At 45.3% G+C, this 288,358-nt stretch overlaps 4 protein-coding genes across 5 annotated transcripts; all 4 read right to left on the minus strand.

The window, feature by feature from the left end:
* Positions 1-8,662: 8,662 nt before the first annotated feature.
* Positions 8,663-197,600, minus strand: LOC142497886 (phospholipase A2 inhibitor and Ly6/PLAUR domain-containing protein-like). Of its 2 annotated transcripts, none has more exons than XM_075606288.1 (5): positions 197,497-197,600; positions 37,669-37,785; positions 37,169-37,315; positions 17,278-17,418; positions 8,663-11,932 (listed from the first exon to the last, which is right to left on the minus strand). In XM_075606288.1, the coding sequence occupies exons 1-5, from the start codon at positions 197,546-197,548 to the stop codon at positions 11,742-11,744; spliced, it is 648 nt and encodes a 215-aa protein (XP_075462403.1). In that variant the 5' UTR covers positions 197,549-197,600; the 3' UTR covers positions 8,663-11,741. The 2 variants fall into 2 exon arrangements, with proteins under 2 accessions (XP_075462403.1, XP_075462402.1); XM_075606287.1 differs by lacking the exon at positions 197,497-197,600 and adding an exon at positions 39,771-39,925.
* LOC142496579 (phospholipase A2 inhibitor NAI-like) lies at positions 98,849-124,673 on the minus strand. Its single transcript, XM_075603243.1, has 5 exons — positions 124,538-124,673; positions 122,239-122,355; positions 121,733-121,879; positions 108,453-108,593; positions 98,849-100,286 (listed from the first exon to the last, which is right to left on the minus strand). The coding sequence occupies exons 1-5, from the start codon at positions 124,590-124,592 to the stop codon at positions 100,102-100,104; spliced, it is 645 nt and encodes a 214-aa protein (XP_075459358.1). The 5' UTR covers positions 124,593-124,673; the 3' UTR covers positions 98,849-100,101.
* On the minus strand, positions 187,393-195,663 carry LOC142497882 (phospholipase A2 inhibitor 25 kDa subunit-like). Its single transcript, XM_075606282.1, has 5 exons — positions 194,935-195,663; positions 194,685-194,801; positions 194,177-194,323; positions 189,489-189,629; positions 187,393-187,714 (listed from the first exon to the last, which is right to left on the minus strand). The coding sequence occupies exons 1-5, from the start codon at positions 194,990-194,992 to the stop codon at positions 187,521-187,523; spliced, it is 657 nt and encodes a 218-aa protein (XP_075462397.1). The 5' UTR covers positions 194,993-195,663; the 3' UTR covers positions 187,393-187,520.
* A 23,597-nt stretch (positions 197,601-221,197) lies between the features above and the next one.
* On the minus strand, positions 221,198-271,987 carry LOC142498162 (uncharacterized). Its single transcript, XM_075606670.1, has 9 exons — positions 271,848-271,987; positions 267,035-267,151; positions 266,484-266,630; positions 263,349-263,489; positions 228,885-229,010; positions 227,670-227,786; positions 227,169-227,315; positions 222,608-222,745; positions 221,198-221,699 (listed from the first exon to the last, which is right to left on the minus strand). The coding sequence occupies exons 1-9, from the start codon at positions 271,897-271,899 to the stop codon at positions 221,512-221,514; spliced, it is 1,173 nt and encodes a 390-aa protein (XP_075462785.1). The 5' UTR covers positions 271,900-271,987; the 3' UTR covers positions 221,198-221,511.
* Between the last annotated feature and the right edge of the window lie 16,371 nt (positions 271,988-288,358).

Raw genomic sequence — 288,358 nt, forward strand, 5'->3', positions numbered from 1 at the left:
CTGTATAGAACAAGTAGAGTGACCGGTATTGTGGTCTAAGATGATGAAGAATGTAACACAGTAGTGGAGAGGAACAGTAGAATGTCTGACTGTATGGGCAGATGTGCTAGTAAGAGTAGGACAATGCCACAGTTCATTGGGCACAGTGTCCAGTTCTAGATGTATGGTCAATGGAAATTGTGCATTGCATATGTAACTGGTACACACGCACAACGTGTCACATTCACTGGGATTCGGTAAAAAAAGGACTGAAGTGTACACGTGTGTATATCTGTGTGAGTAACAGTAATGAACTAAAGAATAAAGAAAGGCAACTTTATTACACTTCATTGCTCCTGCTAATAACATACCGATGTATAACGCACAAGATTGTTGGGTAGGGGCTATAGCTTGGAAAATGTACTAAAAATGAAAATAATGGTGTGGAACGTTTTAATAGAATATGGAAGAACAATGAATGTATGCAATAGCAGTATAACATTTCCCAAATGCCTGTATCCAAATGGGAGATTTGTAATGAGAAGCTAAATATGGACAAAAATTACAGGAAATCAAAGTGTAATTTTAACCCATTAGTGGGTTATATCAAAGTACCCAACGGTAAAACTATCAGAAAACTGGAACAAACATATTATCCGATTTATTAAAGGTGCTAGAGAAAACAATGGGATGTTATACCAGCCGGCAGTCTTTAATACATACGTAGCAAGGTAGGAGGAAAGAAGAGGCACACAAAATATGGAGGAATCAAATGATTACCAAATGTATTAATGCATCAGAGCTAAAGTGGTAACGTTTCAGGACATAAAGTCCTTCCTCAGACCCAACACCTCAAAAGTGATAAACAATATATACCCCCAAAGGGCAAAATAATTACCTTCCCCAGTCAAAACCAAAAGTGCAGGGCTGCATCCAATCTGACAACCTAATTGTGCACGACCCCGACGTCTGACGTCACCGTGCGGCGCCGCGTCATGACGCACGTGACGTCACAATGCGATGACGTCATTCGGCCCAGCGACGGCCCACAAGAGGAATGAAAGAATGGTGTGTCCTGTAGACAATCCCAAGATGTCTGCCCACAATGACTGACGGCGTCACGTGGTGTGACGTCACGACGCACGTGACATCACGACGTAAATGCGCAATGACTGTGTCCTGAAACGTTACCACTTTAGCTCTGATGCATCAATACATTTGGTAACCATTTGATTCCACCATATTTTGTGTGCCTCTTCTTTCCTCCTACCTTGCCAGTATTTTGGATCCAGCTTTGGGACATCAGGATCAACGGAAGGTGAGCACCAAAAGCGAACTACCTTGAGAATTTTTCCTTAAACAGTGGTGTGCCATTTATAATCTCTTTTGTAATACATACGTAGGTAGGAATAGAAATTGGTGAAGATTTGCCTAAATTTGTATTGCCATCAATATTCAAGAATTTGTCAAAACATTTTTGGTTCATCTACAGTAACTTAAAAAGCCTTTTAAAAAAAAAAACCCAGCCAGGAGCTTGTGATTCTGCGTTTTGGCCATGACGATTCACTTTCATAAAATGTTAAACTTCATCCAGAACCTGACATACTGTATAAAAGAGAGTGCGAGAGTCTATTTTGCTTCATTTCCAAGAGATTTCTATATCACCCAAAACACACCTTTAAACAACAGGTGAAGAGACAACTGTGCACAAAAAGCAGATCACCTGGGATATGCACAATGCACATTTGGATATGTAAAGTATATTTAAATTACTTAATTTAGTCTGTTTGAATATGCAAACTATATATATATATTTTTAATCTTTTGATATGTTTTTGAGAAATATGAAACAATATAAATACAATAATTAAACATACATAGTAGAATGAATATTATATATGAATATTATAAAGCCAATCGGGAGGAGGTGGCAGGAGCCTTCGGGGTGGGGCCAAAGAATGGAGGAAAAGGGTGGAGCAGAAAGAGGTGAGACTGTGTCCTGTGTTTATTTGTTGTTTTGTCCTCGTGTGTGTGTATGTGTGTGCCTTCTCTGGCTGTCCTGTGGGGGTTATAATGACAGGGAAGGGGGGGGGGGGTGAGAGAGGATGAAGGGAGGAGAGGATGAAGGGATGGGGGGATGAGAGGATGAAAGGAGGGGGATAAGAGGATGAAGGGAGGTGTTGAGATGATGATGGGAGGGGGTGAGAGAGGATGAAGGGAGGGGCGCTGAAAGAGGATGAAGGGAGTGGGGGATGAGAGAGGTTGTAGGGAGGGGTGAGATGATGAAGGGAGGGTGTGAGAGATGATAAAGGGAGGGGGGCTGAGAGAGGATGAAGGGAGTGGGGCTGAGAGGATGAAGGGAGGGGTGAGAGGATGAAAAGGGGGGTGAGTGAGCGGATAAAGGGGGAGGGTTGAGAGAGGATGAAGGGGGATGAGAGGATGAAGGGGGGTGAGAGGATGAAGGGAGGAGGGGATGAGAGGATGAAGGTATGGGGGATGGGGGGATGAGAGGATGAAGAGATGGGGATAGAGAGCATGAGGGAGGGGATGAGAGAGGATGAAGGGTGGGGGGTGAGAGAGGATAAGGGCAGGGCTGAGAGAGGATGAAGGGAGTGGGGGATGAGAGAAGATGAAGGGAGGAGGACTGAGAGAGGATGAAGGGAGGGGGGTGAGAGTAAGAGAGTAGGGGGGTGAAAGGATGAAGGGGAGGCGAGAGAGGATGAAGGGGGGGTTGAGAGAGGATGAAGGGGGATGAGAGGATGAAGAGGGGGTGAGAGGATGAAGAGAGAGGTGAAATGATGAAGGCAGGGGTGAGAGAAGTTACATGGAGGGGTGAGATGATTAAGGTTTGGGAGATGAGAGAGGATGAAGGGAGTGGGAGATAAGAGAGGATGAAGGAAGGGGGGATGAGAGGATGAAGGGAGGGGGTGAGAGAGGATGAAGGGGGGGATGAGAGAGCATGATGGGAGGAAGGATGAGAGAGGATGAAGGGCGGGGTGAGAGGAAGAGGGGAGGGGGTGTGAGAGGAGGATGAAGGGGTAGAGGGTGAGAGGATAAGGGGAGAGAGAATGAGGAGGGATTCAGTATTGCTCGCCATGGGCCTGTATGACTGCAGGTCAGTTATTTATAAATGATCTGACCATTATGTAATTTGTTCTAAATTTCACTCCAAGCATGCACCATTTGGCATCAATTTGCACTATCTCATTCTATTTCCTAAAAAAAAATCCTCAGGAGGGTTTCCCAAGACCCCTCCCCAGAGTTTTTACGAAACAGAATATAAAGTGGTGCACATTGGTGAATACTTGAAGTGAAATTTTGAAAAAATTACGTAACAGTCAGGTCATTTATAATAATATTCTTCCTCAGGCTGGATTATACTAAGCACTGGCGCACGTGAAGCAAGGATAAATACCTATCTCGCTATGACAGTTTATCCAGTGCCGACGCGCATGTCAGACAGTGTTGGCTCGGCAGCTGTGTGGAAATACAAAAATGCGAAATACTCATATGCTTACATATATGTTGTGGTTATTTTGGGGGTTTAATAGGAGCTTGTTAGGTGTCCAGTATGTTTTACAATTCTTGTTCAGCTAGTCATGGCTGATTGGAGGGTGGCAACCTCCTTCCTAATTGAAGCTCACCCCGTCCCACATTTTAATGGTTAAGGGCTCACTCCATAGCATCTTCCACTCAGGCGAACTTGCCTGTTTGCAGTGTGGTTGTGACATCTCTAATACAGAGTGCTTTTCCTGGTAATGTACAGGTTAATAAAAGCTTCAATCAGACTTAGAACTTTGCAACTAATATTGACAGATTTACTATAAATCATTCTTCCTGTTATTACACAGGATATTAAGAATTTATATTAGTGTTAGGGACCCTGAAATGTGGTCTGCCGTGCCGTTGGCTCAGGGGCTTACAACAATTTTGGCCAAAAATGTCAAACTAAAAGACCATTTTACTTATTAGATATTTATACATATATATTTAGGCACTGTACCGTGTATGAGTTTCACTGGATGTGCTAAAACTGAGCTTTGTCTGTGTTTTATGTTCTGTCTCTGGTTTTAAATATATATTGCCATGCTCAGTAGCACTCCTCTGTGACACTCATATGCTTATATATATGTTGTGGTTATTTTGGGGGTTTAATAGGAGCTTGTTAGGTGTCCAGTATGTTTAATAGTTATTTTGCCCATTACTGTACTGTATGGGTTTGGGCGGAGGGGGGAGGGGGGGGCGTGTATTGATCTGTTTTTAAATATTTATTTAAATATCCATTCCTTTCATAGTGTAGAGGTGCATGGGGTCTCCGGAGATGAACCACATTGGTTTTATGTCCGGGGACCCCCTGGCTCCCCGAGATACAGGCACCTTTATGGGGTGCCGGTATCCCTCTGCATTGAAATGTCCCGCGTCACGTGACCGGGACATTTCCTTGCATAGGAGATACCGGCACCCCATAAAGGTGCCTGTATCTCGGGAAGCAGGGGGTCCCCGGACATTAAACCAACGTGGTTCAGCTCCGGAGTCCCCCTGCACCTCTACACTATGAAAGGAATGGATATTTAAATAAATATTTTTCGGGTGACATTTCAGCTGTGAGAGGCGGCTCTCTCAGAGCCGCTCTCTCTGCAGCAGAAATGAATTGCTGGTTGTTGCCTTTTCAGAGGGTTGATGCTCTCGCTGGCAGCAACTCGCCAGTTTTGGGCATTTTGCTATCACTGGTATTCGAGCCTTTCTGAATACCGTGATAGCAATGCCCAAAAAACAGTCATTTTAAATTTCCTGGTGAATTTTTTTATGAATGTTCTCTGAATAAGGCCCTAAATGCCCACACGCACCTTTCATCATTTTTTCCAGCATTTTTGGATAAGCCACCTGGCAACCCTAGTTACTGCTATATACAATACTAGAATGAAACCCTCGTATCAGCCTAGTGGTGATGGTAGAGTGGCGGTGGTGCTGGTTGGGGCAAAATTGATCGCAATACTAGCAAAAAGGACCCCAATTCGATTGCACTCTCGTGCCTAATGGATTGATTGATGTGATAATTAAAATATGATTTATTCTGAACGTATTTTAAAATATCGGGCTTTAAAATGAATAATTAAACTAGGCAATGTGAATCCAATAGGAGTCTGCAAACCCCGGATATCCAACAGTGTTAATGACAGTGTAATAGTAACAGCACTGTCCTTAGTGATATCTGTTTTAGAGATGTCTAAAATACTTTTTTCCGTTGTGCTCTATATTCCACAGCGCCCAGTATCCCAAAGCATGTAGCGAGCGCGCAGCCTCACTACGCACATTGTCAAGTATCCCATTGTGTAACTTCCTCCGCCATTTATTGTCTGTATTAGAATTCTGTAAAACTCCGCGTATATTGCTGCCGCTATATCAATAAACATATATTTACATACAAACGAGAATCTTCTGTGGAACACTTTATTAATAAAATATATGCAATGTTCCCATATATATGTGTGCATATATTATGAGCGCTAACACATACCCGCTGACTTATTTTTTGTATTGATCCCATCAGACCCCACACACTGCTCTAATCATCTAAATGTCCGAGTTTCAATCAGTCAGCGCAGGAAACAGACGATAGATCCCTTCCCCACTCTCACACACTGGTCGAAGAAAGAGATATAATAGGTGTAGCTGGTATTCATTAGGTGCAGGATACAAAACAGATACAGCACTAACGGGGTAAAGTGTTAGATATGTGACTATATAAGTTTGGACGGCACAATAATGTACACTGGCGACACACTTTATTCGAGCTCGGCTAGTCCCACGAATTCGGGTATACCCGGGTGTATTGAGGTTTGTGACTGTTTTCTGCCCAAGTGCATTGAGGTATTTTCCAGGCAGGGATTGAAGCATTTTATTCCCGCTGGCTGCAATACTGCACAGTATATATATATATACTGCATTACAATTCATGAATTTATGCCATCTGGTAGACACGCGAAGCATTGCAGCCTATTAAATTCTAATCATTATCATTTAACAGATCAGCCGCCCGTCAGCCAGGCATGAACCCAGGCTGGGAAGGCAAACGCAACGGGGCTTGTCAGAGGTGAGGAGCGGCGCATTCCAGGTATCTGCCAGGTACATACTGGGTATTTGCTCGAATAAAGTGTGTCGGTGCAGTAGAGTAGATTGAAGTTCTTGTAGCAATTTTGGCAAAGGATAAAAGTAGATTTAATTACTGTAGGTCGTCATACCTTTTATTAAACCAACACAGGGTTCATTGGCAGGTAACCAAAGGTACCCTGAGGAATATTTGTTAATGGCAAATGTTTTACTTTTCATAATCCAATAAAGATAGAAAGCTGTTAATAAAAATAGCCTGGCAAAGGCTACAGTAACTATAATATTTTTTACATACATAGGATGAGTCCCCATTGTCACAATCAGGGCTGCCGACAGGGGGTGACAGCTGGGACTTCTGTTCTGGGCCTGGTGAGTCAGGGGCCCCAGGCGCTGACATGCTAGCTTAAGTGTAGCCTGTTAGGAGATTCAATCAGGGCCTTCCTCACAGGCGGGGCCTAGCTGATATAAGTGTAGCCCTGGGTAGTTTTGGGCTATAGGTCTGCATTCCTCCTGGCAGTAATACCTAGTAAGGACAGGTTGCCAGGAGTAATTATGGGGTTTCCCCACTTCTTGCAGTGCAGTCAGTAAGTGAAGGTAGTGTCACCAGGCCTTGTGTCCAATCAAGGGCACAGGGGTAGTGCTTACTGGAGGATACTTAATGCATTGCACTTCCTTATTTAGTCAGTTCGTCTCTACCTTTGACAGAGACAGGTTACACGTACCAAGCTGTAAGGGCTCTTGCAGGCTTGATACCCTCCATCTGGGGAGTGGGAGTTAACCATACCTCTTATCTCACCAGGGGATAAGGGAAGAGCAAGGACCACTCTCTGTGCCCTTGGCTGGGAGTGGGTCCAGGGACATCCTGAGGGTGAATACCTTGATAGCTGTCATCAGCTGCTGCAGATTATTGGAAGACCAAATAATGAGCCTGTGTTTTTATCTATACCTCCTGGCCTGAGACGGAAGTCTAATGGGAGGAGGGGAGAGGAGATTCTTTTGCAGAGACTTCACCCCATACACCTGGAGGCTTCACAAGATGGAGACGCTGCACCCCAGAAGCCTGTCCTGTTCGTCCCCTATAGCACCATGCGGGAGACCCAGGGCCCCCTGTTACCAGCAGGTATGCACCACACACAGCCATGTAACCAGAGTAGCATTTCCCCTAGGAGACTCTATGTGAGATTTGTGGGAAACAGAACAGGCAGGAAATATGTGTTTGAATCTTCCTGACTGTGCAGCTTCAAAGTGTGTCTTTGATTCCCAACATCAGGGCCCCAAGCTGGCTATTTGATGGATCCCCGTCAGTGGGCCATCAGCAGCTCCTCCAAGGCCTTTCCTCCCCCCAGGCCCATACCTTTCCCCCACCACCCCAGGCCCATACCGTTCCCCCACCACCCCAGGCCCATACATTTCCTCCACCACCCCAGGCCCATACCTTTTCCCCTCCCACAGGCCCATACATTTACTCCTCCCCCCCAGGCCCATATCTTCCCTCTCACCCTTCAGGCTCATACCTTTCCTCCCCACGCACGGGCCTATACCTTCCCTAACCACCCCCCCTGGCTCTTACTTTCTCCCCCCCAGACCCATACCTTTCCCACCCCCTAGGCATATACCTTTCCCCCCCCCCCCCTCCGGCCCATACCTTTCCCCCACCACCCCAGGCCCATATCTCCCCCCTCCCCTTCAGGCCCATACCTTTCCTCCCCACCCCCTGGTCCATACCTTTCATTCCTCCCCCCCCAGGCCTTACCTTCTCCCCCCAGCCCCATAACTTTCCCAACACCCCAGGCCCATACCTTTCCTCTCCCCCCGGCCCATACCTTTCCTCCCCACCAGACCCATACCTTTCCTCCCCACCAGGCCCATACAGTACCTTTCTTCCCCACCAGGTCCATACCTTTCCTCCCCACTAGGTCCATGCATTTCCCCGCCACGTCAGGCCCATACAGTACCTTTCCTCCCACCTGCCCTCGGGTCCATTTCTTTCCTCTCCACCAGGCCCATAACTTTCCCACCCCACTAGGCATATACCTTTCCTCCCCCCCCCAGGCCCATACCTTTCCCCCACCACTCCAGGCCCATACCTTTTCCCCTCCCCCCAGGCCCATATCTTCCCCCTCCCTTTCAAGCCCATACCTTTCCTCCCCACCCCCTGGTCCATACCTTTCATTCCCCCCCCATCCAGGCCTTACCTTCTCCCCCTCAGCCCCATACCTTTCCCAACACCCCAGGCCCATATCTTTTCCGCCCCCCAGACCCATAACTTTCCCGCCCCCCAGGCATATACCTTTCCTCCCCCCAGGCCCATAACTTTACTCCCCCCCCAGGTCCATACCTTTCCTCCCCCCAGGCCCAAACCTTTCCTCCCCATACATTCCCCCTCCCCCCAGGCACATACATTCCCCCTCCCCCCCAGGCCCATACAGTCCCCCTCCCCCAGGCCCATACAGTACCTTTCCTCCCCCCCCCCCCGCACCCGGGCCCATATCTAACAAGTTTTGAGGTAACATAATAAAAATATTGAAATAAACAGATTGTTTTGTAATGTAAAAAAGTTTTTAATCTTCCAATAACACAAGAAAACAGTTAAGTAAACGTTATGTCGTTTTTATGGTAGGAGCACTATGGGGGGGGGGGGGAGGAGGGGGGGCTAATTCTTACATTTGTCCTGGGCCTGAAGATGTCTCTTGGCGCCCCTGCTCCCAATACATTTTAAAGCAGTTTCACAGGTTTTACAATGTTGAAAATAACTATTATATAAAATAATTCAAGTTAAAGTCAATATATTTTTGTAATCACAAGAATTAATTGCAGGAGAAACAGCAAAAAAATCTGCATCCTTGTACACATGTACACAGAAATATCTAATAATCTGAATCTATATGTACACAGAAACTTCTAATAATCTGAATCTATATGTACACAGAAACATCTAATAATCTGAATCTATATGTACACAGACACATCTAATAGTCTGAATCTATATGTACACAGAAACATCTAATAATCTGAATCTATATGTACACAGACACATCTAAAAGTCTGAATCTATATGTACACAGACACATCTAATAATCTGAATCTATACGTACACAGAAATATCTAATAATCTGAATCTATACAGTGGCGGCCGCCTTTAACCTCCTGCGTCCGACACCGCGGGATTTTTAAAAACGCGGGCAGATGCAGCGTTTTTTCGTCTGTTTTCGGCGCTGCGGGTGATTTTAATGTAAAGCGCCATTAGCGCTTATGCGTCACTACGGCAGACGCGCGGGAAACTCCATGACAAATGGAGAACATCCCCGCATATTTACGGGTAAGCAGGAGGATTAAAGGGGCTGTGACAGTATGTACACAGACACATCTAATAATCTGAATCTATATGTACACAGAAACACCTAATAATCTGCATCTATATGTACACAGACACATCTAATAATCTGAATCTATATGTACAGAGAAACATCTAATAATCTGAATCTATATGTACACAGACACATCTAATAATCTGAATCTATATGTACACAGAAACACCTAATAATCTGCATCTATATGTACACAGACACATCTAATAATCTGAATCTATATGTACACAGACACATCTAATAATCTGAATCTATATGTACACAGACACATCTAATAATCTGAATCTATATGTACACAGAAACACCTAATAATCTGCATCTATATGTACAGAGAAACATCTAATAATCTGAATCTATATGTACACAGAAACACCTAATAATCTGCATCTATATGTACAGAGAAACATCTAATAATCTGAATCTGTATGTACTGTACCAGTACACAGAAACACCTCATAATCTGAATCTATATGTACACAGACACATCTAATAATCTGAATCTATATGTACACAGAAACACCTAATAATCTGCATCTATATGTACAGAGAAACATCTAATAATCTGAATCTGTATGTACTGTACCAGTAAACAGAAACACCTCATAATCTGAATCTATATGTACACAGACACATCTAATAATCTGAATCTATATGTACACAGAAACACCTAATAATCTGCATCTATATGTACAGAGAAACATCTAATAATCTGAATCTGTATGTACACAGAAACATCTAATAATCTGCATCTATATGTACAGAGAAACATCTAATAATCTGAATCTATATGTACACAGAAACACCTAATAATCTGCATCTATATGTACAGAGAAACATCTAATAATCTGAATCTGTATGGACACAGAAACATCTAATAATCTGAATCTATATGTACACAGAAACATCTAATAATCTTAATCTATATTTACAGTACACAGAAACATCTAATAATCTGAATCTATATGTACACAGAAACACCTAATAATATGAATCTATATGTACACAGAAACATGTAATAATATGAATCTATATGTACACAGAAACATATAATATTCTGAATCTATATGTACACAGAAACATCTAGTAATCTGAATCTATATGTACATAGAAACACCTAATAATCTGAATCTATATGTACACAGACACATCTAATAATCTGATTCTATATGTACACAGACACATCTAATAATCTGAATCTATATGTACACAGAAACACCTAATAATCTGCATCTATATGTACAGAGAAACATCTAATAATCTGAATCTGTATGTACACAGAAACATCTAATAATCTGCATCTATATGTACAGAGAAACATCTAATAATCTGAATCTATATGTACACAGAAACACCTAATAATCTGCATCTATATGTACAGAGAAACATCTAATAATCTGAATCTGTATGGACACAGAAACATCTAATAATCTGAATCTATATGTACACAGAAACATCTAATAATCTTAATCTATATTTACAGTACACAGAAACATCTAATAATCTGAATCTATATGTACACAGAAACACCTAATAATATGAATCTATATGTACACAGAAACATGTAATAATATGAATCTATATGTACACAGACACATCTAATAATCTGAATCTATATGTACACAGAAACACCTAATAATCTGCATCTATATGTACAGAGAAACATCTAATAATCTGAATCTGTATGTACACAGAAACATCTAATAATCTGCATCTATATGTACAGAGAAACATCTAATAATCTGAATCTATATGTACACAGAAACACCTAATAATCTGCATCTATATGTACAGAGAAACATCTAATAATCTGAATCTGTATGGACACAGAAACATCTAATAATCTGAATCTATATGTACACAGAAACATCTAATAATCTTAATCTATATTTACAGTACACAGAAACATCTAATAATCTGAATCTATATGTACACAGAAACACCTAATAATATGAATCTATATGTACACAGAAACATGTAATAATATGAATCTATATGTACACAGAAACATATAATATTCTGAATCTATATGTACACAGAAACATCTAGTAATCTGAATCTATATGTACATAGAAACACCTAATAATCTGAATCTATATGTACACAGCTGAATCTATATGTACACAGAAAATAAAACAATATACTGTAAGTAGGTTTTATAATATCTATTGTCAGTCCAAATTAAAAAAGTATATCCTAATACTGAAGTACTCATATACTCTGCACTACAGTACTGTACATAAACGGGGGAAAACATTCTAATGTATATGCTTCTTTAGAATTGTACTAAAATAAGAGTTTCATCAGCAGAAGAGCAGCAGCTGTAAAGAAAAAGCCTTGGTGGAGACCAATACTTCCATTGGTGCAATTAGCTTTCACCTCTATGTTTATACCATCGTATCTTATGGATAGGGTTCCAGTATTGCAGATACTTTCGGTGGCACAACCACGTAGGGCCTCTATGCTTGATTTAGATCCTAAAGAGAGAAACATGAGTAAATACAGTGTAACTCCAGTGAAATGCGTTTACAGTATTTTTGCAGTTGAACCTCAGTGGAGTGAGCAAGGTGAGTACATCTGATCCATGCTGCTCACTGCTTGTATTATTCTACACTGAGGTTACTGAGTAATTACACACTACAAATAAAACACGACCATAACTCTAATTATAAGGCACAGTGACAGCTTGATGCATTTACACGTGAGTTTTACTGCACATTGTAACTGTTCCTTTTCTCCCTGTATTACAGTTACAGTTACATTGTGTAAGGGTTCCGGTCCTGGGTTTGGCTGAAATTCACCCTTACATGGCTTTAGAGGTTCCAGGCAAATCTTTCTCGGTACTGAGCAATTGGTTACAGCTGTTTTTGGACTTACACTTCAGTCTGCCTTTTGGCTACCGGGTGTGCAGCCCCACCCCCCCCATTTAACCTGTGCTTGTCACAAGCACCTCTACTTTGCCTGTCTGCAGTATATCCCGCTTCCAGAGACCTACTCTACTTCATGAGGCCTTCCCTGTGCTGAAGCCCCTGCGCTGAAGCTTCTCTGTTCCCGGAGGACTTTCCTGTGCTGTAAATTCTCTGTTCCGGACGCCATTCCTGTTCTGAAGCTTCTCTATTCCGGTCATCCCTGTGCTGAAGCTTCTGCACTGAAGCTTCTCTATTCTGGAGGTCATCCCTGTGCTGAAGCCACTGCGCGGAAGCTTCTATATGCCTGAGGCCTTAGCTGCACTGGATTTCCTGCGCTGAAGCTTCTCTCTTCTCGTGGTCTTCACTGTGCTGAATCCCCTATGCTGAAGCCTTCCCTGATGCCGACCATCGCTCCTGTGCCGCTTGCCTTGACCCCAGCCTTGATATCAACTACGCTGCTCTCTCCAATCCTGATCCGGCTACACACGACTACGGAATCTGCAATCCGGACCCGGCTTCGCAGCCTCAGGTCGGTGTTTCCATATCCCCACCTCAGCCCTGTGGTGTGTTCCTGGTTTGTGGCGAGCATGTCCATTACACATTGTAAGTTCACAGCATAGGTGTTACTTACTGCTTTGGGGTTGCATTGTAATAACAGATTAAAAGTGCAGTGTAGAAAAAGATAACTTTGACTGACCGCACTGACTGTCCATACAAACTGTCCCTCACCTGACACAATTTACACTGGAACTATGCATTAAGGCCGCATGTAATGTTTGGGAACTGCACCAAAATAAAAGATTCTGCCCTGCATACCCGTAAACTAATATTAGGGTACACGGTTACAGTCAACAAAGCAAATAAGATATAAAGCAATTATAAGGTTTGTTACATTCTTAAGAAACTTCATCAATAGAGAATCAAAACAAAAAGAAGGTATTTTAATAAAGGCTTCATACAGATGTTTCTATTTTATGTTGTACCTTTGGAGATGTAATAATGGAAAAAGCTGCACACCAGAGTAAATAGAATCAAAATACTTGCAATGACCGATGCTCCTGGTTCAGGGATATCTGCTAAAAAAAAATCCAGTATATGGAGTAAGAAAGATGATCCAGGGCAACCTCAGATTTTGCAAAGATGTAATCAGCACAAAAAAACACACTGTTTTTTGTGCTGATTAAATCTTTGAAAAATCCAAGGTTGCCCTGGATCATCTTTCTTACTCCGTACCTTTTGGAGAAGCCACCTATAGCTACCGAGTATTGTGCAGGATTTAAAGATCTTTAATAACCGAATCTCCATTTGCAGTGTTACTAATACTGTGTTACAGTGACGCAGGGAGTGGTGCAGCTAGAATGAAAACATAGGGTAGGGTAGCGTTTCTGTGCGTTATAGTGAGGCAGTGAGCCAGATTGGGATTGTGTTACTATGGTGAGGGTGTCATCCTAAATCAAGAAATGAACAATGTTTTTGTGGTAAAGTAAGCAGTGGAAAATATCTGTAAAGTTTGATTACATAGATTGTAAGCTGGTTTTATATTTATTGCACTGATGACATTATTTTTCCATGTGTTTCTTTTGTACAGTACGCTGTTCTTTGTTAGTGATATATACAGCTCAACCCCGTTATAGAGCGATCCACTACAACACAGATCCGCTTATAACACGGTCCCCAATTTAAAAACATCGCCAAGGTATTTTTTTTTGTGAAATGGCCGCCTCGCGAGGACTTACTCAGCATCTGCAGCTCCCTCCTCTCTCCCTGCTTCATCATGCTGCGTCCACGTGCGAGGCACACATCCCGTGAACGAAGCCTGATGAAGCAGGGAGAGAAGAGAGAGCTGGAGAGAGCTGCAGATGCCTGACAAATCCTCGCGCGGTGGCCATTTTGCGAGCCTGGTTATAACACAGTCTCATTATGTGGACCCCGAGCACCATGTTACAACGGGGTTGAACTGTAAATATAAAAACACACAGTGTTCGACAATCCTATAAATGTACTCGCCCGGGGCGGGTGGATTTAACCCCCGGGCGTGTAAATATTGACCCAAGCAGCACGTGTTTTTTTTTTTTAAATTCCCCTGTTCGCGCTGAAATTTCCCTGCTCGCGCTAAAAAAAAAAAAAAAAAAAAAAAAAAAAAAAAAAAAATAAAAAACTCCCCCTACCTGACTGCTGATTGGTGTGCGCTCCCAGGCTTTGTGGGCGTGCGGCCAGGCTCTATGTGAGCCAGCCCCCAACGAGCGGCCATTCTTTCTGGCCTGAGATCTATTGGAGAGTAAGTACTCTCCAATCTCTGCATGCTGCGGCCCCTCTGATCCTTCCCTGCCTCCTGCAAGCCTCCTCCCCGCTTCCCGCGCGGGGCAGAAGATGGTAGGGGGGTGTCCCCCCTTCTATCCCTGTCCCCGCTTACCCCGTCTTCGTGCTGATCCCCGTGCGGGGCAGGAGATGGTAGGGGGGTGTCCCCCCTTCTATCCCTGTCCCCGCTTACCCCGTCTTCGTGCTGATCCCCGTGCGGGGCAGGAGATGGTAGGGGGGTGTCCCCCCTTCTGTCCCTGTCCCCGCTTACCCCGTCTTCCTGCTGATCCCCGCGCGGGGCAGGAGATGGTAGGGGGGTGCCCCCCCTTCTGTCCCTGTCCCTGCTTACCCCGACTTCCTGCCGATCCCCGCGCGGGGTTGGATATGGTCATGGGGGGAGGGGGAGGGCGAGCGGGATAGTGGTGGTGGTCGCGCGGCCTTTCCTCTTCCCCCTGTCGTGTGTGTGTCTGTGTGTATGCATGGGTGTGTGTCTGTGTGTGTGCATGGGAGAGTGTGCCCAGCTATTATGACGGCGCAGCATGAGGTGTGGGGGGGATGCCGGTCTGCCCGCTCGACCACAAGCTTCATGCCCTCGAGGGGAGCAGGGCAGTGGCGGCCACGGCGGGGCTGACTGTCCCCTGGGGCGCCCGCTGGGGGACACATCGCAACGTGCCTGCCACCTCCCCAAACTACGACCGCGTGAGGTATGGGGGGGGGATGTCGGCCTGCCCCCCCCCCCTCCCACGAGCGGGAGATGGGCGCGGGTGGGTGGGGGAGGAGCGTGGTCGTGGTGGTGCTGGTCGCGGCCTTTCCTCCCCCCCCCCCCTGTGTGTGTGTGTCTGGGTGTGTCTGTCTGTGTGTATGAGAGAATGTGTGACACACCAGAGGTACCCCCCCAATCAGTCACCCCCCAGTCAGTGTCAGTCAACCCCCACCCCCAGTCAGTGTCAGTCACCCCCCACCCCCAGTCAGTGTCAGTCACCCCCCACCCCCAGTCAGTGTCAGTCACCCCCCACCCCCAGTCAGTGTCAGTCACCCCCCACCCCCAGTCAGTGTCAGTCACCCCCCACCCCCAGTCAGTGTCAGTCACCCCCCACCCCCAGTCAGTCAGTCACCCCCCACCCCCAGTCAGTGTCAGTCACCCCCCACCCCCAGTCAGTGTCAGTCACCCCCCACCCCTAGTCAGTGTCAGTCACCACCCCACCCCCAGTCAGTGTCAGTCACCCCCCCACCCCCAGTCAGTGTCAGTCACCCCTGCCCCAGTCAGTGTCAGTCACCCCTGCCCCAGTCAGTGTCAGTCACTCCTGCCCCAGTCAGTGTCAGTCACCCCTGCCGAGTCAGTGTCAGTCACCCCTGCCCCAGTCAGTGTCAGTCACCCCCCCACCCCCAGTCAGTGTCAGTCACCCCTGCCCCAGTCAGTGTCAGTCACCCCTGCCCCAGTCAGTGTCAGTCACCCCTGCCCCAGTCAGTGTCAGTCACCCCTGCCCCAGTCAGTGTCAGTCACCCCTGCCCCAGTCAGTGTCAGTCACCCCTGCCCCAGTCAGTGTCAGTCACTCACCCACCCACCCAGTCACCCCTGCCCCACCCAGCCACTCAACCAGCCAGCCACTCACCCAGCCAGCCACTCACCCAGCCAGCCACTCACCCAGCCTCTCTCTCTCTGTGTATCACCCACCCTCTGTGTGTGTCACCCACCGTTTCTCTCCTCTGTCTCCCCCACACTCTCTCTCTCCCCCCACACTCTCTCCCCCCCCCACACTCTCTCTCTCTCCCCCCACACTCTCTCTCCCCCCACACTCTCTCTCTCCCCCCACACTCTCTCTCTCTCTCTCTCTCTCCCCCCACACTCTCTCTCTCCCTCCACACTCTCTCTCTCTCTCCCCCACACTCTCTCTCTCTCTGTCACTCACACTCTGGATCTGGATCTCTTATTTACCCTATATATCTTAACTGCCCTATACTACACCGAAATCTTAACTGCCCTATACTGCTTTCTTCCAGATCTGACTCAAGCTTCACACGGAAGACATCGGAACCCCCCCCTAACCCAGAAGACAGGTAGGGAACACCTCCCCTCCAATGTATAACATTGCGGGAATGAGGGTACCTGGACATTGAGGGACTGCGGATCAGGTAGGATCTCAGGTGGGATTGCTGCTTTAGATATTGTGAAGCGGGGGCATCCAGACACTGGTTAAAGGGTTCAGGAAACTAGTCATTCACACCTGACTTTTAATTCTAGATCCGACATTTACACACACACACACACACACACACACACACGTAACAAGGATTAATTGTAGTATAATGTAATATAATAAATACATTTGTCAAAAACAAATGTTGTTCTGACTAGGAATTTATTAAATGTATTTTATTTATATATTTTATTTTAAAGCCGGGTTGGGGGCGGGACTAGGGGCGGGGGCAAGGGGCGGGGTTGGGGGCGGGACTAGGTGGCGAGTAGATTTTTTGGTTGGGCGAGTAGATTTTTGGGTGATTTGTCGAACACTGAAAACACATAATACATTATAATGTAACCTAGTGCAGTGTGACACTGAGCAATGTGTGGGCAGTAAAGGAGAGTCTGTGCAATGTGACTAAAGGGGAATTACCTGTCATATTTGTAGTTTTGAGAACACACTTCTTCTCATCCCCAGTGCACTCTATGGTTTCTGAAGTGTAACAATTGTCAGAGTCTTCAGAGGTGCAGCTTGGGCACGTCACTCCATTCTTTTGATTGTTATCAGCTGGCACTTTAAGTGAGAAAGAGGAAGAGAATCAGATGCTATGAATATTCCAGTCGGCCTTTATTTTCCTAACACTTCATGGGCATAATAATTAAGCATCATGAACAAAACACTAAGGGGCCTATGCAGTAAGCGTTCATAAGCCAGTTATCGCCCAAAATGCCTACTGCTATTCAGTAATTCAGGTGATAAGTGGGTGATAAAAGACTGAAGGCCTCATTCAGAAAGCCTCGATAAGGCCCTTATCGAGCACTTATCGACCAAAATGGCAACTCGTATTCAGAAAGCCTCGATAAGTGCTCGATAACGGCCTGTATCGACGCAAAAATTTATCACCAACAGAAATTCGCCAATTGAGCGGCGATCAGCCGCTTATGGACCATTTTCTGAAGGATCATAAACTCGCGCGATTCAGATACCCGCGAGTCAGCTGTCGCAGCCTATTGCAGCCCTAAAAGGCTATCTTCTCCCCAAATCCAATTCACCTCAAACTTTAGATAAATTGGTGGGGAGATGCCTCGATGAGCTAATTACAATACAGTACATTAATACACTAGACACACAATAATAAAACTTAAGTAAACTCCAAAAAAACACACTTCACTAAATATAAACAGTAGCCAGCTAATCCAATGAATACAAGCAATAACAACATCAACAATTAATTCATGAAACCATTATCCAATCAAACCAATTAATTCCTAAACCAACTCAAAATGAATAGTAACACTAACCAAACCAAACAATGAATTACTACAACATTAATGAATTTAAACAGTAAAATACAAAGAAAGAAATTCTAACAATATCTGAACTAACCATAAAACGCATTAGCTAACATAATATAACATTAACTACAAACGAACACCAATGGCAAACCTTTTAGTACAGTAGCATTAAGCATGAACAAACAAACAATCACATCCTCATAATAAAATGAAATAAAAAAAAAACAACAGCAATACCAAGCGAGAAAAGCCCCCCAAAGATTGCCATAATAATGTATTAATCTGTACCCTAAAGTGGTACAGATTAATATATTATCAGTCAATGTGCCTCCCCAAAAAAAATCAAAAAACACATCCAAAGAATAAACCTGTAAAAAGAGACCTTTACAAACATTGAATATATTACTTACCATTAGAAGGGGTGGCTAAAAAGGGGCGGGACTAAGGCTTTAGTGTAATGGCAAGCGCTCGCTGCATTTGTATTCACGTTAAAGGCGCAATCCAAGTGCTTTTTTTGTTTCAATGTTTTTTTTATTTTTTTAACACAGGATTCAAGCAGGGGGTCTCCAGAGCTGAACGCCATTCATTGCAGCTCCGGGGACCCCCTGCTTCAGGAGATATAGCCGTAGTAAGTTGCGGTGGCTGCTCCAGCTGGTTAGCAGGGTTCACATTATGGCCGCCTATCAAAGCTCCCGTGCCTTGCAGGCCAATAGGAAGCCAGGACGTCATCCTGTGCGGCTTCTTATTGGCCAATGTGATGCGGGAGCTTTATATAAAAAAATCTTTTTTTAAAGATATCGGAGGTAAGTATGTCTGGAAACAGGGGGTGTCTGGAGTTGAAATGAATGGGGTTCGGCTATAGAGTCCCCCATGTGTCAAACCTATGTAAAAAAAAAATAGCAATTGGATTGCCCCTGCAGAATGCGCAATGATGTACAGATAGATACTCTTATCAGAGCTTAGTGAATCCTGGCACAAGAATCCCACTTCCGGAGATTGTTTTTTTCCTGAGATATATTTAGTGGTTCGTGCACAGACACATTTCTAAAATGAAAAATATAATATATATACACACCTTAAAAAAAAAAAAAGTATATACAGTATAATTTATTTTAAGGTATGTGTGTGTGTGTGTGTGTGTGTGTGTGTGTGTGTGTGTGTGTGTGTGTGTGTGTGTGTGTGTGTGTGTGTGTGTGTGTGTGTGTGTGTGTGTGTGTGTGTGTGTGTGTGTGTGTGTATAGAAACAATTAATATCGCTAGTGAGTGAATGGTAGTGTTAAAATGTGCAAATTAATTCTGTATATGTGTAGTGTGAAAAAAGGATTAAATAAGTGTAGCAAGTGAATACTGTAATGTGAGCATCAATTGATTATAGCATAGGGTCAGTCTGTACGGCATAGGTGAAGCTTCTGTGTGGTCAAGCCTGACATGACGTCATTTAAAGGGAATGATGCCAGCCAATCAGAATGGCTGTGCTTCATTTGCCTTTAAGATGACGTCACGAAGCCGGCGTCACATGGTATTTTAGCCAATCAGATCGTGGGAACCAATTCCACCCTCTGATTGGCTGAAATACCTTGTGACACAGCGGCCATCTTGGATTTAGTGACGTCATGTTAAAGGGAATGATACCAGCCAATCAGAATTGTAATAATGTTTGTAAATGTCTCTTTTTACAGGTTTATTCTTTGGATGTGTTTTTTGATTTTTTGGGGGAAGGCACATTGACTGATATTATATTACTGTAATCTGTACCTCTTTAGGGTACAGATTAATACATTAATATGCCAATATTTGGGGGGCATTTCTCGCTTGGTATTGCTGTTGCTTTTTTTCATTTCAGTTTATTATGTGGATGTGATTGTTTGTTTGTTCATGCTTAATGTAATAAAAGGTTTGCGATTGGTGTTCGTTTGTACTTAATGTTATTTTATGTTAGCTAATGCGTTTTATGGTTAGTTCAGATATTGTTAGAATTTCTTTCTTTGTATTTTACTGTTTAAATTAATTAATGTTGGAGTAATTTATTGTTTGGATTGGTTAATGTTACTATTCATTTTGAGTTGGTTTAGGAATTAATTGGTTTGATTGGTTAATGGTTTAATGAATTCATTGTTGATGTTGTTATTGCTTGTATTGCTTGCATTAGCTGGCTACTGTTTTTATTTAGTGACGTGTGTTTTTTTGGAGTTTAGTTAGGTTTTATTATTGTGTGTCTTGTGTATTACTGTATTGTAATTAGGGTGCCCATTGAGTGCTACACTGGCGACACACTTTATTCGAGCTCGGCTAGTCCCACGAATTCGGGTATACTCGGGTGTATTGAGGTTTGTGACTGTTTTCTGCCCGAGTGCATTGCGTTATTTTCCAGGCAGGGATTGAAGCATTTTATTCCTGCTGGCTGCAATACTGCACAGTATATATATATATATATACTGCATTACAATTCATGCATTTATGCCATCTGGTAGACACGCGAAGCATTGCAGCCTATTAAATCCTAATCATTATCATTTAACAGATCAGCCGCCCGTCAGCCAGGCATGAACCGTGGCTGGGAAGGCAAACGCAACGGGGCTTGTCAGAGGTGAGGAGCGGCGTATTCCAGGTATCTGCCAGGTACATACTGGGTATTTGCTCGAATAAAGTGTGTCGCAAAAAAATTACTGAGGCAATGGTGATAAGCCACTTATCACCTCTTTTCAGCATGTTCATAAACTCACGCAATTCTAGTAGCAGTGATTAGGCTATGAACGCCTATCACCGCTCTAGAATGGTGATTTTATCACAAAATCCTCACGCCAGAAAAAGTTAGTGTAAAGGTGTTGGAAACCTGCAGAGAAGCGGCGAGATGGGACTTTGAAAAAAAATACATTTCTCAGCATAGGATTGATGCCGGGAATCTCTGGAGCTAATATACATTAATATTAGCAACAGAGACCCCTGGCATGAATCCTGTGCAATAAAAATGCATTTACAGTAAACTTCATTACCATAGCGGATAGCCTCAGGGACACCCTACTTCCCAAGATACAGGCCACGTTATAAGGTACCAGTATCTCCTATGCATTTAAATGTCCACGTCACATGACCATGGGAATAAAAGGTATAGGAGATACCGGCACCCCATAACGGGGCCTGTATCTCAGGAAGTAGGGGGTCCCGAGGCTGAAACCAGCGCGGTTCAGCTCAGGAGACCACCTGCTCATCTAAACTATTATCAAAATTAAAATTTATACACATGCATTTCGGGCGAGATTTGCACAAGGAGAGACGGCTCTCTCAGAGCAGCTCTCTCTGCAGCAGATACAACTCGCCGGGCAAGGTCTTTTCAGAGGGTCGTTCATCAGATCTCCGGCTAATCGCCGTTTTGTGAATTTTGCTATGACAGGTAATGAAGGCTTTCTGAATACCATGATAGCAACGCCCATAAAAACGGTGATTTCAATGGCCCGGTGATTTTTTTAATGAACCGTTAGTGCATGAGGCCCTAAGCGGTCTATGCAGTAAGCGTTCGTAAGCCACTTATCGAGCACTTATCGCCAAAAATGCCTACTGCTACTGTATTCAGTAAGCATCGATATGTGGTTGATAAAGGCCTGAATCGCTCCCAAATTTTTGTTGAAAACAAAATCGTCGAGTGAGCGGCGATTAGTCACTTATCGCCGCTTTTTGGAATGTTCATAAACTCGTTCAATTCTAGTAGCCGCAAGTAGGTTATCAACGCCTATCGCGGCTCTAGAATGGCGATTTTCTCCCCAAATCCAAACGGCAGAAAAAGTTGGCGGGTCTTAGAAAAAAATCAGGCCTTTTTCCTGCATCGGATTGTTCACGGGGTATCTGGAGCTGATATCCATTACTACCAGCACCGGAGACCCCCGGCATGAATCCGATGCAGGAAAAATGCATTTACAGCCCACTTAATTACCTAGCGGCTAACCGCTAAGGCAATGAAGGTGTTAAACACCCATGGCAGGCTTATTGTGAGTAGCGATGGTGGGTGAAGGTGATATTTTGCCCTTGCTGGGTTTTTAGGACTTGCGGGGGGGGGGGGGGGAGGGGTTGCAAATGGAGTTAACCCCTTCACTATCATAGTGGTTAATACCGTTAAGGTAATGAAGGGGTTAACCTCTCCTGCTACCCATTCAGTAGGCCTAAACACCCATCCTTGGGGCTAAAAACCCCTTAAACAACCCCCGCTACCAACAATGAACACTAACACACACAACAGCCCCACTATCCACCTCCTAGGTCCCCAATAAACATTACAATATATAATACACAACCCACCCCTATGCCCGCCCCCCATAAAACCATTATTTGTTTTTTATACACACAATTAATACCCAGGCTGGCATGGGTCCCCGGGTGGTCCCGATGGGTGTCCACAGGCCCTACAGGGCACCCCAGGGGGTACACACATGTGTTTTGGGGCCTCTGGGTGGTCACCGCTAGGCTCTGTGTTCCTTGCTGGTCCCTGTGGGCTCAAATTGGGTCCACAGGTGTTTCCCGCAGGTGTCTGGGGGTCCCTGAGTCCTCCCCATGGGTGTCTGGGGCCCTCGGGTGGTTGCCACGTGGGTCTGGGGGCACACAGGTGGTCATCCCCACAGGGGTCTTGGGGCCCTCGGGTGGTCCTTGCAGGTCCCTGGGGCCCCCCGCAGTTCTTCCCCGCGGGTCTTCAGGTGGTACCCGTGGGTGTCCAGGGGTCCTCGGGTGGTCCCCGCTGCCTGTGGTACCAATGCTGTATGTAAGAAATAAAAACATGTCCTACATTTCAATCAATACACCCTCCCCCCCCCCACTACCACCATCACCAAATACATACAGTACAGTAATGGGCAAAATAACTATTATACAGATATGGATAATACAAAATTGTAAGGGGTAAGTGGCCCCAATTAACCAGTGCTACAGAGCATATGTGACCCACAGTAATTGTAAAGTAAATGTTTTTAACTGCGTTTTAAACCGGATCACTTGGTGTGGTATTGCATGCTTGAGGCTATATGCATTAAACCCCTAGATGGCACAAGGTATAACAGAGGTGTGCAGAGTTGTAAGTAGGGAGTGTTTGGACCCTCCCTTGACCTCTGCAATTTCCCTGAATTGAATAATCTTGTATGCCTGGGGTGGCTCTCATTTAAGCAGCAGGTTTACTCACATGCGGTGAACGCCGGTTCTGTGTGCTCCATGGCTGACAAGGGATGCAGAGAAGGTGTACCTGTTCCGGTTTGGAAGAGGTGTTTCAGCGGGCACCACGAGGCAGAAAAAACATAGCAACTGCTGGACTGTGCTGTGAAGTGTCCTTTATTAAAGCATGGTTAAAAAGAGGGGGGAAAAAGGATGCCCCTGCACCTCTAACGCGTTTCACCCAAGCATGGGCTTTTTTTCTACACATTCTTTGTTAAATCTTAACCAAATGTGTATAATTATTTCTTTTTGTGTTTAGTTTTTTATTTATATAATAGTTATATTTTCATTCATGTATGTGTTAGATTTGTAGCTGCCTGCCAGGTGATTTTCAATTGCCTGTATGTTTGTAAATGTTATCATACAATCAAAGTTCATATTTACATGCCCCCTAGTCAGTTGTGGACCGCTTGCCAGGTTTTTACAACTGGGGAAATTGGAGGTAGCATCTGCGCATGCGCCGAAACGGGGTGTAGGAAGGGATCCAGCGCGGCTCTCAGAGGCGTGCTCTCAGTGGGGAGGCCGCCCTGAGAGGCGTGCCGATCGTGATTGAGCACGGCTTAGGCTTGCGGGGAGTCCCAGAATGCACTGGCGCGCGGCGCATGCGCAGCGTGCATGATTCCTATTGGTCTGACGACGCGCAATGACGTCACTATGGGCGCGAAAACCCGGCGGGCAGCTGCATTTAAACTGATGATCTTATAGTATACAGCACTTCTTGAAAAAGTTCTCAGAACGAAACGCGTTGAAGTTTGCTGCTGTCCCACATCCAGATGATTAACCAATAAAGGATTTTTATTGCAAGACCTGCTCTTTTCATCCTTGCTGTGCGCTGCACACCCTGGCCTTTGGAACTATATTATATGGGTATGATGTACCACTTTGCCACTCAATGGGTTCAGGGTGGGTATAGTAGATCCGGGGTGGGTGGTTAGGCCTCCTGGGTGGGCAGGGGGAGGGTGGGTTAACACCTTAATTACTATAGCAGTTATTAACCGCTAAAGTGATTAAGGGTCTAGGGGCCATTAGATTGTATTTTGCAATGTATTTTTCTGGCAACAGAGGACATGGACCTGCAGTAAGCTGACAAGGATGCCCTTCATATTGCCAGGGGTAAGTAGAACGGTTTTATTTACTTTATTTATGCTGGTTAATGTTGTGTTTAATAATGGGCAAATAATTGTAAAATTATTTTTGCCCATTACTGTACTGTATGTATTTGGTGTGGGGGTGAGGGGGGTGTATTGATTGAAATGTAGGCCATGTTTTTGTTTTTTAGATACAAGATTGATACCGCTGGCAACAGGGACCCACGAGGACCACTCGATTACCCTGGACGCCCACGGGTACACCTGAGGAACCATGGGGGAAACCTGCAGGGAAGAACTGCCGGGGGCCCCACAGCTGTGGGGGTCCTGGGGGCTCGCAAGGACCACATGTGTGCCCCCAGACCCCTGTGGGAACCAGACACCTGTGGGGATGACCCGGGAACCCCCAGCCCCCCGTGGGATACACCGTGGGATACACAGGGGTCTCCGGAGCAGAACCACGTTGATTTCATTTCTGGGAACACCCTGCTTCCTGAGATACAGGCCCCGTTATGGTTTGCCGGTATCTCCTATGCATGTAAATGTCACGCGTTTACATGCATAGGAGATACCGGCACCCCATAACGAGGCCTCTATCTCGGGAAGCAGGGGGTCCCCGGACATGAAATAAAAGCGGTTCTGCTCCGGAGAGACCCCTGCTCATCTACACTAGGAATAAAATGTATATTAAAAAACATACATTTCGGGTGAGATTTTCCCTTGAGAGGCGACTCTCTCTGCAGCAGAAATGAATTGCCAGGTTAGGCTTTTTAAGAGGGTCGGTCCTATCGCTGGCGGCAACTCGCCCATTTTGGGAATTTTGCTATCACAGGTAATGGATGCTTTCTGAATACCGTGATAGCAACGCTCCAAAAAACGGCAATATAAATGGCCCCGCGATTATTTTTATGAACGCTTACTACATAGGACCCTAAGCAGTGTTATAACGATAAGGCACCTTCGGTGCTGGTATACAATACAATACATTATAGCCTATTCAAATAAATTGGTGTCCTAGTGCACCAGAAGGCGTCTCATTGCAGAAGAATAGAGAGCGTTGATAGCGCACAGCCAGGGGGTCCTGTACAGTTCATGCAGGAAAAGGAAACAGCCAGGCCACTCCAGAAGTGAAAAAATGGTAATAAGTTTATTGCATGCTGAACTACACAAAAAACGGACAGGTAAACGCACCTACGCGTTTCGTACTCAAGGTACTTTATGAAGGTGACAACAGTGTATTAAAGCTGCTAATTTATACTTACCCGAACTGCTTCTGAGCCAATAGGATGCCGTGTCACCTTCCCGCGTCGCGCAGAGTCAAGGCGGCTAGACCAGTCGCCTGCATATGGGAAGACTCGCGAGAGAGGTACGCGCGCAGCTACAGGTCGGGCAGTGCGGGCAAGGGATAAAAAACCTGATTAGCACTACACGCTTCAGCCCACTGAGTGACGTCATCGGCGCGCAACACAGAACGTGGTCGCGCCAGTGTGATGCCATATTCAGTAGCCTGACAGAACCTAAAAACTTTTTTACAAAACAAAATCTTTATTAAAGCGAACAATATTATACAAATGGTATTTAAAGAGCAAACTATAATTAAAAACAAATAGCTTGTTACAATGCTAGCAGCAACCCTGCGTAACAATAGACTGGGCAGATGGAAAAAATATATATAATTGGGAGCAATGGTAGATTAAAGATAGTAGACAAATAGCACATAAAATACTAAATGAATAATGTTTGAGTATATGTGTTATATTATAATAATCTTAAATACTCATACCATATGACATGCCATAATATTTCAAAGGTATAAACCTAAAAGTATATAGTTGGATATATAAGCGCCGTTACTGTAAATAGGGAAAAATTAAAACACCTTGTTTATCAGAGGAAAAAACAGTTCGTGTTGAACAAGCAATATAAAAAATAATAATCATTGCATAACTACATAATAGATTCATAGTAAAATACTGATAATCTCTATGTAACATTAAGCTTGGATGTCAACACTATTTGTAACAGAGGAATACATTGATATAACAAATTTATACACAGTGTTATACACATGTTAATAGAATAATGTATATAAAAATATAAGAAAATATGTATATACATTATATGTTATATGTTCAGAAAAATGATCATGAACACTGATTGGGACTATAATATACTATATAAATATAATGACATTAAAGAAATATTGTGATAATTAATGTAGTAATTAATTAATTAAAAATAGTTAATTAAGGATCACATCTACTCTACTTCATGTGGTCTCATTGCAGAAGACTGATTATTACATACTGTACAGTACGCTTCTCTATCCCAGAAGAGGTTAAAGTGCTATGTAGGGGTATGAGCACTCAGTGAGAAGTTGAGCTCAAAGGTTTGCTGTGACAGTGGTGCTATCCATCAGCGGGTTTAGCTCATTCCAGTCACTGGGTGCCTCAGGCTTGTCAACTCCGTATTGGACGGCCTCTCAGAAAGTGAGGGGTGTGACCTTTACTGTAAATATACTTTGCATATCTCCCAGAGTACCTCAAGTGTGCTCTTTTTTAAGCACAGGCAACCCTCCCTAACATATTTCGGTAGACGTTTAAAGGGATATACAACGTAAGCCCACTCCCCACCAGCAACCCCAAAACGGAATTGGCAATCCATTCTGTGGCAATGTTAAAATCCGGAACCCGCAGGACAGACTTTCAGTGAAAGAAAAAAAATCGGGGCACAATGAATTTGATGGCAGATTTTGCTGTATCTGTATTTTATCTAAAAAATCCAGGAAGGTGATTCAGACCAATCTACCCATCTCTACTAATTACCCAGTCCCCTAGCACACTGCTTTGGTGTCACATTTAATTCATCTCTATACTTGTCTTCTCAAATTCTTATTCTTGCAACATGTTACTGTTTCTTCCTACAAAACATACAAGTTAATCTTCTCCCTCTCATTCATTCTACTGGTAACATTCGTGACCATACTCTTATACTTCCTTAACTCTATTGCTTTAACCAGAGCCACCAACAGAAATGTTTGGGTCCAGCTAGGACCGACGAAAGGGAGGTGAGAGCCAGGACAACTGTCCCACTAACTGTGTGGGGCCTGGTCAACTGGAGGTTTTGCCTGGCCAGAGGTCGTGCCCAACTTCCGTATCTGGATGCCGGGCCCCTGATTCGCCCCCCCCCCCCCCCCTGCTAAGGGTATCTCTCCTCCTGGTGTACAGCCTTCGGTATAAGTTCCATCTCTGCATTCACCGGATGTTGGGTCCTGCTTCCGGATTGGCGTTGTACCGTAGCGGAGGCCTCTCAAGGTATGTGTGTGTTTTTGAGGTCCTGGGGTGGGTGGGTGTTTCTGCTTGGTGGAAGGTGTTTCTGTGTTTGGGGGGGGGGGGCAGTGCTTATTATGTGTGTAGGTGTTTGTGTGTGTGTGTGTGGAGTTTATTATGTGTATGAGGAGGTTATTATGTGTACTGTATGTGAGTTGTTGTGTATTGGGGAGGGGGATATTGTATGCAAGGGGAGAGGGAGTTAGGGGCGTGAGGGAGAAGGAGAGGTTGGGACATTGGAAAGAAAGGTGTGGGGCGTGAAGGAGAGAAAGGTGGGTGTATGAGAGAGAGGCGGGGGAGAGAAAGGTGGGAGTATGAAGGAGAGATGTGGGGGAGTAAGGGAGAGATGAGGGGGAATGGAAAAGAGGGGTGTAATAGAGAGAGGGGGTCTTGCATGGCCACCAACACTGGGGGGCAGAGTGGAATCCCTAGTCCTGGGCCATGGGAAAGCCATCTGTGGCCCTGGTCCAGCACAAAGGAACAGGACCATTCCTCCCCCCGGATGCAGTGGTTTTGTACAATATGTTTGCTTCTCTCTTTACCATACATGTCTGTCTTCATAGCCCTTATTCTGTTAGTCAAAGTAATTTCTATGACCTTACATGTGTATCCTGCTTCTCTCTTGCTCTTGTGTCCCTTGTCTATTTCTTTACTGTATCTCTTTCCTGCGCTAACATTTCTGTTCTGCCCCTTTATATCTTCTCTGTAACACATGTTCCTGTCTAACTACTGTCCCGCCACGTAATAAAAGGCCCCTAGAAGCTTGAAACATTGTAGCTATTGCATGCTCCATCAATACATGAAACTGTTTGCACCAAAAGTGAAACTTCTATATACAGCTCAAACCATTATAGCGCGATCCACTAAATCGCGGATCCACTTATAATGCGGTCTGAGCGTGGCTCCCGTTTTTAAAAAGCTAAGCTGCAATTTTTTTTATACACATATTCAATGCTTTATTGCTAACGGGCACACACAACACATCAATCAACCCCCTGTTGCTTTGCAGAAGTAAAGTGACATGCCTCTTCCTGGTCGGGTGAATCTCAGCTTGGAGGTGAGCAGTGTGAGTGTCAGTGTGTGCAGTGAGTAGTAGGAGAAGGAGCTGGTGCTGGCTGCAGCTATAGAAGAGTGATGGAGAGCAGAGCAAAGCAGGGGGCTCCAGGATAACCCATCTCTGCTGCCCTGGGAAACGAACCCAGCTCCTCCTGCTTCTGCTACAGGCTCCATCCTTTATCACCCAGCTTGGATTACTGCAAAGTGGCGTTTTTATTTATTTTATTTTTTTACCCCAAAACACACTGTTATTATTACAGTGGCGGCCGCCTTTATCCTAAAGCGGCTGCCACCGTGGGAATTTTCAAACCGCGGAGGGTGTGTGGCTCCTTTTTGTCTGGATTCCCGCGCCTCGGGCGCTTTAATGATAAGCGCCATTAGCGCTTATCTGCTGAAGCGGCCGCCGCGTGGGAAACTCTGATTCAAATCGGAGAAAAGCCCCGCATTTATCCCGGCAAGCTTTAGAATAAAGGCGGCCGCGACAGTATTTTGCTTTTCTGTCCTTGCAAACTTGTTAAGTGAGCTCCTGATGGGTGTTTTTATGGTGATTTTACTGGGCAAGGGAACTTCTTTGCAATACTCCAGCGACGTGCAATTGGAAAGGAAAGTAAGGCACATGAATGTAACTTTCTGGCACTGCACTGGTTAAGCGGTTCTCTAACCCACTAGATCCTGAGTCAGGGCACATAATATGTCCCTTGTTGCTGCATGGATAGGTCTTCTTTATCTTCATCTGTACATTGCAATCCAATAGGTGGATGATGTGCCATCGGCTCCTTAAGGTCCAATGAGATGGGACAGGCCTTATATAAGGCCTGTGATGTCACATTTGAGTGTCAAAGGGTACACCTCCAATAGGATTGGATGCTATACCATGTAACAGGGTTTTATTTAATTTTTAAGGATGCGACATCTTAAATGGAGGTACATCACATCCTTAAAAAAATGGCTGCCACGTGGTACACTCACAATTTGATTGGTTGAAGTACCATGTGATTTCAGCCATTTTTTAAAGGATGTGACATCATCCCTTTAAGATGATTTCAAATCCTTTAAAAAGAAATGGAAGATGTCACATGGTACTGTACATCCCCAATCCGATTGTACTTCAACCAATGTGATACCTCACATAGTATAACTCACAATCCGATTGGTTCCAATTCCATTTGACAGCAGCCCTTTTTTAAGGATATGACGTACCTCCTTTAAAATGACGTCACATCATTAAGAAAAGAAAAAAACCCTGTCACATGGTACAATATCCAATCGGATTGGGGGTGTAACATCTGGCATTCAATTGTGATGTCACAGGCTTTATATAAGGCCTGTCCCGTCTTATTTGACCTTAAGAAGCCGACAGGACAACATCCACCTATTGGATTTATTGGAATACAATGTACAGATCAAGATAAAGAAGAAGATGGACTTACCAAATGTAGAGGAGCATTGCGTTGAGAATGAAGAGGTTGCTGCTGAACTCGGAATTGGATGGTGAAGATGGGGAAAAAAAATACAATCAATCTTTTTCTTACTTTTGACATTGCTTATTTTTAATTCAGGTTGCCCATTCACTGTCAATGTGTTTATCTATGCCCCTTTAGGGCTATAGATAAATACAGTGACAAGAATTGCATTTATTAGCAAATGCTTATTTTTATTGTATTGTTACTGTATTTATTTTTGGTGCTTGTTTTTTTTTTGTGTTTTTTTGTTGCTAGGTTTGTTTAATTGTGTTTTTGCTGATTGTTTTTTTTTTTTAATTGCTTTCTATTTTTGGTGATTGTCTTTTTTAATTGTTGTGTATTTTTGCCGATTTGTGTTTTTTAATTGTGCTTTTTTTAAAGCTGTTTTTTTTTTAGGTTGTCCATTAACTGCCATAGTGGCAAATCATGCTTATTATATGGACAGTATGTACCACTGTGCCAATAAAAGGGTAGAGGGTGGGGGTACAGTAGTTGCCCTTGGTAAGGCCACCCAGTTGGGTAGCGGGGGAAGAGGGTTAACCCTTTAATTACTATAGTGGTTACTAACTATTAAGGTGATTAAGGGGTTAGTGGCCATTATTTTTTTTTATTGTAATGTTGCTGCCCACGGAGGACAAGACATGGGGGATGGTGATGAAGATGGCCTTCATCCTAGCAGGGATAACTACAACTTTTATTTTATGCTTGCTGGATAATTTATTTTTAATGGGCAACTGAACTATTATCCAGATGTGGATTACTGCATGTGTTGGGGGGGGGGAGTTGTTGGGGGTAGAGGAGGTGCCCATTCATTGCCATTGGTGTTATATGTGGTATATTGGTATATATTTGGTATATTTTGTTATATTTAGGTAACCACACTGGCAATCAATGGGTGTATTGTTGAGTAGTGTGTTTGTATTTTGTTTTAATATTTATTGTGGGTAGCGGGGGTAGGTGAAGATTGTATTTGGCCCGTGGTGGGTGTTTATGCCTACCGGTGGGTATCGGGAGGGATTAACCCCTTCATTACCTTAGTGATAGTAACAGCTATGACGGTAGTGGTAGCTGGCCTTCATTAATAAAGGTGAAGCCCGGCTGGCTGCCCCTAAATCCATATGTCAAGGGCTGAAGTGTCAGCTCTTGGGTCTAGTTATGCACCTTGATATATTTCCCTGTATTTGTGCCCATTTTACAGTCCCCTGCAGGAATGTAAGCTGGGGATGCCAGGTGTAGTTAGGATCCCTGTTAGGAAATAGCTGCAGGACAGGTACTTTGGGAGCAGGAGATTAAGGGGGGATGTTAGGGGACATCAAGGGTTAAAAATTGTATAAAGGGTTGCTGACCGGAATTGCGGGTAGTACTGGTATTTTACCCGCAAATCGCATATGCTTTGTGGATTCCCATATGTAGATGAAGATGGGGTGTATTATGGAAGTCCCATGCAAAGTATAGGAAAAACCTGACCTGTTTCGGGCTTTAGCTGTTCCCCTTGTCCCAGAAACATGAAACTTCGGGAGTGTAAATTTCAGGTGGGATATTTGACTTGCACTGGGGCTACAAAGGGTCTCCCAGAATCCTGGTTTTTGAACCAAGGTATCCCAGACACAGTTCCTACAGGTATACAGTAAGTTCCCCCAAGTAATAAGGGTTTAGGAAGATAATGTTTTTGGGGTTAACGTTCCAATGTATGACTGTATTAAACAGTGTTTTATGTTTTCACATTTCCAAGTTGGCAGGGAAGCAGAGATTTCAGGTGTGTGAGTTTTAAGGGGGATATCTGGGTCAATCTGTGCTCAGAATTGCATACGGGTTTGGGGACCAAAGTTACCAGTTCTTTGGTGGAAGTATCCGGCAAGCAGACACTTTCTGCGGATGCGTGTATGCATATTAACCCAGCCATATCTCCCCTTAAAAACATAATAGTAGCTCACTGTTAGGATGTCTTTAAGCATATTCCTGGCCTGGATTACCAAGTGTAAAATGTATTTTAAATGTAAGGTATGGATTCCTACCTAGTCAGCCTGGGCATCTTCCTAGGATCCAGGATGTCTTAATAGACATCGGAGTTCAAAGGTGAGAGTATGTCCACTGGTGACAAAACCTTGGTGAGTGGAGAAGGGCGAGTTGCCAGGTCCGGAGTACAAAGGGCACCCTATGGGACACCTTTTGAGTTTGCCAGACCTGGTGGAGCCTGCCCAGTGGGTGGCAATGGGTTAGCTGTGGAAAGATGGCACTCGTAGGCACCTTCCCCATTGGCTAATCCATATTTCCCGCCCACCGGCTTTTCGAGCCGGCTTGGCACACCTCCTCCTCTGATGTCAGGCAAGAGATGAGCCCCTGTTTCTATTGGATAGTGGGAAGGAATTCCCACGGTCTGGTCACTCCTCTAACTTCCATGCTGAAATTAGAACAGCAGAGGGTATGTAAAGAGATGGCCGAGACAGAGAACCAGACCATCCAGTGACTTGAGTCGGTGAAGCGCGGGCGGGCTTTTCAAAGTTGCTCTGTTCTGAATAAGCATAGCAGCAGGCTTCATTTCTGAAATAAGGAAAGTCTGCCCTGCAGAGAATACGGGACCAATGCAGTAAGCGTTCAATATTCACTTATCGAGCACTTAGCGCCTAAAATGCCTACTGTTATTCAGTAAGCGGTGATAAGTGGGTGATAAAAGACTGAATCGCCCCCAAAAAATTGTTCATAAAAAAATTCACGAGGCAGCAGTGATAAGCCACTAATCGCTGCTTTTCGGCATGTTCATAAACTCGCGCAATTCTAGTAGCAGTAATTAGGTTATCAACGCCTAGAGCCGCTCTAGAATGGTGATTTTATCACAAAATCCTCACGCAAGAAAAAGTTGGCGTGAAGGTGTTGGAAACCTGCAGAGAAGCGGCGAGATGGGACTTAGAAAAAAAAATGCATTTTCCCTGTACAGGATTGATCTCGAGAATCTCAGGAGCTGATATCCATTAATATTAGCACCAGAGATGCCTGGCATGAATCCTATGCAATAAAAATAAATAAACTTCATTACCATAGCGGATAGCAGGGACCCCCTACTTCCCGAGATAAAGGCCCCATTATGGGGTGCCGGTATCTCCTATGCATTTACATGTCCTCCGTCACGTGACCATTGGAATAAAATGCATAGGAGATACCGGTACCCAGTAATAGGGCCTGTATCTCGGGAAGTAGGGGGTCCCTGAGCCTGAAACCAATGCAGTTCAGCTCAGAAGACCCCCTGCAGGCAGACTACCCATGTAGGACTCAATGTTTTTGGACCCTGGATGGTCATCTCGCAAAAAACAAGGGGTTGGCTAACAGACAGCAAGCAATGGGCGGTAATTTTCACCTGTATGAGTACACGAGTCATACACATTGAGGTCATAGAATCTATGGACGCATCAAGTTTCATAAACGCCCTCAGAAGATTCTTTGCAATCAGAGGACCAGTCAAACAAATACATTTAGTTGGAGCATGTAAGGAATTACAAATAAACACTAAAGGTGTTCAAGACAACAGCATCCAGAAATACTTGCGTGACCAGGAGTGTACGTGGATATTCAACTCTCCTCATTCTTATCACATGGGTGGAGCATGGGAATGTATGATTGGAGTGGCTCAATGCATTTTGGATTCTATGATGTTAAAAAATAACTTGACTCGACTCACCCATGAAGTGCTAACCACATTTATGGCAGAGGTTTCAGCAACTGTCAATGCGAGGCCTTTGATCCCAGTATCTACAGATCCAGAATCGCCAAGTATTCTGACACCAGTAATGCTCCTCACTCAAAAGGTAGGAGACATCCCAACCCCAGTCGGAGACTTTAACTCAAAAGACATGTACAAATGCCAGTGGAGGCAGGTGCAATGCCTCGCTAACACATTTTGGGACCGCTGGAAGCGTGAATATCTCGTGACACTTCAGGAATGCCACAAATGGCAAACTGTCAAGCAAGACATCGAAGAAGGGGACGTTGTTCTGCTAAAGGATAAGCAGGTAGCACGCAATTAGTGGCCTATGGGACTTATCATTGAAACCATCCCAAGCGGAGATGAAAGGTTTCGCAAGGTCGAAGCAAAAGTCACAAAACAAGGAGCTGTGAACACCTTTATAAGGCCCATTACAGAGACTATTCTGCTAATGTCCGAATTGGACTCCAGCAAGGAAGAACTGACCACCTGTTCTATGGACTCTGAAAGACATTGTGGGGCACTCAGCTAGCCTGAACAGTGTACCCACCTGGCATCCCTTGCAAAAGGGGCCTTGGAGCCAGTGGTACCGGCCAGTATCACATTGTTATGAAAACACCATGTTATGCTTTATTGTTGTGTATTTACATATGTTCCACATAATTTAGTTATAGTGGTATCCCCAGATACCAGACGGGGAGTGTCCTGGAACAGGACTGTTTATTTCTCTGTTTTCCCTTGCAGCTCTGCTTGTTAGCACTTTCTATTTGGATGTCTGCTTTCCCTGCATCTGTAACTCCCAGAGCATGTGGAAACTTACATTTTTGATACATTCCCCTCTTCAGACTGCCAACAGCTGGTTGCCCTGACAACCTCTCTATTCCCCCTAGCTAAGATGGATTATCTCAACTCCCCTGTCTGTGTTCACAGTTAGCACAGTCCCGTTCCTGTTCCTGTGTGACAGGAATAACACACTTCCTTTTCATCCATGCAGGCTGAGTGAGTACTCCTAATCTTACCTACTCCCTTGCAAAGCAATCTGTTTGACCTTCCCTTAACACAAAAGCATCATCACCTAGAGAATCAGTCTCTCACCACTCAATAACATCTTCAAGCACACTTTATTTTGCTGTGACTTTCTCAATAAAGTTAAGAATATACTAAAGGACTTGTTGTGCTTTCAAGGAGGGATGAGTTCAGCTATCTGGCCTCATTCATATACGGCATATGACCCTGTGGCTGCAGAATAGGTTGTAATATCATTTTACTTGATGCGGTGCGGGAATTAACAAGACTGTGAATAGCGCGTTGATTCTTGCATCGCAATCACATTACTAATATTTCTACCATAGGGTTCTGTAATAATAGTTACACCATAGGCATAAAAGGTTTTTTATAACAACATTTAACTACACTACCTACTGTACCCCCCTTGTTAACCTTAGTGGATAGTAAAGCATGGCATGTAATGCTTTACTAACTTTAAAGGTCATTAAGAGGTTAACCCCAACCACCACCATCTGCGGGGGCCTAACCACCCTCACAGGGGAAACTATTCCCATCCCTCTCCACTCCCAACAAATCTAGCTCCCCGCTCTTGACTAAAGACTAATAGCCTTATTGCCAAATGTGACCCATTTTCTGTCTCTACAGCTGCTCTCTCATCATCCTCCTCTCTTTCTCTCTCTCTCTTCCTCCTCCATTCTCTCGCTTTCACCTCCTGTCTCCATCACTTTTAAACATTGAATGTACATGACTTCCAATTCGATTGCGAATGCTCAGGGATAAGAATCAAAAAGGGAATGTACATCTTTGATACATCTTTGAGACTGAACAGTGAATATCTGCGGCTGATAGCAGATTCACAGCTAACTTGAATGTCGGCGAATAATTCACCCACCTCTACTCTTACTGTCTGCCCCATGCATTTCAACATTGTATTAATCTTGCACTTTTTGTTAAACCAATGTGTTTCATTTTCTACAGCACTGAATGTTCCATGACATAAGAATATATAATAACACTAGCAAACAATAATTAATTGATGCTGAAATAGCCCTTTGTCTATATATTGTGTAACAGTGTTCATCCAGGACTCAGAAGGTTAACCCAGGAAGAATGGTTGGGCAATCAGGAAGTAAGCGGAGACAGCTGACAGCCACCTTTGATAAGGAATGTAATGCTGGTGGAAGGTGGCTGTCTCAGACTGCATAGCTGTCCTATGCAAGCTGCCAGCCTCTTTCTAAAACACAGTAAGAACTGTAATATTGTTTCCTGACTGATGTGGTGTATGTTAAAAAGGTTGGGAACTGGAGATAGCCAGCCAGACTGATAGATAGGGCTTGGATTGTTAGTAAGTTCACCAATGTGGAGTAGTTGTTATTTTGCTAAGTTTTGTGTTGTCTGTGTGCCCAAATGTTTAGTTCTGCTATGAAGAAAAAAAAACACTTAACATTTGCTTTAACCTGAAACTAAACGTGTGGACTATTCTCTGATCTCGCCTACAGGCCGTCCTGCCACAGGTAGCAACAACACTAACTTTTGGGTGGTTCTGCCCACAAGTACAGCCAGGGAGCGGGAATCCCACTGGCCCAGCCACAAAAGGATATGCCATCCCCTCCTGTCACTCAAGTGCAGAACCAAAGAATGAAGGGGGAAAACCTCATGATAACTACTGGCAAACCTGTGAATACCAGGGTTTACTGCCAGCCCATAGGGTAGATTTAGCAGAATAGTGTAATCCTAATAGTTTACAGAAGTGGGCATTGTCCTTGCAGTATAATAGTAGTGCAGACACAGTGAGAAATATATGTGCAATGTAACCACCTAGTGTAGTGAGACACTGAACAATGTTTATACAGTAAAATTACAATTATCCCAACTGCAATGAGACTATTATGTAACTATTATGTAATCAATGAACCAGTGAGGTGAGGGAACTGACATACTGTAGGAAAGAATAGTGAGAAAAAACATATTGGAATTTACGGACTTAATACCTAAAGAAAATAAAACCAGTGAGGTACAGGGTTATTTATACAGATGTGACTTTGCATGGTGACATGCCTGGTGTGTAAAAGTAAAATGTATCTAAACACAGGTGGTGCATGTAACACAGAAGCAAAGATAGAAATACAATATGGCACAGATAGATTACTGGAGGTAGCACAGACAGTTAGGTAAATAATGACACTGAGGCACTTACAGGTGGGTATGAGAGGAGTGCAGCTCTTAATTTTACAACAGGTGATGCTTATCTTGCTCTTGAATGCATGATTGCTAATACTCCCAGACATTCCACACTTGCTTCTTGGCGCACAACTTCTGATCGAGACTGTTTCCACTTTTCCGGCTACAGACAAAGTATTAAAATAATATTCTTATTAACTGACCGAAATGGATACAGCACATAACTAAATTGGTTAATCAGTTCTTATACAAGATTAATGTTAACACATAGATTCTAGGCTATGTACTAGATAATGTGGCACTTGCTATTTCTTCAGAACTGTTCTATGGATCTAATTATTATTCTGTCACAGGGTTTTGATACCGCTCCAGTTTCTCAAAGAGATCTCCCTGTAACTTAAAATGTTCTATCTCTTTTTCTCTCCCATTGACGGATATGAAATGTATCTAATTTTCTTTCCTCTAAAATAAAAGAAGATCACTAATACATTAAAGTCATTGACATATACAACATACCTGCTGTGTTCTCTATGTATGAAGCCATGCAAACGTTATTAGGAGGGCAGTTCTTATTGCTGGCAGCGCATTTTGTATTATGCGTATCCACACACTGTTTACATGCGATAGAATAACCTGAAAGATACATATATTGTCAGTAGTTGAAGGCTCAGTAAGTGTCCGCGTCGTTGACTTTATATAAATCATTAACATCACTGGCTGAACTTTCTTCAGTTGATAACAATACTGGTAAATATACATAGAGATTGATCAAATATTACAACCATCTGGCTTACTATTTTCCCAACTAGAGATGGACGAATGAGTCAACATTCGATCGTCAAACGTTTCAATTTCTTTGCAAACTCCCGAAAATGTGTTTAAATAGTTGTTATTAAAAATGTGCTTTAAATATGCCAATGTGTCATTTTAATATATTTTACTTATTCTTGTTGACACCACACCACAAAATCAGTTTAATATCACAACTTTTACATAAAAATATCTTGTAAACAACACCTTGGGGATCATTTATTAAAATGTTTAGATGTAAAAACAGAGCTTGAAATGTACTAAAAATGATGGGTAATATTCATCAAAAGTCCCGTTGCTGCTAAACTGAAGCACAATACATTATAGCAATATGTACAGATTTCTATCTGTATCTATGACTTCCCCCCTATCATGCACCATTAACTCTAAGGCCTGGGACATAGGTTTGTCAGTGCACAGGCGCGCTGAGGCTCAGGGAAAGCGGTGCTTTCCCTGGCATTACACAGCGCGCCTTCCGTGGGCGTTTCGGGGGCGGGCCAGTGACGTCACGGAGCTGGTTCGCCCTCATTGGGCGAACCGCTCACGTGACCGGCCTTGCGCTCCGGTGAGCGCCAAATTTAAAAACTCAGTCAGACACATGCTTCCCCAAGCGTGCGTGAGCCCCTGCTATAGCCGCTCTCATTGCGGCTGCAGGGGCTCAGTGCCGAGCAGCAGCACGCCTCAGCACGGGTCAGCGCATAAGCGCTGACCATGCCCGAGGCCTAACTCATGTGTTGGTCCTTGCTTGGTGGCTTTCAGTTATGATGGTAACAAAACTAACCTTTTCACTGCTGGTGGGATCTTTAATGCATGTGTTGCAGCCCGTAACAGGAGTGGATCTTACATTACTTTCCATAACAATGGCAGTGGTGGGATTCAGCCGGTTCGCCTCGGTTCTGTGAACCTGTTCCTGGAATTTCCCAAGTTCACAGAACCGGTGCATTAACCAGTACTAGAATCACTTCTGTCAGAGCAGGACTGCAGGGGAGGTGCGCTATCGAGCAGTCTGACCCGGAACTTCCGGTGTCTCCCGCTAGAGCGCTCCTTACCTCATGCTCTGCCTCAAGAGATTCTTCTACTGGCTGGGGGACTGCTGCCACTTCATACCATTTCCCCCCCACCTGTGTCCAGCCAGGCAGGCATTGAGGAGAGGAGGGAGAGATCTGAGGGAGATGTGAGAGGGGTTGAGGGAGATGTGGGGGTGATGAACTAGGGGAGATGCGAGTATGCTGAGGGGGACTAGAGGAGATGTGGTGATGATGAAGGGGACTGGGGGAAATCTGATGAGAGTGACTGGAAAGATCTGATCAAGGGGGGGCTGGAGGACAATTTTTGATGAGGGGGAGAGCTGATTATGATTTTTCACTATGTAAGGGCGGTAAGGGGAGAGAGAACCCATTGCTAACATTTCTGAACCCCACCACTGAAAAAGGGTAATTACTAACCTGCATCCTGAGATACAATATACACAGTTATATATTATCTGTCTTTATGCACATTCATGTATAATTATCTCCTATAATTTGTAATGGAGGGAATGTGTTAACCAAGGCTGTTCAATGCCCCTACAAATAAAATATTATTTCTCATAAGAAAATGCTAATCACAGATTATAAGATAATACTTTTTACCAACTTTATTGTGCAGGAGCACAAACCATACTTCTTACGTGCAGCTCCAACAACAAAGGATTAATTATGTATTTTGTATACTGCTTACAGTACTAGTAATTCATCCTCTTTGAAAGAGTTAAACAGCACAAAATTCAATAATAGTAGCATGTCCCTTCTTAGTAGAAACAGACTTACCTGTCGCTACAAGAGCTGAAAGGACACAGAGAACTTGCAGAAGGGATCTCATTATGAGAGGATTCCGGAGAGGTCAGTGCAGATAGGTGTGATATTAATGCAGCCCGAGACCTCAATGTTACACTCTAGTCAGAGGTTTTTTTTGTTATATATTAGGAAAAGAAGGCGGGGGAGGAATGAGATCACAAAAATTCAGAGGAGGTTACAAATGATGAATATGAACTTGTGGTACATAAAAGTGGACCAATAAAATAAGTCACCTATTAAGAGATTGTAGACAGATTTAAGTATTTATTTAGACCTCTTGCGATTTTATTTTTAAAATGTTATACCAGGAAGTAATAAATTGAGTTACCTATCGTTTTCAAGTATGTCCTGGGTACAGAGTTATAACAAATACATGGTTACATTAAATGAACACGGTTATACAGTCAATTCACAGACATTTCATGGACAGATAGAGTTGGAAAATTGGGTAGAGTTGTTAAAATTGCTGTATTTCAATCTGAAACTTTCCAACCCTTTTATCGGCAGACAATGGTGGCTCACACCCTTTAGCTATCCTTCGGCTGTGCGCCTTTGGGAAAACGCAGATGTAGACTGAAGGGGTTCAGATTGAATGTAGCTGCGATTTCAGAGTCCATTTCTCCTCCAGGGCATTGGCATTCCAGAGGGTGGGGCTGACGAAACACTGCAGTAAGATTAACACTTTGAGATTAACCCTTTGCACGCTGGTTATGTGCAAAGTGGAGCAGCTCTTGCGGAACCCCATCAGGCGTCCGCCTTTGGGACGATGCAGATAGGAGCATGTGCAGAAACCTTTAACAACCATTCACCTTGTTCCATTGAAACCAAACACTCTTACTGCTGCGGCCAAGTTTATTCGAGCATTTGCCCGTTCTTGGCCGCAGCAGTAGCCTGGCGCGCACCCGAGAGTGACGGGCGCGCGCCGAAGCAGCGGAAGAGCGCCCTCCGATCGGGGCGCTCTCCCTACCGCTACCGGGTCCCCCGGAACCCCCTGCCGCCGTCCCGCGATCGCGGGACACCAGGGCTCCCTCGGGGAGCCCTGGGACGCGCGTGCAGGGGGCGCACGCTCCCGAAGACGCGTGACCGCGCGTCGCACGCCGAGGGGCGGCCACTAGCAAGCCGGGAAATCTCCCGGCTTGCGGATCTGGCCGCAGTGTAATAAACTGTGTCGGTAGTGTATTTAAAACTGACTTAATAGAGGGGAGAAAAACCACTTGCATGGTTTATTCTATAGAGTTAAATTCACAAAACTAGGTTACATCAGGCCCCATAACGGGACAGTACCTAAAACACTAGAAATTTTCCCCCTTGAGGTTAATGTATAACCTCAAAGCTAATCAAATACAAAACCAACCTCCGTTGTACTGTATATCTTATTAGCATGGATGGGCTTAGTGTCACGTTATTGTAGCACAGCATTACTGTACATTAGCTTCCAATAATGTGTCGTTATGTTTTAGCCTTACTACCATCCAAACCCGGGAAAATTACGTCTTCTGGAGAGGAAGACAGAGATCTTGGGGTCTACTGCTGCGGCCAAGTTTATTCGAGCATTTGCCCGTTCTTGGCCGCAGCAGTAGCCTGGCGCGCACCCGAGAGTGACGGGCGCGCGCCGAAGCAGCGGAAGAGCGCCCTCCGATCGGGGCGCTCTCCCTACCGCTGCCGGGTCCCCCGGAACCCCCTGCCGCCGTCCCGCGATCGCGGGACACCAGGGCTCCCGAAGACGCGTGACCGCGCGTCTATGACGCGCGGCACGCCGAGGGGCGGCCACTAGCAAGCCGGGAAATCTCCCGGCTTGCGGATCTGGCCGCAGTGTAATAAACTGTGTCGGTAGTGTATATATCATTGCATAGAACAACTTATTTTGATGCACTGATCCAGTTTTGCTCCAAAATTGCCTCATATGTTCCAAATGTGTTGCTCCAGTTCCTTACATCAGGCTCATTTTCTAAGTTAGGCTTCGCTTATAGTGCCGACGAGGTTGCTCCAAAACAAATGCATTGTCGCCGTCGCAAACGCTTATAGTAAGCGCGACAGAAGCAATGCAAAATTTGGAAGCCGGTAAAATTTGCCACATGTGACATCCTCTCAACCAATCAATCACCAGGTCGCCCACGACTTCGCTGGAAAGCAAATTACAACTTTTGCTAGCGGCGACGGCAACAGGAGACATCATTGGTTGCGTCGCCGTCGCCAACGCCAGCACTATAAGCACGGCCTAAGAAAGTTAAGTAACACCTGACCTGGCTCATTTTTGTAGCGCACTTTGAAATGGACAAACAGTGACGCACATTGGTGGGGAATTTGATACCTCTCATTATAATTAGTTCACTGTGTAATTCCTCCTTAATTCCTCCATTCATGCTCCAGGAAAACCAAGTTGAAACACATGGTGCAAAAAACGAGACAAACCCCCTAATAAATTGGTGCAAAGATGAGTAACACAATTAATGCAATTTGCATCACTTCTACCCCTGAATTGCCTTTGTACATAAGCCCCATGTAGTCTGTTTAATAGAGTATTCATTGACTTATATACGTCCCAAAATACTAATTTGTACAAAATATAAAATATGAAAGGTTTTGCAATGGAGGAAGCACACAGTAGTCTTATACAGTAGAGCTCTATTCACCGCCAGCACTGTCACTCACCTCACCATGCTCCTCGATTGGTCATTATACCATTATGGAGGAATCAATGAGTGAGAGATAGGTGGAACTTCCGGTGGAAGATCTGCTTCAAAGGTCAGCACCCGAGAAAGGTCATTTACTCTTTGACAAAGTGCAGTGGATGCACAAAACGCGTCAGAGTCCTTTCTCAAGATGGTTTTTTCTTTTTAAACTATGTCTTTGCTGTTCATTGCTGTTTATTAAACTTTTGCCCTGGAAATCGCCATCCAGCTTCCGCTTTACTTCCTGCTTCCGGAACGCATGAGGCATCTGTTGGCACGCTGTGCACCGCCATCTTTCCCCCTATCCAGGGTGATTTTCCACTTTCACATATGTCGGGCTGAGAGCACGCCAGAACCAGAAGAACAGCATGTACAAGGGTCGTGAGTAACCCGTCTTTGACACTGTATTTCATTTATATGGTCTAGCTCTAAAGGTTGTTGGAGTTATTATTTAGATAGGGGTCAGGGTCCCTATTTTATTTAGGTTCCCTTGACATCCTTTTTCTATGTGTTACCCACACCCCTAATTATGAGCACAGTTGACCTTAATACAGTTTTACTCTCTATACATTTTCCTGGATCCTCCAACAACAAATGGTGCAATTGAATTTGATGATTAGGCTACATAGCTATTAAACATTTCTAAGGAGAAGCAATTTATTCCACTTTGAGCACTGGCAGCGAAGACTCTTCTATATCCACTCTTATACAGTATGTACTGTATCTGCAAACACCCTATTAAAAAGACACTTTAAAAAAAAAAGGTGTGTGCTTTACATTTTCCATTTCTGGAATGAGTTTCTTAAATGTGCAATTGAGACTAATGACTGTAAAGAAATGTTTTCTCTTTTGTATCACCTTTCGACAAACTTACTCTGTATTTAAATCATAAGAGCAGGCATACGTGTAACAACCCTATCCCACCCGGCTGTATAGAGCTAGGGTGTACATGAATAACAGTCTCTTTCACTCTCCCTGACAGGGTTTAGACCAACTCATAGAGTGTTAGCTCAGTGGGTTACCTCTTATCTCAGGGTCTTCTCGTGGGGTCAGGCCAAGGCTGTTAGAGGAGTGGAGTGTTGATGCAGAAAAATAAAAAAGACACCAGGAGTTTTTAACTTGATGGTATTTATTGATGCACAACAGTTCTTAAAGTCCCTTAGAACAGGGGTGAACAAACTGGGGAGCGCGGCGGTTGCAGCTGCCCCACACTTTTCCCCCAAGACATTTAAATTCATTCTAGGGGATCGTGTAAAGCCTCTGCAACTTCACTTATATTGTCTTCGGCGACATGTTCGCCATGGCAACGTGACATTGTAACGCTTGCGTGAACCCACAAACAAGCCAAGACCCCGGTACTGAGGTGGGAAGGTGTAGAGCCACACACCCACAGCCGCGGAGGCATGCCTGGAAGGCGGATTGTCAACGTAGCCGGGTCTGGGTTGGAGAGAGAGGATTAATCCGTATACTTGCCGGGGTCTTGGGTTATAGAGAGCAGCGTAGTTGAATTCCGTAAGCCGTGGTCGAGGATTGTAAAAGTTAGAGTAGTCGAAGTCCGTGGAGCCGTGATCGAGGATTGTAGAAGTATTCGTAGTAAAGGTCAAGGGAGGTCGATATCCAGAGGGGTTCACACTAGCCGGGTTGGTACACGTGGAGACAAAACTGCAAGACAAGACAAGGCAAGTACAAGGCAAAGGCAAGGTAGAGGCAAGGCACAGCACAAGGCTACAACTGGTTATGCTCAGCAATGACTGAGAGCTGGAGTCGGGTATAAGTACAGACAGGGATCCAATCAGGCAGGGGGCATATTGGAGGAGCAGCACAGCGGGAGACACGATAGGTGCACGAGACAAGGGGCATGCCGATCAGTTGCCGTGCAGCCTGGGGGCGGTGCGCGACATCACGCAAGCGCGCTGCATGTTGGAGGAGCGCGGCGCATCAGGGGGGGTGCGAAGCGCATCCAAGCTCCAAGCACGCGGCACATCCAAGGAGAGCTCAGCGCATCCAAGCTCCGTGGCGCTGCATAAGAGCTACGCGTGCACGGACGCTCTGTAACCAGAGTGGGGGTGTGCGCACGTGCCAGTAGCAGCGTGGAGCCAGGTAAGGAGGGAACACGTCGCAAAGGACGTTCCCCGATTCCTTACAGACATCATGTGACCCCGCAGCGTCACTTGACGCCGAGAGCCGGTGACAAGGTAAGGGAGGGGGGGCTCGAGCAGGGAGGGAAACAGGCAGGTTGGCTCAGCAGGGAAAGATTGCACACCCCTGTCTTAGAACAATGGATAGGGCATTCCGCCAATAGTACAAAAGAGTCAGCATACAGCATAGTCGGAACAGGTTTTCAGTGAGCACAATTGAACAGCGCATAATGCCAATAGTAACTGTCTCAACACCTCCCCCCTCTCCCCCGGAAAGAGTTCCATGCAAGAAAAGGAGAAACATAGGACCTCACGCTTTTCATTGAACATGGAGTATGGTGTCCACCACCTCCACGCAAGAGTAGCCTCCCTTGGTTACCTAGATCTAGGACCCTGCATCTCAGGAATCTGATCTCTGTTTGTTAGATCAAGGCCAGGAGGGTTTTCCTTTCTCTCACCTCCCTGGCTTTCCAGCTGACTCTAAGGAACCTACATCCCCTAGGAGTCCCTCTATAATAAAAGGATCTCCTGCAGCAGGGAACTCCTCTGGGGTCCTTCTCTCTCTGGATCACTTTATGAACTCTTTTGATTTCCCTCCCCCAGGGGTCTCAACACCCCCCTTGGTACAGTATGACTGGACTAGGGCTTCCATACTCACTCCATGACTGACTATAATTTAGAGGAACCCACATCTTTATACGGGAGGAGGAGCCAGCCCTTCTGCCCCAGTAACTGGGCAGATTTAACTGTAGCAAGGTCCTCATTCTGTCATGTGATCCCAACACCTTCCAGGCCCAGGCATTATTTCCATCATACATACGTTATGGTATTGACAAAACAATAATATATTATATGGATATTTGTGTTCTTGCTCAATCTTTTCCTATTTGCACACGTTCACTATTATGTGTTTTTATTCTCCTTTAGAGAATACTGACTCATATATTTAATAGTAATGTGAAGCATCAGGCTTCCTAAGTAAGCTGCCTTCATGATCCGGTACAGTGACCAAATAGCAGGGCTTCTTTCCCTTCTCGCTCACGTACTCCACTCGGCCCATGTACTGTATGTGTTGCGCCCTACATCAATGATCAGATAAGACATCCTCTCTTCAGTGTAATGTGCCTGACCACTACATAGTGGTGCCATGTAGTCCAGCACAGCTTCCTTAACCCACTGCTCTCTGTTTTCATCTACCTCCCTCATTAGCATATGAGTAGCTCCGTGGCTAACACTAAACACCTGATACATAAAGCTTGGCCCCTTGCAGACACAATTACCAGAATACCCTCCTACTGTCTCTGTACATTCTTCCTACCTACCAATTAGAATGTAAGCTCTTCGGGGCATGGACTCCTTTTCCTAAATGTTACTTTTATGTCTGAAACACTTATTCCCATGATCTGTTATTTGTATTATGTTATTTATCTGGAGACAGAGAGAGAATTCTGTTACAGAAAGAAGCAAAATGGACCTACATATTAGACACAGTAGCCCCTGGGGCATAAATGAAAGGCTAGAACTCAATTGGTTCTTGGGGTGAGGTTAGCTTCTGTTTTAAAACCAGCAACCTGTGGGTGGATTATATAAGGACTAATTTTTTATTTATTGTGGTCCTACTCCATGACTACTCTAGATTTCTTTGCTACCTTTTCTACATTTAATTCTATTTTAACTAGGACACCTGCCAAAAAGACAGTGGATATAATTTATAATTTTGCTCGGCTGCCTAGACCTTCCTCTTAATTTTTCTGTATTTCAGGGTGGATAATTGTTTGCCTTATATTTAACGCCTCCTCCTCCTCTTCTATCGATCTCTCTGTGGGGGTATCCCAGGACTCTGTTCTGGGGCTTCTTCTCTATACACATTCTCTATAGGTGACTGTAGGAGGCCGTGCGCAGAGGTATGCAATGGAGACTTTTTTAAGGTGAAATTAAATAAGGCTTTTATTGCGCCTGTTTCTTTAACATAAGAAAATCATCCAAACATATGCAAAAAAAAAAAAAGGGGTCAAACAAAGTTTCTGTTCCACTTGGGATTATTTCTAGTGAAACCTATGCAGCCCACAACTCCCTTTAGATTAGCATATCACCCAGCCTCAAACATATATCTTGATATGTGCAGATATACAAAAAGTCTTATAAAGGAAAGTCTTATCTGTTTTCTTGTAGTTGGAGGGAAAGTCTTCACTGTTCCTGGGATGCTGCCTTTTCCTCAAGCTATATCAGCATTCAGGTTCAGAGGTGCTTTCCCCTGTGTCTTGCAAGCAGCGTGCAGTTTCTTCTGGCAGGCTCAAGACCTCTGTTCATATGGTCAGTGCCACAATTTGTGAGACTCAGGAAAAATCTCTCTGGCTTCCTGTCTCAAAGGCAGGCTTTTCTAACAAACCTAATCAGCCAGGTGGTGTTGGTTAATTGACTACCATCAGTTAACCACCACATTGCTGGATTAGAGGCACATTTCTTGAACAGGGGTAAATTCCCTGTTACATACCTCCCCTGTTTGTGGGAAGCTCGCGCTTGCCACGGCCAAAGCCCATCCTTCCACTCTCATTCGAGATATCTCTGTGACTTGAATGAGAGTGGATGGAGGAAAAGAACCCTCAGTCCCCCTGGGATTGGAGCCCTTTCTCCAGTTTTTTTCGTGTCTCCTCCCGAAGGTGCTTGAGATCAGCACTCCTCAGTCACTTGAGGAGAAATTTTCCAAGTATAGTCTTTTTACTGCGTGCGCGGTCATGAGATTTCCCTCGTGCCGGGTGCTCATCTTATTGTAGGTAGACTGTGTGGCAACAGTTGGAGAGCGTTTTTAAAAACAGCCCTTTGAGTTTTCCACTCTTGAAGCTGTCTCTCTGCACTTTTTCCACTCAATGGAGTTGCTAGTTCCGCTTCTTTGGGATTGAGTTGCAATTCCACATCCACTTCCAGAGAATGTCCCATCTTTTTAGCTTCATCAGCTAAGGATTCTTCTGGTTTTGATTCATCACGTGTACTTTTTTTTGTTGCCTGTTGGGTGGCTGAAGGTTTTACTAGTGCTTGTTTAGGTGGTTCAAATTTTGCAACCTTGTTTTTCAGACGTGTGGTATTCCCAGCTCTCACCGTACCCTTGTCTTCATGGGTTTTTGTGGCTGTGGGATACAGACGCTTGGTCAGGGTCAATACTTGTCCTTGTAGAACTGTAATCTCTTCCGCGAGAGATCCCTGTTTTTTGAGTGCATCTTGCAAGTCTCTTCTCAGGGAATTTATCTGCACACTTTGCTTTCTCTGAGCTTGCTTCCTCATTTTCATTGTATTGTGAAGCACTGTGAATTTCTTTGCTCGGGCCACAGTACTTGTCTCAGTTTCTGGACCTTCTTGTGCTCCCTTTTGTGCCGAGTAACCTGGGCTCTAAGCTTGGCCTCTAGAGATGCTTTGGTGATGCTCAGGGTAGCCTTCAGTTTCTCATGCTGCTTTGCGGGGACATACTGGGTAATCAGACGTTCCTGCAGCACTTCTACTTCTTTAGCAGCCTGCATATTGTCTTCCTGCAGAGTTTGCTGCTTCTCCTCGGCCTTATGGAGGTGCGTACGCAGACCTTGCAGTTGGTTCTGCAGTCGGTGCTCTGCTTCAAACTTCTCATCTTCCAAAAGTTTATTTATTTCTTTAAGCTCGTGCAGCTTTTCATTCTTTTCCTTAATGTAGTCTATCAAATGAGAATTTTCTACTTTCAGTTTTAAGTTTTCTCTTTTTAATCTTACATTTTCTCCTTTTTCAGTCTCTGTACTATTCAGGGCCTCCTTGCAGTCCACCTTCCATTTTTGCACATCTGCTTGGAGGCGGGCTGTCTCCTGGCGTGAGACTTCCATCTCCAGGTTTAGATTCTGAAGCTCCTTCTGAGAGACTTTGAGATCTAAGTTAAGATGGAGGATAGTTTTCTTTGAAATGTCCAGCTCCTCAGTGAGACTGTGAAGTTCCTTTCTGGAGACTTCCAGTTCTGTGCGGCAGCTGTTGATCTCATGATGTGAGGCATCCAGTGCTCTGCAGAGTATATGAACCTCTTTCTGAGATACGTCCACCTCTGTCCGGACACGGTTGACCTCCTGTTGTGAGGCATTCAGCTCTACGCGAAGAGTGTGAACCTCTTGCTGAAAGACTGTCATCTCCTTCAGTGCCTCCTCATACTTCTGCTTCAGCTTAGCCATCAATTTATCAAATTGGCTCTGCTTTTCATCCATGGCGGTAATAGTAGCGTTTGCAGTATCTAGCTCAGTCTTGAAATCGTCCAATTCTGTCCTAGCCGAAGAGTACATTGCGAGCACATATTCCTGTAGCTTCACGTTATTTTTGAGTAGCTCTGCGTAATCATCTTTCTTTTGTTTCAATTGTTCACGGAGCATATCACAGTCATGCCTGGCATTTTTCAGGGCATCTTCAGAGCTGGTCAAGGGATCGCCACTCACTGGTTCCGGCTCCGCTTCCATGGGATGGTTGGTTGAGGGTTCCTCACTGTTGGCACTGGACAGGCACTTCTTTGGGGTACACGACTTCTGCCTTGGGCCCTCTGGATATTTGGTTATCCGCGGGACGAATTCTCCATTTTCTCTAGGCTGCAGGGCATCTCGGTCCCCCTTTTTCTCCACAGGATCTGCGGACGTGTCTGTTCCTTCCACGGTAAGTGAAGAACCGCTTTTCTTTTTCAGCTTTTTTGTTTTGGATGACTCCGTCCCATCAGGAATACTGGGGTCTCCTTCTTTATTTGATACTTCAGCAGCTTCATTATATACGCCAGGCTTTTCTTGCAGTTGCTTTAGCTGTCAGAAATATTTGGTGATCTGTTGCTTCCGCTCTTTCTCCTGCCGATCATATTCGTCATCATAGAGAGCGGTCTTTTCGGTTCGTGCCGAGTTCATGGGGTGTTTTGTGGGTGTGACTCGGTTCGGGTTCCCCGTAAGAGATGTCTTCCTCTTTATTTTACTGGAATGGCCACTCTTCTGTGGGGTAGGGCTCTTTACAGGAACGCTGCATCTTGTCCTCCATTTTGGAGCTATCAGGTGTAATTTTCTTCGTGACTTCAGGAGGTGCTATTGCAGCTGTTGCCACTGTATTTGCTAGAACCCCCAATTGTGGTAGTCAACAGGTGGGCATATTTTGCTTGTAGAGGTCGTAGCTCTCACAGGCATCTCTGTAGACTTTTTTCTTTTTCTTTCCTTGGGTAAGTTTTACAATATCAGCAGTACTGTGCACGCATTCTCTCTCATTAGGTATACTGGATGTGCAGTTGCTAGGTAAAAACTTCTGTTTGCTTTACACCATTTACTTGCTAGGTGCAATCCATCCGCTTCAGCCAAATAATGTGGTTTTCTGCTTGAGTTCAATAATTTTCAGTCTCAACTTTGGGTATTATGGTATTCACTCTTCACACTTTGGGTGCCTGTTTTACTCCCAAGATTCATAGACAGACTTTACTTGCAGAAAAAAAAATATATTCTTTGCAGTGGAATATTTCTTTCACTCCCGGCAGGGCGACTCAACACTCAGCAATTGGCTTTTGGATACCTTTTACACAGCTCAGCAATTCCTTTTTCACCGGTAGGGCAATTTTTCCCTCAGCACTTGTTTACTGAAAATTCCCCTGCTTCAGCACAGTCTTGCATCAATTTTCACACTTTTCTGCATATACTCCATTCACAGCTGGTAGTCCTATGTGGTGTGGCAGCCTTTACTTGCAGAATCAGTACCGCTCGTGGGTCACCATCTGTATTCACTGCTTCAGCGAAACATTTGAAAACAACAAACGCCTATCCCTTTTAAGGGCTAACTTACTTCTTGAACCCTGACTACGGCTGGAAGGCAAAACCCCTATTTCAATGACCATATTACACTTTATTGTGATAGGCAAGTAAGGTTTATCTGCTTCAGCAATCTCTCTCTCTCTCTCCTCTTGGATTGGGGAAAAGAGTCCATCTGTGGTTTTCTTCAGTGCAGTGTAGATTTCCTGCCTGGATGTGTATCACTTTAATTCTGGTCTCTGCTGCATGAGATCTGTGTTTATGTTGCTCAGGCTGTTTGTAGGCAAAAAGCACAATTTTTTTTTACAGGCAATCTCCGGGGCCCCTTTTAACTTCAAGGGCCACCTCAGTCCCAATTCTGACACCATATGTAGGAGGTCGTGCGCAGAGGTATGTAATGGAGACTTTTTTAAGGTGAAATTAAATAAGGCTTTTATTGCACCTGTTTCTTTAACATAAGAAAATCATCCAAAAATATGCAAAAAAAAAAGGGGTCAAACAAAGCTTCTGTTCCACTTGGGAGTATTTCTAGTGAAACCTATGCAGTCCACAACTCCCTTTAGATTAGCATGTCTCCCAGCCCCAAACATATATCTTGATATGTGCAGATATATAAAAAGTCTTATAAAGGAAAGTCTTATCTGTTTTCTTGTAGTTAGAGGGAAAGTCTTCTCTGTTCCTGTGTTGCTGCCTTTTCCTCAGGCTATATCAGCATTCAGGTTCAGAGGTGCTTTCCCCTGTGTCTTGCAAGCAGCGTGCAGTTTCTTCTGGCAGGCTCAAGACATCTGTTCCTATGGTCAGTGCCACAATTTGTGAGACTCAGGAAAAATCTCTCTGGCTTCCTGTCTCAAAGGCAGGCTTTTCTAACAAACCTAATCAGCCAGGGTGTGTTGGTTAATTGACTACCAGCAGTTAACCACCACACTGCTGGATTAGAGGCACATTTCCTGAACAGGGATAAATTCCCTGTTACAGTGACCTAATCCGATCTCTTGGGTTCAAATATCACCTCTATGCAGATGACACACAAATTTACTTTTCAACACCTTACCTTACACCTAATGTAGAGACCAACATTCCTGAATGTCTCTCCGCTATAACAGAATTGTCCTCCGCCGACATAAACTCAACATGTCAAAAACAGAGCTCCACATATTTCCACCAAAACCTGGCCCTACCACCTACTTTGACTGAGCCTCTGATTGAACCTCCTGGACTGAAGCTGGGATATCCAGAAAAACTGACCTGTTGGAGGGGCTTGAGGACTGGAGTTGAGCACCCCTGTCTTAAATGATATCTTATTGTGTTTGTTTGTATCCAGCTACATTGCTTACAGTAGGTCAGCGGTGTGCAAACTGGGGGAGACTTTATTGGGGGGTCGCGCGGCGGTTACAGAGGCCCCGCGCTAAGAGCGCTAGGCCTCCGTAAATTTACTTACCGGCTTCTTGCCCACGCATCTCCATGGCAACCCGGCGATAAATGATGCCCGTTACCATGGAGACATGATGTAAAATTATGCTTTGTTCAACTGACGTGTTGTCACATGACCCCGCAGCATCATTTGACGCATTATTAGAGGTGAGGGGCGCGACCGAGGAGGCAGCAGGAAAGGGGGGCGCAGGGAGTTTGCGCACTGCTGCAGTAAAGTAGGTTGTAAACTCTTGAGTAGGATCCATCTCCCATTGTTTCCATTTACATTCATAGCACAAATATAGATAATACAAATATATGAATATATTGATGAATACTATATAATAAGTGTGAGTATGGTGGTCCTCCAAAGGATCACTAACACTGAAGTTTATTATTGTTTTTAATTACTGTTAAACAAACACATATCGCAATTCTATTTGGAAATCAAACTGTTTAATGATTTTGATGAGCTTTTGTACATTTGTATCTACACATGTTGTATTCTGCGCCTCACATAGTATTAGTGTCTGTGTTCATGCCCTGTTTCCCATTCATGGCTGTTGGCACAGATTGATGTTGAACTGTCATTGTCTCCACCCCAGAGTGTCTTGTGGTGACTTTGGTATTTAGTAAACTATATTTTGGCTTATCTTCAATAACTTGTATTCATGATTCATGCTTCATCTATGAGTTCTTGGAAGCCAGTTGGGTGCAGCCTTGTTAATTCGTTTTATATTGATTATCCTTTTTTCTATGAATTATCCATTGTGAAACTCGTGGTCTGGAAGAATAGACTCTATTTAAAATCAAAATTCAGTTTTTCTTTTAACACTGATTTTCTTGCAGTTTTGTAATATTAAACATATTGAGAGGCTGCCTGTTTCAGATTCTTACTCCCAAAATAATTTTCCTGCGTTTTGCTATATAGTATGTTTCTTAACCAGGATCATGTGCCCTTTCAACATAAATTGACGTTTTCATTAAGGTTTTAAACACATAGATAGTATGTGAGCATGTCAAAAGGTGTGGGATACGATTTATAATTCCTTCTGTTCAGCCTTACTTCAGAGGCATAATATAACATGGAACCAAGAGCAGAAAAATGCTCCGATATTGTAGTATATCAAGCAATGTAATAAAAAAGATTACAAAAAGCAGAATGAACTCACAATGTGTACTAGCAATAAAAGACATTTTAGCCCACTCTGAAGCCATCTCCTAAGTTCTTACCCTCCCCTCCAATGCTTCCGATTCAAGCTCCAGTGTTTTCGTGAGAAGCAAAAATACTTCTATGGAGCTAGGACAAGTATTAAAATGAGATCAAACCCTTTTCTTTTTTCCCCAAAAACGAATTACTTGGGTATCCACTCCGTTGTTCCAATCCACTGTGTTGTAGATTTTTTTATCAAAATGACATACTTTGCTGGTAGGAAATATGTACATTGAGGCGAAAAGGGTGAAAATGCCACAATATTACTCTTGGAAAAAGTTACTGTCAGAACCTAGGTTAATTACGCATTAGTCCATACTGTATTTACACCTTTCACATTAGTGTTGGAAGTACCATCATTCACCCAGTGGCCCAAGCACGCTGCCTAGGGGTCACACTCGACTCCTTCTTTCTCACATTCGCCCCTCACATTCAAAACATATCTAAAACCTGTTGCTTTTTCCTCCACAATATAACAAAGATACGCCCTTTCCTCTGTTGCTCGACTGCTAAAACTTTGACTCAGGCCCTCATTCTCTCCAGCCTTGATTACTGTAACATCCTGCTGACCGCCTTCCTGCCTCTCACCTGTCTCCCCTATAATCTATGGACGAAAAATACACTTGCCTAGGCAAGCGCAAAAAAGACACCTATAAAACCAGCACTCACTCAAATGTGAATAATGTGTGAAAAATAAAACGTAGCCTTTAATGGTTTAATCTGATTAATAAAATGGTTGGACACAAAACACAGACAAACAACACTTAGAACAACTGGTCAAATGAAAAAAACGATAAAACAAGTATTAAACCGTACACTCCCAAACCCGACCTTAGTTACTGGTAAATCAAAGAGACTATTGGCCTTTGGAGATCTGACACATGTACCCCCTTAGAATAATATTGGGAGAGGTAATTCAGATACAAGGGTGTATAGATTGTTAGGTATGGTGTGTGGTAATGGTAAGACCATACACCATGTACACCTTGCTATGTGACCTCTTTAATTGCCAGATCACGTGCTAAGATACATATTGGACGGTATTCCTCGATCAAATTGATTAGTAGCAATAGATTCCAGTTCAGATACACCAATATACAAAAATGTTAGTGGTGCAGCATGTAAAAGAGAGGTATACTGGCTACAGTCTAGCTAAGTTGGTAATAATCTTAATAGACTCAAGACAGAAATGACATATGAGTCATTCTTCTCCACCCCTGGCACCACTCCATAGACTGTAGCAAGAGCCTTCTCCTCCCTCCTTCCCCATCTTTACCCTTCACTTTTTCTCCAAGATCTCCCCTACAATCTATCCTAAACGCTGCTGCCAGAATCACTCTACTATTTCCGAAATCTGTCTCTGTGTCTCCCCTGCTAAAATCACTCTCCTGGCTTCCTATCAAGTCACGCATCTCCCACTCAATTCTCCTCCTCACTTTTAAAGCTTTACACTCTTCTGATCCTCCTTACATCTCTGCCCTAATTTCTCGTTATGCACCATCCCGACTCTTGCATTCTGCTCAAGGATGTCTTCTCTCTTCCCCCTTTGTATCTAAAGCCCTCTCCCGCCTTAAACCTTTTTCACTGACTGCCCCTCACCTCAAGAATGCCCTTCCCCTCAATACCCGACTAGTACCCTCTCTATCCACATTTAAGATCCACCTTAAGACACACTTGCTTAAAGAAGCATATGAGTAACAGCGTGGCTAATACTATACACAATACATAAAGCTTGGCCCCCTGCAGACGCACTTACCTGAATGCCCACCTACTGTCTTTGGATGTTCTCCCCACCAATTAGATTGTAAGCTCCTCGGAGCAGGGACTCCTCTTCCGAAATGTTACTTTTATGTCTGAAGCACTTATTCCCACGATCTGTTATTTGTATTATTTGTTATTTATATGATTGTCACGTGTATTACTAATGTGAAGCGCTATGTACACTAATGGAGCTATATAAATAAAGAATAAATCTCGGCTCTTACGGAGAACCTACTTACAAGCAGTAGGATAAAAATCAGCAGTGGCAGAAGACCGTCTGACAGCGTACTCCAACAGGTGAGTGGATCGTGATAAGTCTCAGGGTGAAAAAACTGAGAGGACTCCTAGTGCAGACCAATCAACAATTTATAAAAACTCATAAAAACAGCAGCAGAGCTACTCACATTGTGTACAATCAATCAATCAAGGTACATCAAATAATGCGGTTGAGCTGTAGGTGATGCCGTAGAGGATTATGTTAATTCTGTTCCGTGCTCTCCCCCTTGGAACCTCACTTCGGATGGCGTTCTACGTCACATCCGCCGGTGACCCAGATACTTCCGGATACTCGGAGAGGAGGGCGGGTGTGCGACAACGGGTCCTCAGGCTAAGGAATCAACAGCTCCCCCTTGTGTCGGGAAACAGGCCATAGCTCAAAAGAATTATCCAAGTAAGGTGTTAAATGGGGATGGGGAAGATGTAAACAGTTTGTCCCTGATAGATGTCCAGGGAGACAACCTGTCGCCAGGGAAATGGGCTTGGCTAGCTATGCGGTTTCTAACGCGGTGTGAGCGTGGACACCGAATATTTCAAAAAATATATATATATATTTTTTTTTGCGAAACTTTATATACACACACACACACACACACACACACACACACACACACACACACACACACACACACACACACACACACACACACACACACACACACACACACACACACACCGCCTCCTGCAGCCGCAGGGTGGGATAGAGCCTTGTCTTGGATATGATGTGGATGACATCACCGAGGCTTCCAAACTCTGACAGCGCTGGGAAGCATAAGGGGATGAGATCATGCAGGGCTCGCGGGCAGTGACTCACCTCCAGCCACCCTGCGGACAACGAGCCGTGGAGCCGGCTTGCTATGTAAGTGACCGGGGTAGAAGGGGCTTCTGACTGTAACCCGCTCTACTGGAGAGAGGCTGTTTGTGTTGTTGATATTGAGGCCTGGCTGCTGCTATTAGGAGGGCTCAGCCCATGTGCACAATGCAGGGAGACTGTGGTAGCCAGCAGCACAGTGGGCAGGGTGGGTCTATGTACCAGCATTGTGCTGTAGGCAGTGACTCGCTCTCATTGCGGGAGCTGTTACACATTGCTCTCAGCAATGCGCAGCACTGTGAGATCCAGTGACTTCCATACCAGAGGACTTTCAATATGTGCAATCAGTGCACAAGAAGCAAGGTGTTGCATTCAGTGAGAGTGAGTTTAAGGAATTGCCATGCAATTCGTTTTCAGTGAGTAATGTATGGAGTCATCTATTATAGAAAACACACACACACACCCACCCTATCTACCTCTTTTGGTGCTGGGGATGCCGGCGCCTCACTCCTGCCTCCTTCCTCCTCCTTCAAATCAAGCGTGCGGCGGCCATTGTTTTTTTAATTAGCGCGACCCCGGTTATTACGCGGTCGGATCGGGTGGCCCCCGAGGACTGTGTTATAACGGGGTTTAGCTGTATTTTATAAATCAAGCTGTGTATGTTCATTTTGTAAATAAATCGCAATTTATTTTATCTCACGTTTTGCTCAAAGAATCTGGGTATTTATGTGTTAAAAGCATTAATCTCCCATGACACTGGGATTAATCTCCCATGACACTCCTTCCAACCCCTGTGTTACTGAGAGACATTACAGTAACTGTGGTTAAAATATGGATATAAAGTACATAACAACAAAACAAGCCAAGCCTTGTGCATTTCCAATCTATATGCTATGGAATTACTGGTTGGTTGTCTGGCAATGTTCGGACAGGTGCAACACTGCATGGCACTTTGAGTGCTGCTGTATGGTGTTGTTGGGTACCTCCCCAACAAGATGGTCCAAATGATCTTTTAATAACACAGAAAATGGAATATTTTACAGTTTTCGGTTTTGTCAATAACATAATGATGACAATGATGATTCAGAGTATGACGGAAATGGGGCTCCGATAGTTCCAGAATGTAATGAAAATCATCACTTAATACAACCTATAAATAAACTATTGCATGGAGTGGGTATAATGATATGTGAGTATTAAGGGAATGTTCAATAAAAAGCAATAATGCACTCTCCTGAAGGTACAGTAACAAGCAAGAAAGCAGCCCATCCATCCTGCCTAGGGAACGGGGTGCCATGCGTGGCCTCCTTTCCCGGTGATTGGCTGGTGAGGCGGCTGTAGGAGGAGTGGGGAGGAGCGGAATGGGTAAGAGTTGTGGCCAGGAGTGCATTTAGTCACTTTGCTCCTGGCCACGACGGTTTTGCTATGCCGTCTCTGACTCCACTATTTGGTAAGTGAGCCATGGGGGGATTATTGGGGGAGCACAGGCCTTGTCCTCCCTAGTGCACTACACCTCACCACCCCCGGTTTACATCCCCTTCTGTCCGCAGTTACCCGGCGGCCCGAGATGGGCAACAGGAGTGGGGGGATGCAGCAATGGGGTGGCCTAGGCCGCAATACACGAGCATCGGGCGTGGGGGGTAATGCTATGTCAGGCATCCGGAGTCCCACTCTGAGTGAGAATTGTGTGGCGCGACTGACCTGGCTTTGCTCTCCCGCCCCCGTTGCAACGCGGCATGTGTGCACAAGCTGGGTTGGATGGGTTGCCGAGGCTGCTCCCTTACCATTCACTTAACCGATTGCTCCCCCCTGGTAGAATAGGCAAAGGTGACTGATACATTGTTGCGTAGGGAGGGAAAAGGTTCTCACAGACCAACATACAGTGCCTGTTAGCTTTCACAATACATGACTCAGACCTCTCAATACCTGTTTGCATCATGCTTAATAACCTAAAAGATTACATCAGTTATTCAAGTTGCTTATTATGTTTACCTATATTTTCTAGCCCCACCTCCCTCCCCAGCCCCCGTTGCATGCTTGTTGGTGCGGTTTCCGGGCAGACTTCTAGGCGACATGTCTGCTTGGGGGGGTGGGGTTGTGGGCAGGCTTCCTTGTTGCTCATAACACAGGGAATGCATTAACGTATACTAGTGAATGTGTGTATAAGGAATCTATTGAACTCCGGGGCTTCACAGTGTTTATAAAATATAATTGGAATAAGGGGGGAGTTCAGCTTGAAGTTACACTATACTTGCTTCCGATATTCCAGAGTCTTGAACTTGTTAGGTGGTTAACTGTAAATTATGTGTTGGGGTGGCGGGGGTTAGAAGTTTTTATCAAGTAAATCCGACAGTAATACACTGAGGTTTATATGTGTCCCATGCGGCCGCCCTTCCTCCATCATATGTTTGCACCTTGTGGCCATGTGTACCAAAATAGGCGGGGTCAATGACAGCATGGCGACTGCCCCCCTCCCCTGTTAACTAATTGTCATCCTGTGTTACAGAGAAGAAATCTGGCTGTGGTTTGTCAAGGAAGGCTTCTGAACCAATGTTAACATATATTTTGTGTTTATTACAATTGGAATTTTAAATTGTAAAAGCAACAATTAATCTGGATCAATACCTAGATACCAATTAATTTGGCCCTGGATTCAAGATCATCTCTTTCGGTGTTGCAAGTCAATACACACGCACAACATTAAGTCGAAAATATCACATATACCTTGCTTTTGTTCAAATCACAATAAAGATTATAGCATACAAGCACAAGCTACCATCTCTCATACACTACCGACAGAAATGTCTCTCCAAGTTAGTACCATTCAACTACTTGCAGAAGCACATAACCACAAGGAAGAATGTTTCCAGCAGCAGTTACATGCACTCACGCATGGAGTAGAGAGCAGACAAGGGAGAGCAAATGGACATGGAGATTACGCACCAACTTGTGAGGACACGTGGTCCTTATCAAGTAATAAGTGTGGCCCCAGTCAGGAACCGCAACAGTCGTGCAACATGTCAACGCGTAGGTATTTAAGGCCATCGTCTGTCCTTGACAAGACGCTGGGGGTTCTGCCTTAGTCTGTAATGGCAGATGGGCTGAAATTTGCAAGAGAAACACGGAGATATTTAAGGCCATCTGCTATCTGTGACAAACCGCTGGGGGTTAAATCTCATTCTTTGATTTCAGATGGGTTGGAGATAGCTGAGACGCAGTCGCCAGCGCCACCCGGCATTGGTGGGACATAGTCAACAGCTCAGAAATGCTTCGGTCGCAGGGGGAGACCTTTGACCAGAAGGCAGGACAAGGGACTAGGCCATGTCACAAATTTTGTGTAGCTAAAAACTTTGTTCAAGCTATAATCAACAACACCACAAATTAAAATGACCTAAGCATTATCTCAATTCTCAAACAGTCACGTTGCTGTAGGTACTGCAAAAAAAAAAAAAAATAGAAAAAGGAGATACTTTTCCCAGTAGACTTGGTAGCTTGAGAATCGATATGCTTATTGTAATAACACAATTTTAAAACATTCAATAGTATTACTAATACAATCGATTATATTCCCAAATTGCAGTTAATTATTCACTTGATAAGCCCCAAGGGATGAATATATTGTTCTTTTGTTCTGTTTTAAGGTGATATCCCCTCTTCCCTGATTATGGGGATAAGATGTTTACTTTTATTTCTTTAATCTTTACTTCATCCTGGTACATAACTCCTTCTGGTTTAACGGCGACCATTTTCTGCAACTAAAGGGCACAGCCATGGGCTCAAGATTCGCTCCGAGTCATGACAAACTCTTCATGGGTTGGTGGGCGGACCATTCAATATGGTCCCATAACATCTTCGGCGCAAATCTGGTGCTCTGGTGCAGGTACATTGATGACGTGGTCATTGTTTGGAAGGGCACAGAAGATTCCCTAAAAGAGTTCTTTAGCTATATCAACGAAAATTCTGTGAATCTAAAATTTACCTACAATTTCAGTAAAACGTCCATTAAAATTTTGGATTTAGAAATTAGGGTTGAGGAGGAGGCGCTGCATACTAAAACTTACTTTAAACCCGTTAGTTGCAACCATTTTTTGTTGGCAACGAGTGAACACAAACAACAATGGCTAGACAATATCCCTTATGGGGAGTTCCGAAGACTAAAACGGAACTGCTCAAAAAATTAGTTTTTTAGTGTTCAAGCATCTTCTCTTTGGGACAAGTTTGTAGAGAGAACATTCAATAAACACACAATTGACAAGGCTCTACAAACAGTTAATCAAACAGCAAGATCAGAAATGTTGACTTAAAAAGAAAAAAAATGAGCAACAAGGGGTGAATTCGGATTCCTTTATTAACTTTATCACAAAATATAGCAGCGAATCCATAACTATTTTTATTATTATTGATTAAAAGGTTATTAATTGTATCATTACACATTACATCTCTGAGTGCATTTTACACTAATTGTTTCTTATTGTCTAATTGTTCGTAATTCTACTATTGTCCTATCGCACCTCAATATATTCTATATTATTTACCGATAGGCTGTTACGAGAGTCATTTTTTCCTCCCCCCCAGTGCCATCTGTGTACATAGCGCTTCACAACAATTATAGACGTGACAATAATATAACAAAATAGAAATAAGCGCTTCAGACATGAGTAACATTAGGAAAATAAGTCCCTGCCCTGAAGAGTATACAATCTAAGTGGTAAGTAGTAAAAATGTACAGAGACAGTAGGAAGGTGTTCCGGGAAGTGCGTCTGCAGGGGGTCAAGGTTGATGAGGGGTAAATAATCAGCCACAGCACTAACCATATGCTTGGTTAAAGAGGTGTGTTTTAAAACAGAAGTTCAGAGGGCGCAAAAAGGAAAGGCGTTCATGTGAAATGAGAGGTGGAGAAGAAAGGGGAGATTGAGATATTTAAATGGCGTTAGAGGAATAATGAGGCGGGAAGAAAGACATGTTTTTTGAAATGAAGAGAGGTCACAGCAAATATAAATAGTAGAGGAGGCGTGGCAGGGGTAGTAGTGATAGTTTAGTATTGAGAGGTGCGTGAGGACTGGGCAGTGAAAATTAAGTTAGGATAAGGACAGAGTGGAAGTTGAGAGAAATGCAACATATGAGTGGAGGTTCTCTAGAGTGAAGAGAGCTGCGTCTTCTCGAGTCTGTGATAGAAACTCTCCTCCTTTCCAGCGCAGATCAAACTCAGAATCCAGGGCAAGAAGATGTCCACTTCTTGTTCCACTCATGTTGATCTCCCTGTTAAACTCCACTGTATGCTACTTAAAATGGCCACTTTAAAGAGGCCCTCTTTACATGTACACTCGGCTGCTGCCCAGGCAGTCGGCTGCCCCCCTAGTCTGTCTCTAGCAATATGGGTCTAAGATGTCACACGACTCAATTAAGTTCTGCCCAGACAAAACTCAAATGAGGCACAGAAGGTACTTGTTATTTGTAATCAGACAGTTCCTGTACACAGTTAGAAGATGGAGTTACTAAAATATAAACACAACAAAAAGGTGATTAATATATATAATACTAGCTGAGAGCCCCGGCGTTGCCCGGGATGTTTGTGGTGTGGGTGTGGCATTTGGGTGGGGAGTGGTCCACGCGGCCCATGTGCGGTGGTAGTGCTGCTGTGGCTGTACTGATGGTGATTGTATTGGTGTGCTGATTTGGGAGTGTTTGGTGCTGATGTGGGGGTGCCGATGGGGGAGGTGCAAAGGTGGCGATGTGTGGGTGCTGATGGGGGCTGGGAATGGTGGGGAGGCGAGAATGCCAGTGTGCTGGGGGGGCATACCGGTGTGCTGATGTGGTGGTGCTGGGGTGTGTGTGTGTATACATGTTTGTGTGTATACATTGTATGTGTGTGTGTGTATACATGTGTGTGTGTGTATACACGTGTGTGTGTATACACGTATGTGTGTGTATACACATGTGTGTGTGTGTATACACGTGTGTGTGTGTGTATACACGTGTGTGTGTGTATACACGTGTGTGTGTGTATACACGTGTGTGTGTATACACATGTGTGTGTGTGTATACACGTGTGTGTATACACATGTGTGTGTATACATTGTGTGTATGTATATATTGTGTGTGTGTATACGTGTGTGTGTATACACATGTGTGTATACACGTGTATACATGTTTGTGTGTGTGTATACATGTTTGTGTGTATACATTGTATGTGTGTGTGTGTATAAGTGTGTGTGTGTGTGTATACATGTGTGTGTGTGTGTATACATGTGTATGTGTGTATACATGTGTGTGTGTGTATACATGTGTGTGTATATACATGTGTGTGTATATACATGTGTGTGTATATACATGTGTGTGTATATACACATGTGTGTGTATACACATGTGTGTGTGTACACATGTGTGTGTGTGTACACATGTGTGTATACACATGTGTGTGTGTATACACATGTGTGTGTGTGTATACATGCGTGTGTGTGTATACACGTGTGTGTGTGTGTATACACGTGTGTGTGTGTGTATACACGTGTGTGTGTGTGTATACACGTGTGTGTGTGTGTGTATACATGTGTGTGTGTATACATGTGTGTGTGTATACATGTGTGTGTGTGTATACATGTGTGTGTATACATGTGTGTGTGTGTATACGTGTGTGAGTGTATACGTGTGTGTGTATGTGTACATGTGTGTGTGTGTATGTCTCCATGTGTGTGTGTGTATGTCTCCATGTGTGTGTGTGTATGTCTCCATGTGTGTGTGTACGTGTACATGTGTGTGAGTATACGTGTACATGTGTGTGTGTACGTGTCTATGTGTACATGTGTGTGTGTGTGTGTGTGTGTGTGTAAGTGTACATGTGTGTGTGTGTGTGTGTGTACGTGTCTACGTGTACATGTGTGTGTGTGTCTACGTGTACATGTGTGTGTGTCTACGTGTACGTGTGTGTGTGTCTACGTGCGTGTGTGTACGTGTGTGTGTGTGTGTACGTGTGTGTGTGGTGTGTATACACGTGTGTGTGTGTGTGTATACATGTGTGTGTGTATACATGTGTGTGTGTGTATACATGTGTGTGTGTATACATGTGTGTGTGTGTATACATTATGTGTATGTATACCTGTGTGTATACGTGTGTGAGTGTATACGTGTGTGTGTATGTGTACATGTGTGTGTGTGTATGTCTCCATGTGTGTGTGTGTATGTCTCCATGTGTGTGTGTGTATGTCTCCATGTGTGTGTGTACGTGTACATGTGTGTGAGTATACGTGTACATGTGTGTGTGTGTACGTGTCTATGTGTACATGTGTGTGTGTGTGTGTGTAAGTGTACATGTGTGTGTGTGTGTGTACGTGTACATGTGTGTGTGTGTCTACGTGTACATGTGTGTGTGTCTACGTGTACGTGTGTGTGTGTCTACGTGCGTGTGTGTACGTGTGTGTGTGTGTACGTGTGTGTGTGTGTGTGTACGTGTGTGTCTACGTGTGTGTCTGTGTGTGTGTGTCTACGTGTGTGTGTTTGTGTCTACGGTGTGTGTTTGTGTATACGTGTGTGTGTGTATACGTGTGTGTGTGTGTATACGTGTGTGTGTGTCTACGTCTGTGTGTGTGTGTGTGTCTACGTGTCTGTGTGTGTGTCTGTGTCCCTGTGTGTCCTTTGGCCCGTGACTCCGCCTCAGGGAAGGGGGGGGGGGTGGGGGGGGGTGGTGGAAGGAGGGGGTGGGGGGAAGGGGAGGTGGGGGGGAGGTGGTGGGAAGGGGAGGGGGTGGGGGGGAGGTGGTGGGAAGGGGAGGGGGGTGGGGGGGAGGTGGTGGGAAGGGGAGGGGGTGGGGGGGAGGTGGTGGGAAGGGGGGGGGGTGGGGGGGAGGTGGTGGGAAGGGGGGGGGGGTGGGGGGAAGGGGGGGGAGGTGGTGGGGAGTTGGGAAGGGGGGTGGGGGAGGTGGAGAGGAGGTGGTGGGAGGTTGTAAGGGGGGAGTGAAGGGGAAGGTGAAGGGGGGGTGAAGGGGAGGTGAAGGGTGGGGGTGGAGGGGAGGTGAAGGGGAGGGTGGAGGGGAGGTGAAGGGGGGGTGGAGGGGAGGTGAAGGGGGGGGGTGGAGGGGAGGTGAAGGGGGGGGGGGGTGGAGGGAGGTGAGGGGGAGTGGAGGGGAGGTGAAGGGGGGGGTGGAGGGGAGGTGAAGGGGGGGTGGAGGGGAGGTGAAGGGGGGGTGGGTGAAGGGGAGGTGGGGGGTGAAGGGGAGGTGGGGGGGGGGTGAAGGGGAGGTGAAGGGGGGTGGAGGTGAAGGGGGGGGTGGAGGGAGTGAAGGGAAGGGAGTGGAGTGAGGGGAGTTGAGGGGTGGGTAAGGGGAGGTGAGGTGAAGGGGGGTGAGGGGAGGTGAAGGGGGGTGGGGGAGGTGAAGGCCGCTCCCTCACCCGTCCGGCCGCTCACTCACCCGTCCGGCAGCTCCCTCACCCGTCCGGCCGCTCCCACGTGGATCTGAGGCGGGAGGCAGCTTGTTGTGGCCGCTCCCCCGCTGTGTCCCGGGCGCTCGCTCGCTCCGCTGACTGTAGCGGCGCCGGGGGGGGGGGGGGGGGGGGGGGGTGGAGGGGAGGTGATTTGAAGGGGGGTGAGGGGTGGGTGAAGGCCGCTCACTCACCCGTCCGGCCGCTCCCACGTGGAACTGAGGCGGGAGGCAGCTTGTTGTGCCACTCCCCGCTGTGTCCCCGGGCACTCGCTCCTCCGCTCACTGTAGCGGCGCCGGGGGGGGGGGGGGGGGTGTTTGAAAGCGCGGGAGACACGGGGAGAGGAGGAGGTGCGCGCGGGTGTGGAGGCTGATTTCGGGGAGGAAGAGGCGGAGGCGGGTATGTGAGCCCCCCCCCCCCCCGGGTTATACAATGCTGCTAATGTACACCCCCCCCCCCCTACTGTGTGTGTGTGTGTGTCCCTGTGTGTGTCCCTGTGTGTGTGTGTGTGAGTGAGTGAGAGTGTGTGTGTGTGTGTGTGTGTGTGTGTGTGTGTGTGTGTGTGTGTGTGTGTGGTGTGTCTGTGTGTGTGTGTGTGTGTCCCTGTGTGTGTCCCTGTGTGTGTGTTTGTGTCCCTGTGTGTGTGTTTGTGTCCCTGTGTGTCCTTTGGGCCGTCACTCCGCCTCAGGCCAATGAGAGGTGTGCGGGGGCGGCCCAAGGGACCAATGAATTTCCCCTAGGGACACCGGACATCCAGCAGGCAGGCAGGCTGGCATGCATGCATGCAGGCAGGCATACAGTGCTTTCACTAATATAGTATAAGATGGAAGAACTGTCAGCACTTGTGGCTAATTGATAATGCCTAAGTCAGTGTTTTTCAACTTTGTTTTGGTTAGGGAATCCCAGAATTCGATTGTGAAATTCACCCACTTGCCCCCATTTATCCCACACAATCTACCCCTCTTGTGCGCACATGTACACACACACTCTCCCCCTCTCAATACAGTTGCTCTCCCCCTCTCACTTACTTGCACACACACATGCGCACACACTCTCCCCCTCTCACATACACACTCTCCCCCCCCTCACATACACACACTCTCCCCCCTCACATACACACTCTCCCCCCTCACATACACACACTCTCCCCCCCTCACATACACACACTCTCCCCTCTACTTCCACACACACAAGCCACACACACACAAGCCACACACACACACACACACACACACAACACACCCTGAGGGGTGTTCGCGGAACCTCAGTTGAAAATCACTGGCCTAAGGTGTTACACGTAGATTCGGTCTCGTGCTGGCTGTGTTTAAATACCTAGATCCCACTATCAAAACTGGACTCTGATACTTGATAACTAATGAGGGACATTCGCAGATCCAATTCCCTGCTATGTTGTACTGCATCGTTGCCATTCAACAGAGCTTTTAATCTATTGCAGTTAATTACACGGACTGCAATTATCTGACTACTGTTCAGTCAAAATATCTTGTTCTTGGACTTTGGTTCTCGGCAACTAAATTATAATTCTATAAAGGATATGTTAGTGATCTATGTGTAACCCAAGGCTCTGCAGAGAGGTGAATGATGTGTAGCCCCACCCGTTGGGGTGAACAGTGGAGTGGGGAGGAATGTAATCATTTAAAGGTGGAATCTTAACTCCTGAATTGCAGGGTTGGGTATTTCAGCTCATAGGTGCATATTAAGATATCCTTTGCTGCAATGTGTTGTATAGATATGACATGAACCAGAATAAATATTGTACCACAATGTTAGGTGATAAACAGAATTGAGCCTAATTCAAAACAGTAACCCCACTCAAAAGTCACAGCAGGTGTTCCCTGCTCTACCTGGAAAGAGAAAATTGCAATTGGTAATGTGTTGCAAAAAGTCCTTGGTATTATCAGTCGAAAAAGGGGGTGTTTGCTGCCAGGGCTGCCCCAGTGACATGATTACCTACCCTCCAGGAAAGAAAGAAAGAGCGCAAATAGTACCAACACACAAACTTTATAAAATGTAAGTAAAACACTCAATGCATGAATAGCAGGAGATGAATAAAAGCATGGTAAATGCCTGTATTGGATAATCGTTTCTGCCTGTGCCCGATTAGGGGAAATCCTTTTTGTCCGTCTCTGCTGCCCTCTGAGCCGTCGCATGGGAGGGGGAGCTGATGTTACCACTTTGATGCCATTCCCGTCGCTGGCGTGATGGGTGGCAGCCTCAGGGGGGTTTCCACTCGTTCTTGTGTATCGCGGTGGCTGGCGTTCTCCTCTGTTTCTGTCTGTACCGGAAGTGCCGTCAGAGCGTGATGACCCGGACATGACAGCTTCCTGTTGTCTGGATAGGGATTCCCCGCACTTGCAGTTGCTGCTCTCCAGTCTGCTGGCAGAGCTCCGTGTGTTCACGGGTAACCTCTGCGCAGTGAGGGAGCCCACAGCCTAGACAATGAATGCGTGTTTGTGCTTTCTGGTGATTTAATAATCCTACGCTATACGTTTCGCCACTTGGTGGCTTCCTGAGGGATATCACAGGAGGGGGATGTACCCCAGTTAAATACACTGGGACTGCAGTGCCACTCAGTTTGATTGGTGAATGTGATTGCAGTGATTAACCATTTGCACTCCTGTCCAGGGATGAACCCTCATAACACACGTGTATTTCTGGGGGCATCCACCTCCTGTGGTGCTAAGGTGGTTGATGTCATATATGTGGAGGTTGAAATAACACTTTACAGCAAGATAAAGAATACACAATAAAAATTAAAATCGATATTGCATTACTACTAGTGATGGACCACAATTTAGGTTCTCAGCACTCCAATTAAACACACAGAGATGTTGTCTATGTAAATATCAACTCAATTTGTATTGATAAGGCAACATAACCCGCAACCTACTGCGAACAACAACCTAAGACTAAAAAAACAGTGCAATGGAGAAAGGCACAACCTGTGGGGGAGGATAGGGAATGGGGAGGGGTAAAAAGTGATATCACAGAACAGTGAGGAAGGGGAAACAAAACCTAAATTAAAACAACAATTGCATAGGGAAAGTCCAACTGTTTTTAACCACACTGTTGCATGTATATGTAACGGGTATTCCCCCACCCAATCGCAGATATTGTGTAGGTGCAAGGAACATATATTGTTACTCAGGTGTGGTGCGTTACCTGTTGGCTCACAGGAGGGCTGAGCTTCCGCCACGGGGAACCTGGGGCAATTATACTAGGGTACTCACTTACAACGATGCAGCGCCTCCACCTGCGATGGCTCCCACCAGAGGGGGAGTGGTTCCTCGCAGGACAATCACAGCAATCAATACTCATACACAGATATATAATAACTAATACTATTTACTTAGGTTAGAACAGAATATAACACATCATGACAGGTATCACATAACCGGTGTCCCTCTCACGAGGAGACACTAACTGCGACGTCCAGCAGGACGCTTCCCCAACACCAGGTGATCCCACCCAGTGTCCAAAGAACCCCACCCAATGTCCCGCACTCTTGCAGACAGAGTCAATGGGTGACTGCGCAGTCACTATTAAACTAAGGGCCCGTTGGTGCACTTGTGTAGTAGATAGTACCTGCCGAGCACTCCCGTGCTCGGATCTCCAACTGGCTTCACAAAGGATCCGTCGTGTGAAGGTTCCGTCTGATCCTACACCGGACTCCTTTGTACGCGGACCGCCAGGGCGGTCTCCCTCTGGAATAGTCTCTGCGGACCCCAACATGGGTCCGAACCGCTTCACAGGAACCGCAGCGTCCACTGAGTCCCTAACTAACACTTGGCTCTAACGTGACAGGAACCCTAACCTAGGGCCTGTCCCTGTGGTACCGCAACCTAAAGTGGCTTTGGGGAAAACTCCTATGGGCCTGCAGGGGTAATGACCTATCCCACTCCCCTAACTACCCAAGTCCCTCGCCTCACTACTATCTAACTAGTCCCAGCGCCTACAGCAGCAAGCTGTAGCTCACTGGATCTGGCAGCCAACGTGCTGCGCAACAAGGTGCCTGCCTGTCAGACCTCACAGCACTAACAGCCGTGACTCTGACAAGGCAGCATTCTACACTAAGGGCAGCGTCCCTATCTTGGGCCTCCCTAAGCATTTACCCACTAAACTAGTGGGGAGTTGGGGCCTACCTGGGGTGTAGGTACCTATATGGGGCAGGAGCTGCACTCGCTCCCCGGCCCCTTCCTTCCCTACAGCTCCCTGACTCCAACTCTCTGTGACCTTTCTTTCCCAGCTCCCACTAATGTAAGTGGCAGGGTCCCTAACCTGAGGGATGACCCTGGCAACACTCACCTTACTGGGGAGCTGAGCTATCTCGGGCCCTGGGGGTGCTGGCCTAGTATAGGGAGTCCCTGACTCCTGTACCCTACCTCCTTCCCTGGGCTGCTCCGGTCTCTGCTTGACTAACGTGCTGCAACTGACAAAAACCCTGTCTGCCCACAACATTGTTGCAACTCTGCAGCATGAGAATCTGCCAGCTCTATTGGCTTCAATGCTGCCTGTGACAAAGGTGAAAGTGCAGTCCCTAGAGGCTGCTGGGAATTGTAGTTCTTGGTACAGCTCTTTTCTATGGGGACCGCGTGCGCGATCTTTACTGCGCATGTGCGAAGCTCGCCATCCCTTTCCCCCACTGCCACAGGGGTAAGACAGGGGCAAAGGAAGATCAGGGGAACCGGGGGTGACCCCCTTACATATATCAAATAAAAGTCTGGCTGATTTTGTTTGCGTTGTTATAGTGTATCAACCCAAATCTTAACACCCAGTGTGTGTGGTCTCATAATCTAAAGATTCTCTTTCCCCTGTGGTCGTAGCTGAAATGGATAAAGTAATATTGCATCAACACATTGGGAAAGAAAAAATTATATATTTTTATATATACAGTATATGGTGACTAGATAGGCCTTATAATGTGTGATTATTAAAAGTGTTCATTGATAAAATTTGTTTTTTTGTCTGTTTTTCCTTTTTAGGTATTTTTATTCTAGTTCTTTACTTCATGTACCTCTCAAGTTGATAAACAGGCTCGGTTTTTGGAATCAATAAAAAGAACGGTGACCCCTAGCAAGACGCGGGCCGCACCAGAATTTTGTTTATAAACAGTCACTTTTTTCTTGTGTTTTCCTTATTAAAAATATGTAAACCGTCACTGGTATCTCTCTCCCTCCTTCCCATTCCCACTCTCTCCCCACTCCACCTCTTTCTCTCTCCCCCCCACCCATCCTTCCTATCTTTCTCATCTCACCCCCATCGCTTCTCTCTCTCACTCTCTCTTCCTTCTTTCTCCCCCATCCCTTCTCCTCTCTCCCCCCAATCCCTTCTCTCTCTTCCCCATCCCTTCTTCTCTCTCTCCCCCATCTCTTCTTCCTCTCTCTCCCCATCCCTTCTTTCTACCCCTATCCCTTTCTTGCTCCCCATCATCCCTCCTCTTTCCCCTAATCCTTGTCACCCTCTCCCTAACCTTTCTCTCAAACTCCCCCAAACCATTCTCTCTTCTTTCTCCCCTACCACACACACGCACACACACAATCCCCTTTCTGTCCCACAATATACGCCACACACACAATACCCCCTCTGCCCCACTACACATACACACACAGACCCCTCCTCACCCCTCCCCACAATAGCACCACAATACCCCCCTGCCCCAAATAAGCCCTCCTCCCCCACAAGTTTTCCACACCTGCCGCCTCTTCCACAATAGCCTCACAATTGCCCCCCCCCTCACTACATCTCCCCTCCCCCCCACCACAAGTGTAGTCTGAAGGTATTCCTAACTACATTATAATGTATACCAAGCATGTCAAACTTGCGGCCCACGGGCCGCATGCGACCCCACAACGAACATATTTGCGGCCCAGCCCAGTGGTCCCCAATCTGTGCGACGCGGATTATCACTCCCCACCATCCCTCCACTTATCCCTCCCCACCATCCCTCCGCTTATCCCTCCCCACCATCCCTCCGGTTATCCCTCCCCATTATCCCTCCTTCATGCCGCAGGGGATTGGCTGCAGGCAGAGAAGAAGCCCGGGGGCGGGGCTTCCGCTTTGTGCAGAGCACACGGTGAGTGTGTGTGTCTGCTCCCCGCTCCTCTGGCTGCGCGGTGTCCTGTCCCTTCTGCCCCGGGTGATAGGAGAAGGTAGGGGGGTTGGGGGGGAGGGTGTTAGTTGTAAATGTGCCTGTCCTGCACGGATCGATCGCATGCCTTTCCTCCCTCCCCCCAGTCACTCACATCCGTCGCTGCCTCTGCTCTCCACTGCTGCTCTCGTGTCCTGTGTGTGTGTCTGTGTGTGTGTGTATCTCTGTGTGTGTCTGTGTGTATCTGTGTGTGTGTGTATCGCTGTGTGTGTGTATCTGTGTCTGTGTGTGTGTGTGTGTATTTCTGTGTGTGTGTGTGTATCTCTGTGGGTGTGTGTATTTGTGTGTGTGTGTGTATCTGTGTGTGTGTGTATCTGTGTGTGTATCTGTGTGTGTGTGTGTGTATCTGTGTGTGTGTGTGTGTGTGTGTGTGTATCTGTGTGTGTATCCGTGTGTGTGTGTGTGTATCTGTGTGTGTGTATCTGTGTGTGTGTGTATCTGTGTGTGTGTGTCAGAGAGATAGTGTCTGAGAGAGAGAGAGAGAGAGAGAGTCTGTCTGAGAGAGAGAGGGTGTCTGTCTGAGAGAGAGAGTGTCTGTCTGAGAGAGAGATTGTCTGTCTGAGAGAGAGAGTGTCTGTCTGAGAGAGAGAGTGTCTGTCTGAGAGAGAGTGTGTCTGAGAGAGTGTCTGTCTGAGAGAGAGAGTGTCTGTCTGAGAGAGAGTGTCTGTCTGAGAGGAGAGTGTCTGTCTGAGAGAGAGTGTCTGTCTGAGAGAGAGAGTGTCTGTCTGAGAGAAAGAGTGTCTGAGAGAGATAGTGTTTGAGAGAGAGAGTGTGTCAGAGAGAGAGTGTGTCAGAGAGAGGTGTGTCAGAGAGAGAGAGTGTGTCAAAGAGAGAGAGTGTGTCAGAGGGAGAGAGTGTGTCAGAGAGAGGAGTGTCAGAGAGAGAGAGTCTGAGAGAGAGAGTCAGAGAGAGAGAGAGAGAGAGAGAGAGAGTCAGAAAGAGAGAGTCAGAGAGAGAGAGAGAGTCAGAGAGAGAGAGTGAGTCTGAGAGAGAGAGTCTGAGAGAGAGAGAGAGAGAGAGAGAGAGTCTGAGAGAGAGGTCTGAGAGAGAGAGAGTCTGAGAGTGAGAGAGAGAGAGTCTGAGAGAGAGAGAGAGAGAGTCTGAAAGTGAGAGAGAGAGAGTGAGTCTGAGAGTGAGAGAGAGTCTGAGAGTGAGAGAGAGTCTGAGAGTGAGAGAGAGAGTCTGAGAGAGAGAGAGTCTGAAAGTGAGAGAGAGAGAGAGAGAGAGAGAGTCTGAGAGTGAGAGAGGGAGTCTGAAAGTGAGAGAGAGAGTCTGAGAGAGAGTCTGAGAGAGAGAGTCAGAGAGAGAGAGAGAGAGTCTGAGAGAGAGAGAGTCCGAGAGAGAGAGAGAGAGAGAGAGAGAGAGTGAGAGAAGTCTGAAAGTGAGAGAGAGAGAGTCTGAAAGAGAGAGAGAGAGTGAGAGAGAGAGTCTGAGAGTGAGAGAGAGTCTGAGAGTGAGAGAGAGTCTGAGAGTGAGAGAGAGTCTGAGAGAGAGAGAGTCTGAGAGAGAGAGAGTCTGAGAGTGAGAGAGAGTCTGAGAGAGAGAGAGTCTGAAAGTGAGAGAGAGAGAGAGTTTGAGAGAGAGAGTCTGAGAGTGAGAGAGAGAGTCTGAAAGTGAGAGAGAGAGTCTGAGAGAGAGAGTGTCTGAGAGAGAGTGTCTGAGAGAGAGAGTGTCTGAGAGAGAGAGTGTCTGAGAGAGAGAGTGTCTGAGAGAGAGAGTGTCTGAGAGAGAGTGTCTGAGAGTGAGAGAGAGTCTGAGAGAGAGAGTCTGAGAGAGAGAGAGTCTGAGAGAGAGAGTCTGAGAGAGAGAGTCTGAGAGAGAGAGAGTCTGAGAGAGAGAGAGAGTCTGAAAGAGAGAGAGAGAGAGAGTGAGAGAGAGTCTGAGAGTGAGAGAGAGTCTGAGAGTGAGAGAGAGAGTCTGAGAGAGAGAGAGAGTCTGAGAGAGAGAGAGTGAGAGAGAGTCTGAGAGTGAGAGAGAGTCGGAGAGAGAGAGAGTATGAGAGAGAGAGAGTCTGAGAGAGAGAGAGAGTCTGAGAGAGAGAGAGTCAGAGATGCCAAGTGTCAGGAAGAAAACATTAATTTTATCGTTGTTCTTGTTCTTTTTTTTTTTATACTGTATTTTTCTAAATAAACCTACGTTTCTATGAAAATTGAAGTTTTTGTTTTTTTGCGGCCCACCTAAACTTAAACCTTGTTTATTTGGCCCGGGTTAGCCTTTGAGTTTGACATGCTTGATGTATACTGACAACACGGGGCTCATTCACAAGTCATTCAATCAATTCATCAACCATTGCAAACACAATTATCATATTTTTCTAGCTAATAGTGACTATTACATTGATTATTCTGGTATGCAGATATTCCATTTTGGAACACACAGACCTGTCTCTCAGTATACACTTGCATTGGCCCTGTTCCCACGCTATGCTGGTGAAGGGGTTAACTCCTCCCACAACCTTCCCAGCAGCCCTAACATAATTTTTTATACACAGGATTGACACCTGTGTATTGAAGCTGACGGGTGTCCCTGGGTGGTCCCTGCGGGGGTCAGGGTTTCCCATGGTATTCCCCATGTGTGTCTGGGGGCCCTTGTGTGGTTCCCACTGGTGTCTGAAGGCCCTCGGGTGGTCCCCACGGGTGTCTAGGGGCTCTCGGTTGGTTCATGTGGGTGTCCTCGGGTGGTCCCCGTGGGTGTCCTGGGGTCCTCGGGTGGTCTTCGATGGTGTCTGGGGGTCCTCGTGTGGTCCCGCTGTATCATGTGCCCGCCTCTTTTTTTTGTGAAGGATGTGACGTCATATCAAAGGGAGACAATCCCATTGGTTTCTGTACCATGTGATAGGCTACCTTAGTTCAAAGGGATGTGATGTCACTTTAAGGGACGCCCTTCATAATTGCAGGGGTAAGGAGAAAGGTTTATTTACTTTACCACCCACTTTATTTACCACCCGAGGACCCCCAGACACCTACGGGGACCACCCAAGGGCCCCCAGACGCCCATGTGGAAAACCCGGGGACCCACATACACCCATGGGGATCACCCGGGGACCCAGTTGTGGCCATCGGACATCCACGGGGACAACCTGGAGGCCCTCGGACACCTGCGGGGACCACCCAGGGACCCCCGCCGGCCTCTGGTATCAATCCTGTGTCTAAAAATATAAAATCTGGTTTTATGTGGGGCACAGGGGGTGGGTGGGTTGTGTATTTGTGTTTAGTACATATTGTAATGTTTATTGGGGGCTGAGGGGATGAATGAAGGGCCATGTACCCACTTCACTCACCCCCTCTGCCCTCAATAAAGCAGCTATTTTGCCTTAACTCCTTCATTGCCTTAGTGGCTATCTGCTAAGGTAATGAAGCTGCGTTAATGTATGAGCAGGGGGTCTCCTGTGCTTAACCGCATTGATTTCAGCCTCGGGGACCCCTGCTTCCCGAGTTACATGCCCAGATATGGGTTGCCGGTATCTCCTTCATTATTTAAATCCCGCAGTCACGGAAGGAGGAGCTTCATTACCGTATCTCCTATGCATGTAAATGTCCCGCGTCACGTGACCGTGGGAATCAATTACATTAAAGGAACTTCATTACCATATCAGATAGCCGCGACGGTAACGAATGTGTTACATTTTTAATTATGGTTTTATTACAAGTGTATTGTAGCGGGGGCTTCTCCAAAGCAGAACCTTGTTGATTTCAGGTCCCGGGACCCCCTGCTTCCCGAGATACAGGCCCCGTTATGGGGTGCCGGTATCTCCTATGCATGTAAATGTCCCGTGTCACGTGACCGTGGGAATCAAATGCATAGGAGATACCAGCACCCCATAACGGGGCCTGTATCTCGGGAAGTAGAGGGTCCATGGACCTGAAATCAACGCGTTTCTGCTCCGGAGACCACCTGCTACAATACACTAGTAATACAGTAAAATGTAAAAAAAATATTTTCTGGAGAGGCAGCTCTCTCTCTCTGCAGCAGAAAGAACTCGCCAAATGAGCCCTTTTCAGAGGAGTGATCATCTTGTCGCCGGCTACTCGACATTTTTGCAAATGTTGCTATCACAGGTATTCGGGGCTTTATGCATACCGTGATAGCGACGCTATCAAAAATGGCTATTTAAAAACCATGGCGATTATTTTTATCGGTGCTTAGTGCATTGTCCCCACAGTCTTAGATCATGTCCCTCCGCCCCATCGTGGTGGCAATTGGGCCAATCAGTTACTTAGAGATGTCCGGTGGATATTCTTTATGAACAATTGCATCAAAGGGTTTGAATGAACGTCCTTGAACGTTTTCATAACAGACTGAAATATACTGTAAGTTAATGTCGGACAGTCTCTGCATCACGAGTGGGCTGTGTTGAATATTACTAATTCTTTACCACTTGTGACACTAAAAATACTAGACCTCTGATGCCATCAAAGGAAAAAGCTTTAGTCGAGACACAATACATTTGATCAAATCTGGCATGAATATAACCTACAGTATGTGTGTGCATTGTGCTAAAGATAAGGGAGCTGAACAAAGCCTTGGGTCTTGGAATATCAGCTTTATTTGCCCTTATTGCCACGGACACGACAGTAGCTTTCCTTGATAGGAAGTATTTTCAAAATGACTAATTGGTCAGACACAGTAAGCCCATGTTGTGGTGTGCTTACATAAGCTATAAGACTGACTTCATGAATACTGATAGCATTAATACCGCTTTTTGCTTTTGTGAAACATAATATCTGCCCGTGTGACAATGGAGGCATTTCTCTAATATACAACATTAGAGACGTTGTTCTGCCTGTCCCCCTACGTGTGCTATCTCGGCTTTGCTGGCCATGACTACTCTCACCCTGTTATATATATATATATATAAGATACAGTTGCGGTGGGACGTGAAAGTTTGCCTGTGGATAGGCAAAATTATGCCGCATAAAACTGACTCCTTTCTGTCGGGGGCCTGCAGCTGGGAATAAGCTGGGAATAAGTTAGCTGGGAATAAGAAGGGGGGTTATTGCTGGCTGTAAAATGATGGCCAGCGTAAATGGGGCGTGGGTTGTCAGTTTAGAGATGAGTGCAATGGCTGCGGGGGTAGCCACCCCATGTCCAAGTGCTTTAAAAAGAGTAAGTGAAGAGGCTGAGACTAAGAGCGAGGACACCTGGGAACATTGATAAGATGTCACTGCGGCTCTGCCGCTACCCGAATAGGGAAGCGGTGGGGCTGTTAGAGACAGACTTTAAAAGTTATTTTTGGATCCCTTTTAGGAAGGTGGAGGTTCCGTTATGTAGAAGGAATTTGAAATCACTAGAGATGCACATGGGAGAAGCACGTATGAAAAAAGCAAAGGAGGTGGCGGTGGGCAGAATTGCAGTCCCGTTTCCTCTCCCCGATTACCAGGGTTGAGAGTTTCTCTGTTAGAGGTGGTCCCTAAGAAGGAACCAGGTTCATTCTGTCTCATACATCACCTGTCTTACCCAGAGGGGTTGTCAGTGTATGATGGGATTGACAAGGACTTGTGTAGCGTGCAGTATGCATCTTTTGACAAGACCAGGGATCTGGTAAGGGAGGCCAGATTGGGGGTGTGAATGTCTAAAGCTGATCTAGATCCAGTATTCCGTTTACTGCCCGTGCACCCGGAATGCTTCCACCTGCTGGGTTGCAGGCTGGGGAGATATAATTTGTAGATCTTTGTAGGGTGTTCGATCTCAGTTTTACTTTGAGACATTCAGCTCCTTTTTGAATTTGGCATTAGAGGATGTTACCAGAGTTGGGAGGTTTCTGCACTACTTGTAGAACTTTCTATTCTTATCAAGGGATGGGTCTGATGTGTCTAGGAGGTTACTGTGGAAATTTCAAGAACTCATGACACGTTTCGGGGTTCCTTTGGCTATGGACAAGACAGAAGGCCCAGCGTTATGTATTCGTTTTCTGGGGATTCAAATTGATAGGGTGAAGATAGAGAACCATTTCCAACCCAGGAAGCTGAGGGGCTAAAGGCTTTGGTGAGGCAGTTTATAGGGCTCAAGAACACCATGCTAAGGCTGTTCCAGTCCCAACTGGGCCATCTCAACTTCGCAACCAGGATCCTTCCAATGGAAGGTTCTTTGGGAGGCTACTGGTATTTGTAATGGCGGGTAAAATCGCATCACCACTTTATTAGCATTTCAAAGCAGGTAAAGGGGGACCTGTAAGCGTAGGACACCTTCCTAGGGCGGTACAAGGGGCATATGATGGCTTTACAAGGAGTGGTGGAGAGCAGGCAGATTGAGCTTTTTACGGATGTGACTGGATTCGTGAATTTTGGAGCCTTTTTTTCAGGGCCGAGTGCACCGAGCGATGGCCAGAGGAGTGGGAGAAGCAATGAATTACCCTAGAAAGGGGAAAACAACCGGGGCTCAAATATATGGGCATCACTATGAAGAAAGAAATCCACTAATGTAAGGGAAGCAGGAGTTTATGGGAAACTTAATGTTCTTAGAGCTCTTTCCGCTGGTGGTGGAGGTTGAGCTATAGGTAAGCCTGGCCAACAGGGAGGTCATCTTCAGGAAAGACAACATGGGTGTGGTGGTGGCCGTGAACAAGCTATCAGCATCTTCTCCGGTGGTGTTCTGGCTTTTGAGGTTGCTGGTACTAAAGTGCCTGCATCATAATATTCAAGGTTCAAGGTAAAGCACGTACCGTGTTTAGTTAACAAGATAACGGGTGCTCTCTCTCATTTTTAATTTACGACATTCATTGAGTTGGTCTCGGGAGTGGCAACGACGGTGGAACCATGCCCACAGCAGCTCTGGCAGGATGCGGTGTGAGAGTAATGGAGCTGCTAAGAGCTTCAGTAGATCCAAGTACGTGGTCAGCATACAGCAGGACTTGGGAGGAATGGCGGGCCTGGTTAAACACAGACTTGGAAGGACAAAGACCTGAGGACGTAAGGGTAGCGAAAACCAGGGACAAAATGTTAAAGTTTGTGGTAAAGAAACGGGAATTGGGAGGTTCAGTCTCAATGACTCAATGATTGGGAAAATTTTAGCAAGCGTCTCCTTCTTCAAGTTGAAGGGAGACAGGGATTTTATTTAGTATTTCATCATCTACAGGGATTCATGCTGGATTTTGAGGGATATACAGGAAGGCATGAGGACCTGAAAGGGGGTCTGAAGGGCCTGTTTCAAGAGGATGAGGTCCATTTATAAGATATCGGGAATGATATCCTGATTCGCCATTGACAGCACTATAGGCACGGCCTTAGATGTATAAATGTAATACCAGTTTTAGGGAAAATATTTGCAAAAAGGAAGCATCTTAAAGTGATCATCTTTAATTGAGAATATATAGTTAGACTATAATTTGACTAGAGGTGGACTGGGGACTGCATCTTCTACACAAGACAACAAACGGTGAGCTTATCTATCATACTATGATCCCAAGCTTATCAGCCTGTACTTTTAACCCCCCCCCCCCTGTACACTTTATTTACTGCAGCCTCTCCCAACAGACTGCACACAACTACCACTCAACCCCTCAACCCCCCTCTCCCCTCAACAACTCCCTCTGCAAACCCTGAATAGGCCCTACCTTTGCAATGCAGCAAAACATTTTGGCATTGAAAAGGCACACCTCTGCTGTTTAGTCTGCACACACTCACTTGGCTCACAACAGCTTCATGCAACATTACCTACCTTTGTGATAATGAACCTGCTAGGCATCTCAACTCTGTTCTTTCTTGTGACGTCATGGAAATGTTACTCTCTCTATCCATTACAATCTCCTTCCTCCATGCCCACAACCAATATCATTATACACCCTGGATTACTCAAACTTCTTGCACTATCTACTGAATGTTGGTGGAGAACTCTGAAAACCAGCATATTGCTGCGGCGCATCTGAGTCTAACACATCACCGTTTTTTCCCTGGCTTTTTCCTGGAATGCGACGCACATCACCTGGAGCATGCCGCATTCATTTTGCGTTCTCAGCCACGGGTCATGCGCGGTTGATGCGTTTATTGAGAATGGTTCGGATTTAATAGGTTGCAATTCTTCGCGTGTCTGCCAGATGGCAGATATTCATGAATTGTAATGCGCATGCGCTTCAGTAATGTGTCGACTTGCATGTGTTTCGTGTAAAAAAGATACCACAGTGTGCTATTGTAACTTGGCCTTGAGACTGAAGGAAGAGGTTGCAAAAATGTATCAATTTAGGCTTTTCATATTAAAGAAAGACAAAGACCAGTTTCGGTTACAGTATTCTCCAGAGATCTGCCACCCGCCATGAGTGTTCTAGTGCAGCCCGCGTTCCAAAAACCCGACAGAAGTTACGCGTATTTGATATGGGACGCGATTAATGCAACAGAGGATAAGATGGCAACAGTTGTTCAAATTTATCAGTATTTTATCGAAAACTATGACTTTTACAAATTTTCGCCAGCTCCTCATACGTGGAAGCGTGCAATAAGGAAAAGGTTATGTAGCGATCCCTGTTTTTATCGTATTGAGTCACAATTTGTTGGAGGGTATTGGTGTGTATCACCGGCTTTTTCCTGTATCTATGATCATGATGACGGCAAAAGGCGAAGGGTCGTGTTAAAACCAACTATGAAAAGACAGTCGCTGCCAAGCAATGCACCAGCACTGGCTTCCAATAACGGTCCCACCATCAGTGACAACCCTTGCTGTCTATCCAGCAAGCCTGAGCCAGATTTCGCGTGAAGTTTCGATCAAGCTTGCATGTACCTAAGCAATTTCCAGCCTCATCAGCTGACTACAGGTGTAGTAGTCCCGCTGCAAACTATCGACATGGATGATCAAGAACACTGGACTGGCAGTGGACCGGCGCCGGCGCCAGCTGAATGGGAAACTCTATGGTGAGTATTGTTAGTATTGTTGCCGTATTATTTTCTGTGTTTTTTTTTTTATTTTGCCAATGCAGTATCAATATCGGTGCGATTCAAAAGTCAGGCGATTCTCCTGTAAGCAATATCATTGGCTGAGCGGCTTCTACAGTACTGTACTGCAGATACTGAACAATTGGTGGAACACTAGGCGCATGCGCATTGGAACCTTCTTGAAACGCATATGCGTGTCATTACATTGACGGTAGGCGCGTGCGCATGTGAACAGGAGACGCCCCCCGAGAAAATTATTGGTGGGACTGGCTGGGAGCGTCTTTAGGGGGCTGACCATTACAGTAAAACTTTTCTTTTTGTTTTTCCTCAGAAAAGAAAACGGCTAATGGAGGGATTTCTATGGCTAATATCGCTTTGTGTAACAATGCCTGCACATTGCTGAATCGGATTTAAAAACCCACGTACCGGAGTCTACAGTTTAGTGGCCGTTGTTATTGATTAGGATAGAATACTGTACCTGAAACAGTATGCTGATGTTTTCCGGCCGTAGAGTATACAATACTTTTTTATATACAGTATACTGTGTAATAAACGCAAAAAAATAAAAACTATGCATATATTCTACATGTATTACAGTGCCAGTACATACAGTACAGTATGTGTCTTCTATTTTTTTTTCTACTCTTATACTGAGCATGCCTACAGTATACAGTGCCAGTACATACAGTACAGTACAGTTTGTGTCTTCTATTTTTTTTTAATACTCTTATACTGAGCATGCCTACAGTATACAGTGCAGTATGCCTCGACATTCTAGAAACACTGTATTTTGTTACAGTAGCAAAGGAGCCAATGGAATAATGTAAAACAAATAAACATGTTCTTTTATTGGTGGAGTAAGTACAAAAACATTTATTCACAAATACTGTACAATTTGACACATTTTAAGTGCACAGCAATTCAAAACATCAACAGGTGTATGGTTTACTGCTACAGTTGTGAAAACATTTGTGTCAGTCAGTATGGTTTACAGTCACGTTTTAAAAACAAATTCTTTATTCATAAAATAAACAAAACGCAACATCTCCTTTATTAAAAAACGACAAGTCAAAACATATACTGTACAGTGGGATGGTGTGCAAAACAGTCTGCACCAGTACAGTCCTTGAGGGCAGCAAAAAGGGCGGGTTTTCAGGGTAACCTTTGAAAACCGTGCCTGTTTGCGGCCCTCATGGACTGGAATTGTGCAGGTCCTGTGTGTGTGTACAGCAAGTTAAAACATTTCTGTATAAATACAAGTTAAAAAACACACAACAACATCTCCTTTATTTAAGTACAGCAGGTCAAATCATGTAGAGTACAATACAGTTCAGCACAACAGTATGGTCTTACCTGTCATTACAAAAAAAACTTTATTCATAAAATACAGTATACAAACGAAACATCTCCTTTATTAAAGAAACATATACAGTACAGTGGGATGGTGTACAAAACTGTCAGTCAGACCTGCACCACTACAGTCCTCGAGGGCAGCAAACAGGGCAGGTTTTCAGGACAAACTTGAAAACCGTGCCTGTTTGCGGCCCCCAGGAACTGGAATTGTACTGGTCCTGTGTGTGGACAGCACGTTAAAACATTTCTGTATAAATACAAGTAAAAAAACACACATCAACATCTCCTTTATTCAAGTACAGCAGGTCAAAACATGTAGAGTACAGTACAATACAGTTCAGCACAACAGTATGGTCTTACAGAAAGTCCTCCACATTGTCCGTCCATGGCCGATTCCTTGCATGGCGCAAAACGCCAATAATGCAGTCTCGAACACCTTTCATTACAGAATCTGTAATTGGATAAAAGCGCCGCATTTCATCCAGAATGTTCTTTCTTAAATTGTCAGGAAGCGCCTTTTTTACGCGATTTCCTTCATAGTTCACTTTGAAGGCCCAGTCACAGTACAACGAGTAGGGAACATGGTGCTTAAAAAGTAACAAGGCATACTTGTGGGATGCACCAGCACTCTTCACCCTATACTTCTCCCTGAGCACCAGTGGCAGATCGCACAGGGTGATGTCGGGCACCGTATCGATGCGAGCGAATGTAGGTCTTTTGGGAGCGGGTGTGCTTGAGGCGACGGGCGATGGTAGGTTGTCTGGGAGGAAGCTTTCCTCCGGTCTTGGTCGCCGTGTTGTCTCCTGGCGTGGTCTTGACGGGGTTTTCATGTCCTCCTCAACGGCATACATGTACACGACATCTTCTGGTGGAGGGGGTGCGTTTGGTGATGGAAGGGGGTCGAAGGTCCCATTCATCACATCCATGTCACCCCCCTGCTCCAGCGTCGGGGAAACAGGGGCATTAACTCCGAGCAAATAATGTATACCCTCTATGTCAGCCTCTATCTTCTCCATCCTTCGATCCATCCGTTGATCCATATGTATCATCCGTTGCTCCACATTTAGCATGGTCTCTAGAAACAAATCTATCTTTGCTAGCACACTAGAGTTCCCGGGGAGATCCACAGTTATCCCATTCAGCAACCGGTCTAACGAGCTGCTTCTTGTGCATGGCGTCTGGAAATCTAGGTGGATGGGTGCAACGGAGGATGAGATGGGGGTTCCATAGAGAGAAGCGGCAGCGACGTCGAAGAAGGGTGGAGGAGGTGACCTGTGGATATCCAGTAGAGGAGAAGCGGCAGCGTCGTCGAAGAGGGATGGAGAAAGTGACCTTTAGATTTCCGGGCGAGAAGCAGAGTCGTCTAAAAGCAAAGGAGAAAGTGACCCGTGGATTTCAGAGGCAGCGTCGTCGGATAGAACTGGAGAGGATAGCCTGTGGGTTTCCGGGAGGGTGGCGGCAGCGTCGAGGACGAGGGGTGGAGAAGACGGACTGAAGATTTCCGGGACAGCGGTGGCAGAGTCGTCGAAATGTATGTGAGGAAGTGGTCTGCGGATTCGATGGGTTGGCTGCCAATCGTTTTGCGTCGAGAGTACATAATGACATAATAATGCTGACGTCTATGAAAACCCTTAGCCTTTGGGGTCAGCAGAAGGTTTTCTTTATTGGCCTTAGCCTGTCACTTTTGCCTTGGCGTGAAAATGGCAACCGCCTTTCGCTTTTTCTGCTTCACAGGCACGGAAGAGGCGAGTGGGTTCCTGCGTCCATAGTATCGGGGTTGATCCATGGAAGCAGATGACAAACAGTAATGCAGTATCTGGACAAAGGCAAGTTCAGATAAAGATCATCGAGGGATGGGCTATGCAAAGTGTGTAACCTTTTATGCATGGCAGCGAGGTACAGGTGTTGAAAGTGGGCGTACTCTAATGTGAGTCATTACCGTATAAATACACCATCCATTTTGTGGATTCACTGCACATTGAATACACATCGACTAAACATCGAATATAGATTCTTGTGTTTGTATTTCTTTCTACTCGCAGCAATGGTTGTTAAAAAGATTTCCAAGGATCTCAGCATGCGAATTAAGGAGATGTACACGAGCGGACACCGAATTGCTGCTATCCAACGCTGGTTAGCTACTTCTGGCCTCATTGTGCCAGCAACCACCGTGAGCTATCATGCACACGGAAAAAACAGAGACCGCAAAAGGGCACCAAGGGTAACTAACGCGTAAGTATATTTATACAACCTAAAAAAAAATTAATTATAATTTAAATCGAATATTTTTGTTATTTCTGTTGATTTATATTACAACAGTATATACTTTTTTTATATTTATATTTATATTACAACAGTATATATATTGTTTATATTTATATTTATATTACAACAGTATATATATTTTGTATATTTATATTTATTTCAGTACAGTATATATATTTTGTATATTTATATCAGTACAGTATATATATTTTGTATATTTATATTTATATCAGTACAGTATATATATTTTGTATATTTATATTACAACAGTATATTTTTTTATATTTATATTTATATTACAACAGTATATATTTTTTTATATTTATATAACAGTATATATTTTTTTTATATTTATATTACAGTACAACAGTACTGTATACATCATTTTTATATTGCTGCATATTAACAAAACAATATATTTTCTTTACATTGTAGGGAGACAACTCTTCTGGTGAGGAGAAAATAAGTGAGGAGAATGACGAGAAGAGTGCATTAAGGGTCAAAAACACTCTGCAGGAAAATCACAATCTCACTGTACCCGAGACCAGCATAAAGAAGACGAGACGCAGCATTGGATTGAAATATGGACGTGTGAGGTTAGTACTGGACAGTACAGGAGGTAAAAGTGTTGTTTAGGAAACTGTACTGTACCGCTAAAATTATTTATTCCTTGTCATTACAGAGCGTACCCCATGATACGGGATGCAAACAAAATCAAAAGAGTGGTCCAGGCCCAGGCATGGATCGACAGTGGGGAAACTTTCCAGAATTGCATCTTCACTGATGAGTCTACTGTGTCGCTGAAGAGATTCGCAAGCCTTGCATTCCACATACTGCTGCGGCAGCTTTTATTCTCACAAATCACCGTTTTTTCCCTGGCTTGTTCCTGGAATGCGAGGCTCTTCAGCTGGCGCATTCCGCGTTTCATTTGCGTTCCCAGCCACGGGTCATGCCCAGCTGACGCGCGGTTGATGCATTTATTGATAATGGTTCAGGATTTAATAGGCTGCAATGCTTCGCGTGTCCGCCAGATGGCAGAAATTCGTGAATTGTAATGCGCATGCACTTCAGTAATGTGTCGACTTGCAGGTGTTTCGTTAAAAAATGAGGAAAATCCGCCCTTATCCTGGCTCGGATTGATGCAGGGGGGCTCCAGAGCTGATACCCAGGAATATCAGCCCCGGAGGCCCCCGGCATGCATCCGAGGCAGGAAAAATGCATGTACAGCCCACTTCATTACCTTAGCGGCTAACCGATAAGGCAATGAAGGGGTTAACCCACCGTGCCCGCTTTATTGTGGGTAGCGGGGGTGGGTGAAGGGGGTATTTGGCCCTTGGTGTGAGTTTAGGACTTGCGGGGGGGTTGCGGGTGCACTTAACCCTTTCACGACCCTAGCAGTTAATACCGCTACGTCATGAAGGGGTTAACCCCTCCCGCTACCCCCCCCGCAAGCCCTAAACAACCACCGTTAGGGCTAATACCCCCTTCACCCACCCCCGCTACCCACAATAAAAAAAATTCACACACAGCAGCCCCACAATAAATAAATCTAAATAAATAAATAAATGCATGAATATAAATAAATATATATATATATATATATATATATATATATATATATATATATATATAACAACTACCCCTATAACCCCTAACATACACATATATGCACCTCAATGATACTATAGGCCGGCGGGGGCCCTCGGATGTTACCCGCAGGACAGCAGTACCAATTATGTGCCCCCCCCAATTAATGAATAAACACATACATACTTTTAAAGAAATACCCCCCCCCAACACATACAGTATAGTAATGGCCACAATTACTATTATCCACAAAGGGATAATAGTGAATGTGCCCATTTTAAATACATAAACAGCAATAAATACATTAAAAACATATAACACTCACCCATGTCCGGCTGCCACGATGAAGGCCATCCTCCTCTTCATCCTGCCCATGCCCCCTCCGCTGCTGCAAAACAGACACAAGAATGAAAACATCCAATGTAATGTCCCCTAACCCCTTAATCACCATAGCGGTTAATAACAGCTACAGTCATTAAGGGGTTAACCCACCCTCACCCACCATGCGGGACGCCTACATACCCTCCCACACTAACCCCCCACCCCGTGAGGCCTAACCACCCTCACCCACTACCCACAAGGGAGGCCTACCCACATACCGTTGGGGAACCCCCCCCCACCACCAGTACCCACAATAAAAACAATACAGTGACCCACAATAAACATCATTATATTTATTAAATACATTACCCACCCCCTGTGCCCCCCCATAAATACAAGATTTATCCTTTTACAAACAGGGTTCATAACGCAGCCCGTGCGAGTCCCCGGTGGGCTGGCGGGGCACCTGTCAGACCTACAGGGTACCAGCAGCCCTTTTCAAACAGGTTCTGGAGGCCTGCTGGTGGGTCCCGCCAAGCGCCATGGCCCCCAGGTGGTCTCCTTTGGTCACCGTGGGCCACAATTGGGTCCCCACGGTTGGCCCAATGATGTCTGGGAGCCCCGGGTCAGACCCACAGGTGTCTGCGGGGCCTCGGGTGGTTCCCACGGGGGTCTGGGGAACTCACGAGTGCTCACTACGGGTCCGCGGTGCCCCCACAGAAGTGGGACCACAGCTTCATCCCCGCACCTATGGGTCGGCGGTGCCCCCACAGAAGTGGGGCCACCGCTTCATCCCCGCAGACTACGGGTCCGCGGTGCCCCCACAGATGTGAGGCCACCGCTTCATCCCCGCATGTGTCACCCGTGGAGCCACCAGCCGGATACCCGTGAGATACCCGAGGAGACCCGCAGGTGGTCTCCAGAGGTCCCACGCAGAACCACGGAACAAACCCAGAATGTAAAAAAAATAAACCTGGCCTATACATTCAATACATACACCCCCCCCCAACACATACAGTACAATAATGTGCAAAATAACTATTATCCAGATATGGATAACAGATTAATTGCCCATTATTAAAAACATTAACTAGCATATTCAAATAAATAAAGTACTACTGACCTCATCAATAAGAAGTCTCCGTCGCCAGCAACAACCTTGTCTTGCCAACAAAATTCATAGCCAATATAAAGCCAATACATTGCAAGTACATTCAGATATCAATTAACCCCTTAAACACCTTATCGGTTAATAACCGCAAAGGTAATTAAGGGGTTAAGCCACACTGGCCCGATACCCACCCTTCACACACACACACACAGATATATATATATATATATATATATATATATATATATATACACTGGCGACACACTTTATTCGAGCTCGGCTAGTCCCACGAATTCGGGTATACCCGGGTGTATTGAGGTTTGTGACTGTTTTCTGCCCGAGTGCATTGAGGTATTTTCCAGGCAGGGATTGAAGCATTTTATTCCCGCTGGCTGCAATACTGCACAGTATATATATATATACTGCATTACAATTCATGAATTTATGCCATCTGGTAGACACGCGAAGCATTGCAGCCTATTAAATCCTAATCATTATCATTTAACAGATCAGCCGCCCATCAGCCAGGCATGAACCCAGGCTGGGAAGGCAAACACAACGGGGCTTGTCAGAGGTGAGGAGCGGCGCATTCCAGGTATCTGCCAGGTACATACTGGGTATTTGCTCGAATAAAGTGTGTCGGTGCAGTATATATACACACACACACACATGATGAACCAATATACAAATAAATGTAGAAGGGTTGTCAAAAACATGCTGTACTCAAAATAACACTTCTCCATAAAGACACACTACAATAAAATTAATTTCCTTTCATAATCCGAACTGATCTTACAATCAAAAACATCAAATGCCAATCAAAAACCTCAAATGACAATCAACACATTGCATTTACCTTGTATATATGATGCATACAATCTAAGCACCATATAAATTCTGCAAATGAATGTTAACAATGACATTGCATGCAAAATACAGATACCTCCAAACAAGTATACTATTTTAACCAAGCCAGTAAACATAAATCAATTAGCATTCATTAATGACATCCCTAAACAATTTAAATTCCATCCCTAACAATTAAACAATTAACAAATTCAAGCAATTTAGCCTGAGAAAAAATATAAGTACCAACAAGCATACAAAATTGAAAACCAAGGCGAACTTTGACCTCAAGAACACCATACAATAGCAACGATTACATCTATCTAATTGTAAAATACTTTAAACACACATTAAAGCATAGCAGCATAGTTAAATTAATTTAAAACACATCAAATCAAGCTTTTAAAACAACATCATTTCTTACCCTGTATGTATATATCTCTCTAGACATCCATACATACATACATACAGTACAGTGGCAAGAAATGATATACCACCAAACAATAAATACACATGTTAAAAAAGCATTAAAATTTAACAAGTTAAATAAAATACATTTTTTTAGTTCACTTACTATTACTTGACCCCACCGACTCCTGTTGAACTGCTTACTCACGATCAAAACCACCAGGCACAGGAACCCATAAAATAAAAAACCATAAAATCATAAACATTAAACTAAAAATCCAAATCAATCCACGGGTCTTCTAATTGTAATCCATCTTCATCTGTATTCTTCTTTCTTCTATCTTCTTCCGGGGTCTTCTTCCCGTCTTCGGCCACGCCCTTGTCTTCTTTCTTCTGTAGGAGGTCGTTCCTCCTCGGCGGCTGGCTTCAAAATGAGACGACATAGGCTTTTAAAGGCCTATGACGTCACATTTTCGTCATGGTTCCCACGGTCCTGATTGGGCCGTGAAAACCATGTGTTTTGGCCGATAAAAAAAAAAAATGATGACGTCACTTAAAGGCAATGAAAGCACAGCCAATCAGAATGGCTTTGCTTCAATTGCCTTTAAGATGACGTCATGAAAAGAAACATGGCCGTCCTGACATGGTACGGTAGCCAATCAGAGCGTGGGAACTCCATCCCTACTCTGATTGGCTCTAGTACCATGTGACAAGCTTTCAATGACGTCACATCCGTTCTCCCCCAAGCCTCTGTCAAATGGTATACTAGAGCCAATCAGAGTAGGGATGGAAACGACACAAAACCGCACATAACCGGGATAATCTGAAATTCGCGGAGCTAGCCGAGTTAGAATAAAGGTTGTCGCCACTATATCTTTGAAGCCGCAGCCAAAACACCCCATGAAGCTGCATGTGTGGGGTACCATCTCTAGGCGTGGACCAGGATGTATTGTCATCTTTGAAGGTAAAATATATCAAATATAATATTGCCTTATGCACTGTACTGTACTATTGTGCAGTTTTTTGAGCACTTTTCTTTTCTTGCTATAGGAATCATGAATAAAGCTTTCTTTCAAGACAACATACATCACACGCGAGTTCCTGAATGGTCACCGCTTCTACCAGAACAACGATCCGAAGCACACCGTGTCTACAGCGCATATCCTTGAGCGCGGTATCAACTGGGTGAAGACGCCAGCGGAGTAAGTGCGGTAACCGTGTCTCATTTGTTTCCCACAGTTTTTATTGTGTACTGTATCTCTTAAACTAATTGTCCTTTTTTTCCAATAACAGATCGCCAGACTTCAATCCAATCGAAATGGTCTGGCATCAGCTGAAGGACCATATCCGGAAAGTGGCGAAAGCCTCCAAAAAGGACGAGTTGTTTAAAGGCATAATGAGTTTTTGGAACGATTTACTCACCGTGGAACGCTGCAATAAATATATAGACCATATTGACACTGTGTTGCCCATTGTCATCGTGCGTAATGGGCAAGCATCAGGAAAGTAGTACTGTGCTGTAGTATTGTAAGTACAGTATGACACAGGTAAGTATGGCACAGATTTTTTCTTTCCCAATAGTCAGAGTATACAGTAGTTACAGTTTTTTCTTTACAGAGAGAGCAGCACCAGCCATCAGGTTACAGTACATAGTATTTAACAGTAGTCAGAGTATACAGTAGTTCCAGTATAGACTAGTTTGACATTACTACAATAACTAGAAAAATGGGTGTAAGTAGCACTAAAAAAAGTGTATACTGTACAATGACAATGAAAAGTGATGTGATGTGATAATACACAAATAATATATACTAGGCTGCCAGGTAACACCAACTCCAAGACACAGTTGGTAAAACAAGACAAAAATTAAACAATACAGACCGGCGCCGATAGTCCAAAGGTGGAAATGAATGTCCAACACTGAAAGAGTCTCAAATAGTAGATAGCTGTAGAGGTATCTTCCCAGCTTGACTTCAGTATGTAGACTCCGTCAACATAATGCGAGAAGAAAAATAAACAAAAAGAACACATCATAGTGCAATATGCAATTACTAAACATGCAGGACCAACAAGACAAGACAAACACTACATATAACAAGCAAGGCTTACTATTACTAAAAGATATATTTATTAAACACAATAACAATGAGGTAGCAGACGTGGGATCAGGTGGGTAAAACCGGAATCCTACTTACAGAACTGCCACAGATCACGAGCAGGGGTTTAATGGTGGTTTGTATCCGGCTGCAGCTCCGTTCAGACTTCTGACATCCAGGGCTCTTCTCCGCTCCATGACCGGAAGCGCGTCACACCGAACGACTCGTCGGCTCTCCTGGAACTGTCCGTCAAGCTGTCTCCGGAAACACACTCACAGGGGGTGGGAGGATTCTCCAAATTCCCTCTCACTGAACTGAACAGCTACCGCAGTGTTCGCAAGTCCTCTGCCACTCTCAATACGTATTAACAAATCGGCCCAACGCGTTTCGTGCGCATGCGCACTTCTTCAGGGGTACGGTGTGACGCGCTTCCGGTCACGGAGCGGAGGAGAGCCCTGGATGTCAGAAGTCTGAACGGAGCTGCAGCCGGATACAAACCACCATTAAACCCCTGCTCGTGATCTGTGGCAGTTCTGTAAGTAGGATTCCGGTTTTACCCATCGGATCCCACGTCTGCTACCTCATTGTAATTGTGTTTAATAAATATATCTTTTAGTAATAGTCAGCCTTACTTGTTATATGTAGTGTTTGTCTTGTCTTGTTGGTCCTGCATGTTTAGTAATTGCATATTGCACTATGATGTGTTCTTTTTGTTTATTTTTCTTCTCTGCATTATGTTGACGGAGTCTACATACTGAAGTCAAGCTGGGAAGATACCTCTACAGCTATCTACTATTTGAGACTCTTTCAGTGTTGGACATTCATTTCCACCTTTGGACTATCGGCGCCGGTCTGTATTGTTTAGTACTACAATAACTGCCTACTAACTGCTCAATGTTTTTCTTTCCAGAGAAAGCAGCACCAGCCATCTACAGTAGTACTACACATCACACAATGCCATAATACAGTACGCAAATAACTGCACTAATTTTTTGTTTTCTTGTCATTTCAGGAAAAAAGGGTGGCCTGGGGGGAGGTGGGGTTTTGTGTCCAGTCTAATCTGTTTGTACAGTAAAATGTACAGTATATAAACAGCAGTATTGATGTACACAAAACCTCTCCTCTCTCAATGAACTACTGTACTGTACACGGAATGAGGAACAAGATAAAGACGGAAAAAATAATATACTATGTATACTGTATATATATTTATATACAGTATATATATTTATATTATACATTACAGTATATATATTATTAAATAATATTCTTATAAATGTGCATAATTCATGTTTCTCCATGTTTTACACATGTTTTCTAAATGTTTATCCAATTTCAATGTGCCCGAAGAACTTAATAAAGACTGCATTATGTATTATTCATGATTATTTTTATATTTGTATTTTTTTGTTCCTGAAAAAATAAAATAAATATTTATTCACATTCCTGATAATCATAATCATTGACAACAACCACCCCCCATCCCCACCCCTACAGTATAAGAATGAATGACAAAACAACATGAATCAGTTAATGGTTTTTTTTACTCTCAATTCTCACAATGCTGTGCAAATCAGATTTACATTTCAAATTTGAGAAGGGATTTTCCAAAGCGTTACCGTAAACAAAGCCTCAAAGGGTTTGGGGGGTGGGGGGATTGGGTGAGTCATGATCAGTGGAAGGATTAAAAACACAATGACTAACTTCAGAAAATGAATGACTCTGTGGAGAGGGAGGGGTTGGGTAACTCATGCGCAGTACGCAGCTAGCTCCCATCTCAAAGAGGCTTAGAGTACACGCAGGCGCAGTGAGGCGATTGACACTCGGCCAGGGATGGATTAAAAACACAATGACTAACTTCAGAAAATGAATGACTCTGTAGAGGTGTCTGTCGAAAAGAGTTTGTGTGTGCGTGGGGGAGGGATGAAGGATTAGTTGTGCAGCAGTTCAAAGAAGTTACATACTGTAGAGTAGAGTACAGTAATTTCAAAAGGCAGTTCATCATAATAATCTGATCAATAAACCCCCAAAAACAACCCCCAAATACAGTACATAAAAAGCAAGTCACTTTATCTCCCTGTGCCTCAGGCACCACAAACATAGATTGTGAGCTCCACGGGACAGGGGGAGTTGGGTGACTCATGCGCAGTAAGCAGCTAAGCAGCTAAATAGCTCCCATCTGAAAAAGGATTACACACAGGCGCAGTGAGACTTTGAAGATCGGCTATGGACGGATTAAGAACACAATGGCAAGATTCAAAAAATTAAAGACAGCCGCATGAAGTTCAAAGCTAAAGGCATGCTTTAATTTCAAAAGGCAGTTCGTCATAATAATACACCCCCAAATACGTTACGTAAAAAGCACACAAATCAACCATGTGCAGTCAAACGCACAGGGTTGCAGACAAAAGCTACAGCACAGATTGAATATCGTAATACAGTAAGATGGTTTTTGCAGGCTTGTGGAGAAAATAAAAATATAAAAATTACAATAAAAAATTTTTTTTTCACTCACTCAAGCAAGCAGTGGTGGGCGAAGTTAAAGACGCATGCGCAGTAAATTCCTGCTGTCAAGCAGGAATGTAATTGAAATCAGACACACGTTCAAAGGAATGGTGTGGGAGAGATGTACTGCATTGCACAGAAGATAAGAAGTTGAAATACCCTGCAGTGCAGTTAATTATCCTGAGCGAGGGGAGATCGCTGTATTGTAAGGAATCCACACCTCAGTTTACTGCTTACCTTGCCTCACAGAACTATGCAGTCCAGGAACACACCCTCTGGTATCTACAGCAGCTGTGCAAGTTATCACTGCAACCTAGCCTTGTACTCACTCATTGGAGCAGTGCCTTCACACCCTCCTCCGGGGATAGGCCCGCTGGACTTTAAGTACTGCATCCCCACAATCCTTCTCGGCCGAGCATAACCCTTCCTGGTTTTCACAAGTGTTCTGCCACAAGCCCTATGGCTTGGCTCTTTTGTGTTCTAATCTCTCTAGTTCTATTCCCTAGTTCACGCAGGTTTCTGTTCCTCTCTCCTGTGCTGAAGCGGAGTACTCTCCTTGTTGACTTCAGCTCCTTGTTTCCTGAGACCGGATGCTAGTGTTACGCAGCGGTCTGTTCCTGTCTCCTGTGCTGAAGCGGAGGTTTCCCCAGTGTTGTCTTCAGCTCCCTGGTTCCTGGGGCCTGCTGCTCATTCTCTATTGCAGAGGCCGTGTCCTGGTTCCTGCGCTGAAGCGGAGGATTCTCCAGCCTGCTCAGGACTCTTGCGCTGAAGCACTGATCTACCACTGCTGCCAGGAAGTGTGTGCACACCGCGGTCTACCTATCACTTCCTGAGACCAGTACCATGGGCCATGGTCACCGCATGCGCAGAGTCCACTCCCGCGCTTCTAAGCTGAAGCGGGGAACTCCTGACTACCTGTTGTCGAACTCCTGCTTGAACAACGTTTACCCTGATGTCTCCAGTCCTGACCCTGGCTTGTCCACTGACGATGCTACCTTCTCCAGTCCTGACCCTGCTACGTACAACTACGAACTGCGCAATCTGGATCAGCCTGCGCGGTCTAAGGTCGGTGCTTTTACAACCCCACCTTAGCCACGCGGTCCGACCCAGGTTTGTGGCGAGCACAACCGTGACATGTATATGCCGAAATGTGACACTGTTACAGTACAGTACACGCCTATGCGTTTCAACAATTTTCAAATGAGACATACTGTACTGTACTACAGAACAGCACTGCAAATGCATGTATACATATGCAAATTTACAATTACTGCACGCGCACACACAGACTGTGTACAGTACTGACCTAGGTTGAACCGTGAAGGTATTAGACTTCCAAGACAACAGCTCGCAACCCCCCCTCTGAGTTTTTACACGGCATTGCAGTATTGCAGACAGCGAGAATAAAATGCTAATATCACGAGCACGAAAATAACGCAGTTCACTCCGGGCGAAAACGACAAAAAAACGCACATAACCGGAATAATCTGAGAACCGCGGATCTAGCCGACTTAGACTCAGATCGGCCGCCACTGTATCAACCACCTCTTACTCTAATGGCAAACATCACAAATGTACAACTTGCAAACAACTACCCAAAATCCTACTCATACTGTTACTCTCTTTAGCAGGTGATATTGAACTTAACCCAGGCCCTCCCTTTTCAACTCTGTCCATATTTCTGAGAATGCCCCCTTCAAATTCCAAAAAGGGCTATAAGTAGCCCATATATATCCAGAGTCTACTGCTCAAACTGGATTAGCTAAGAACATGGTGCCTTATGCTTAAACCAAAAGCCATCGTTCTCACAGAAACATGGCTAACCCCTATAACCCTTGATACAAATAACGCCATTCAGGTATCCATTTCTAGGAAAGATAGATCAAAGAGGGAGGAGGGGTGTTATTTTATATTGCAGACACCTTATAATTTATACTATTAAATTGCCCCCCAAATCCACCCTCTTTTGAAATCCTAGTTGGCAAAATCTGCCTCCTCTTTTGTAAGCCCGTCCTGATTGCTGGCATCTACCGCCCCCCTAAAGCGCCACTACAGTCCCTGACTGATATCACCCAGTTTTTTGGCTCCATTTCCTCTCTGAATGAGAAGAATGAACTCCTAGTTTTTGGGGATTTCAACTACTATTGGCTTGACCCTAAAAACCACAAAATCCAGATACAACTCATGTCGCTTAACCTATCGCAACTCATTTCCCAAACCACACAGACAAACTTGAAATCTAACTCCTTGCTAGACTGGATTCTCTCTTCAAATCCAATCAGAATCCAATCCTCTGGCATCCTTCCTGATATTTTCAGTGACCATGCAATAGTGTACTGTGTAAGGAAAATTAAATCACCCCAATCAAGCCCTAAAGTTCTCCTAACTAGAACATTTAGAAACTTTAACCCACAACAGTTTCTGGCTGACCTTACCAACTGCCCTTGGTACAGAATCGACTTAATTCCTGACCTCGATTCTGCTCTCAACTATTTCCAATCCGAGTTCTTAAAACTCTGTGATACTCATGCCCCACTACACAGAATAAGAGTATGGGGGTGGGGGGGTGGACCTTCTGTGGGTTACAACTGACCTTATAGCGCTCTACCATTTCAGGGATGCCTTGTGGAAAAACTACAAACTAACTAGCACTACCAAGGATCTCAATCACTACAGATGTCTGCGGAACATGTGCACAAGGCAAACAAGACATGCAAAAGCACAATATTACTCTGACAAGATCCACCAAAATACATCAAACCCAGCTACCTTCTGGAAAGTTATCCACAATATATACCAGCCTTCTAACCACCAACAGCCAAGTAATATCATTAAGGGGGATATTACTCTGACAAACCCCACCGACATTGCAAATGCATTCAATGATTACTTCACAGGTATTCATTAGGTACAGGATACAAAACTGATACAGCACTAACGAGGTGAAGTGGTTGATATGTGATTATATAACTTTGGACAGCACAATAATGTACAGTAGATTGAAGTTCTAGTAACTATATTGGTCCAGGAGAAAAGTCGATTTGATGTATTGTACAGTAGGTTGGGTTACCTTTTGGTGAACCAATATTACAGTTTTTCATAGATGAAGCTACAATGTATAGTACAGAGCTTTTGAAACCTCACACAATGCACACGTGTACATGAAGGGAAATAATAATATTACTGACATGCAAAACATCAGTGATTCTCAGCTTGTGTTCTGTGGAACCCATGGGGGTCAGTGGCAGGTAACCCAAGGTACTCTGAGGAATATTTGGTAATGGCAAATGTTTTACTTTTCATTATCCATTTTGGAAAGCTGTTAATATAAAAACCCTGGCAAAGGCTACAGTAACTATAACATTTTGGCAGTGCAGCTACTTATACAGGATCAAAGTGTGTGTGTGTTTCCCTAACCTCCTCGCTGTGTGGGCACCTTAGCAGGGTGTCGGGGAGCTGCAGGGCGGCCGCGTCGCCGGGGGCTCCCGGCGGAAGCTGTCTCATGGTGCCGCCATGTTGTGCGCAGTTGTTCGTGCATGGGCAGTGGCGCGAGAGTTGCGACAGCCCCTTCAGACCGTTCGCGTATGCACAGGGCAGAAGCGCGCGAAGCGGGACCAATCCGGTGCAGGCTCTGAGCTGAGACAACAATTCCCATGAGCCTCAGCAGGGTCACATGGTGCCAAGAAGCCAATAGGGCTTGAGAATTGTGTGCTGAAGAGAAGTAGGAAGCTGGCAATGCAGCACGTTGGGCAGAGAGGATTGGGAGCTAGAGGGGGAAGGAGGTGTGTGTGTGCAGGGGTAAGTGACGCTATGCACTAGGCTAGATATCCCCTTAGGCCCCAGTTAGTGCCCTGAGTCACCTTCAGCGTTTGTTGCTGTAGAACAGGCCCTTTATGTAGGGACCTTTCCCTTTTAGAGTGTGTTAGTCAGGGACACCGTGCTGCGGTGAGGATCCTATCATTCTTAGTCTGGGCTCAGACTACGCTGCAGAGTTAAAGCATGTGGAAACATCCCCTGCAGTGGGAACTCATCGTGAGAGACTGCGCTGGATTGGCGGATCCTTTTTGAAGTGTCAGCAACCAGGAGCTGAGCGCTCGGCACGTATTTTCACAAGTGCACTAACATACCGGTACCTACAGGCGCTGATCCCGCCTTGGGGTTGGATTTCTTGGGGACACTTGGGAGGTTAAGTGACCAAGGGGCTGGTCGGTTACGCTGGATACGGTGTAGGATACACACAGTGGTGGGAGGACACTATTGCACAGTGACGTGTGGCGGGGGCCACTGGTGTCTCAAAGTTATACATATGTGTGCATATATATTCTCTATAGTAAAGTATTACGTTATACATACAGTGGCGGCCGCCTTCAGCCTCGTGCAGCCGTTTTGGTGCGACTTTTAAAACCGTGGGCAGATGTTGTATGTTCCGGTATTTTTAGGCGCCGCGGGCGTTTCATTGTATTAGCGCTATTGTCACTGTCTCGCCATGAATGCGGCAAAGTGCGTGACAGTCGGAAAACATCCCCGAAAAAATTCAGGGATGTGGGAGAATAAAAGGGGCCGCAACAGTATTGTGAACTGTTATTATTGTTCTCACATATTTGGGATTCTGGGCAAGTGGAGGCACTGCCATTTAATATATTGTTGCACGAGGCTACCAGGGGCAAAGGCTCAGATCTCTGTGTGAGCCCATAAGTAAAGAAGTACCAGTAGACCTTCTAGTATAGAGGAAAGAGTGCTACAGATAGAAAGCTGTTAATAAAAATAGCCTGGCAAAGGATACAGTAACTATAATATTTTTTACATACATAGAATGAGTCCCCAATGTCACAATCAGGGCTGCCGACGGGGGCTGACAGCCGGGACTTCTGTCCTGGGCTTGGTGAGTCAGGGTTCCCAGGCCCCCTATGTCAGTAAAAAAGACCCCACTAACATGCTAGCTTAAGTGGGGCCTGTATAGGAGATCCAATCAGGGCCTTCCTCACAGGTGAGGCCTAAACTGATATAAGCAACAGAACAGGCAGGAAATATGTGTATGAATCTTCCTGGCTATGCAGCTGATTATACAGGATCAAAGTGTGTCTGTGTTTCCCAACAACCCTCCCCTCCTCCTCGAATCTACCTGCATCCTGCACAGGCATTTACATGGGCTGGTGGTAGCACCATGGCCTCAAGCTGGCCATTTGTTGGACCCCTGTCAGTCGGCCATCAGCAGCTCCTCCAAGGCCTTTCCTCCCCACTCAGACCTTTCCTCCTCCCCCCCACAGGGCCCATACATTTTCTCCCCCTCCCCCCCAGGCCCATCACTTTTCTCCCCCCCCCCACCCAAGGCCCATACCTTTTCTCCTCCCCCCAGGCCCATACCTTTTCTCCCCCTCCCCCCCTCCCAGGCCCATATCTTTTCTCCCCCTCCCCCTCTCCCAGGCCCATATATTTTCTCCCCCTCCCCCCCCAGGCCCATACCTTTTCTCACTCCCCCCCAGGTCCATACCTTTTCTCCCCCTCCCCCTTCAGGCCCATACCTTTTCTCCCTCTCCCCCCTCAGGCCCATACTTTTTCTCCCCCTCCCTCTTCAGGCCCATACCTTTTCTCCCCCTCCCCCTTCAGGCCCATACATTTTCTCTCCCCTCCCCCCCCAGGCCCATACCTTTTCTCCCTCTCCCCCTTCAGGCCCATACCTTTTCTCCCTCTCCCCCCCACCCATACCTTTTCTCCCCCCCTTCAGGCCCATACCTTTTTTCCCCCTCCCCCCCTGCTCATACCTTTTCTCCCCCCCCCCCAGGCCCACACCTTTTCTCCCCCTCCCCCCCAGGCCCATACCTTTTCTCCTCCTCCCCCTTTCGGCCCATACATTTTCTCCTCCTCCCCCTTCAGGCCCATACATTTTCGCCCCTCCCCCTTCAGGCCCATACATTTTCTCCCCTCCCTCTTAAGGCCCATACCTTTTCTCCCCCTCCCACTTCAGGCCCATACATTTTCTCCCCCTCCCCCTTCAGGCCCATACATTTTCGCCCCCTACCCCTTCAGGCCCATACGTTTTCTCCCCCTCCCCCTTCAGGCCCATACCTTTTCTCCCCCTCCCCCTTCAGGCCCATACATTTTCTCCCCCTCCCCCTTAAGGCCCATAAAATTTCTCCCCCTCCCCCTTCAGGCACATACCTTTTCTCCCCCTCCCCCTTCAGGCCCATACCTTTTCTCCCCCTCCCCCTTCAGGCCCATACCTTTTCTCCCCCTCCCCCTTCAGGCCCATACCTTTTCTCCCCCTCCCCCTTCAGGCCCATACCTTTTCTCCTCCTCCCCCTTCTGGCCCATACCTCTTACCCCTCCCCCTTCAGGCCCATACCTCTTCCCCCTCCCCCTTCAGGCCCATACCTCTTCCCCCTTCAGGCCCATACATTCTCCCTACTACCCCAGGCCCATACATTCCCCCAGGCCCATACATTCCCCCTCCCCCAGGCCCATACCTTTTCTCCCCCTCCCCCTGTGCCCATACGTTTTCTCCCCCCCCTCCCCTAGGCCCATACCTTTTCTCCCCCTCCCCCCCAGGCCCATACCTTTTCTCCCCCTCCCCCCCACCCACACTTTTTCTCCCCCCCCCGGCCCATACCTTTTCTCCCCCCCCCCCAGACCCATACATTTTCTCCCCCTCCCCCTTCAGGCCCATACATTTTCTCCCCCTCCAGGCCCATATCTTTTCTCCCCCTCCCCCTTCAGGCCCATACATTTTCTCCCCCTCCCCCTCCAGGCCCATATCTTTTCTCCCCCTCCCCCTTCAGGCCCACACCTTTTCTCCCCCTCCCCCTTCATGCCCATACCTCTTCCCCCTCCCCCTTCAGGCCCATACATTCTCCCTACCACCCCAGGCCCATACATTCCCCCTCCCCCCAGGCCCATACATTCCCCCTCCCCCCAGACCCATACAGTACCTTTCTTCCCCCCGCCCGGGGGCCCATATCTAACAAGTTTTGAGGTAACATAATAAAAATATTGAAATAAACAGATTGCTTTGTTATGTAATATTTATTTCAGTCTTCCAATAACACAAGAGAACAGTTAAGTAAACTTTATGTCCGAAAATGGGGTGGTGGTGGTGGTGGGGGGGGGGGGGCTAGTCCTTATATTTGTCCTGGGCCTGAAGATATCTGTCGGCTGCCCTGCTCCCAATACATTTTAAAGCAGTTGCACAGTTCTTACATTGTTGAAAGTAACTATTATATAAAATAATTAATGTTAAAGTCTATATACAGTATATGTAGACAGGAACATCTAATAATCTGAATCTATGTGTACACAGAAAATAAGACTATATAAGTACGTTTTATATTATCTATTGTCAGTCCAAATAAAAGAGGTTTCACCTAATACTAAAGTATCATATACTCTGCACTACGTAAACGGGGGAATAAATATTATAGGCTCCTGATGAAGCCGTAACAACGGCGAAACATGTAGAGTGTTTCAGCCCATACCGAAGAGGAAGAACAACTGATGTCCACCCCTGTCATCAGATCCGGAAGTTCGCTTAACAACCGGACGTGACGCAACGGGAGTGCCTGGCGTGGACGCGAGAGTATTGCGGTGGAGCAGAGGATAGTGAGGAACTCAAAAGGATCGCGTCCAGATGAGCACCCACTACCTATAATATCATACTGCCTACCTCGATCATATGAAGTGTAAGCCTGCATTTTTTTAATCCCTTTTAATACTAAATACCATCTGCACTATATGGTCTCTTTTCTTCTTTTTTTCTCCTTGGAGGTTGGGGGCTGGTGGCTGCTGTATACACAGAGAACATCCACCCCTTACGTTGGATGACTGCTTGAATTTGACTGCTTTATTGTGAGTAGTCATTTTTGAGCTTTGTTTGCACAAATTTATTCACAACAGTATTACACTATGTAGTGTTTCTTTATTTCATAACTACGAGACGAGCTCCCCTGATTTGTTGGAGGATCACCTGGTGCAAGACGAGTGGAACAGTCTTTATCAAGGGTTGCAGTTTGTTTCTAAGTTTCTTAATTTTTTCTTTAGATCACTTGATTGTTATTATCACACTGCTTTATTATTTACATATATGTGGTTGAATTGTATATTGTCACATTTAGGGTGTGTTTAGAGCGCTATTGTTAGTTTTTTTCACTTAGGAACATCTAATAATCTGAATCTATGTGTACACAGAAAATAAGACTATATAAGTACGTTTTATATTATCTATTGTCAGTCCAAATAAAAAAGGTATCACCTAATACTAAAGTATCATATACTCTGCATTACGTAAACGGGGGGATTAATCCTATAGGCTTCTTTAGGATTGTACTAAGATTAGAGTTTCATCAGCAGAAGAGCAACAGCTGGAAAGAAAAAGCCTTGGTGGAGACCAATATTTCCATTGGAGCATTTAGCTTTCAGCTCTGTGTTTATTCCAAGGTGGCTTATGGATAGGGTTCCAGTATTGCAGATACTTTCAGTGGCACAACCACGTAGGGCCTCTATGCTTGAGTTAGATCCTAAAGAGAGAAACATGAGTAAATACAGTGTAACTCCAGTGAAATGCGTTTACAGTACAATATTATTGCAGTTGAACCTCAGTGGAGTGAGCAGGGGGAGTACATCTGATCCATGCTGCTCACTGCTTGTATTATTCTACACTGAGTAATTACACACTAAAGATAAAACACGAGCGTTACTCTGATTATAAGGCACAGTGACAGCTTGATGCGTTTACACGTGAGTTTTACTGCACATTGTAACTGTTCTTTTTCTCCCTGCATTACAGTTACATTGTGTAAAGGTTCCGGTCCTGGGTTTGGCTGGAACTCGCCCTTACATGGCTTTAGAGGGTCCAAGCAAACCTCTCTCTCTACTGAGCAATTGGTTACAGCTGTTTTTGGCCTTAAACTTCAGTCTGCCTTTTGGCTACCAGTTGTGCAGCCCTCCCCCCTCTGTGTAACCTGTGCTTGTCACAAGCCTCTCTCCTTTGCCTGGCTGCAGTATATTCTGCTTCCAGAGACCTACTCTGCTTCATGAGGACTTCCCTGTGCCGAAGCCCCTTAATTGAAGCTTTTCTGTTCCGGAGACTTTCCTGTGCTGAAGAGCCTGTGCTGGATCCCCTGCGCTGTAAATTCTCTGTTCCGGAGGTCAATTCCTGTGCTGAAGCACCTGCGCTGAAGCTTCCCTATTCCTGAGGCCTTCCCTGCACTGGATCTCCTGCGCTGAAGCTCCTCCCTTCGGTCTTCACTGTGCTGAAGCCCCTATGCTGAAGCCTTCCCATATGCCGACCCCAGCCTGTGACCCCGACCATCGCTCCTGTGCCGCCTGCCTTGACCCCAGCCTGGATATCAACTACGCTGCTCTCTCCAATCCTGACCTGGCGACACACGACTATGGTATCCACAATCCGGACCCAGGTCGGTGTTTCCATATCCCCACCTCAGCCCTGCGGTCCGTTCCAGGTTTGTGGCGAGCACGTCCATTACACATTGTACGTTCACAGCATAGGTGTTACTTACTGCTTTGGGGCTGCATTGTAATAACAGACTAAAAGTACAGTGCAGATTTAGAGAACTTTGACTGACTGCATTGACTTGTCCATACAAACTGGCCCTCACCCAACTTACACTGGAACTATGTACAGTACTCTTTGATAAAGTTCCTAAACGGAACGAAACGCATCAGAGAATTGAATCTATGTGATGTCCAGCACCACGTCTTGAATAAAGATTGATTTTATCTTCACTTTGGCGGAGATTCCATTCATGCAGTGACCGCCGTTACTTCTTCTATTCTATGTACAGTATTAGGGCCGCATGTAATGTTTCGGAATTACACCAAAATATAAGATTCTGCCCTGCATACCAGTAACGTAATATTAGACTACACAGTTCCAGTATACAAAGCAAATAAGCTATAAAGCAATTATAAAGATTTCTTATATTCTTAAGAAACTTCATCCATAGTGGATCAAAACAAAAAGACGGTATTTTAATAAAGGTTTCATACAGATATTTCTATTTCCTATTGTACCTTTGGAGATGTCAGATGCTAATAACACCTATACCTACCCAGTATTGTGCAGTATTTAAAGATTTTTTTTTTCTTTCAAAATGTTATTGCGATTTTACAGGGAAAAACATACATCATAATATAACGCAGACCCAGGTTAAGGTCGATAGCCATTTACAGTCCTGATAAACACGTCAAAAGAAGTACGTAGAACTCGGGCTAGTCAGACGCAAAGTTTTCTCCCCCTGGTCTTAAAGGATGCACCCCCAGGTCACGGACCTCCCCCCACGCTCCAGCCGGGAGGGTGAGCACCCAAGAAGCAGGACCAGCTTTTCCCCATTAATAGTAAGGGTGATAGAAAGCGGGGACAGAGGCAGGAAGAAAAAGAAAAGGGCGGGCAAGAAGAGGAAAAGAGAGGGGGTAGGAAGGAGAAGAGGGGGGAGGACGGAAGTGGAGGGGGGGGGGGGTGATGAGAGAGGGGGAAGAGGGGAACCCCCCCTGCCAGCTGCCCCACACAAGACTAGCGCCAGGATGCTTCATGACACCGGCATTGGTCAGCGTTCTTGGTTTTAGCCGTAAGGCCACCCATCCCAGACTTTGTTGAATTTATCTACATTTTGTTTCAGGAGAGCAGATAATAGCTCCATTGATTGGACCTCTCTTATTCTGGCTAACTCAATTTGTCTACTAGGCTTTTTGATCTTCCATTTTGCTGCGATTGAGCAGCGAGCTGCTGTCAAAATGAACGAGACAAGTTTTCTGGATGTGGCAGGGAGTCCCTCCATGGGTTTTGCGAGTAGAAATGTCAATGGGTTAAACTGAACCTCCATTCCCACCATCTCCTCTACTAGAGAGTGTATCATACCCCAGAACGGCCGTATACCCGGGCACGTCCACCAAATATGTGCCAGGTCTCCTTTCTGGCCACAACCCCCACAACAGAGGCCAGACCGACCAAGGAAGACTTGGCTCAGCCTACTTGAGGTGAGGCACCAATGGAATAGAATTTTGTAGATATTCTCTTTGATAGTGGTGTAAATTGACGTTTTAGCTGCAGCTTCCCAAATGTCCTCCAGTCATCTCTATCTCTAGATTGAGGTCTTCAGTCCATTTTAGCATGTAGCTATGGTTGACGGGAATCAAGGATCATGCTAACCCTTTATATAATACTGAGATCAGACCCTTCTGATACATCCCCACTGCGCATAACTTCTCAAAGTTGGTAGGTTATTCAAACTTAGAGTTGGGAGAAACCCATATCAGGAAGTGTCTGATCTGAAGAAAACTGAATACGGGGAAAACTACTAGGTGGTATTTCTTCTGTAGTTCAGAAAAAGACATGAGCTTTCCCCTGTCTATCAAACCGGAAACCATTGTTATATTAGCTTTTTTAAATTGTTTAAAGTCTTTGCGGTCGCAACCCGGGGGAAAATCCGGGTTGCCAAATAAATTAATGTTTTCTGAAGGGGATGACGTTAAACTGTGTTTAGTTCTAGACTTAGACCATATCTTCCACGTGCATCTCACAGCTCCCAGGTTTGTCTTGCCCGACATTATCTCCCTTTCCCCCCCGCCCCCCCAGGCCACAGTAGGGCCGGGAGGGCTAGTGGGAGACATAGGAGGCCTCAATCTCCAACCAGCAGCAGGACGTTGGATCGTTATTCCAAGTCACCGCCTGTTTTAAATGGGCTGCTAGGTAATATTTAGATATATCTGGTACTCCCAGGCCTCCACACTCCCTCTGTGCCATCATGATTGATCTGGCTACTCTAGGCTTTTTATCGTTCCAAACGAATTGGAAAATTCTATTTTGAATATTTTTCAGGTCCGCTATTGGGACATGGATCGGCAACGTCTGGAATAAATACAGTAGCCTAGGTAGAATGTTCATCTTTATGGACGCTACTCTTCCCAGCCACGAAATTTGGTTTTCATTCCAGCTCTGGAGATCCTTTTTCATTTCCGCGAACAGCGGAGGGAAGTTGTATTTATGTAGAGCTCCATAGGAGTTCGCAATTTTGATCCCGAGGTACTTAATGTTATTAGAGCTCCATTTGTAACTAAAATTTGCTTGCAGAAGTTTTACTTCCGGGGGTGTCAGAGATAGATTCAGGGCTTCAGATTTGTCGCTATTGATTTTAAACCCCGACAGCTGGCCAAATTTTTCAAGCTGGGTCTGAAGGTTGGGAAGGGTTATCAGGGGAGAGGACAGGGACAGAATTACATCGTTTGCAAATAACGAGATCTATACTCCCTCTCTCCTATCCCAATACCCTTTATATTTGAGTCTTTTTGGATTATTGCCTGCGAGAGCTCGATCGATAGGGCAAAGAGTAGTGGGGACAAGGGGCAACCCTGTCTCGTACCATTTCTTATTTTTATAGGGACTGAGCCTCCTCCTGGGAGCTTCACAAATGCTGATGGGTTCTGATATAGTGCTCTGACCCCCTCGAGAAAGGGCCCGTTGAAGCAAATTTGATCAATGTTTGAATCAGAAAATCCCATCTAATTCTATCAAATGCTTTTTCAGCATCTCAGCTCAATAAACAAGCTTTTGTTTTTGAGACGAAAAACGTTCGCGTGGTCGATAATGTTTATAATTTTGCGAGTGTTATCCGAGGCTTATCTACCCGAATGAATCCCACCTGGTCTTTGTGGATTAAACTCGCTATTATTGGATTTAGCCTGTTAGCCAATATTTTGTTATAGATTTTTAGGTCCGAATTAAGTAGAAAGATTGGTCTATAGCTACCACAATTCAACGGGTTCCGTCCCTCTTTATGGATTATTGCTAAGTTAACTAAGGACATCTAGGGAGGAACAACTTCCCCTTCCATGAAAGAATTGAAAACTGCTAGGTGGGGGGCTAGCACCACCTTAAGCTTCTTGTAATATAAATTGGAGAAGCCATCTGGGCCTGGGGACTTATTTGTTTTAAACTGTTTTAACACTTCTGCTACTTTCTTCAGCTTTTATTTTTTCATTCAATTTGAGAACGGTTTCTTCCTAGAGGGCCGGTAGGCTGCACTCTTCCAGATATTTTGGGGTAGCCGTCAACCCAGACTGAGCGTTTTGGGTGGATTCAACTTATATAATTTGGTGTAGTAGTCGGAAAATTCTTGGGCAATTTCGTTTTCTTTAAATGTTTTGATGCCAGTTTTGGTTCGAATTGCTGTAATTTGGGATTTTACCCTTAGACCTCTAAGTTTATTGGCCAAAATCCGATCTGCCTTATTACCTTTGTCATAAAACCTTTGGTTTGTCCACCTTAAAGCCCGCTCTACAGTACCTCTTCAAGTTGGACGTTTTTTAATTCCGACCTTGCTTTATCTAGCTTTTTAAATAGTTTTTTTGTGGGTTTGGTTTTGTGTTCAGCCTCCAGCAATCAAACTTTCTCCAAAAGATCCTTGTAGATTTTCTTCTTTTTTCTCTTTGGGTAGGACGCCATATAAATGAGGGAACCTCGGATTGTTGCCTTATGGGCTTCCCAAAGCGTTACTGGAGATTTTACTGAGCCCTTGTTTATGACAAAGTATTTAGAATTTTTTTGGGAGATCGAGTCTACCACTTCTGTGGAGTTTAATAAGGAGTCGTTTAATTTCCACTGATTTCGTGAATTTTTGGTGAAGGGCCGAGTGAGACGCATATCGATGGGGGCATGGTCAGACCAGGAAATTGAGCCAATATTTGACTGGATGGACACCTGGAGAACATCTCTGGTACCTAGAAAAAAGAGAGGGGGGGAGGGGAGGGGGAGGGGAATAGAAGGTTGGGGAGGGGAAGAGAGGTGGGGAGGAGGAGAGAGGGGGAGAAGGGGAAGGGAGGAGGGGGGGGTGAGGGAGGATGGGGGGAGGGGAATGAAGGAGGGGTGGGAGCAGCCACATGTATATTTTATGTTGGTCCTTCTGAAACCTTAACTTGAGTGTGGATATGATGACTATACTGAGCGCTTATCCGACCCAAGCACATTGCCTTGTCGGGGCCCAAGCCAAGTCCCTCAGGGCTGTGAGTATGATATTCTCAGCCTGAGGACCCAACCGGGACATCTATGGGGAAGTCTGGGACCGACGAGCAGGGGATCTCCCTCTACCATCCTCCCTCCTCCCCCACACCACAAGCCCGGACCAGACCCATGTCCTGAGATACCCTGGCGTTGGGGGCCATCCATCAACTCCCAATCCTCCGGTTCGCGGTGTAGTCCCAGAGTGTCATGGTGTAGTCCCAGAGTGGGGTCGCTGATCATCCTTCCAGATCCCAGAACCTCCGACCATCCCACCCTTCCCCTCCCCGCGGGCCGCCCTCCCCCCCTGGCCCCCGCCGGCGACGATCCCCCCCACCCCCGAGGCAGCCACCAACTCCGTATGCTGGACCCCGCAGGCAGAGCAACTCACTCAGGCCCATGCAGGAGCCGTGGGCGAGACCCAACCTCGGGGAGGGGCAAAGGTCCCAGACGGCTCCGGATCTCAGTGCTGCTTCCATGGCAGAGGCAGGGGGCGGCCCAGGCCAAGCCCCTTGGCCCACGGGAGGCACTGCCCCGACCAGGGAAATCCAAGTCGGCCATCATAAGGGATCCCCTCAGATGGCGATGTATGTATGGCGGCGTGCACCCCATGGCTTCCCCTCCTCCTGCATCCGCCTGAAAAGAAGTCCCGGTGGGCCCCTGATATTTGCGGGTCCAGGCTAGGCGCAGGATCCCGTTGCGGTCTTACTCAGCTGGATTCGAACAGGTTAGTTTTTCTTTTTGATGGTGAGCATCCCCGCGATCCTTTCTGATGCCCATCGCTGCCTTCGTGGCTCCCGTGGACCGTTATCCTCCTGCTCCTCCTCTGGTGCTTCAGGCAGGGAGAAGCCCAGTTCTCTGAGGAACCTTGGTACATCTTCCAGATAGGAAACTGAGGTGAACTTGTCGTTCAGCACCACAATCAATCTGAAGGGGAGCCCCATCTGTAACGGATATTTTTATTCCTCAGCATTTCAGTGATGGCCTCAGCTCCCTCCTGTGATCGATTGTAACCCTGGAGAGGTCACTCTAGATCTGGATCTTCGTTCCCCGAAAGGTAATTTCATTTTTTCCTCGGTTTGCTATGAGGATCCTTTCCTTGGTGCGGTACGCGTGGAACTTTACTAGAATGTCCCGGGTTCTCTTTGGATCTGTGGATTTTGGACCTGGAGCTCTGTGGGCCCTGTAGATTTCAATGGGGTCTTTGCTTAGTTCAGGGACTAGCTCAATGAACAGGTCTTTTAAGTAGGCCTCGAGGGATTGCTTCAGGGACAAAACGTATGCAGAGGTTTTGTCTTCTGTCCCTTTTTTCCTGGTCCTCTAGTTGGTCTTTAAGATGCCTTATTTCAATCCCAGCCGGTTCATATCGTCTTCCATAGAGGCCTGCGAGCCCGCGACCTCCTATGCTCCATGCTTTCTGTGTGCTCCGTCAGGGACTGCATCTCGGCTCTCACCTCCCTCAGGGCCGCGGTTGTATCCTCTTGAAATTCTCTCCGCATCCTGGAGAAGAGGTCTTCCATATATTCTCTGTTCAGGGATCTGCTCTCTGTCCCTGGTTCCGGCGGTGGTTCTCCTAAGCCCCTGGGGAGCCCGCGGTGTGGGGTCTCACCGAGAGGTTGGAGCTTCGGGCCCGGCGAGAAATAGGACGAGACACTCGGCGGGTTCTTTTTGCTTGTCTTGGGGTTCATCCCTATAGTTTCCCCTGCACTTTGGTGTATTTTAGTGCTCCAAGGATTTGGTATATTTGCTTATCTGTATGCTTTAAGTCGTGGGGACTCGGGAGCTAACTCCTTGGGCAACCATTCAGGCTGACGTCACCATAAGTCTCTCGTATTTAAAGATGTTTAATGAACAAAATCTACATTTGCAGTGTTACTAATACTGTGTTACAGTGACGCAGGGAGTGGTGCAGCAATAATGAAAACATAGGGTAGGGTAGCGTTTCTGTGCGTTATAGTGAGGCAGTGAGCCAGATTGGAATTGTGTTATTATGGTGAGGGTGTCATCCTAAATCAAGAAATGGACAATGTGTTTGCAGTAAAGTAAGCAGTGGAAAAATCTGTGAAGTTTGATTACTTAGATTGTAAACTGGTTCTATATTTATTGCACTGATTACATTATTTTTCCATGTGTTTCCTTTGTAAAGTGCGCTGTACTTACTTGTAAGTGCTATATACAGCTCAACCCCGTTATAGCGCGGTCCGCTACAACGCGGATTCGCTTATAACACGGTCCCCGATTTCAAAATATCTCCAATTTTTTTATTTTTTTTTAGCGAAATGGCTGCCGCGCAAGGAGTTACCCAGCATCTGCAGCTCCCTCCTCTCTCCCTGCTTCATCAGGCTGGGTCCACGTGCACGGCGCACATCTCCAAGTTTTTTTTTTTTTTTTAACATTCAATGCTTTATTGCTAACGAACACACACACACCTTCCCCCTATACTACTGTAGTAATTTTAGCATACCATGCAGGAATCGAACCCATGACCTTCATACACTTGTAGCGATTCTCTACTTGCATAGGATTGGTGTGATGTCATTGACTCTATTATCAAACTTAATTACTACTTTCAGTACTAGTGTCTTTCAGTACTTTCAGTGTACTACTGTGACACTGAGCAATGTGTGTGCTGTAAAGGAGAGTCGGTGCAATGTGACTATAGTGGAATTACCTGTCATTGTTGTAGTTTGTAGAACACACTTCTTCTCATCCCCAGTGCACTCTATGGTATCCGAAGTGTAACAATTGTCAGAGTCTGCAGAATTGCAGTTTGGGCACGTCACTCCATTCTTTATATTGCTATCAGCTGACACTTTAAGTGAGAAAGAGGAAGAGAATCAGATGCTATGAATATTCCAATCTGCCTTTATTTTGTTAACACTTAATGGGCATAACAATTAAGCTTCATGAACAAAACACTAAGGGGCCTATGCAGTAAGCATTGATAAGCCACTTTAATAAAGGAGATGTTGCGTGTTTTAACTTATATTAATAAAGAAATGTATTTACTTACTGTACACAAGACCTGCACAATTCCAGTCCACGAGGGCCGCAAACAGGCACGGTTTTCAAGGCTGTCCTGAAAACCGGGCCTGTTTGCAGCCATCAAGGACTGGAGTTGTGCAGGCCTGACTGACTGTTCTGTACACCATCCTACTGTAAATGTTTTGACTTTCTGCACTTTAATAAAGGAGATGTTGCGTTTTTTAAATTTTATGAATAAAGATTTTTTTTAATAACACCATACTGTTGTGCTGTTATGCTGACTGTAAACCATACTAACATAATACATGTAGAATAAATGCATACTTTTTATTTTTTCGGGTTTATTATACAGTATATATAAAAAAAGTATTGTATACGGTCTGAAAACATCAGCATAATGTTTCAGGTATTCTATCCTAATCAATAACAACGGCCACTAAACTGTAGACTCCGGTACGTGGTTTTTAAAAATCCGATTCAGCAATGTGCAAGCATTGTTACACAAAGCGATATTATCCATCGAAATCCCACCATTCGACGTTTTCCGCATGAGATGACAACGTTTTCTTTTCTGAGGAAAAACAAAAGTACAAGTTTTACTGTAATGGTCAGTTACTTAAAGAAGTTCCCACAGTCAGCCCCACCAATAATTTTCTTGGGGGGCGTCTTCTGTTCACATGCGCATGCGCCTACAGTCGATGTGATGACACGCATACAGTATGCGTTTCAAGAAGGTTCCAATGCGCATGCACCTAGCTTTTCACCAATTGTGCAGTATCTACTGTAGAAGCCGCTCAGCCAATTATATTGCTTTCAGGAGAATCGCTTGCCTTTTGAATCGCACTGTTATTGATATTTTAAAAATAAAAAAAACAGAATAAAATACGGCAACATTACTCACCATAGAATTTCCCTTCAGCTGGCGCCGAGCCACTGCCAGTCCCGTATTCTTGATCATACACGTCGTTGACAGGTGACAGCGGGACTACTACACCTGTAGTCAGCTGATGAGGCTGGAGATCGCTTAGTACATGCAAGCTTGCTCGAAACTGTACGCGAAATCCGGCTCAGGCTGCAGGTATCCGGGCGTGGTAAGACAGCAAGGGTTGTCACTGATGGTCGGACCGTTATTGGAAGCCTGTGCTGGTGCTGGCGCATTGCTTGCCAGCGACTGACGTTTCTTACTTGGTTTTAACACGACCTTTCGCCTTTTGCCGTCTGCATGATCATAGATACAGGAAAAACCCAGTGATACTGTACACACCAATACCTCCAATAAAATCGGGATCAATACGAAAAAAAACATGGATCGCTACATAACCTTATCCTATTGCACGCTTCCACACATGAGCATCTGGCGAAAATTTGTAAAAGTCATAGTTTTCGATAAAATACTGATAAATTTGAACAACTGTTGCCATCTTATCATCTGTTGCATTTATCGCGGCCCATATTAAATAAGCATACGTTCTTCTGGGTTTTTGGAACACGGGCTGCAGTTGTGCACTCATGGCGGGACTCTGGAAAATAACCAGACCAGAAAGTGTGGTTGTCTTTCTTTAATATGAAAAGCCTACTGCACCGACACACTTTATTCGAGCAAATACCCAGTATGTACCTGGCAGATACCTGGAATGCGCCGCTCCTCACCTCTGACATGCCCCGTTGTGTTTGCCTTCCCAGCCTGGGTTCATGCCTGGCTGACGGGCGGCTGATCTGTTAAATGATAATGATTAGGATTTAATAGGCTGCAATGCTTCGCGTGTCTACCAGATGGCATAAATTCATGAATTGTAATGCAGTATATATATATATACTGTGCAGTATTGCAGACAGCGGGAATAAAATGCTTCAATCCCTGCCTGGAAAATACCTCAGTGCACTCGGGCAGAAAACAGTCACAAACCTCAATACACCCGGGTATACCCGAATTCGTGGGACTAGCCGAGCTCGAATAAAGTGTGTCGCCAGTGTAAATTGATACAGTATTGTAACCTCTTCCTTCAGTCCCAAGGCCAAATTACAATAGACCACTGTGGTATTTTTTTAAACGAAACACCTGCAAGTTGACACATTACTGAAGCGCATGCGCATTACAATTCATGAATATCTGCTATCTGGCGGATACGCGAAGAATTGCAACCAATTAAATCCGAACCATTATCAATAAACACATCAACCGCGCATCAACCGCGGCTGTGAATGCAACATGAATGCGGTATAAATGCGGTCAGAATGCGGCATGAACATGGTGAAGTGCGGTAAAGTGTGTGGCATTCGGAAAAAATCCCGGAAAAATGCGGTGATGTCGGAGAATAAAAGGGGCCGCGGCTGTAGAAAAGACATGGAACTAGAGAGAGAGTGCTGAGAAGAGCCACCAAATTAATAAAGGGATGGACAAACTAACTTATGAGGAGAGGCTAGCTAAATTACATAGTTACATAGTAACATAGTAGATGAGGTTCAAAAAATACAAACGTCCATCAAGTGCAGCCTACTAGTACACTAAATTTAAACAGATACTTTATCCTGGGTGACTGACGGGTGGGTGGGTGACTGACTCGTGGGTGGGTAACTGACTGACACTTGGGTGGTTGACTGGGTGACACTTGGGTCATTGACTGACAAGTGGGTGGGTGACTGACTGTGGGTTGGTGTCTGTATTCATTCACAGACTTACACACACACACACACACACACACACACACACACACACACACACACACACACACACACACACACACACACACACACACACACACACACACACACACACACACACACACACGGGGGAAATCGGAACGGGGGATGAGGTGAATCAGAGCAAGGGGGGAATCAGAGCCAGAGGGGGAGGGGGTAATCGAAGCAGGGGGGGGAAACGGAGCCAGTGTTGGAAATCGGATGGGGAATCAGAATGGGGGAGCAGGGAGAATCAGAACGGGGGGGGGGGGAATCGGAACAGGGGCAAGGGGGAAGCAAGAGGGGCATGTAGCATTACTTACCACTTGCTCCATGCAGGAAAGGGTGGGCCTCGCTTTGCAAGCTCGGATAGAGCTTGCTGCAGGCCCAAAAAAAATCCTGGCAGCATGCCAACATGCGCCAGCCTATCAGGAGAGGGGGGAGTTTTTTTCTTTCTTCTTCTTTGTAGAGAAGCGTGCGCTGCCTGGCACATCGCGAGTGCACTAAATCATGTCACCCCGTGGTGACCAGGTGACGGGATTTATCGAGGGGCACGGCCGCGCAGGGGGCCCGGGCGGCCGGACCCCCTGACTCACGTGGCCTGGGATGCCAGTACCCTCTGTCCCCCGCTGTTGGTGGCCCGGGCGGCCGGGCCCCCTAACTCACGGGGCCCGGGACACCAGTACCCTCTGTCCCCCGCTGTTGCTGGCCCTGGGGTAACATGGCTCACAAATTAAGGTCAAGCCCAGTTTTGCTTACCCCTGATCCGAGTATAAGGGTTCAAGAGAGTTAGCGCTTTGCCCAATAACACTGTATAGTTTTACTGCATAACCTGTGTAAAAATATTATGTGATTTTCCCTTTCCGGGTATGCCAGCGAGCAGGGATTTCTAGGCTGTGTTTCAATGGTTTTGCAGAGGAATTGTTGGCAGAATGGTCCGGATCCCAAAAAATTTACCCAGGAATCAGCTGTCATCACACGTCCACACCAAGAAAGAGGTGACCGCAGGGCCCCTCCCGGCAACCATATCAGAATACGACCAACACACGGATGCATCAGGCCTAACAGACATGGGCAAGTACATGGTCCGGTGTGACATGTGCAAACAGGACTTACCAACTTCGACGACCATCTTGAGAATTACCGAATATGGAAGTTCACATTCAAAGACGCAATCAAGAGCCTGGGCTTCTCCGCAAGGGAAAAACTCAGCCTATTAACCAAATGGCTGGGGAAAGAATCCTTAGAACATGCAAAGAGGCTCAGGGCATCAAATGTGTACCACCCCCAAGTAGGTCTTGACTTAGTATGTGAAAGGCTAGAGGGGTGCTATGGTAGTCCCAAAGCAGTCGAAGACACACTCTTCAAGAGAGTCGACATCTTTCCCAGAATTGCAGCCAAAGACTACTTGAAGTTACGAGAACTCGGGGTCTGCTGCAGGAGCTGGACTCTGCAAGAACAGACCAATCCCTAACAGGTCTCAACGTCCTAGACTCCAAGAAAGATGGACTTTGCAAGGCTCAAAATACAAAAGGGAGAAGCAAGTCGCCTACCCCCCCTTCTCATTCTTCTTGAGCTTCATCCGCGAAGCAGCAAGGACAAGGAACGATCCCAGCTTTGTCTTAGGTGCGCAAGCTACACTCAGTGCACTAACCTGAAGAAGGAAAGACCAGCAGCGAGATACGGTAATGCTATATCACCTGTCTCAGTCCACAGGACGGACGTGTCCCCCATGACTCAAACGAGTCCAGACCAGTCGGTAGATGGAAACAAGAAACCAAGGGACCTTAACAAAGAATGTCCCATACATAAAAAGCCGCATCCGCTTAACAAGTGCATCGGGTTCAGAATGAAGCCCATAGAGGAGCGCAAAAACTTACTCAGAGAATAAGAAGTTTGCTTTAAATGCTGTGCTTCCACAGGTCACCTATTCAAGGACTGTAAAGAAACTATAAAATCCACAGAGTGTAATAGTGACAGGCATGTAGCAGATTTACACCCAAAAACATTGAAGCCTAAACCATTCAAGAACCCCAAACCCTGTGACCAAGCAGGGCGGTGAGGAAGAAGAGAGGAAGACACTTTCCCCATTCATAGTGTCTAAATGCACCGAGATTTGTGGTAAAGGAGGTGATGGTAGATCTTGTTCTAAGATATGTCTTGTAGCGGTGCACCAAGAGGGACAACCCGAAAGAGCCATAAGGATGTATGCTATCTTCGACGACCAAAGCAATCGATAATTGGTCAGGTCAGAATTCATTGATATATTCAACATACAAGATAGCGCCTCTTCTTGCATACTCAGAAGGTGTGCAGGGCGGATAGAAACAACAGGAAGGAGAGTGAACGGCTACATCATATGTTCAGTGGACGGCAAAGTAAAGATACCTCTCCCTACACTCAGAGTGCAATCACATGGCAGAGAATAGGAGCAAAATCCCTACACCAGACGTGGCACGCTACCACCCCCATCTCAAGGCAATAGCTGATCGTATCCCACCACTAGATGAAAGCGCCCAGATCTTATTGCTACTTGGCAGGGACATCATGAGAGCACACAAAATCCGTGAACAATGAAATGGGGGCCATAATGCTCCAAGCACCCAAAGGCTCGATCTAGGATGGGTGGTAGTGGGCGAAGTATGTATAGACAAGATATTCAGACAGACAACGTAGATGCCCTACGAACAAACATGCTGGATAACGGTCGTGCAGCTCTCTTTAAATCATGTCCTAACCACTACCAGGTCCAAGAGGAGCTTGGGAACAAAGAGACACAAAGGCATATCACCAAAACACATGGAGACGTTCTTGTGTCAGAAAAAATTACTGTTGATCTAGGGTGTACAGCGTTCCAGACGACAAGGAACGATAACAAGCAAGCACCATTAATGGAAGATAGAGAATAATTCCTGAGGTTAACGGATAAAGATCTCTTCAAAGACGGATCGGGCAGTTGGGTGGCCCCGCTACCATTCCGCTCACCAAGAAGACGCCTCCCAAACAACAGAGAACATGCCATCTCTAGGCTCACTTCGCTCCGCCACAATCTACAAAGGAAACCGGAGACCAAGAATCACTTTGTGACCTTCATGCAGAAGATATTCCATAGTGGTCACGCAGAGCTGGCGCCACCACTGAAGGAAGGTGAAGAATGCTGGTACCTCCCATCATTTGGTTTCTACCAACCCCAGAAACCCGGTCAAATCCAGGTAGTGTTCGATTCCAGTCCTCAGCACCAGGGAATCTCTCTAAATGATGTCCTACTCACTGGATCAGACCTGACAAACAGTCTTCTAGGAGTGTTGATCTGCTTCTGCATAGAGCAAATTGCCATAACAGCAGACATCCAACAGATATTCCACTGCTTCCTTGTGCAAGAAGACACCAGAAATTACTTAAGGTTCCTGTTGTACCAGAACGACGATAAAGATGACGAAGTCATAAAGTACAGAATGAAAGTACATGTCTTCTGTTACAGCCCGTCACCTGCAGTGGCCACCTACGGGCTCAGAAGGACGGCCCAAGAAGGAGAAGAAGAGTACAGGAAAGATGCTAAGAATTTTGTCGAAAGAGACTTCTATGTAGATGACGGATTGAAATCATTCCCCACAGAAGAAGAAGCCATAGACATACTCAAAAGGACGCAAAAGATGTTAGCAAATGCCAACCTAAGACTGCATAAAATAGTTTCCAATAGTGCCATAGTGATGAAGGCGTTATATACAGATGATCACGTGAGCGACCTTAAGAATTTGGATCTGAGGACCGACACGCCTCCCATACAGTGAAGTCTGGGGTTAAGCTGGAATCTCAAAACAAACACATTCACATTCTAGGTGTCCATCGAGGAAAAACCCTACACCCGACGTGGAGTCCTGTCTACGGTAAATAGTCTCTACGACCCACTGAGATTTGTAGCCCCAGTCACTATACAAGGAAAGTCTCTTCTCAGAGAATTGTCCTTCGAGAAGCAGGAATGGGACACCCCACTGCCTCCAGAAAGATGGAAAGAGTGGGAAACGTGGAAGGATTCTTTGAAGACCCTTAAGCAACTTCAGATCCCACGCCCCTACTCATCCACATCCCTCACTGCTGCATACAGCAAAGAGCTTTGCATATTCTCAGATGTCTCAACAAAAGCCCTAGTAGCGGTGGCCAACATAAAAACAACAGACGCAGATGGAAGTCACCATACCAGGTTCATGCTTGACAAGGCTAAACTGGCAACACAACCAGACCACACTATACCCAGACTCGAGCTATGAGGCCCAGTGTTAGCAGTAGAATTGGCAGAACTCATTGAAAATGAAAAGGACTGTAAACCAGATGCTATCAGGTTTTACACAGATAGTAAAGTGGTATTAGGCTACATATGTAACAAAAAACAAAGATTCTATGTATACATGGCCAACCGAGTAGAAAGGATAAGGAAATCAACTCAATCAGAATAATGGCAACATGTGCTCACAGACCAAAATCCTCCAGGCCATGCTACTAGATCAGTGTCCGCAGCACATGTACAAAGCCCGTCATGGCTTACAGGACCAATGTTTCTAACGCAAGTAGACGAAACACCGTCAACCGCAGCCGACGACTTTGAACTTGTAGATCCCGAAAAAGACACGGAGATAAGACCTCAAGCATCCATTTTACTCATGAACATACTGCCCAGGAACGCATTTGTATTGCATCAATTCTATCGCTTCTCTAGGTGGACGGCCATCCTGCGAGCAGTAGCGTATTTCAGGCACATAGCTATCTCCTTCCGCCAAACTGCAGGTGGTAAAGTAACCAGTGCTGTGGATGAAGTTACAAGGGCAAAAGAGACTGTTTTCCGTCACGTTCAGAGAGAAATGTATGCAGAGGAGATCAGTTGCATCTACGGAGAGAAGAGCATCTCTAAAAACAGCCTCCTGTGGAAGCTGAATCCTTTAAATCGACGATAATGGCCTCATTAGAATAGGAGGTTGCCTCAAAAAGGCCAACTACGCAGGGAGGAAAGTAATCCTCTTATTGTCCCTGGCCAACATCACATCGCTACTTTGTTGGTTCTCCACTATCATGAACAAGTCATGAATCAGGGACGACACTTCACAGAAGGAACTATCAGAGCAGCAGGAATTTGGATCATTGGAATAAAAAGGTGCGTCGCTAGCATTCTCCACAAGTGTAATAAGTGCCGCATGTTGCGGGGCAAAAGCCAAGATCAAAAGATGGCGGACCTGCCACACGCCAGACTTAGTACAGAACCCACCTTTACCTGTGTAGGACTCGATGTTTTAGGACCCTGGATGGTCAGCTCACGAAAAACAAGGGGTGGACTAGCAGACAGCAAGCGATGGGTGCTACCTTTCACCTGTATGAGTACACGAGTCATACACTTTTCACCTGTATGAGTACACGAGCCATACACATTGAGGTCATAGAATCTATGGACGCATCAAGCTTCATAAACGCCCTCAGAAAATTCTTTGCAATCAGTGGACCAGTCAAACAAATACATTCCGACTGCAGAACTAATTTCGTTGGAGCATGCAAGGAATTACAAATAAACACTAAAGGTGTTGAAGACAACAGCATCCAGAAATACTGGCGTGACCAGGAGTGTACGTGGATATTCAACTCTCCTCATTATTCTCACATGGGTGGAGCATGGGAACGCATGATTGGAGTGGCTCAACGCATTTTGGATTCTATGATGTTAAAAACTAACTTGGCTCGACTCACTCATGAAGTGCTAACCACATTAATGGCCGAGGTGTCAGCAATTGTCAATGCGAGGCCTTTGATCCCAGTATCTACAGATCCAGAATCGCCAAGTATTCTGACACCAGTAATGCTCCTCACATAAAAGGTAGGAGACATCCCAACCCCAGTCAGAGATTTTAACTAAAAAGACATGTACAAACGCCAGTGGAGGCAGCTGCAGTGCCTCACTAACACATTTTGGGACCGCTGGAGGCGTGAATATCTTGTGACACTTCAGGAACGCCACAAATGGCAAATTGTCAAACAAGACATCCAAGAAGGGGACGTTGTTCTGTTAAAGGATAAGCAGGTAGCACGCAATGAGTGGCCTATGGGACTTATCATTGAAACCATCCCAAGCAGAGATGAAAGGGTCCGCAAGGTCAAAGTAAGAGTCACTAAACAAGGAATTGTGAACACCTTTATAAGGCCCATTAACAGAGACTATTCTGCTAATGTCCGAATCAGACTGATCATCCGTTCTATGGACTCTGAAAGACATTGTGGAGCACTCAGCAAGCCTGAACAGTGCACCCACCTGGCATCCCTTGCAAAAGGGGCCTTGGAGCCAGTGGTACCGGCCGGTATCACATTGTTATGAAAACACCATGTTATGCATTATTGTTGTGTATTTACATATGTTCCACATAATTTAGTTATAGTGGTATCTCCAGATACCAGACGGGGAGTGTCCTGGAACAGGACTGTATATTTTTCTGTTTTCCCTTGCAGCTCTGCCTGTTAGCCCTTTCTATTTGAATGTCTGCTATCCCTGCATCTGTAACACCCAGAGCATGTGGAAACTGTTACATTTTTGATACATTCCCCTCTACAGTCTGACAATAGCTGGTTGCCCTGACAATCTCTGTATTCCCCCTAGCTGAGATGGATTATCTCAACTCCCCTGTCTGTGTTCACAGTTAGCATAGTCCTGTTACTGTTCCTGTTTGACAGGAATACCACACTTCCTTTTCATCCATGCAGGCTGAGTGAGTACTCCTATTCTTATCAACTCCCTTGCAAAGCAATCCGTTTCGACCTTCCCTTAACACAAAAGCACCTTCACCTAGAGAAGCACTCTCTCACCACTAATAACATCTCAAGCACCCTTTATTTTGCTGTGACATTCTCAATAAAGTTAAGAATATACTATTGTTGTGCTTTCAAAGAGAGATGAGTTCAAAGAGCTATCTGGCCTCATTTATATCCTGCATATGACCCTGTGGCTGCAGAATAGGTTGTAATATTATTTTGCTTGACCGTGCAAAATAACAAGACCGTGAATAGCGCGTTGATTCTTGCATCGCAATCACATTACCAATATTTCTACAATAGGGTTCTGTAATAATAGTTACACCATAGGCATAAAAGGTTATTTATAACAACATTTAACTACACTACCTACCCCCCTTGTTAACCTTATTGGCTAGTAAAGCATGGCCATGTAATGCATTACTAACTTTAAAGGTCATTAAGAGGTTAACCCAAACCACCACCATCTGTGGGGGCCTAACCACTCTCACAGGCGCAACTACTACCATCCTTCCCCACTCCCAACAAATCTAACCCCCCGCTCTTGACTAAAGATAAATAGCCCTATTAGCCAAATGTGACCCCTTTTCTGACTCTTCACTCTGCTCTCTCCTCACCCTCCTCTATTTCTCTCTCCCTTCCTCCTCCTCTCTTTCGCTTTCACCTCATGTCTCTGTCACTTTTAAACATTGAATGTACATGAATTCCAATTTGATTGCGAATGTTCAGGGATAAGAATCAAAAAGGGAATGTACATCTTTGATACATCTTTGAGACTGAACAGTGAATATCTGCGGCTGATAGCAGATTCACAGCTAACTTGAATGTCGGCGAATAATTCACCCACCTCTACTCTTACTGTCTGCCCCATGCATTTCAACATTGTATTAATCTTGCACTTTTGTTAAACCAATGTGTTTCATTTTCTACAGCACTGAATGTAGCATGACATAAGAATATATAATAACACTAACAAAGAATAATGAATTGATACTGAAATAGCCCTTTATCCATATATTGTGTAACAGTGTTCATCCAGGACAGAAGGTTAACCCAGGAAGAATGGTTGGGCAATCAGGAAGTAAGCGGTGACAGCTGACAGCCACCCTTGATAAGGAATGTTATGCTTGTGGAAAGTGGCTGTCTCAGACTGCATAGCTGTCCTATGCAAGCTGCTAGCCTCTTTCTAAAACACAGTAAGAACTGTAATATTGTTTCCTGACTGACGTGGTGTATGTTAAAAAGGTTGGGGACTGGCGTTAGCCAGCCAGACTGATAGATAGGGCTTGGCTTGTTAGTAAGTTCACCCAATATGGAGTAGGTGTTATTTTGCTAAGTTTTGTGTTGCCTTAAAGGGACAGTGTGCCCCAAATGTTTAGTTCTGCTATGGAGAAATAAAACCACTTAACATTTGCTTTAACCTGAAACTACACATGTGGACTATTGTCTGACCTCATCTACAGGCCGTCCTGCCACAGGTAGCAACAACACTAACTTTTGGATGGTTCTGCACTTAATTACAGCCAAGGAGCGGGCATCCTATTTGCCCAACCACAACAGGATATGCCATCCCCTGCTGTCACTCAAGTGCAGAACCAAAGGATGAAGGGGGAAAACCCCACGATAACAACTAGCAAACCAGTGAATACCAGGGTTTACTGCCAGCCCATAGAGTAGATTTTGTAGCCAAAGATGGATATCAACAGATGTAAGTGCATATAACATACCGAATAGTGTAATCCTAATAGTTTGCAGAAGTGGGCATTGTCCTTGCAGTCAAATAGTAGTGCATACACAGTGAGAAACATCTGTGCAATGTAACCACCTAGTGTAGTGAGACACTGAACAATGTTTATACAGTATAATTACAATTATCCCAACTGCAATGAGACAGCAATGAGTTTCTGTGCAATGTAACTGTAAGGAATCGGGGAACACGCCCCCTGCGGTGTGCTCCCTCCTTACCTGCCGCATCTCAGTTCCCGCTCTCCTTATAGAGCATGCATGCACCCGCGGTTCCCTACTCGTACCACGGAGCCCGGCCACCCCCGGTCGCGTCACGCATTCTCTCACACGTGGTGCGTACACGTGACGGCGTTCGCCGCCCTCCAGCTGCGAGTCAACTTCGCGCCCCCTTGTGGCGTATTCTCTACCCATGCCTAGTTTCCCTGATGTCTCCCTGTATGGCATGCGCCGTCCTCTAGCTGCGAGTCAAGATTTCCTGTTGATTCTCTGTGTGGCGTGCGCTGCCCTCTAGCTGTGAGCCTACCTTCCTATGCATCGCTGCCCCTAAGTCTCTTGGATCACTCGGAGTTCGATCCTTAAGAGGGGGGTACTGTAACGATGCGCAGAACACGCCCCCTGTGGCGTGTCCCTTCCTTACCTGTTTACTTCTGATCGCCGCTCTCTAGCTGCGAGTCAAGATCCTGTGTCTTTAAGGATTCTGAAGCAAGCAACGCCATCTTGCTTTCTGGCAAACCCTGCCCTCTTCCTCCTGACAGGAAGTCTCTTTGACTTGCTGTCTGCCCTGGTGCCTGCTGGTACTCATCGCATACTGTTCCTGGCTGGACCTCCTTGGGACCTTTACTTTTTTTCTGTGGGTTCCACAAGACTGGGACAGTCACTCTTATACTATTGAGGTTAGTTTACCGTCAGGTAGTGTAGGTACCTGCTTAGTAGGGTTCACCTTGACGTGGTAGCAGTCTTATAATTCCTTGGCCAATGGATTAGACTAAGAACCCTTATGTTATGTTTAGTTTTGCTGCACCTTGCTGTTTCTGTCACTATGCCTTTAAGAAGTCTGAACGTTCTCCAAGAAGCAATCCTTCTCTGGATGTTACCTTGTGCTCTGGACTCCATGCCATGCCCATGTTCCTGGTTTCCGTTTCAAGACTCCCGTGCTGAAGCGTTGGCTTCCCACACCCCCGCGTTGGTGCCTGAGAACGCGCGCACTCCCGCTCTGCTGTCAGAGCATGCGCGCACATGCAGCTGGATCACTCGTGTCTCTGAGTAGGCACCGCACCTCCGAACATGTCGCGCTTTCTCATGCGCACGGCGGGCTCACGTAACTACGTGCGCCAATCCCAAGCTGCGCGGCAACTTACTCCCTTTGTATCCCCTGCGGCCTCCCCACCTCGCTAACGGGTCCTTCCCCTTTTCCCTGCGCTTGTGAGGAGAGCACAAGCGTGACAGTAACTATTGTGTAATCATTGAACCAGTGAGGTGAGGGAACTGACATACTGTAGGAAAGAATAGTGAGAAAAAAACATATTGAAATTTCCAGACTTAATACCTAAAGAAAATAAAACCAGTGAGGTACAGGGTTATTTATACAGATGTGACTTTGCATGGTGACATGCTCTGGTGTGTAAAAGTAAAATGTACTGTATCTAAACACAGGTGGTGCATGTAACACAGAAGCGAAGATAGAAATACAGTATTGCACAGATATATTACTGGAGGTAGCACAGACAGTTAGGTAAATAATGACACTGAGGCACTTACAGGTGGTCCTGGGAGGAGTGCAGTTGTCAGTGGTACAACAGGAGGTGTTCATCTTGCTTTTGACTGCATGATTGCTAATACTCCCAGACATTCCACACTTGCTTTTGGAATCACAACTTCTGATCAAGACTGTTTCCATGTTTCCGGCTACAGACAAAGTATTAAAATAATATTCTTATTAACTGACCGAAATAGATACAGCAAATAACTAAATTGGTTAATCAGTTCTTACACAAGATTAATGTTAACAAATAGATTCTAGGCTATGTACTTTAGATAATGTGGCACTGGCTATTTCTTCAGAACTGTTCTATGAATCCGATTATTATTCTGTCACAGGGTTTTGATACCGCTCCAGTTTCTCAAAAAGATCTTAACATTTTCTATCTCTTTTTCTCTCCCATTGACGATATAAAACGATATAAAATGTACAGTATCTAATTTTCTTACCTCTAAAATAAAATAACCTCACTAGTACATTAAAGTCATTGACATATACAACAAACCTGCTGTGTTCTCTGTGTATGAAGACATGCAAACGTTATCAGGAGAGCAGATCTTAGACTTGCCAATGCAGAGTGAACCAAAAGTATCCACACACACTTTACATGAGAGCGAATAACCTGAAAGATAAATATATTGTTATTAGTTGAAGGCTCAGTAAGAGAGGCCGCGTCGTTGACTTTATATCAATCATTAACTTCACTGGCTGAACTATTTTACATATTCTTGTTGACACCGCACCACAAAATCAGTTTAATATCACAACTTTTACATAAAAATATCTTGAAAACAACACCTTGGTGATCATTTATTAATTTGTTTAGATGTAAAAACAGAGCTTGAAATGTATTAAAAATGAGAGGTACTATTCATCAAAAGGAAAAAACAAGTGACTCAGTGGTCACAGCTGCTCCAATCAGCCAAACACATTGAAAAAGTAAAACAAACTTTATTGATTCAAACAGTGAACATCAGCAAAGAGATACTCTGACGCGTTTCATCCAATGGTGGACTTTATCACTCTTTGATAAAGTCCACCATTGGATGAAACGCGTCAGAGTATCTCTTTGCTGATGTTCACTGTTTGAATCAATAAAGTTTTATTACTTTTTTTTTACTTTTTCAATGCGTTTGGCTGGTTGGAGGAACTGTGACCGATGAGTCACTCGTTTTTTCCTTTCCCTTGTCGTCACTTCCGGCAGGAGCACGCCGACACCACGAGCAGCCAGGACACAAGCTGCTTACACATCAGTGCTACAGGCAGACCACATCAATCTCCGTGAGTACTGAACAGCTGAATTGTGACATCGTTGGACACAGGGTGGAGGTGAGGCCGACGGATACCGGATACATTGACTTACCTTTAGGCATTTCCTTGGACGTGCCTTTCTGTACTTCTACCGGTGATATATGCTTCCTAGCCCACCACCCTGATTTAGTCCGGATACGTTTGAAGTTCTAATAGCTTTTATAGCAATATTTTATGAAGATGTGGTGTCTTTCTCCCTGTTCTATGGACTGATATATTTACAGCCTGGGTAGTAGCCTCGGTACATTTTGGGGGTCATTCCCCAATTTTTTCTATTCATCAAAAGTCCCATTGCTGCTAAACTGATGCACAATACATTATAACAAAATGTACAGATTTCTATCTGTATCTAAGACTTCTCCCCCTATCATGCACCATTACCTCTAACTCATGTGTTGGTCCTTGCTTGGTGGCTTTCAGTTATGATGGTAACAAAACTAACCTTTTCACTGCTGGTGGGATCTTTATGAATGTGTTGCAGCCCCATAACAGGAGTGGCTCTTACATTCCTTTCCATAACAATGGCAGTGGTGGGATTCAGCCGGTTCGCCTCGGTTCTGCGAACCTGTTCCTGGAATTTCCCAAGTTCACAGAACCGGTGCATTAACCAGTAGTAGAATCACTTGTGTCAGAGCAGGAGCAGAGCAGGACTGCAGGGGAGGTGCGCTATCGAGCAGTCTGACCCGGAACTTCCGGTGTCTTCCGCTAGAGCGCTCCTCACCTCGTGCTCTGCCTCAAGAGATTCTTCTACTGGCTGGGGGACTGCTGCCACTTCATACCATTTCCCCCCCACCTGTGTCCAGGCAGGCATTGAGGAGGGGAGGGAGAGATCTGAGGGAGATGTGAGAGGGGCTGAGGGAGATGGGGGGGGGGTGGACTAGGGGAGATGTGAGTACGCTGAGGGGTAGGGGAGATGTGGTGATGATGAAGGGGACTCGGGGAGATCTGATGAGAGTGACTGGGAAGATCTGATGAGGAGGACTGGGGTAGATCTGATGAAGGGGGGACTGGGGAAAATCTGTTGATGAGGGGGAGAGCTGATTATGATTTTTCACTATGCAAGGGCGGTAAGGGGAGAGAGAACCCGTTGCTAAAATTTCTGAACCACACCACTGAACAAGGGTAATTACTCACCTGCATCCTGAGATACAATATACACAGTTATGTATTACCTGCCTTTATGCACATTCCTGTATAATTATCTCCTTTAATTTGTAATGGAGGGAATGTGTTAACCAAGGCTGTTAAATGACCCTACAAATAAAATATTATTACTCATAAGAAAATGCTAATCACAGATTATAAGATAATACTTTTTACCAACTTTATTGTGCAAGGAGCACAAACCATACTTCTTAAGTGTAGCTCCAACAACATAGGGATTAATTATGTATTTTGTATACTGCTTACTAGTAATCTGTCCCTTTGAAAGAGTTAAACAGCACAAAATTCAGTGATAGTAGCACGTCCCTTCTTAGTAGAAACAGACTTACCTGTCACTATAAGAGCTGGGAGGACACAGAGAACTTGCAAAAGGAATCTCATCATGAGAGGATTCCGGACAGGTCAGTGCAGATAAGTGTGATATTAATGCAGCCGGAGACCTCAATGTTACACTCTAGTCAGAGGTTTGTTTAGTTATATATTAGGAAAAGAAGGCGTGTGAGGAATGAGATCACAAAAATTCAGAGGAGGTTACAAATGATGAATATGAACTTGTGGTACATAAAAGTGGACCAATAAAATAAGTCACCTGTTAAGAGATTGCAGACAGATTTAAGTATTTATTTAGACCTCTTGCGATTTTATTTATAAAATGTTTTACCAGGAAGTAATAAATTGAGAGTTACCTATGATTTTCAAGTATGTCCTGGGCACAGAGTTATAACAAATACATGGTTACATTAAATCTGGCCTGCACAACTCCAGTCCTCGAGGGCCGCAAACAGGCCAGGTTTTCAGGATATCCCTATTTTAGCACAGCTGGCTCAGTTAGTGGCTCAGTCATACTGAGCCATTAATTGAGTCGACTGTGTTGAAATAGGGATATCCTAAAATCTGGCCTGTTTCCGGCCCTCGAGGTCTGGAGTTGTGCATGTCTGCATTAAATTAACAGAGGATATACAGTCAATTCACAGACATTTCATGGACAGATAGAGTTGGAAAATTGGGTAAAGTTGTTAAAATTGCTGTATTTCAATCTGAAACTTTCCAACCCTTTTATCGGCAGACAATGGTGGCTCACACCCTTTAGCTATCCTTCGGCTGTGCGCCTTTGGGAAAATGCAGATGTAGACTGTAGGGGTTCAGATTGAATGTAGCTGCGATTTCAGAGTCCATTTCTCCTCCAGGGCATTGGCATTCCAGAGGGTGGGGCTGAAGAAACACAGCAGTAAGATTAACCCTTTGAGATTAACCCTTTGCACGCTGGTTATGTGCAAAGTGGAGCAGCTCTTGAGGAACCCCATCAGGCGTCCGCCTTTGGGGTGATGCAGATAGGAGCATGTGCAGAAACCTTTAAAAACCATTCACCTTGTTCCATTGAAACCAAACACTCTTATTTAAAACTGACTTACGAGAGGGGAGAAAATACACTCACATGCTTTATTGTATAGGATTAAATTCACAAAACTAGGTTACATCAGGCTTCATAACTGGACAGTACCTAAAACACTAGAAATTTTCCCCCTTGAGGTTAATGTATAACCTCAAAGCTAATCAAATGCAAAACCAACCTCCGTTGTACTGTATATCTTATTAGCATGGATGGGCTTAGTGTCACGTTATTGTAGCACAGCATTACTGTACATTAGCTTCCAATAATGTGCCGTTAGGACTTAGACTGTCATCCAGACCCGGGAAAATTACGTCTTCCGGAGAGGAAGAGAGGGTGATCTTGGGCTCTATATATCATTGCATAAAACAACTTATTTGGACGCACTGTACCAGTTTTGCTCCAAAATTGCTTCAAATGTTCCAAACGTGTTGCTCCAGTTCCTTACATAAGGCTCAGATTTCTAAGTTAGGCTTTGCTTATAGTGCCGGCGACGTCGCTCCAAAACAAATACATTGTTGTCGTCACAAGCGCATATAGTAAGCACCACGGAACGACGGGAGCGACGCAAAATTTGGAATCCGGTCAAATTTGATTTTTCAGAGGCCGTTGCCACATGTGACAGCCTCTGAACCAATCACCTGGTCGCCCGCGACGTCACCGGAAAGTGAATTACAACTTTCGCAAGCGGCGTTAGGTAACATCATCAGTTGCGTCGCCGGCACTATAAGCGCAGCCTAAGAAAGTTAAGTGACTCCCAACCTGGCTGATTTTTGTAGCGCAATTTGAAATGGACAAACAGTGACGCACATTGGTGGGGAATTTGATAACCCTCGTTATAATTAGTTCACTGTGTAATTCCTCCTTAATTCCTCCTTTAATGCTCCAGGAAAACCAAGTTGAAACACATGGTGCAAAAACTGGGACAAACCCCCTAATAAATTGGTGCAAAGATGAGTAACACAATTCTCCTGATTGCCTTTGTACATAAGCCCCATATAGTCTGTTTAATAGAGTATTCATTGACTTATATACGTCCCAAAATACTAATTTGTACAGAATATAGAATGTGAAAGTTTTTGCAATGGAGGAAGCACACAGGAATCTTATACAGTATGTAAGCAAACTTAATCTGTATTTAAATCATAAGAGCAGGCATACGTGTGTAACCCTGCTTCCCCCCATCCCCCAGACTCTACTGTGGTGTCTAGGGTGCATGAGGGCAGATTACATGCGGTGTGGTGTGTACCTGTGAGGAACAGGAGGGCCTGAGCTTCCCGCGATGTTGTGGGGGAGCCAGGACCGGGCTTCTGGGATGGTAGCCTCCATGATCTCTTAGTGGTGCAGCGCCTCCATCTTCTATACTCCCAGGAATATGGGACAGGACCTGTATAGAAGAACCCCTTGGGTCCCAGGGTAATACCTTCCAATTCACACTGATAGTCTTTGGTAATAACGGATAGTATCTTTTATTGACAGATCAGCAATCTCCCAACGGTAGTGGCTTCCAGTAGCCGCAACAACAACAGCAAAGACTTGTCATTACGCCGCTCTCCTTCCACATAGATAATTCCTCCCCTCCTTCCCTCCAAGTCTCTCCTCCGACAGGATGGTCTGGGCTAGGGCTTCAATACCCTGTGGCCCACCCCTGAGGTTATCCTCATGGCTAATGAGGATAACCTCAGGGGTCTTGGATTCTCCCCATCACCCCGGGCAGTGGGGTGAGGGCATTGGTCCTGCAAATCTATAGTTTTATCAGCTCTACTAAGGAAGCTGAATCTCTCCACTCCTCTCTGCTCCTGCACTCTGCGTAGGGGAGACCCCGGTCTCCTCCACCTCCTCGGACCGATCAGCAGGATTCTTCGACTCACGGCATACTAACTGAACTGCATACTCTCGGCATAACTAACCGCCAACTCCAGACTCTCGGTATCCTATAACTAACTAACTCTGATCACAGGAGTTGGCTGCTAAATATAGAGCTAGCCCCGCCCCTCGTGATGTCAGCAGAACCTCCCCTCTTGCTCACACCTGCAGCAGAGTCCAGGCCTGCATCTACCACTCAGGATAGGGCTATGAAGGGTGAAAACCCATGATGAGTACTGGTGCCTGATCTTAACAGGACTTACCACAGTAGAAGGAAGATAGGTATAGCCTGTGCTGTTTACAGGGGGCTACACTCTCCCTATGGTGGAATCCAATGGTCCCCACTTGGACCTATCTTTAGCAGAACCATCCTGCGGCGAACCACCTGGGAAACAGCACACATAACATTGTCATAATACATGGCATAATGAGGTAGTTCAATACAAGTACACCCGGGTACTCCCAACATGGAGGACCCTACAGATAGTGTCTTGGATCAGGCTTTCTTACCCGCCGTCTATTATGATCCGTGACGGTCACAGCGAACGACTGAACCGGCCCATGCTCAGGCCTGTATGTAACACCGTGCATGTAGATACACCTACCGATGCTCCATATGCATACTATCTCACTAATCTTATCATCATTGTGATACCCTCCCTGACCGAACTTGGTCCGATGGTATTCCTGGACTGCCTCCCTGAGCCAACTGTCTCGGTTCTCTTCAATTTCTCTCATGATGGGCTCAGGCACGTAGGGATACTCATACCCGTGTGACTGCCGGTATCTAGCGACTATGGCCCGATCAGCTTGACTTAGTTTGGTGAGTGTGCGGTGCACTGCCCTGCTTGGCAGTACCCAAAATACAGGCTCCTCTGGAGCTACCTCATCGTACAATGTACTGGGGCCTCGAAGTACCACACCTTTCTGTTCTATCTGCCTAAACCGGTGATCTAACTCATCCTCCACCTCCTGCGGAGTGAAAGAACCAGCCGCCCACCAATGGTCTACTACATCGTTCTTAATTATCAAGAACCGCGTACGGTCCATCCCCTCGTGGTATCCGGTGAACAAAGGCACCCACCATTTGTCGCAGTGTTCATACTCTGCGGACTGACTAGTGCGTTCTACATCAGACTCTACATGTGATGAAGAAAAATAATAAAGTGCGCAACCCAAAACACAACTTAACCATGTTGAAACAATGTCAAACAATACACCACTTATTCCTTATATAATCATGTGTGGGACAAAAAGTCCTACTACTGCACCGACACAGTTTATTCTAACATTTGCCCGTTATGAACGGGGCTTTTTTTCAGCTGGAGCCCGGCTGGCACCAAAACGGAGCCGCGAGCGAGCCGCATCTACCCCTTCCCGTGTGTTTAATTTAAATTCTTCCCATCCCCTTCCCCTCCCCTTCCCCGAACCCCTGGCTGCTCCCCCTGGCTGCGCGCAGCTTTGCGCAGCGTCCCCTTTACCCCTGCTGCCTCTGCAGCCTTCGGGGATACCGGGGAACCCTGGAACGTGTGACCGGCGCCTGAGTGACGCGCCACACGCGCCAGGGAAAGCCAAAAACGAGCCGCCGGTTAGCCAAAAATTTCCCCACAGCGTGGTTATGGCTGTATTAGAATAAACAGTGTCACCACTGTATATAAGGCACTTCCCTACTGTGGAAGTGGTAAAAAATGTGTTTAAACCATACAAAACCGTTGGTGTCGGCGTATGCAGCTATAATTAAAGAGTGGCTCAGCACTCCCACGCACTAAGAGATAAAAGACAAAAAAAGCGCAAAACGCAAATGGTGAAGTATATCAAAAATAGTGATTTAGTATAAAAGAGGTAAGTATTCTGCGTACAGTACATCATAAATGAACATAAATCGCATTCACGTGTAATATTACACGAAGTTACCGCACACTCCTCATCAGAGATGGTGGTCTCGGAAATGTAACCCCAGTGGATCCTTTCCTGCTGTTATTCTGACGTCATCTGTCTCTCACATGATGTTGTCCTGCAATCAGCATCTAAGGTACTCCAAAGGTATGGCTCGACACCACACTGTAACGTCCTTTCTGTACAATGTACACGTCACAGCAAACAGTCTCTATGGCGAAATTGAAGTCTCTGTAACTCGTGGCATGCACCCGTGTGGATCTTCACTCACTAGGGGAGGGCGACCGGCATCCAGCGGTGGTGTTCTGCCTTGAGGAACGCGCGCTCCAGTGACGTCACTCGTAAGGCATGAAGCAGAGCGGAGCGTGACCAGAGCAGATGTAAACACCATCGCTGGGCAGGGAAAAGTACCGTGCATGCAATAACGCTCAAATGAGCAACAGCAACCAGTACTAATATTACAATAAAAAGGTATCACAGCAATAATTAATCCAACGCGTTTCGAAGCTGTAACGCTTCTACGTCAGGGATAAATTTAATGGCACTAACCCCAAGTAATAAGTACACAGACCGCTATCCTTATTGGGACACTGGGAGAGTCAATTTATTTGGGCCAATAACCCTTTCGCCAGTAATATCATCTTGTGGCGACGGTATATAGATGACGTCCTGGTTGTCTGGGACGGAGACATTGAATCAGTCAAGCAATTTGTTTCTTTTATTAACAACAATTTATACAATGTAGAGTTCACTTATCAAACAGATGCAAGTACTATAAATTATCTAGATCTTAAATTAACATCTACAAGAGAGGGAAGGGTATCGACTGAGACTTTCTTTAAGGAAGTTGATACCAACAATCTATTAATGGCAACAAGCAGTCACAAGGATACATGGATTAAGAACATTCCAAGTGGCTAATTCATGAGACTTAAAAGAAATTGTAGTGATAATGATACTTTTATGAAACAAGCAGAGTTATTGTTTGGTCGTTTTATCGAAAGGGGCTATAGTACTGAGCATTTGAAGAGGGAACTAGACAGAGTTCAACTCATTGATCGTAATGATCTGTTGACCCAGAAAACAAAGGGTCTAAATAGGGATAAAACAAAGAAAATAGATGTAGCATTTGTGACAAATTACAATACAGCCTATAAAACAATTGAGAAAGTGGTTTCCAAACACTGGGATATTTTGAGCAACGATCCAATCTTGGGTGAACATCTAGTAAAGAGACCTAGGTTCATATACAGGAAAGCCTCAAATCTAAAAAATATTTTAGCTCCTAGTGATATTGGGCAACAGATATATCCAACTCCCACTAAGAATTGGCTGGACACCAAACATAAGGGAAATTTTAATTGTGCCAAATGTTCTGTGTGCAAGTATATGCATACAAACCATAAGACCTTCTTCTCAAAAAAGACAAAAGAGGTTTTTACTATAGAAGATTTTATTACCTGTGATTCAAACTACATAGTGTACCTATTGGAATGCACCTGTGGATTACACTATGTGGGGAGAACTAAACGTAACCTTAAAGTAAGAATTCAGGAGCACATTCGTAATATAAAAAATGGTTTTGAGAAACATAGTGTCTCAAGACATTTCCTAACACACCATCAGAAAGATCCCTCCCTTTTTTAACCTTTATAGGGATCAAACATGTGCCAAGAAATAGGAGGGGGGGGAGACAGATTAAAAGCCTTATCTGCACAGGAATCTTTCTGGATTCATAAATTAGATTGCATGGCCCCTAAAGGGTTAAATGAAGATCTGGATGTGTGGGCATTTTATTAGGGTTTGGACCTATTAGATTTTATACATTATAGTTAACATACTCTATTGAGTATATTCGGTTAATTCCATTGAACAAGTGTCTGACCTCCTGATATAGACTTGGAGGTTTTATTCTCTCTCTTTATTTATGTCTATTTTATATGTATTTTTATGTAGCTTCATGTGTATTTTACTTACCAAATTGGGGTTTATATACATAATGCACGTCTCTAACATGTTCTTTTTTATTTATTTTTTTCTATTTCATTGCAGAGATTATTGATTAAAGATGTGTATATAATGTTTTTAATTATTCTTGTATATGCATTACGATTTAATGCCACTCCCCTAATGACGAGTGTACACATTGATTGGCCAATGGTCTTAATTGTTTGACCAATAAGGATAGCGGTCTGTGTACTTATTGCTTGAGGTTAGTGCCATTAAATTTATCCCTGAAGAAGAAGCGTTACAGCTTCGAAACGCGTTGGATTAATTATTGCTGTGATACCTTTTTATTGTAATATTAGTACTGGTTGCTGTTGCTCATTTGAGCGTTATTGCATGCACGGTACTTTTCCCTGCCCGGCGACGGTGTTTACATCTGCTCTGGTCACGCTCCGCTCTGCTTCATGCCCTACGAATGACGTCACTGGAGCGCGCGATCCTCAAGGCAGAACACCACCGCTGGATGCCGGTCGCCCTCCCCTAGTGAGTGAAGATCAACACGGGCGCGTGCCACGAGTTACAGAGACTTCAACTTCACCATAGAGACTGTTTGCTGTGATGTGTACATTGTACAGAAAGGACGTTACAGTGTGGTGTCGAGCCATACCTTTGGAGTACCTTAGATGCTGATTGTAGTACAACATCGTGTGAGAGACAGATGACGTCAGAATAACAGCAGGAAAGGATCCACTGGGGTTACATTTCCGAGACCACCATCTCTGATGAGGAGTGTGCGGTAACTTTGTGTAATATTACACGTGAATGCGATATATGTTCATTTATGATGTACGCAGAATACTTACCTCTTTTATACTAAATCACTATTTTTGATATACTTCACCATTTGCGTTTTGCTCTTTTTTTGTCTTTTATCTACCTGTGATGATACACCGGACGTACCCGCATCAGTAGATCGTGAGCAATCTCTCCTTCCCTTGGCATTATAATACGTAGTGGGGTTCATTTTGTGCACCACTTTGCGGGTAGACCCAGCCTTTACTGGAGGGTGAGACCCACAGGCCCTCCCTCTAGCTGCAGGAGAAAACGGCACAGGGTTAGGTACAGTATAACACTTGAATACGGTATCTCCCCATCAGACCCTTCCTCACTCAACTCCCAGTCCCACAAGTCAATGGCGTATTTGGGGAATTTCCATAACTTATCCCTGGTAGGTCCCGGTGGCACCACTTGTGACGGGGCAGGGGCCGGGGCAGTGGGGCTACGGGCCGGGGCTGGGGGAACGTCCAGGGCATTGTCCAGCAAGCAGGTGACACCATGCCCAATGAACATTTTCTTAGAGGCACCCCCCGCCATACTTCTGGCTTCTCGGGAGGGGCCTCAACTCTGTAGGAGAGCAAGGGCAATGGCTGAGTCTATGCTTCGAGAGGAGAACACTCCTCCAGGACTTTTCTTCCCGGTGGAACCGGAAACGATGTCATCAGGATCGCCTGCAGAATCTCCATCCGCTCCGTGGTCACGCACCGGAAGTGCGTCGAGGACCTGCAGGGGCGGTGGCGGAGCGTCCGGTACACGGCCGAACAAGTAGGCCTCAAGCCTCTCTTTCTCGTTCGCTCTGAGTGTGGTCTGCGCCTGGCGGGAGTAAGCGGGTGGTGGAGTCTCCTTACAGCTCCGCTGCTTTGTGATGACATCGGGCTCCTCTAGGATCATCTCGGTCTCCGTCTCCGCCGCACTGGGAGTCACCACTGCGGTGGGACTCTTACAGGCCTCCGGCAGCACCAGCGCTCGCCGTCGGATGGTTTCCGGACTCGTCTGGTCTCTCTTGATGCCTTTGGGGTGGTTCGCCGATAGGCGCATCGCCACCGATGTCACGCCAATCTCGTCCTTGGAAGAAATCATAATCGGTTCCTCCGCTGGGGAGTCACCCGGTTCTTCGGCGAAACAACCAGTGGGTATAGGTACAAAGTTTTCTCGCTCTTGTACCTTCACTGCGGTCGCGCTCTTCTCTGTTGCCAGCTCGCTCAGTTTAATAGCGAACGGAGCCTTGGTTCCTCCAGATATGGTATAACGGGGACCCAGGGCAGTCTTTTCTTTACCTTCCGCCACCTCCGTCAATGTCCCCGGAGAGGCACCCCGTGGGGTTCCGAACAAAGGCCACGGCTCGTTTGGCCAAAGGTAAAATGCGCCACATTGAGGGCATCGGGCTCTGGTGCTCGGTACCGCGCTCGGTATCCTGCAGTGGACGCACAAACACTGAATGTATTCGTGCTCATCTACCTCCACTACCAGTAGGCCTCCTGTTACTTGGAAGATGGAAGTACTCATCTCGGACATTATTCGCTCAGGGTGAGTACAGCTCAGTGTTCCAGCTCTTTGCTCCTCGAATGCCAGACAAAAGTGAAGCTCTTCTCTCAGGTTTCCGGTCCCTCCCTTTGCTGGGGAGGACTCTTCTGATTGGCTCTCCTTGTGCCCCCTCCCTCTGGTGGAATCCAGAGGTGGGATCTTTTATTCTTCAGCGTGATATGACCTGGCTTCCTGACCATTCACTGCACAGGTGGGTGGGCTTTCGGCTTTCGCGCCGCTCCGCTCCCCTTGCAAAGAATTTGGGTTTGGCGCCAAATTATTACACATGTCCCGCCACATTCTCCTAATAGTCTCTGTGCACAACACACGTGGTTGCTCCAGGCTTGGCGGGAACCGCCATTTTAGATCACTGTTCTTGTTCCGCGGAGCACATGTAGGGATGGACGCCATCTTGGATGAGTCTTCCAAACGCCCATGTGCCCTAACCTCAATGTCTAACGGGTATCTCGTACCTAAACACTGACTGACTGCTAACTGTGTGCTCTGCATTCTGTTTCTCACTAACTTGAGGTGGCTTGTACCCCAGGCTCAGCGGAACTCCTCTCCTCCATGCACTGTACTCGATGTCTACCATGCAAGTGTTCTGTGGTGCGTGTGTCTGGGTGATAGCTATGGTACCTCTGTTCTAGGTACGGGGCATCTCCTGCTTTTGGCCACTCATAGAGCGGGCCCTGGGCCATGGTCCCTGGACTGGTTAACAGGCTGACCCCCCCAGTTGCCTCACGCTACCTGCCTCAAGGGACTCGGTCAGCTCTAACTATTCACCCTTCCTACTCCACCTCCTATGGTGCCCATCATTCTCCAACACTTGCACGGAGAGTGCATCTCACTCTGCCCGTTCCGCCTTGCTATAAGCTGGTCCTGTTCTGACATATATCTCAGCAGCGCCTCCAAATGTAACCCTGCTTCCCCCCTTCCTCCAGACTCTACTGTGGTGTCTAGGGTGCACGAGGGCAGATTACATGCGGTGTGGTGCGTACCTGTGAGGCACAGGAGGGCCTGAGATTCCCGTGATGTTGTGGGGGAGCCAGGACCGGGCTTCTGGGGTGGTAGCCTCCATGATCTCTTAGTGGTGCAGCGCCTCCATCTTCTATACTCCCAGGAATATGGGACAGGACCTGTATAGAAGAACCCCTTGGGTCCAAGGGTAATACCTTCCAATTCACACAGATAGTCTTTGGTAATAACGGATAGTCTTTTTTATTGACAGATCAGCAATCTCCCAACGGTAGTGGCTTCCAGTAGCCGCAACAACAACAGCAAAGACTTGTCATTACGCTGCTCTCCTTCCACATAGATAATTCCTCCTCTCCTTCCATCCAAGTCTCTCCTCCGACAGGATGGTCTGGGCTAGGGCTTCAATACCCTGTGGCCCACCCCCAAGGTTATCCTCGCGGTGGGTCTTGGATTCTCCCCATCACCCCGGGTAGTGGGGTGAGGGCATTGGTCCACCAAGTCTATAGTTCTATCAGCTCTACTAAGGAAGCTGAATCTCTCCACTCCTCTCTGCTCCTGCACTCTGCGTAGGGGAGACCCCGGTCTCCTCCACCTCCTCGGACCGATCCGCAGGATTCTTCGACTCATGGCATACTAACTGAACTGCATACTCTCGGCATAACTAACCGGCAACTCCAGACTCTCGGTATCCTATAACTAACTAACTCTGATCACAGGAGTTGGCTGCTAAATATAGAGCTAGCCCCGCCCATCGTGATGTCAGCAGAACCTCCCCTCTTGCTCACGCCTGCAGCAGAGTCCAGGCCTGCATCTACCACTCAGGATAGGGCTATGAAGGGGGAAAACCCATGATGAGTACTGGTGCCTGATCTTAACAGGACTTACCACAGTAGAAGGAAGATAGGTATAGCCTGTGCTGTTTACAGGGGGCTACACGTGTAACAACCCTATCCCACCCGGCTGTATAGAGCTATAGTGTACATGAATAACCGTCTCTTTCACTCTCCCTGACAGGGTTTAGACCAACTCATAGAGTGTTATCTCAGTGGGTTACCTCTTATCTCAGGGTCTTCTCTCATGGGGTCAGGTCAAGACTGTTAGAGGAGTGGAGTGTAGATGCAGGAAAAATAAAAAAGGCACCGGGCGCTTTTATCTTGATGGTATTTATTGATGCACAACAGTTCCTAGAGTCCCTTAGAACAGGGGTGCGCAAACTGGGGGGCGCGCTCTTTCCCCAAGACATTTAAATTAATTCTGGGGGATCGTGTAAGGCCTCTGCAACTTCACTTACCTTGTCTTCGGCGACGTGACGTGACATTGTAACGCTTGCGCGAACCCACAAACAAGCCAAAACCACGGTACTGAGGTGGGAAGGTGTAGAGCCACACACCCACAGCAGCGGAGGCGTGCCTGGAAGGCGTATTGTCAATGTAGCCGGGTCTGGGTTGGAGAGAGAGGGTTGGTACACGTGGAGACAAAACTGCAAGACAAGACAAGGCAAGGACAAGGCAAAGGCAAGGTAGAGGCAAGGCACCGCAAGGATTCAGCACAAGGCTACAACTGGTTATGCTCAGCAATGACTGAGAGCTGGAGCCGGGTATAAGTACAGACAGGAATCCAATCAGGCAGGGGGCGTATTGGAGAAGCGGCCCAGAGGGATCCATGATAGGTGCACGAGACAAGGGGCATGACGATCAGTTGCCGTGAAGCTGGGGGGCGGTGCGTGACGTCACACGAGCGTGCCGCGTGCTGGAGGAGCGCAGCGCATCTGGGGAGGGGGGAAGCCAAGCCAAGCTCTGTGGCGCTGGCATAAGTGCTACGCCTGCACGCGTGCTCTGTAACCAGAGTGGGGTTGTGCGCATGCACCGGTAGCAGCGCGGGTGACAGCGTGGAGCCAGGTAAGGAGGGTACACGTCGCAAAGGACGTTTTTCCCGATTCCTTACAGACATCATGTGACCCCGCAACGTCACTTGACGCCGAGAGCTGGAGACATGGTAAGGGAGGGGGGGCTTGAGCAGGGAGGGAAACAGGCAGGGGGACATAGCAGGGAAAGATTGCACACCCCTGTCTTAGAACAATGGATAGGGCATTCCGCCAATAGTACAGAAGAGTCAGCATACAGCATAGTCGGGACAGGTTATCAGTGAGCACAATTGAACAGCACATTACTCCAATAGTAACAATTTCCCTCCCCCCCCCGGAAGGAGTTCCATGCAAGAAATGGAGAACCTAGGACCTCACGCTTTTCATTGAATATGGAGTATGGTGTCCACCACCTCCATGCATGTGTAGCCTCCCTTGGTTACCTAGATCTAGGACCCTGCATCTCAGGAATCTGATCTCTGTCTGTTAGATCAAGGCCAAGAGGGTTTTCCTTTCTCTCACCTCCCTGGCTGTCCAGCTGACTCTATAGAACCTGCATCCCCTAGGAGTCACTATAGTAAAAGGATTTCCTGCAGCAGGGAACTCCTCTGGGGTCCCTCTCTCTCTCTCTGAGTTTGCGTTCCGCTGCAGTACAGTAGGTTGTAAACTCTTTTGAGTAGGATCCATCTCCCATTGTTTCCATTTACATTCATAGCACATAAATAGCAAAAATATAGATTATACAAATATATGAATATATTGATGAATACTATATAATAAGTGTGAGTATGGTGGTCCTCCAAAGGATCACTAACACTGAAGTTTATTATTGTTTTTAATTATTGTTAAACAAACACATATCGCTATTCTATTTGGAAATCAAACTGTTTAATGGCTTTGAGCTCTTGTACTTTTGTATATACACATGTTGTATTCTGCGCCTCACATAGTATTAGTGTCTGTGTTCATGCCAGGGTATTCATGTCCTTCAGATTCAGCATCAACAGCCTTATTTTTAGAGACTGGTGATTTTTTAGATATACTGTCGCGGCCGAATTTATTCTAACATTTACCCGGTCTCGGCCGCGACAGACACCGGGCGCGCTCCGACGTGTCCCGTGCGCGCCGGAGCCTCGGAGGATCGGTCCTCCGATCGAGGCACCCCCCTCCCCTCTCCAGGTCCACCGGGTCCCCCGGAGCCCCCCCACCGCCATCCCCCACATATCGGGACACCAGGGATCCCTTCGGGGAGCCCTGGGCATGCACACCGTGCGCGCACGCTCCCGATGAAGCGTGACCGCGCATCGGTGACGCGCGGCACGCCGAGGGGATTCGGCATCAAAGCCGGGAAACCTCGCGGCTTGCGGCTCTAGCCGCATTAGAATAAACTGTGTCGGTACTGTAAGTGTATCCTTATTAGGGGTTAGCACTTTGTTCTGCAGGACCTTCACAAGGTATACATGGCATCTATGCCGATGTGATTTGATGTTGTGATTCTTTCAGCCACCTTCCGTTCTTATACTATTTAGGAAGTTTTGTTTGGTATGTCATTAGGGGGTGGCCCTGGATTTTTGCACCACACCCCTCTATACAATTACTATTTTATCATTGATTAAAAGGATTTTAATATATCTTATCATTACTCATTGATCTACCCGAGTGCATTCAAGGGGGAATCTTTTGTTTGTTTGTTTGCATTATTCCCTGTCCCCTTTTGCACCTGTATATGATCCTTACGATTTTTTCACTACTCTCTCTACTTTAGCTGATGCGGGAGCCCTCCCTATCCCTTCCCTTTCCCCCCGTCTCTTCCCTTCCCCTGGCTTTCTGTCTGTGTTCATGCCCTGTTTCCTGTTCATGGCTGTTGGCACAGATTGATGTTGAACTGTCATTGTCTCCACCCCAGAGTGTCTTGTGGTGACTTCGGTATTTAGTAAACTATATTTTGGCTTATCTTCAATAACTTGTATTCATGATTCGTGCTTCCTCTATGAGTTCTTGGAAGCCAGTTGGGTGCAGCCTTGTTAATTCGTTTTATATTGATTATCCTTTTTTCTATGAATTATCCATTGTGAAACTTGTGGTGTGGAAGAAAGACTCTATTTAAAATCAAAATTCAGTTTTTCTTTTAACACTGATTTTCTTGCAGTTTTGAAATGTTAAACATATTGAGAGGCTGCCTGTTTCAAATGCTTACTCCCAAAATAATTTTCCTGCGTTTTGCTATATAGTATGTTTCTTAACCAGGATCATGTACCCTTTCAACATAAATTCACGTTTTCATTAAGGTTTTAAACACATATATAGTATGTGAGCTTGTCAAAATGTGTGGGATACGATTTATAATTCCTTCTGTTCAGCCTTACTTCAGAGGCATAATATAACATGGAACCAAAAGCAGAAAAATGCTCCAATATTGTAGTATATCAAGCAATGTAATAAAAAAAGCAGAATTAACTCACAATGTGTACTAGCAATAAAAGCCATTTTAGCCCACTCTGAAGCCATCTCCTACGTTCTTACCCTCCCCTCCAATGCTTCCGATTCAAGCTCCTGTGTTTTCGTGAGAAGCAAAAATACGTCTATGGCGCTAGGACAAATAATTGAATGAGATCAAACCCTTTTCTTTTTTCCCCAAAAACGAATGACTTGGGTATCCACTCCGTTGTTCCAATCCACTGTGCTAAAGATTGTTTTTCAAAATGACATACTTTGCTGGTAGGAAATATGTACGTGGAGGCAAAAAGGGTGAAAATGCCACAATAGTGTATCACCCTTGGAAAAAGTCACTTTGAGAACCTAGGTTGATTAACCTCAGAGGCCAATCGTGTAATCAAAGGATTATTTTAATAATGGATGATACCTATAGAAGATTTAAAAAACATATATAAAAACATATATAAAAAACCAATGTACAGCTTAACCCGTTATAGCGCGGTCCTCGGGGGCCACTCGTGACCACCGCGTTATTAATGGGGTCGCGGAAAAAAAATGGCCGCCAAAAAAAAAAATTAAAACATTTTTTTTTTTTTGGTGGTACTGTGTCCGCCGGAGGGGGAAAGCTGAGAACTCTCCCAGTGTTCCCAGACCTGGTGGGGCAGCGGCAACAGCACACAGCACTTACCCAGCATCTGGCAGCTCTTCTCCCTGTCTCTGCTTCCTGCTTCTGCTTCTGTCTTGCGAGAGCAAGCTCCCTTAAAGAGACAGCGTGTCTCTGTGTGTGTGTGTGTGTGTGTGTGTGTGTGTGTATTTGACTGTGGGAGACTGTGTGTGTGTTTGTGTCAGTGTGTCAGTGTGTGTGTGTGTGCAGTGTGCTGTGAGTGTGTGCAGTGTGCTGTGAGTATGTGCAGTGTGCTGTGAGTGTGTGCAGTGTGCTGTTAGTGTGTGCAGTGTGTTGTGAGTGTGTGCAGTGTGCTATGAGTGTGTGCAGTGTGCTGTGAGTGTATGTAGTGTGCTGTGAATGTATGCAGTGTGCAGTGAGTGTGTGCAGTGAGCGTGTGCAGTGTGTGTGCAAAAAAAAAAAATTCGGGGTCAACGCTCAAACCGCGTTATAAGTGGATCCGCGTTATAGCGGATCGCGCTATAACGGGGTTGAGCTGTATGTATCAATGTGTTGTTACACGATGCCTTCTCCTTGATTGGTAAAATTGGAACCCTGCTCACTAGACGTCTCTAGGACATGAGCCTAGTACAGTACATTGCATTTTCTGCTACGATGATCCCCACTCAGTTCGACGATTTTCCGTCCCACGTTCATGCCGCCATTCAGCTATGTTCTGTGGTCTGCTGCCTTCTCCAGGTATCATCACCACTCTCTCTGCTGTTGCGCCGAGCCAGGAGACACATGATCAGCTGCTCTGCTCAGTTCCATATGCCTCTCTGTCTGCTACCGTTTTTCATTGGTCCTGTTGGCTAGTATCAATGCTATCAGCTGTTCGGAACACTACGACCTGCTCCATCTAGTTAACCCTAAGCGTTTCAAGACTATTAGCGTCTCTTCTTAAGGGGTGCTGTACTTCCTTGAACGTCTTGTATTCTCTCGATTGCTACACTTTCTCAACACCTATTCTCTTCTAGACCCTCTACAATCTGGCTTCCACACTGCTCACTCGACTGAAACAGCCCTCACTAAAATAACTGATGACCTACATGCTGCCAAAAAAGAGGTCATTACACTCTCCTCATATTACTCGACCTCTCTGCAGCATTTAACACCATGGACCACCCTCTTCTCCTTCACATTCTCCATACTCTTGGTACCTGTAAAAAAGCTCTATCCTGGATCTCCTCTCACCTCTCCCATCGTACTTTCAGTGTCTCTTTTGCCAACACGTCCGCCTCCTCTATTGATCTCTCTGTGGGGGTAACCCCTGGGCTCTGTCCTGGGACCCCTTCTCTTTTCTCTTCACACACTCTCTCTAGGTGACCTAATCACATCTTTTGGGTTTAAATATCACCTCTATGCTGACGACACACATATTTTCCTTTTGTGAGGATTCGGGGGTCACGGCAGTCGCAGCTTGACCCCCCCCTTACCTCCTACGGCTCCCGCTGCCGTGGGACGTCCTCGCCGCTGCTCCCACCTGGTCCCCATGGATCTGGGCTTCCCCGTCGTCCCGACGGGCCACCGCTGCCTGGCAGGCACCCCGGCGGCTGCCATTTGTCCTGGGTGCGCACTCTCCGACATTACAGAGCGCGCCAGGCGAAGATAATTTATTCACTGCACTAGCAGTGAAACCACGCCCCCAACTTTCACACAGGCTGTCACTTAACCCTAAAGCTCCCCACTTGGCTGCCTGTCATAGGAACCAATCCATCACAGCTCCTCGTGTTCCTCCATGACTGCCTCCGCTCCCCATTGGTCAGCCACAGTATATAGTACCTGTTTTACCTCTCTCACATTGCTCGACATAGTCTCTGCTTACGGACGCTTATTCTGGCTTTCCCTTTGCTCTTCGTTATTCAGGTTGCGACCCGGCATGACGGACGTTCCTCTCTGGCTCTAGACCCCGGCTCCCACTTGACCTTGCAGCTTCTCTCATCCTTCGACTACAGCTTGGACCTCGACCTCCCGGATATCTCTCTCCCTGACTTTGGCTAACGGCAACGACTTTGTCTCTTCTGTACCGGTACCGGCAAGTATTGCTACACCTATTCACACCTGGCCTGGCAACGCCAAAACACCACACTCCGGACATGCTCCTTCTGCTGCGGGTGCGTGCACATATACAGTACGTCGGGGACGGGTCTGGTCTGCAGGCAGCACCGGCGTAACCCTTTTCAACCCCTGACCTTACACCTGCTATACAGACGAAAGTTTCTGAATGTCTCTCTGCTATATCATCCTGGATGGCCATCCGTCGACTGAAACTTAACATGGAAAAAACAGAGCTCCTTATACTTCCTCTCAAACCTGCCACTACTACCTCCTTCCAAATTAGAGTTGGAAGTACCATCATTCACCCAGTAGCCCAAGCACGCTGCCTAAGGGTCACACTCGACTCCTCTCTCACATTCGTCCCTCATATTCAAAACATATCTAAAACCTGGCGCTTTTCCCTCCGCAATATAACAAAGATACGCCCTTTCCTCTGTTGCTCGACTGCTAAAACTCTGACTCAGGCCCTCATTCTCTCCCGCCTCGATTACTATAACCTCCTGCTGACCGGTCTTCCTGCCTCTCACCTGTCTCCCCTACAATCTATCCTAAACGCTGCTGGCAGAATCACTCTACTATTTCCGAAATCTGTCTCACCGTCTCCCCTGCTGAAATCACTCTCCTGGCTTCACATCAAATCACCCATCTCGCACTCAATTCTCCTCCTCACTTTTAAAGCTTTATACTCTTCTGCTCCTACTTACATCTCAGCCCTAATTTCTCGCTATGCACCATCCCGACTCTTGCATTTTGCTCAAGGATGTCTTCTCTCTACCCCCTTTATATCTAAAGCCCTCTCCCGCCTTAAACCTTTCTCACTTTCTGCCCCGCACCTCTGGAATGTCCTTCCCCCCAATACCCGACTAGCACCCTCTCTATCCACCTTTAAGACCCACCTTAAGACACACTTGCTCAAAGAAGCATATGAGTAACACAGTGGCTAATACTATACACGATACATAAAGCTTGGCCCCTTGCAGACGCACTTACTTGGATGCCCTTCTACTTTCTCTGTATGTTCTCCCCACCAATTCGATTGTGAGCTCCCCGGAGCAGGGACTCCTCTTACGAAATGTTACTTTTATGTCTGAAGCACTTATTTCCATGATCTGTTATTTGTATTATTTGTTATTTACAGTATATGATTGTCACGTGTATTACTAATGTGAAGCGCTATGTACACTAATGACGCTATATAAATAAAGACATACATACATACAATATTCAACTTGTATTTATAAGACACGGCTCAGATAGTTCACAAATTGTGGTCTCCCATGATTGGACCGTAGCTAAATTAGTGTCCACAGGTTCATATTGTTCATATTATCAGGAACACATATTGTAGTTCAATCACAAAGGCTAAAATGTATATGTAACCCTGCTTCCTATCACTTGGCAAGCGATTACGCCGTGCTGTGTTACCTGCTGACTCACAGGGCCTGTGCCTCTGCCACGGAGAGCCCGGGGTGCATACAATACATATATATTTAGGTTCGGTGCAGCGCCTCCACCTGCGACAGATCCAGCCAAAGGGGGAGTTGGTCTTCGCAGGACATCTATACAAGAATTTCTCTCACACAACCATGTTATAAACCCAATATCGTTTACTGATACATCAACCTTCGATAAAGTACATGCCATGACATTCCAGCACACTGGTACATAACATTTAACACACCACGGAGGACGTACACATCATTGCGTCTCGGCGGACGCCAACAATAACTTGCGCCTCGGCGGACGCCAACAATAACTTGCGCCTCGGCAGCCGCCAAACTCTGCTTTCTCCCCAACCCGCCACCGGGTGTTCCCACCCCGTGTCCAAATACGTTAATCAGTTCTCACGCTCCCAACGGCCGTGTGTATGTGTAGGGGTGACTGCGCAGCCACTAGGTCTTAGGTGATTGAACGGGTTAAGTTGGTGCACTTGATGAAATACCTGCTGAGCACTCCAGTGCTCGGAACTGCCAGGGGTCTTCAAAAAGAGTCTCTGAGGATCACACGCTGCGATAAGGGCACTTCTCCTCGACAGGGTAGTCCTGAAACAGCAATTGTGTGGGGGCAAGGTCCTTACTAAGGGTGTCCCTAGCTCAGCTTGTCTCTACGGTGACTCAGGGCTAACTGGGCTGGGGGCACCTTGCCTACGCCTGGGGGTATCACCTCCCAGCGCAGTATCTCCGTCTCTTACTCTCCACGATCTGCTCCCACGTGCGCGCCACCACTGCCTATATCTCTGGAAACTCCTCCACCCATTGGCTAAACGTGCTAACCTGACCCTCCCTGCGGGGCTGCTGGGTCAAGGGACTGCGCTTTACCCGCCAATATGTATCCTCCTCCTTCACGGGCTCTCGCAACTAATCCTTGCAAGCGCAATCTCTCATTACTCGGGGTGAATCAGGGGTCACGGCTACATCCTCCCCCCTGTGGATTCCAACTTCCCCGCTTGGAGAACGACAACAACACAGCCATTTATATAATGAAAAACACTAATACATTGGTTCCTCTATCAACTTGTACATTTGACTGAACATGATAATCACTGATTGCACCCGACTGCGAGCCCACTGCTGAGACTCGTAATGAGGTGCCCCGAACGGATCATAAACCAACCTCGTGGGAGGGCTCTTTGGCTTCTGCGAATTGGCTCTTCCGCTACCTCCTTGGGGGAGTAGCAGGACTCATCGGGAGTCTCAAACTCGGCCCTTGAGGGGCGGGTTAGATCTGTAAAGTCGTTTTGGGATACAAAGCACGGGCTCTTGGGATTTAGTGGTGGACTGACTGGAGTCAGTGTCTCTGTCATGGGTCCAAGGGGCTCTTTACCCGTAGCTCCTTCGGGAGATGCCCCCGCGGCCTGAAGGCCCCTTTGAGAGGTTCCTTCCTGTGGATCGTTCAGACTATCATGTCCTGATGACAGTTCCCCACTCAGGGGAGATGTAGGCCACTCTAGCACTCCTTCTTCTAGTTGGGAATGGGGAGCAGATTATTTCGATGCCACGTCTTTATCCGACCCTCCGAGTCTTTTATCTGGTAGACGGGAAGGCCCAGCATTTGAGAAACCACTTCGTATACCCCTTCTCGCCAACGGTCAGCCAATTTATGTTTTCCCGGTACTCCCAGGTTGCGCATCAGTACGGCGTCGCCAGTTTTAATGTCTCTATGTTTTACTTTGTGATTATAGCGCCTTTTGTTCCCGGCATTCAACTTTTCAGTGGATCTTTCGGCTTGCCCATAGGCCTTCTGCAAATTTTCTTGTAATCTTTGTACGTAGCGGAAATGGTTGGAATTGGGCAGCCCTTCGGTGGAGACCCTTAACTGTATATCCACAGGCAGACGGGCTTCCCGGCCAAACATAAGAAAGTAGGGGGAGAACCCGGTAGATTCGTGCCGGGTGCAATTGTAAGCATGGACTAGAGTTTCCACATGGCGACTCCACTTAGTCTTCTCGACACCTGTTAGTGTGCCCAGCATGTCCAGCAGAGTGCGATTGAAATGTTCAGGCAAAGCATCCCCTTCTGGATTTTATGGAGTAGTACGGGACTTGTTGATGTGCAGGAGGTTCAGCAATTCTTTTATTAGTCTACTTTCAAAATCCCGGCCCTGGTCGGAATGCAGGCGTTGAGGTAGTCCATAATGCATGAAATATTTTTCCCAGAGGACTTTGGCCACCGTAATAGCTTTTTGATCCTTGGTCGGAAATGCTTGGGCGTAGCGGGTATAATGATCAGTGATGACCAACACGTTCCCTATGCCATGGGTGTCACGTTCGATGCACAAGAAGTCCATGCAGACTAAATCCATAGGTCCCGTACTATTTAGATGACCCATGGGGGCCGCTCGGTTGGGCAGAGTCTTTCGTTGGATACATCGCACACACCTATGATAGTGATGCTCTACGGATTCTCTCATTTTTGGCCAAAAAAAATTGTTTCTTACTAGTCTAAAAGTCTTGTCCACCCCCAAATGTCCTTGTTCATCATGGAGAGCTTTCAGCACTAAGTATTGTAGTCGTTTTGGCAACACTAGTTGGCGGCGATCCGGGTGGTTGTTATACTTCACTACTCGATATAACAGCAGATCTTGAATTTCAAATTTGTCTGCCTCCCGCATTAGTATGCCTCCTACGTCCCTCGGTGCCTGACGAAGCAGTTCCCGTCGCTTTTGTCGAAGGGCCTCCCGGATTATTCCTGCGACTGGATCCTGTTCTTGATAACGTACCATGTCTTCCCAGGCAATGATCTGGTCGGCGGCGACATGCATCCCACTCGGGTCTCGATAGGCTGCCGGTATAGCGGTGCTTGCACACCCTAGGGAGTCAGCCACTCGTAACTCCGAAAAGGCTACTTGTTCATCTATGATGGCTGCCGTGCCACAGAGGGCTCTTATTCCCGGGATCTCTTCCCACTGATCTTCGTCGTTGACAGGGACCAACCATGGTCGTCTCGACAAGGCGTCGGCCCCAATGTTTAAAGGCCCAGGTTTGTATTTCAAGGTGAAGTTATAATTGAAAAGCGCGGCCAACCACCGATGTCCGGTCCCATCCAGCTTGGCAGAGGTCATGATGTATGTTAGAGGATTATTGTCGGTACGTACTTCGAACGTCACCCCGTACAGGTAGTCCCGCAGTTTATCCACTATGGCCCACTTGAGGGCCAAGAATTCGAGCTTATGTACCGGATAGTTCTGTTCACAGGGGGTGAGACTGCGGCTGATGTATGCTATGGGCCGTAGCCCCTCAGGATATTTCTGATGCAACACGGCTCCCAATCCACTCAGGGTGGCATCCACCCAAAGGATGTAGGGTTGATCGCGGTTGGCGTAGGCCAATACCGGAGCAGCCGTCAGGCTCTGCTTCAAGTCGTGGAAGGCTTGGTCACACTCGGGGGTCCATTTATCCCCGAAGGGCTGTTTGGCCGAGTGGAGCTTCTGGTCTGTGTCAGACGGATATATGTGGAGCAGACTGTTGAGGGCTTTGGCCCTTCGTGAATACCCCTCCACAAAACGCTGATAATAGCCGCAGAAACCCAGAAACGAGCGTAGATCCCCCACATTCTCGGGGCGAGGCCAGCTAACGACAGCTTCTATCTTGGCGGGATCAATGGCGATTCCGGCGCCGGACACTATGTGACCTACATACGTTACTGATGTCCGACAGACCCGACATTTGTCCAGAGAGAGTTTGAGGCCTTCTGCGGACAGTCTATCCAATACCTTCATGAGACGACTCTCATGCTCCTCCAAAGTTTTCCCGAAGACTATGATGTCATCTAGGTATACCAGGCATTCTCGGGGGTTGAGGTCACCCAACTTTTTTCCATTAGTCGCTGGAAGGTGGCGGGCGCTCCGCATATGCCTTGGGGCATGCGAGTGAACTGATAAAACCCAAGGGGGCAGACGAAGGCAGTCTTTTCCTGATCTTCTGGACTCATCGGGACTTTGTAGTATCCAGACCGTAGGGCCAGTACTCTGAATCACTGGCTCCCGTGTAGAGCATCCAGGATCTCTTCTATACGAGGGAGGTTGTACTGATCCGGCACCGTCCGATTATTCAACGTCCGGTAATCTACACACAGCCATACCGTCCCATTTTTCTTTCTCACCACCACTATGGGGGAGGCGTAGGGGCTTCGGGACTCAGTAACAATTCCGGCGGCCTCCATGTCATGGATAGCAGCTCTCACATCCTACACATCTCTCGGAGCGAGTCGGCGCGAACGTTCTCTGAAAGGCCTCTCATCTATCATGCGAATGGTATGCTGGGTGTTGCGGCTGCACCCCACATCCATCTCCTCGGTAGAGAACACGGACCGTCTTTTTTCTAGATGTTCCCGTAACCGATTCCTCCAGGTTCCCGGCAATTCGGCCGAGCCGAAATCGAAGTCCAGGGCCGTCCCTGTTTCTGTCACTCGGGTCGTGTTCGCTTGTACTGCCCCTTCCACGGAACTGACTGGATAGATTCTTCCTATCTGCTGGCCCACATCAATGGCCAGGGGAAAGGGGGATAGATTCTGCACCATCACATCAATCCGCCTAGGGATGGCGCCCTGCCAATAGCGAAATTCGGGTACGAGCCGATATCCTCGCCTCACATCTTCCCCGGGAGTACTTTCAAGGGAGAATTGTTGGTCTTCGGCTAGACGTTCTGCATAAGCACACCAGGCGGATATTCTTTGCGTTTCTCCTGGACGTAGCTTTGTCCACCCCTTTCGGCCACAGAACAGCAGTCCGTAGTCATCTGGAGGCGGGGAAGGCTGGGCTGGATCGGATTGAACCAATTGCAGCTGCAGACTGGACATGGGGAGCTCTTTAGTTTCATGCAGATAAGCCCGGATGACTGCTTGTACGATATCGGCATTGGTGCCTGGGATAATAGGGTACTTGGGGGTGTCCCGGGGTTCCGGGCATACCAAGGCATCCAACTTCATGGGGTGAGACTTGCCCGTGTTGAGCTGTTGGATTTCTAGATCCACGGTCACTAACCCATCGATGGGATAGTCATCGTTGCTCAGTCCGCGTACCTTGATGTGATCCGCTGGTCGTAGTGGTCGCTTCTGAAGATGGCGATCATAGAACCCTCGGTATATGATGGTGACTTGGGATCCGGTGTCTAGTAGGGCAGAAGAGTAGATTCCATCCACTAAAACTCGGATCAGCGCTACTGGTCCCACTCGATTTCCATCTTCGAGGGATTCAGTCCCTCCAGGTGGGGGCCCGTCAGTATCAGCATCCGCCGCATACACCCCACAGACCATAGACTGGGACGGAAACTTCAGGGGTGAAGGGCTCCGGGAGCGAGAAGTGCCCAGGCGACAATCGTAGGATAGATGGCCCCGCTTCCCGCACTTGTAGCAGGACATATCTCTGGAGATAGCCCGGCGATCCAACGGAGGGGATGACCGTCCCGCAGAAGGCTGGTCCGGTGGTTCCTCTTTCTTCTCTGTACTTCCTCTAGATTTAGTGCAGCCACTAACTTTCAGTTTCGGAGGGGAGTGTAGCATTAGATGCGTCTCGTGTTCCTTCACCTGTTGCAGTCGTTGGATGAACGAAGGTGGGGGGCCCCTAGTGAGATGATCCCGAATCATGGTGGCTATTCGTTGAGACGGACTGGATCTGCGGAGATGCTGCTTCCGGAGGTACTCATCCATTTGGGATGGGTGTACGTATTTATAATGCAGTAGCAGGCCGAGCGATATTTGCACACGGTGTATATAGGCGGATAGCTCTTCCCCATCCTTCTGGTTTACGGCGTAATACTTGGCCCACAAGGCCCCGTCATCCTCCTTGGCACTATAGGCTTCGGCCAGGAATTCGATCATCACGCGAGAGGTTAGGTCGGGGTGCTGTTCGCGGTGTATTCTGATTAGCGTGGCCGGCGGGGGCCGCAGACACTCCATGAGCCGCTGGCGTTTTACTACATCTGTGCAAGAGCACGCTTCCATCACTCCCCGTGTGTGCTCTCTCCACGTCTCTACTCCATCTTCCCCGGCAGGCACCGGGAGGGTCCCCGAGAAGGCTTTTAGCTTCCGGTAGTTCTGAGCGTGGGTGGCTAAGGTAAGCGCTTCGACTAGCGGCGGCAAACTGGGGGGACTAGATAGTAGGTCTATTTTGTCATTCAGTTTCTTTAGTAGGTTACTACTCACTCCCGCTTCCATAGAAGCGCTGGATTCCAGGCTACTGGACAGAGAGCGGCAGCTACTGAGCTCCCTCTCGGCATAGTGGAGCAACGGAAGGGTGGGGTTGTCCTCCCCCAACGGGCATATGAAGGGGTTTCGAAGGGGGTAGACGAAAGGACTAACGCCGGGCGGTGCGTCGGGCAAGACCAGGGATTGTGGAACGGCAGTTTCTAACGCCAACAGATTACGCCGACAGTCTACGAGTAAGGTATTCCACTTGGAGTTGTGGTCTATCATTACATCTACCAGGCGAGCTTTGGCAAACCCCGGGAATTGTCGCAAGGCCGTCTGTAAAGTCTCTAGGGGCAATGCCACGGGTACTCGGGCCAACTCTATGGCGCGATGAGTGGGAGTGCGGACTTGGTGTGCCCAGTGTCGTATCTCTTGACGGGTGGGTAAAGCCACGGTGATCACAAATGAGGTTCGAGGGGCACCCCAGGTCTAAAATCTCAGCAGCGCCTTCAAATGTAACCCTGCTTCCTATCACTTGGCAAGCGGTTACACTGTGCTGTGTTACCTGCTGACTCACAGGGCCTGAGCCTCTGCCACAGAGAGCCCGGGGTGCATACAATACATATATATATTTAGGTACGGTGCAGCGCGTCCCCCTGCGACAGATCCCGCCAAAGGGGGAGTTGGTCTTCGCAGGACCTCTATACAAGAATTTCTCTCACACAACCATGTTATAAACCCAATATCGTTTACTGATACATCAACCTTCGATAAAGTACATGCCATGACATTCCAGCACACTGGTACATAACATTTAACACGCCACGGAGGACGTACACATCATTGCGTCTCGGCGGACGCCAACAATAACTTGCGCCTCGGCGGACGCCAACAATAACTTGCGCCTCGGCGGACGCCAAACACTACTTTCTCCCCAACCCGCCACCGGGTGTTCCCACCCCGTGTCCAAATACGTTAATCAGTTCTCGCGCTCCCAACGGCCGTGTGTATGTGTAGGGGTGACTGCGCAGCCACTAGGTCTTAGGTGATTGAACGGGTAAAGTTGGTGCACTTGATGAAATACCTGCCGAGCACTCCAGTGCTCGGAACTGCCACGGGTCTTCAAAAAGAGCTCTCTGAGGATCACACGCTGCGATAAGGGCGCTTCTCCTCGACAGGGTAGTCCTGAAACAGCAATTGTGTGGGGGCAAAGTCCTTACTAAGGGTGTCCCTAGCTCAGCTTGTCTCTACGGTGACTCAGGGCTAACTGGGCCGGGGGCACCTTGCCTACGCCTGGGGGTATCACCTCCCAGCGCAGTATCTCCATCTCTTACTCTCCACGATCTGCTCCCACGTGCGCGCCACCACTGCCTATATCTCTGGAAACTCCTCCACCCATAGTCTAAACGTGCTCACCTGACCCTCCCCGCGGGGCTGCTGGGTCAAGGGACTGCTCTTTTCCCACCAATATGTATCCTCCTCCTTCACGGGCTCTCGCAACTAATCCTTGCAAGCGCAATCTCTCATTCCTCGGGGTGAATCGGGGGTCACGGCTACATATAAAATAAACTTCTGTTAACATTTAATACATTGGAATAGTATATTTCAAAAGGATAGGAATACTAAGATATTTATGGATAGTATGGATATGTTACGGCAGTGCTGCCCGCAGACCAGACCCGTCTCTACCACTGAGGTGGGAAGTACTGTCCCGGCCAGCTTTATTCTAAAGCTTGCCGGGATAAATGCAGGGCTTTTTTTAAATTTGAACGCGGTTTCCCGCGCGGCGGCCGCTTCAACAGATAAGCGCTAATGGCGCTTATCATTGAAAGCGCCCGCAGCACGGGAAAACTAAAAAAAAAAAACGCGTTTAAAAAAAATGGGGAGAAAGCCGCATGAGAGTAAAGGCGGCCGCCACTGTAATTATACACGCACCCGCAGCAGAAGGAGCGTGTCCGGAGTGTGGTATTTGCATTGCCAGGCCAGGAGACTATTGCTAGTACTTGCCAGTTCCAGAGGATAGAAGAGCTGTAGTGGTTGCCATTGCCGAGATCAGTGTAATTTGTATTATTTGTTATTTATATGATTGTCACGTGTATTACTAATGTGAAGCGCTATGTACACTAATGGCGCTATATAAATAAAGACATACATACAATATTCGACTTGTATTTATAAGACATGGCTCAGATAGTTCACAAATTGTGGTCTCCCATGATTGGACCGTAGCTAAATTAGTGTCCACATGTTCATATTGAAAGCCTTGTCTGCATTAATCAGCTCTTATCGGGAACACATATTTTAGTTCAATCACAAAGGCTAAAATGTATAAAATAAACTTCTGTTAACATTTAATACATTGGAATTATATATTTCAAAAGGATAGGAATACTAAGATATTTATGGATAGTATGGATATGTTACGGCAGTGCTGCCCGCAGACCAGACCCGTCCCTACCACTGAGGTGGGACGTAATTATACACGCACCCGCAGCAGAAGGAGCGTGTCCGGAGTGTGGTATTTGCGTTGCCAGGCCAGGAGACTATTGCTAGTACTTGCCAGTTCCGGAGGATAGAAAAGCTGTAGTGGTTGCCGTTGCCGAGATCAGGGAGTAGAGAGATCCGGGAGGTCGAGGTACAAGCCAAGTTCGAGGGACGAGAGAAACAGCACAGTCAGGAGGAAGCCGGGGTCAGAACCTGAGAAGCACTGTAACGAAGAGACAATCAAAGTACACATCCACTAGCAAAGACTATGCAGAGCGATGTGCAGCAGGGAGGATAGGGATTATAAAGGTGGGCTGACCAATGGAAGGTGGAGGCAGGGCTGGAGGAGTGTGTGGAGCAGCACAGGATAGGTTGTGCTGATGAGGGTATGTTGAGAACAGCTGAGAGGCAGGAGAGTGTGCTCGTGAGCCGTGTGATTGCCAGAGGCGTGGTCTAAGCTCCAGAGGGGTGAATAAATTATGAGTGCCTGACGCGCACTCTGTAAGGCTGGTGAGCGCGCGTGCAGGTCTAATGGCCGCCGCATGTTTACCCGCTGCGTGCAGAGCAGCGGCTGCTCGGCGGAGGTACCGACGGAGAGGGAGTGGAGAAGAGACAATGGAGGTCGCGGGTGGTAAGGGAGGGTCACGCTGCGGCCGCCGTGACTCCCGATTCCTTACAGGATGCTATTAAGGAATACTAAAATATCTATAGATAGTTACTTTTTAGGCGGTAGTATAACTTGTATACAAATGTTACTAGTGTTACTAAATATAGTATGTTAATGTTAGACTGAAGTGAACTTGTTTTGTTTCAAAGGTCCAATTTGGAATCACATATTTGGTGTTAATATGCCTAAATACAATGCCACCATTTATAAACAAATCAATAACTATATCGAATCATATTAAATCATAGATGGATGCATATACTAAAAGAAAATGGAGTGCCGTTTGTTACACAATATAAAAAAATGGCACCCCAGATTAAATACATTCTAAATAAGCACTGGGAAATTATTAGGAAAGATTAATTTCCTAGATATATTCTCCCAGTAAGACCACACATCTTTTTCAGAAAGGCTTTTTGTCTTAAAAGTACATTATCACCAAGCTGTGCTATTAGTAAGGATTTATTTTCTACTAAGACTAATATTATGGGATATTTTGCCTGTTCCAAATGTACCGCCTGTGAGTATAGTTCAAATAAGAAAACTTTCAGTTCTAAGAACACAATAAAAGAATCCCAGATACAATCGCATATCAACTGCCAGAGCAAGTTTTTCATCTACTGAACATGCTTGAATGCCCCTGTGGCTTGCAGTGTATTGGCAGAACTAGTGGAGTATTACAATGGATATGTGAAGTCGACTCTACTTTCAAGTTAAAAAATCTTCTATTTTTCTTCTTTAAACCGGTTGGCTGTTCTTAGATGTCTTGTTCTGTAAAAGATAGAGACAATATTAATAATTGCACCTTACTTAACAGAGACCTGATTTTTTTTTTGGGGGGGGGGGGAGTTGGAGAGAAGAGCATGCGTGTCTTGCCATTTATGCACGTGGGTCATAGCAGAAATTGAAAATAATAGAACGGAGTACACTACTTACATTATGATTACATTATCACTCTACATGACACTGAATACATTATGCAATTCTGAGTTTTTGGGCTGTGGACGAGAAAGCATGGCATGGAGTACAGTTCATTACCAGGCAGTATTGCTAGATGTCTGTCCTGCACCAATGGGGGTGTTTCCTGTGCGTTAGCTTTGCCCGGTTCCAGATATGCAAAACACAAAAGAAGCAATAAACAGTGAAAACAATGAGAAGTTTATAAAACACAACTTTTTTTTTATTCTATGTAAAACATTCCCGGCACATTTTTAATTTGAAATTAATTAAACATGTAGTCCTCCCCATAGCCGTTGGGGTTCCAGGCAAGAATCCTTTTAGGACTCAAAAAGGGATTTATGTTGTCTTTTCACGGCTTGGTAAATAAGCGGGGTCATATTGAAATGACGTTGGATTTCGTCCATTATAGTTCTGTGTAAATTCACAGGAAGCGCTCTCTTGCCCCTCGTGCCGTCATAATTAACTTGTTGGTACCAGTCAAGGTAAAGCACAAAACTGACGTATGTTTCTAAATGAGAAGGCCTAGTCCGGACGCATTTCCTCTGCTTCTGGTAAAGTGTTTCTCCCGTCTGCTCTGTGGGAAGTCATTTAGCATCATCATCATCATTGTCTGAGATCGAGATCGGATCAGGATGCATCACCGTGGCATTTGAAGCTCTACTCTTCTGGGTGCAGCGGATGTTGCAGCAGGTGTGCTTCTGTCAGTGGGCGAGGATAGATGGCCTGGGAGGTTTGCATCCTTGGTGACATTTCAGCTGTACACCCCTGTGTGCAGCAGGTGGAGTGGGTGTGCTTCTGTCAGTGGGTGAGGCTAGAGTGTCTAGAAGGATGCTTTCCTCCTGTCGTACCTGTGCTCTTACCGGGGTTGTCATTGACTCGGGTGGGCGGGGGTCCTCCTGTGGTATGGATTGTCTTGGCGGCGTGCTGGTCAATTCCAGTGATGGAGAGGGTACACAGGGTGGATGCGGTTCCTCCTGGTCGCCCAGCTGCATCGGACATACAGAGGCAGGGACAGCAAACCAAAAAATAGAGCCCCGCGATTTTACTCTAAATGTTGTCCATGCGAACACCCATGCACCTCTCCATCTTCTCTGTGAGAGGCCGATCTGGTTAAATTGATTAATAATAAATTAATGTCATAAAAAATTCAATGTTTTCGGTGCCTGAGGCACATGGAGATAAGGTGACTTGCCCAAGGTCACAAGGAGCTGAAACCAAGAATGGAACCAGGTTCCTCTGATTCACACTCAGTGCCATTGTTTACAAAGTCAGCATCTTTACTCGCTGAGACGTCCTTCTCTGTTTATTAATAAGCACAGTTTGTGCTATTTATGCCCCTCATGCCCTTAATGTATTTTACATTTACCTACTGCAATAAACTAATAAGCAACCTAAGATGTTATAGTCATTTTCCCATTTATGTGTTTGGATTTGTACCAGTTAGAATGTGCTTTCCATTCACTCAGTATGAAAGGAATAGTAAAGCAGAGCTGGTTTCCAGTTCCATTTCGTTTATCTGCTCAGGGAAAACAGAAATTTAACTGCAACTAAATACGTTTCTTCTTTCAATGCAATTGCTGTATGTTTTAGGGCAGTGCAGAAATACTTTGAAATCATTGGCAAATTACATTTACAAAGTCGCTTAATCTCTATTTGCTTATAATGCAACAAATAGTTGTAACTATTAGCTTTTAGTGCCATTGCAGGGTACATGGTCCAGGTTATTAACAATATATGACACAACACAGAGATACACTCGCTCAACAGATATATAAAGTTGTAAATTTGGTGCACTAAGGGAAACCATTTTTATATGTGTACAGTACATAGGGAGAGACAGAAAAGTCCCTAATTAGAAATGGGCAAACCCGTCTATATCGTTCCCTGGAATTTACCGGGCTTTCCCTTCAAAATCCGTTTCACGGGGTAAAATCTGCAGACGGATTGTATCAACTTCAATCGATGCATATTAGGTCATTTCCCACTATAAGGCTCGGCTGCTGTGCAGCTTTCAAATAACCCCATGGCGGGATTAACCTAAATCCATTCCACGGATTGTGTTTATTGCAAATGCGTCATTGTAATATAAGAAGAAAGAATTTAATCCGTCATACAGTAGGACATTAAAAAAAAAAAAAAACGATCGGTCATTAAAAATTACAGCCGGAGTAATATCATTTTAGAATAAAAAAATGTTCTCACAATCCAGGGGAACCATGGGAGAAAATCAACAAAAAACAATATCTAAGGGCAGATGTTTTCCGTAAAACCAGGAAGCACTGCTACAGCGGCCGTTATTTGAACACTTCACGCGTTGTTTACCTCAGAATATCCATGTCATGGCGCGTAATTTCTTCCAACCTACCGCCTTAAGACGCGAGTGCAGAAAATGGCATTTTAGTGTTCTGGTTTTTAAACACCTGAAATTAACACAGTAGCACAGTACTATACACATTACAATTCATTCATTTCATTGCATTTCATTGCACCCAAAGAAAAAGAATCCATGAAATTCAAACAAAGCAACCGCGATAAACACGGGTGCCTGGGGTGATTGGCCGCGTTAATGCCACATGGAATACAGCAGAGCACACGAACACGGCTCCATGATATGTTCTAATAATGGCCACTGCATCTGTACATGTGAGTCTTGGTTCATATGGAGTGTCTACTCACAGTGTGTTGAAAAAAAAAGCGCAACTCCAAAATTGTAGCTAAGTCTGTGCTTGTGTAGATTCTCAGGAGAGATGTACCTCAGTGTAGGAGAGAAATACAATCCATAGCGCAGATCAGTAAATAAACGTTTTTATATTATAAAAGAAAATAAGAATCGCATCTACAGTGTGTTTGACAATAAAAGGCAGTTATCACATCAGGATGAAGCCAAGCGATTGGCGAAATGCATAGAGTGTGAGGTCCCTGTTGGCAGATCACTCACAGTCGCATTCCCAAGCTGAAACCCGAAACCGGAAATGACGCGGAATCCACTGGAAGTGACGTAGCAGAGCCTGGGATCGATGCCAGCAAGGAGGCTACCAGCTGGAGAGGTATCCCCAGACTAACAACGTCATAGAGAAGACGGAGGTGGTGAGTGGTTCAACTCGCGATGTCCAGATATTTGTGATAACTGCCTTTTGGAGTCGCGCTTTTATTTTCAACACACTGTGAGTAAACACTCCGTATGAGCCAAGACTCACATGTACTTCCTGGTTTTACTAAAACCGTCTGCACTTAGTTATTGTTTTATGTTGATTTTCTCCCATGCTCCCCCTGGATTGTGAGAAGAATTGCAATGTTTGAGACAGTGAAGACAGTCCCAACCAGAGGGTCTGAGCAGGGAATGACAACTTTATTCTTCTCTCATTGGACATTTTTTTTGCACAATATATGTATTTTTGCTATTCATTGACATTTTCACATCATTCATTCACTTTGCATTTTTGCACTTATCTTTGATCACTTTATTTGTAGTGACTACTCTCTATGGGAGTGCCTAAGTAATCACTTTACTGTGTGCTTATAATAAAAAATGTAACATTGTCTATAGAGAGCACATTTTGTTCTGTCAACAATCAAATAAATGCTATGCACATTCCTACATTGAACTAGGAAACACGTGACTATTAATTAAATGGAGTACGTGTGCTAGACAAGGAATGTGTGTCAATCGTGCTGTAAGTTACCTACACAGTATAACTGCTACTGTGCACCTAAAACCGTTATCCCTGCCACATACCCACTTTATCACATGACAGTATGTAATTTTTTAAATAAAACATCAGGACTAATACTGTATATACATTTTTATGTCAATTGAATGTCAAATCCGAACCGGCGCCTCAGAAAATGTCCATTAAATGTCCGAATGAACCTCTAGATGGTGAATAGACTTTAAATGGAAGTCCAATCTTGAACCCCTGGACCGGATTGATGGGTCCGTGGAGACACGTCTCACGATATGTGGGATTTAAGCACAAAAGAAAATCATAGTGTATACTGCTGGCAGAAATACATCACAGATAACAAACACAGACAAACAACATGAAACTGACAGACAAATCACAATAAGCAAGGCTACAACAGACTGAAAACAAAAGACAACCACAAAAACAGCTGATAAACAGTTAAGCTAATTTATAAAAAAACATTCAAAAACTATCAAATTGAACAAATAGTGTTGCGTGATGCTTCTGGTCCAGTTATAAAAACCAGAATCCTACTCACAACAAATACGGAGTAAACGGTCAAGTCCAAATGTGGCAAAAGAGCTGCTACTATCTAGAGGTTCATTCGGACATTTAATGGACATTTTCTGAGGCGCCAGTTCGTATTTGCTGTTGTACTTTGTTGATCCTGTATTAGGCGGCCTTATTTTATTGTAATCGGGTGTGTCTCTTTCTACCTGTCTTTCCCCCGTTACATAAGTCCCGGCTAGCTGCAGGCTTTAACAGGTTAAATATATGGGCTTTTGACCCCCCTTGTGGTGACTCATGGCCCTGTTGCAGCCTATCTGATATAAGTACAGACCATGAGCCGTCCCCTTCTTGTTCCTCCTATGATGGAGTGGCAAATTTAGTGTTGTCATGTTTCTGGTTCTGAGAAGAACGGACGCAGAAAGCTGTGAGTCGCTCCCATGGCGGGATGAACGTTCTCACCCTCAGCCTTGTGGCTGAGGGAACATCTGACTCAGGAAGATGGCCCTGTACTCTCAGGGTCAAGCACCATCCATAGGTTGGAACCCTCTGAACCCTTGCACCACTGTACGACCATTATCCAGTGCCTGCCAAATAAAGATCCCCTTGTTCTATTATACACCTGTCTGGACTTAGTCAGTGAGAAAGTGTGTGAGAGTGCTTCAGAGGGATCTGCTCCTGGTACTTCCAGGATACCCACTGAAGCTGGAGGCGCTGACACTGACCTAGAGATGATATCCAAAAGCCTGTCCTGATCTCTGTGTCATCGTAGATCAGCTCTGTGCTCGTGAACCTACAGGTACTGTATGCCTCAGCACCACATGGTAGCCACAGAGTAAATCTCCCAGAGGGTGGTGGAAACAGTGCTACATACTGTATATGTATATGGGTTTCCTTTGTACTATTGATTTAAATTAATCACTAGACATCACATTATTTTTGTTCTACACAGCACAAGCGTTATTAGCACTTTTTTTCTTTTTATGTCTATTGAATGTGTTACTGACGCAGACACTTCTTTATTTCTTCACACACAACTTGGACTTTAAGCAATTGTGGGTGGCTGCCTGATGACAATTGCCAATTCTGAAAGAGATGTTAGGGACGGGTGTAGCACTGCTTCCATGGCACAGCACTGACAGCACTTAAAGGGCTGGCTTGTTTGGGACACTACTACAGGATGTTAAACATTCAAATATATAATGACAAAATTGCTTATTTGGACAATACGATAATGATGTGGATGATGGTATGGTGGTTTGTGAATCATCATATGACAGAGGGTAGGATCATGTAAGTAACTGAAGGCTAGACAAGGAGATAATTAACCCCGCATTGTGTGGTGCCAGCAGCCGGTCAGCCATAGTAGTTTTAGCTCCAATAGAATTCATTAAACCAGATAGTAATTTGATGCTCTGACTCATGTCGGGCGTTCCCAGGGATTACCCCAAAATTCCATAGCAGGCCAGAATTTCCAGAGATGCCAATCTTTATATACACATAAGAACCCATTAATAATAATCATTTTTATGATCAAAAAGTATATCCTGGGTGTGACGGTGAAGGGTACCGAGGCCGTAAAGAAAGGTACTATGCCCGGCTGGGTGCCCCTGAGCCAGATTGGGAATTGTAGAGCATCAGCTCTGCAACCCAGCAAGGGTGGTAATACTGCAAATGTATTAAAAAAGGCCTGTGTCTCTGCCCCCAGGGATAAAGCCGCGGGCATGGTCAGCGCTTAGGCGCTAACCCGTGCTGAGGCACGCTCTCACTTACCAGTGAGCCCCTGCAATCGCAATGAGACCGGCTTTAGCAGCGGCTCGCGCACGCTTCCGCAAGCGTGCGGAAGCGTAGGTCTTTGTAAAATGTTAAGTTCGCACGCTCACGGGAGCGCAGGGCCGGTCACGTGAGCGGTTCGCCCAATGAGGGCGAACCAGCTTCGTGACGTCACTGGCCCGCCCCCCGACGTTCCCGGACGGCGTGCTAACCAAGGCCAGGGAAAACACCCGCTTTCCCTCAGCCTCAGCACGCCTCCGCACGGGCTGAGTCACCATGGACTCAGCCTAAGGGGGTGAGAGTAATGCTATGTATGACATGTATAAGTCATGTAACAGAGTTCCCCTCATGTGGTAAATGTGAAGTGTCAGCTCTGCAGCCCAATGCTGGCTGCAAGCCTGTAATAGTATTATTACTGTCTGTGTGTGTCCCGCTAGGCATAAGGGGACCACATTTTTATCATAAGCTACAATGTATGTGTTATTGTGTCCAGGTTTCCGTGTAACCGCGCAAGTAAAAAGGTTTTAAAAAACATCATAGCACATAGCGTATAGATAACTTTGGCTGAGAACGTCCTAGAGCGCTGAGTTTTGAGGTGAGTGCTGCTGGGGTAAAACCATTCAAAAGTTTATCACACAATTTTTAGATAGCCTTATAAAAATTGATGAATTAAAGTTACCCTAGTTTAACTGTTTTAACATTATAGACATAAGGGGCTTTTTCCTTCTGGCGTCCAGGACAGGAGGTAACACTTACGGTGCGAGTACTGGGCTTTAAAAAGCTTGTCAGGAAATCCAGTGAGTAAGCAATGCATAATTTAGACTTCTGAGCCACCCTGCTGATTAGGTCCCCCTGTGTCGTGAAACAGGCCATAGCTCAAAAGAATTATCCAAGTAAGGTGTTAAGTGGGGAGGGGGAGAGGTAAACAGTTTGTCCCTGACAGATGTCCAGCTGTCAGGGGACAGGGAGACAACCTGTCGCCAGGGAAATGAGATTGGCTAGGTACAGTATGCTAAGCGGCTTCTAACGCAGTGTGATTGTGGACCCCGAATATTTAAAAATAATATATTATTTTTTTTTTGCCAAACTTCAAACACACACACACACACACACACACACACACACAGTCTCTCCGACTCCTGCTGCCGCAGGGTGGGATTGTAACAACCGGGGAGTCACTCCGCCCTCGGCGCACTCCCCCTTCACCTGCTACCCTGCCAATTCCTCCCGCGCTAAGCAACCAGCCTCCCTTCAGCACGCCGTTCACTGCTACTCCTAGGAACGCACGCCAGCATGCTCCTTGTAGTACTGGCTCTGGGTGCGCACACGGTCACGCGCTCGCAGGCACGGCCACACGGAGGCGTGGCCACATAGTGGCTCCCCAACCTCTTAAAGGTACACTACACCAATGTAATGCTGCAATGAAATGCAGGCTTACTACTGGGCTCCATAGCCCCTCCCCTGGGAGCCCTTTTGGACCTATCCCTGCCGCAGCCTGGCCCATCCACAAACCCCCACCTTGCTACCCTGCCATTGGATCCTCTCTCCTACATATACCCTGCGGTTTCACTGACTCATCAGCTGAGCATAGAACCAGTTGTTCTCATTACTCTCTGCCTCCCTAATCCTGTCTTGTCTTGTTTTGCAGTCTTCCTCATAAACCGAACCGGCTTCCTCTTCGACTCTCTGTACCTCTGGCGCCCCGAACTTGGCATACGGCAATACGACTCTCCGCACCTCTGGCATCCCGAACTCGGCAAACGGGTAAAACGATTACGTCTCTCTCTCTAACCCCGGACTTGGCTAACATCACCCACTACCATCCGTACCTCTCCTGACCCGACTCGGACACCCAGACCATTCTACTCTCGAGACGTGCCCTCATGGCTGTGGGTTGCGTTATATCCTTTCCCACATCAGCACCGCGGTCCCGCCTCGTTTGTGGTGAGCTCGACCTGACAGGGATAGAGCCTTGTCTTGGATATGATGCGGATGACATCACCAAGGCTTCCAAACTCTGACAGCGCTGGGAAGCAAAAGGGCACGAGAGCATGCAGGGCTCGCGGGCAGTGACTCACCTCCAGCCACCCTGCGAACAACGAGCGGAGGAGCCGGCGTGCTATGTAAGTGACCCGGGTGAGAGAGGGCTTCTGACTGTAACCCGCTCTACTGGAGAGAGGCTGTTTGTGTTGTTGATATTGAGGCCTGGCTGCTGCTATTAGGAGGGCTCAGCCCATGTGCACAATGCAGGGAGACTGTGGGAGCCAGCAGCACAGCGGGCAGGATGGGGCTATGTACCAGCATTGTGCTGTAGGCAGTGACTCGCTCTCATTGCAGGAGCTGTTAAACATTGCTCCCAGCAATGCGCAGCACTGTGAGATCCAGTGACTTCCATACCAGAGGACTTTCAATATGTGCAATCAGTGCACAAGAAGCAAGGTGTTGCGTCCAGTGAGAGTGAGTTTAAAGAATTGTCATGCAATTCGTTTTCAGTGAGTAATGTATGGAGTCATCTATTATAGAAAACACACACATACTACCTACCTCTTTTGGTGCTGGGGATAGCAGCGCCTCACTCCTGACTCTTTCCTCCTCCTTCAAATCAGGCGCGTGGTGGCCATTTGTTTTTTAAATTAGCGCGACCCCGGTTATTTTTTTTATTTATTTATAAAATATTTTACCAGGAAGTAATACATTGAGAGTTACCTCTCGTTTTCAAGTATGTCCTGGGCACAGAGTAAAACAAATAATACATGGTTACAAGTACAGTTACATAAATGAACAAGGTATACATTATATACAAGACATTGCATGCACAGTTAAAGAAAATATATATTATGAGCGTATGAAACAGTTACAGACCAGATTAAAGTGTGAGACAGCCTTAGATTTGAAAGAACTTAAGCTGGTGGTGGATATGAGAGTCTCTGGTAGGTTCTGATCGGGTAGCCCCTGAGGACCGTGTTATAACGGGGTTCAGCTGTATTTTATAAATCAAGCTGTGTATGTTCATTTTGTAAATAAATCGCAATTTATTTTATCTCAAGTTTTGCTCAATTAAAGGATCCGGGTATTTATGTGTTAAAAGCATTAATCTCCCATGACACTGGGATTAATCTCCCATGACACTCCTTCCAACCCCTGCGTTACTGAGAGACATTACAGTAACTGTGGTTAAAATATGGATATAAAGTACATAACAACAAAACAAGCCAAGCATTGTGCATTTCCAATCTATTTGCTATGGAATTACTGGTTGGTTATCTGGCAAGGTTTCAATTTTCCAATTGTCATTTCTGCCAGAGATGTTCGGACAGGTGCAACACTGCAGGGCACTTTGAGTGCTGCTGTATGGTGTTGTTGGGTACCTCCCCAACAAGATGTTCCAAATTATCTTTTAATAACACAGAAAATGGAATATTTTACAGTTTTTGGATTTGTCAATAACATAATGATGACAATGATGATTCAGAGTATGACGGAAATGGCGCTCCGATAGTTCCAGAATGTAATGAAAATCCTCACTTAATACAACCTATAAATAAACTATTGCATGGAGTGGGTATAATACTATGTGTATTCAGGGAATTTTCAATAAAAAGCAATAATGCACTCTCCTGAATGTACAGTAACAAGCAAGAAAGCAGCCCTTCCATCCTGCCTAGGGGACAGGGTGCCATGCGTGGCCTTCCTTCCTGGTGATTGGTCGGTGAGGCGGCTGTAGGAGGAGTGGGGAGGAGACGAATGGGTAAGATTAGTGGCCAGGAGTGCATTTAGTCCCTTTGCTCCTGGCCACGACGGTTTTGCTATTCCTTCTCTGACTCCACTATTTGGTAAGTGAGCCATGGGGGGATTATTGGGGGAGCACGGGCCTTGTCCTCCCCGGTGCACTTCACCTCACCACCCCCGGTTTACATGCCCTTCTGTCCCCAGTTACCCGGCGGCCTCGATGGGCAACAGGAGTGGGGGGATGCAGCGAGGTGGTGGCCTAGGCCGCAATATACGAGAATCGGGCATGGGGGGTAATGCTATGTCAGGCATCAGGAGTCCCACTTTCAGTGAGAATTGTGTGGCGCGACTGACTTGGCTTTTCTCTCCCGCCCCCGTTGCAAGGCGGCATGTGAGCACAAGCTGGGTTGGAGGGGTTGCCGAAGCTGCTCCCTTACCCTTCACTTAACCGATTGCTCCCCCTGGCAGAGTAGGCACAGAAAGTAAAAGGTTTCCACAGATGTAACACCTGCAAAGCATGCAAACAGGGAACAAAAGAGAAAATTCAGTTTAGCTCTAAAACAACAGGAGAACAGTTCAAAATTTCAAGTTTCATCAATTGTAAATCTGAATTTGTAGTCTATCTTCTAAATTGCCCCTGTGGACTCCAGTATGTAGGGCGTACCAGTCGACCACTACGGGTACGCATTCTGGAGCACCTAGGGAACATTAGACGGAAACTGATGACGCATAGTGTATCAAAACATTTTGCGCTACACCACCAAGGAGATCCATCGGGCCTTGAATTTAGGGGCATTGAAGTAGTCCCCCCACATTGGAGGGGTGGGGACAGACTGACAACTTTATCAAGAAAAGAAACTTTTTGGATCTATAAATTAAAAAGCCTGGCCCCTACAGGCCTCAATGTAGAGATAGACATTGCAGCCTTTCTTTGAACACACACTGATCCGTTTCATTCCCCCTTTTTTTCACCTACAATTTTTAACACACACTGACCCGTTTCCAATCCCCTTTTTTCATCCAACAATTTTTAATAGGAGTGCACGTCTTAAATACGAATTCACCTTGAACCAGTCCTTGAAGACCCTACTGACGCATACCATCGTGGCAACTGATGAACATGCTTAGCTTTATAAAATTATTAAATTGTAAATTGAATTTAAGTATAAACTAGTTATCAATAATCTGTATTATATCTTTTGAATGTCTTTAGGTTTTTTAGATCTTTAATATATTTGTCCAAATATGTATAGAATTAAACAGCCAAGCGTGTAACAGCATTCTGATACTAATATTAGCCACCATTAGGGATTTACTATGTATATGTAATTTCAACACTCAGTCACATGATGGCACTATTGTCAAAATCACCTCTATAAACTGCATTGAAGTAGAAAGTTCTTATGTACAAATCTATAACATATTTCTGTGAAAAGGTTATTTTAGGTCCTTTTGGATTTTTGTAAAAAGGATCTTTTAGATTTCTAAATATATTTGTCTATAGGTGTATAAATGTGTGGTGTTACACTGTCCACAGTATTGAAGAATTCTATTACTAGCATCAGTCACCATTAAGAAATAACAATGTTGATGTAGTTTCCAAACTTAGCCACATGATGGCACCATTGTATTACAAATGGAGGAATTTTCACTGACAGCAAAATGTTTCACAAAGATGCAGCCCACGGAGCCACTTTGATAGGCTGTGTGAGCCCGCAAAGGTCCATAATATTCAGGATTATAGATGACACTGACCACAATATAATGTTCTACACTGCGAATCAATGTTTATTTCTATAACAATTTAGTTTTATTTTTTATAATCATTATTTAACAATTTTAAAATAAAGTTTGTTTTTAATAGACTGTTTTTAATACACTGATATTAACAAGTTGAAGGTATAAGTACATTCCATTGTCCCTGTTCCCAAGGGCTATGATCGGTTGGATTTACAAAGACACCATGAGTCTATTTGAAGTGGACAACTTTTATTGAAAGCCAGGTGTTTTACCAATTAATTAAAATGGGGCGCCTATATTATTTATTTATTTATAAAATATTTTACCAGGAAGTAATACATTGAGAGTTACCTCTCGTTTTCAAGTATGTCCTGGGCACGGAGTAAAACAAAATAATACATGGTTACAAATACAGTTACATAAATGAACAAGGTATACATTATACAGCACCGACATTGTTTATTGAACTAAATCACGACGGCACGCCGAGATCTACCCCAGCTGCCGCCAGTAACAACCGCGCGCCGCCGCGTTTCCCCCACGCACCCCCCCTCCACTTCGTGCGCAATTTACCTCCCTTCCCGATCCCGTACCCGGCTCCTGCTCTGCCCCTCTGCTTCCCCGCACCCCCGCTTACCTTCATTTGATCTCCAGGGGTGTCGAGGAAGCCTGTGGAAGCCGGGCGCGCATGTTACTGTGACGTCACAGTGCGCCGCCACGCGCCGCGGCTACCCGCTTCCCAGCCGCATGGAGCCGGCGGCTTTTGCTTCAATAAACAATGTCGCTACTGTATACAAGACATTGCATGCACAGTTAAAGAAAATATATATTATGAGCGTATGAAACAGTTACAGACCAGATTAAAATGTGAGACAGCCTTAGGTTTGAAAGAACTTAAGCTGGTGGTGGATATGAGAATCTCTGGTAGGTTGTTCCAGTTTTGGGGTGCACGGAAGGAGAAGGAGGAACGTCCGGATACTTTGTTGAGTCTTGGGACCATGAATAGTCTTTTGGAGTCTGATCTCAGGTGATAGGTGCTGCATGTGGTAGGGGTGAGGAGCTTGTTCAGGTAGCTGGGTAGCTTGCCCAGAAAGTATTTGAGGGTGAGACAGGAAAGGTGAACTTTGCGCCTAGACTCTAGTGATGACCAATCTAGTTCTTTGAGCTTTTCGCAGTGATGTGTGTTGTAGTTGCATTGGAGAACAAAATGACAAATTGAAAGGGTGTCAAGTTTGCTAAGGTGGGTTTGAGGAGCCGAGCCATATACTATGTCTCCATAGTCAATAATTGGCATTAGCATCTGCTGTGCAATACGCTTTCTGACCAGGAGACTTAGGGAGGATTTGTTCCTGTAAAGTACCCCTAGTTTGGCATAGGTCTTGGTTGTCAGGGTATCAATGTGCATCCCGAATGTTAAGTGGGAGTCAAACCATAAGCCCAGGTATTTAAAACTAGTGACAGGTGTTAGGGTGGTTTTAGCGTTGGTTCTAATCAGGAGCTCAGTCACTGGAAGCTTTGCAAATTTAGTCTTGGTCCCAAATACCATTGTTACAGTCTTGTCAGTGTTTAAAAACAGTTTGTTTTGGGAAATCCAGTTTTCGAGTCTCAAAAAGTCAGACTGAAGTACGTGTTGAAGGTCAGAGAGGCTATGGCTGTGTGCATACAGGATTGTGTCATCTGCATACATGTGTATTGAGGCTTCCTTACAAGCTGTGGGAAGATCATTAATGAACACTGAGAAGAGTAGGGGCCCCAGAACAGAGCCTTGCGGGACACCACAGGTGATATCCAGGGGGTTGGAGTTAGAGCCTGAGATGGACACATGTTGGGATCTTCCTGATAGGTAGGACTGAAACCAGTTTAAGCATGTTTCCCTATTCCAGAGCTCTGGAGTTTGTTAAGCAGGATAACATGATCAACTGTGTCAAAAGCCTTTGCAAAATCTAGGAATACTGCACCAGTGAGTTGTCCCCGTTACATTCCACACTGGATTTCATTGCAAACTTTTAGCAGGGTAGTTACGGTGGAGTGTTTGGGATGAAAGCCAGATTGGAATTGGCTAGGGAAATTTGTCTTGGTGTAGAAATCGCTTAATTGGGAGTGGACACATTTTTCCATAACTTTGGATAGAATTGGGAGAAGTGAGATTGGTCTGTAGTTTGAGACAGTGTTTTTGTCCCCACTTTTGAAGATTGGGACAACTCTGGCAGTTTTCCAGGTCTTAGGGATATGGCCTGCAGACAGGATAGAGTTGACTATGGACGCAATTGGTTTGGCAATGGCTGGGGCACCAAGTCGTAGGAACCTAGATTGTAGTAAGTCGGGTCCACATTGGCTGCTTAGTTTTAGTTTGAGGAGCGCTTGTGTAATCTCCTCTTCAGATACTGGGCCAAATTGAAAATTGTGGGCAGTGTTGGGAGGGGGTGGGACTGTAGGGATACTCCCAGGATGAGATTCATGTTTGGGGGTTGTGCTGCGTTTCGCTAATAAGTTAGTGGCACACCCCACAAAGTAATCATTGAATGCATTTGCAATATATATACTGCACACAGTGAGCATCCGGCAGGAACCTGACGAAGCTTATTGCGAAACGCGTTGTTCCCTGCCGGAGCTCATTGAGAGAGGGACCCAGCCGACCGCATGACATCCGGTGCAGATCCCCTCTTCCGGTTCCACTGCCGGACGCGCCAGTGAGAGCAACAACGGAGGAGGAGATCGTGCAGGATCAAACCAAGCGGCTGATGCTGGGCAACAGAAGTTGCAATTGAGTGTGAGTGTGCTTTTTGTTTTGTTTTGTCGATTTCACCTTGTCATATATTGTTTTATAACCCTTATGTTTTTACAACATGTATGCTTGTTTATGCTCATGTCTTAACTGTTAACCGAATAAAGACCTGTTATATTGCTAACCCTGGTTTGCACACATTCTTTTGGTCTTCTGGGAAACGGGGAGAGGAGACACTCACACATCCATACCTATTGGGGGATATTTTTATCATTAGGCCGTGTGAGTTTTATGTTTATTGAGACTCCATTATATGAGTCTGCATTAACCCACTACAGTCTGCGTTGAGGGAGAAATACCACACAAGCCCGTGTGAGTCACTGAATCCATATGTTTATGTTTTCATTGATTATATAGTGGAAATTCACCATCATCCCTTCCATCGTATCCTCCATCCACACCTATCCCCCCCTCCCCCCCCTTCATCCCCCACACATGTGGATGCTATGCACTAATACACTGGCGACACACTTTATTCGAGCTCGGCTAGTCCCACGAATTCGGGTATACCCGGGTGTATTGAGGTTTGTGACTGTTTTCTGCCCGAGTGCATTGAGGTATTTTCCAGGCAGGGATTGAAGCATTTTATTCCTGCTGGCTGCAATACTGCACAGTATATATATATACTGCATTACAATTCATGAATTTATGCCATCTGGTAGACACGCGAAGCATTGCAGCCTATTAAATCCTAATCATTATCATTTAACAGATCAGCCGCCCGTCAGCCAGGCATGAACCCAGGCTGGGAAGGCAAACGCAACGGGGCTTGTCAGAGGTGAGGAGCGGCGCATTCCAGGTATCTGCCAGGTACATACCGGGTATTTGCTCGAATAAAGTGTGTCGGTGCAGTACTGTGTTTTTATTCCTTTTTTATTCAACTTCATCCGGTTTCATCAATATCGTGAGGTCCATGAGTTTTGCGCTGACCATCTTCACACTACCATTGCCACGTTAAGAAGGACATGGGGTTCCCTTCTTCAAGGTCAAGCAGCAACCACAAAATCATCAAAAGGGCCAGTATATATTTCTATATACTCTTTTACACCACGAACACAACCTCTTATTTATATTTTTATTATTCTTAATATAGTAAAGGCATTGTAGCATATTTTTTAGCCACACATTTTGGGGAGCGCCGCAGTACAAACATCCTCAGAGTAGGCAAAGGTGACTGATATATTGTTGCGTAGGGAGGGAAAAGGTTCTCACAGACCAACATACAGTGCCTGTTAGCTTTCACAATACATGACTCAGACCTCTCAATACCTGTTTGCATAATGCTTAATAACCTAAAAGATTAAATCAGTTATTCAAGTTGCTTATTATGTTTACCTATATTTTCCATGTGGCCATGGGTGCAAAAATAGGTGGGGTCAATGACAGCATGGCGACTGTCCCCCTCCCCTGTTATCTAATTGTCATAATGTGTTACACAGAAGAAATCTGGCTGTGGTTTGTCAAGGAGGGCTTCTGAACCAATGTTAACATATATTTTGTGTTGATTACAGTTGGAATTTTAAATTGTTCAAGCAACAATTAATTTGGATCAATACCTAGATAACAATTAATTTGTCCCTGGATTCAAGTTCATCTCTTTCGGTGTCGCAAGTCAATACACACACACACGACATTAAGTCGAAAATATCACATATACCTTGCTTATCTTCAAATCACAATAAAGATTATAGCATACAAGCACAAGCTACCATCTCTCATACACTACCGACAGAAATGTCTCTCCAACTTAGAACCATTCAACTACTTGCAGAAGCACATAACCACGAGGAAGGATGGTTCCAGCAGCAGTTACATGCACTCACGCATGGAGCAGAGAGCAGACAAGGGCGGACGAGGAGAGCAAATGGACAAGGAGATTACGCACCAACTTGTGCGGACACGTGGTCCTTATCAAGTAGTAAGTGTGGCCCAAGTCAGGAACCGCAACAGTCGTACAACATGTCAACGCGTAGGTATTTAAGGCCATCGTCTGTCCTTGACAAGACGCTGGGGGTTCTGCCTTAGTCTGTAATGGCAGACGGGCTGAAATTTGCAAGAGAAACACGGAGATATTTAAGGCCATCTGCTATCTGTGACAAACCACTGGGGGTTAAATCTCATTCTTTGATTTCAGATGGGTTGGAGATAGCTGAGACGCAGTCGCCAGCGCCACCCGGCATTGGTGGGACATAGTCAACAGCTCAGAAATGCTTCGGTCGCAGGGGGAGACCTTTGACCAGAAGGCAGGACAAGGGACTAGGCCATGTCACAAATTTTGTGTAGCTAAACTTTGTTCAAGCTATAATCAACAATACCACAAATTAAAATGACCTAAGCATTATCTCAATTCTCAAACAGTCACGTTGCTGCTGGTACTGCAAAAAAATAAATAGAAAAAGGAGATACTTTTCCCAGTATAGACTTGGTAGCTTGAGAATCGATATGCTTATTGTAATAACACAATTTTAAAACATTCAATAGTATTACTAATACAATCGATTATATTCCCAAATTGCAGTTAATTATTCACTTGATAAGCCCCAAGGGATGAATATATTGTCCTTTTGTTCTGTTTTAAGGTGATATCCCCTCTTCCCTGATTATGGGGATAAGATGTTTACTTTTATTTCTTTAATATTTACTTCATCTTGGTACATAACTCCTTCTGGTTTAACGGCGAACATTTTCTACAACTAAAGGGCACAATTTCAGTAAAACGTCCATTAAAATTTTGGATTTAAAAATTAGGGTTGAGGAGGGGGCGCTGCATACTAAATCTTACTTTAAACCCGTTAGTTGCAACCATTTTGTTTGGCAACGAGTGAACACAAACAACAATGGCTAGACAATATCCCCTATGGGGAGTTCCGAAGACTAAAACGGAACTGCTCAAAAAATGAGGATTTTAGTGTTCAAGCATCCTCTCTTTGGGACAAGTTTGTAGAGAGAACATTCAATAAACACACAGTTGACAAGGCTCTACAAACAGTTAATCAAACAGCAAGATCAGAAATGTTGACTTAAAAAGAAAAAAAATGAGCAACAAGGGGTGAATTCGGATTCCTTTATTAACTTTATCACAAAATATAGCAGCGAATCTTTTTATTATTATTGATTAAAAGGTTTTTATTAATTGTATCATTACACATTACATCTCTGAGTACATTTTACACTAATTGTTTATAATTGTCTAATTGTTCGTAATTCTACTATTGTCCTATCGCACCTCAATATATTCTATATTATTTACCGATAGGCTGTTACGAGAGTAATTTTCCCTCCCCCCCAGTGCCATCTGTGTACATAGCGCTTCACAACAATTACAGACGTGACAATAATATAACAAAATAGAAATAAGCGCTTCAGACATGAGTAACATTAGGAAAATAAGTCCCTGCCCTGAAGAGCATACAATCTAAGTGGTAAGTAGTAAGAATGTACAGAGACAATAGGAAGGTGTTCCGGGAAATGCGTCTGCAGGGGGTCAAGGTCGATGAGGTGTAAATAATCAGCCACAGCACCAACCATATGCTTGGTTAAAGAGGTGTGTTTTAAAACGGAAGGTCAGAGGGCGCAAAAAGGAAAGGCGTGCATGTGAAATGAGAGGTGGAGAAGAAAGGGGAGATTGAGATATTTAAATGGCGTTAGAGGAATAATGAGGCGGGAAGAAAGACACATGTACTTTGAAATGAAGAGAGGTCACAGCAAATATAAATAGTAGAGGAGGCTTGGCAGGGGTAGTAGTGATAGTTTAGTATTGAGAGGTGCGTGAGGACTGGGCAGTGAAAATTAAGTTAGGATAAGGACAGAGTGGAAGTTGAGAGAAATGCAACATATGAGTGAAGGTTCTCTAGAGTGAAGAGAGCTGCGTCTTCTCGAGTCTGTGATAGAAACTCTCCTCCTTTCCAACGCAGATCAAACTCAGAATACAGGGCAAGAAGATGTCCACTTCTTGTTCCACCCTTGTTGATCTCCCTGTTAAACTCCACACTGTATGCCACTTAAAAATTGCCACTTTAAAGAGGCCCTCTTTACATGTACACTCGGCTGCAGCCCATGCAGTCGGCTGCTCCCCTAGTCTGTCTCTAGCAATATAGGTCTAAGATGTCACCCGACTCAATTAAGTTCTGCCCGGACAAAACTCAAATGAGCACATGTGAGGCACAGAAGGTTCTTGTTATTTATAATCACACAGTTCCTATACACAGTTAGCAGATGGAATTACTAAAATATACACCCAACAAAAAGGTGATTAATATATATAATATGTGTGACGACTAAGGAGATTCCTTCCTCTCCCTCTCTCCCATCTCCCGTTATCCTTTCTGTCCCTTCTCACTCCTCTCCTTCACCGTCTACCTCTCTCCCCTTGCCGCAGCGCGTTCCCCGCAGGTCTCGCGTACCTACGCGTTCTCACAGTCCCTGCCATAATCCTTCCTGCTCCCTCTCCCCCGCGGTAGCTCCCTTACCTTCCCCTGTGGTGCCATCCATCCCGTTACCTCCGCCGCCTGTGGTGCCCCCAGCGCGGCGTTCCGCACGCCTAGTGACGCGTCCGGTGCGCACGCCCCCTCAGCCTCGCCCACGTTTCCCTCTGCTTGGCTCCGTCCCCCTCCTGCTGCCTTTTCCTGCTCCGTGCGGGCTGCACCTGTGTTGCAGCCTGTGCGCGCGCATCCCCACCTTACAAGGGCCGCGCGCACAGACTCTCCTTATCAGGATTTCCCTGTCTCCGCCTCCCAAGCTTTTCAGGCCATTCCCATGACTGCCCCTTCTGTCTCCTCTTCTCTCCCTGACCTATCTCCTGCTTCTCCCACTTCTCTCTCTACTCCTCCCCTCTCTACCATTGATGCACCTCCCTTTATAATCCCTGTCTGTCCACCTCTTCCTCGCTCTGCATAGTTCCTGTTTCCCTGTATGTTACCTGTCCTATGCTGTGCTCCCTCTGTGCTCCTGTGAATACCTGCTCCTGAGTTACTTTGGATTTCCCTGGCTTTTGACCCCTGCTCTCCCTAGACAACCCTGCTCTCTGGTTACCCCTTGAACCCTGCTACGCATACGACTTCGCTGACTTCTGGCTTCCCAGGACCTGGCTTGCTCTCTGACGACTCTACTCTCTGGATCCCCTGAACACTGGCAAACGGACACGACTATTCTCACGGACACTCCCAAGCGTTGCAAGTATATGCTAACAACTCTTTCAACAGGCCCAGCAACGCTATACCACACTCCGGGCTTGCTCCCACTGCTGTGGGTGTGTGGTATCATACCGTTCCCACCTCAGTACTGGGATCTAGCTTACAATTATCTTCCCTGTCCACTGCACAAATCACTTTTATTAATGATTCCATTTGGTTTTTACTTACACACAATTATTTCCTTTTTGATTCACTTTTTTATCTTCAAACACAAGGCACGGCAATGGGGACTTCCTTTGCCTGCTCCTATGCCAATCTTTTTATGGGTTTATGGAAATCTGTTCACATTTTTGGTAGCACTAACATTTTTCGTTCTAACATTATTTTCTATAAACGTTACATTGACGACCTGATTTTCATTTGGGATGGTGACCTACACACCCTGCACACCTTTATTGACACTTTAAACACTAATGACATTAATCTCAATTTTACATTCAACACTGATCCACATAGTATCAATTATTTAGATGTGACACTCCATGGTGACCCAGATTCTGCAATATCAACTGACATCTTCACGAAACCCCATTCAAGGAATTCATACTTGTATGCAAAAGGCAGCCAACCCAGATCCCTGATCCGTGGGATTCCAAAGGGGCAATTTTTGCGTTATAAAAGATTATGCTCGGACCATGACAATTTTCTCCAACATTCACATAACCTAAGTTCAAAATTTACAGACAGAGGGTACTCTAAGAAAGACATAGATCAGGCCTTTACTTTTGCTGAATGTTCTGATAGGACAATGTTGATAAAAGGTAACAAAAATCAAACAAAGACAAAAAATAAATATCAAGATAATCCTTTATTTATCACCAAGTTCAGCAGACAGGCATCTCAGATCAAATACATTGTATCCAAGCATTGGAACATATTGAAACTAGCTCCTGATTTGGAGCCATTTATTCAAAGAAGAAGATTTGCATTTAGGAGGGCCAATACTTTGGCCACATCCCTCTCCAAAAGTCTTTTTCAGTCACAACCTCAATCTAGAGTTAGAAACATACCTAAAGGTTTTTTTAGATGCGGCTTTTGTAAATGCTGCCAATATGCATTACCTACTAAAAAAGTTCACTCTGCCTCCACTGACACCAAATTTAGAATTTCAACATTTATAAACTGTCACACGAGCTATGTTGTGTATGTGATTCTATGTGGTTGCAACGCTAAATATGTGGGCAGGACCATCCGCCCAGTACACTAAAGAATATCTGAACACATTAGACTGATTAATAAAAAGGATATTTTACATCTGGTATCCAAACATTTTACATTATGCTCATCTGGTGGTTTAAAGAATTTTAGATTTTTTGGCATTGTACATGTCCCCACACATGTTAGAGGTGGGGATAGATTAAACAGGTTAAACAAAATGGAAATGCAATGGATCTTTTCTCTAAATACTCTCCAGCCATATGGTCTTAATGTCGACTGGGAACTGCAGCATTTTTTCCACGATTAATGCATCCATCCAGTTCTCATTGATTATTATGTTCTATTATACACACCCCATTCACCAGATCACCCCCCCCCCACCCCCCTCTGTTCAGTCAAAATATCTTGTTCTTGGACTTTGGTACTCGGCAACTTAATTTTAATTGTATGCTGGATATTATTAAAAAAGCAAGAAAAATAAATGTGCTCGATGTTAGTGGGATATAGAGAGAAAAAGGGGGAGCACAGGTTGAAGAATTTGGGGTATGTATAGTATCTTATTAGATATTTGTGGGTGTGCTTGAAAGATATATTAAATCACTTACACGGCCTTGTGTAAATGCTCTCACAGCAAGGTTTACTTGTCTTTGTGTTCTCTTGGTTGGTTTCCTTCTTCTTTTCAGGGCTTGGTTTTCTTCCTGGATTTCTTCAACAGTCCTCGGCTTACAGTGAGGATGTCTCCCTCGGAGTGAACAGATTGAAAGACAGTTGTTTAGAGGGGAATACAGACAGTATTTATAATGTCCAATACTTTCAACTCTAAATATATATATATACACAAAGGCAGTAAATACTGCCAGCACTCACACGGGCAAGTGTAAGTACAATCCTAGGGGAAGGTATCTTTTTATCCAAACTGGTCTTCACACGTGGTGATCTATAGGTGTAATTAGGGTCTGGTGTATAATGATAAATGTAAATCAAATGATACTCACACGGCCTTGTGTGAGTAAATACACATCAAGGTGTCTTTAAACTAGAATATTTTCTTTCTTCTTTTCAGGTTCTTGATCTTCTTCCTGGTTTTCTTCGGCGGTCTTCAACTCCCAGTGAGGAAATCCCCCTCGGTGTGAACAAATTTGAAAACAATTGTTAGTGGGAAAATATCAACATAATTCTGTGGTAACCCACTAGAAAAACCCAAGCAGATATGTAAAAGCAGCAAATGCTGCAGGCACTCACACGGGCAAGTGTGAGTGCAATCCTAGGGGAAGGTATCTTTTTTCTCTGTTGGTGTCTTTACACCTGCTGCCTTGTGAGGGTAATGGTGGTCTGATATATAGGGATCTATAAAACTAAAAATAATACTCACACGGCCTTGTGTGAGTGAATACACATCAAGGTGTCTTTAACTCCTTTGTAGTACTGATAATGTTAAATTCCAAGTGGGCAAGTGTAGGTAGATGACCACTCCTTGGTGTTGATATAAAATGGAACAATGTCACGATTCTGGTGGACTACAATAAATTTTATTCTCAAAAGCTCTAAAAACAAAACATATATAAAAACAATGAAAAAATGCATAAAAAGAAGAAGCAGCCCGTCAATAGGAAATTGCTCGTGGGTCTCGTGGAGTGCAGCTAACTTGCTCCGCGTCCGGATATAGTGCTGCCTCATCTCTGATCCACTCCTTGACGGTGGCTGTGCTGGATCAAAATTGCTTAGTGGTGAGAGCAACGCGTTTCGACCCTTTCTGGTCTTCCTCAGGCTCCGTAGCTCGATGTTAGTGACCTGTGTGTAACCCAAATGCTCTGCAGAGAGGTGAATGATGTGTAGCCCCACCCGTTGGGGTGAACAGTGGAGTGGGGAGGAATGTAATCATTTAAAGGTGGAGTCTTAACTCCTGATTTGCAGGGTTGGGTATTTCAGCTCATAGGTGCATATGAAGTTATCCTTTGCTGCAATGTGTTGTATAGATATGACATGAACCAGAATAAATATTGTACCACAATGTTAGGTGATAAAAAGAATTGAACCTAATTCAAAACAGTAACCCCACTCAAAGATCACAGCAGATGTTCCCTGCTCTACCTGGAGAGAGAAAATTGCAATTGGTTATGTGTTGCAAAAAGTCCTTGGTATTATCAGTCGAAAAAAGGGAGTGTTTGCTGCCAGGGCTGCCCCATTGACAGGATTACCTACCCTCCAGGAAAGAAAGAAAGAAAGAAAGAAGAAAGAGCGCAAATTGTACCAACACACAAACTTTATAAAATGTAAGTAAAACACTCAATGCATGAATAGCAGGAGATGAATACAAGCACGGTAAATGCCTGTATTGGATAATAGTTTCTGCCTGTGCCCGATTAGGGGAAATCCTTTTTGTCCGTCTCTGCTGTCCTCTGAGCCGGCGCTGGGGAGGGGAAGCTGATATTACCACTTTGATGCCATTCCCTTCGCTGGCGTGATGACCCTCTGGGTTTCCACTCGTTCTTGTGTATCGCGGTGGCTGGCATTCTCCTCTGTTTTTGCCGGTACCGGAAGTGACGTCTGTCACGGTAGCTAGTGATAGGTTATAATACACACCAAAATATCTGGGATGAATTGAACATGACTTAAATATAATAAATATAGTTTATTCCTTAAAAAAGGTTAACACACAAGATATACAAATCACAGACAAGAATTAGCACTTACTTAATGGTTGAACAATGAAGCAATCAGGATACAGGATTGGCAATTGATTCAGCAATACAGGTTCAAATGAAGACATCACAGAAAGACACCAAGTATAGAGATAACACTCGTTTATATGGAGTTTCACTCCTATGCTCTGGCATTGAGTGCAAGTCATTGGAGAACAATTATCTGCACCTAATCCCTCCTTGCCACCTCACTTGAGGGGCAACGTAATACCTGCCGACTGGTGGGATATTATTCTAATCAGGGGCTTTTTTCCATAGCCCCCCTCCCAAAAGCCTGGCATCTGAATGTCTGCTTGGGCCAGGAAACCCTTTGTCCCAGGGTGTGAAACACAACACTTATCATCAAGTACCCACGTCCTGTTTTTCTTTGTGCTCGCATACACAAGCAGGGTGGGGGAATCTTTGATCAGGGGTTAATTGTAGACCACTTGACTCCCCCCCTGAGCATTAACATACCATATGGGCTCTGGGTTTTTCTACCAGACCCAAAATACAATACCTTCTTAATATCTACACATATTAAAATAATCCATTCTGTGGGTCTGAGCGGGCTGAAAGTTGCCAAGTCCTCATGCCGGAAGACCTTTGACAAAGTGGCCAAGTTTCAGCCTACCATGACCCCCAGAACCGGAGATACAAAAAACAAGTTAAAATCCCCTATTAACTTTAATGCAGGATTCTCCTGTTGATTTAATAATCCTACGCTATACGTTTCGCCACTTGGTGGCTTCCTCAGGGATATCACAGGAGGGGGATGTTCCCCAGTTAAATACACTGGGACTGCAGTGCCACTCAGTTTGATTGGTGAATGTGATTGCAGTGGATTAACCAATTGCACTCCTGTCCAGGGATGAACCCTCCTAGCACACATGTATTTCTGGGGGCATCCACCTCATGTGGTGCTAAGGTGGTTGATGTCATATATGTGGAGGTTGAAATAACACTTTACAGCAAGATAAAGAATACACAATACAAATTAAAATCGATATTGCATTACTACTGACCGATGGACCACAATTTAGGTTCTCAGCACTCCAATTAAACACACAGAGATGTTGTCTATGTAAATATTAACTCAATTTGTATTGATAAGGCAACGTAACCCGCAACCTACTGCGTACAACAACCTAAGACTAAAAAAACTGTGCAATGGAGAAAGGCGCAACCTGTGGGAGAGGATGGGGGAAGATAGGGAGTGGGGAAGGGTAGGGGTAAAAAGGGATATCATAGAAGAGTGAGGAAGGGGAAAAAACCTAAATGGAACAAATGGAGGGAAATAAGGGTGGGGGGGCAACGTTTCGGTGTCAACAACCCTTTTTACCGGCCCATTTCCAAGGTCCCCAACAAAAAGAGACTAAGGTATTTCCGTACACCCTCACGTCCAGATCCTCCCACCAGGGAAATAAAATCAATAACAGTAGTAGCAACGATAAGGGGCGGACCTAAATAACAATGGTCAGTATAATATATCTCATACAGAAATGAATTGCACCGTGGCTTGTGTGTCACAAAAAGAACTACGCCGTAGTGTTAACTACATCAAAAATTTGCTACACCAAGCACAACGCCGCACAATGTGGAGTCAATGTAGGAGAAACAAAGGCATAATTACATGGGGGTGTAGCTACAATTGTGGTGTACTAACAAATCATAACCAGAAAGCTGCTGTGCTGATGGATAGATAAACTATTCCAAAACATAATGTGCTGGAATAATAATAGCAGCAACGCCACATACTTTCTGTAATACAACTGACCGTTCAGTGCAAACTTGCCAAGTGGTCAAATAGATATACTTAGATTAAAGTACATACTGTACATTCAGAGGAACAACATTGGCAGTTGGCTACTGATGTTGTTACAAAATTAAAACAACAATTGCATAGTGAAAGTCGAACTGTTTTTAACCACACTGTTGCTTGTATATCAAATAAAAGTCTGGCTGATTTTGTTTGTGTTGTTATAGTGTATCAACCCAAAGCTTAACACCCAGTGTGTGGTCTCATAATCTAAAGATTCTCTTTCCCCTGTGGTCGTAGCTGAAATGGATAAAGTAATATTGCATCAACACATTGGGAAAGAAAAAAATAATATTTTTTTCTCTATTTACATTATATGGTGTCTAGATAGTCCTTATAATGTGTGATTATTAAAAGTGTTCATTGATAAAACTTATTTTTTTGTTTGTTTTTCCTTTTTAGGTATTTTTATTCTAGTTCTTTACTTCATGTACCTCTCAAGTTGATAAACAGGCTCGGTTTTTGGAATCAATAAAAAGAACGGTGACCCCTAGCATGATGCGGGCCGCACCAGAATTTTGTTTTATAAACAGTCACTTTTTTTGTGTTTTCCTTATTAAAAATATGTAAATGTCACTGGTATCTCTCTCCCTTCCCTCCCATCCCCACTTTCTCCCCACTCCACATCTTTCTCTCTCCCTCTCCATCCATTCTCTCCCCCCCATCCTTTCTATCTTTCTCTCTCACCCCCATCGCTTCTCCCTCTCCCTCTTCTCTCTCCCTCATCCTTTCTCTCTCCCCATCCCTTATCTCTCTCCTCCATCCCTTCTCTCTTCCCCATCCCTTCTCTTTCTACCCCATCCCTTTTCTTGCTCCCCCCTCATCCCTCCTCTTTCCCCTAATCCTTGTCTCCCTCTCCCCAACCTTTCTCTCAAACTCCCCCAATCCATTCTCTCTTGCTTTCTCCCCTACCACACACACGCACACACACAATACCCTTTCTGCCTCACAATATACGCCACACACACAATACCCCCTCTGCCCCACTACACATACACACAATACCCTCTCCCAACAATAGCACCGCTATACCCCCCTGCCCCACATAAGCCCTCCTCCCCAACAAGTTTCCCACACCTGCCTCCTCTTCCACAATAGCCTCACAATTTCCCCCCCTCCCTCCACCTACCCCTCATAAGTGTAGCCTTAAGGTATTCCTCACTACATTACACTGTATACTGACAACACGGGGATCATTCACAAGTCATTCAAGCAATTCATCAACCATTGCAAACACAATTATCATATTTTTCTAGCTAATAGTGACTATTACATTGATTATTCTGGTATGCAGATATTCCATTTTGGAACACACAGAGCTGTCTCTCAGTATACACTTGCACTGGCCCTGTTCCCACGCTATGCTGGTGAAGGGGTTAACTCCTCCCGCAACCTTCCCAGCAGCCCTAAAATAATTTTTTATACACAGGATTGACACCTGTGTATTGAAGCTGGCGGGTGTCTCTGGTTGGTCCCCGCGGCGGTCAGGGGGTCCCATGGTGCTCCCCATGGGTGTCTGGGGGCCCTTGGGTGGTCCCCACGGGTGTCTAGGGGCTCTTGGGGGGTTCATGTGGGGATCCTCGGGTGGTCCCCGATTGTGTCTGTGTGTTCTCTGGTGGTCCCACTGTATCATGTGCCCGCCTCTTTTTTTTGTGAAGGATGTGACGTCCTCTCAAAGGGAGACAATCCCATTGGTTTCTGTACCATGTGATAGGCTACCTTAGTTCAAAGGGATGTGATGTCACTTTAAGGGACGCCCTTCATAATTGCAGGGGTAAGGAGAAAGGTTTATTTACTTTACACCCACTTTATTTACCACCCGAGGACCCCTAGACACCTACGGGGACCACCCAAGGGCCCCCAGACACCCATGTGGAACACCTGGGAGCCACGTACACCGGACACCCACGTGGACCACCTGGAGGCCCTCGGTCACCTGCGGGTACCACCCAGGGACCCCCACCGGCCTCTGGTATCAATCCTGTGTCTAAAAATATAAAATCTGGTTTTATGTGGGGGCACAGATGTGGGTTGTGTATTTGTATTTAGTACATATTGTAATGTTTATTGGGGGCTGAGGGGATAAATGAAGGGCCATGTACCCACTTCACTCACCCCCTCTGCCCTCAATAAATCAGCTATTGTGTCTTAACCCCTTCATTGCCTTAGTGGCTATCCGCTAAGGTAATGAAGCTGCGTTACTGTATGAGCAGGGGGTCTCCTGAGCTGAACCGCATTGATTTCAGCCTCGGGGACCCCTGCTTCCCGAGTTACAGGCCCAGATATGGGTTGCCGGTATCTGCTTCATTATTTAAATCCCCCAGTCACGTGATGCGGACGATTTTAAAATGGCGGCGATACTGGCACCCGATGCTCCATACCAGGGCCTGTAACTCAGGAAGCAGCTGATCGCTGAGGCTGAAATCAAAGCACTTTAGCTCAGGAGACCCCCTGCTCCTGCACACTATTAATAACCATTACATTAAAGGAACTTCATTACCATATCAGATAGCCGCGACGGTAACGAATGTGTTACATTTTTAATTATGGTTTTATTACAAGTGTATTGTAGCGGGGGGTCTCCGAAGCAGAACCGCGTTGATTTCAGGTCCAGGGACCCCCTGCTTCCCGAGATACAGGCCCCGTTATGGGGTGCCGGTATCTCCTATGCATGTAAATGTCCCGTGTCACGTGACCGTGGGAATCAACTTTATTCAGCTCCGGAGACCCCCTACTACATTACTGTAATGTTAGAATTTTAATAAAACCCCTGCGATCGCGCGTCTATTACAGGCAGCCAGACCCCGGTAGGTCTCACAAAGCAGGGATCCCTGCTGTGTTAATTCGATGGGCCATTATATCTGCAACTGACCATCTCGGGCCCACCACGCGGCTTAACGCTAGATGTACCCAGGTAAATGTTTGAATAACGGCCGCTGCATCTGTATACCAAGACAAATTTCCCTAGCCAATTCCAATCTGGATTTCGCCCCAAACACTCCACGGTAACTACCCTGCTAAAAGTTTGCAATGAGATCCAGTGTAGAATGGAACGGGGACAACTCACTGATGCAATATTCCTAGATTTTGCCAAGGCTTTTGATACTGTTGATCATGTTAGCTTGCTTAATAAACTCAAGTGCTCTGGAATAGGGAAGCATGCTTTAAACTGGTTTCATTCCTACCTATCTGGTAGATCCCAACATGTGTCCATCTCAGGCTCTAACTCTAACCCCTTGGATATCATCTGTGGTGTCCCGCAAGGCTCTGTTCTGGGGCCCCTACTCTTCTCAGTGTTCATCAATGATCTTCCTACAGCTTGTAAGGGAGCTTCAATACTCATGTATTCAGATTAGATAATCTTGTATGCATATAGACATAGCCTCTCTGACCTTGAACACATACTTCAATCTGACTTTTTGAGACGTGACAATTGGATTTCCCAAAACAAACAGTTTTTAAACACTGACAAGACTGTAACAATGGTATTTGGGACCAAGACTACATTTTTAAAGCTGCCAATGACCGAGCTCCAGATCAGAACCAACGCTAATACCACCCTAACTCCAGTTACTAGTTTTAAATACTTGGGCATATGGTTTGACTCCCATTTAACATTTGGGGTGCACATTGATACCCTGACATCCAAAACCTATGCCAAACTAGGTGTTCTTTATAGGAACAAATCCTCCCTAAGTCTGCTGGTCAGAAAGCGTATAGCACAGCAAATGCTAATGCCAATTATCGACTATGGGGACATAGTATACGGCTTGGCACCCCACACCCACCTTAGCAAACTTGATACCCTCTACAATTCATTATGTCATTTTGTTCTCCATTGTAACTACAGCAAACATCACTGCGAAATGCTCAAAGAACTAGATTGGTCATCACTTGAGTCTAGGCGCAAAGTTCTTCTCTCCTGTCTTGCTTTCAAATACTTTCTGGGCAAGCTACCCAGCTATCTGAACAAGCTCCTCACCCCTACCACATGCAGCACTTATTATCTGAGATCTGACTCCAAAAGACTGTTCATTATCCCAAGGTTCAACAAAGTATCCGGCCGCTCCTCCTTCTCTTACCGTGCACCCCAAAACTGGAACAATCTACTGGAGACTCTCACAGCCGCCACCAGTTTAAGTTCTTTCAAAACTGAAGCTGTCTCACATTTTAATCTGGTCTGTAACTGTTACATACGCCTAAAATATATATTATATTTAACTGTGCATGCAATGTCTTGTATATAATGTATACCCTGTTCACTTATGTAACTGTACTTGTAACCATGTTTTATTTGTCACAACTCTATGCCCAGGACATACTTCAAAACGAGAGGTAACTCTCAATGTATTACTTCCTGGTAAAACAATAATATAAAAAAAAAAATCATGTGCTACGGTAATTCTGTTAAATCATTTCAGCCCTAATTGTTTATGTCAATAATGGGATTTGTCTTGTAACGCTGTATTTAACGGTGGAATCCCACTTTGCAACATGTTTACTTGTTTTCCAGGCTGTCAGAGACCCTCTAACACTGTGATTCTCAACTGGTGGGGCGCACCTCCCCAGGGGGGCATTTCAGGGGAGGAGGGTGCAGTTAAAAAAAAAACATATTCAATAGTATGATATAATTTTCTATTTGGCAAACGGAAAATAGAACAATGACACCAACGCATCTTATTGCATCATCCTATGACGTGCCATATGGCGCCTATTATCTTTCTTTCCTACTGTAAATGAGTTACCACTGGCATTTTATTCTGTTTTACGGTGAGTTCATGTTTTATTTAAAAATAAACATTAGTATTTTAGTACAAAAATAAACCATAAAATACAGTGCAGTATGTACAGTATAGTGCGCTCACGAAGAGGTCTGGGATTAAATATAAAAGTCTGAGCATATTTCAGCACATTGAAGTATTTGTTTTCTCGTGTTACTGGTTTGTTATCAAAGATTAGGAATATGCTCAGAACTCAATACCAGCAAAGCCCTTCTCCGGTGGATGTAGTCAAATACAAAATAAATACATAACTAAATACTTTTTTCCGTTGTGCTCTATATTCCACAGCGCCCCGTATCCCAAAGCTTGTGGCGAGCGCGCAGCCTCACTGCGCACATTGTCCCACTGGTAATTACTGAAGCAATTCATGTTTGTTTAATGTAAAAAAAGAAATGAAGATCTAAATATTATTTTTTTCTAAATTTACAAATGCTTTGATTGGTTTTTAGTCGCAATATTTAAAATGTAAAATAAAATGATTGGGGGAGGCAGGTTTGAAGGGGGGTGAGATTTTTATGTTTATGAAAAGGGAACATCCAAACATGGGTTAGAAATGGCTGAGAAACACAACTAAGGCTGCATCCACGCTGCCTCTGACCACGCTTGGTGTGGTCAGTACAATCAATTTTAATTTGTCCGGCCATGCTCACATGGTGCGCGCGCTCGTGAGCGTGCACCTACACTCACAGGGGCGCTGGGCGAGACAAATTAAATTGACTTAGAGGCTCGCTAAGTTGTCACATGACCTCCTCAGCCAATCAGCGCCAGTCAGTGTTTTGGCCACGCCCACCACTTGCTCTTACAGAAAAAGTTGCAGGACACCCTAACGCTCATACTTGTAGACTTGGTGACGTCACCACTCTAAAGCATGAGCACGGTCCGCAGCACGGGGGACGCAGCCTAACACTTATCAATGGAAAATAGATACACTTTGTGCTCCTTGTCGGGAAAGTGCAAAATGGATGACACCGAGACTTCCAAATTCCCATTGTTTAACTTCCTCCTCCATGCATTGTTTGTATTTTAATTCTGTAAAACTCAGCGTATATTGGTGGCGCTATATCAATTAACATATTTCTATCCAAATGAGAATCTTCTGTGGAACATTTTATTGATAACATATTTGCAATGTTCCTATATATCGGTTTGCATGTATTATGAGCGCTAAAATATACCCGCTGACCTATTTTTTGTAATGATCCCATCAGACCCCACACACTGCTCTAATCATCTAAACATTCGAGTTTCCATCAGTCAGAGCAGGAAACAGACGATAGATCCCTTCCGTGCTCTCACACACTGGTAGAAGAAAGAGGTATAATAGGTGTAGCTGGTATTCATTAGGTGCAGGATACAAAACAGATACAGTATTAACGAGGTAAAGTGGTAGATATGAGATTATATCATTTTGGACGGCACAATAATGTACAGTAGTTTAAAGTTAAAGTAGCTATATTGGTCCAGAAAAAAAGTAGACTTGATGTATATTGTGATACCTTTTAGTGAGCCAACTAGTTTTTCATAGATGAAGTTACAATGTACAGCACAGAGCTTTTGAAACCTCACACTGTGCATACGTGTACATGAAGGGAGAATAATAATATTACTGACATGCAAAACATCAGTGATTCTCAGCCTGTGTTCTGTGGAACCCACCGGGTTCAGTGGCAGGTAACCCAATTTACCCTGAGGAATATTTAGTAAAGGCGAATGTTTTACTTTTCATAGTCCAATAAAGATAGAAAGCTGTTAATAAAAATAGCCTGGCAAATGCTACAGTAACTATAATATTTTTTACATACATAGGATGAGTCCCCATTGTCACAATCAGGGCTGCCGACAAGGGGTAACAGCTGGGACTTCTGTCCTGGTCCTGGTGAGTCAGGGGTCCCGGGCCCCCTGCCAGTCATATGTCAGTAAAACAAACACTAACATTCTAGCTTTAGGAAATCCAATCTGGGCCTTCCTCATAGGTGGGGCCTAGCTCAAATAAACAAAAAAACAGATGGGAAAATGTGTTTGAATCTTCCTGGCTGTGCAGCTGATTATACAAGATCAAAGTGTTTCTGTGTTTCTCAACATACCCCCCACCACCCCAAACCTACCTGCATCCTGCGCAGGCCTCTCCATGGGCTGGTGGTTCCACCAGGGCCCCCAGCTGGCTATTTGAAGGACCCCCATCAGTGGGCAAACAGCAGCTCCTCCGATGCCCCCATGTGCCTTGTGAAGGCCCCTATGTGGGCTGTACAGCTCCTCCAAGGCCTCCAGCGGACTGTCTGAAGAACCCTCCATGGGCAATCACCAGCCCATCGAAGGACCCCCACTTTCCTTATTAAAGCCCCTCCTTGAAATTCAAGCCCTCAAGGTAAGCTCCCAATGGCTCTTAGTGCTATAACCATCACACTCCTCGGCCCATACCTTCCCACCCAAGCCCATACTTTTCCCCATCCACCCCGATGCTCATAACTTTTCCCGTCCACCCCAGACCCATACCTCCACCCCTAGGTCAATACCTCTCCCACCCAATAGACACACACCTTTCCTCCTCCCCCTATGGCAACATACCTTCCCCCCATAATTCCCCCCTTAGGCCATAACTTTTCTACTCCTTCTCCAGGCCCATACCGTCTCCCCCCCCTGACCAATACCTTTCCTCCCCCTCCAGGTCCATACCTTCCCCCACCACACCCATATATTTTCCCCTCCCCCAGACCCATACCTTTCCTCCTCCCCCCCAGATCCATATCTTCCCCTCTCCCCCCACCTCAGGTTCATATTTTCCCTTCTCCCCCCTCAGGCACATATCTTCCCCCACAGGCCCATACCTTTCCCGCACCCACCAGGCCCATATGTTCTCCCCCAGGCCCATACCCTTCCTCCCCCCCAGGCCCATATCCTTCCTCCCACCCAGGCCCATACCCTTCCCCCTGGTCCATTTCTTTCCTCCCCCCAGGCCCATATATTCCCCTCCCCCCAGGCCCATACCTTTCCTCCCCTCCAGGCTCATAACTTTCCTCCCTCCCAGGTCCATACCTAGCAAGTTTTGAGGTAACTTAATGTAGCCCTCTTTCGCCCGTGTCTGGATAGGAACTACCTGTACTGCTATTACCTGTTGGCAACCAGGAGGCCTGAGCCTCCGACACTGGGAGCCTGGGGTGATCTCTCATTCATCTCGATTTAGAATGAGTGCCTGCTTCTTTTCTACGTACTGGCCTTTTTTGGGACATCAGGATCTCCCTGGACCCAGTGCACCAGCAGCTAAGTACCCCCCTCTTTACCAGTGTGATTGAGTGCGTGCACTACCTTCTATCATATCTCCAAAGGCTCATGGGAGTTGTAGTTCACCTGTGGAGCTACGGGTATAATGGCTGCTGCTAGCAAGGCCTCCTACGCATGCGCAAGATGGCCTCCTCAACTCTGGGTATTCTCTGTGCATGCGCGAGCTGCTACTGCGCATGCGTGGCATAGGGCAAGCAAGCTCCCTGCACCACAGCAACCCCCACTGGGGCCATCCCCCTCACACAGCCTGGAGAAAAGAGGGGGACCTGGCAACTAATACAAATATTTAAAAAAAAACGATTGCTTTGTAATATACAGTAAAAAAAAAATTCTAAAAAATATTATGTTAGGAGCACTATGGGGACCCTAATCCTCACATTTGTCCTGGGTCCCAAGATTTCTGTTGGCGCCCCTGCTCACAATACATTTTAAAGCAGTTGCACAGTTCTTACAATTTTGAAAATAACAATTATATAAAATAATTCAAGTTAAAGTCTATATATTTTTGTAATCACAACAATTAATTGCAGGAGAAACAGCAAAACATCTGCATCCTTGTACACATGTACACAGAAACATCTAATAATCTGAATCTATATGTACACAGAAACATCTAATAATCTGAATCTATATGTACACAGAAACATCTAATAATCTGAATCTATATGTACAGAGAAACATCTAATAATCTGAATCTATATGTACACAGAAACATCTAATAATCTGAATCTATATGTACACAGAAACATCTAATAATCTGAATCTATATGTACACAGAAACACCTAATAATCTGAATCTATATGTACACAGAAACATCTAATAATCTGAATCTATATGTACACAGAAAATAAACAATATTAGTATTGTACGTTTTATTATACCTATTGACAGTCCAAATAAAAAAGGTGTCACCTAATGCAGAAGTATCATATACTCTGCATTACGTAAAAGGAGAGTAAATCTTATAGGCTTTTTTACGATTGTACTAAAACAAGAGTTTCAGCAGCAGAAGAGCCATAGCTGGAAAGAAAAAGCCTGGGTGGAGACCAATACTTCCATTGGTGCATTTATTTTTCACCTCTGTGGTTATATCACCGTCGCTGCTCTCAGATTTGCTACCAACATTGCAGAAACTTTCAGTGGCACATCCACGTATGGCCACTGTGCTTGATATGGATCCTAAGGAGAGAAACATGAGTAAATACAGTGTAACTCCAGTGAAATGCGTTTACAGTATTCTTGCAGTTGAACCTCAGTGGAGTGAGCAGGGTGAGTACATCTGATCCATGCTGCTCACTGCTTGTATTATTCTACACTGAGGTTACTGAGTAATTACACACTGCAGATAAAACACGACCATAACTCTGATTATAAGGCACAGAGACAGCTTGATGCAATTACACGTGAGTTTTACTGCACATTGTAACTGTTCTTTTTCTCCCTGTATTACTGTTACATTGCAAATTCACAACATAGGTGCTACTTACTACACTGGGGCTGCATTGTAATAACAGATTAAAAGTACAGTGCAGAAAAGATAACTTTGACTGACCGCACTGACTGTCCATACAAACTGGCCCTCACCTGACACATATTACACTGGAACTATGTATTAAGGCCGCATGTAATACAGTATATGGGAACTGCACCAAAATATATGATTCTTCCCTGCATTGCAGTAAAGTGATACGGTATTAGGCTACACAGTTACAGTATACAAAGCAAATACGCTATAAAGCAATTAGAAGGTTTGTTACATTCTTAAGAAACTTCATCCATAGTGGATCAAAACAAAAAGAAGGTATTTTAATAAAGGCTTCATACAGATGTTTCTATTTTATGTTGTACCTTTGGAGATATCAGATGCTAATAACACCTATACCTACCGAGTATTGTGCAGTATTTAAAGATGTTTAATTAACGAATCTACATTTGCAGTGTTACTAATACTGTGTTACAGTGACGCACGGAGTGGTGCAGCTATAATGAGACATAGGGTAGCATTTCTGTGCATTATATAGTGAGGCAGTGAGCCAGATTGGGAATGTGTTATTATGCTGAGGGTGTAATCCTAAATAAAGAAGAGGACAATGTTTTTGCAGTAAAGTAAGCAGTGGGAAATATCTGTGACGTTTGATTACTTAGATTGTAAGCTCTCTGGGGCAAGAATCTCATTTTCTATTGTTTCATATTATATTTTATTGCACCGATTGCATTATTTTTCCATGTATTATTTCTTTTGTAAAGTGCACTGTTCTTTGTTGGTGCTATAGTATATAAATATAAAAATACATACATTCGGTATGTTATAGTATTACCTAGTGTATCTCACTATGCCCTCCCTATTTCTTTTTCTGTTTACTGTTTCCTCACTCCGTGAATGTCTCTGTTCTCTCCAATTTCCCCACTCCCCACTGCACCACTATTTATACACCTCTCTCCCAACAACTTCTTTACCCCTCAATAAAAAGCACCCCCACAAATACTCTATTCACACCCTCTATCTACTCCTTCATGCTGATGGGGATCTCACCTAAGCCTGAAGCCAGACATACACACCTGATTTCACCCATGCCTCCCTGCCATCTCTTCCCCTGTAAAGTGTGTTAACCCTTTAGTTATTTGACTAACCATAAAACTTGCTACCACCCATTGTGACCAAGCATTGCCATCTACAGCATTTATTCCCTCACCTACTGTCTCTTGTAAGTTCCCCGTCAAAACTCATAGATGGTAAGCTCTTTGGGGCACGGATTTCCTTTCCTATTGTCTGACTTTGCTGCACTTATTGTATTATTATCATTCCCTGTAATGTATTCTTTGTGAAGCGCTGAGTACACTTTTGGCGCTATATAAATAAAGACATACAATACAATACAATACAGTGAGACACTGAGCAATGTGTGTGCAGTAAAGGAGTCTGTGCAATATGACTACTGTATAGTGAAATTACCTGTACTTGTTCTAGATTGAAGAAGACATTTCTTCTCCTCCCCAGTGCACTGTATGGTTTCCGAAGTGGAACAATAGTCAGAGACTAAATTCATGCAGCTTGGGCACGTCACTCCATTCTTTGTATTGTTATCAGCTGGCACTTTAAGTGAGAAAGAGGAAGAGAATCAGATGCTATGAATATTTCAGTCTGCCTTTATTTTGTGAACTCTTCATGGGCAGGATAAATAAGCAGGAAGAAATTGCAGAGCACTGACGGATTTTATCATTCTGATTAATTAAAGCCAAAAACATACAACATTTCGACATGGTGGTCTTTCTCAAGTGACATAGTGGCATCTGTCAGTGCTCTGCTATTTCTTCCTTCATAAGTTCCTGGTTATGCTACAGGCTATCATTTTCTCGTGTGGAGCACTGGTAATTGTATCAACCTTCTTTTTCTTCTTTTATATAGGTTTGCAGTATGTACCTTTGTCTTTCAGGATAATTAGGCAACATGAACAAAACACTAAGGAGTGTTCTACCATAAGGCACCTTTGGTGCTGGTATACAGCACATTACAGCCTATTCAAACAAATTAGTGATTTACTGCATCAGAAGGTGTCACATGTCAGAAGACTGATTATTGCATATGCTTCTCTATCCCAGAAGAGGGTAGTAATAATAATAATAATAATAATAACACGTATAGCACTGCGAGTTTTACGTAGCGCTTTACAGAGTCATTTTGCAGGCACATGTCCCTGCCCCGTGACGCTTACAATCTGATTTGGTGCCTGAGGAGCAGGGAGATAAAGTGACTTGCCCAAGGTCACATGGGGATTTCCCTGATTCAAATTCAGTGCCAGCCAGTGTCTTTACTCACTGAGCCGCCCTTCTCCCTTGGTAAAGTTCTATGTAGAAGCATGAGCACTACGTGAGAAGTAGAGCTCAAAGGTTTGCTGGCTGGTGGTGCTATCCATCAGCAGTTTTAGCTCATTCCAGTCATTGGGTGCCTCAGGCTTGTCTACTCCCTCTCTCTCTTAATCTACTGGCAACATTCTTGTCCATACTCTTATAGTTCCTTGCCTCTTGCTGTAACCAGAACCATCAACAGAAATGTTTGGGTCCAGCCAGGGATGCCGAAAGGGAGGTGAGAGCCTAGAGAACTGTCCCACTAACTTTGGGGGGCCTGGTCAACTAGAGGTTTTGCCTGGCCAGAGGTCGGGCCCAACATCTGCATGTAGATGCCGGGCCTCTGATCTCCCCCCTGAAGAGGGCATCTCCCCAATCTGGGGTCCAGCCTCCTGTATAAGTTCCATCTGTGTGCGCATCGGACTTTGGGTCCTACTTCCGGATTGGCGTTGCATCAGAGCTGTGTCCCCTCCAAGGGATGTTTTTTGGGACCCTAGGGTGGAAGAGTTATTATGTGTATGGTAGAGCCCTGGTGGGTTTATGCTTGGTGGAAGGAGTTTCTTTGTGTGGGGGAGGGGCAGTGTTTATTATGTGTGTGGGGTGTTATGTGTATGGGTAGGTGGATATTGTGTGTAAGGGGAAGTGGGAGGTAGGGGCATGAGAGAGAAGGAGGGTTGGGACACTGGAAGGCATGTGGGGGGCGTGAGGAAGAGAGAGAGAGAGGTGAAGGCTTGAAGGAGAGAGAGAGGTGGGTACATGAGGGAGAAAGAGAGGTATGGTCTGGTGGGAGAGAGAGAAGTGGGTGCATGAGGGAGAGAGAGAGGTGGGGCAGGAGGGAGAGAAAGAGTTGGGGAAGTAAGGGAGAGAGCAGGGGGCATGAGAGAGAGAGGGAGGAGAGATGGGGGGGTCTTACATGGCTGCCAAAACTGGGGGGGGGGCAGTTCAAACCTATTCCTGGGCCACTGGAAAGCTATCTGCAGCCCTGGACCCAGCACAAAGGAACAGGACTATTCCACCCTCTCGGTGCACTGGTTTTGTACAATATGTTTGCTTTTCTCTCTTTACCACACACGTTTCTGTCTTCATAGCCATTTTCTGTTAGTCATACTAATTCATATCACCCTTACATGTCTATCCCACTTCTCTATTGCTCTCGTGTGCCCCTTGTCTATCTCTCTCCTGCGCTAACATTTCTATTCTGCCCCTGTGTATTTTTTACTCGATTTGAGTTGAAAATTGGCTCCGGAGGAAGCTCAAATCGAGTGAAACACGTAGGATGAGTGTACAGACTAATCTGGAAATCCCCAAGGTTTGTGTTGAACAACTCTGAGGATTTTGGACCAACTTTTTGGTTATCCCCTCCATGAAACTGGACATCTTCCACTGTGGACGCCATCATAGATGTATCATCAGAAAGGAGTGTTGCAGTCCTCAACCACAGTCTAACCCAGGGTGGTCCCAATGCACTTTTGAATCTACCCATCCCGTCCATACTGTTCCTGAGAGGCGCCCTCTGAGAGTATCTGAAGAAAACTTCTGTGAGTTGGTTACTCTAAACAACAGCACCGCCTATAACAGTCTTCACAATTGTGAGTGAGATACCTACAAACTTTCACCTTAATATTAATTTTGTTCAAACGAAATTGCACTATATGTTGTTTTTCTGGTGTTTCACTTAATCCTGGAAGTATTTGCTCTTGATCCTCTGCTTCAAAGTTCATAATAAGCCTAAGACACCAACGTAATGACTGGAATGGTGAATAATCCAACAAGACTAGAACCCACAGACACTGCTTTTCTATGTCACAGCTTTGACAGGATTGTAAAACATTCTCTCTGTCTCTCTCTGTCTCTCTGTGTCTCTCTGTGTCTCTCTGTGTCTCTCTGTGTCTCTCTGTGTCTCTCTGTGTCTCTCTGTGTCTCTCTGTGTCTCTCTGTGTCTCTCTGTGTCTCTGTATCTCTCTCTCTGTAAGGTTATCGGGGAATACATCCTTTGCGACGTGTTTCCTCCTTAACTGCCGCTGCGGCTGCCTCCGCTCCTAACCCTGGCCTTGCGCACTCCTCTCCCCCCCCCCCCCGCTCTGATTACAGAACGCGTGCACACCCGCAGCTCTTCAGGCTACCAGAGAGCTTGACTCCGCCCCTGGACATGTGACAACATGCAACGATCCCCAGCTGCGTGTCAAGCACCATTAGTGCATCTTGTCTCCTGCAACCTATTCCAGCCTCCGCTGGGGCTGCTCCTCCACTCCGCCCCCTCTCCTATTGATTCTATCTGCCAACATTTACCCTGCTCCTGCTCACAGTCAGAGCATAATCTCATGTAGCCTTGTTGCTTCCTACAGTTGTGCCTTGCCTTTTCCTAGTCTAGTCTTACAGTTAACCTCTTGTGTAACCAACCGGCTTGTAAGTGAACCCCCTCTGGATACTGAACTCGGTCTACCCTCTACTACGGCGACTTCTCCAACCCCTGATCACAGCTTCACAGACTTCGACGATTCTACCATCTACAATCCCAGACCACAGCTAACGGATTTATACTATTCTACTCTCTCCAATCCAAAGACCCGGCAAATATTCAAGTTAAGCCTCTCTCTCCAACCCAGACCCGGCAACGCTAAATAATCCATCTTCGAGGCATGCTTCCGCTGCTGTGGGTGTGTGGTTTTGTACATTCCCATCTCAGTGTCGGGGTCTTGTCTTGTCTTGTTTGTGGGTAGCGCTAGCGTTACAGTCTCTGTCTCTCTCTCTTTCCTTCCCCCATGTTATTTTCTCTTCCATTGATGCCCTGATGTACCTGTCTCTCTCCTTCCCACCAACAGGTGACTTTTTCCCTCCTGTTCCTAACAGATATCCTTATCTCTGTCCTCCACATTCCTTTCTCTGTCAGCAGCTCTCCACACACAGGAAAAATCAGTCTCGATCTCTCTCTCTCTCTCTCTCTCTCTCTCTCTCTCTCTCTCTATGATTGCGAATGTTCGGTGATAAGAATCAAAAAGTGAATGTACATCTTTGAGACTGAACAGTGAATATCTGTGGCTGGAAGGAACTAGCAGATTCATAGCTAACTTGGATATTGGCGAATAATTCACACATCTCTACTCTTACTGGCTGAGCATGCATTTCACCATTGTATTAATCTTGCATTATTTTGGATACCAAAGTGTATTTCATTTTGTACAGCACTGAATTTAACATGACATAAGAAATGTAATAATAACACTAACAAAGAATAATTGATGCTGAAATAGCCCTTTGTCCATATATTGAAATATCAAAGATGGATATCAACAGCTGTAAGTGCACATACAGTATAGTGTATTCCTAATAGTTTGCAGAAGTGGGCATTGTCCTTGCAGTACAGGTAGTCCTCGTTATCCAACGTTTCACTTTACAATCAATGGCATATCCAACGCTTTACAATGCAACCCTAAGGACAGTTTTCCAACGCCTGAATGCATTATCCAACACTCACTGCCACTGATTAACATGGGACTCACTTTACAATGGGTTCAATATCCACGCTACTTTCAGAATGGATTCTGTCGGATAACCGAAGACTGCCTGTACAATACTGTAGTAGTGTAGAGACAGTGAGAAACATATGTGCAATGTAACCACCTAGTGTAGTGAGACATTTAACATGGTGACACGCTCTGGCATATAAAAGTTAAATGTATCTAAAGACAGGTGGTGTAAGTAACACAGAAGCAAAGATAGAAATACAATCTGGCACAGATAGATTAATGGAGGTAGCACAGACAGTTAGGTAAATAATGACACTGAGGCACTTACAGGTGGGTTCGGAAGGAGTGCAGTTATCAGTGGAACAACAGGAGGTGCTCATCTTGGTCTTGAATGCAGTAAAGGTCAAACTCCCAGACATGTCACACTTGCTTTGTGACTCGCAAGTTCTGGTCAAGACTGTATTCTCTATTCCGCCTATAGACAATGTGAAAAGAGTATTCTTATTAACTGACCGAAATAGACCCAGCAAATAACTTTGCAAGTAAATTGGTTAATCACTTTTTCACAATATGAAAGCTAACACATAGGTTCTAGGTTATATCATGTGGCACTGGCTATTTCCTGAGAGCTGTGCTATGGATCCGGTTATTATTCTGTCACAGGGCTGTGAGACCGCTCCAGTTTCTCAAAACGATCTCTCTGTAACTTTACATTTTCTGTCTTCTTTTCTCTCCCAATGACGGATATGAAATGTAACTAATTTTCTTTCCTCTGAAAAAAAATAACCTCACTAATACATTAAAGTCATTGACATATACAGTACAACATACTGTACCTGCTGTGTTCTCTATGTATGAAAACATGCAAACGTTATCAGCAGGGCAGGTCTTAGAAGGGCTAGTGCAGAACATACCATCCATATCCTCACACACTATACATGAGAGAGAATAACCTGAAATATAAATATATTGTCAGTAGTTGAAGGCTCAGTAAGAAGCAGTCTTTATATCAATCATTAACATCACTGGCTGAACTTTCTTCAGTCGATAACAATACTGGTAACTATACAGAGAGATTTGCCTTACTATTTGCCAAACTAGAGATGGACGAATGAGTCAATATTCGATCGTCAAACTTTTCCATTTTCTGCAAACTCACGAAAATGTGTTTAAATATTTTGTTATTAAAAATGTGCTTTGAATATGCCAATGTGTCATTTGAATATATTTAGCATATTCTTGTTGCCACCACACCACAAAATCAGTAGATGAGGTTTAATATCACAACTTTTACATAAAAATATCTTGTAAACAACACCTTGGGGATCATTTAATAAATTGTTTAGCTGTAAAAACAGGGTGAATTTATTAAAAATAAGGGGTACTATTTATCTAAAGTCCAGTTGCTGCTAAACTGATGCAAAATACATTATAACAATATGTACAGATATCTGTATCTAAAACTTATCTCCCCACCTGTCAATCTCATGCACCATTAACTCTAACTCATGTGTTGGTCCTTGTTTGGTGTCTTATGGTTTATGATGGTAATAAAACTAACCTTTTCACTGCTGGTGGGATCTTTAATGAATGTGGTGCATCCCGGTAACAGGACTGGCTCTTACATTCCTTTCCATAACATGGGTAATAATAACTCACCTGCATCCTGAGATACACTATACACAGATATATATATTATCTGCCTTTATGCACATTCATGTATAATTATCTCCTATACATTGTAATGGAGGGAATGTGTTAACCACGACTGTTCAATGCTCCCTACATATATAATACTAGCTGATATACACACCGTTGCCCGGAATTTACCCCCCTTCACAGATGGGTCCCCCACCCCTCCTTCACAGCTGCGGTCTCCCCTCACCCTGCATTCCACATGACTGTCCACCCCCGTGCACCCCAAAAAACTGCCCCCTGCACCCCACATCACTCTCCCCCCTGCACCCCACATCACTCTCCACCCCCTTGCACCCCTCACCACTGTCCACCCAACATCACTGTCAACCCCTTGCACCGCACATAACTCGCCGCCCCCTGCACCCCTCCCCACTGTCCACCCCACATCACTGTCAACCCCTTGCACCCCACATCACTCGCCCCCCCTGCACCCCACTTCACTTGTCACTTCCCTGAACCCCACATCTGTCTCTCCCCCCTGCATCCCACATCTGTCTCTCCCCCCTGCACCCCACATCTGTCTCTCCCCCCCCCTGCACCTCACATTATTCCCCCCCCCCCCTGAACCACACATCATTGTCCCCCCCCAGGCATGATCCCCCAGTCCTCGCGAGCAGCGGTTTCAGATGTCCCTCTCCTCAAAATGTAAGGTAAGGGATTAGGGAGGAGAAGGACTCCGTGGTGTGGTGTGGCCGGCCCCGTCCTCCATCTGCGGCCGTAGTGCAGCATGGAGCAATCGGTGGCCGGGCAGGAGCGAGAGAGGGCCGGGACTCCAGTTGGTCTCCTGTGTGGTGCCGCCTCCCGCCCCCCACACCGCTGGCTGCAAGCGGGGAAGCCAGGGGGAGAGTGTGCTCGGTAGGAGCGGCTGTTAGTGTTGTGACCGGGGGGGGGGGGGGGGGTTGTGGTGGGGGAGAGGTGAGGCCTGCGCCGGAGCGGCTGTTAGTGTTGTGACCGGAGGAGGGGGTTTCTGGTGGGGGAGAGGTGAGGCCTGCGCCGGGGTGGCTGTTAGTGTTAGTGGCCAGGTGGTTGTGGGTGGGTGAGGAGGAAAAGAGAGTGGCAGTTGGGTGACGTCATAGAGCCACGCAGGCCAATGAGAGGCATGCGGGGCGGGGCAGGGATACGGACCAATCTGATATGCCAGAGGCTGAGTGACAGACCCACAGACCAATCGGATTCACCACATCTAGCAACAATGCCACAAAATTCAATTTTATATATATAGATTATTTCTCTTATTAGTATATCAGAAAATGCTAATCTCAGATTATAAAATAATACTTGTTGCCAACTTTATTGTTGCAATGAGCACAAACCATACTTCTTAAGTGCAGCTCCAGCAACACAGAGATTAGCTACGTATTGTGTATACTGTTCTGCTTACTAGTAATCCATCCCCAAAGAGTTAAACAGCACAAAATTCACGGACAGTGGCACATTCCTTCTTAGGCACCTTCTATACTGCGTGAGCATGCTATGCCGTGCGCGCGCACGGAAGTTATAGATGGCTGAGGTTATTCAGCCCTTCTATACAAGGGCCGCGCACGCGCACGTCAGGGAGCGGGGAGCCGACAGACAGCGGCGAAGACCAGAAAATAAAGATTTTGCGCCGCTATCACCGATGAAATGTGTGTATGTGTGTATGTGTGATTGCATGGATATGTGTGTGTGTGTATGTGTCAATAAATACAAATATATTTTCTTTTTATTTATTCGACTTTTTTTTTCTTTAAAATATCTTATTTAAGCCATTATTTCACTCACACAATCTATACACACACATATACACCCACACCCACACTCACACACACAGTACCTGTCGCTCCCGGCAGCACTGAGACTCTACTGTATAACAGCAAAATGCATGCGGTACCTGTACGCGCGTTCGCACAGGCACGCACGCTCACACGGCCGCACACTGTATAGAACGGGCCTTAGTAGAAACAGACTAACCTGTCGCTACAAGAGCTGAGAGGACACAGAGAACTTGCAGAAGGGATCTCATTATGAGAGGATTCCCGGACAGGTCAGTGCAGATAGGTGTGATTTTAATGCAGCCCGAGACCTCAATGTTACACTCTAGTCAGAGGTTTTTTTATTTATATATTAGGATAAGGAGGCGGGGGGAGGAATGAGAGCACAAAAATATAGAAGAGGTTACAAAGGATGAATATGAACTTGTGGAATTTAAATGTGAACCAATAAAATAAGTCACCTATTAAGAGATTGCAGACAGATTTAGGTATTGTTTTAGACCGATTTTATTTGATTTATTTATTTTAAAAAATACCAGGAAGTAATAAAGTGAGAGTTACCTCACATTTTCAAGTATGTCCTGGGAACTGCAGTTGTGATAACAAAGTCCTTTTGTCCTCCAGGGAATTAGCATTCCAGAGAGTGGGCTTAGGAAACCCAGCAGTAAGCAAATACAGAGATTAACCCTTTGCGCGCTGGTTATGTGCAGAGGGGAGCAGCTCTTGAGGAACCCCATCAGGCGTCCGCCTTTGAGGCGATGCAGATAGGGGCATGTGCAGAAACCTTTAAAAAAATTCACCTTGTTCCATTGAGACCAAACCCTCTTATTTAAAACTGACTTACTAGAGGGGAGAAAATACACTCACGTGCTTTATAGTGTAGGGTTAAATTCACAAAACTACGTTACATCAGGCCGCATAATGGGACAGTACCTAAAACACTAGCAATTTTCCCCCTTGAGGTTAAGATGTTCCTTCAAAGCTAATCATATGCAAAACTAACAGCCGTTGTACATTATCTTATTAGCATGATGGCTTAGTGTCACGTTACTGTAGCATAGCATTATATAACTTAAGTAATAATTCCCAAAGAACAGGGCATTACTGGCCAATAATGCCCTGGCTGGAAGAGTTGAAGGCCCGAAGTGAAGGCGAGGGACCGTAACCCAGCCAGGGCATTATTGGCCAGTAATGCCCTGATCTGAGGGGATTATAACTATTATAGGCTAAATGTAGGGGAGAAGAAAGAGAGAGGTGAGGAAGGGGAAGAAGAGGGTGAGGTGGGAAGAGAGAGGGGTGAGGGGGTTAGAGGAGAGAGATGTGAGGGGGTTGGGGAGGAGAGAGGTGATGGGGAGAGGAGATGGGTGATGGGGTATGGGAGAGAGGTGGGGGGGGAGATGTGAGGGGGGGAGAGAAATTAGGGGGGAGGGGAGATAGGTGATGGGGAGGTGAGGGGTGTAAGAGAGAGAGGCGGGATAAAAGGGTAGAGAGAGGGAGAGGGAATGGGGAAGTGAAGAAGGGGGAGAGAGGGGGAGGGGGGAGAGACAAGGGGAGAGAGTGGGGAGGGGGGAGAGAGTGGGGAGGGGGAATAGACAGGGGGAAGGAGGGGGGAGAGAGGAGGGGGGCAGCAGGGGGAAGTAGGGGGGATGAGGGGGAAGGAGGGGGAGAGAGAAGTGAGGGTGGAAGAGAGAAGTGAGGGAGAAGAGAGAGGTGAGGGGGGAAGAGAGAGGTGAAAGGAGAAGAGAGAGAGATGAGGGGGGAAGAGAGTGTTAAGGGGGGGAGAGAAGGGTGAAGGGGGAAGAGAGAGGCGAGGGGAGAAAAGGGAAGTAGGTGGATTGGGGGATGGCGGGGACTGGAGGGGGAGAGGTGGGTGGAGGGGAGATGTGGACGGGAAGTGGGGGACAATAATATTAACTACAACTAAATAAAAAGCTAATACAAATTACCTTAGCACAAGCTACATATGTGGTGAGAAATATTACTTTGTTGCAAGTAACAAAGTTACCAGTTGGGACACACAGCTTCTGACAGCACTAGCAGCTGTGAGAGGGGGAAGAGAGAGAGAGAGAGAGAGAGAGAGAGAGAGAGAGAGAGGGGGGGGGGGGGGGGGGAGAGACTGCATGTGCTGCCTGGCTGAGCTTTGTGAGGAAAGGTGCTATGAGAGAGGGAGAGACTGCATATGCTGCCGGGCTGAGCTTTGTGAGGAGAGGTGCTGTGAGAGAGGGAGAGACTGCATGTGCTGCCGGGCTGAGCTTTGTGAGGAGAGGGGCTGTGAGAGAGGGAGAGACTGCATGTGCTGCCGGGCTGAGCTGTGTGAGGAGAGGGGCTGTGAGAGAGGGAGAGACTGCATGTGCTGCCGGGCTGAGCTTTGTGAGGAGAGGTGCTGTGAGAGAGGGAGAGACTGCATGTGCTGCCGGGCTGAGCTTTGTGAGGAGAGGTGCTATGAGAGAGGGAGAGACTGCATGTGCTGCCGGGCTGAGCTTTGTGAGGAGAGGGGCTGTGAGAGAGGGAGAGACTGCATGTGCTGCCGGGCTGAGCTGTGTGAGGACAGGGGCTGTGAGAGAGGGAGAGACTGCATGTGCTGCCGGGCTGAGATGTGTGAGGAGAGGTGCTGTGAGAGAGGGAGAGACTGCATATGCTGCCGAGCTGAGCTGTGTGAGGAGAGGGGCTGTGAGAGAGGGAGAGACTGCATGTGCTGCCGAGCTGAGCTGTGTGAGGAGAGGGGCTGTGAGAGAGGGAGAGACTGCATATGCTGCCGGGCTGAGCTTTGTGAGGAGAGGTGCTGTGAGAGAGGGAGAGACTGCATGTGCTGCCGGGCTGAGCTGTGTGAGGAGAGGTGCTATGAGAGAGGGAGAGACTGCATGTGCTGCCGAGCTGAGCTGTGTGAGGAGAGGGGCTGTGAGAGAGGGAGAGACTTCATATGCTGCCGGGCTGAGCTTTGTGAGGAGAGGTGCTGTGAGAGAGGGAGAGACTGCATGTGCTGCCGCGCTGAGATGTGTGAGGAGAGGGGCTGTGAGAGAGGGAGAGACTGCATGTGCTGCCGCACTGAGCTGTGTGAGGAGAGGTGCTGTGAGAGAGGGAGAGACTGCATGTGCTGCCGCGCTGAGCTGAGTGAGGAGAGATGCTGTGAGAGAGGGAGAGACTGCATGTGCTGCCGAGCTGAGCTGTGTGAGGAGAGGTGCTGTGAGAGAGGGAGAGACTGCATGTGCTGCCGAGCTGAGCTGTGTGAGGACAGGTGCTGTGAGAGAGGGAGAGACTGCATGTGCTGCCGAGCTGAGCTGTGTGAGGACAGGTGCTGTGAGAGAGGGAGAGACTGCATGTGCTGTCGGGCTGAGCTGTGTGAGGACAGGTGCTGTGAGAAAGGGAGAGACTGCATGTGCTGCCGGGCTGAGCTGTGTGAGGAGAGGGGCTGTGAGAGAGGGAGAGACTGCATATGCTGCCGAGCTGAGCTGTGTGAGGAGAGGGGCTGTGAGAGAGGGAGAGACTGCATGTGCTGCCGGGCTGAGCTGTGTGAGGAGAGGGGCTGTGAGGGAGAGACTGCATATGCTGTCGGGCTGAGCTGTGTGAGGACAGGTGCTGTGAGAGAGGGAGAGACTGCATGTGCTGCCGAGCTGAGCTGTGTGAGGACAGGTGCTGTGAGAGAGGGAGAGACTGCATGTGCTGCCGCGCTGAGCTGTGTGAGGACAGGTGCTGTGAGAGAGGGAGAGACTGCATGTGCTGCCGAGCTGAGTGAGGACAGGTGCTGTGAGAGAGGGAGAGACTGCATATGCTGCCGAGCTGAGTGAGGAGAGGATCGGAGGTGCTGCCGGACCTTGGACCACGAGAGGTATTTACAGTTAAGTTTTAAAATTGGCGTTTTATTCTCAGCGCGCTCTCCCTGCGTCTCTGAAAGGTGAGTTAGCAAGTTGCCAAAAATTCCGGGCATTACTGAAAGAATAATGCCTGGAATTCTAACCAATCAGAGAGCAGGGATTTCAATAAGGCAGAAGGAGCGGCTCAGTGAGTAAAGACACTGACTGGCAGGGGGACCTGATTCAATTAACAGTCTCGGCTCCTTGTGACCCTGGGCAAGTCACTTTATCTCCCTGTGCCTCAGGCACCAAAACCATAGATTGTAAGCTCCACAGGGCAGGGACCTGTGTCTGCAAAATGTCTCTGTAAAACTAGCAGAGCTATACAAGAACACTCTATGATTATTATTATAATGCCCGAAATTTTACTGCTTTAGCCTATAATTCCCAATAATGTGCTATTATGTCTTAGCCTTACTACCATCCAGACCCAGGAAAATTACGTTTTCTGGAGAGGAAGAGAGGTCTTGGGACCTATATATCAATACATAGAACAACTTATTTGGACGCACTGATCCAGTTTTGCTCCAAAATTGCCTCATACTGTATGTTCCAAACATGTTGCTCCAATTCTTTGCATAAGGTGAAAGTTAAGTGAATCCCGACCTGGCTGATTTTTTTAGCGCAATTTAAAAATGGACAAACAGTGATGCACATTGGTGGGGAATTCACTGTGTAATTCCTTCTTAATTCCTCCTTTAATGCTCCTTTAATGCTCCGGAAAAACAAGTTGAAACACATGGTGCAAAAACTGGGACAAACCCCCTAATAAATTGGGGCAAAGATGAGTAACACAATTATGCAATTCGCAACTCACCGGGTAGGGACAGATTAAAAATGGTTTAATGAAACTACATAAAAACATATTGGGGGACACAAAACAAAAAAGGGGGGTTCTCCTCCCAGGCGTTTCACGCTGTCGTAGCTCTTTTTTCATTTTTAATCTGTCCCTACCCGGTGATTTGCGAGTGCTTTTTTTTTGGCTTTTCTGGCTTACCGCCAATCCCCTCCGGTGTTTTCAAATCTCCCAGAGGGTGGGGTAAACACCACTACAGTAGCAAACACAAACTTTATATAAGTAAAACACTCAATGCATGAATAACAGGAAATTAATAAAATCACGGTAATTGTCTGTATAGGATAGTAGCTTCTTCTGTGCCCGATTGGGGGAAATCCCTTGTGTCCATCTCTGCTGTCATCTGAGCCGCCGTAGGGGAGGGGCAGCCGATGTTACCACCTTAATGCCAATCCCTTCGCTGGAGTGATGGCCCTCTGGGTGGTAGCCTCAGGGGGTTCCCACTCATTGCTGGGGTCGCGATGGTTGGTGTTCTCCTCCGTTTGTGCCGGAACTGGTAGTGACGTCAGAGTGTGCTGACCCGGACGTGACAGTTTCCTCTTCTCTAGATAGGGATTCCTTGGGCCTGCAGTTGCTGTTCTCCAATCTGCTGGAAGAGCTCCGTGCAGTGAGGGAGTCCACAGCCTAGACAACTAATGCGTGTTTGTGCTATCTGGTGATTTAATAATCCTACGTTATACATTTCGACACTAGGTGGCTTCCTAAGGGATATCACAGGAGGGGGATGTTCCCCAGTTAAATACACTGGGACTGCAGTGCCACTCAGTTTGATTGGTGAATGTGATTGCAGTAGATTAACCATTTGCATTCCTGGTCCAGGGATTAACCCTCCTAACACACGTGTATTTCTGTGGCCATCAACCTCCTGTGGTGCTAAGGTAGTTCATGTCATATATGTGGAGGTTTAAATAACACATGTTGCAGCAAGATAAAGAACCATATCTGGATCACCCATGACTTTGGCACAGACCTGGTCCTATGGCGGAGGTACATTGATGATGTGTTTTTTATCTGGAGGGGGAGCAAGGATCACTTGCCCTCTTTTTAGAATACATTAATCGTAATAATATTAATGTAGTTTTTATTTCCCATAAAAGCTATGAATCTATAGATTTTCTTGATTTCACGATCTATATTGAGGACAGTCAGATTAAAACAAAAAGCTTTTTTTAATCAGGTAGACTGTAACAACACCTTTTTAATTTGGGAGGTTCTGGCATCTTGCTGAAGGGACAAGACTCATTGCAGTTGCTTCCCCTCATACAGAGGTAAAAGGAAGGGTTCAAAGTTTTAGAGTTAGGACCTGCATTATTGGTTATACCTTGACGATTTGGTATGCAGGCTTACGACGCTTTGGCCAAAGGGTTTAACTAAATAACCAAGTTATTACTACTATTATTGAAGTATTTAAACTTTGTACTTATTACCATATACAGTATGTTTTGTCAATTTAATGTAGCATTGGTCACCCCAGTCTTTAGTTGTATACATTTGCCACGCCTAGTAGCACTCATTTTGGCATAAATATATATTCATAATGTGGTGGGTGTAGGAGTTTGAGCTATCAGGGAATGTGTGTGTGTTAATTTCTGACTCTAACAGTTAAATGGAGGTAGGTGGAACCTCCCCCCAGAGATCACCCCTCCCCATCTTTTTAACTTGGGAGGTTCTGGCATCTTGCTGAAGGGACAAGACTCATTGCAGTTGCTTCCCCTCATACAGAGGTAAAAGGAAGGGTTCACAGTTTTAGTGTTAGGACCTGCATTATTGGTTATACCTTGACATTTGGTATGCTTACGACGCTTTGACCAAAGGGTTTAGCTAAATAACCAAGTTATTACTATTATTATTGAAGTATTTAAACTTTGTATTTATTACCATATATGTTTTGTCAATTTAATGTAGCCTTGGGCACCCCTGTTTTTTGTTGTATACATTTGCCACGCCTAGTAGCACTCATTTTTGCATAAATATACAGTATATTCATGATGTGGTGGATGTAGGAGTTTGAGCTAACTGGGAATGTGAGACCGTAACAACAACCTGCTTAGGAATAGCTGCCATCATAGAAGATGGCTAGAGAACATACAGTACCCCCACGACAATATAGGAGGGTGCAACGAAACTTTACAGACGACCATGTCTTTAGAGAACAGTCAGAGATTTTAAAAGAAAGGTTTGTGAGCAATTAAAAAAACTGGTACACTAAAGAGGGATGATGTACTGAAAACTAATGTTAAACAACCAATGGGAGATTATGATATCCCATTTATAACACAGTTCAATCAGGACCATTTGAAAATACAGGCTATTCTTAGAAAGCACTGGCACCTTCTTTTAAGTGACCCAGTTTTAAAAGAACAGCTTCCAGAGCAGCCAAGAGTTATTTTTAAACGGCAGACAATGTCAAGAGCAAATTGGCACCAAGCCTGTTCAAATCAGAAGGCCAACAGAGAGACCAGAGTTGGCTGAAAAAACCCAAAGGTTTTCACAGATGTTTCACGTTCAAGGCCTGTAAACCAGGTTCTAAGAATAAAACCGAGTTTATGTCCATCACGATGGGTGAATCTTTTAAAACCGATCATTTTATGAACTGTCGTTCTGATTATGTTGTGTACTTGCTGTGTTGTCCATGCGGTCTCCAGTATGTGGGGCCAGTATGTGGGATGCACCAGTATGCCACTAATGGTCCGCATACTGGAGCACATGGGCGACATTAGGAAGAAACTTGTAACACATAGTGTGTCCAAGCACTTTGCACTTGTACATAATGGTGATCCCCTTGGCCTTTTGTATAGAGCCATTGAGCAGGTACCTATTAACTGGAGAGGGGGAGACAGATACACACAATTGGCCAAAAAAGAAACTTTTGGGATTTTTAAACTTAAAACGTTAGCTTCCCGGGGTCTTAATATTGACATTGATATAGGTGCTTTCATATGATGGATGTAGGTCAGCTTTTTATTCCTCTTCGTTCCCCTGTTCCCGTTTCACACAGTATTTTATCGTTTTTATTTTTGTACACGTATTTATATGTTTTTAATATTACCAGTCCAATTTTATCCATTGGACATATTAATTCTACATGTTTTCTATTCCCAGCTTCAACCCATCTGTCATTCCGCCGTGTTCAGCCACAACGTATTTTTTATCATGCTGCATTTTACACTATGCTGTATTTTTTACCATGTCGTATTTTTTACTAGGATATATAAAATGTATTGGTATTTATTGATCACCTTCTACTTTGTATTTGTAGACATATTTTATTGCAATTTTTGTGATAGTTTTGTCGCAAGTGGTCCCAAGGAAGATGATTTCCAACAAGTAGTATTTAACAAGCATTTTCCCTTAAGCTGCCCCTAAATATACAGCCTTCAACTTATGCTTTGTAATCAATAAGTAAGCTCTTCGGGGCAAGGATTTCCTTTCATATTGTCTGATTTTTGCTGCACTTATTGTATTATAATTCCCTGTACTGTATTCTTTGTGAAGCGCTGAGAACACTTTTGGCGCTATATAAATAAAGACATACAATACAATACAATATTTATTCTCCATGTGCATTATATAAGCTTGCCACTAGAGAGAGCCCCATGCTCAATGATTCTATGAAAACCTGCGTTTCAACACAGTGGTATGTGACAGTGTTACAGTACATTAAGGGGCCTATGCAGAGAAGTGCGAATACATGCCGTTTGGCATGTATTCGCCATAATTTGCTTCCTGAATGCAGAGAGGCTTTTATCAGTGGCGAAAAAAGATGTATTCGGCAGAAAAATTTGAAAAGTACATGCTTCCGCCAAACGGTTGGCGAGAAGTGTATATTTTAGCAAATTCGCCATGTGTATAAAGTCTCCATATGCAGGAAACGTAAATGTCACATATTCGCCATGTGTTGTGTAATTTTATGCGCACAAATTGCCAATACAGTTCGGCAGAAAAAAACGGCAATAACCGTGCCTTCACATGGCGAGAAGTGCTGGCAGTGCGTTTAATAAATAAATAAACTGCCCCAAGCCCAGCAGCTGATCCCGTTGTGAAGCCCGGCACTCCGCAGCAGTACTCACCCCCCTCCCTCCCCCCAAGCCCAGCAGCTGATCCCGTTGTGAAGCCCGGCACTCCGCAGCAGTACTCACCCCCCTCCCTCCCCCCAAGCCCAGCAGCAGATACCACACCAAACTACACAGTTTACACAGTGATATGAAAACACTACAAAGCGTTTTCGTTCTTCTGCCAGTGACAGTCACAGAAGGCCGCCGTTTGTATGGTACTCAAATGCAAACTACGCGTCCGGCAGACGAAGTGACAGCAATCAGCTGTTTACTTCAGAAATTGGGCGCGCAATTCAAGTCAAGTCTCGCGAGACTGACGAGATGAACTTCACAACTCACTGCATGATATTATCGCCGAATGCAAGTACCTCCCTGTGTAATGCCTACATAACCTCTCGCCATTTCTACACATTGAGATGTTCTTGCCACTATGCTGTTTCTGCATTTGGAAATCTCATAACGCCAAAATTTGGCAATTGTGAAACTATGGAGATTTTTTTTTTCCAACGTCTCTGCATAGGCCCCTATATCCACACGAATAGTTAAACATTAAGGGGCTTATGCAGAGAGGATAGAGAAGGGAAATAGCACCATATTTTGGAGAAAATACTTCCCAGAGAAGCTTCTCCTGCAGAGAACATGGAGAGATTCATAAAATTCTCCACAGCAGGTTTCTTTACTTTAAAAATTGCCAAACACGTGGAGAGATTGGTAAATTCGCCATGTTAAAATAGGGTGGTATGCAGGTAGCATAGATGCACTGCAACTCGCCATTCTGCCCTATATTATAGTGAGTTCAATCTAGCCAGAAAAACTTGGCAATTTTGAATCTCATCAGAAAAATTAGGTAACGCAGCTTTCTGCATACGACCATAACTTGCTCCAATTCTGTGGCTATTTTCTTGCCGTTTTCACATTAAATAACGTTCCTCTCTGCATAAGGCCCTAAGAGTCAAGGGGTGATATTTCCAAGCACCGGCTAAGCACCACTTTTTTGTATATATTGTATTTATATATTTTCATGTTTCCACGTGTAAAGTTTGAGAATCTAAGACCAATGCTGTTAAGTAGTCACCACTAGTAACAGCCATTTAAGGTGGCTGCACGTGACCAAATGTGAATGAGTACTTTGTACCATTTAGCATGTTATTCATTATGCTTATATGATACTGTGACAGGGTGAAGTCAACTCCTATCAATTATGCATGGGAAACATATGTCTGAGTGCTTCATCCAGCACTCATAAGGGTTAACTCAGGTGGACGTTAGGTAATCAGGAAGTAAGCTGACACCTGAGAGCCAGGAAGGTAGATAAGGATCTTGTTACCAGCAGTAGCTGCCTGTCTCAGATGAGAGCACATGGATAGATGTGCTGCTAGCCAGAAGGATACAGCACACTACTTACTGCAGCCAAAGTAAGATTTGTTTCATTTGTTTGCATGACTGCTTAAAAAGACTCTTAAGGTTTGGTTATGGTTTAGCCAGCCAGCCTGCTAGCTAGGAATGCTGTGTTAGTCAGTTTTCTCCCAACGTGGAGCAGGATTTATTTTGTTAAAGGGACAGTGTACCCGCATGTTATGTTACTGTGGAGAAATAAAGCCACAGAACGTTTTCATTTATCCTGAAACTATACGTGTGGACTGTTCCCTGACCTCGGCTACAGGCCGTCCTGCCACAGGTGGTGTCAGAAGTGGGATGTCGGACGGCCCCTGTATCTGAAGGGCCATACAGAAAAAAAAAAAATGGAGAATTTTTTTTCTCAGTACCTTGAGCAACAGCTCCAGCTAGCAGAGAAACAAGCTGAGCAACAGGCCCAGCAAATACAATGGCAGGCCAAGCAAGCAGAACATCAAGCCCAGCAAGCTGAGCAACATGCCCAGCAAGATGAGCGACAGGCCCGGCGAGAGGAAAAGCTACTCCAATTGCTGGCCGAAGGCCCAGCCCCAGGCAGACCAGGGATTCCAAATAACCCACCGGTGAAGCTGCATAAAATGAAGCCAAATGAAGACCCAGAGACATTTCTCCTCACTTTTGAAAGGGTAGCCACGGCCCACGGCTGGACAGTTGATTGCTGGGTAATGACTCTGGCTCCACTCCTCATAGGGGAAGCTCAGGCAGCATACCAGGCTCTTCCAGCAGACGAGGCCATGGACTATCAGCAACTAAAGGCGGCTATTCTGGATCGCCTAGGCCTCACTCCAGAGACCTACCGACAGCGGTTCCGGACAGTCAAATATACAAACAGAGACAGAACCCGGGTCGTAGCCCACCGCTTATTAGACTTATGTTCCAGGTGGATACAACCGGAAAAACATGACAAGGCAGAGATCCTTGAACAGTTTGTGCTCAAGCATTTCATACAGATACTGCCCCCCTCCTCCCGCTCCTGGGTAAAAAGACACGCTGCATTTCCCTGGATTCAGCGGTCTGCTTGGTGGAAAACTTCCTGGGCAACGACACCCAACAGGATAGCTGGGAACGGCCGGTGCAAACACCAGTTGCTTCCGGTGATGCTAGAGGCAGGAGAGCAGACAATCGAGGGGGCTACAACCCGCCAGCTCGGGAGATCCAGTCAACCCGATCGGAAGACCCTTTCCCATCTCGGAGGGTTCCTGGTACAAACTCCCGCAGAGACGCCCATCCTGGGTCCAAGGCCACTGGATCACTCAAGGGAGGCCGCCACCCACAGTATTCCCCGAGAACCTGGACTCCTGTCACCCACCCGGTGGAGAGGATAACCCCACTAATCAGAAGGGAGGACCCCATCCAACAGCAGAGAGGTCCAAACACCGAGCCCCGTCGAGAGCTTCCGCTGACGACCAAGGTTGCGGATTCAGGAGATGATGAGATGGACTGTTCATATGGCAGAACCACTGCCATAGCTTGTCTCCGAGGGGACCACAATCCGTGGTTAGTCCCAGCATCTCTGGAGGGGACAAAAGTAAACGCCATGCTGGACTCGGGCTCTGAAAAACCCTGATCTTAGAGGGCCTAATTCCAAGCAATAGACTATCTTATGACTCTCCTTGGAATATCGAGTGTATCCATGGGGATACAAAGAGATACCCGACGGCGCACGTTCTACTGCGTATCCAGGATCAAGAGGCTAGCCTACTAGTGGGAGTTGCTCCCTGGCTACCTGCTCCTGTTTTACTTGGCCGAGACTGGCCCTACCTCGAAACATTGTTGGCCCTCACTTCTACGGAGCCTACTTCTCTGGTAGCGGAGAAGCCCGGAGACTTGTTCCCTTTTTCCCCAGAGATTTTTCCCCGTAGACACCATGTCCCAAAGACACATAAACAGAGACGTGCGGAAAAAGAGGACTGGTTAAGAAAGGCTGGGACTCTTGGTAACATTAGTCAGCCGAAAGGACTGCAGGTCATGGCCGGGGATGACCAGGGTGGGGAACAGATAGACATTGGAATTTTGCCAGACCTGGATCTTCCTGACTTCCGTCAGAGGCAGAGGGAGGACCCAGCTCTGGCTAGACAATATGAGAAGGTGGTACAGGTCAACAACAAGATAATGGAGGAACAGGGTGTAAAAGTGTTTCCACATTTTGAACTGTTGAATGACATACACAAACAGGGGAGGTCATTCGACAGATGCTAGTCCCTAAAGGGTTGATTAAAACGGTGTTCACCCTAGCCCATACTCTCCCATGGGGTGGTCATTTGGGCAGAGATAAAACCACGGACCGCATCTCGTCCCAGTTTTACTGGCCAGGCATACATGGTGACATCATGAAACTATGTGAGACATGTCCTGAATGCCAGTTAACTAGCCAAAAAGGACAGAAGCCGGCTCCCTTGGATACTCTGCCCTTGGTAGCTGTCCGATTCGAGAGAATTGGGGTAGATCTGGTCGGACCTTTAGAACCCTCTGCGAAGGGAAATAAATTTATACTCGTTGTGGTAGAGTATGCCACCAGATATCCTGAGGCCTTCCCTCTGAGATCAGCCACTGCTAAACAGGTTGCTCACAGGCTGTTAGAACTGTTCTCTTGGGTAGGACTTCCCCAAGTAATGTTAACTGACCAGGGAACAAATTTCATGGCAAAGTTAATGCAGGATGTCCTAAAGTTATTGGAGGTAAAATCCGTCCGGACCTCAGTCTACCATCCTCAGACTGATGGATTGGTAGAGAGGTTTAACCGTACTTTAAAACCATGCTTAGGAAGTTTGTGGACACTGAAAAGCGAGCTTGGGATGAACTTCTCCCTTTCCTGTTGTTTGCGGTATGAGAAGTTCCCCAATCATCCACAGGCTTCTCCCCGTTTGAGCTCCTATATGGACGCCAACCTCGGGGAATCCTGGGAGGAGGAGCCCTCCCCCTCCAAGAATACCCTTCAGTATGTCATAGACCTTAGAAATCGCCTAGACATGATCGGTCGGTTTGCTAAGGAAAACCTCAAATCTGCTCAAGAACGTCAAGAAAGGCAGTATAACCAAAATGCTCGCTTGAGGGTCTTCCAACCTGGGGACCAAGTGATGCTACTACTACCGACATCAGAGAGACGGATTTGGGTCCGCAGCTTCCAAAGTGTAGTACGTACAATGACCATCAGGTTCCCAATGGGGGGGCAGTTAACAACGGAACAAAGGTCAGACCTACTAGAATTATGTGACCAGTTCCCAGAAGTTTTTTCGGAGCTGCCAGGGCAGACTAATTTAGTGTCCCATAGGATTGAGACAGAACCTGGAGTAAAAGTACGGTCCGTCCCTATAGATTGCCAGAGGGCCGAAAAGACCTGGTAGAGAGGGAGATAATAGACATGTTGGAATTGGGCGTGATCGAGGAGTCCCACAGCGAATGGTGTAGCCCTATCGTGTTGGTCGCTAAACCAGATGGGAAGGTGAGGTTTTGCGTGGATCTGCGAAAGGTAAATGCTGTATCCAGATTTGATGCATATCCAATGCCTAGGGTGGATGAATTGCTTGACTCGCTTGGTAAAGCAGGGTATATCTCTACCCTAGATCTCACGAAAGGATATTGGTAGATACCTCTAGCGGAAGAATCCAAATGCAAAACTGCCTTCGCCACCCCTCTCGGGTTATACCAATTCGTCACTATGCCATTTGGGTTACATGGGGCTCCAGCCACGTTCCAAAGGTTTATGGACAAGGTACTACGACCCCATAGGGCATATGCCGCGGCCTACTTGGATGACATTGTTGTGACGATGGAGAGGATTTGGCCCGGGTTTAAAGGGGTTAAACCCCAATTGGCCACCTTTTAACCTCACCAGGGAGACAAGGGGTTAACTGGACTGAGGTCCAGAAATGTGATTTAACCCCTGTCATAACCTGTAAATGTGTATTTCCCTGTTTCCCCTATGTCATTGTATCCTCAGTGTCTGCATCATACACACACTAGAATCCATCCGGGAGCACAAGGGTTAATAGTCCTTTAATACTGTGTCCCAAGGTATGGACAAAGAGAAATTCCTTTGCATACCAGGATAGCAGATGGCCCCCAGAAGCGCCCCAATGTCTGGGATTTAAGTGTTGTGCAAAGGGTCTTGTCACCCTCCCTGATGATTTAAGGGTGGAGTAGGCTCATACCAGAGTAGTTTTTAAGTGTCCCACTTATCACTGTCCAACACAGGTTATCTTGCTAGAGAGCCAGATGAGTAAACTGGCTGGCATTCCATTTGCACATGTGGGGCCTCAGAAAGGAGACCCCAGAGTTCTACTGCGCATGTGCCAGCTAGCAGGTGAGCCTGTCCTAAAATGTGTTCCCCCATCAAAGATTGGCTGGAGATAATTGAAAACCAATCACAGGTACTTAATGTTACAGATAGAGGGACAAAAAGTTTATAACCGGCTGTTCCCCATATATCCTTTGTTAGTCTTCATGTAATGTCTTGATGCCTGCATGCAAGGCTTCATGTTTCCATGTCCTGCATGTGCTTCATAACTTTGCCTGTCTTGCTGTGATGTCAGCTGAACTATGGAAGAAATGGCCCAGACTGTAATCCTGATGGCTTTCTTGTCATAATCTTTAAGTAAGTGTCTATATTTTGCTGTTATTTGTATAATCTGTTGTGTTCACCTTTATCAAGGAATAAATTATATTTTATCATATCTAAGTCTCGTCCCAGTTCAAACCCAGGTTTATATATGTTTATATATATTTTTGGTGTAAATTACAGCCTGTCACAAGCTACCGTGACAATTGTCATCTATAGCAGACACTGGCAGTCTCATATAAAAAGGTTAAGGGCAGTCCTAACGTCCTTAAGAGAAGCAGGGCTCACTGCAAATCCAAAAAAATGTGCCCTTGGTAAATCCACTACAAAGTACTTGGGCTATGCCGTTGGGGGAGGGATAGTAAGGCCACTAACTAGCAAGGTGGCCGCCATAAAGGAAGTCCCCACCCCACAGACAAAGACACAGGTCTGCTCCCTTTTGGGGTTAGCAGGGTATTACCGGCGGTTTATCCCCAATTTTTCAGAAATATCTGCACCCCTAACAGATCTGACAAAAAAGAGTGCCCCGACCCAAGTTAAATGGTCTTGGGAGTGCCAAGACGCCTTTGACATGCTAAAAAAGTGCCTGTCAGAGGGCCCCGCTCTTCGGAGCCCAGATTTTAAAGAGCCCTTCATCATCCAGACGGATGCCTCAGAGGTAGGACTGGGAGCAGTGCTGTCTCAGCAATTTGATGGTGTTGAACACCCCATACAGTTCATCAGCCGGAAGCTGTTCCCAAGGGAAGTGAGGTATTCCGTTATTGAGAAGGAGTGCCTCGCTGTAAAATGGGCAATTGAGGCCTTGAGACATTATGTCGCCGGAGTACACTTCACCCTGGTCACTGACCATGCGCCCTTGAAGTGGTTAAACACCATGAAGGACACAAATCCAAGGTTGACCAGGTGGTATATGGCCCTCCAACCCTTCTATTTTGATATTCAGCATAGACCTGGAAAGGACCATGGAAATGCTGATTTTTTGTCAAGAGAAGGAGTGGAGGGTCGGGCTTCAGCTGTGTGGGACACTAGCCACACACAAACAGGGGAGGTATGTGACAGGGTGAAGTCAACCCCTATCAATTATGCATGGGAAACATATGTCTGAGTGCTTCATCCAGAACTCATAAGGGTTAACTCAGGTGGAAGTTAGGTAATCAGGAAGTAAGCTGACACCTGAGAGCCAGGAAGGTAGATAAGGATCTTGTTACCAGCAGTAGCTGCCTGTCTCAGATGAGAGCACATGGATAGATGTGCTGCTAGCCAGAAGGATACAGCACACTACTTACTGCAGCCAAAGTAAGATTTGTTTCATTTGTTTGCATGACTGCTTAAAAAGACTCTTAAGGTTTGGTTATGGTTTAGCCAGCCAGCCTGCTAGCTAGGAATGCTGTGTTAGTCAGTTTTCTCCCAACGTGGAGCAGGATTTATTTTGTTAAAGGGACAGTGTACCCACATGTTATGTTACTGTGGAGAAATAAAGCCACAGAACGTTTTCATTTATCCTGAAACTATACGTGTGGACTGATCCCTGACCTCGGCTACAGGCCGTCCTGCCACAGATACTATGTAGCAGTATTACAATCCTGTATGTGTAATATTCCACTGAGTTGGCATCATGATGATTTATTTCACAACAAACTTTTAATGAAACCAATCTGCCAATTACAGGTATTCCCTATATATACCACTAAGAGTACAAGCATCCGGCAGGAACCTGACAAAGCAATTAGATTTGCGAAATGCGTAGTTCCCTTGGACACGAGCAGCCACCGTACCTCAGACGAGACCTCGGCGACCGGTCCCGCAGTCGGACGCGCTTGCAGGAGCTCACCGTGGAGCAGAGGACTTTCCTAGCGATTCGGAGCAGTTTCGTGACTTTTTAAGTGTGAGTGTTACTATTTCTGTGTTGTTACCATAACATTTTATTGAGAATTCACTGTGGCTCTGCCAATTTTCCTCACTTGGGACTGTGGGAGTGACACCATCTACTCACCGACACTCACGCTTTGTCCAACTGAAGGACCAAAGGAGGAGAGAGTCTATTTATATGACCCCAAGATCTGATCTATATGAAGTGGCTCACACATGGCCGTGTGAGTATCTGTTTTATCTATATAGTGTCACTCCACATTGGTGTTGATCACTCTTGTGTTCAGGGGTCAGTCCCCTGTTTCCAGCCAAGTACTATACGATTTGTGTATTTTTTACTGTCTTTAATATTGAGACTTACCCTGGGCATTCTTGCGCTGACCATAACCTCACAATTCATGCTGCTTTATGAAGATTATGGGATGATCTTCTTCTGGTCAAGCTGCAATATCCTCTAAAGGGCCAGTATTAATTTCTTATTGTATTGTATTCTCTGGTCAAACATTATTTATGTTTTAATCTACTACAGTATTATGTATTGGTATTTTTGGTGGTTTCAAGTGTACACCTGCATTCAGGGAATGCCCCAGTCCCTTTATACTAGGAACCCTCCACAGCTGCAAGCAAATACACTCACTCTCCTGTGCCTTGCAGCCTATCTCAGTCTCTGCAGAGGCCATACCTCCACACCGCCTCTCAATTCCAGTCATGCATCTCTCCTATTTAAACCCTGCTCTTTCACTTCCTCATGGCTGGACAGACTTTGCAATTTTTCTGCAAATATCTGTGCTTGCCACCGGCTTCACTGTTTGGCCTGCTGGGCCTCCATGTGCCTTTGCCTTGTTCTCCCTCAGCCTTACCTGTCTTCTCATGCTGAAGCGTTGGATCCCCAGCACTGTGGCTTCTGGTTCTTTGCCTTCTCCAAGCAGAGGCTATTCCTATGCTGAAGCCCCTGTGCTGAAGACTCCTGCTTCTTAAGGCCTTTCTGCTAAGTAGCCCCGGCGCTGCTTTACTTCACCCTGGCAGACTTCGCTTTTGCCGCGCTGAAGGGCCACAATGACATCCTCAGTGTTTTCTGTGGCGTCTGCAGTCCTGGATTCCCGTGGCCTTCTCCCTCACCCTTTTCCTGTTGCCTCTACCAGGGTCCCATTGCGCTGCAGCAACTACGCTGAACGCCTTCGCTGAAGTTTTCTTGTTGCCGAATTTTGCTTGTGACCTCTACTTTCGATCCTGTGCCGCCTGCCCTGACCCTGGCTTGCCTATGGACTATGCTGCTTTCTCCAATGCTGACCTTGGCTACGCACGACTATGGATTACTCAACCCGGACCCAGCTTCGTGGTCTAAGATCGGTGTGTACACATCCCCACCTCAGCACCGCAGTCCGGCTCTGGTTTGTGGTGAGTACATTTGTTACACAGTGCCAGTTTGTGGCTGCTGCAGGGAAAGGCATCTAGATAGGGACATTTCCACTGTAGCCTTATGAGTGTTAGGCATCTTTGATCAGACGCCGCGCAGTGATTGTTGCATGTGGTCTGGGACCAGACCCCCACTGAACCAAGAGATTCCTACGGTGAGATCCTCCCGCGGGAGTTCACCCCACGCAGAGGCGGACACCTTCGTGGGACAGACTGGACTGACATACGTCAGTGGATCAAATGGATCCTTTGTGCTATTAGGTGGTACCCAGGTACATGAGTGCCCGGCAAGGTATAACATCTAAGTGCACCAACGGTCCTCAGGGGTAGCGCTACTCCTACACTACCGACACACTTTATTAAAGTGTGGCCGGTACCGCAAGCCGGGAGATTTCCCGGCTTGCTAGTGGCCGCCCCTCGGCGTGCCGCGCGTCATAGATGCGCGGTCACGCGTCTTCGGGAGCGTGCGCCCCCTGCACGCGCGTCCAGGGGCTCCCCGAGGGAGCCCTGGTGTCCCGCGATCGCGGGACAGCGGCAGGGGGTTCCGGGGGACCCGGCGGACCCGGCAGCGGTAGGGAGAGCGCCCCGATCGGAGGGCGCTCTTCCGCTGCTTCGGCGCGCGCCCGTCACTCTCGGGCGCGCGCCAGGCTACTGCTGCGGCCAAGAACGGGCAAATGCTCGAATAAACTTGGCCGCAGCAGTACACTTTGGGTGGGGACTGACATTGTGGGATGGACACTGGGACACTAGTGCCACTGCACACCAAGTATTGTGGGGATACTCTTGGGTAATATTGTGTTATGTAAGTTGTATAGTGTTGATTATATGTTCAGTAAATATTCCTTATAGTACCAAGCGGGTGTATTTACTGCTGTATTGTCTTGGGAGGGGCTATTCTACTGTATTAGGATACTTCTCAGGTGGAGGCACTGTGTGTAAGTAAAACAAGGTTCCCCAGGCTCCCTTCCGCGGAGGATCAGGCCTCCTGTTAGCAACTCAGGTAACGGCAGTGCAGGTTGTTCCCCAGACACAGGTGAAAGGGGGCTACATATATAATGTATACCCTGTTCACTTATGTAACTATGTATTTGTAACCTTACAGTATTTGTCATCTTAACTCTGTGCCCAGGAAGTGCTTGAAAACGTGAGGTAACTCTCAATGTATTACTTCCTGGTAATATGGTCAGAGTTTTTAGTCTTGCACACCTTAAATGCTACAATGCTACAATGTTAGCAGTATACTTGCGTTTTGAGGTACCGGTGATCCGTGGTTCAGGGAAAAAACCTGTCTGGTGTATTTTCAGAGTACATGAAAGTAAGTGGAAGATCCAGGGCACTTCGGATTTGCATAAAAGAAATGTATTCTTTAAGTGGCACTAAAGTGTGCCAATAAAAGAATACATTTATTTTTTTCAATTCCGAAGTGCCCTGGATCTTCCACTTACTTCTAGTAAACTATTTTATAAATAAATAAACACTATAGTAGGTCCCAGGTTTTGTCATGCCAGCCCTGCACTTAATCACATTGGGGCTTTCTCCTGTGGGGGGATCTTTCTAAAGACTATTTGTACTTTCTTGGGGTTGTAAATAACTGAACATATGTGAATACATTCTCTCTGCTATAGTACAGGTACCTGCTGTGTGCTTTTGTCCTGTACGTAATTTGCAAACTGTATTATTTATAGATTGTTTCTCTTGACTCAGAAATACTGTACAGTATACAGTACAATAATGTATATAACATTTTTAAAGCAATAATATGTATATACTGTATATACCTACCACATGCAGAACTTATCCTCTGAGATCTGATTCCAAAAGACTGTTCAAGGTCCCAAGGTTCAGCAAAGTATCCGGCTGCTCCTCCTTCTCTTACCGTGCACCCCAAAACTGGAACAACCTACCGGAGACTCTCACAGACGCCACCAGTCTAAGTTCTTTCAAAACTAAAGCTGTCTCACATTTTAATCTGGTCTGTAACTGTTACATACCCCTGTAATATACTGTATATTATCTTTAGCTGTGCATGCAATGTCTTGTATATAATGTATACCCTGTTCACTTATGTAACTATGTGTAGCCATGCTGTAAAATGGTCTGCAGTTTTCTCTCCTGCTGGCAGTAAACCTGGTAAGTTACAGGGGTGCCAGCAGTAATCATGGAGGTTTGCCCTCACACCCTGGTGAGGTGCCCTATGTATGGATGGGAGTGGCTACATACTCTGAGTCCACAGTTAGTGACATCAGAGATGTTCCTGTTTCCTGAGGTATATAAGGCACAGCACTGCCCAAAGTTAGTGCGTCGTTGGTTGCGTTGGAGGAAGGAATAAGTCTGTGTTGAGACTTGGAAATGAAGGGCCCACTAGTGCAATAACTAGTGGCCCATTTCTACATCAAGTAGCATCAAGCCTGATAAGGCCACACTGTGTCCAGGAACCTGGCATAGGGATGATCTCCCTACGGGGAGAGGGGATCCCCCTCCATTGGGAGGGTGTACCTTTTCAAGGGACAGTACGGCGAGATGTGCGGCTGAGCTAAATGCTGCAAGGGGCAGTTTGCCCATACTATCATCAATAAAGATGCCCTGTTCAAAGAAACCCCACTGTGTGAGTGTGAAGTTACTCTCCAGTGGAAGGCACCACCAAGAAGGAGTTCCTCATCAAAACCATCTCCCTGCGGATGCAGAGATCCTGATGAGGTGGAGGCGCTGCACGTGATATAGGTAGGACTCGCACACACTACCTCAGCTGCCTGTCTGGCTTGACAATCCCCAAACGCCATCATGCGGCAGACTCAGGAGTCCTGTTGCCTACAGGTGCACCACCAGACACGACCATGTAATGGGGGCTGGTTATACCACACGGGCCAATATGAGATTGGGTGGGTCAGACTAGAGGGAATACCCATTACATATGTATTTATAACCATGCATTGGTTGTTATCTTAGCTCTGTGCCCAGACTGACACACACACACACACAGCCACTGACTGACACACACACACACACACACACACACACACACACACACACACACACACACACACACACACACACACACACACACACACACATACATACACACACACACACACACACTGACTGCACCCACACACCCACTGAGTGACACACACACAGCCACTGACTGACACACACGCAGCCACTGATTGACACACACACAGCCACTGACTTACAAACACACAACCACTGACTGACACACACAAACACAGCCACTGGCTGACTGACACACACACACAGCCACTGACTGACACACACACACAGCCACGGACTGACACACACACACAGCCACTGACTGACACACACACACAGCCACGGACTGACACACATACACAGTCACTGACTGACCCACACACACACAGCCACTGACTGACTGACTCACACACACACACAAAGACAGATTGACACACACACAATCTCCGAGGAGCAGTCGCAGGGGGGGGGGGTGTCCTAATGTGTCTTACCTTTCACTGTGGAAAATGGGATGAGAAGCCATCTTGGGCCATGGCAGCAGGCACCTCACTTTCGGCTCTCACTGCTGAGGCTCCGCTGTCACTAACCCTGCCCCCACCCTCTGCAGCTAACCCCACCCTCTGCAGCTAACCCCGCATCCACCCTCTGCAGTCCGACCGGCCTCAGCTCTGTTCCTTCTCTCCTCTCTTCCTGCATTCTCTGCTCTCTGCTCCCCCCCATTCTCTGATGGCCAAAACTGGGACAGCCACAAAAACTCAGGACATTTTAAAGAATGTCAGGCAGCCGGGACAGACATTTAAAAACCGGGACTGTCCCGGCTAAACCGGGACATCTGGTCACCCTATCCAAGGGCCATCACAAGCCCCTCGAGGGCCCCTCAATTTTGTTATTAAGGCCCCTCCTTGGACCTCCAGCCCTCAAGGTAAGCTCCCAATGGCTCTTAGACCTATAAACCTTACACTCCATGGCCAATACCTTCCCCCCCAGGCCCATACCTTTCAATCCCCAGGCCCATACCTTTTCCCCCAGGCCCAGGATGGATGGCCCTATCCACTCCCAGGCCCATAACGTTTCCCCTCTGCCCCAGGTCCATACCTTCCCCTCCAATAGACCATACCTTGCTATCCCACAGGCATCATACATTTCCTCCTCCCCAGGAAATATACCTTTTCCGCCCAGACCCATACATTTTCCCATCCCCCACAGGCCCACATCTTTCCTCCTCCCCCCTTGCCCATACCTTTCCTACTCCCCCCCAAACCCATATCTTACCCTTCCCCCCCATGCCCATACATTTCCCACCCTTCCAGGCTCATACCTTTCCCACCCCCCAGGCCCATACCTTCCCCACCCCCAAGGGCCATTCCTTTCCCATCCCCACAGGCCCATACCTTCTCCCCCCCAGGCCCATACCCTTCCTCCCCCCCACAGGTCCGTACCTTTCCTCCCCCCAGGCCCATACGTTCATCCTCCCCCCAGGCCCATACATTCCCCCTCCCCCCAGGCCCATACCTTTCCTCCCAGGCCCATGCCTAACGAGTTTTGGAGGTAATTTAATAAAAATATTAAAATAAACAGATTGCTTTGTAATTTAATATTTTTTTAGTCATTTTTGTTATGGTAGGAGCACTATGGGGACCATAATCCTTACGTTTGTCCTGGGTCCCCAGATATCTGTTGGCGGCCCTGGTCACAATACATTTTAAAGCAGTTCCACAGTTCTTAAAATGTTGAAAATACAAGTTAGGATGGACCGCTCACTAAATTGTAAATAATATAATTGCAGCCGGTGCAAGAGGGATAATTAATGGAACACCACACAAAAAAAGGGGAGATGACAGAATCTCTCCAAGATCCCAATTATCTGCACTCAAAGGCCGTTGAATAGTGTTGGGGGTAAATTACTCCCAGACCTAATAGTCAAAAGGGCTAATATAAGTACACAAAGTAACCGTTCCCAACACTGTGGACGGACAGTAACCAATAAAAAGCCCCAATGGCCCAAAAATAAAAAACTTTAATGTGACAAAAACGGTGACGCAACACAGATAATAATACACGCGAATAGGTAAAACAACTTAAAGGGTGATAGTAATACACCTAAGAGGACATGGAGTAGTAAATTCTATTAATTATTGAGTTCCTCAAAGTGATTCCTCGGTCGTCCTGTCTGTTAGGGGACACCTCAAGTACTGTAGGTGTGCAGTGGGAATAAAATAGTGCACATGATTGATTGGTGGTAGATAGTGGATGTGTCTTCAGATCTAAATCATATCACCATTATGTCAATGTCGTCCAAGTAATAGGATAGGTGATAAAACACTATGGTAAGAGTATGTATTATGGCACGATGTGGTTTTTGAGCCTGTGATGGGAATTGTGTTCCAACTTCATTCATCAATTGACTAGGATGACTCATGTGACAATAGTGTTTTATCAACTATCCTTTTACTTGGATGATATTGACATAATGGTGATTTGATTTAGATCTGAAGAAACATCCAATTTCTACCACCAATCAATCATGTGGCACTATTTTATTCCCACTGCACACCTGCAGTACTTGAGGTGTCCCTTAACAGACAGGACGACCGAGGAATCACTTTGAAGAACTCAATAATTAATAGAATTAACTACTCCATGTCCTCTTAGGTGTATTACTATCCCCCCTTTAGTTGTTTTACCTATTCGAGTGTATTATTATCTGTGTTGCGTCGCCATTTTTGGCACATTAAAGTTTTTTTTATTTTTGAGCCATTGGGGCTTTTTATTGTAACTGTCCGTCCACAGTGTTGGGAGCGGTTACTTTGTGTACTTATATTAGCCATTTTGACTATTAGGTCTGGGAGTAATTTACCCCCAACACTTTTCAACAGCCTTTGAGTGCAGATAATTGGGATCTTGGAGAGATCCTGTCATCTCCCCTTTCTTTGTGTAATGTTGAAAATAACTATTATATAAAGTTAAAGTCTATATATTATTGTAATCACAAGAATTAATTGCAGGAGAAAACAAAAAATCTGCATCATTGTACACAGAAACATCTAATAATCTGTATCTACATGTACACAGAAAGTAAAACAATATTAGTATGTTTTATAATATCTATTGTCAGTCCAAATAAAAAAGGTGTCACCTACAGTAAAATATATATACTCTGCATTACGAAAAAGGGGGAATTAATATTATAGGCTTCTTTACGAGTGTATTAAAACAAGAGTTTCAGCAGGAGAAGACCTACAGCTGGAAAGAGAAAGCCTTGGTGGTGACCAATACTTCCATTGGAGCATTTATTTTTCACCTCTGTGGTTATACCATCACTGCTCGCAGATTGGCTACCGATGTTGCAGATACTTTCAGTGGCACAACCACGCATAGCAAATTTGACAATGTCTCCTAAGGAGAGAAACATGAGTAAATACCGTGTAACTCCAGAGAAATGCATTTACAGAATTCTTGCAGTTAAACCTCAGTGGAGTGAGCAGGGTGAGTACATCTGATCCATGCTGCTCACTGCTTGTATTATTCTACACTGAGGTTACTGAGTAATTGTACACTGCAGATAAAACACGAGCGTTACTCTGATTATAAGGCACAGTGACAGCTTGATGCATTTACACATGGGTTTTACTGCACATTGTAACTGTTCTTTTTCTCACTGCATTACAGTTACATTGTAAGGACACAGCATAGGTGTTACATACTACACTGGGGTTACATTGTAATAACGCTGCATAGACAATCATCACTATATCATCTACAGTTACAAGCATTCATCTGCAAAGCATCATTTCCTATTGTCTGATTTTATATTTGTTCCACTGATTGCATTATTTTTCCACTTGCTTAAGGAAGCATACGTGTTGCAGCGTGGCTAATACGATACACAATACATAAAGCTTGGCCCCCTGCAGACGCACTTACCTGAATGCCCTCTTACTGTCTTTGTATGTTCTCCCCACCAATTAGATTATAAGCTCCTCGGAGCAGGGATTCCTCTTCCGAAATGTTACTATTATGACTGAAGCACTTATTCCCATGATCTGTTATTTGTATTATTTGTTATTTATATGATTGTCACGTGTATTACTGCTGTGAAGCGCTATGTACACTAATGGCCCTATATAAATAAAGACATACATACATACATGTATTGTTTCTTTTGTAAAGTGCGCTGTACTTGGATGGCACTGTATAAATATAAAAATACATACTGCACGTTATAGTGTAACCAAGTGCAGTGAGACAGTGAGCAATGTGTGTGCAGTAAAGGAGCCTGTGCAATGGGACTATAGCGGGATTACCTGCAATTGTAGATTGAAGAAGACACTTCTTCTCATCCCCAGTGCACTCTATGGTTTCCGAAGTGGAACAATAGTCAGAGTCTGCAGAGGTGCAGCTTGGGCACGTCACTCCATTCTTTAGATTGTTATCAGCTGGCACTTTAAGTGAGAAAGGGGAAGACAATCAGATGCAATTAATTTAACTAGTTAAGCAACATGAACAAAACACTAAGCAGTGTCCTACCATAAGGCACCTTCGGTGCTGGTATACAGTACATTATAGCCTATTCAAATAAATTAGTGATTTACTGCATCAGAAGACGTCTCATGTCAAAAGACTGATTATTGCATATGATTTTCTATCCCAGAAGAGGTTAAAGTGCTATGAGAGGTATGAGCAATCAGTGACAAGTTGAGCTTAAAGGTTTGCCGTGACAGTGGTGTTATCCATCAGCTGGTTTAGCTCATTCCAGTCATTGGGTGCCTCAGGCTTGTCTTCTCCCTCACTCTCTTATTCTAATGGTAACATTCTTGTCCATACTCTTATATTTCCTTACTTCTTGCTGTAACCAGAGCCACCAACAGAAATGTTTGGGTCCAGCCAGGGCCGCTGAAAGGGAGGTGAGAGCCGGAACAACTGTCCCACTGACTGCGGGGGCCTGGTCAGCAGAAGTTTTGCCTGGCCAGAGGTCAGGCACAACATTCGCATCTGGATGCTGAGACCCTGATCTCCCCCTCTGCAAAGGGCACCTCCCCCAGCCACCGGTATAAGCTCTACCTATGTGTGTGCCGGACGTTGGGTCCTATTTCTGGATTGGCATTGCACAATAGCAGAGGCCTCTCCCAAGGTATGTGTGTGTTTTTGGGGACCCTCGGGCAGGGGGGAGGAGAGTTATGTGTGTGGTAGAGCCCTTGTGGGTTTATGCTTGGTGGAAAGAGTTTCTGTGTGTGATGGAGGGGCAGTGCTTATTATGTGTGTGTGTGTGGGGTGTTTATTATATGTGTATGGGGGTTATTATGTGTATGTGGGGTGTTATGTGTATGGGGAGGGGGATATTGTGTGTAAGGGGAAAAGGAAGGTAGGAGCATGAGAGAGAAGGTGGTTGGGACATTGGAAAGACTGGTGGGGACATGAGGAAGAGAGAGAGAGGTGAAGGCTTGAAGGAGTGAGAGGTTGTTGCATGAGGGACAGAGAGAGGTTGGTGCATGAGGGAGAGAGAGAGAGAGGTTGGGGCTGTAGGAAGAGAGTGAAGTGGGTGCATGAGGGATGGAGAGAGGTGGGGGAGAGAATGGTGGGAGTGTGAGGGAAAGAGGTGGGTGCATGAGGTAGATAGAGAGGTGGGGAAGTAAGGCAGAGAGGAGGGGGCATGGGAGAGAGAGGAATAAGAGAGGGAGGAGAGGGAGGAGTGTTACATGGCTGCCAACACTGGGGCGGGCAGTGCAAAACCTATTCCTGGGCCTCGGGAAAGCTGCCTGAGGCCCTTGCTCCAGCACAAAGGAACAGGACCATTCCTCCCTCCCGATGCACTGGTTTTGCACAATATGTTTGCTTCTCTTTCTTTACCACATATGTCTCTGTCTTCATAGCTATTTTCTGTTAGTCAAACTAATTCCTATGACCCTTACATGTCTATCCCACTTGTCTATTTCTCTTGTGTGCCACTTGTCTATCTCTCTATCTCTCTATCTCTCTCCTGGGCTAACATTTCTATTCTGCCCCTGTATATGTTTTACTCAATTTGAGCTGAAAATGTACCCATGTGGAAGCTCAAATCGAGTGAAACACATAGGATGAGCGTACAGAATATCTGGAGACCCCCAAGTTGTGTGTTGAACAACTCTGAGGATCCTGGACCAAGTTTTTGGTTCCCCCCTCCCTGAACCTGGACATCTTCCACTGTGGACGCCACCACAGATGTATCATCCGGAAGGAGTGTTGCAGTCCTCAACCACAGTCTGACCCAGGGTGGTCCCAATGCACTTTTGAATCTACCCATCCCTTTCATACTGTTCCCTCTGAGAGTATCTGAAGAAAACTTCCGTGAGTTGGTTACTCTAAACCAGGGGTGCGCAAACTGGGGGGCGGGAGATTTGTCTGGGGGGCGTGGTTAGTTGCAGCTGTTCCACGCTCTTCCCCCAGGCATTTAATTGAAATGCCGGGGGATCGTGTGAGGTCACTGCAACAATTAAGCTTACTGTGATTCAGATGCGTCTCCATGGCAATGTGGCGTCATGTGATGGGACATCACAGTCGTCAAATGACGCCACGGGTCATGTGACCTGATGTTATGTAACCCTGAAGCGTCATTTGATGCAGCAGCCAGGTGTGGGGGGGTGGGGGGGAATGGGGCGCAAGCTCCGGAGCAGGCACAGAGGGGACGCAGCAGGAAAAGTTTGCACTTCCCTGCTCTAAATAACAGCATCACCTACAACAGTCTTCACAATTGTGAGTGAGATACCTGTGAACCATAACCTTAATATTAATTTGGTTCAAACGAAATTGCACTATGTTTTGTTTTTCTTGTTTTTCACTTAATTATGGAAGTATTTGCTCTTGATCCTTGGCTTCAGAGTTCATAATAAGCCTAAGACGCCAACCTAATGACTGGAATGGTGTATAATCCAACAAGACTAGAACCCACATACACTGCTTTTCTATGCCACATCTCTAGCAGGATTGTAAAAAATGTGTCCAAAATTGTGGATTGCTCTTTTGGAGAGTGATCCGCAGATCAAAGGAACCGCCCGATTCAAGGCGGATCCAAATCCACAAAAAAAAAATGCCCATCCCTATGTGTAGCCATATTGTTGAAGCCAGACACCTTCACACTCATTGATTCTCTCTCTCCACCCAAATAAATGTACCTCTCCTGTTCCCACAGTTGTATCATCTTTTTCCTGTTAGCTAAACATCCTCATCTCTCTTCTTCCCCAACATGTTCTTCTCTCTCCCTATCAACATGTGTCTCTTTCCGTACTGTGCCTCCCAGATATCCCTATCTCCACTGTCCTGTCCCCCACATTCCTTTCTCTGTCTCGTGTTCTCTCACTTTTCTCTTTCTCCTTTCCATCTATCTCTTTCTCTTGCCACTAAGGCCTAAATACACAAAACTCCATTACAACTGAGTTAATATTGGAGCAGGACATTTTTTTGACCTCAATTCTATGACCGAAGTGGCAAGTCGAATTGCGGGAATATTAATAATAATATTAATAATTAATTAATAACTGGTTTTAATATTATTTTACTTGATGTGATGCGGGAATTAACACGACCATGAATAACGCGTTGATTCTTGCATCCCAATCACATTACTAATATTTCTACCATAGGGTTCTGTAATAATAGTTACACCACAGGCATAAAAAGATTATTTGATAATAATATTTAACCACACCACCTACCTGCTTGTTTACCTTAGCGGCTAGTAAAGCATGGCCAGGAAATGCTTTACTAATGGCACAGGTCATCAAGAGGTTAACCCCAACCACCACCATCTGCAGGGGCCTAACCACCCTCATGGGGGCAACTACTCTCATCCCTCCCCGTTCCCAATTCCCTATTCCCAACAAATCTAACCCCTTCTCATGACTAAAGACCATTAGGCCTATTAGCCAAATGTGATCACTTTTCTGTCTCTCCCCCTGCTGTCTCCTCATACTCCTCTAATTCTCCCTCTATTCCCCTTCCTCTCTATCTCTTCCCCCTCCTGTCTCCACCACTTTTAAACATTGAATGTACAGTACATGAATTTCAATTTGACTGTGAATGATCAGTGATAAGAATGAAAAAGTGAATGTACATCTTTGATACATATTTGAGACTGAACAGTGATTATCCGCGGCTGGAAGGAACTAGCAGATTCATAGCTAACTTGGATGTTGGCGAATAGTTAACGCATCTCAACTCTTACTGTCTGCCCCATGCATTTCACCATTGTGTTAATCTTGCATTCTGTGTTATACCAATGTTTATTTCATTTTGTACAGCACTGAATTTAAAATGACATAAGAAATATAATAATAACACTAACAAAGAATAATTGATTGATGCTGAAATAGCCCTTTGTCCATATATTGTAATATCAAAGATGGATATCGAGTTGTAAGTGCACATACAGTATGTATAGTGTAATCCTAATAGTTTGCAGAAGTGGGCATTGTCCTTGTAGTATAATAGTAATGCATCGACAGTGAGAAACATCTGTGCAATGTAGCCATCAAGTGTAGGGAGGCACTGAACAATGTTTGTACAGTAACATTACACAGTTTCTGTGCAACGTAACTATTGTGTAATGAACCAGTGAGGTGAGTGAACTGACATACTGTAGGAAAGAATAGTGAGAAAAACATATTAGAATTAACAGACTTATAACTAAAGGAAATAAAACCAGTGAGGTACAGGGTTATTTATACAGATGTGCCTTTGCATGGTGACATGCTCTGGTGTGTAAAAGTAAAATGTATCTAAACACAGGTGGTGTAAGTAACACAGAAGCCAAAATAGAAATACAATCTGGCACAGATAGATTACTGGAGGTAGCACAGGCAGCTAGGTAAATAATGACACGGAGGCACTTACAGGTGGGCATGGGAGGAGTGCAGTAATCAGTGGAACAACAGGAGGTTCCTATCTTGGTCTTGAATGCAGAAAAGGTCAAACTCCCAGACATTCCACACTTGCTTTGTGACTCACAAGTTCTGGTCAAGACTGTATTCTCTATTCCGCCTATAGACAGAGTATGAAAAGAGTATTCTTATTAACTGACCGAAATAGACCCAGCAAATAACTTTGACAGTAAATTGGTTAATCACTTCTTACACAATATGAAAGCTAACACATTGGTTCTAGGTTATATCATGTGGCACTGGCTATTTCCTCAGAGCTGTGCTATGGATCCGGTTATTATTCTGTCACAGGGCTGTGAGACCGCTCCAGTTTCTCAAAGAGATCTCACTGCAACTTAACATTGCCTGTCTCTTTTTCTCTCCCATTGACGGATATGAAATGTATCTAATTTTCTTTCCTCTGAAATAAAATAACCTCACTAATACATTAAAGTCATTGACATATACAACATACCTGCTGTGTTCTCTATGTATGAAAACATGCAAACGTTATCAGCAGGGCAGGTCTTATAGAGGCTAGTGCAGAATATATCATCCGCATCCTCACACACTATACATGAGAGAGAATAACCTGAAAGATAAATATATTGTCAGTAGTTGAAGGCTCAGTAAGAAGCAGGGTCTTAATATCAACAATTAACATCACTGGCTGAACTTTCTTCAGTTGATAACAATACTGGTAAATATACATAGAGATTGATCAAATGTTTCAACCATTTGGCTTACTATTTTCCCAACTAGAGATGGACGAATGAGTCAACATTCAATCTTCAAACTTTTCCATTTATTTGCAAACTCCCGAAAATGTGTTTAAATATTTTGGTATTAAAAATGTGCTTTAAATATGCCAATGTGTCATTTGAATATATTTTGCATATTCTTGTTGCCACCACACCACAAAATCAGTAGATGAGGTTTAATATCACAACTTTTACTTACAAATATCTTGTAAACAACACCTTGGGGATCATTTATTAAATTGTTTAACTGTAAAAACAGAGGGTGAATTTATTAAAAATAAGGGGTATTATTTATCTAAAGTCCAGTTGCTGCTAAACTGAAGCAAAATACATTATAAATACAATATCTACAGATATCTGTATCTAAGACTTCTCCCCACCAGTAAATCTCGTGCACCATTAACTGTAACTCATGTGTTGGTTCTTGTTTGGTGGCTTTTGGTTTATGATGGTAACAAAACTAACCTTTCCACTGCTGGTGGGATCTTTAATGAATGTGTTGCAGCCCCGTAACAGGACTGGCTCTTACATTCCTTTCCATAACATGGATAATAATAACTCACCTGCATCCTGAGATTCACTATACACAGTTTTATATTATCTGTCTTTATGCACATTCATGTATAATTATCTCTTATACATTGTAATGGAGGGAATGTGTTAACCAAGGCTGTTCAATGCTCCCTACATATATAATATTATAACTCTTATTAGTATATCAGAAAATGCTCATCTCAGATTATAAGATAATACTTTTGCCAATGTTATTACGCAAGGAGCATAAACCATGCTTCTTAAGTGCAGTTCCAGCAACAAAGGGATGATGTATTTAGTATACTACTTACTAGTAATCCATCCTATTTGAAAGAGTAAAACAGCACAAAATGTGGGCACAGTAGCATGTACTTTGCTACTAGAAACAGACTTACCTGTCCCTACAAAAGCTGAGAGGACACAGAGAACTTGTAGAAGAGATCTCATTATGAGAGGATTCCCAGACAGGTCACTGCAGATAGGTGTGATATTAATGTAGCCAGAGACCTCAATGGTACACTCTAGTCAGAGGTTCTTATATTTATATATTATGTAAATAAGGCGGGGGAGGAATGAGATCACATTAAAAAAAAATAGAAGAGGTTACAAATGATGGATGTGAACTTGTGGAATTTAAATGTGGACAAATAAAATAAGTCACCTATTAAGAGATTGCAGGCAGATTTAGGTATTGATTTAGACATGTTGCAATTTTATTTATTTGTAGCCCCTTTACCCCCACCCTAAGCAAGATCTGGTCTGCTACTCCATATTTACTGCGGTGTGGTGCATACTTGTGAGGTAACAGGATGGCGGTGTACTTCCGCGTTGGTGTTGGGATCAAAAGGACAGGTTTTACAGGGTACCTTTGTTTGTGGTTGCAGCGCCTACTGTCAGCGTGGATCCTCTGAGATAGTAGGATGGTCCAGACTGACAGTTCCTTTAGCCCAAGATAGTGAATCACACTGGTATCTGGTTCCATGGTATTTATTGCATTGGTTCACACCTCTTGTTTCACTTAAGAAGGTCACTTTAAGGCTTGAGGCCCATCCAAGTTTCCTCCTGCATGGTGCTTCTCCTGAATCCCCTTGTGGGACCAGGGAAGTTGTTGCTCATTCCACACGGGGAGGAAAGAGACACACCCTCTTTTGGGAGAGAGCCAGTATTTATACCCTGGGGTTGGGCTTGTAACCCTGCCCCATAACAGGGCAGGTCAGATACTGATAAGTGTCACATCTGCGAATATGACCCAGCCAGTACCTCCCCCAGGCTGACACTCTCTGGCTGTTGCTAGGCCTATCCTTAGATACAGTTACTGCATATAAGGCTGGAATAGCAAAGCAAGCCTTCTGGAGGAATTGTATTGTATTGTATTGTATGTCTTTATTTATATAGCGCCATTAATGTACATAGCGCTTCACAGCAGTAATACATGTGGTAATCCAATAAATAACAGATAATATAAATAACAGATCATGGGAATAAGTGCTTTCGACATTAAGGAAGAGGAGTCCCTGCTCCGAGGAGCTTACAGTCTAATTGGTAGGTAGGGAGAACGTACAGAGACAGTAGGAGGGAGTTCTGGTAAGTGCATCTGCAGGGGGCCAAGCTTTATGTGCCATGTGTTCAGAATAGCCACAGTCCTATTCATATGCTTCTTTAAGCAAGTGTGTCTTAAGGTGGGTCTTAAAGGTGGATAGAGAGGGTGCTAGTCGGGTACTGAGGGGAAGGGCATTCCAGAGGTGAGGGGCAGTCAATGAAAAAGGTTTAAGGCGGGAGAGGGCTTTAGATACAAAGGGGGTAGAAAGAAGACATCCTTGAGAAGAACGCAAGAGTCTGGATGGTGCATAACGAGAAATTAGGGCTGAGATGTAAGGAGGGGCAGAAGAGTGTAAAGCTTTAAAAGTGAGGAGAAGAATGGAGTGTGAGATGCGGGATTTGATCGGAAGCCAGGAGAGGGATTTCATGAGGGGAGATGCTGAGACAGATCTAGGAAAGAGTAGAGTGATTCTGGCAGCAGCGTTAAGGATAGATTGTAGGGGAGACAGGTGAGAGGCAGGAAGGCCGGACAGCAGGAGGTTACAGTAATCAAGACGGGAGAGAATGAGGGCCTGAGTCAGAGTTTTAGCAGTCGAGCAACAGAGGAAAGGGCGTATCTTTGTTATATTGCGGAGGAAAAAGCGACAGGTTTTAGAAATGTTTTGAATGTGAGGGGCAAATGTGAGAGAGGAGTCGAGTGTGACCCCAAGGCAGCGTGCTTGGGCTACTGGGTGAATGATCGTAGTTCCAACAGTAATGTGGAAGGAGGTAGTAGGGCCAGGTTTGGGAGGAAGTATGAGGAGCTCTGTTTTAGCCATGTTGAGTTTAAGGCGGCGGAGGGCCATCCAGGATGATATAGCAGAGAGACATTCAGAAACTTTGGTTTGTACAGTAGGTGTAAGGTCGGGTGTTGAGAAATATATTTGTGTGTCGTCAGCATAGAGGTGATAATTAAACCCAAAAGATGTTATTAGGTCACCTAGAGAGAGTGTATACAGAGAAAAGAGAAGAGGTCCCAGGACAGAGCCCTGGGGTACCCCCACAGAGAGATCAATAGAGGAGGAGGAGGTATTAGCAGAAGAGACACTGAAAGTACGATGGGAGAGGTAGGATGAGATCCAGGATAGAGCTTTGTTCCGAATGCCAAGAGTATGGAGAATGTGAAGGAGAAGAGGGTGGTCCACGGTGTCAAATGCTGCAGAGAGGTCGAGTAATATGAGCAGAGTGTAATGACCTCTGTCTTTGGCAGCATGGAGGTCGTCAGTTATTTTAGTGAGGGCTGTTTCCGTGGAGTGAGCAGTACGGAAGCCAGATTGTAGAGGGTCTAGGAGAGAATAGGTGTTGAGAAAATGGAGCAAGCGAGCGAATACAAGACGTTCAAGGAGTTTAGAGGCAAAAGGCAGGAGGGAGACAGGCCGATAGTTAGAAAGACAGGTAGGGTCAAGCTTGCTGTTTTTGAGTAATGGTATGACTGTTGCATGTTTGAAGGAGGATGGAAAGGTTCCAGAGCAGAGGGAGGAGTTAAAAATGTGCGTGAGCGTAGGGATTATAGTAGGAGCAAGAGGTTTTAGGAGATGGGAGGGAATGGGGTCAAGAGGGCAAGTGGTAGAGGGAGAAGAGGCGATCAACAGCGACACATCCTCCTCTGAGACAGTGGAAAAAGAGTCAAGGAAGGCAGGAGGAGAGTTAGGAAGAGGTGTAGGATGGGAGGAAGAAACAGAGGGGATGTTCTGACGTATGGATTCCACCTTTTCCTTAAAATAGTCAGCAAAGTCCTGAGCGGAGATGGAGGAAGGAGAGGCAGCGGAGGGTGGTTTGAGTAGAGTATCAAAGACAGAGAACAGTCGGCGTGGGTTAGACTTGTGCATGTTGATTAGTGAAGAAAAGTAGGCTTGTTTAGCTTGCGAGAGGGCAGAGTTGAAACAGGATAGCATAAATTTGTAGTGAAGGAAGTCTGCGAGAGTATGAGATTTCCTCCAGAGGCGTTCAGAGGAACGAGTGGAGGAACGCAGCATGCGCGTGTGGGAATTTAACCAGGGTCTAGGGTTAAAAGGGCGAGTGCGGCAGAGAGAAAGCGGGGCATGTAGATCAAGAGAGGAGGACAAGGCAGAGTTGTAGTTCCTGACCAGTTTGTCAGGGTCTGTAGCAGATCTGAGAGAGGAGAGGGAGGAGTGTAACGTGGACTCAAAGTCAGGTAAGTGAATATGGCGCAGGTTTCTGCAGAACCGGGGTGTAGATGGAGGTGGAGAAGTTGAGAAGCGAGATAGAGAGAATGAGATGAGGTGATGGTCAGAGAGAGGAAAAGGGGAAATGGAGAAATCAGAGAGAGAGAAATTTTTAGTGAAAACCAGGTCTAAGTAGTGGCCATCCTTGTGGGTGCTGGCTGCAGTCCACTGTTGAAGGCCAAAAGAAGAGGTTAGAGAAAGAAAGCGGGAAGCCCAATGGAGAGAGGGGTCATCAATGTGGCAATTGAAGTCCCCAAGGAGAAGAACAGGGGAGTCTGAGGAGAGGAAGAAAGAGAGCCAGGATTCAAAGTGAGAGAGAAAGGCAGAAGGGGGATGAGTAGAGGTAGGTGGGCGATACATGACCGCCACATGAACAGGGAGAGGAGAGAAGAGCTGGACAGTGTGAACCTCAAAGGAGGGAAAGGCAAGAGAGGGGGAAATAGGAATAGTTCGGTAACAGCAGAGAGATGAGAGCAGGAGCCCCACACCTCCACCCCTGCCATCAAGGCGCTGAGTGTGGGAGAAGGAAAGGCCACCATAAGAGAGGGCAGCTTCCAGAGCAGAGTCAGACTGAGTGAGCCAGGTCTCAGTTATAGCAAAGAGAAGCAGGGAGTGAGAGAGAAAGAAGTCATGCACAGAGAGGAACTTGTTAGAGAGGGAGCGAGCATTCCAAAGGGCACAGGAGAAAGGGAGAGAGGAGGGAGGGTGGCAGGGGATGGGTATGAGGTTGGAGGGGTTAACACCAGAAGGAGTAGAAGTTGTATGTGGGAGGCGAGGACGAGAGCAAGTAGAAATAAGGCAGGGACCAGGATTGGGAGAGATATCCCCAGAAGCAAGGAGGAGAAGCATGGATAGAAAGAGGATGTGTAAGGATGATTTGTAGGGGTGTGTTTTAGTGCAGGAGGTATAGCTGTGTGGTGACAGAGGACGCAGGTAAGAAAGGAGTTCATGTGAACTGAGAAGTGGGGAAGAAAGGAGAGATGGAGATATATGAATAGAGTTAGAGACATAAGGAGACTGGTGGAAGGAAGTGCATAATTTGAAAATAAGTGCGGTTGCAGCAAATATAAAAAATAAAGGCGGCATCACAGCAATAGTTAAGTGTTGAGATGTGCAGTCTTAGATAGATGATATCCTCTTTTCCAACGTAGATCAAAAGCAGGAATCAGAAGCAGTAGGTGATGTCCACTTTTCCACTTCTTTTTGAACTTCCTTTTTAAACTTCATAAATACTTGAAACATATATACTTAAAAGCATATCTGCTTAAAAGCATGGCTGCTAGGATGAATTAACCCATCCACTGCCTGTACCTAACTGGGCTTATACTGGTAGGGTCCAGGGAAATAAGTAGTGGCCGGAGGCTAGGCTACAATCCCCCCCTGGTGAAATTCCAACGTACGTGCTTGGTTAAGTGGAACACGTAACATCATGTATTGTACAACAACCTGTAAACACAATATGCATCACATCAGTATACATTGACAGTATACATTGAATACATATTAATAATGTACATTAGTACCATACAATATCAATCCCAGGTTGAAACCTGGATATAATGTGAGTGATACTTGGGCTACCTTAGTAGTAGTGGGCCGGATCAGGCTTCTTGATCACATTGCCCTGACTATCAGGCACCTTAATGGAGTACAGAACATAGGGAGTGAACCCGCTCTACCTATACTAACCCAGAGGTCAATGCACAGACAGGTGCACTAGGGCTGGTGAGAGAACAAAAGCAAAAGAGAATACTGTGACAGCAAGGCACTGTCAACAGATAAGGCCTATATAACACGCACAAACTGTCTGTGTGTGGGAGGCACTATATGTAAGTGTAGGCATGGAGATACTGATAACGGTCCCAAATGTAATGTAATGTGTATGGATTAAATTAAAACTTCCATTTATTGATATACTTTAAAATATATTGGACCACACCAGAGTGAGTAAAACTAAAAAATGCTAATGAATATTAACAAAAATTACCGCCTATAGCAAATATGCTCTTGTCCAAGAGTTACGCATACTGTATAGCCAGCGATAGACACTGATTGGTTAATACCCAAACGTATACTCTTGGCTGAGATGCATATTGTCTTCAGAGATGGACACGTGACCTGTTATAAATGAACAGATGGGTGAATTACCCTAAACACGGTCTCTGAAGGATGACCACATAGGAGCAAGTATACTAGAATGTAGCAGTGTAATCCTTGAAAACCTACACACAGGGGAGGTGTCAGAAAGTACAGGTTCCTGATGCTAAATCCGGTGCTGGTACTGCTAAAGTGAATATAAATGCACACTATCTAGTAAAAGGACCACCCACACACGCACCCCTATCCCTCAAAAACATACCTCCACGCACAAGGGGGGGAAAGGGGAGGGAAGTAGAGACAGACAGGGGGAACGAGGACCCTGTACACTTATCTGTCCTGTCCCTGTGGGTAGGGGTGCATCCACAACGGGCTGCGGTATGAGTCAGCGCGGCTTCATCTTGCAGTGCAGGGACCTCAGTCCGGTTGATGCAGAGCTGGCGATCAGAGTGTGACGTGGTAGCTCCTCCCTCTGACACTACCTTTAACAGTTGTTGTCTATACTCCCTCGGTACCACTAACTGTCTTCTACCTGTCCAAACCCTATCTGGAACTGTAGAACACTGCTCTCTATATAAGATCCCACAATGCCAAAAGAACCGATCTGACCCACTGTCCAAGGCAGACTCGGATGCCTGGAGTCTCATGCCCTCCAAGCAGGGATCAGATCTCACCACTTCCCTAAACTGTCCGTATTTCTGGCCACCCACCCTTAGTCTCTAAGTTGGGGGGAAGGGAACAGGTAAAGGGGAAGGTAATAAACACAGATACCCAACAAGCTCTGAGAAAACCCTACCATTCCACAATATATATATATATATATATATATATATATTTTTTTTTATATATGTATATAAGTGTCACAAGGAGTGCTAGTGGGCGTGGCTAAATATATACAACTAAAAACAGACAAAGATGTCCAAAACTACTTTCAATGTGACAAAAATACACAGTGCAATATCTATATATGCTCTTGAAAAAAGGGACATTTAGTTTAACCCTTTGGCTAAAGGGTCTTAAGACTGCTGCCACTTTCAAGGCATGACTGTAGCAGGTCCTAACACTCCCTTGGTTAAAATTTTTATTAACCTGTATAATTACAGGAAGAATGATCACATTGGATCTGTCGTAACCTGGCAAAATGAAACTGACTTGCCAACTTGGAAAGTGGGGAGAGGCAAGCTTAAACATTAGGGGGGAGTGGCCACTACCCTCCAAAAAGCAGCTGAGACCAGAATAGAGGAGTGGATGCTGTAAAGGAATTAGCTATTTCTGATTAATACTGAGATTAAAGAATATTGATACATATTAAAACTTCATATACATATTAATATAAGGCAAACCATTATCCACACTGAAATACGCACAAATTAAGAGTAAGGTCTAGGCAGCCGAGCAGACTTTGAAATGATATCCACTGTATTGTTGGCAGGTGTCCTAGTTAAAATAGAATTAAATGAAGAAAAGGTGGCAAAGAAATCCATAGCAGTCATGGAGTAGGACCACAATAAATCATAAATGTGTCCCTACAGTATGTAATCCACCCGCAGGTTTCTGGATTTAAAACAGAAGCTGACCTCACCCCAAGAACCAATTGAGTTTTAGTCTTTCATTTAGGTCCCTATGTGCTACTGTGTCTAATATGCTTCTTTCTGTAACAGAATTCTCTCTCTGTCTCCACCTCTCTGTAGTGGTTTTACATGGTCGATGACCTGGTACTTTATCTCACCTGTGCTGAATTGTGGCCCATACTGTAAGTCTGAAATGACGATCTACAGAGGTATCCGACAGGATATTCTTGATATTTCCTTTAAGTTGTGCTACCCTTTCTTTCATGTATTAATTGTCTTCTCATATAGATAAGGCCACAGGGGCACTTTAGGAGATAGACAATGTGCAGTAAGTGCTAAGGCATGTGTAGAAGCTTTTAGTCTTAAACTGTTCCCCTGTATGGGGGTGAACGAAATTCTCTCCTCTAATAGCACCATTACATTGGCTACAACTTCTGCAGGGAAATGTATCAACAGATGGTTTACAAGAAGAGAGGTGAAGATGTGTAGCACTGCCTCGGTTTCCAACTCCCAATGAGACCGGAAAAAATAATAAAGTGAGCACTCAATTGAGCAACAGGCCAGGTTTATTGCAGGGTGGTGCAGCAAAAGGACAGCAGAGCAACACGAACGCACCTACGCGTTTCGTGCACTAGGAAAGTGCCTAGTGCACGAAACGCGTAGGTGCGTTCGTATTGCTCTGTTGTCCTGTTGCTGCACCACCCTGCAATAAACCTGACCTGTTGCTCAATTGAGTGCTCACCTTATTATTTTTTCCGGTCTCATTGGGAGTTGGAAACCGAGGCAGTGCTACACATCTTCACCTCTCTTCTTGCTGGCTATTTACCTGGATGAACTGCACGCCCTGGATATCTAGAAGTCCTGCAAGCACTAAGGTAAAGGGCCATAGTGCCCCCACATACATGTATATGGTTACCAGTGCCTCTGTTTAATCTAAATTGGTTACTAGGGGGGGCTGATATGGTGTTTTAGTTGTGGAGGTCAAGTGGACCCCACTAGACTCCTAGCCCGTACCTGATAAATTGCCATATTACTCATGGACTTTCTACTGTTATCCAGTATCATCTATATATGCTATGGAGGAATTTTGACCAATTCTGATGCATCACAATTATCCTGTTCTCAACAGATGGTTTAGACAGAAATGACTGCTTGCATGGTTTTAATGAGTCTGTGTTTACTATTGTGTCCTTAATATTCCTAGGTCTTTTATATGCAAAGACAGGTGGTTCCTTAAAGAGATGACCTGTGGTATTGCACATTTGCAATAGATGCCAGTTCTTGGACACCATCTTTTGAATATGTTTTGATGCTGCACTAAAGTTAGTCACGAAGGGGGTACCTTCCTTTTTCTGATTATATATATACTGTATGTATGTTTGTATGTACAGTATGTATTTATGTCTGTATGTATGGTTTTAATTAAGCACAAGCATGAACAGATTCCCTGCAGAATGCACTCAGAGATGTAGTGTGTAATGATACAATTAATAAAAAACCTTTTAATCAATAATAATAAAAATGGTTTTGGATTAGTGTAAACAAATCTATGGTCAATCCACGGACAAGACTTACACACGTATACCTTACACATGTATACCGTACATACGTATACCGTACACATAAACAATAGCAAACATAAAGCAGGTAATCTATTGCAACCACTTCATATTATAGTGGAACTTCACATGGTAAATAGACTGAGTACTCAGTAATTAGAGGTACCTGTACTGTGACAGTCTACACCTTCCACTCCTAAATATTATCAAATATATTCCAAGGGGATATAGAATCAGACTTGGAGCACTAAACCTCTCAAATATTTACAATAGAGGCTACAAGAAGGGTGCAATCAATATGACTGCTGCATTAAAAATCATAGAAAGGGCTCTGAAGCACTGAAAAAGTGTGTTGATTTCACAACGTACATGCATGGGGTGGCAAATTCGGAACTGACTACCAATGTTTGCTACACATTACAAGGAAATAGAGATACTAAGAGGCTATAACTTTATACGATCACCAGAGCCGTGCCTCTAGGTTAAATACACAATTGGTGGGTCTACTCTCTTCTCCTGTGCATACTCTGTTCACTAATAACATCTATGAGATCGTACATCTGCGGGACAGGATTTGCTTCTGTATTTACTTCTATACCCCCTATCTAATAGGCTCTCGGCCCTTTTGGGCTAAGGTGTGTCTGAGGTGAGGGCTATATTCACCAGCACATATAGATTTACAGACGACATTAATTTCTCTGCGCAGATCATTACTATGGGATCCTATGACGTTTGGGGGGAGGTAAACTTGTAGCCATCTACAGTACACATACCTGTATAACACAAAGGAGAAAGAGATCCTAAGGGGCCATCATTTGACACAGCAAACTCAGCCGCACCTCTTGGCGAAACACACAATTAATGTGCCTACTTCTTGGTCCCAAGTGCATTTTGCTCGAAATTATCAAACGAATGATCTTGCATTGGTGGGAAAGGACGTGCTGTACCTAATCCTTTTATCGTAATACACTAGGCACCACAGAGAATGTGTATGCATATTATTGTACTGCGCCATTAGTTAATACGTTGTGACCATATTGGCGGTAACAATTTAGGCTATGTGCAGTATGCACTTACTACGGTTTTTAATGCAGCATTCATATTGATTGCACCATCCTTGTAGCGTCAATTGCTAATATTTGATAGGTTTAGTGCTCCAAGTCTGAGTCTATATCCCCTTGGAGTTTATTTGATAAAATTTAGAGTGGAAAGAGTAGACTGTCACAGTACGGGTACCACTAATTACAGAGTACCCAATCTATTTACCACATAGAAACAATCTATGTGAGCTTCCACTATAATATGAAGTGGTTGTAATTGATTAGCTGATTTATGTTTGCTATTGTTTATGTGTACGGTATACGTGTTTATGTCTTGTCCGGGGATTGGCCATAGATTTGTTTACACCAATCCAAATTCATTTTTATTATTATTGATTAAACGGTTTTTATTAATTGTATCATTACACACTACGGGCTCTATGCAGTAAGCGCCGAAAAAATGCTCTCGCCAAGTGTTCCCTATCGGCATGATTTTGCCAATTTGCTCTCGCAGTATTCAGTAAGGGCCGAATCCCTGCCGAATCCCTGGCGAATCACTGCGAAAGCAAAACGCAGATGAGCCGGTGATAAAAGAGCCTGGCTCCCGATAACCTTCCGATAGGCCGTTTCTGCCGATATGTGTTTGCAGCAGAGAGAGATCCGCCACTCTCTCTGCGCAAACATCGGCACATTAAAAAGATATCAAAACAACTTTTACTCATAGTTTACATGTGCAGGGGGTCTCCGGAGCTGAACCGCATTGGTTTCAGGTCCGGGAACCCCCTGCTTCCTGAACAGTAGTCAGATAATTGCAGTCCGTTTAATTAACTGCAATAGACGAAAAGCTCTGTTGAATGGCAACGCTGCAGTGCAACATAGCAGGGAATTGGATCTGCTAATGTCCCTCATTAGTTATCAAGTATCAGAGTCCAGTTTTGATAGCGGGATGTAGGTATTTAAACACAGCCAGCACGAGACCTATAATCTACGTGTAACACCTTAGGCCAGTGATTTTAAACTGGGTTCCGCGAACACCCCTCAGGGGTTGCACGGTCGACAGAGTAAGTGTGTGTTTGTAAGTGTAGCCCCCTTTCCCTTCATTTCTAGGGAAACTACCTGCGCTGCCATTACCTGAGTGGCTAACAGGAGGCCTGATCCTCCGCTGAAGGGAGCCTGGGGTGATCGCTTTCTATCTGATGACAGCACCTCCACCTGGGAGGGATCCAAGCGCATCTGGATAACCCCTTCCCAGGAACTCACACAGTAAAGAATAAATATACACAAACGGTGGTATAACAGCTTATCTTTATTGACAACACATAACTCTAACTCATAATAACAGTACATGCCCCACAATGCAATACCCACACACAACGTATCAACACACCCCAGTGAGATTCCCCAAAGTTCTGAGGGTGCCATGGGCACCTGTAACCCGAAGGTTCACAAGAGCAGGCCCACCCAAATGTGAGGAGTAGCGCTACCCCCTTATGTGTGTGGCCGTTGGTGCATGTTTCCTGATCTCCGGTCCAGACCAGGATATCCTGAAGATGGTGATCCATCGGACCGCACTGTTAGCCCACAACGCGGTCTCTACAATCCTCTCGCAAAGGTGTCCACTTCTGAGGGGGATCCCGCTGGAGTGTGTCCCTATAAAGTTAAATTTTAAGTAGTGGTGTGCATTAAAGTGAATTTTCTCCGGGACACAATCTTTTTGTGTTCCTTACTTCACTAAATTATAACTGTACACATGATATTATTAAAAAAGTAAGACAAATACATGCGCTCGATGTTAGTGACCTGTGTGTAACCCAATGCTCTGCAGAGAGGTGAATGATGTGTAGCCCCACCCGTTGGGGTGAACAGTGGAGTGGGGAGGAATGTAATCATTAAAGGTGGAGTCTTAACTCCTGAATTGCAGGGTTGGGTAATTCAGCTCATAGGTGCATATGAAGATATACTTTGCTGCAATGTGTTGTATAGATATGACATGAACCAGAATAAATAGTGTACCACAATGCTAGGTGATAAACAGAATTGAACCTAATTCAAAACAGTAACCCCACTCAAAGATCACAGCAGATGTTCCCTGCTCTACCTGGAGAGAGAAAATTGCAATTGGTAATGTGTTGCAAAAAGTAATTGGAATTATCACTCCAAAAAGGGGGTGTTTGCTGTCAGTGCTGAACCAGTGACAGGATAACCTACCCTCCAGTGAAGTGCCTCAGAAAGAAAGAAAGGGCACAAATAGTAGTGTAGCCATGCCTGTTTTGGCTACTAATCTGCCTTCCCTGACACACAGGCCCTGGTAACAGTGCAGACAGTGTCAGGACCAATCCAGGGTTTTCCCCACCAGTAATAGCTCCCTTGAGTGACAGGGAGGAGGTGGGTTAAGGCCTGTGTTCTGACCAATAAGGGGCTCAGACCTTGGACCTTCCCCCTCAATACTTAAGGGGCTGCATTACTAAATTTAGTCAGTTTTCTCTCCCCCTTGAGAGAGAATGGTATCACACAGAGGTGTTCATAGTTCTGGCACCTGTTGTCCCATTTCCCTTGGGGAGTGGGGGGTGAATACCATACCTCTGACTCTAATAGGGAGTCAGGGAAGAGCAAGGACCATCCTTGGTGCCCATGGCCAGGGGTGAGAGTTCAGGGACTATCCAGAGGTTGAAGGACCAGGGAGAGATTGCTGTCCAGTGTATGCTGTATATGCTGTGAAGAATAAAGTCCCCTTTTGTTAAAGTATACTCCTGTCTCATGAGTGCAATCTATCAGGGGGAGTAGTGTAAGTGCTCCTGTGGGAATTGCCTTCACTTTCCTGGAACCTGGAAGAGATGGGCGCGCTGACACCAATGAGATAAAGACCAATCAACTATCCCAGAAACAGTCCTGATGTCCCCACTACCACCGTCAGAATACTCAGTATCCTGTAAGCCAGCAGGTACCAGCACTACACACCTAGTAGCAGGGCAAATCTCCCAGAGGGTGGGGAAAACACTGCTACAGTAACAAACACACACACGTTATATAAGTAAAACACTCAATGCATGATTAACAGGAAATTAATAAAAGTACGGTAAATGCCTGTATTGGATAATAGCTTCTACTGTGCCCGATTGGGGAAATCCCTTTTGTCCGTCTCTGCTGTCCTCTGAGCCATCTAGGGGAGCCAATGTTACCACCTTGTTGCCAATCCCTTCGATGGAGTGATGGCCCTATGGGGGGCCTAAGTCTAAGGGGGTTCCCACTCATTGCTGGGGTTGCGGTGGCTGGCATTCTCCATTTCCGCCAGAACTGGAAGTGACGTCAGAACATGATGATCTGACTAGACAGTTTTCTGTTCTCTAGATAGGGATTCCCCGGGCATGCAGTTGCTGTTCTCCAATCTGCTGGAAGAGCTCGGTGCAGTGAGGGAGTCCACAGCCTAGACAACTAATGCATGTTTGTTCTATCTGGTGACTCAGTAATCCTACACTATGCATTTCGCCACTAGGTGGCTTCCTCAGGGATATCACAGGAGGGGGCTTTCCCCAGTTAAATACAGTGGGACTGCAGTGCCACTCAGTTTGATTGGTGAATGTGATTGCAGTAGATTAACCATATGCATTCCTGATCCAGGGATGAACCCTCCTAGCACCTGTGTATTTCTGGTGCTACGGTGGTTCATGTCATATATGTGGAGGTTTAAATAACACATGTTACAGCAAGATAAAGAATACACAATAAAAAATTACAATAAAATTACATTACTACTGACCGATTGAACACAATTTTGTGTTCCCAGCACTCCAATTAAACACATGGATAAGTTTTGTACGTAAATATTAAAACAATGTGTGTTGATAAGACAACATATCACACCGCAACCTACTGTGTACAACAAACTAAGACTAAATAAACAGTGCAATGCAGATAGGCTCAGCCTGTGGGAGAGGAAGGATAGGGAGTGGGGAAGGCAGAGGATAGGGAGGGGAAGGCGGAGGATTGGGAGTGGGGAAGGGGGAGAATAGGGAGTTGGGAAGTGGGAGAGGAATAAAGTGATGTCACAGAACAGAGAGGAAGGGTGTAAAAAACCTAAATGGAACAAATGGAGGAAAAATTAGGGGGGCAACATTTCGGGGTCAACAACCTCTTCTACCGGCCCATTCCCAAACTCCCCAACAAAAAGGGACAATGTACTTCCCTACAACCTCACGTCCAGATCCTCCAACTAGGGGAATGAAAACAATAACAGCAATAGCAATGATAAGGGGCGGACCTAAATAACAACGGTCAGCATAATACTGGTATATCTCATATAGAAATGAATTGCACCGTGGCTTGTGTGTCACAAAAAGAACTACACTGTATGGTACTTAGTGATAACTATATCACAAGATTAGCTACACCAACCACAACACTGCGCAATGGGGAGATACAGAAGGAGAAACAAAGGCATAATTACATGGGGGTGTAGCTACATTTGGTGGTGTACTAACAAATCATAACCAGACAGCTGCTGTGCTGATGGATAGATAAACTATTCCAAAACATAATGTGCTGGAACAATACTGGCAGCAGCTCCACATACTTTCTGTATTACTACTGACCATTCAGTGCAAATGTGCCAAGTGGTGAAAAGATATATATGTATACTATCTCTCTCCCTTCCCCCCTCCCCACTCTCTCCCCACCCCACCTCTTTCTCCCTCCCCATCCCTTCCCTCTCCCTGCCATTCCTTCTCTCTTTCACTCACCAACCCATCCCTTCTCTCCCCCATCGCTTCTCTCTCACTCTCTCTACCTTCTCTTCTCTCTATCTCCCCATCCCTTATCTATATCTCCCCATCCCTTCTCTCTCTCTTCCCCATCCCTTCTCTCTCTTTCTACCCCATCCCTTCTCTCTATCTCCCCCCATCCCTTCTCACTTTCCCTATCTCTTTTCTCCCCACCCCTTCTCCCTCTCTCTCACGCATTGCCTCTCTCTCCCCATCAATTCTCTGTCTCTTCCCCATAAATTCTCTCTCACCCATCCCTTCTCTCCCCCCCCATCCATTCTCTCTATCTCCCTCATGCATTCTCTGTCTCCCCATCCCTTCTTTCTCCCCCAATCCCTATTCTCGCTCCCCCATCATCCCTTCACTTTCCATGATCCCTTGTCTCTCTCTGTCACTCTCCCCCTATCCCTTCTCTCACAGTCCCCCAATCCTTTCTCTCTCTCTCTCTTGCTCTTTCCCCTACCACACACATATGCACACACAATAACCTCTCTGCCCCACAATATACACACACACACACACACACACAATAACCTCTCTGCCCCACAATACACACACACACACACACACACACACACACACACACACACACACACACACACACACACACACACACACACACACACACACACACACACACACAATACCCCTCTCCCCCACAATAGCACCACAATACCCCCCTGCCCCACATAAGCCCTCCTCCCCACAATTTTCCCACACCTGCCTCCTCTTCCACAATAGTCTCACATTTACCCCCTCCCCCACAAGTGTAGCCTGAAGGTATTCCTCTCTATATTATATACGGATAACACCGGGGTCATTCACAAGGCATTCAAGCAATTCATCAACCATTGCAAACACAATTATTATCATTTTCATAGTCATTGTCACATTATTATGCTGCATATTGATTAATTTTGTTTCTAGTATTCACTCCCTGCACTCTCCAGTAGGGGGACCCAGCATACCCAGTCATGTTGTATCTACCTAATTGCAAGGAGCTTCTCTTTGTGAAAGAGCAGTGAGAAATAAATTACCCAAGAAAGATGAATACTGTCACTCACCCACCATAACATATTTAGTGTATGGTTGAAACCACTTCCAGCTTCACATTGCAAAGCCAGTTTAACCATCTGATAAGACCCAACATGTTAAAACAGATGTCTGAGTAGGTTTACTGGCTCTGCACAGGCTGTGCTGAAAGCTGTTTAATACGGCAGTCATAAGCATATAGGGGTGCATGTTAAAATGGACGTGAAACAAAAGGTGACTCTGTGTGCTCATTTGCATGGCATTTCCCAGAATCACTGGCTGCAGTGGAAGCACTGCACACTTAGATATAATGGGGAAAGGCAGGGCTGCAGATGCAGACCTGTGTGAGATGTCAATGTGCTCACAAGTGATATTTGTATTTGCTGTAAGACAAATCAGAAGCTTGTTGAATAATAAATAAATTATCTTCAGTTGGGTATAACTGCATGTCTCTCACTGCCCTCAGTTACGTATTTGATATACTTTTGTAATATGGTTAGTCCAGACTAACTCTCTTTCCCCTGTCACGTAAGTCCTTAGCAGTCTAGGCTGTGACAGGTTATCCTGTTGAGCTTTGACCCCCCTCATACTACTCTCTGAGTGACTGAAGGGGTGTTGTCTCAGAGCCTGTGTACAGCCTATAAGGGTACAGACCTTGAGCCCTCCCTTTCTGGTTGTTCAGAGAGGAAGCTCCAAATTATAGGAGTTCTCTTCCACCCCTCCTAGGGAGTGGAGGTGTGTGGGCTGTCTTCTCCTGGCTGGGAGTGAGAGAGGTCAGTTAGCCCCTCATGGGTTGGCTGGTCATTAAAGATCCAAAGCCTTCATATTAAGAGAGCCAAGCCCAATCAAGAGGCCGGGAATCCTCTGAGACCCCTGCATCTGCTATGTATAAGAACTGCAGTGACTGCAATAAATCCCTTTGCTTTTATATACTCCCTGCGTGAGTGTACAGTCCATTGGGCAAGAGGGGAAAGAATACTGCTTTGGTGGGGACTGACTTGGACATCCTGGAGTCCACTGAAGCTGGAGGCGCTGATACCCTGAAAGGAACATCAGATCATCAAAAGCCTGTTCTATCTCCACTACATCCCAGACAACTCAGCTCTCCTGGACACTCACAGGTATGGCCGCACCACAAAAACCTGTAGCCGCAACAGTATCTTCCAGAGGGGGGAGGGGATAGGGGGCACGGTGAAATGTGCCACACTGTTATTGCAATATATTTTATCCATCTCTTACTGTCTCAATGTTTGTCCCCTTTTTGCTAATTGCCAAGATCTACAGTACAATCTCTGTGTCTTGCTTGTCATATATTTCCTCATATTTCTTATACTCATTCTCTTCTGTTTGTGCACAATATGCAGGACTCATATACAGTTTAGTTCTTGTACCGACCTCTATGTCTTCAAGAGAAAGTTTGATCCCATTCCCAGTACTCAGTCCTACCTACTCCTATTACTGCCCAATGTAAAAGGTGCAGTTTCTACTTTCTTTTTTTTCCGGGGGAGGGGGAGGGAGGGAAGGAGGGGGGTGGGGAGGGAGGGGGGGGGGGGGCGTGGGGAGGGATGGGGGGGGGGACTCAAAATGCAATATTTTCAGCTTTAGGGACTCCCTGATCCCTGAGACACATGACATACCTGTAAAGGTGGCGCTGGTACTGCCTCCTCTAGGGAAAATAAAATGGTGGCTCATACTGTATCTTTTGGGATAGGAAGCTGCAATGGTGGTGCCTGTTTATCTTATGTTGCCTTTCTTTTGGTAACAATAATGGCCACAACGTCTTACTTAGCAGCTTTAGACAAAATAGGTTTCCTTATTTTTATGACTATTGATTAACATACCGTTTAATGTGTATATGATAATTGTGCCACCTGCAGCAGGTTTGAGAATGTTTCTTCTCTTACAGTCTTTATGGTAATTGCGCCACCTGTTGGAAACTTCAGAAAATGTTCTGTTCTTACAGTTTTCTTGTATATGTAGCCCCCTTCCCCCGTGTCTAGGAAAACTATGTGTGGTGTGTTACCTGAGTGGATCACAGGAGGCCTGATCCTCTGCCGCTGGGAGCCTGGGGTGATCACATTCATGGTACACAGAGAAATCCTAACGCAGTAGGATAGCCTCTCTCAGGAACCCAATGCGGACAGTAAATACACACAACCGGGTATATAACAACTGTATTTACTGACACAAAACACACACAACAATATATATAAATGACCATCCAATATTCTGCCACCCACAGTAACACCACCCTGGTGAAATTCCCCAAAGTTCTGAGATGCCTGGGCACTTAACCCTCTAGTGCCCACAGACCAAGCCCACCTAAAGTGTGTGTGTGTAGAGTAGCGCTACCCACAGTATGTATGGCCGTTTGTGCACTTAGTTGGTGATTCCTTCTCGGTCACTCCATGTCACGAGTGCTAAACCACAAACAAGGCTGGACCGCGAGGCTGAGGTGGGGATATTGATAGCCACCGACCTACAACCGAGCAGACATGTGCAGAGTTGTAATCGTGTAGCCATGTTAGGGTAGGAGAGGTTTGATCGGTCGAGTTACTTGCCGTGGTCAAGAAGGGGAGAGATCGGATAGTTGTTAATGCAGTGCCGGGGACAGGGATAGAGAGAGTAGTTAGTCGAGTCCGTAGCCATGGTCCAAGGGTCAGAGAAGTCAGGAGTCTGGGTGTAAGCTCAAGTCAAAATACAAGGAGTGAAACAAGACGAGGCAAGGCAACAGTAAGCTAGAGGTAAGCACACAAATGAAAACAAGTTTATGCTCAGCCAATTTGCCAAGGGGCTGGCTGAGCATATAAAGCACAGAGAGCCAATGGGGAGGCTACAGGGAGTGAGCAAAATAGGTATGCTCTGTACCAATAAGCAGGGGCAGAGTCGGTAGCAGTTGTGGGATAATGGATTAAATTAACCCCTTGAGTGCCTTCAGTGTCGTGAGACGAGTCCAATCCATGACCGCTTTTACCTTGGCTGGATCCATGGCAAGGCCTGTATCCAATATGATGTAACCTAGAAAGGTCATCGTGGTCGGATGAAACTGACATTTCTCCAACTTAGCGAATAGGTGATTCTTTACACAGACGTAGAAGTACCTGTTTTACCTGACCCAGATGTTCCTTATGTACTTGGAGAAAATTAGGTTATCATCAAGATAGACAATGACAAATTGGCCAACTAGGTCCCTGAAAATTTCATTAACAAAGTCCTGGAATACTGATGGAGCATTGAAAAGGCCGAATGGCATCACTAGGTATTCGTAGTATCTGTCCCGGGTGTTGAAGGCAGTCTTCCTTTTGTCCCCCTGACGGATTCTTACTAGATTATAAGCTCCTCGTAATTCCATACAAAAAAATGGATAAGGCGCCTATATGCACATATTAATGCAAGCAAACAGATGAAAAAATAATTAATAAATATTATACAACCATATACTGATGTGGGACACAAATGCCATACACTGGTGATGGACACAAAGCCCTGGATCATCCAATGAAGAATATATAGTTGTGTTGAGGCGGTCACAGCATTTGGAGTCCAGTCAAAGGATGAAGATAAAATCAGCTTTATTAGAACATGCTGTACATCGCAGAAGACAAACTCTGACGCGTTTCGTCTCTGTCCAAAATGCGTCAGAGTTTGTCTTCTGCGATGTACAGCATGTTCTAATAAAGCTGATTTTATCTTCATCCTTTGACTGGACTCCAAATGCTATGACCGCCTCAACACAACTATATATCTGCACTTTATTTGGCTGGGCACGCAGACTCCTCACCATGATATACCCTGAGAGCGCTGACGTCACACCCCCTAACCACGGCACGCCAGAGCGCAGTGAATGCAGGGACGCACCAGCGGCTCCTCCTCTCAGTGGGAAACAGCGTGCGCTGATTCGGAATCAGCTGGTCTTCACATAGAAGCTGGGTTGGCGCGGAAAAACATCTAGGACGCCACCGCAAGCTCCCTCGTCACAGGAAAGACGCCAGGGGAGACGTTTCAGCAGGACACACAATTCAACGTGTACAGCAACTTTTCCGAGGATACAACAGACACCGGGCGGGTAAGGGCAGCAGCTAACGGCACAAGGGACACAGGAGTGCGGTGTCTCTGGACACTTCATATTCCTGGACCCAGCCCCACACTGCAAAACGGGCCCCCCACCACGGGTGAGTTACACTATCCTCATATTATTCTTATGTGTCTTTATAATTTATGTCAATGGTAAGGAGTCATTTTCGGTACAGCGGACTGTGGATCATTCCCATTAACCCCTCATATACTTGACTCTGGCAGCATCAGCTTCTGGGTTCATTCCCTTGTTCAAATTGAGCATCCAATGAAGAAGATGGTTCAAGGGCATGAAAGACAAAAAGAGAAAACATACATAGTTTAATACTATTAAAAAATACCACTAAAGCGGATGCATATATTTGGGGTGGAGTGATCTAATTGGACCTTGGACATAGTACTAAAACATGACATACAACAAAAAACCTATAGAAGCCTCAAGGATAGCAAAAAAGTGATGAATACTGAATAATAAAACAACACATTTATTAAAATAATGGTTAAATAATAGCTATTTATAGCAATATTGAGCAATGTGTGCCCATAAATCTCTCAGCTGCTTCAGGTGCAATTCCCACTTACTAGAAGGAAGAGGGTTTAGAGCAGTGGATAGGATTGGAGAGCATCCCCTCTCATAAGTGGCACATCTACTGCAGGGTAACTGCTGACATCTGTGGTCTGCGGATCACCACTGGTTGTCCCGTCTGGTATAGATACCGGTTCCGATGATCTCCTGGCGATGGCTGATGCTGGAGTAGGCAGTCAGACCGATGGTCCCCTCTCACACTTGGGGCGGATGACGGCAAGCGCCAGGTTCTATTCGTCCTCTGTGGAGAGTTCAAAGCCAGTCCTCGCGTCTCTCCTCACAACCTAGAGCGGGGGTGTCAGAAAGCGCTGAGATCTGTCCGTCCTCTTGTGTGACGCACCGCCGGTGCTCGCGTCTCGCGAGACTTGAATAACTTTACAGCAGAAAAGCCGGTTCCGGTCTGGAACTAATGCAATTTATTATTTTATTCTATTGGAGGAATTGTCAACAGGGATTCTTCCTCTTTATGTATTGGCCTCTGTTTCAGTCCCTAGCACCCCTCCCCTCACATTATTTTTGGTTAGCATCGCATTAGGCAGAGCGGTCTCCATCTCTCTCTCTCCCTAGGTTTGCCAGGAGCAATCATGTGTTTTCCCCACACATGCAGCTCAGTGAGTCAGAGAAGTTGGGTAATCAGGCCTGCTGTCTATCAGTGACAGAGGGTGGTTCTCATTGGAACTGATTTAGTGAGTTGCACTTCCTGATTTAGCCAGTTGGTCTCTCCCCTTTGAGAGAGACAGGTTGCCCTGACCAAGCTGTCAGGGCTCTGGCAGGCTTGAGGCCCTACCTCCGGGGAGCGTGGGTTAACCATACCTCCTATACCGACAGGGGATAAGGGAAGAGCAAGAACCGCTCTCGTTGACCTTGGCTGGGAGTGAGTTCAGGGACATCCTGAGAGTGGATACCCTAAGAACTGCTGCGATCTGGCTGCTGAAAGAGGAAGATCAAATAAAGTAGCCTGAGTTTTTATATACCTCCTGGCCTGAGACTGAAGTCTATTGGGAGGAGGGGAGAAGAGGTTCTTTTGCAGAGACTTCACCCCATACATCTGGGGGCTGCACAAGATGGAGGCACTGCACCTGTGAATACAATTCGGGCAAAGCCCCAGATGCCTGTCCTGTTCGTCCCCTATACCATTGTGCGGGAGACTCAGGGCCCCTCTTACCAGCAGGTATGCACCACACACAGCCATGTAACCAGAGTAGCATTTCCCTTAGGAGGCCAAATGTGAGATCGGTTGGTTGAAACAGGGTTACACATGTATTGCTGATTTCATCTTCGAACTGTACACACAGTGAAGTGTGAAGTGTGAAATGCTGATACCTATTTTACACATTTAAGAATAACTTACCTTAATTCACTAATGCTGAAGACACATACATAACAATGTGAAATAATTAACTGAGCATTATTAAATGTTTCATGGGCATACATATGTGAACTAAACAGCACAGCTATTTTCATGTCTCAAGGCTAGTTATAATGACATGAGAAAGATCTAATTATTTTGTACACACAGATAAACATAAGAATTTATTGGGAACAATGTCCATTTTTACAAATACACAATATTATTACACAAAAATGTATGTATCAGAGTTTGGCTAATTAATTATTTTGAATCTGGCCTGGAAAATTGTGTTACGCTGGACACCTGTATGTGGTAGAAGATTTCATTGACCCTATTTACTTTGTCTAATGACCTGGACTGTCTTGACACATTCCCAACAATTTGATACTTAGGTACACAAGATGATTTGAAAGGAAGACGTAGCGTTATTTCCCCCCATTCCATGAGAACACGCCGTTAGAAATGTCTGCTAACAAGAAACCTCTGTTGTGTTACGCCTATCTAATATATAAGCACTATTCAATACCAAACAGAGAAAAGAGCAACTGTGTTAGAGATAATTTGACCATATCACTGCCAAATACCCATTTTATAAAAAGCATCCAATGCAGAAGGTATGGTGAAATTCGATCAGGCGTACTTTATCAAGCAATGATTGTTTTATTTGGAAGTCACCGTCTGCAGGAAACAGGGGTGGCTGTTGGGCAGTGCATGAATCATGTGTAGCCCTGCTTCCTATCGAACACAGGCCACTATCATATGCTGTATTACCTGTAGGCTCACAGGGTCTGAGCCTCTGCCACGGAGAGCCTGGGGTACACACAATACCTATAACTTGGTGCAGCGCCTCCACCTGCGACAGTTTCCGCCAGAGGGGAAGTGGGTCTTCGCAGGACTTATATACCTTCAACACACACACAGCAATGTACCTTAACCAATCAACTTTACTTGCAATAGTCTTACACATATATCCACAGGTGTCCCTCCCTAGAGGAAACACTATAATCAGCGTCACGCCGAACGCTCACCCTCCCGTCTCCCTCCATCGGGTGATCCCACCCCGTGTCCAGTTCCCCTGGGAATAGTCCTCCCACCCTAAAGTGAGTCAATTATGTGTATGAGTGTGACTGCGCAGCCACTGTGTCCTGAATGAACGATGGTACCGTTGGTGCACTTAGAGAATTACCTGCCGGGTATTCCAGTACCCGGTACTGCTATAAATCTTCACAAAGGATCAGCGAGGTGCAGATGACGTCACCCGTGGATGTCCAGGGCGATCCCACCCGGACACGCTGCGGCTTGCTAGCGGGGTCTGAGCCCAGACCTCCCGCCACTTAGAACTGTCCCGGTGATGGTAGTGTGGCACTAAAGGGAACCGGAACCTCACTATGGCAAGTCCCTAGCTCAGCTTGTCTCTACTGGGACTCAGGGCCTAACTGGGCCTGGGGCATGCGGCCTACGTAGGGAGCGGTTGGCCTCCCCACACCAAAGCTCCTTCTCCTCTCCTCTCCTCTCCAGCCAGCTCTGAACCAACGTGCGCGCAACCACTTCCTTTTCCTCCTAACCTCGCAACTCATTGGCCCAGCTCTATCATGAGGACCCGCGGGGGCTGATGGGACCCGTATCGCGCTACCTCCCTCCAATCGGAACTCTCCTCCTTCGCGAGCTTTGCTTACTCTTGCCTGCGCATGCGCAACCTCTGGCTAGGTTAGGTCTGCACTGATGCCATCCATAACATGGCGGCAACCTGACGCGGAGCCTCCGTTATCGGAGCATTCCCTACTGCAGCATACCCACCCCCCAAAATCAACAAGGGCGAGAAGGGGGTCCCGGCGACACATGTATGCGTATTTTTGCTACTGGACATTTAAGAAGAAGAGCTGCATTATAACGTTCTTCTGCAAGGGTTTGAGTATTACCCAGTGGGGTCAGGAGCCAGGGCCGGCTTCTATATCCCGAGTCACCTATAAGACAGTTAAAACACCTGAATGTTGAGATAATACGTAACAAATATTGCCAACATTGCCGATTGACTTTTCCTAGTACATGAAAATGATTGAAGAATGTATCACACATGATATTAAATCCAGTATTCCTAATTTAATTGCTTTGACATAGTGTCATGAGGACATCAGTTTAACATTATAAACATGAGACCTCTGTGGCTGTAGTATTAATACTGCAATATGTAAGCAATTACTGTTTCTAACACAAATTCACTATTGTTGTGAGATTAATCCTTTAACAAAATTTTAAACTGCCTAACATGGATTATATTTTGTGTATTGAGAAATAAACATATAAAAAGTTTTAAATGATTTGTTGTTACTTATATATTTTCAAAACAGACTGAAACATTAACCAGTAGATAAACTTTAGATCTAAGTGCAGTTTGTATTACATTGACTGACCCAATAGCCAACCGTCCTCAAATTCCCCTGCTTCAAATGCATGGAAGACTAAAGAGTTCTGCAGGATGTGGGAATCGTGGCAAGCACCTGGGAATAGGGCTACTACACTCAGAATTTTCATGTTTGCGTCACATACAACTTGCACATTCGAGTGGTAATGTTTCCTGCTACGGAAACTCCTCTCACCTTCACGAAGCGGGGTAAACGCAACATGTGTGAAATCTATAGCACCCATCACATTGGGTAGCCCTGCTATATTATAAAATGCAGTCTTCCGTGCCTGCCACTCGGTCTGCTCACTAGGAAAATGTATATAATCCCTAGCGCGTCTAGTCAGTGCACATAGAAACTGGCTAAGGATCCGCGAGAATGTTGGCTGCGAGACCCCGCCTACTATGCCCACAGTTGTCTGAAAAGACGCAGAAGCAAGAAAATGTAATGAGCTCAGCAATTTAACAAGACCAGGCACTGCATGACTCCTGTCTGTTGTTGGCTCTAAATCTTCTCTTAACTCTCTATAGAGTTCCAATATAGCCACTGAGCTCAATCGATAGCGGCAGATGACATCCTCCTCACTTATTCCCTCTAGGGAGAATCTTGGGCAGAAGTTACGTGGCGCCAATGTCCGCCTTACTGCAATTTGCCTCACCCTCCTCTCCCTCCATTGTAACAGAATCTCGCGCCAGCTCCTCACTACAAACTCCAGCACGGCCAAATTGGCAAGGACGTCCATTTCACCCTCGAAGGGAAGTGTTTCCCATAGGCTGACTAATCAACACATTAGTGTTAATGAGACCACGTGTGTTGTATAGTATGCAGAACATGGGTTTTTGATTAATCCAAGCAGTCATTCTATTTCGAATGAGATATGTTGCTCACATAATATAAAATGAAGTAATCCTAAAAAAAACACCATTCATTATTCCACAGTGAAAGCGATGATGCGAAACAATATTACTAATTGTTGTTAAAAATCTAATAATCATGACATTTGGATGTAACATGTTCGGTCAGGAAGGTGTTAAATCACAAGAAGTACTTGGTTGTTTCTCGAGAGGTGGGGCTGAAGCCTTGATTATTGTCAGGTTGTTTTGTGAACACGTGAGTATTACCCTTACAATTAACCCCCTCCTGACTCCACTTTCTGACGGTGCTCTACTCCTCTCGCATCTACCTTGGACTTACCAGCAGCAGCACGTCATCCATACAAGGAGGTGTCCGTGAGTCTATTTGCCTTTATGCTGTATTATTGCCCCCAATGAAATTGATTGTGGTGAGTTTTCTCATACACTTTCGGTTTTCAGGGATTCATGGCTTTATTCTGCTTCATGGACTAACTCACATTTATGATATACACCTACCTGTGTTTTGGGATTGATTATTCATTCTACAGCTGGGTATTCTGAGCATTCTAGCAACTTTCTCTGTCTCATTCGATTCAATTCATGTGAATGATCTCCATATACCCTGGGGGAGCCAGAAATATTCACGTCAACACAGTGTGACCTCCATACACCCGCAAGGTCCACCCGAGGGCACCCAGACACCTGTGGGCACCCCGCAGGGTGCACTGTGGTGCCTGCGGACACCCGTCGGCATGTGATATAAATCCTGTGTGTACAAAAGTACATGTTTTATTTATGTGGGGGCACAGGGAGTGGGTTGGCTGTGCATTGTTGTTTATTACATATAGAAATTTTTAGTGTGGGCCTAAGAGATGGGTAATGGGGAGGGTGGATTAACCCTTTAAGTACTATAGCAGTTAGTAACCACTAAGGTGATTAAGGGGTTAGGGGACATTAGAATGTATTTTTTATTGTTCTGTATTGTTTGTAGCAACGGAAGACATGGACGGTGATGAGGATGAAGATGGCCTTCATCGTGGCAGCCTGGCAGGGGTGAGTGCATTATTTATTTACTTTATTAATGCTGCTTATTGTTGCATTTTAAATGGGCAAATGCACTATTAACCATATGTGTATAATATTAATTTTGACCATTACTGTACTGTACAGTATGTCTTAGGGGGCGAGGGGGGTGTATTTATTTTAAATATTGTTTATTTTTTGGGGGCACACCATTGGTACCGCAGGCCCGCAGGGACCCCCATACATCCGCGGGGACCTCCGGACTTCCACGGGGATCACCCGGTGACCCCCGCGGGATCACCTGGGGACACCCGCAGGCCTGTTGTATGGATGGTGTGCCTGCAAAAAGGTAAACAAAGAACATGTTTCTAAGTCCAGCTCCTTTTGTGTTTGCCTTCAGCTGGTGCGTTTTTCCAGCGCGTTTTAAAGCACGATTCCCATAGCGCTGTTTAGTGAATCCCAAGTACTGGCAAAAAATTGGCGCGTTTCCTTGATCGGGCACATTTTGTGCGCAGGGCTGAAAAAAGGCCTTTTAAGGGCGATAAAGCGCTGTTATCACTGCTTAGTGAATCACGCTGCACGTTATATCGGCATTAAAGGGCACTTTGCGCTCTTATAGCCACTTATCGGAGCTTAGTGAATCGGTCCCCAGGAATGTCCAAAAAAAGTTCTAGTAGTTATATTGGTCAAGGAGAAAAGTAGATGTGATGTAGGTTGTGTTACCTTTTATTGAACCAACATTACAGTTTTTCATAGATTACGTTACAATGTACAGCACAGAGCTTTTGAAACCTCACACGGTGCATACATGTACATGAAGGGAGAATAATAATATTACTGACATGCAAAACATCAGTGATTTTCAGCCTGTGTTCTGTGGAACCCACGGGGTCCAGTGGCAGGTAACCCAAGGTACCCTGAGGAATATTTGGTAATGGCAAATGTTTTACTTTTCATTATCCATTTATGGAAAGCTGTTAATAAAAATAGTCTGGCAAAGGCTACAGTAACTATAACATTTTGGCAGTGCAGCTGCTTATACAGGATCAAAGTGTGTGTGTGTACTGAGCCCCACGACCTCTGTTGACTGCCCTGGTCACAATACTGTACACTTTGAAGCAGTTTCAAAGTACTTACAATGTTGACAAATAACAGTTCTATAAAATAATTCAAGTTAAAGTCTATATGTTTTTGTATTCACAAGAATTAATTGCAGGAGAAAAAGACACAAATCTGCATCCTTGTGCACATGTACACAGAAACATCTAGTAATCTGAATCTATACTGTATGTACACAGAAACACCTAATAATCTGAATCTATATGTACATAGAAAAACCTAATAATCTGAAACTATATGTACACAGAAACATCTAATAATCTGAATCTATATGTACACAGAAACACCTAATAATCTGAATCTATATGTACACAGAAACATTTAATAATCTGAATCTATATGTACACAGAAAAACCTAATAATCTGAATCTATATGTACACAGAAACATCTAATAATCTGAATCTATATGTACACAGAAACACCTAATAATCTAAATCTATATGTACAGTACACAGAAACATCTAATAATCTGAATCTATATGTACACAGAAACACCTAATAATCTGAATCTATATGTACACCGAAACACCTAATAATCTGAATCTATATGTACACAGAAACATCTAATAATCTGAATCTATATGTTCTGTACATAGAAAATAAAACAATATTAGCATGTTTTATAATATCTTTTGTTAGTCAAAATCAAAAAGGTATCACCTAATACTCTAAGAAAAAGGGGGAATACATATTATAGGCTTCTTTAGGATTGTACTAATATAAGAGTTTCAGCAGAAGAGCCACAGCAGGAAAGAAAATGCCTTGTTGGAGACCATAGTTCAATTGGAGCATTTAGTGTTCACCTCTGTGGCTATATCACCGCTGCTCACAGAATGGCTACCAATGTTGCAGAGACTTTCAGTGGCACAACCACGTAGAGCCACTGTGATTGGTTCAGATCCTAAGGAGAAAAACATGAGTAAATACAGAGTAACTCCAGTGAAATGCATTTACAGTACAATATTCATGCAGTTGAACCTCAGTGGAGTGAGCAGGGTGAGTATATCTGAACCATGCTGCTCACTGCTTGTATTATTCTACACTGAGGTTACTGAGTAATTACACACTGCAGATAAAACACGAGTGTTACTCTGATTATAAGGCACAGTGACAGCTTGATGCATTTACTCATACATTTTACTGCACATTTTAATTGTTCTTTTTCTCCCTGTATTACAGTTACATTGTAAGGTCACAGCATAGGTGTTACTTACTACACTGGGATTACATTGTAATAACTCTGCATAGACAATCTTCACTATGTCATCTACAGTTACAAGTATTAATGTGCAAAGCATCACTGTCCCTTCTGGCAACAACAGATTAAAAGTACAGTGCAGAAAAAGATAACTTTGACTGACTGCACTGAGTTGTCCATACAAACTGGCCCTCACCTGACACAATTTACAGTACACTGGAACTATGTTTTAAGGCCGCATGTAATGTATGGGAATTGCACCAAAATATATGATTCTTCCCTGCATACCAGTAACGTAATATTAGGCTGCACAGTTACAGTATACAAAGCATATAAGCTATAAAGCAATTAGAAGGTTTGTTTTATTCTTAAGAAACTTCATCAATAGTGGATCAAAACAAAAAAAGTATTTTAATAAAGGTTTCAGAGATGTTTCTATTTTATGTTATACCTTTGGAGATGTCAGATGCTAATAACACCTATTATTATACTATTATATATAATATATTATTATATATTATAGGATGTCCTATACCCAGTAGTGTGCAGAATTTAAAGATGTTCTATGAACAAAATCTACATTTGCAGTAGTGATGTACCGAGCACTGGGTAATTACCCAGTACCCAGTTTACCCGGCGCTTCTTCAGCTACCCGGAAATTACCCGGACCCGGCAGCATGTCGGAACCCCCCCCCCCCGGGTAATTTTAGAGTAGCTGAAAATACTTCAACACTTACCTGCTGCCGGGGACAGAAGGTGATGAAGATCGCGGCGACATCTGGGAGCAGCAGCAGACATCCTGGTGGCAGTAGTAGCAGCAGCCCGTGTTCAGCCGGCGGGAGCAGCAGGAACACAGCACACAGCTAATGCCGGTGGAAGCCGGGGAACCACGTGACTGGAGCACGAGCGTTCCTATTGGACAGTCGGGGAGGAGACAGCTATCCAATAGTAACGCTCCTGCTCCGGTCACATGGTTCCCCAGCTCCCACCGGCATCAGCTGTGTGCTGTGTTCCTTTGCTCCCGCCAACTGAACATGGGCTTCTGCTGCTGCTCCCACGATGTCACCGGGTCCACCTCACACTTCGCAGCGGTCTTACTCATCCTGCAGGTAAGTTCCGTCCAGGTAACAGTTACCCGTTTTTCGGAAAATTTAGGACCCGGTACAACACTAATTTGCAGTGTTACTACTACTCTGCTACAGTGACGCAGGGAGTGGTGCAACTATACTGAAAACATAGGGTAGGGTAGCGTTTCTGTGCATTTTAGTGAGGCAGTGAGCCAGATTGGGATTGTGTTATTATGCTGAGGGTGTAATCCTAAAACAAGAAGAGGACAATGTTTTTGCAGTAAAGTAAGCAGTGGGAAATATCTGTGCTGTTTGTTTACGTAGATTGTAAGCTCTCTGTGGCAGGAATCTCATTTTCTATTGTCTGATTCTATATTTGTTGCACTGATTGCATTATATTTCAATGTATTGTCTCTTTTGTAAAGTGCGGTGTACTTTGTTGGGGCTCGAATATGGCGCCATCTTACGCAAATCTGTATATGCATATATATGAGCACATATATATTACATGATGCACCTCATGCTCAATGTATCAGAAAATATAATCGCTATATAGATAACATCTTTATTATATGGGACGGTATGGAGACAGATTTATTGGAGTTCATGGATTATATGAATACTATATCTTCTACAATCAGATTTACAATAAGTTTTAGTTTCAAAGAAATAACGTTTCTCGACACAGTGGTCTATGAAATTGATGTCATACTTGCAACTAGGGTTTACCTGAAACCAACTGATAAGAACATCTTACAACAGGCATCTAGTCATCATCCAACACCCCTTAAATGAGATTTACCCTACTCGCAACTTCTAAAAGTCAAGAGAATTACAAGCGACCCTGAAGAAGCGGACAAAGCCTTATTATCAATGCCAAAAAGATTCTACGAAAAGGATTTACAATTCAGCGGATATTGAAGATGCTATTTCCAGAGTAAGGGAGACGGATAGATGCACACTTTTTTGACATCTGCCAATAAAAGAGATGAGACCAAACAGTTTAATGTAGTAAGTACATACACTACATCGTGCAGCTTTATTAAAGACAGTGTCCAAAATCACTGGCACATCTTGTCAAACGGCAACAAAATAGGCAAATACTTTACAGAACCACCATTGTTCTGTTATCATCGGGGATGAAGTTTGGGAGATATGCTTACTGATGCAGATCCAGTTAACAAATATGCGCCCAGTAAGACTTGGTTAACCAAAAAACCTGGATCGTTTCGTTGTCACGGATGCACAAACTGTCAATTTATGCAGCTTGGCCACACATACTGTCATCCACACAGTGGTATTCAAATTAAAATTCAACATCATCTCAACTGTGAATCTAAATTTGTAGTGTACATGATCTAATGCCTGTGCAGACTACACAATATTGGCAAGACAACACGGATGCTAAAGGAGAGGATTGCAATACATCGCTCAACAATAAGAAAAGCACTACAAAGCAATACCGCGGATGAGGATTTGAAATATCTACCAGTTGCACGTCACTTTAAACAACAACGTCATTCTTTGGCAACCATGCGATGTATGCCTATCTTACAGACTCAGCCACTACCCCGTGGAGGCGATAGGGGTAAACTTTTACTCCAACAGGAAGCAAAACTTATCCATGACCTTAAGACAATGTCACCATTTGGACTAAATGAGGACCTTAACTTGGTTGTTTTCTATAATGATATATATTGTAGATATGAGTTCAAATTTTGCTAGTATCCTTTCTTTGCATGATTCACTTTATCATCCTACATGACACACTGTTGTTTCACCCTGTCGTTACACTTAGGTGTTTTTTTTGTCTATTCCGCTTTGTGGGTCTTTTTTACCTTTTTATCCCTCCTTATATGCTTTCATATCATTTTTGTATAATGTGTCATAAATTGTTTAGGCATAGCCTTTTTGAACCAATGCCTCTATTTTCCTCAGTTACCGACCTTTAATCTTTTTTGTGTTAACAATCTTGCAGCACCACATCAGTGTGCAAGGGTCTTTAGGCTATTGCGGATTACCTTAATCGTCGAGTATTGTATTTATCATATGAGTTGATAACGGTAGAACTTTGGGACATTGGAGATTCAATAGGTAATAAATATTGATATTGTTTATATTATAGCAATCATACTATTTTAATATGACGTCATGTTGGAAGTAACAGGGTGGGGGGTTGTTTATAATTTTATTATTCCCACTATTACATCTTTATGTGCTAGACTAAGATTGTACAAGTATGTTGTTGGTCTTTATGGTATGTCCGGCTGCATTTTTAGCATTTCTGAACTGGTGTGTGTGTCTTTGGACGCATATATTTTGAGACTGCAGGCGGATTGCTATGGGTACTGGGGACGCTATCAGCCACCCATGCGCATTACAGCAAGCAAGGCCTCTTTGTAAATATTCTGTATCATGCGCCCTGCTGCAGTGTCAATGGTGCCAGGCAGTTGCGCATGCGCACATTGGCGCCTTTGTGAAGCAAGTCGGGCAATCATGGATACAAGAGGTGCTACAGATCACGCATGCGTGTTTCTATACACGGCGATCCAGCTGATCTAAGGCTGCGGTCCCAGTCACTGCCACAGCGCACGGCTCGGCTTGCGCTGTGCGTGTAAGCACCGCCCCTCAATGGGGAAGGGCCCAGTATGCACCTTCACGATAAAGGTGCAGCCGCGCCGTTCTGCAAGATTTTTTAAACTCAATGAAATTGAGTTTAAAACTTGCGACAGGGGCGTGGCCACGACCCCACCGGCGGTTCACCCAATGAGGGCGAACCTGACGCGTGACGTGATGGCCATGCCCCCGCAAATCCCTGACCACGCCCCCTCCCATCACAAGCTCCCTCTCTCCCTGTCAGACCGCAGATTGCGGTTAGCACTGTGCACGCGCCTCCCCCCCCCACCAGGCGCGCGTGTCACAGTTATAACTGGGACCGCAGCCTAAGCAGCCTGCATGTTGAGGTCTTGCCATGTTGCGGACACCAAACACACCAATGAACCACGAGTATGCTGCATTAGGGGCAGAGATACACAGACCTATGAGGTGAGTTGGGATTTCCCATTATTGATGAGCCTATCAACCGTGTTGCTTGAAGTGACATGACTACAACAAGTACTATGATTGGCACATTTAGATCCAACTGTTGCTGTTGATTTTCGCGGGTGTTTGAGTTGTTTTTATTGGTTGATTGGGTGTTTTAGGTGCAGTGGTGGGGGTATAAGTTGCAGTGACTTTCATTCTAACACTGTACAACCCTGAGGAAGGTTCCGTTTGCAGGAACCAAAATGTTGTTTTTTTGAGTGTTCAATACATCACTTTGAAGTATATCCCGTGTGTGCTGTCTCTCCTTACTGGACCACTATCTGGTAAATTGCATATATGTATATATATATATATATATATATATATATATATATATATATATATATATATATACATACATACATACATACATACATACATACATACATACATACATACATACATACATACATACATACATACATATATATATATATCAATTATTAAGGTTACATATATATATATATATATATATATATATATATATATATATATATATGCAAATATAGCTGTATGCTCATCTGCATGTCTTAGGCAGGTCTGCAACCCCGCCTTTCCCCATTATCACCCAGCATACAGCACTTCCACTGCAGCAAGGGATTCTGGGAAATGACATGCAAATGAGCACACAGTGTCACTTTTTGCCTCAATAACCATTTTTAACATGGTTCCCTATAGGCTTAAGCTTGCTGCATGGTCACAGCTTTGAGCACAGCCAGGGTTAAGGTGCATACCCAGAAAACCACCCACAGACAGCTGTTTCAACCTTGATGGGTCTCATCAGTGTGGGGTTGATTTTACTGGGATGCAAGAGAGGCTTATGGGATAGGCCAAACCATAATACTGAGTTAAGTTATGGTGAGTAAAAAAAGTGACAAAAACCCTCCACAGGAAAGCAAATATGCAAATATAGCTGTATGCTCATCTGCATGTCTTAGGCAGGTCTGCAACCCCGCCTTTCCCCATTATCACCCAGCATACAGCACTTCCACTGCAGCAAGGGATTCTGGGAAATGACATGCAAATGAGCACACAGTGTCACTTTTTGCCTCAATAACCATTTTTAACATGGTTCCCTATAGGCTTAAGCTTGCTGCATGGTCACAGCTTTGAGCACAGCCAGGGTTAAGGTGCATACCCAGAAAACCACCCACACACAGCTGTTTCAACCTTGATGGGTCTCATCAGTGTGGGGTTGATTTTACTGGGATGCAAGAGAGGCTTATGGGATAGGCCAAACCATAATACTGAGTTAAGTTATGGTGAGTAAAAAAAGTGACAAAAACCCTCCACAGGAAAGCAAATATGCAAATATAGCTGTATGCTCATCTGCATGTCTTAGGCAGGTCTGCAACCCCGCCTTTCCCCATTATCACCCAGCATACAGCACTTCCACTGCAGCAAGGGATTCTGGGAAATGACATGCAAATGAGCACACAGTGTCACTTTTTGCCTCAATAACCATTTTTAACATGGTTCCCTATAGGCTTAAGCTTGCTGCATGGTCACAGCTTTGAGCACAGCCAGGGTTAAGGTGCATACCCAGAAAACCACCCACAGACAGCTGTTTCAACCTTGATGGGTCTCATCAGTGTTATATATATATATATATATATATATATCAATTATTAAGGTTATGGTGGGTAAAAAAAGTGACAAAAACCCTCCACAGTAAAGCATAAAGCAACTATAAATATTACTGTATGTTCATTTGCATGTCTTAGACAGGTCTGCAACCCTGGGGAAAGATAGGGTTGCAGACCTGTCTAAGACATGCAAATGAACATACAGTAATATTTACAGTTGCAATATATATATATATATAAGTAAGTGTACTTCTTGTCTGTTACTGTATAATTTCGTGTGTTCACCTATCCTAAGGAATAAAATCACTTTAATATATATTAAGCCTCGTTCAGTTCAAACCCAGTTATTTTTGTGTAATATTAATAGACCTGTGTAGGCTATCGTCACAGGCGTATTAATAAAACATCGCCGGAAGAAGAGATCAGTGTATCTCGAAAGCTCGCACAAATAAAAGAATTTCGTTAGCCACAGAACGGTATCATCTTTTTATTTTTTGATTATTGAAGCTCGGCTAACACGGTACTGATACCTCTACATGTATATATATATATATATATATATATATATATATATATATATATATATATATATATATATACACATACATACACACATATTGTACGTTATAGTGTAACCTAGAGCATGTGTGTGCAGTAAAATAGAGTCTGTGCAATGTGAAAATAGTGAAATTACCTGATATTTTATGAGTTTGGAGAATACACTTCTTCTCATCCCCAGTGCACTCCATGGTTTCCGTAGTGGAACAATCATCGGAGTTTGCAATAAAGCAGCCTGGGCACGTCACTCCATTCTTTGTACTGTTATCAGCTGGCACTTTAAGTGAGAAAGAGGAAGATAATCAGATGCTATGTATATGCCAGTCTGCCTTTATTTTGTGAGCACTTTATGAGCAGGATAATTAAGCAACAGGAACAAAACACTAAGCATTGTTCCAACATAAGGCACCTTCGGTGCTGGTATACAGTACATTATAGCCTGTCCCAGGGATTTACTGCACCAGAAGGCGTCTCATGGCAGAAGACAGATTATTGCATACGCTTCTCTATCCCTGAAGAGGTTAAAGTGCTATGTAGAGGTATGAGCACTCAGTGAGAAGTTGAGCTCAAAGATTTGCTGTGACAGTGGTGCTATCCATCAGCTGGTTTAGCTCATTCCAGTCACTGGGTGACTCAGGCTTGTCACCTTAGTATAGTTCTTTTGGGAAGCTTCTTACAAGTTGAGGGAAGTTACTCATTACATTTATTTATTTATAAAATGTTTACCAGGAATTTATACATTGAGAGTTACCTCTTGTTTCCAAGTATGTCCTGGGCACAGAGTTATGATGACAAATAAATGACTGCGGGGGGACAGCCGGTGTTGGAGGTTGGACCTGGCCAGAGGTATGGCCCAACTTCTGCATCTCCTCCCCTGCATAAGGCATCTCCCATTACTGGGGTCCAGCCACCGTTATAAGCTGTCTCTGCTCTATGTGCCAGAAGTTGGGCCCAACTTCCGAATTGGTATTGCACCATAGCAGAGGCCTCTCCCAAGGTATGTGAGTGTTTTTTGGGGTCCTGAAAGCGGGGTGTTATTTGTGTGTGGTAGAGCCCTGGCGGGGGGTTATGATTGATGAGAGGGTTTTATATATTTGTTGGGGGATGCAGTGTTTATTGTGTGTGTGGGGTGTTTATTTTCTGTGTGGGAGTTTATTACTGTACGTGTATAAGTGGATTATTATGTGTATGGAAGAGGGGTATTGTGTATATGGTGTGTTGTGTTTATGGGGGGAGAGAGAGTTTGGGGCATGAGAGAGAAAGAGACAGAGAGAGAGAGTTTGAGGCATGAGATAGAGAGAGTTTGGGGTATTAGAGAGAGTTTGGGGCGAGAGAGAGAGAGTTTGGGGCGACAGAGAGAGTTTGGGGCGAGAGAGAGAGAGACAGAAAGAGACAGAGAGAGACAGAGAGACAGAGAGAGACAGAAAGACAGAGAGAGACAGAGAGAGACAAAGACAGAGAGACAGAGAGAGAGAGAGACAGAGAGAGTTTGGGGCATGAGACAGAAAGAGACAGAAAGAGACAGAAAGAGACAGAGAGAGACAGAGAGATAGACAGAGAGAGACAAAGAGATAGAGACAGAGAGACAGGAACAAGAGGAATGTCTGCTGAAAGTGCTGGGCAAAGAAGGCCTGACGTTGTCTTTGGACAAATGCCAGTTCTTCCGCACATCAGTGACCTATGTGGGACACATAGCGTCCGACCCCACCAAAGTCAAAGCTTTGGTGAACTGGCCGAGACCAGAAAACATCATAGAGCTATGCTCCTTCTTAGGATTCAGCGGGTACTATCGCCGCTTTGTAAAGGGACATGCCAGTAAAGTGAAGGTCCTAAATAACCTTCTCAAGATATACCCAGAGAATACAGGGCGGAAAGCTACCTCCGCGCAATTACCGTTCGAAGACAAGTGGACATCCACTTGTGAACAGGCATTCATCGTCCAGAAGAAAAGCCTAACGGAGGCGCCACTTCTAGCGTACCGCCGATCCCGAGCAGCCTGTATGATATGTGTTGGTGTGTATTAGTATATCTATGTTCAGTAAACTTGTTATTATATACCCGTGTGTGTATTCATTGTATTGGTCCTGTGAAGGGGTTTTCCAGCAGTGCTAGGATCCTTCACAGGTGGAGGTGCTGTCACCAAACAAACCAGGTACACCCCAGGCTCCATGCAGCGGAGGATCAGGCCTCCTGTGAGCCTACAGGTAACAACGCACCACACTTAGTCACCTTAGTCACACGTAGTCACCCTAGACACCGAGGAAAGGGGGCTACACGCCCAAGTTCTCAAAATCGAACGGAGCGGTCGCGGCTAGCAATTGATGCCGAAAAGAGTACCTGAGGTATATCCCGGTCAGGGTAATCTCATCCAAGCGGCGTCCTGCACCTAGGAAAACCTAGATTTTTTCCCCAGTAAGTTCCCCCAACTGTTCCTTGTTGTTGTACGTGGGTTTACCTAAATAAACGCAATTTGTTTTTACAATCTTGTTCTGCCTAATGAATGATCCTGGTAATATATAAATGGTGTAAAAAGTACCTGGTGTCCCGTGACAGTGTGATCACAGTGTAACCACCTAGTGTAGTGAGACACTGAACAATGTTTGTACAGTAGCATTACAATTATCACAACTGCAATGAGACAGCAACGAGTTTCTGTGCAACGTAACTATTGCGTAATTAATGAACCAGTGAGGTGAGGGAATTGGTATAGGAAAGAATAGTGCGATAAAACATATTGGTATTACCTGGTATAAACCTATAGGAAATAAAACCAGTGAGGTACAGTACAGGGTTTTTTTTTAAACAGATGTGACTTTGCATGGTGACATGCTCTGGTTTGTTTAAGTGAAATGTATATAAACAGGTGTTGTAAGTGTAGTCCTGGTAAGTTTATGGGCTATATTTCTCCTCCTGGCAGCAATCTCTGTGTAAGGGCAGGTCTGCCAGGAGTAATCATGGATTTTCCCTGCTTCAGATATTTGCCCTGTCAGTGAAGGTAGGTCACCTGACCCTGTGTCCAATCAAGACACACAGGGGCGTTGCCTATTGAAGCTACTTAGAGCAGGGCCATTTCCTATTTAGAGAGACAAGGTTCAGTGTGTGGTAGTAGGCGAATGAGTTAGCCACCTGATGAGTAGAGCTGTTAGATATTTAGGTGGACCAAATACCTCCTGCCCTGTTTAGGGGGCAGGGGAAGAGCTAAACCCACTCTGGGTGGCCCTTGGTGGCACAGACAGTTAGGTACAGTAAATAATGACACTGAGGCACTTACAGGTGGGTAAGAGGGAAGTGCAGTTGTCAGTGGTACAACAGGAGGTGTTCACCCTGGTCTTGACTGCAAGAATGCTAATACTCCAAGACATTCCACACTGGCTTTCTGAATCACAACTTCTGGTAAATTCTGAATATTCTTTTCCGCCTATAGACAGAGTATTAAAAGAGTATTTTTATTAAATGACTGAAATAGATACAGCAAAAAAACTATAATTTATTTAAAAATAACTTTGACAGTAAATTGGTTAATCACTTCTTACACATGATTAATGTTAACACGTAGATTCTAGGCGATGTACTTTATATAATGTGGCGCTTCCTATTTCCTCAGAGCTGTGTTATGTATCTGATTATTATTCTGTCACAGGGTTTTGAGATCGCTCCCGTTTCTCAAAGTGATCTCCCTTTAACTTAACATTTTTCTGTCTCTTTTCCTCTGCTGTTGAATAACATGAAATGTATCTAACTTTCTTTCCTCTAAAATAAAAGAACCTCATATTAAAATAATTAACATATACAACATAAACAACAACAACATATACAACATACCTCTTGCGAACACTGTGTACGAAGACTTGCAAACGTTACCAGCAGGGCAGGTCAGGGAGGGGCCTGTGCAGTTTGTATCATTGTAAATCTCACACACTGTACATGACAGAGAATAACCTGAAAGATAAATATAATGTCAGTAGTTGAAGGCTCAGTAAGAAGCCGAGTCGTTGACTTTATATTCATCATTAACTTCACTGGCTGTGATAACAATACTACTGGTAACTATACATAGAGATTGACTTAACTTGGCTACTGTTTTCCCAACTACAGATTGGCGAATGTGTCAAAATTTGATAGTCAATCTTTTCCATTTGTTTGCAAACTCCCGAAAATGTGTTTAAATATTTTGTTATTAAAAATGTGCTTTAAGTATGGCAATGTGTCATTTAAATATATTTTGCATATTCATATGTGAATACTGTATATGCCAGGTGATATTTTTGTGTATAGCAGGGACCCCCCTTGATTCCCAGGTGCCGCCGGAGGGGGAAGACAGAGGCCGGGAGTTGCAGTGGGGGCTGGAGCGACGAGCACATGGCCAAAGGCTCCCGGCGGATATCAGTAGGGCGCCACCATGTTATGCGTGGGTGCGCATGGGCAGTGGAGTTGCGCATGCGCAGTAGCACAGATAGTTCCAGCAGCCATTACTCATGCTCCACAGAAGATAGATAAGGGACTACGTCCAAGCAGCCCTCGGGGCTTCAGCAGCACATGAGCAGGCTTAGCCATTCTCCTGGACCCAAGTTGATACAATTTGCGTGCTGTGAGCCACGCCAGTCGGATCAGGGACACCAGGAGGGTAGGGTGTGTGTGCAGGGTGTCAGTGACCCCTGCACTAAGCCAGAGATCCCCTTAGGCCCCAGTTGGGCCCCAACTCACCTCAGCTTGTGGTTGCAGCAGGGACAGGCCCATCAGATAGGGACAGTGCCCCTGTAGAACCAGTGTGAGGGACACCGCCAGGACGTGGCTGCATCCTGACATCACGTGGTCTGGGACCCCATCTCAGATAAAGACTCTTGTCAGTGTGGGACCCTCCAGCTTGATACCACCCCACGCAGAGGCGGACTCGTCGCTGATAACAACTTTCACTGGATCAGTGGATCCTATCCTTCTGTGGTGGCGTTACCGAGTGCTGGAGTATCCAGAAGGTATCAACAAGTATACCAATGTACACACTCTAGTGGGGCAGCGCTGTCTCACACACATGGGCAGGTGGCTTCTTGTGGACACTAGGGTAGTTGGGTGCCAAGGGCCCCTAGGTAATTTGGGACTGTATACCAGGTGTGGGACATATAATGTTTTGGAGAGTACGGTCGTGCATGACCGGATGGTTATGACTATATATATATATATATACACGTTCAGTGTTTCTATGCATGCAGTAAACTGTTACATTTATTAGTGTGTGTATTTATTGCATGGGGTCCTGTAATGGGGTTATCCCACATAGTAGGATCCCGTACATGTGGAGGCGCTACCAAGTGACGACTCAAGTACACCCCAGGCTCCCAGCAGCGGAGGCTCAGGCCTCCTGTGAGCCACAGGTAAAGCAGCACATACACCGTAGCCGCCATATCTCCCAAAGGGTGGGGGAAAGTGTGCTACATGTGTGTCCTTAAAGGTGTGTTTTGGGTGATATAGAAGTCACCTGGAACAGGAGCAAAATAGACTCTCGCACTCTCTACCAATATGTCAGGTTGTGGATGAAGTTTAACATTTTATGAAAGTGAATCTCCATGGCCAAAATGCAGAATCACAAGCTCGTAGTTGGTTTTTTTTTTTTAAAGGCTTTTTAAAGTTAGATGAACCAAACTTTTGAAAAATTGTTGAATATTGATGGCAATACAAATTTACGTAAATATTCACTGATCGCTATTCCTAACCTACGTATGTATTAAAGACAGTGGACTGCAAAACTGGAATGTAGAAAATCCCATTGTTTTCTATAGCGCCTTTAATAAATTGGGTAATATTTTTCTTCCAGTATTGCACTAGTTTAGCAGCTGGGATACTTTTATATAAACCTCTAATGTGTTAACTACACTTTGATTTTCTGTAATTTTTTGCCATATTTAGCTTCTGATTAAAAATCTCCTATTTGGATACAGGCATTTTGGAAATGTTATACTACTATTGTATACTGTACATTCATTGTTCTTCCATTTTCTATTAAAATGTTCCCCACCATTATTTTCATTTTTAGTACATTATCCAAGCTATAGCCCTTACCCCACAGTATTGTGCGTTATACATCGGAATGTTATTAGCAGGAGCAATGAAGTGTAATAAAGTTGCCTTTCTTTATTCTGTAGTTCCTTACCGTTACTCACACATATATACACATATGTGTACACTTCAGTCCTTTCTTTTATAGAATCCCAGTGAATGTGACAGGTTGTGCTTGTGTATCAGTTACATATACTGTAAGCAATATACTTTTTTCATTGATCATACATCTAGAACACTGTCAACGATGAACTGTGGCATTGTCCTTCTCTTTACTAGCACATCTGCCCATACAGTCAGACATTCTACTGTTCCTCTCCACTACTGTGTTACATTCTTCATCCTTTTAGACCATAATACTTGTTGCTATACAGTTGTTTGCTTCTCTATTTCTTTACGACTTTTACACTTGATTGCAGTGAAATACCTCTCAAGTGGTCTACTTTCTCATCCAAAAAGCGGTTAATATTACTACGAAAAAAAAAATATTGCCAACTAACAGGGGAGAAGGCAGAAGGGAGTGTGATCCGAGGAAAATTATTTAGGAGAAAGAGATTGGGGGGTGGAAGCAGAAACAGGAAGAAGGCAGATGAGGTATGAATAGAAAGAAGGGGAAGAAGTTAATTTAGAGGAGAGCATCTGAAAAGGAAGGGGGCAAACTGAGGGGGAGGAAGTTGTAGGGAAGATCCTTATAGTGCATAAAGGTGAAGAACATAGATGAAAAGAGACCAGCTGAAAAACAAAAAGATACAAACACCAAAAAATAAGATAGTGTAGGAAAGAAAGGGTTTGGGGGGAGATTATATTGAACATACCGTGTGACTAAACATGAAGACAAAAGATAGAATAATGTTACACAGGGCATGCATGGAAAGGGGGTTGATTGAAGAACAAGATTAAAGATAGATATTGTAGAAGGAGTGATGGGCAGAGACATAATGTTAGGGATTTGTTTAGAAACAGACCAATGTACTCAGCATCTTCAAAATAAAATTGACACCACCATAGTCGGACAACCCATCACTACAAGTGTATAGTCAGATTATCCTCTCCCAAGTTTTCATAATTAATGTAAGCGCCTGTAAAACACACATCCAAATGCATTGTTTCCACCACACCATGAAATCAGTAGATAGGTTTTAATATCAAAACTTCTACATACAGTAACAATCTATTGGAAACAACACATTGGGGATCATTTATCAAATTGTTTAGCTGTTAAAGTTGAGTGTGAAATGTATTAAAAACATATTTATCAAAAGTCCTCTTGCTGCTAAACTGATACAAAATACACCATAACAATGTCTACAAATATCTGTAACACACACAGAGAAGATACTGCATGCATGCCAGCATACTGTATCAGCTAGTCAACACCAAGTGGTGTATGCTGGTGGTGCTCCCAAGAAGGGCATACTATAAGAACACAAAGAAATTCTATAGAGGAGCACACGGGTTTACCAATGAAAAAATGAAAAATTAATAATACGAATGATAAAAACAGGGGAGAAAAAATAAAAACTTTCTCCTTGCCCTGACTCCTGCTTGGAGACTATTTCATCTGCATGCACCTCCCCTGTCATTTCTGCAGTTGTTTTTATGCCTTTCTACTGTATGTGATTTTTTCTTAATTATGGGCACTATACGCACTTAAGGGACATTGATTGCACACATACTCTGTGTGTGCCTGTTCCCCTGTGCCTTACTCTGCATTATTAATATGCACATTTTATTCTGGTTTAATTACTTACTTATAATGGTAACTATTATTTTTCCAGTTATTGGTCCCATATTAGTATTATATGAATATTACCTTGTCTGCCATATATATTGACACTGCATTTTTGTCAGCTGTTGATTATTCCCACTGCATTAGCCTTGTGGGATTCCCCTCCCTTTTATTTTTTCTCCCCTGTTTTTAACATTCGTGTTAATAAACTTGTCATTTTTTCATTGGTAAACCCATGTGCTCCTCTATAGAATTTATTTGTGTTATTATATATCTGTGTCTGTATCTAAAACTTCTCCCCACCTGTGAATCTCGAGCACCATTAACTCTAACTCATGTGTTGGTTCTTGCTTGGTGTCTTTTGGTTTATGATGGTAACAAAACTAACCTTTTCACTGCTGGTGGGATCTTTAATGAATGTGTTGCAGCCCCGTAACAGGACTGGCTCTTACATTCCTTTCAATTACATGGGTAATAATAACTCACCTGCATCCTGAGATACACTATACACAGTTATATATTATCTGCCTTTATTCACATTCATGTATAATTATCTCCTATACATTGTAATGGAGGGAATGTGTTAACCACGGCTGTTCAATGTCCCTACATATATATTATTATAACTCTTATAAGAATATCAGAAAATGCTAATCTCAGACTACAAGATAATACTTGTTGCCAACTTTATTGTGCAAGGAGCACAAACCATACTTCTTAAATGCAGCTCCAGTAACAAAGGGATTAATTATGTATTTTGTATACTGCTTACTAGTAATCTGTCCCTTTGAAAGAGTTAAACAGCACAAAATTCAGGCACAGTAGCATGTCCCTTCTTAGTAGAAACAGACTTACCTGTCGCTACAAGAGCTGAGAGGACACAGAGAACTTGCAGAAGGGATCTCATTATGAGAGGATTCCGGACAGATCAGTGCAGATAGGTGTGATATTAATGCAGCCAGAACTCTAGTCAGAGGATCTTTTATTTATACAGGTAAAGAAGGTGGAGGAGGAATGAGATCACAAACATGCAGAGGAGGATACAAATTATGAATATGAATTTGTGTAACTTAAACGTGGACCAATAAAACAAGTTCTCTAGTAAGAGATTGCAGGAAGCTTTCGGTATTGATTTAGATATTTTGCTAGAGGAGCATGTGCAGGAACCTTTAGAAATATTCACCTTATTTCATTGAAACCAAACACTCTCATTTAAAACTGGTTTACTATTGGGGAGAAAAAAAACTCACATGCTTTAATGTGTAGGGATGGATTAACAAAGCTGCTTTATATCAGGGCTCATAAGAGGACAATATCTAAAACACTAGCAATTTTTCCCCCTTGAGGTTAATGTGTACTCTCAACGCTAATTATATATGTAGCTATGTGTCTTTATTTGGCTACTAATCTGCCCTCCCTAACACATACTGTAAGCCCTGGTACCAGCAGAGGCAGTATTAGGATCAATCCGGGTTTTCCACTGCAGTAAGCAGCTCCCTTGAGTGACAGGTGGGTGGGTATAAGGTCTGTGTTCTGCCCAATCAGAAGCTCAGAACTAGGACCCCTGTAAAGTATGGAAGCCTCGCTCTAACCTATCCTGGAAAATATGCTGCCTAGGAGGAATGTACTAAGGAGGGTACGTGCACAAGACACTTGAGAAAGAGCTCCCTAGAGGCCCGCCAACAGGTGGGGACAGCAGGTACTGGCGTCCTGGGCCCGTTGATTAAGGGGGCCCGGTCACCCGCAGCCACTGCCAGGCCCCGTTTCAGGGAAAAAATAAATACATATCTGAAAAAAAAAAAGAGTCTGCCAGCCAAACGTTCTACACGCGCTTGTAGCACGTTGACCCATGAGACCTGCGCGCACCTCCTTACCACGTGCCCTGCGCGGGGCTTGGGCTACAGCAGTGTGTGGGTGGTGGAAGCCACAAAGCAGCTCCATCGCCATAGTTACAGTACCGAGATTGCGACGGGAAGAGGCTGTCTATGCTGGAGGAGTGCAGGAGGTAAATGGCCCTACAGAAGTTGGTGAGGAGGGAGAGAGGGGCCCTACAGGAGTTGGTCAGGGGGGTGTGAGGGGCCCTACAGGCATTGGTGGGGGGAGAGAGGGGCCCTACAGGAGTTGGTGATGAGGGAGAGAGGGGCCCTACAAGAGTTGGTAAGGGGGCCCTACAGGAGTTGGTGACAGGGGAGAGTGGCCCTACAGGAGTTGGTGAGTGGGGAGATGGGGCCCTTCAGGAGTTGTTGAGGGGGGAGAGGGGGCCCTACATGAGTTGGTGAGGGGGGAGAGGGGGCCCTACATGAGTTGTTGAGGGGGGAGAGGGGGCCCTACAGGAGTTGGTGAGGGGGGAGAGGGCCCTACAGGAGTTTGTGTGGGTGGAGAGGGACCCTACAGGAGTTGGTGAGGAGTGAAAGGAGCCCTTCAGGAGGTGGTGGTATTTTTATATGTATTTGGGAGCTTGGGAGTATTTTTATATGGGTTGGGTAGTTTTTATATGTATTGGGGAGGGTTGTTTTTTTATATATATTGTTTTATTTTTTTTAATGGATTGGGCACTTTTGTACTGTACTGTAGATGTTTGGGGTCTTTCTTTAGATGCATTGGGATTTGTTTATATGTATTTGGGTGGGTTTTATATGTTTTGTTTTTTTTAAATATGATATATATAGATATAGATATGTGTGTGTATTGTGACAAAAGTACCTTTTTGCTATGTACCTTTCATCCAGAGATCACCGCTTTTACACAGCCTTCCAGGTAGGGGAAACAGTCCTCAGACACAGAGGTGAAAAATAAAGCTTTGGCCTGTTTATTTTGCCACTAAGATGTTACAGCAGAAAATAAAAATAAATCAAAACCAACAAAAGTCCTTGCTCCACTACCCATTTGTTAATTCCTATCTACCAGGTGGACGGCTTACCCATCTACCAACATACAGTAATACAGGCTTTTCCCCAAGCACAAAACACAGCTCCCTTAGCACAGGCTTCTTTGAAATAAATTGGTCTGTATTGCTCTGCATACAGGTAGGTTTTAACAGCTGCTCTTTTTCATTAGCAGTTACAGCTGTATGAGACCAGGGAGAGCTAAAAGTCCCGGTCTGGATTCTACCTGGCAAATCTCCAAAACATGGAGTGGAGCACTGGCCCACCCTGCACTCCAAGTGCTCCGCCCCTGGGACCCAAAACACACCCAATAGGAAGCGCAACAATCCAAAATTATATACTGCATCTCCCTGGGGCTTAATTATAGCCGAGACCCTGCAATAATTGAGGGACAAAATATACACCCTCCACTACCGTCCCCTTATATCTGTCACAGTATGTATAAATATATATCCCAGAATCCCTTGCTGCAGTGGAAGCACTGTCTGCTGGGTGATAATGGTGAAAGGCAGGGTTGCAGACCTGCCTAAGACAAGTGAATGTGCTCACAAGTGATCTTTTTATTTGACATAGAGATTATATATATATATATATATATATATATACATATATATATATATATATATATATATATATATATATATATATATATATATATGTGTGTGTATTGGGTAGGTGTGTTTTTTGTATGCATTTGGGGGTGTGGGGGAGGTTGTATATATATTTAGGGGGTGGGGATTTTTATGTATGTTTTTGGGGGTGGGAAGTTTTTTGGTATATATCTCTTGTGGGGGGAATTGTGTGAGGGGGAAGGGAATGAGTGAGCGTGGGGTAATTTACTTGACGGAGTAGAGGAGCAAGGGGTTGAGTGAGACGTAGGGGAGAAAAATACATGCGAGGCGGGAGAGGGAGAGGGGGTGAGATGGAAGGGAGAGAAATACATAGGAAGAGGAGGGGGGAAAGAGGGGGCTTGTGAGGTGTGAAATGGGGGGTGGCTCGCAATACCACTGACACAGGGTGGGGGGGCTGCTTAAAATGTTTGTCCTGAGCCCCACGATTTTGTTGGCGGCCCTGGCTCCCTATATGGTGCACCAAAATCCAAATGAAGATATAATGTATGAACGTGTTTAAACGTAATATTTAATTACGATTAATTTAAAAAGAATTGGCACTAGAAGATATAATAGATTAATAATTCATTTAAAAAAAACCCAGATCTAGGTGTTGCAATAAATAGACCTGTCTGGCCAAGTAAACATCGCTAAGGGTGAATGATATAATTACGTGCATGTGCTGCACCCAGTAATGTTGATAAGGGTGTTACGTATGCAAATAATTTCTAACACACCTCATGGTGGTACGCTAATAAAGCAAGTTGATCTCCATCTGCTCTCTTGCATTAAGGGCGCTTGTGAGTGCTTGATTGATCCCATAGAAGGTTTAAACCAGATGTCTCTGTTCAAAACTCCTTTTGAAGGGCCTGCTGGGTGACAAAATTCCACCTTGCTACAAAACAATTTCTCAAATTAAGGGGCCTATGCAGAAAGCTCCGTCAAATAAATTTGCCGCTTGTTTGGATTTGCCATTTTTGCAGAAAGGCCCGAATACCAGTGAGAGTAACATTTGTAAACATGGCGAGTAGTCAGCAGCATGATTATATTCTGCGTGAAAATGAGGAAATGTCGTGGCATGTACAGTAACTCAACTGTTTGTTTTTTGTTTGTTTTTTATTGCATTGTGTGCGAATCTCGCGAGAACATCAATTAGTTGAGCGGCCTATTTAAATGGTGTATTTAGTTGTATCTTTCTCTGTGTTGTTGTGAGTGAGTGAGAGGTAGACAGAGCTAGTATTTGTGATTGTAATAGTTGGATTGAATTGTGATAGTGTTGTCTTGTTTATTCTAAATTTCCTTAGCCAATTTTTTGTCTTATTAGGTTGAAAGTGTTTGAGTGTAATTTCATTTATTTATTTGTTATTTGTGAGTGTTGGAGGTATGGAAGGGAGGAGTGGGAGTATGCGTGGCAGTGATGGTGGTGTGACTGTTAGGGTGAGTGGTGGTGGTGGGGTGACTGCTGCAGGTGGTGGGGTGACTGCTGCTGGTGGTGAGAGTGCAATTATCCTGCACTCTCTTCAATTGGAAGACGGAGAGAGCAGTCAGCGGCAAACCTCAGTGGTTGGATGTGGGCCTGATAATACTATTGCCAAATAAAGGAATATAAAATTCAACGATGAGGAAAACAGAGCCCTCGTTACATGTATTTTGGAGAATTATGATCGCCTGTATGGTCATTTAGTAGGTAAGAACTTAATTAGCAATGAATGTCCCAATTTATCTTGTAATGAATTATATAATTTGACGTCATTCACATAGAACTGACATTAACATAATTGTCATGTATGTATATGTACAAACATGTTATATTACAGTGTTAGCAACCATGTTACAAATAGATGCATTGTACAATAGTATGTAAATATGTGAAGCCAGGTCCCCTCTGGCTCCCCAGACCCCCTGGTTTTCCCCTCCTTACCTCCGCTTCCGTGCGAGAGGTTGCGTGGGAGGGTGACTGGTGACGGGGGCTCTGGTGGGCCCTTTCCTAAGGGCGCCGCCATTTTGTGTGTGCGTGTGCATGCACGGAGGTTTGCGCATGCGCAGAAGCGTAGGCAGTGGCAATTACACTTGGCGCATGCGCAGTGGAGTGTTTGGAGCCTGCACAGGAGATCGCGCGACGTGGTGGCCATTACAAGTTTGCACATGCGCAGATGCAAGCAGCGGCAGACATTGCCAAGTAGCGCATGCTGCTCCCATATTAAAGAGCTCCCTGGGGAACTAAAACTCCCAGCAGCCCCAGGAGCTCATAGAGATGTGATGCCACAGCAGCCAATAGGTATTACAGCTTCCCCTGAGGATAGTATACATTGTTGCACGCAGAGGAAGGAAGTTAGTTGGAGCTGGGACACAGATAGGGGTGGGTGTGTATGTACAGGGAGCAAGTGGCTCCTGTACTAGGCCAGAGCCCCCCTAGGCCCCAGATAGGTCCTAAGTCTTTGTATAGTTTGTGGCTGCTTTAGGGACATGCCCTAGATAGGGAATGGATCCCTTAGCATTCCAGTATAGTCAGGGACACAGCTGAGTACAAGTGGCCTTGCAAGTGAGATCTTGAACAAGACTTGTTTCACTACAGATAAAGAGACTACCTGTACGGTGAGATCATTTGGTTGGAAGGAGGAAGCCATCGCAGAGACTTCAGTGCTGGACACTGACGGGTCCTATTCGGTTATTCTGCTGTACCTGGGTGTGGGAGCCCCGGGCAGGTATAGTCATCAAGTGCACCAACTTTAACCACAGTCACACTTGGGATATTGTGGGACTCTTGGGGACTCTATGCAAGTTACACAGTATTGGGGATAAGGTGGGGATACGGCCCTGCGAGGTCTGAAGGATAGGTGTATTTCTAGTAATTATAGAGCACTGTGTGAAGAGTTGTCATTATATAGCCTGTTACAGTAAAGCCCTTTCTGTTTTACTAATGAGTAGGTATTCATTGCATTGTGATTGTGTCCTGTGTGGGGCTGCTCCCACTCTGCTGGGATCCCTCACAGGTGGAGGCGCTGTACCATATGGTAAGAGTAATTCACCCCAGGCTCTCCATGGCAGAGACTCAAGCCCTGCGAGCCAGCAGGTTTATGACAGCACTAGTAGCTTTCTGTATTCTTAGGGGAAACAGGGCTACATATGATAGTTACATCTATATTAATTGTAGACGTATGCCTACAAATAGTTTCTATGTACATGTGCTTAACAAACACGGTGGCAAACATCATCTCAAATAAATGTTAGCTGAGTTCACACATTGTTTAAAATGTTAAACATAGATTAGAAGATATGTCCATGACAAAGTTAATTTTCTTGTATATTTAAAGGAAAGACATCGACATCGGTGAAGAGGGAATTGTGGGAACACATTCGAGTGTCTGTATCTGGCTGTGGTAATCAAGTTTGAAGTCATGATAACTGCCGCAAGAGGGTTTGACAATAAAAAAAGAAAAATGAAAGCCAAATTTCGAAGCCAACACTTACATGCTTCAGGCACAGGTGGAGGACCTCCTAAACCCAATTTAAACCTGACTCTGTGGGAGGAGCAGTTAAGTGCTAAATTGCCACCATCCAGGTTGAAGGCTTGCCAGGGGATCTGGATATCGGGGTGTATATCATCCGTTTCCCGAAGGTAATTATTTGTGTCGATTAAAACAATTTCCTAGTAATACAGTTTTGTTATTGTTTTCACAACACTTTCATCAATTATGAATAATTAAAAATTAAGAATTTCATTACCATATGTTATTACCATATAATTTCCCTAGCCAATTCCAATCTGGCTTTTGCCCCAAACACTCCACCGTAACTACCCTGCTAAAAGTGTGCAATGAAATCCAGTGTGGAATGGAACGGGGACAACTCACTGGTGCAATATTCTTAGATTTTGCAAAGGCTTTTGAAACTGTTGATCACGCTATCCTGCTTAAAAAACTCCAGAGCTCTGGATTAGAGAAGCATACTTTAAACTGGTTTCAGTCCTACCTATCAGGTAGTGTGGGGTTCGACATACTGGCGGCTCTAGACCGCCTCCTTACCTCAAACCGGCTGCTGGCACGAACCCTCAAGGGACGCAGGCCCATGGCCCTGCTATGCGCGGGCGGATATTGAGTGTGGTGTTTGCTTGGCTGCGGCTTCTGGCTCCGCCCCCTGCTCTGACGCATGGCGGTTGCGCTCGTCCAGCCTTGCCTTCGAGTCACGCCCAGGTCTCCGCCCCCATCATGCTGACAACAGGACCGTTGTGGGAGTGTCTTGTGCACCGGACTCCACCCCCTTACCTCCGTGACGCGTGCAGCTCGGCGCACGCTCAGTTCTGCCTCCCTTCCTGTTCAGGCTACATCATAGGGCACACCTGTGTGCACCAGCAGCCTATCGGATTCAGTTTCCTGGTTCCACCCTGGCCTTTCATTGGAGGAAGCTCCTTTATATACCTTCCTGCTTCAGACTCTCATTGCTGAGCATAGTCTTGTGTGACACTGTGTCTTGCTGCATTATGTTCCTGTACCTTGTACTATCTTACCTTGCCAGTGATTCCTGCCATTGCCTGACCCTGCTACTCACCTTGGACTCCATGCCTCTCCTCTCCTGATCCTTTTTCTTACGACTATTCTCCAGTCTCCTGTCCTAAACCTTGGCTTGTACCCCGACGATCCGATACTCTCCAATTCTGAACTTGGTTTTGTACCCCGACGATCTGCAACTCTTCAATCCTGATTCGGCAAGTACCCTCTACTATTCTCACATCTCTAATCCTGATCTGGCTTGCATGACTAATCTACATCCTAGGCTCGCCAGCGTGGCTGTGGGTTAGTGCTACACAATTCCCTACCTCAGCACCACGGTCGCGCTTCGTTTATTGTGAGCTACGCGTTACAGGTAGATCAGAACATGTGTCCGTCTGAAGTGCTGTTTTTCTCCTTCATATATACCATCGCCACATCGACGAGACGTGCCTGGAGGGAATTCCACACACCATCATTTCCTATTGGGTAGCAGCCCTATCTGCTAACTGCATTTATACCACAGACATCTTGTGAGTAGATACACCATTAGAGCCAAGATTACATCTCATCATTAATCTCTTTATCAAAACGTCTGCACTTAAATTTTGCACTGTTTGTTCTTTTGTTTCCCATATATGCTCCTCCTGGATTGTTTGAAATTTAATCATTCCAGGAACATCATGTACAGTATTTTACCTACAGCAATAAACTTAGGGCACACCTACGATTGTGTAACTGTTTCTCCCACTGTATTTAGATTTGTACCAGTTAGCACATGTTTACTACTGTACGCACTCAAAATGAAAGAAATAGTAAAGCAGAACTGGTTTCCAGTTAATCTGCAGCAATTTGAATTTCTTGAAATCCCTCAGAGGAAACATACACTTAACTTCAGCCAAAAAGTTGCTACTGTACTTTCAAGGAATAAATCAAGCTGCTCACTAAATAATTTCTTTTTTAGATTAGTAACAAGGTGATTAGGAGAATTATTAGAGAAACACAGAGTTGATCCAAAGAGATACAGAAGATCCTCCAATCGTTTACACTCATTGTTTGGTACTCAAGTATATAAAGAGGATGACTGTGGTCCATCAGACATATTGTACTGCAAAGCCTGTCTATTGACATACTGTAGGATCAGTATACTTGCTAAAAAAAACAATAAAATGTTAATACATCCAATATATAATGTGTGATTCAGTGAATTATTTACAGTGTATTGGTTTAAAAAAAAACTAAAAAAAAACCATAATGGAGTAGAGGGTAGACAGAAGACTATATTAATATAGAATTACGGACTTGTGAAATCCATATTAGTACTGTATTTGTGTCCGATATTTGCTATGTATGATATGTCTACTCTGACATCTTAAGTTAGGTGGGTGTATGTCATGGTAACTTATGACAAGATATAAAAAACACCAAATATCTGGGTTGTACTGAACGAGGCTTAGATATAATAAAATATATTTATTCCTTAAAAAGGTGAACACAGCAATATAGTACAATTAACAGACAAGGAGGTAACACTTACTTAGGGTTGGGGAATGGAGAAGTATCAGCTAGCAATTCTCCAGCAATCCGGTGACATTCAAGGTGAAATCAGAAGAACAAGAACTGTAGGGTTGACATAGTTTATATACCTTTGTAACCATATTCTTAACATTGAATACAGACTATTGGTGAACAATTATCTGTATCCAAACCCTAACGTGGAAACACAGTTTAACCCATGCCCCCCAGCTGTTAGCCCATGCGTACTGGGACTCTGAAGTTCTTATTTCTGTAGCCCCATAATTAAATCAGGGGCGACGACCAGTCTACCAGATGAAGTATCTGGCAGGATCTTCATTGTTTGTAGGTGTAGATATAACACTTACAAACCACTCCAGTTTGATGCTTCTCCGCCCTCAGGTAAACCGTTAGAGTGGCAGAGTCTTTTGATCAGTACGTGGTTCCTAGACTTTGGGTCGCCCCCCTGACCATTTGCATTCCTTTGTGTGAAGGAATCTCCGCGGGTTTTTATCCCCGCCTTGGAATACAATATTAAAGTTAAAACACAGACATATTAATATATCCGGTTCCGTTAGGTCAAGCGGGTCCAAACTTTTCAGATCTTAATGCCGGAACTGGGACATCATATTATCCAAGTTTCAGCCTGCTGCGACCTTCAGAACCGGAGATACACAAATACCACTTAAACCGTTTCATACTTTAACACAAAATTCTCCGCTGTAAAATAAATCACAGATTGTCACTAAATCCCCATTGTGGTGTAGGCACTGACATTATAATGAAACATGGGAACAGGGGAACATACATTTTCCTGACATGACAAGGTGTAAGCCACATTCCTGGACCGCAGTCCAGTTAACCCCTTGCCTCCCTGGTGAGGTCAGGGGGTGGCCATATGGGGTGCAACCCCTTTAATACCGGGCCAACCCCCTCTCCCTCCACACCTCCCCTTCTTAATGGGTGACCTGTGGCCCACTGGCCCTAACGGGGAGTGGGGCACTGCTGGCATCCTTAACGAACTCAGTCTCAGAGGGATAGTCCTGACGTGAAAGTCCATCAGCATTGCTGTTTTCACTACCCTTTTTGTGCTGAATAGTAAACTCAAACTCTTGCAAGGCCAAGCTCCACCTTAGCAACTTGGCATTCTCCCCTGATGCCTTCTGCAGCCAACTCAGGGGGTTGTGGTCTGTGAGGACCGTGAAAGCCCTTCCATACACATTGGGCTGGAGTTTTGTGAGTGCCCACACAATGGCCAAGCACTCTTTCTCAATGGTGGCATAGGCCACTTCTCTGGGGAGTAGTTTCCGGCTGAGGTACACCACAGGGTGCTCTCTGCCATCATCCCCCACTTGGCTCAACACAGCCTCAATGCCATAGTCTGAAGCATCAGTCTGTATAAGGAAATGTTTGGTATTTTCCGGGGCAGCCAGTATGGGGGCCCCAGCAAGCGCAGTTTTCAGTGCCTGGAAAGCAGTTTTACAGGCAGGAGTCCAGGTGATAAGCACAGGAAGTTGCTTCTTAGTCAAATCAGTCAGGGGTTTGGCCACGGCGCTGTACTGTGGGACAAACTTCCTATAGTACCTTGCGGTTCCCAAAAATGCCATGACCTGTTTCTTGGTTTTTGGAACAGGCCACTGAACTATGGCTTCTACCTTGGCTGACTCTGGTTTGAGGTGCCTTCCACCCACCATGTGCCCTAAGTACAGGACCTCTACCATCCCTACCATACACTTAGTGGGTTTCAAGGTAAGCCCAGCCTCCCTGATCCTATCCAGCACCGCAGCTACATGTCCTAAGTGGGAGTCCCAGGAATTACTGAAGATAGCAATGTTATCTAAGTAAGCCCTGGCATAGCTCTGCATCCCTTCCAGTAACCTATTGACCAGGCGTTGGAAGGTAGCCGGGGCATTCTTCATCCCAAATGGCATCACCAAAAACTCATAGAGGCCACTTGGAGTGATGAATTCTGACTTCTCCCTAGCCTCCAGGGTCAGTGGGATTTGCCAATAGCCTTTGCTCAAATCCATAGTGGTCAGTTACTTTGCCCCCGCGAGTTCATCCAGTAACTCATCCATGCAGGGCATGGGGTAGGCATCTGACACCATCCCAGCGTTGAGCAAGCGGTAGTCCACACAAAACCGGGTGGTCTTGTCCTTCTTAGGGACTAGAACTACGGGCTTTCCCAAGGACTCTGGGATGGAGTAACTACCCTTAGGGTCAGCATCTCCTCTATCTCCCTTTCCATACTGGTCTTGACCTCTGCTGACACTCTATAAGCGTTCTTATGCAGTGGCTGCAGATCCCCTGTGTGCACTGGGTGGTTTGTGAGATGTGTGGTCCCTGGCATGTCAGTGAAGAGGGCCCTAAACTTAGTTAGCATGTCCCTGGCTTCTACCTGCTGTCTAGTACTCAACTGTGCCCCTATTTCTACCTGCTCCACAGTGTTTCCCTGCCTAGCCTCCCCTAGGAGATCAGGCAGAGAATTGCTCGCCGGATCCTCAAGCAGTGGGCTACAAATGGCCATTACTGCTCCCATACTCAGTGCTCTGTATTCTTTCAGCATATTGACGTGATATGTCTTATTCCTCTCAGGCTCTACCTGTACAACGTAGTTGTTCTCATTCACCTTTCGGATAACCGGGTACTGTCCCAACCAGGCAGCCATCAACTTGTTCTCCCGAGTGGGTTTAAGAACAAGCACCTGCTGTCCTGGGATGAATTCCCTGCTACAGGCATTCCGGTCATACCATAGCTTTTGCTTGGTCTGAGCGGCTCTGAGGTGGTCCTGGGCCACCCTCATGAGCATCTCTAACCGGTCTCGGAGATCTACTACATACTGGATCACTGAAGCATCAGTAGCAGTAGCCTCCCCTTCCCATCCCTCACGGAATAGGTCCAGAGGTGCACGTACCCTGCGGCCACATAGTAGCTCGAAGGGGGAGAAGCCTGTAGATTCCTGCAATACCTCTCGGTAGGCAAACAGCAAGTGCTGTAAATGAATCTCCCAGTCTTTCCCCTCCGCCTCTATAAAGGTCTATAGCATCTGCTTCAGGGTACCGTTAAACCTCTCACATAATCCGTTTGACTGGGAATGGTAAGGGGTAGTGCGCCGGTGCTGTACACCGCATGCATCCCAGAGACAATGTAACAGTTCACTCATGAACTGCGACCCCTGATCGGTTAGGATCTCACTAGGCAAACCTACCCTAGAAAAAATGTTCAGCAAAGCTGCTGCCACTGTCTTGGCATCTATGGTGCCAAGCGCTACCGACTCATCACCGTGAGGATGTAGCGCTTCCCTGACCTGCTAGGAATCATAAGGGGTCCTACAAGATCCATCGCTACTTTCTGTAAGGGTTCCCCTATTATCGGTAGGGGTTTCAGGGGTGCCTTAACACAGTCGCCCGCCTTACCCACTCGCTGGCAGGCATCACAAGAGCGGCAGAAAGTGCCCACATCTCGAGCTAGTAGTAACGCTGTAATAACCGGGCTCGCATTCTGTTGACCCCCTGATGTCCCGCTAACGGAATAGAGTGAGCTACCCGTAACAGTTGCTGTCGGTACCCCTGGGGCACTACTAGCTGTCGCTTACCAGTCAATCCCTCCTCTATCCCTGGGTTCCCTTCTTCTCTATTCAGGAGTCCCTTATACCATAGGCAGTGCTTAGTGCCTTCCCCTGCCTGAGATTCGGATGCCCGAAGTCTCACGCCGGCCACGGTAGGGTCTGTCTTCACTGCCTCCCTAACTGGGCTCCTAATTCTGGCCACTCCCCAGTCATGTCATTGTCCGGAGAATGGGGAAGGGTGAGGGTGAACAGTAAGTCAGTCTGTGGTTGCAACTGATCCTGGCTTACCTCCCCGGGCTCCTCTGCGCCCTCCGCTAACGTTGGTCCCAAAGGCTGGGGGACTGTCGCCGCCGCCATTGCCACTGTCTGGCTCTGGGTAACCGCCGCCACTGCAGCGGGTTTGGGCACTCGGTCGTAGGTGCTGGTCATCGGACCCAGATCGTTTCCAAGAAGAACTTCAGCATCCAAACCGGGTAAAAACCCCACCTCCCGCACACCCTGGCCCTCCCCCCAATCCAAAAAGATTCTGGCCACTTGCAGGAAACGTGGCTCTCCATCGGCCACAGTGATCTGTATCCCAGGGCCTGGGAGTAATTCCTCTGGCCGGACCGTATCAGGTCGGACCAGGGTCACTGCAGCTCCTGAATCCATCAAGCCGACTGCTCGGCTGGCCACATAGTCGTCTGCAAGCCTCGCCGCCTCCTGGTAAGTCTTGGGCTTCTTGTCGTCCACCCAAGCCTTCACCGCCGGCGGGCACTGCTGCATGAGCTGCTCCTGAAAGATGAGGTCCAGCAGGCGTTGGTAAGTCCGTGCCTCATAGCCCTCCACCCAGCGTATCCCGTACAAAGCCATGCGGGTCACGTAGGTACAGTAACATAAGACTCCAGGGGCTGCCTCTCTTCCTGCCGGAATTTACCCCTGTAGGCTTCAGGGGTAAAACCGTACTGAAACCGTAACAGTTCTTTCAGGTGGTCATAGTCATCAGCATACTCATCTGGAAGCGCCATCATCGTCTGATTAGCCAAGCCGGACAGTAAGGGGTCCAAACGTGCAACCCGATGCTGGGGAAGCACTTTGTACCGCCGACACTGTGTTTCAAAGTTCATTAGAAAACTGTCGATCTGATCGGTACCTTCCACGAACTTGGTGAGGTCACCATCTGCTCCGGCCGTCCGTCTGCTGCAGGTCCGCGCTGAGATGTCCTCCGCTCCTGGCTGTAGGCACCGATGAAACCGGGACAGGTGTGGCATGGGACATCTTGCTGGGAGTTGGTTCCATGACCGGTCCGGAGTCTTTGGTGGTAGTCACCCACACGCGGGCTACCGGCTTCGCAGCTGGGGTGCTTTGCCCATGATGGGGTCCGCCGGAACGCAGGGGTTCTGGGCAATCTGGTCTGATATGACCAGGCCGGTTGCAGTTGTAGCACCGGCGCTCGTGCCGGAGCTCCCCCGCCTTCGGTGGACTGCTGCCCGCAGGCGGCCTCTGAGTCCATTGGGGGGTATTGGCAGACTTTTTGGCCGGTGCCGCTGCCACCGCCGCCTTGGCTACTGCTTTGGCGGGCATCAGGGCTCAGCTGGCCACATAGTCGTCTGCAAGCCTCTCCGCCTCCTGGTAAGTCTTGGGCTTCTTGTCGTCCACCCAAGCCTTCACCGCCGGCGGGCACTGCTGCATGAGCTGCTCCTGAAAGATGAGGTACAGCAGGCGTTGGTAAGTCCGTGCCTCATAGCCCTCCACCCAGCGTATCCTGTACAAAGCCATGCGGGTCACGTAGGTACAGTAACATAGGACTCCAGGGGCTTCCTCTCTTCCTGCCGGAATTTACCCCAGACTGCTGCCCGCAGGCGGCCTCTGAGTCCATTGGGGGGTATTGGCAGACTTTTTGGCCGGTGCCGCTGCCACCGCCGCCTTGGCTACTGCTTTGGTGGGCACCAGGGCTCGGCTGGCAACATAGTCGTCTGCAAGCCTCGCCGCCTCCTGGTAAGTCTTGGGCTTCTTGTCGTCCACCCAAGCCTTCACCGCCGGCGGGCACTGCTGCATGAGCTGCTCCTGAAAGATGAGGTCCAGCAGGCGTTGGTAAGTCCGTGCCTCATAGCCCTCCACCCAGCGTATCCCGTACAAAGCCATGCGGGTCACGTAGGTACAGTAACATAGGACTCCAGGGGCTGCCTCTCTTCCTGCTGGAATTTACCCCGGTAGGCTTCAGGGGTAAAACCGTACTGAAACAGTAACAGTTCTTTCAGGTGGTCATAGTCATCAGCATACTCATCTGAAAGCGCCATCATCGTCTGCTTAGCCAAGCTGGACAGTAAGGGGTCCAAACGTGCAACCCGATGCTGGGGAAGCACTTTGTACTGCCGACACTGTGTTTCAAAGTTCATTAGAAAACTGTCGATCTGATCGGTACCTTCCACGAACTTGGTGAGACTGTGCTGATCCAGTTTGAGTTCATCTTTGTTGGGTTGGACAGTGGGGCAATAAGCGGGTCTGTTCACTGCCATAGTGATAAACTGCAGCCGCTCCTCGGGTGTCCCTCTGTCACCCCACGCAGTAATCAGTGTCAACATTTCAGGGGTGAACGGACTGGTAGCCGCAGCAACCAGTACCCCTCCTGTTGCACTGCTCCCGGGAGGTGCACTCGTTCCCTCCCTGAGATTCCGACGCCCCGGCACTGGGTTCCTTCCCTGATCTCCGGGTGGCTGTATAAGGGCAATCTGAGCTGTATCCTGAGGCTCTGCAAGCCGGGCTTCATAGTCACCGATTGCGTCAACCATGTCTGCGACCTCCTGGTTCTCATAGGGCAGTCCATATTCACGGCACTTGTCCTTCAGCTGAGCTCGGGTCCTCATGTTGGATGAGCCTTCAGCCTCGCTCATGGTTCATGGTCGCAGCAGTGAGGTGGTGTTACAACTTGTGTTAACTGTTGCACTACTGTGTGTTCAATATCTTTAGTCCCAGGAAGTCGCAATTCCCTTTGAGTTCCCACTATATTACAGGGTCCCGTAGTACACTGTAATACAGGTTCAGTTCAATCCCGCCGCTGCCACCAGTTAATTATATGCTTGTCACGGTAACTTATGACAAGATATAACAAACACCAAATATCTGGGTTAACTGAACGAGGCTTAGATATAATAAAATATATTTATTCCTTAAAAAGGTGAACACAGCAATATAGTACAATTAACAGGCAAGAAGGTAACACTTACTTAGGGTTGGGGAATGGAGAAGTATCAGCTAGCAATTCTCCAGCAATCCGGTGATATTCAAGGTGAAATCAGAAGAACAAGAACTGTGGGGTTGACATAGGTTATATACCTTTGTAACCCTATTCTTAACATTGAATACAGACTATTGGTGAACAATTATCTGTATCCAATCCCTAACGTGGAAACACAGTTTAGCCAATGCCCCCAGCTAGTTCGCCCATGCGTACTGGGACTCTGAGGGTCTTATTTCTGTAGCCCCATAATTAAATCAGGGGCGACGACCAGTCTACAAGATGAAGTATCTGGCAGGATCTTCATTGTTTGTAGGTGTAGATATAACACTTACAAACCACTCCAGTTTGATGCTTCTCCGCCTCAGGTAAACAGTTAGAGTGGCAGAGTCTTTTGATCAGTACTTGGTTCCTAGACTTTGGGTCACCCCCCTGACCATTTGCATTCTTTTGTGTGAAGGAATCTGCGCAGGTTTTTATCCCCGCCTTGGAATACCATATTAAAGTTAAAACACAGACATATTAAAATATCCGGTTCCGTTAGGTCCAGCGGGTCCAAACTTTCCAGATATTAATGCCGGAACTGGGACATCATATTATCCAAGTTTCAGCCTGCTGCGACCTTCAGAACCGGATATACACAAATACCACTTAAACCGTTTCATACTTTAACACAAAATTCTCCGCTGTAAAATAAATCACAGTTTGTCACTAAATCCCCATTGTGGTGCAGACACTGACATTATAATGAAACATGGGAACAGGGAAACATACATTTTCCTGACATGACAAGGTGTAAGCCACATTCCTGGACCGCAGTCCAGTTAACCCTTTGTCTCCCTGGTGAGGTCAGGGGGTGGCCATATGGGGTGCTACCCCTTTAATACCGGGCCAACCCCCCTCTCCCTATACAGTGTATAAATGCTAAATTCCAATTCATGGAATTGATAAGCAGAGATATATCCTTTTGCACAAAACACCTAAGGTCACGGTGTATAGGTATATAATGGCAGGTATTGATGTATACTCTATGTGGGATTAGTTTCCCATATGTGCATTCAGGTGCTCTCAATTGAGGCATCT

The sequence above is a fragment of the Ascaphus truei genome, chromosome 6 (assembly GCF_040206685.1).
Source record: "Ascaphus truei isolate aAscTru1 chromosome 6, aAscTru1.hap1, whole genome shotgun sequence".
Lineage (NCBI taxonomy): Eukaryota > Metazoa > Chordata > Amphibia > Anura > Ascaphidae > Ascaphus > Ascaphus truei.

What these genes read in the sequence shown, in the direction of transcription:
- LOC142496579 (XM_075603243.1), bottom strand. Translation starts at nt 124,592, where the DNA reads ATGATGAGATTCCTTTTGCAAGTTCTCTGTGTCCTCCCAGCTCTTATA. An exon ending in CCCAGCTCTTATAGTGACAG is followed by an intron (nt 122,356 to 124,537) that starts GTAAGTCTGTTT and finishes TTTATCTTTCAG; the next exon opens with GTTATTCGCTCTCATGTAAA. An exon ending in CACTCCTCCCAGGACCACCT is followed by an intron (nt 108,594 to 121,732) that starts GTAAGTGCCTCA and finishes TCTCACTTAAAG; the next exon opens with TGTCAGCTGATAGCAATATA.
- LOC142497882 (XM_075606282.1), bottom strand. Translation starts at nt 194,992, where the DNA reads ATGGAAAAGTTTGACGATCGAATATTGACTCATTCGTCCATCTCTAGT. An exon ending in ATACATAGAGAACACAGCAG is followed by an intron (nt 194,324 to 194,684) that starts GTACAGTATGTT and finishes CATTGTCTATAG; the next exon opens with GCGGAATAGAGAATACAGTC. An exon ending in CACTCCTTCCGAACCCACCT is followed by an intron (nt 189,630 to 194,176) that starts GTAAGTGCCTCA and finishes TCTCACTTAAAG; the next exon opens with TGCCAGCTGATAACAATACA.
- LOC142497886 (XM_075606288.1), bottom strand. Translation starts at nt 197,548, where the DNA reads ATGAGATCCCTTCTGCAAGTTCTCTGTGTCCTCTCAGCTCTTGTAGCG. An exon ending in ATACATAGAGAACACAGCAG is followed by an intron (nt 37,316 to 37,668) that starts GTATGTTGTATA and finishes CTTTGTCTGTAG; the next exon opens with CCGGAAAAGTGGAAACAGTC. An exon ending in CACTCCTCTCATACCCACCT is followed by an intron (nt 17,419 to 37,168) that starts GTAAGTGCCTCA and finishes TCTCACTTAAAG; the next exon opens with TGCCAGCTGATAACAATCAA.
- LOC142498162 (XM_075606670.1), bottom strand. Translation starts at nt 271,899, where the DNA reads ATGAGATCCCTTCTGCAAGTTCTCTGTGTCCTCTCAGCTCTTGTAGCG. An exon ending in CTCAGCTCTTGTAGCGACAG is followed by an intron (nt 267,152 to 271,847) that starts GTAAGTCTGTTT and finishes TTTATCTTTCAG; the next exon opens with GTTATTCTCTGTCATGTACA. An exon ending in CTCAGCTTTTGTAGGGACAG is followed by an intron (nt 227,787 to 228,884) that starts GTAAGTCTGTTT and finishes TTTATCTTTCAG; the next exon opens with GTTATTCTCTCTCATGTATA.